The 282,226-nt window shown below is 38.6% G+C and overlaps 14 protein-coding genes across 25 annotated transcripts; 8 read left to right on the top strand and 6 right to left on the bottom strand.

The window, feature by feature from the left end:
- Positions 1-4,968: 4,968 nt before the first annotated feature.
- Positions 4,969-14,269, bottom strand: LOC108136239. 4 transcript variants are annotated; one of them, XM_017257269.2, is made up of 12 exons: positions 14,179-14,269; positions 12,354-12,910; positions 11,689-12,288; positions 11,512-11,622; positions 10,427-11,452; positions 9,592-9,907; positions 8,787-8,926; positions 8,620-8,625; positions 8,146-8,511; positions 7,284-7,760; positions 6,742-6,882; positions 4,969-6,686 (listed from the first exon to the last, which is right to left on the bottom strand). In XM_017257269.2, exons 2-12 carry the CDS (start codon positions 12,750-12,752, stop codon positions 6,615-6,617), a joined length of 3,654 nt encoding a protein of 1,217 aa, XP_017112758.1. In that variant the 5' UTR covers positions 12,753-12,910; positions 14,179-14,269; the 3' UTR covers positions 4,969-6,614. The 4 variants fall into 4 exon arrangements, with proteins under 4 accessions (XP_017112758.1, XP_017112760.1, XP_017112759.1 ...); XM_017257271.2 differs by having other exon boundaries at positions 8,787-8,908; XM_017257270.2 differs by lacking the exon at positions 8,620-8,625.
- Positions 14,270-15,229: 960 nt separating this feature from the next.
- Positions 15,230-36,249, bottom strand: LOC108136240 (uncharacterized protein DDB_G0271670). 5 transcript variants are annotated; one of them, XM_017257274.2, is made up of 8 exons: positions 36,014-36,249; positions 32,267-32,323; positions 25,907-25,997; positions 18,419-18,513; positions 17,429-17,945; positions 16,350-16,926; positions 15,983-16,156; positions 15,230-15,920 (listed from the first exon to the last, which is right to left on the bottom strand). In XM_017257274.2, the coding sequence occupies exons 4-8, from the start codon at positions 18,468-18,470 to the stop codon at positions 15,789-15,791; spliced, it is 1,452 nt and encodes a 483-aa protein (XP_017112763.1). In that variant the 5' UTR covers positions 18,471-18,513; positions 25,907-25,997; positions 32,267-32,323; positions 36,014-36,249; the 3' UTR covers positions 15,230-15,788. The 5 variants fall into 5 exon arrangements, with proteins under 5 accessions (XP_017112763.1, XP_017112765.1, XP_017112762.1 ...); XM_017257276.2 differs by lacking the exon at positions 32,267-32,323 and having other exon boundaries at positions 15,230-15,899; positions 15,977-16,156; XM_017257273.2 differs by lacking the exon at positions 32,267-32,323.
- On the bottom strand, positions 23,145-25,034 carry LOC121467442 (ataxin-2 homolog). The gene is made up of 3 exons (XM_041708876.1): positions 24,822-25,034; positions 23,841-24,725; positions 23,145-23,195 (listed from the first exon to the last, which is right to left on the bottom strand). Exons 1-3 carry the CDS (start codon positions 25,032-25,034, stop codon positions 23,145-23,147), a joined length of 1,149 nt encoding a protein of 382 aa, XP_041564810.1.
- Positions 36,250-37,158: 909 nt separating the features above from the next.
- Positions 37,159-45,540, top strand: LOC108136312 (ankyrin repeat and LEM domain-containing protein 2 homolog). 2 transcript variants are annotated; one of them, XM_017257410.2, is made up of 10 exons: positions 37,159-37,269; positions 37,633-37,759; positions 40,803-40,982; positions 41,063-41,727; positions 41,796-41,948; positions 42,485-43,384; positions 43,468-43,995; positions 44,052-44,170; positions 44,238-44,369; positions 45,052-45,540. In XM_017257410.2, exons 2-10 carry the CDS (start codon positions 37,648-37,650, stop codon positions 45,416-45,418), a joined length of 3,156 nt encoding a protein of 1,051 aa, XP_017112899.1. In that variant the 5' UTR covers positions 37,159-37,269; positions 37,633-37,647; the 3' UTR covers positions 45,419-45,540. The 2 variants fall into 2 exon arrangements, with proteins under 2 accessions (XP_017112899.1, XP_017112897.1); XM_017257408.2 differs by having other exon boundaries at positions 40,800-40,982.
- Positions 45,541-49,445: 3,905 nt separating this feature from the next.
- On the top strand, positions 49,446-53,057 carry LOC108136185 (sodium channel protein Nach). The gene is made up of 8 exons (XM_017257183.2): positions 49,446-50,036; positions 50,479-50,778; positions 50,846-50,927; positions 51,177-51,459; positions 51,634-51,772; positions 51,833-52,043; positions 52,108-52,284; positions 52,346-53,057. Exons 1-8 carry the CDS (start codon positions 49,639-49,641, stop codon positions 52,463-52,465), a joined length of 1,710 nt encoding a protein of 569 aa, XP_017112672.1. The 5' UTR covers positions 49,446-49,638; the 3' UTR covers positions 52,466-53,057.
- Positions 53,058-67,120: 14,063 nt separating this feature from the next.
- LOC108136225 lies at positions 67,121-173,370 on the top strand. 2 transcript variants are annotated; one of them, XM_041707136.1, is made up of 8 exons: positions 67,121-67,679; positions 88,913-89,489; positions 91,077-92,291; positions 164,830-165,938; positions 166,025-166,252; positions 168,587-169,448; positions 169,655-170,388; positions 171,084-173,370. In XM_041707136.1, exons 2-8 carry the CDS (start codon positions 88,949-88,951, stop codon positions 173,364-173,366), a joined length of 6,972 nt encoding a protein of 2,323 aa, XP_041563070.1. In that variant the 5' UTR covers positions 67,121-67,679; positions 88,913-88,948; the 3' UTR covers positions 173,367-173,370. The 2 variants fall into 2 exon arrangements, with proteins under 2 accessions (XP_041563070.1, XP_017112735.1); XM_017257246.2 differs by lacking the exons at positions 67,121-67,679; positions 88,913-89,489; positions 91,077-92,291 and adding an exon at positions 93,498-93,842.
- On the bottom strand, positions 166,283-168,326 carry LOC108136226. Its single transcript, XM_017257247.2, has one exon. It carries the CDS (start codon positions 167,488-167,490, stop codon positions 166,558-166,560), a length of 933 nt encoding a protein of 310 aa, XP_017112736.1. The 5' UTR covers positions 167,491-168,326; the 3' UTR covers positions 166,283-166,557.
- Positions 173,371-180,241: 6,871 nt separating the features above from the next.
- On the top strand, positions 180,242-184,420 carry LOC108136170 (myb-like protein X). Its single transcript, XM_017257168.2, has 2 exons — positions 180,242-180,764; positions 182,131-184,420. Exons 1-2 carry the CDS (start codon positions 180,479-180,481, stop codon positions 184,119-184,121), a joined length of 2,277 nt encoding a protein of 758 aa, XP_017112657.1. The 5' UTR covers positions 180,242-180,478; the 3' UTR covers positions 184,122-184,420.
- A 412-nt stretch (positions 184,421-184,832) lies between these two features.
- Positions 184,833-188,128, top strand: LOC108136186. The gene is made up of 5 exons (XM_017257184.2): positions 184,833-185,505; positions 186,039-186,431; positions 186,861-187,342; positions 187,476-187,621; positions 187,684-188,128. The coding sequence occupies exons 1-5, from the start codon at positions 184,930-184,932 to the stop codon at positions 187,992-187,994; spliced, it is 1,908 nt and encodes a 635-aa protein (XP_017112673.1). The 5' UTR covers positions 184,833-184,929; the 3' UTR covers positions 187,995-188,128.
- A 3,131-nt stretch (positions 188,129-191,259) lies between these two features.
- LOC108136335 lies at positions 191,260-216,825 on the top strand. Its single transcript, XM_017257439.2, has 3 exons — positions 191,260-191,419; positions 216,127-216,400; positions 216,677-216,825. Exons 2-3 carry the CDS (start codon positions 216,346-216,348, stop codon positions 216,823-216,825), a joined length of 204 nt encoding a protein of 67 aa, XP_017112928.1. The 5' UTR covers positions 191,260-191,419; positions 216,127-216,345.
- On the bottom strand, positions 208,964-215,736 carry LOC108136334 (cytosolic endo-beta-N-acetylglucosaminidase). The gene is made up of 4 exons (XM_017257438.2): positions 215,346-215,736; positions 211,882-212,119; positions 211,025-211,342; positions 208,964-210,273 (listed from the first exon to the last, which is right to left on the bottom strand). The coding sequence occupies exons 1-4, from the start codon at positions 215,620-215,622 to the stop codon at positions 209,094-209,096; spliced, it is 2,013 nt and encodes a 670-aa protein (XP_017112927.1). The 5' UTR covers positions 215,623-215,736; the 3' UTR covers positions 208,964-209,093.
- Positions 216,826-216,891: 66 nt separating the features above from the next.
- On the top strand, positions 216,892-217,325 carry LOC121467973. Its single transcript, XM_041710804.1, has one exon. The coding sequence runs from the start codon at positions 216,892-216,894 to the stop codon at positions 217,096-217,098; it is 207 nt and encodes a 68-aa protein (XP_041566738.1). The 3' UTR covers positions 217,099-217,325.
- Positions 217,326-217,822: 497 nt separating this feature from the next.
- Positions 217,823-227,178, top strand: LOC108136327 (probable ATP-dependent RNA helicase CG8611). Of its 2 annotated transcripts, XM_017257429.2 has the most exons (5): positions 217,823-217,955; positions 218,019-219,955; positions 220,016-220,443; positions 225,649-225,838; positions 226,312-227,178. In XM_017257429.2, exons 1-5 carry the CDS (start codon positions 217,896-217,898, stop codon positions 226,592-226,594), a joined length of 2,898 nt encoding a protein of 965 aa, XP_017112918.1. In that variant the 5' UTR covers positions 217,823-217,895; the 3' UTR covers positions 226,595-227,178. The 2 variants fall into 2 exon arrangements, with proteins under 2 accessions (XP_017112918.1, XP_041566710.1); XM_041710776.1 differs by having other exon boundaries at positions 217,823-219,955.
- Positions 227,179-239,409: 12,231 nt separating this feature from the next.
- Positions 239,410-245,882, bottom strand: LOC108136358 (homeobox protein B-H1). Of its 2 annotated transcripts, XM_017257466.2 has the most exons (3): positions 244,794-245,882; positions 241,309-241,537; positions 239,410-240,883 (listed from the first exon to the last, which is right to left on the bottom strand). In XM_017257466.2, exons 1-3 carry the CDS (start codon positions 245,692-245,694, stop codon positions 240,298-240,300), a joined length of 1,716 nt encoding a protein of 571 aa, XP_017112955.1. In that variant the 5' UTR covers positions 245,695-245,882; the 3' UTR covers positions 239,410-240,297. The 2 variants fall into 2 exon arrangements, with proteins under 2 accessions (XP_017112955.1, XP_017112956.1); XM_017257467.1 differs by lacking the exon at positions 239,410-240,883 and having other exon boundaries at positions 241,369-241,537; positions 244,789-245,882.
- Between the last annotated feature and the right edge of the window lie 36,344 nt (positions 245,883-282,226).

The following is a 282,226-nucleotide window of genomic DNA, read 5'->3' as shown; positions in this document are numbered from 1 at the left end:
GTGTTGGGTAGTCACGGGTTCACGTTCTTAAAAGGTTGAATGACATGGTGTTTTAAAAAAAAAAGAAAATAATAACACAACGGAAAATGTGAAGCAAACCAAACAAGACGCGAGGTAAACTTAATTAAATTGGCTTCCCTCGGAAAATGCAAAACCATGAAATTCAATTTAGCACAGAGTTCCTAGATGACGAGCTCCACTCACGGCCATCCTAAATTAGATTTATCGGCTTTATAAATTTATAAACAAAAATATTTAATACTAAAATCATTAAGCTATAAGTTATAAATTATTTAAATATATAATGTAACATTTTTGTCGGAGTATACTTTTTAGCAACAACAATTTTGCATGGAGTTGCACCCAAGGACTTGCAGCTGATGTCCTTCACTCAGAAACATTGTTCATATCCTTGACGATTTAATAGACAAAAAAAAGTGCCGGATTTTACAACCCTTGCAAAGGGTTTTAGTAATGGCATGTCATAATGCAGGACAGTGTTTAATGTACAACGCAGAAAGGGAGGAGTATGCATCGTTTGGATCCAGAGCAGCTTGCCCTTAAGTTTCCCTACTCTATTCCTTTTTTACAAACTTTTTAATGTTAAAAGCATTGAATGATTTTTGTTCTTAACATAATAATTGGCATAATTTTCATAGTAAAAACTTACTTTGAAACTTTGTTTTCTAACAATAAAATGCACCAATTTCGGTGCTAGTTTCGGATCACTCTCAATCTTTATTGCAAATCTGAATCTGAATTTTAGCGAGTCCTTTGTCTAACTCACGAACTGCAACCGCTTGTATATATGGGCATCTTGGGGCCACAGCTCGTATATCATCAAAATATGCGCATATTACTATGTTGTTATGTTCAACCGCCGGCTGTGAACTTATACATTTTAGACAACATCATAAACTTAAGTTCGAGGTTTAGGAAAAATGCGAAATGCGAGAATAGAAAGCTTCGAAAGTGCACACAAAAATCTCCATCGTCGGGTAATCACAAACGGAAACGGAAATGGAAACGACTTGACCACAAACGTTTGCCCAAAAATCTGGGTTTTCAATTGCTTGTGTGTGCAGCTACAGTAAGAATTATAAATTTATACAATTAAAAAAATAAAATAATACTGCAAAGTCCTACATGTAAACATGTTTATTAATTAAATCCACCATTTTAAGATGCAATGTATTTAATATAAAGATTTTAAATATAGCTTAAATAAAAATAATAACATTTTGGATTCAATAGTCAGATGTTTATTTATAGGAAGAGGATTTTAGTTTAAAATTGTATAAGAAATTAAATATTGAAGAACAACATGAAAAGAAAACAAAATTTAAAAAAACAATAAACAAAATACCAATAATATGTACTTTTTCTTAACTGAAGGAAGAACAATTCACAATGTCAACATGTTTCACTGTTCTTGCCGAAACAGTGTGCGTGTTTGCAACTCACGGGCGTTAGTAAAAATCATATTTTTTTCGCCATCATTGTGGGCAATAAAAAAGGGACACGCAAAAGGCTATTTGGCTGTTTCTTGCGAAAGGACTGGAAAGTGTGATTGCTCGTAAACCAAAAGCGAAAACATTTTTCCGACAGCGAAAGAAACATTTTGATTTCAGTTCTAGGCCAAAATAAAATTACCCAAAACAAGCGAAAATAAAAACGGAGAGAGAGCAGCAAATTCATTTGGCTGTTGATTAAGCCGGGCTAATTGAGGACTTAGCGTGGAAACGGAAACACGATGCAGCTGCCTCGAATGTATGCAAATGAGGCACGAAAACCCAGTTGCATTAATTGTTGTGTGCTGTTTTGTTTGGTTTCTGTTTTGTTGTGCTGCGTTTTGAGTGGCAAAAACCTCCATCAACCTTGGTGGGGCCAAGCAACGCAAGGTCATGCTAAAATCCTCCCTTAAACACCCACCCACCCAAGAACAAACACGGACAGGCGGAGCGACAACGACTGCGACTCAGTTGGGAAATATGAAGTATACGCCACGTGCGACACGGCGCAAAAGACAACTTATTTAACACATTATATGCAAGTTCAGATATTCAACTTTAACTCAGGTTAACCCCTCGCAACCATCACCCCCCTCCAGCCCCCGAACATGTGCGAAGAACTTTTCCCTTTCTGCCAAACAAAAACAAAGTTGAGGAGCAGAACTTGCAAGGTTCCATGAAGGAGGAACTCCTTTGGCAAATTTATAAAATTATTCATAGTTTCTTTATGGCACAGGGAAATACAAAATTACTGTGTGAGTTTCTTTGTCTAAGTATTATGCTAAGAACTTGATTTTTTAAGGCCAGATTTAAGTTGTTAGTTTCATTCAATTGCTTGTGTAACTAATTTAAAATCAAAACTTGATTTAATTTTGTTTATTATTAAAAATTGTAAAATGAGATGGCGCATCAGTGTGAAAATAAACGCCCCACTGACCACATCGCTATAAGAAGAAATTTGCAGTAGCTCTGTGCCGCCAATAAGGGCGGTTCGCAAAAGGGGGCGTGACAGATGTAAAATCTGTGAAAAGCGCATATTAAATTCCACTTTAGTGGCAGATGAATGGCAAAGCGAAGAACACATAACGCATGAAGGGGTCGACAGTAGACACTGGTTTCTAATGGAACAAAGAAAAAGTTTAAGCTGTTGAAAAACAATTAAATCTCAATCCATTTATATACATTACAAATAAATATTAGACTTTTAAGCCAAATACAATGAACATATTAAAAACAAGCAAAATCCTGGGTTCCAGCACAGAAATTAAAACAGTTTCGGCTAGAAGTATTTAAAGCTTTAAAAAAAAATCATAAATAAAATTATTACTTTAAAACTTTTTAATATAAATAACATTTGAGCCAGTTAATGTAGGAACACAATGTAATTGATAAATACATGTAATGTAATGTAAAGTAATAGAAGCCTAAGACTTGTAATGTAGAATGTAAGTTTAAATATATTCTTTTTACAACATTTTAGCTAAATGAATAACTGAATTTCTTTTTAAATGAAAGTTAATTAAATTTAAAAACTTTAATAATAGGTAACAAAATCAATAAAACCTATGGCGGAATATATAGCCAGTGCCCACTGTACACTCTGTGTTTGCTCAGCAAGCAAGAAAAGGGCGACTGAACTCCGCTCCTCTTGTCACTTAATTTCCAGCGAAAATCATGCCAACAATGGCAATAAAGTGCCGAAAGGCAAACCACACAAAGAGCCACCTTCGACCGCAAATTGGATGCGAAATGGAAGGACACGGCAGTTGGAGTTCGAGTCCTCGCTGGCCAAAGGATCTGATATGGTGCAGCATGATATACGACAGCTGCATTGGCCATTCGAATGCATTTTTTGCGGAAAAACTGTAGAGACAAGCCGAGAATGTTCCCTCCTCTCTGCTAAATGGATATGTGTTTTTGGTGCAGCTTAGTGCAACAGGTAAAAAAAACAGGTTCAGAAAAAAATGTTAGCAACATAGAAAAATAGTATACAATATTTTGAAATTCTTAAATTATATTATAAATATATTTATTTAATGGGTGTACTCAAAAGCATGTTAAATTATTAATTTTTTAAATAAATTAACATTTAAGGGTTTCGCATGGTCGAAATATTCCCTAGAGTTTTTGTTCTTACATTTCTCCTGCTCTCGATGAACTCTTATATAAATGGCTTGTTTCTTTTTTGATGGCTTCAATTAACAAATATTTACATGCAATTTCACTGCGAAAATGGCAAAAGATGAAAATACCTCCATTTTACAACCGCAACCCCAATGACGTTTTTAATTCGATTTTAAACATGCATATAAACATGGATGTTTACATGCATCATACATAAATAATTTCTTTTACTTCTGCTTCCCCAGGGGCCAAAAATTACAATCCCTTCTTCGCAAAGAAGTTGTAAAAATATTTTTAAATTGAACGCTTTTCTGGGCCACGTTTGAAGTTAAAGGATGCCTGTGCACGTAAAGAAAAATATCTGCTGAACTTATATCTAAAAGAAAGCTGGATTTTTTTAGACACAGACTTTAATCTGTTTTAATAAATTTAAACGCGTTTTTAGGTAAATTTATAATTTATATTGCATTTTAGGTAAAAATAAATAAAAATGGAAGAAATCTTTTAGGTGCAAAAATTTCGGCTTAACAAAAAACTAAAACCAAACAATTGAATTATTTATTTGAAGCCATTATAGTAGTTTGTTCTATTTAAAATTCAATGTTATTTAAGGGTGTAAATTGACTTATTCGGTGTGTAAATAAATTTCCAAAAAATTGTAGTGATTGATGTTTTCTGTGTGCCATTGCAGCCAGTGCAATTTCTGCGTAATTGGAGCAACAATTTTTTGTGCCCCAAGCCGGAAACAGAACCCAACAAATTGAGTTTTGTTTTCCCATGAAATTGTGAAAGCTCCGCCGTAAATCAAAAGTTGCTAGCAGCAAAATGGGGCGGTTTTTTTTTTACACTCCACATGGGCCGCGCATATAAATAAAACTCGTTTTGGCTGCAACTGCGTCCACAAAAACAACAACAGTTGAGAGAACTGAGACCCTTGACCCCACTACCCTTTGCAATTAATTAAAGTTTTATGTGTGGACTTAATCGAAAAGAACGCAACAAAAACAGCCAGATCGAAAACAAGCGATAGCTATTTAAAAAAATTTCAGTTTCAATGAAAATCAATTTGGAGTTTAATAACAAGCTGAACGAGCTATTAAATGATAACATTGGACTAGTATTTTTATTGTTATGGCGAAAATTCATACGAGTAAAAAACTGATCTTTTGTATGCGAAAAACAGGGTTTTTTTGTTAAAAATTTAGAACCAGAATTTTTTGTTGCATCTTGGGTAAAGTTCTTAATTATGGGAAATAAATATAAATATACTTACTTCACAACTTTTTCCATAACAAATAATCCCAACCATAATCGGAGAAAACTCCAACTCTGATTTTGTGTATAAATGTAGTTTATTTTTGTTTCTCGCTGCTGTTTGTATTCGGTCACGTGGTAAGTATTAATAAATAAATTGCATTAGTTAGTATACGATTAGTGTTTGGTTTTAGAAGTTAGTTAGAGGCGCAGTAGCAGAGAGTTCGTTAGTGGGTTCCTTAGTGTTGTTGCCGTGTCCCGAGTAGCTTAGAAATGTATTAATTAATTGTTGTGGCTTTGTGTTTCTGTGTTTTGCAAAAATATTGCACCTGCGCTTCCGATTGGCGATCAGAAGTATTACATATATATATGTATATATATATATATATATTTATATAATTATTATTAACTTGCGTCTTTTGTTGTTACCTGCACTTGAAATATTTAAAATATTTTTTTTAGTTTAGTCGTTTCCATTTAGATTAATAACATATGTATACATATTGGTTTTAATTATTAGCTTTTTGTGGTTTATTTGCCCTTTTGTTTGTCGCTTTTTTAAGTATGCAAAAATAAGCTCTCTCCTTCTATCTCTCCCTCTCTTTCGCTTCATGTGGCGCCGTCTCTGTCTTTTATGTGGCTCCGTCTCTTTCTTATACATTTATGCCCTCGCTTAACAGAAACTAGACAATGCTGAAATTATTGTTCTTCGTATTACTTTTGCTGTTTTGCTTATTGTTTTTGCTTTAGATTTATCATATTTATCGTATGAGTATATATCGTTATGTATATGGCAATAATCGATCGAGAAATGTGCAGATTTCTTGTACAGACATACGTATACAATTAGAATCAATATGCGCTTTGTTTGTTTTTTTTTTTTGTTGTTGTTCTGACGCGTTTTAAATGCATTTATTTTGTTTGTTGTTTTGTTGTATTGCAGGCATGGCTTCGTTTTTCTAAGGCTATTTTGTAATTATAAATATCGGTAATGGTCTTGCAATAATCATACGCAATGGCTCTATACAATAATAAGTATAACGAAATCTAACTCTTTTTTGGCATAAGGTGTGTTGCTTTTTGTTTCTTTTTATCGAAAATTATAAATGTAGTTAAAGAACTAAAGTACGGTAAATTTACATGACAAATAATGGATTAGATCATATCATAAATAATTGCTTGCAAGTAAATTCAATCGAATGCTTAGGCTAGTGGATGCGAGGGAATAGGGGGATGGTTGGGTATTTGTTTTGGGACATTGGGTTTACAATTTCTTGGTTACTTTACAATGACTGCTCACATACACTCGCACTGGCTTTAAATTCAGTCTTTTTCATATACAAAAATGGGAGAAATGACCAAAAAGTAATATCTGCTGGAATAGTAACCATAATCTCCATTGCACATAGTATATCGATTGTGGGCAGTTGAACGATTTATCGACGAACAATTAATCTCATTAAAGGCTTGATCGATTTACAAATTGTAAAATTTTCAACCAAATAAATCATTTAAATAGGCTTAAAACTTATCATTCAAAATTATAAAAACTGATACAAATTCACATACATTTCTCATTAACATAAAAGCTTATAATTGGTCTATTTCTGAATCAATTCCCAGTCGATTCAATTTCAGTTGATGAAACTTAAAGCTGATCGAGTTTCAGATGACGAATTTATAGTTTCTCGATTCCAGCGCAGGCGTGTGAGCAGTTGCATATATTTATATATAGATAGGCGTCTCCTGGCCGGTGAGCAAACGAAACATGGACGTGGGCATCGTCTTCATTAGGATCTGTTAGGAAAATAGTTATGAATCCATATGAAATGCTTTCAAAGGAACTTAATACCTCGCCCACTGAGGATGACAGCAGCTTGACAATCGTATCGTGTGGAACAGCCACGACGCTCTGGTTGTTAATCTCAATGATGCGGTGACCAACGCGTACTCCACCCCGCTCAGCGATTCCTCCACGCAAAAGGCTGCAGATCTGCAATCAAATGGGAAACTATTGATTACAATTTGTTTCGGGACAAACACCTTAAGCTTTTATAAGCAAACAAATGTTTGACTTTTAATAAATTTGTCAAACACGCATATTTGTTTCAAATCCTTTGATTCGATGGTTTAATTGTTGTTTTTAGTGAAATTTAACTAATTCTATTGACAACATTTTTTTTATTCAAAAATTTCCAGACTGTAAAAAAATAGGGACACATATTGAGGTCATGAAAAAAAATGTGAAACGTTTCAGAAATAATCTATATGGTTGATAGATAATTTGTGGATCGTTTTTTTTTTTTTGCTTTGCAACTGGATAACCCCTAAGAGTAAGGAATTTACAAATAATCAATTAAGGGCTATACAATGGCCTTGCCATGGCCGACTCACCACGCCATTTTGAACACTAAAACCCAACTGGAACAGCGCCTTGGGTCGCAGGATCTTGACCTCGACGACGGGCGGACAGGGCACAACGGTGAACTTGACGGCAGTTTGGTTCTTGGCATTGCGAATGTAACTCTGGCAGGTGGACAGCGGCAGTCCCACCAGGCTCATGCCGTTGATGGCGATCAGCTGGTCGCCGATGTTCAGCTGACCGCAGCGGGCGGCTGCGCCGGAACTCATCAGGTTGGCGATCACCACGGTGGGCAGCATGGAGCCCCAGCCGCTCTCGACGATCACCACGCCCAGGATCTCGCCCTTGGCCTTCGGCACCACCACCTCCTTCTGCAGCTCCTTCTTGGCGAAGATCTCCAGCTCGTCGCCGAAGATCTCCTGGCTGTTGAGCACCTCCTGGTAGTCCATCTCCTTGGCCAGGCTCTCGTTCTCGATGCCGTTCGCCTTCAAGAACTCCATGTAGGCCACCTGGTTGACAAAGAACATCATCATTATGGTTGCATGATAACAATTTACTTTAAATGATGATTTGGGTTTCAATTTAATATATTATATATTTAATACATTAATACATTTTTTACATGTCCAGCATTTAATTTAAAGTTTTCAATTTAGTTTTGTTTTACTATTATTTTGTTTACTTATATAAGACGAAAATATAAAATTTTTAATTTCTTACAACAATTTTATTCAAATGGTATTATTTAGTAAAGATTATATTGGTATTATTTAGTAGAGATAATTTAATGCATTTTAACATAATATCATGTTGTTTAAGTAATTGTATAAGCTCTCATTAACGTAATAACTTGTAAGGTTTAGTATGACTATATTTGATAATAGAATAGATTACCTGAAAGGCCTGTCCAATGGACTGGGCTATGAACTGCGCCTCGTCGCTCTCGAACACGTGGCAGATCATCTTGGGCGTGCGGTTGTGCTTGCTGAGTGACTCCTTGGGCGGCGACTCCTCCTCGCTAATGCCCGGACTGGGCACATCGCCCAATGGACTGGCCGTGGCCGGATCCACCACACTGTTGGGCACGAACCGGCGACGGGCCATCAGCACAACCAGGTCACCGATGTCCGCGATGTAGGATATAGTGCGCAGCGCATGGTCCATCATGATCTCCTTGAGATCGGTGTTCAGCACCATTATCTTCTCGGTTGATATGAAGAGGTCCACTTCAGTGCTCGGCTGGCTTTCGCCCTCGGGAGCCTGGTAAGAACAACATAAATATAAATCAATGTCTTAAATCGAGTATTAACTATGAGGGGGGAGTCCATGTTTGTCAACTATTTTATTTAGGTGCCAACGATCGCTTACCAAAGCCTATCGAGAGGAATGCGCAGCAGGGAACGAGAAAAGCGAACGAGAAAGTTTTAGACACACACACGCACACACACATTGAGCGAGCATAGAGCATAGCCTAGCGGGGTTTTCTTGGATGGAGGTTGCTGTACGCTTCCCTCAAGAGGGTTCACTGTACCTACCTTGATCCTGGACACCGCCTCCTCGGCCTGCATCATCCTGGTCGACTTGGTCGGCTGGCCCTCGCAGACGAGTTGGGTGGATCCGAGGTATCTGGCCCGGAATAGCACGCCCTCAATGAGAACTTTGGGTTCCAGGAGACCTAAAGCGTTACGCTTTCTTATTAATATCGAGGAAATGGTTTAATTGTTTATGTGTTTTAAATAAAACTAAACCAGAAAGGAAGAAAACTTCGAAAGATAAACATTATGTACCCTTGTAGCTATTGCAAGAATTAAATATTCTTAAAAAAAAAACTACTTCTAACTACTACTAATAATAAACCATTTCTATATGTTGTAGTTTATTGAAATAAACTGAAAAACAGAGAAGTTCTAGTTCAATTATTCATATGGAAGCTATATGATATAGTCGTCTGATATTAATACAATTAAAACCAGTACTATATACCGAAAAATATTTAAAACAAATTGATAAACAGTGCATTTTTTTCTACTTTATTTTTATTTTTTCATTTGCTTCAATGGGAGCTTTATGATAGAGTCCTTTGGTTTTAATAACATTAAACGATTAAAAAAAATAGAGAAGTTTTAATTTCAGTTCGAATGAGAAATTTACAAACAAACCAAAAATATAGCTAAATCTTCGCCTGAAAATAGAGACTTACATAATGTCACAGAAATATCACATAAAATACAGATTGCAGCGTGAAATGTGGAGTTTGGTTCGAGTTATCAGTAAACGACAAAACGGGGGGCGTTGCCCAGTATATATATGCATATATATGAAGAGTTTTAGTTTGCTTACCCTCCTTGTTGCGCGACTTGGCCTTCTTGTCCGAGTTGGCCGAGTCCTTCAGCGACTTGATGGAGCCCGTGGGACTCTTGCTGAACTGCAGCTTCTCCGGCGAACTGATCGAGATGTCGGCCGTGCCCACGATTTGGCAGATGTCCGGCGAGTTGGGCGTCAGCGAGGTGCCGATGCCCTGCCGAATGGTGGCCGTCGAGTAGGTCTGCGGCTTGGCATTGGTCATCGGATTCGGGTTGTTGTTGTCCGCCGCGCCATTCAGATGCCCATTGCTGGCGATTTCCGTGCCCTCGTTGGCATTGCTGTCCGAAAGGGGCTTTAAAACATAAAGTGTTATTAACAAACTATAATAGTCGTTTTTAAGCTTATGTAAATAGCTATAAAACTAGATAAAAGGCTACTTTTTAACATTGATTTTTTTCCGTAGAGCTAATTTTGTATACTAAATGGGGCACATATAAAAATCCACATTAATAAAAGTAATAATATTAAAAAAAAATTTTAAAAATATAAAAAATTAAATTAATTTTTTTTTCTTAAAGCTTATACTATAAACCAATTGGGGCATATATACAAATTCACATTTATCATAGTTATAATATTTAAAATACTGAATATATATAAAAAAAAAATTAAATTGATAAAAAAAATGTTTTTAAATTATATAATATAAAAATTATATAGAAAAACATTTTAACATTTAATTAACAGTTTTATTTATCATTGACAAACTAAAAAAATGAGCCCAATTTAAAAAAAAAAAAAAAAAGTTGTCCTAAGCCTTAAAAACATAACATAACTACCAGTTATCCGACCGCAGTTGTATTTTCCTTACCTGATCGGCGAAAAAATCCTGCTCGTCGTGCCGCTGCTGACCCAGCAAGCGATCCGTTTCCAGATCGGTGTCCGGTTCCTCCTCCGCCGCCGCAGCAGCCTGGGCCGCCGAAACCGTCGTCGTTTTGCGCGGCACCCAGACCGGGGAATCCGGATCAGTGGTGAGCACCTCGTCGCAGAACTTCAGCTTTTCCGGCTGCGTTTTGGCCCGCTGCAAGGCGGAACGTATCTCTTTCATGGCCTCCTGGATCTCCGAGGCGGCATGCGATGGCAGCGATCCTCCGGCGGTCACTGTAGTGGCCGACACTGCCAGTCCCGATCCGCCAGACTTTTCGGCCAGTGAACCTCCCAAGGCTGCCGCATAAACGGCACCGTAGTGACTGTCCAATGGATTGTCAGCATCTGCTGCGGCGGCCATGGCCATCGACTCACTGGCATCGGCTATCTCGATTTGGGGCGGCGAGGCTGGCGGCGCAGCCGGCGGCATGGGCATGGGCAGCGAGGCAAAGTCGCTTATCAGCGCCGATTGCGAGGCATCTGTGGTCAATGTGGCCATGCTGGCACTCATCACATTGTAGTCGTTCTCCAGCCGCTCGCCATTTCCATTACCATTGCCATTAGCATTACCATTGCCATTAGCATTCCCATTGTGCTCGCTGTGGACGATGGGTTGCGTGGATTGCGATTGCGAGGACTGCTGCTGCTTGTCACAGATCACGGACACATTGTTCTCCGTGTCGGAGGCGTGGCCACTGCTCAGGCCGTCCTCCAAGACGGGCATGCTCGTGTACAGCTTGCCATAGTCCGTGGGGCAGTTGATGTCGTTGGACAGACTGTCCAGGTCGCCGCAATTCGAATCGTAGTCCGTGGTCTCCGGCGAGAGGGTGAAGTTCCGCGAGTGCCGCCGCAGATTGGCCTCCAGTTCCGTGTCCGCCAGATCGCCGCTGCTGCGGCTATTCGAATCGATATACAGCTCGATGTCATTGTGCTCCTGGTGGTAGGCAGTCGCAGGCATCTGTTCACTTTGCTGCAAATGAGTGTTATGTTAGACCTGCTCTTAACGACACTGATTTCCAGATGACTCACTGGCTTTTTAATGGGCGAGCGGTGCACCATGTAAAGCTCATCTTTGGGTATTCTCGCCAGTCGCTGGCCAATGTATGCCTGCTCCAAGGGCGTGGCCGGGTACTCCTGTTGCTGTTAGCCAGAGAAAAAGGATTAATTCCTATTCGTATGCCAACAGTTACTAAACATCTCACTTACAGAACTGGCCACATCGTCGCCACTTTCCGTGGTGTATCCGTCCGTGTAGCGCTTCTCATCCTCCGGATTCGCCTTGAAGAACTCCTCGAGCACCTTGCGCGTCTCCGAGAATTCGTACAGGTAATCGAAAGTGGGGGTCGTCTTCTCGCGCAGCGCACCCGAACGCTCCTCCTCGTGATCGATCAGATCGATGAGGTTGCCCACGGAAGCCTTGGCCGATGCATTTGCATTTGCATTTGCATTTGCATTAGCAGTTGGATTAGCAGTTGCATTTGCATTCGCATTCGCCGCACTGGTTGTGGGCGAAACTCTTTGCGGAAATCCCGGCGGTCGTTTCCGTGGGCCACTCAAGGTGGTCTGTGTGTTTGTGCCCGGCTGACTGCCAAATCGACGCGGCGATCCCTCGTACTCGGCAATGGGCAGCTGGCCAATCATCTTGGTCACCTTGAGCACATCCTCGTTGCTGCCCTTCCGCTGGCCACTCGACGCCTTGTTCATCCAGTTGGTGTCGATGTCGTCGAACACCACGATCTCGCCGTCGCGCAGGCACTGCCCGTCCGCTTTGCCCACATCCGTTGGCGAGCCGGGACTGGCCAAGCCCTGTGAAGAAATCAAGAAGTATGGTTATAACGGGCTAATTGGTGGTCTCTAAGATTCACTCTCACCTGCGGCAGGACATCCCGCGTCTCGAACTGGCTGCCTGGACTTCGGCCCAGCCGGATCTGATGCAAGTGCGGTCGCTGGTAGTAATAGCCGCCAGCGTCTCGGGCCGCATTCAGGCCATGACCGCCTGCGCCGGACGGCGAGAGGCCCTGCAGCGGAACGTAGGACAGCTCGGCATTGAGATCCGGCGAATTGAGCACCGTGCTGGCTGGCGTCACATTCGGACTACGGGTGCGCATCTCCCACACATATCGCTCCTGCTGCTGATGCTGCTGCTGTTGTCCTTGGAGCTGCTGCGATTGCTGATGCTGCTGATGCGTCTGCTGGCCAAAGGTCATCTGAGTGTGCGACGGATTGACCATGGACTCGTTGCTGCTGTCGCTGCAGGAATTGGAGTTCATGGCTGGACTGCAACTGGGACAATCTCCGGGACAGAGGGATGTGGGTGTGGATGTGGATGTTCCTTCGGTAGCTACTACTGTTCTAGTGCTGCTGCTGCTGCTGCATCCGCTGCTGCTGCTTCTGCTGCTGCGATTGCTGCCTCACTGTGGGTCACTGCCTGGAGGAGAATGGGTGATTAGTCGATGAGCTAAGGCGGCTGTGAATCACTGCACTGCACTGCAGCACAGCCCAGCAGAAAAAAAGTCAGGGACAGGTGACGTATTGCCTTCCACACCCTATCATGGGGAACAATAGTTTTATGGAAAATAAACAAATATCAAATTAAAATCTCTAGCTCTATTTCGCTATTAATCCTTTGATTTAAAATATATATCGCGGCTTACTTATAAATTCCTTAAAAAGGGATTTTAAAACTGAGATTTTTTTTAGAGATATGCGCCTTTTTTAATTATTTATTTATAATTACGGCTCATTTCTGTATTAGATCTTTAGGCTATCGTAATCGCATGAGTTCTGCTGGGTTATTTAAAGATTTCTCCCTTCTTGTCTAGTCACTGTAAGCTATCCAAATCAATTTATGAGATTTCTGTTATACGTTTGCATTTTATAGGTATTTTGAGATTTCTTATTATAAGTTTGGATATATACATATAGATATTCCTTATTGTTTTGCATACACACACACTAAGTATGTGAGTTTCGGGGTGGTGTTGCATGAATCTTAATGTTGCTGCTGGTGTGGTGACCTCTGGCTTAATGGTGACCCTTGTTGGCCAGCGAAATCAATGCGGGTTAATTAACATTAACCCACTACTGGCCTCTGCCTACATGTCTACATGTGTCCCCTTTTCCGGGGTCCCGTGTCCATGGTTTGGAATTGCGCACACGTAAACTTGGCCTCCAAAAGTCCTCGCGCAGGCAAAACAAACGCAGGAAAGACAGGAAAGGAAGCTGCTGCTGCTGCTGCTGCTGCTGCAGCCAGACACAACAACACGGGGTGGTGGGTGGTGCAAGTGGGTGGGTTGGTGGTTGTGTGGTGCCCTCAGGGGGAGTGGCACTGGCGGTGGCGGTGCCCCTTTGTTGTCGCCGATTGTTGCAATCACTAAACCGCCGAGGAGGCGTGGGAAAAAAACAAACTCCCCCTTTCCCGTTATGTGTGTCTATACATGTGCGTATTGTTAAAAATCAATAGATTTGCCGTGTTTTTTTTCGCAGCTCCTTTTTTTTTTGTTGGTGGAGGAACCGCACAACACACACACAAACAAACACACACCCGTCGCACAACAACAAACACACACTCGCGACACTCGAGCAGTGGCAACAGCAACAACAACTGCAACGTTTGCAGCAGCGGCGGCAGCAACAACAAAAGCAATGCAAGCGAAACAACTCCGAAAACAACACCTGTCGCGATTTTATATTTACCATTTAATTCATATTTATTGCACTCCTTCAGCAAACTCGATTGGCGCAGAACGATTGGCAGCCATTTAGATAGATTCCGAGCTATCGATGCCCGAGAGCGCATATCGATAACACCCGCGCACAGTGTTGAGCAATGTTGAAGAGTACCTAGTCGGGAAAGTGGTACGTAGGCAGGTGCAATTTAAAATTATTTTGACCTCACCTAGATCCTAAATTTAAACAAAAAATTCAAAGGTAACGTCTATTAAATTTGATGTAAAATCGATTTTATTCCAGTAAATGTAGCTTAACATTTGTAATAAAAATGTTCTGCATATCTGAGAATACTTTTCACTTGTTTTAAGGGACCTTAACCGATTTGGATTTTTAAATATTGTTAAAGTGTTAGTCTCCTAATTTGAGTAAATTTGTTTGAGGTCCAAAGTATATATCCTTTTCTACTCAATTAAAACCTTTTAGAAAATGAATCTCTTACCCGTACCCAAGTACTAATTAACTTTAACCTTACCATTTACCAAGGTACATTTTAGCTTTGTGCCAAAAGCATTTCCAACACTGTTGGTGGGTAGGGTTTCCCAACGATATGGCCACGCCAATGAATAACAGTTTTTCGAATATTTTCAGTTTAGCATTTAATGATTTATGTACCATCTGGGTTTTGTTTAGTGTTTAATATTTGCAACGTGTTCGAACGGATAATACAATTACAAGTTGTGTATAAAAGTTCGATGAGCAAAATTGACAAGGATTGTGTGGCAGTAAACAGTTTTTCTTGTTCTTCATTAGCTTACACTTCTTTGATATATGTATGTATATATATTGAAACAATTGTATGCGGTGTTGCTTGAACTTCAGTGAGAATAAGTGCTTTTGGCGAGAAAATTTCAAATACTGTTGCTCAGAAATTGTTTGTTTTCATCATTTTGATTTCCCAGTTCTTTTTTTCCTTTTAAACTTTTAAAATTAACATACTTTCAATAAGAGTTTATTTAACATTTTGCGCCAGGAACAGATTATTTTTGCTAAAATTCCAGCAACACCGATGTGTATGTGTGATGTTTTCTTTTAATTGTTGTTTGCTTGCTTTGCTTTTAATACAGTAATTACAGTGTAAAGTTGCTCTATAGGCTAAACTGGAAGGAATGATTGCGTTTAATTGTTGGACACAAAGTTGGAAACTTAATAAATAGGTGTGATTAAAATTAGGCTTAGGGGGCGGGGAGGTCGATAAAATAGTTAACAATATAAATAAGGTTTAATAATTAACTAACAGATACGAGTACGAATGGGTTTTATTAAAAGAGAGAAGTGGTTAAGGAGGCTTGAGTTAACAGCCAAGACCAACAAAAACATTGCGCACTTAGGATCTACACGTACACTAAACATAATTTTGGTAGTTTGGGCTTAAACTAGTTGCTCGTTTTGGTTGCCTAACATTAGTAAATACATACACACGCTTAAACGCTACGCTACTTAATGATTATGATGTCTGGTTTTAAATCAGGAATTCCACAGAAGAACGAATCCAAATTCGGAATAGAAATTGAAATTCAAATGAAACTACAAACGAATGAAAATGAGTTGAGAACTGGGGGACTTCCAACCGGAAATTAAAGCTTTGTATGTTTGACCGTATCCGTCCAATAGTTTTGTATTGTCATCGCCTCCAGCGAATTGAGAAACGAGTCGTTATCCAGGCTGTACATCTCATCCGAGTTGTCCTGCAAAATCAAGCGAGAAAACTACTGAGTGCATAGGAATTTCTAGAGCTGCAGGCAATTGGTCAACGAATCCTTACACTCACCCGCATGGTGCTGTCATCGATGTAGACACTCGAGTCTGGTTCACTGAGAGCCTGCGGCTTGTTCAGATACCGTCGACGGTACAGGACGATGCCGATGGTGCCCACTGTGCAGCAGACGCCGAAGACAGTGAAGCAAATCGCCGAAATGGCACCCGCATCTAGGAAATACGTTCGCTGAAAAATACAACAAAATTTCAAATCGTTAAAATTTTGTTTTTATTTGTTAAGCCATTGAATTAAAATTATTTTACCTAAAATTAAGGAATTTTGTTTTCTGTTTTGTGTTGCTTAAGAATTAAAAAAAAAATTCGATTTGTTTGATAAATGGTGTAACTCCTTTATTTAGTTAATTATAGGTTTCACCCACCTGAATGGCCAGGGCCTCTGATGAGATGTTGCCCTCGTCGCCAACGGCTCCGTCATAGAACCCTGATCCGGATGCGGCCCCGCCCCCCGACACGCTGGGCGCCGCGGAGGCGGACCTGGTCAGCAGACTCTTGGTGTCGCTGGAGAAGTTGATGTAGCGATTGATGTGCTTGTATTCCGCGGACAGGACCTTGGACTTGCGGGATCTATGCTCGCTTTCGGCCCGCCTAAGTTCGTCCTCCTTGTTGGCATTTTCCAGGGTGAACGGTGCCTTTTCGCCCTCGCCCTCGCCATTCCCATTACCATTGCCCGTGACCCCTGACCCCGCACCAGCATGCGGCAGGAGCTCATCGGACAACCACTCAGTGTTGATCTTGGGCGTCGATGGAGTAGCCGCCGAACCCGATGGCATGGACGTCGATGTGGATGCACTGGCTCTGGGCCCTGGTGGTTTCGCAGTGGTCGGCGTTGAGGCCACCGCTCTGGTGGTGGTGGACGTTGTTCTTGTGGCCGGACTACTGCTGCTGATTGCAACGGGTTTTGTGGTAGTGCTACTGCTGTTGCTGCTGCCATTTGTACTGATCAAAATACAAAAGGGAAACAGTTTAATAATTTAAAGACCATATTTTTATATTAAAACAATTTACTATTTATATAAAAACAATTTACATGATCACAATAAATAAAAGCTATCAAATAGCTTTAAATATAAACTGATAAAAAAGGGGGAACAAATTAAATAGTAAATGTAAATATATTGTAATTAAATCCCACACTTTATATTTCTCTTTTATATTAAAGTTTATATAAAGTAAAACCAGAGTATTAATATTTAAACATATGAATTCATGTGTAAAATATAAGAGTTAAAATGGATGCTATTTTTTTAAAGTGCAGTTTTAGGCCCAGTTTTAGGTTTAATTTACATTTTCAAATGTTCATATTTATTAAACAAAATATTTAAAATAACTAAAAAAAACAAAGGATGAAAATCAAAGCGAACAATATTTTAGTTGAGTATGAAATACTTTGATTTACTACGCTTTTTTTATAATATCAATATTTTATTGGTGAACATACCTAGTGCTACTGCTGAAATTCGTAAAGTTGTTGAGCTGCTCGGAGGTGAAGTCCGCCGATCGCTTGAACTCGAACTGAGCCAGCTCCTCGTTAGCCGCAGTTTCCTCGGTATCCGCATCCGCATCCGCATCTGCATCTGCATCTGCATCTAGATCTGGATCTGCATCATCTTGATCCTGTTCCTGATCCGGATTCTCTTCCTGCTCTTGACCGCGATCGTTGAGCGGCAGCTCATCTTGCTCCTCCTGCGGCTCCACCGCCTGGTCGACATCATCATCATGGACATCCAGCTCTTTCAGTTCGGGGTCACCATAACTTGGGGTCACCACCGGACGGCTGGTGGTGGGTCGGTGGGTCAGGTCCATGATGTTGCTTTGGGTGGCGGGGCCACCCCACGTCTGGGTCACCGTCGTCTGGTAGAGCTTGGTGGTGCGAACGGGCTGCGGATGCGGACTGGAAGCCACCGATTCCGCCTCCTGGCTGGGATATGTGTGGACATGGCTGGACAGCAAGTTAACTGCGGAAAATTCAATAGAATTTAATGAAATACACAAAAGTCTACACAAATTGGTAGATTAGTCAATAAAAACATTTGGTTGATTGAATACCTATGCTACATTTGATATATACATTTGCTAAAAGTATTAAAATCAACAATGTTCAATTAAAAGAATAAAAAAAAACAATGTTAATTTAAAAAAATATGAAACTACTTAAAATTTGTTCAAAATTCTTTAAACTATTTTTTAGTTTATTTACGATAATTCAAAATGTCAATAGTCGTTAAATTTCCACTCTTAAAATAAATAACTTTACAAATTTATAGAACTTTGAGAAAATTTCCATAAAATTTCGTTAATAATATGTTAATAATATGTTAAAGTCGCTTTTAAAATACTTATTTTTCCCTAGCCTTGGTCTTTAAAAAAGTTCAAAAAGGGATTTTATTTTCGCCGCAGCTCAACACATTATTACTATTTAGGGACTTACCACTCAGGATCAGGGTTATCCAGAACCAGTGTGACCACCAGTAGAAAGTCATGATGTGTCCCGTTCTGTGATCTTGTGACGACTGCTCCCAAACGCTGGAAGAGATGGGGAGAAAGAGTGGGTGAGGATGAGTCAGTGGTTGGGGGAAACAATTGGCATTAAGTGTGCGGAGCTCACTCTCGATGAAGTCATCGAAATCGCGTTTTTGAAATACGCTTAACATTCTGAGAAACGAGTTTAGTCGCCTGTCCCCGGAGGAGTTGCCATTTTGGGGCATTTCTGGGTGCCCCACTCTCATCCCGCCTACACAGAAAAAACACTAAATCCCTTGAGACTGTTTAAATAATTATGGTTTTTGATATTGTTCATGCGTACTTGAGACTTTATATGAATATAAAATGTTGAACATTATATTACATTAACCATTTTTTTTCAATATGGATTTTTATATTTTTTATTGATAAAATCGGTTTTTTTTTCTCTGTAGCCACCCACCGAAGGTCGACGACTTGTGTCATATACAAATGCCTTCTTCAGTCGCATCTTCGAATGAGTATTTTCAGCCGGCCCATCCCTTTTTTTGTTAATACCATTTCGAGTTTTCTGCCCACGCGAAAAACAAAAAGATGTAACTGTCTTAAATGGCTGTGACTGTATGGGCCACCACTTCGGCCCTCTTGTGCTTGCTCTTAATTGTTTTGCCGCTTTGTTCTGGCCAACTGGCAATACAAATAAAGCCAACAAGCAGCCGTTTAATGGGGTAGACGCTGCGATACTCAGCCAGTACATAAATAACAGCAGAAATTGAAAGAAATCAATTGTTTTTGCTTCTTTAAGATGTTTAGTTGGCTTCAATTTGTCAGCTTAAGAAATATAGAATTGGATGTTGTGCATGTTAACACATTTGTATATACATTACATTCAAACCTAAACTTACTTGTAACATTTTTAAACATTCCATACATTTTATTTTATAAAAATAATAAATGTAAATGCTTTGCATCATTTCTTTGTTGTCGAACATTCCCTATAACTACCAGGTACTTGACAAAGAATAAAATTAGCATTCCAATTTTGGGCGGCTGTGAAAATACAAATTTAGTGGTAGCTAGCTGGGTTTCTTGTTTTTGTTTTTGTTTCTTCGTATACACAAACTTTTGGCAATTCCCAGAGCCGAAAACCACAATTTGAAGCCCGGCCTAATTCGCATTTGTGCGACGCGCACATTTGCTTGTGCTAAAAACGAGCCGAGAATTTTGTTTAACGTATTTTACCCATTTATTTGGGTTAATTGTCTTGTTTGAAGTTGTTTTCTCCGGCCGATAAGATAGACGTAGGAAATACATATCTATAGATGTGCCGACTGATGAAAAGTGCACCTCGAACATTACGCATACGCCACTTGGTCCACAATACCATTGACATGACGGCAACAGGCGTTAAAGGTCGCCAGTGCCATTTGGCCGCCTGCTTTATGTTTTGATGCTCCATGGTAATTTGAGGGCCCATAAAACAAAAACAGCAATTGTTTAAAACCCGCGGGCTTTATTGTTAACAAAGCCAGGCGGCAAATAGCGAAGTTCTGCGAACCATAACGATTGACATCCATACGAGACTGGGCTTCATGTTCAAGCCTCGAGCGAAATGGTATGCTAATCTCATCAGCAACGTTAAACAATTTGCCCACCAGCCGGAGGAAAACACAAATACACCTCGTCTACAGATCTGCATATAAAAACAATAGTTTCAAACAAGCAAAAAAAAACTACTTTCATTAACTTATGTTTACTTATCTACTGATTATAGAAATTCATAAAATGCTAAATATTCTGATTTAATTTTAGTTCGATTTTTTGACCTTCCTAACTTTTAGTTATTATTCTTATATTATTTGAATTTAAAAATAATCAAAATTAAATTAAATTTAGCCAACAATTAAAAAAAGTTGTTAAGCATTCGAAAAGAATAATTACAAGTTAGTAATAAAGACCTTTAAATGATTAAATTCTTAACTGCAATGCCATTTAATGCCATATTATTTTGAATAGTGCTTTATAGTCGTATATCTGCCATCTGTGAGCCGCATTTTCGAATTGGACTAAAGGCTCGGGGCCCTGAGCCCTATATGCAGACCATTTCATAATACCACAGAGGCAAAAGCCAGCAAAGAAAACGGAGGAGAAAAAACCAAATGCACTTTCATATGCCCGCAAAACTGGAGCAAGTGCCTCCACATTGCAATTAAACCCTGGCACAAAGAAAACACCCAAGGAAACACATAGATGTTTGGTCGAGCCACCAGATACTCTTTTTTTTCACAGGTAAAATATTGTTTGAATTTACTCACACATTTATTTTTTTCGATTTGTTATCAAGATCTAACGAGAGCCATTATTTAACAACTTTTTATGTTCTCATATTTAATACGGATTAACTGGCTTGACTAGCGCCCTGAATAGTCGTGATTAATAACAACCGGATCGCAAAGCTATAAACCAGTACGATATTATTTGCATGACAATTAAAATTATAATCGTTTTAAATATGATGGAGTGGGGCAATACACTGTTATTTAAGAAATTAAAGCAAGTGGTTTCATTTTAATATGACAAAAAATAAGTTGTATCAAATATTTATATAAAAAAAAGTACTCATAATAAAATAAACAAGTTTAGAAACTTATTTAAATGGGTCCATTAAATGAAGCTGAAATTATGAATGATTAATACAGATTAAAATACGAAGCAAACATTATTTTGTGTTTTTATTATTATATATTGAATTTTGACAAATCGCACAACAAAACGCTTATACCCAGTTGGAAAAACAACCACCTTAAAGAGGGAGAACACAACGAAAATTAAAGAAAATAAAAACAAGGCAACCTTCAAGTGCAGGCGACAACGGCGAAATTGAAAAGGCAAAGTGCAATAATTATATTCAAAGGGGCGGTGGGCGGCACTGGAAAAGTGGGTGGGAAAGTTGACGCTCACTTTCTATTCACGGCACGCAAGTGCTGGAGCTGGAATCCCCCTTCAACGATTATTACTTCAGAGCTCAGAGATCAACAATTTAACATCTAAGTTTCAATTGATAACAACCAAAGAAAAAGCTCTAGCCAAAAAAAAAACAAAAATAAAAAAATAGTTTATATTTATATACAGGCATGCGAATTAAGACTGGTAAATTTAAATTTTGTTAAAATGGATTTCGTGGGACGTAAATTGCGTTTAATTTGAGAACTAGACTTTATAATTTTCTAGTTAATTGCGGAAAGCCCTTATAAAAATGCAAATATTAAAAAAAAAAAAAAAGGTTTGAGAAAAATAAGTATGCATATAATTGGTATCCGAATGAATAGAAGAGACCCCAGGTGATCTCATCAATATTTGTTTGAGTGCCTTTCATTGCGTAAAAATAAATACATTTATTGAATTTAGCAAAGTCCCGCCACAACGGCAAGTAATTGTTACTTTTGGCACAGTCGAAACCCATTTTGCTGGTTGTCCCTGCCATTTTCTCGCATTTCACTTATTTTCACCGAGTGTAAGGTCTCTCATTGTCTCAGTCTACCCACTTATCTAACAAATAAGTTCATTTTCGGTATGCAAATCGAAAGTGAAGGCTCCCTCACTTTGCAGAACAAAGTGAAATTTCATTTCCATGCTCTCAGCATACGACACACAAAAATGCCTCTAGATCGGGGTCACCACCAAGTAACGTGCGTGTCACAACTGCAAAACAATTGCTACCGTGGGCATCAATTAATATTAAGAGCAAATGGTTATGCTAAAACTCAGATGCTTTAAATACATTATAAAAGCATATTTGTAAATTTATATAATGCAAATGCAGGTATACTATATTAGTATTTAAAATTGATCACAAATATAATATTTACTAAGTCGTACTAAAAACGAGGTATTAATCAGAAAATCAATCAATTATCTTAGTCAGTAATTCATAATCATAAGACATTCGATATATGTTCATTACAGTATTACACTTAATTAAATAATTTGATGACAGGCTCGAATTACTTACATAAATGTTTGCGTTCAGTGACCAGCTAGCTTTCTTTAATAATTCCAATGATTCCAATCGGTAATGCACTAAATTCCATTAATCATGCGATAGCTTTGGTGGTTTTTTGATTTAATATAACCATTTTCACAGGCGTTATCGAATATTGTTGATTAGATAAGCCCAGCTGATGTGATGACTAAATCTAAATTATATTTTAACATCCCAATGATTTACACCAACTAGTAAATTATTGGAATGTCAAAACATAATTTTATGCTTGACAAAACTTTATTTTGCACTTTAGGGCAACTCATCTAATTTGATTTCCGCTCAGAGACTTGGTGGCAAAAAAAAAACCCTTTTGTTGGCATTGGTTTGGTAATATTAGAAAACGAAACTGTCTGCCAAACAATTGACGCTGACAAGTTGATTTTTTCCTTCATTCCGTTTGTGGGTAAGCTGCTCATTTTTTCCTTCTTTTTTTCGCACATTTTTCACTTTCTTCTGCTCTTTGAGTTCGGATTAAAAGTGAAATTTTATGGCTTTTCTATATATTATTAAGACAACATTTTTTATTTTAATTCTAGCTGAGAGCTTTGACTAGTTCAAGTTTGTTTACTACTTAGAATTGATATTCTAGACATAACTATTTTAAAATATTTTTGCTTTATAATTTTACTTATATAACTAGGGCAATAAATCACTGATCACTGATCAATGTATAGGCTATGCTGCTAAACGAATTCCTAAGCTATAGTAAGGCGAATAACATTAAAATCGTTATTAATCAATTAAACGAATAAGGCCCTTCAGCGAGGTAAAAAAAATATTGACGATCGACCCTTCGACATAACATTTCTGATATGATGTTTGTAGTCTAGTAGAATATCATAATTTTGTTCGCCTTTTCACATTCTTCCGCTAAGCATCGTCACTACGAGTTTAGGTATTAAAAAAAAAGACTTATTTAACATAATGATACATTTACTTAAACATTCGTAAAAAGATAGAGATACATTTCAGTAACCTTTTTTTTTATTTGTTACATCATCAAACTTCTCAAAATGGGACTAAAAATGAATTTTCGTTTCCTTTTGTTTCGTGATGTGGACGGGTAATAAAATATAAATGATTTGCGTATGCAACACAGCACTCCCGATACTCCGTCCGGTTTTCACTGCATGCTACCGTGGTTCGAACGACTGGATTAACTGCAGTCTGGCATACGGTACGGAATGTAGTCCGGCCAATATTGGGGGTACGACTGCTGTGGCAGCTGTTGCTGCTGCTGATACTGCTGCTGCTGTTGCTGCTGATACTGCTGCTGCTGCGGCTGCTGCTGCATCATTATTGGATAGCCCGACAGCGGAGTACTGAAATCCGTTGGAATGCCCACCACCTGCATCATCGGTTGTGGTTGAGGCTGCACTTGGGCATAGGCTTGTGGATAGGCTTGTGGATAGGTTTGTGGATGGGTTTGTGGATAGACTTGGGGATAGGCTTGAGCATAGGGATAGAGATTGAGGTTGGGATCATAGCCGGGTGCTGGCTGCGTTGTGTAGCCATTGAAGTGCTGGCTGGGCACAGAATAGGCGGCTGCGGCCGGCTGATAGACCGGCGGGGGATTGGCCATGGTCGCCACCGGTGGATTCCAGAGCTCCCTGCGCAAGTCCTGGGCAATGGCCATCAAAGCAGTCTCCAGCGGAACGTCCTGCCGCGAGATGGCCGCCTGGAGGCTCTGCTGCTGCTCCGGAGTCAACATGAGGGTGGGCGACTCAGTGGCGCCGTATTGAGGGGCCCCACCATCGAGCGGCTCCTGCATCGAGTAGCTCGTGAAGGTCATGCTCTGGAAGTTCATGTTCAGGGTGGCGGGGTCCAAAGGCGGCACTTCGTAGCTGCCCAGTGGCACCACCTCCATGGTGGTCGGTATTTCTGGCCCATTGGTGCCCATGGTCGGCGGTGTTATGGTCTCCGTGGTCGATGGATCAAAATAGTCATTATTATCTGGCTGCTGCTGATCCTGCTGCTGCTGCGGCTGCTGCGGCTGCTGCGGCTGCTGAGGATAATGATCTGGCTCATCGGAACTGAAGTCGGTGTCGTCCTCAAGTCGCCAGTCCTGGTCCACTGGAAGTTGGTCAGATGCATCCTGGCTGGTTGCTGGATCAGCATAGGGTGGATCTTGCTGCTGCTCCGGGTAATATTCGACTGGACCTGGAGCCAGCTGATGCTCCTGCTGAAGCGGCTGCTCAGTGAAGACCTCCTGCTGCTGCTCCTCTGCCTTCTGCACAGGCAACTCTAGGCTGTTCTGCTGCTCCTGCTGCTCCTGCTGCACCTGCTGCTCCTGCTGCACCTGCTGCACCTGCTGCTCCTGCTGCACCTGCTGCTCCTGCTGCTCCTGATGTCCAGTTGTTTTAGGAATCGAAGGAGGAGGGGGACTCACAGTTGGGGACTGCTTCTTGGGCGTCGAAACTTTATTCTCCTTCCTCGGCGGCACTATCTGCACTATCCTCGGCGGCTGTAGTATTGCCATCGGCATTTCCAATTTCTGATTCTGCGATTTAATCAGGAGCTTGAGCTGCGCCTGCGACATTCTGGGGAATTTTCGATTTGGCATCTTGGTTGGAATTTACTTTTTGTAACGTTATTATGTGTGTGTGATCCTGATCAGACGGTTTGCCAAAATGAATTAACGAAAAAAAGGAAACCTAATGACAGTTGACATTTTGAAAAATTTTACTGCCTACTAGGTTGAAAAATATGAGGCAATACTTTTGTCAACACTGCTACATATTCCAAATCCACCATTTTCTATTGCAGAATATTTTTCTTTATACTTAAATTTATATAAAAAATATTAAAATGTCATTAATTGATTTCACTGGCTTAACGAAATTTTTTTTATTTACGCATAACTAATTGACAACACTTAATTTATAACGATATATAACACTAAAGTTAATGGTTCAATTATTTTAATAATTAAAAGATTCTATATAATTTTGACAACATTATTCCAAATTCTTAATTTCAGTACAAAAAACCATTAAAAAAAAGATAACCGAAACATTTTTTGATCACTTTGATTTCCCCATCATCAGCCAACCGATCTAATCGACTTGATCTGCTGTGAATATATCATCGTTTACGCAATTTCCCCTAAGATATTATCCACCCGCACCAAAAAAAAAAAAAAAACAATATATACCCATAGCAACAATGGCGAATGCCAAGATGCGATTTCCATGAGCCCTAAAAGACCAAGTTGCGTTTTCAGTTCGCTCCGCTTTTCGTCTTTCGGTTTGATTTTCCTATTGTTATGATGGAAGCTGCAATTGCAACTGCCGACTGGCAACCGGATATGGTCACAAAAATCTGAAATCTCATTCCCATTCCCATTCCCATCTGTGACTCTCTGCATATGATTTTCAGATTGTTTGTTTTCATTTCCCCCTCGGAACTTACAGTTGTGGTCGGTTCCTACTTTGATTTCCTCACTGCGGCTTCAATTTTCCTCAGTTTCCTTCCCTCGTCAATATTCTTGTTTCAGGTGCAACTGCAAGGTAAATAAATTAAATTATAAATAATGATATATTAAGTTGTGGGTAAACAATATTTAGTAATCGTAAAGAAATCTTGAAAAAAAAAACCGGAAATAACTCTATAGACGAGTGTCCGGTCTATTAGAAAATTGGTATTAACTTTTTTTAAACAAATTGGAATATACATATATGTATATTCCTCCAGCAGATGCATGGCAAAGTATATAGTCAAAAGAGTTATCTGTTGTGCAAAACATAAATGACTGTTTGCAGTAACGTCACTGATTATGTTTGACTTCAAGTCAATACATATTAATTAGAACATAAATATATATGTATAAATACCCAATTAAAATATATATTTAATTTTATAACGATTTTCTATAATACTTAGACGTCTTTAGAAAATTGCTAAAACTCTGTTAAAATCTAGTTCCACAATGTTGACCTCAAGGACAACATCAAGATTCTGGCCAAGTGTTCCTCGGATCTCGGAGATCTTTGGTCTGATTTGGATGCCCCGCTGACTTGGACACACTCAGTTGCGCTCCACTGCGGATCCGGCTGGCTGGTCCCACCGATCTCCGCCAGATATCGCCACTATAGCTGTAATGCGACTCTGTTTCAGCCTCTGACTGCCTTTTTTGGCTAATCAAAGCAAAGAGACTTGCCTTGGCTTTAGCTAATTACAATTATAACCCAGTGGGCTGACTCAGAGATTATGTTTTGCTATTATTTTAAGATTTTACGATGCTTATGCAATGCGAGGCGATTAATTGCGATAAGAACGTGCTCGACTGTAACGTAAACTGCTACTTGGGTTGGGTTCACGTTCGAGTTCGGGTTCAGAACACCGCCAAATGACGTGTTTGGAAACAGTTGGGGGAACAATATTATTAGTAGATTTTTTAAACAATATATTTCATTTCATTTTGTTTTGACAGATCTCAAAATAATTTATTAATTGCCGCAGTGGAAATACTAGATCCATCTTTAATTATTTTAAGCTTAAGTATTATTTAGTTTATTTTCTTGAGTTCACAACTTAACATGCATAACTGTTTTTGTTTGTGAATTCATTAAAACTTTTACAATACTTTTAAAAGTGTTGTAGGCTACTAAGCTATTATCTTGCCCCAAACTGTGTGCTTTTTTCTGAAGGGCGCACCCATATGACGCGTTCGTATTTCTTTGGCTCTGACTGAGAAAGTGACAAACCAATTCCGTTGACCATGTTTGGACTGGCGCTTCTTTTTCTGTTTTGGTTTCGACTTCTAGGTTTGTTTGCTGTCTGTATTTCTGTTTCTGTTTCTGTTTGGGTCTCTGATTCTGATTCTGTTTTCGTTTCGTTTTCCATTTCGAAGAGACGTGGTCGGCATGGCCAAGTGGTTTTTGGTCGGGTGGTGCTATTCTATTGGGGTCAGCGGTTGGTTGTGGGTGCGATTAGCTGACACCGATTCCCGGTGGTTGATAAGGTGGCCAAAGAGACTGGGCCAAGTCAAATTCAATCGAATTGATTGAGCTTAACTACGTACCCAACTATTTCTATTGACCTCAAAAGGAAAAACCAACAGGAATTAGCCCGATTTCATAGCTATCTTTGTCTTTAATAATTCATTCACTGAACTGGGTTGATAAACGCTAATTGTACCCCCAACTGAATAAACAATAACTGACCTTATTCACTGACCGATATGATTTCATTCATGCCAACTTATCATAGTTCTTTCATGTGTGGGTAATTTTATTTATTTATTTAGTGTTGGGAAATATTTACGAGTTCTTTAGCTATTTACTTACAAGTTCCGAAAGGGGTTAGTAGTTTTATTTGATTGTATACAGTTGGGAAATGTTTACGGAATTTTTTTAAGCTCATTCAATCATTCATTTTTTTGTGATTAACAGTTTTAGACCGCCCCATCGCTGATTTGCAAAATATATTTGCAAAATCCGACAAATGAAGACATTTAAAGAGCTCTTCATCTTTTACATTTGTGTAGCCAAGTCTCTGCCCTCACTCCTTTGAGTTTTTGTTGCACTTTTCCTATTTTTCAGTTTGTCATCTTGCGAATGATGATGGTCAAAACATCGCTGCCAGCGTTCGTTCAACTCGTTTTGGATTTGCAAATCTGGCTAAGCTGGCACGCCACATCCGAGCCACCGCATAGATATGTATATACACATGTGTATATGTATTTATATATATTTTGTTAACCATAATGATATGCCAATTCCGATGTTTCACATGCGTCTGGCCCAAGCTAACTATGTGCAAATGATCGGGCGCGCAAAAGCGAAGAAACTATTTGCCAAATTTATAATAACCATAATTAAGTGCTTAGAGCCAGGCAGGAAATTGCATAATTGTGGTTTGGCCACCACCACCATCACTCCCCCTTCTTCCCCAGCAAATCTTCCTCATTATGCAAATGCCTGTGTCTCGCCGCGTTCTATTCGCGTATAAATCACGTATACTATATATCACGTAAAAAGTGGCAACAAAAGACTTTGACTTTGACGTCAGCAGACCCAGCCCCCAAAACACCTCGCCCTTCTCTTCTCCACAAAACACACCATCTCTTACTGTGTTCTACGTTGAACCCTTTTCGGACGTGTTCTGATATCAAGAATATCGCTTAAATCTAGAAAAAATCACGTAACCCAACTTAAATACTGAAAATTTCATGCTTATATATTTTTCTTTAATTGTAAAAAGCACCATAATTAAACTGCATAAAACACAAGCAGATATGGTTGCAAAATATTTAATTTTATTTATTAAAGACAAAAGAATATCGCTTAAATCTATAAAAAACACGTAACTGAGCTACAATATTGTTTATATAGCTAAACTATATTAAATACATAAACAGAAGTGTTCTCTGTTACAAAATTGTTAAATCGTTTAAGTCAAAACAAATAAAATATATTCTCGAAATAATTATCATTTCACATTTTTCTAACACAACCCCGAACCGAAATTCATTCCCATTCTAGGCTTAAATATATTTTGCAGTGTAAAGTTCTCAAGGTGACTATTTGTGCGTTGGGAAAACTTTCATTTTGACTAATGTTAATGACTTTCGGGGGGCTGCAAGAGGTCTTGGCATTGAAATCTGGTTATTGATGATTGCACGCGAGCCTCACATGTGGAAAGATATATCCATCTACATATATGTATGTATATTAATAACGAAACCGAACCAAAGCGATCCGAAAACATTGCATCTCCATTTACCATTCAAATGGGCTTGGGGAAAACCTTTCCACTCGCTACTGTTTCAGACAATAGGTATATACATATATATACCCGATTCCCCGCGGTGAAGCCCACTTTTACTTTCGGCTAATTGCACTACTTGGCCAGCAGGCGGCGCCACTTTCCCAAAACGGCAGCAAAAAAAAAATAAAAACCGAACAACAATATAATATGGATCTTTTATAAAGCCATTTCCTTTTGTGTGAAAAATGTAACCAAGTTAAGGGCGAAAGAAAGGTTAACAAAAAGACTTTGGCAAATTGATTGGACGAGGTGACATAATGGCGATGGCTCGATGGCTCCTTGTAATTAATTACAATTAATTGTGCTTAATCAATTTGCCATCTCATGTCTATCATGAAGTCATAATGCGTTACATGATTTTAAATAAAGATAATTGGAGGAAGAGGAGAGACGATACAACATAGAGTCCGCTCATTAGAGGAAAGATACCTCAGTTCCTGTTTTTTCTACGTCTTTTACTCTCATAAACAGCCCCAGGTGTTTCCGATGCGGATATGAAGTGGGGAATGACTGCTACTAAAGGGTACAGGAAATATAATATAACTCGTTAGTATCTGCAGAAAATTGTATTAGTTTCCCATTAAAAATTAATCGACCTATTCTATATATTTAACACAAATTTTTACAAAAGGTTTGCGGCTTTACAACACAAACGATTTTGTTTGATCTATATACTTATGATTTTGTTATGGCATTTAATACAAAAAAACAAAACAAAAATTCCAATACATAGGTATACTCGATGTAAAGAAATTGCTAAGCAAATTTAATTAAATTTGATCAATATAGCAGTCAGCCCGAAGATGACACATTTTCAAGTATTTCCGTTTTTAAAGAACTTACGTATAAGCTTGTTTTGTATTCCAAGTCGTTTCAATAGTGACTCACTAAATAAATAAACAAAAACAAAAACCTTTTAAAAAGTAAGCAATAAAAAGGACAGTTGAAGGTGAAAATAATTCTGCAATCCACTTGTATTAAAATTACATCAGCAAGGCGACAAAGAAAACGACTTTTTTAATTATTCCTTAACAACAGGGTATCACACACACGCCTTTGTGACTTGCCATATTTCTCAAGGATTTAATTCTGTCTCTAAATAGAAGACACAAATCTACGAAGAGAAAATGAGAAATCCAGAGACATTTAGCAAAGAAAAATCGCTGGAGCAACAATTTATTTGTTCCGCTACATTTTAATAGGAGAAAATCTTGAGGTGTTGGATGACTCGAAACACTTTGCATAACATAAACCTAAAAGTAAACAAATTTAATTTCCCATATTGATTACATATATTTTTAATGCAATGCAAGTAAAATGTATATTTTCATTGGTAGTTAAGCTCTGCAATATTTTCTAAATTAAATATACATTTTACCAGATTGATTACGGACAACACACGTGCTACACATTTTTTCGAATTTTCTTTCATTTTTTTTTTTTTTGCTGAGCTTCAGGCCTTTTTGAGGGAAAATTTATGGCACAACATCAAAGAGATGCAAGAAAAACGAAATTAAAACTTCCCAGTGGGGTCTTAACGACTTGATTAAAGTCGGTGAAAATCCGAAATTGAAAATCTCTTATGCAACATTCATCGAAGGCAAAAGTTAAGGCTTCGACGAGACCTTTTCCGCATTTACTTGCAGAGCGGAAAAATCGCCTTTGTTGGACTAGAAATTAGTGGGAGGGTGAAATTGTCATAGAAATGCTAAATAAAAAGAGAGGGGACCTCTCGCTGCGCTAAACATCCGCTGCACAACGGGTCGTATGAGTAACGTCAATTGAATTGACAGTTTAACAACAAATTACACAACATCCAAGGGGGCTTTCCGGGGGCTATGGAATGTACGGGGGACAGACAATAGCTTAGAGGCCTCATTAAATGCTTAGAGTGGAAAACGTATGTGAGCTAATTATTTCTTGCTACACAGAGACACAAAATTTGTTTTTTGAATAACTAATAGTATTTGTATGGGTTTTTTAAAGCAGTCACACTCTTTAGATTTTTTTTTATTTTTATTTACTTTTTACCAAATGGAAATTAAATTTGAATTTCAATCATTGAGTTGAACTCTAAAATAATATAAGCTAAGATGAAAGAATTTTTCAACACCAATATATAAGTGTAGGATTCGTAAAACGGTTTTAAAATTTCATTTAATTATTGAATTGAACCCTATTTCGTACTGTGTACTATTTCTCCCACTTTTATTGTTGCATTTTTGCATGCGAACGGTACATTCGATTAGGTTTTGTAACCCAAAACGGTGCTTCACTGTACCGCCCCGGATTGCAAGGGTGGTGACATCACAGTTGAATAGTATGCACCATATACATAGTATAGGTATTATACCCACCCACTTGTTTCGCACTTAAATTGCCATCATCGACGGCTCGCGACTGTTTAATAAATTAAAGCGCGATTTGCATAAATTTGTAATCGAATCGAGGTGACAAAGCGTGTAATTTATGCAGCACAATCGATAACAGAAGACCGCTGGTGAAGACACCAAATCCCATTGTTGTCTCCGGCCACAAAAGGCAGGGAAAAAAAATAATAATAATAAAGCCCAATAAAAAAATGCAAAATATATGAATATAGCAACGACAATGAAATTGTTTAACTGCAACTGCAACGGCATTTGCATTTGCATTTGCATCTGCATCTGCATCTCAAGGCACTCGCGTTCCCATAATGATGTTTATAATTTTTTTGGCATCCGAAAGACAAGTCATCTGCGATCGCCATCGTCATCGTTGCACGAAAGCCAGACAAAAAATCGTCATTGACATTGTCTTCCCACAAAAAGGGTCGAAAGCAAATTGGTCAAAAGAGACAGGCCTTCCAAATATTCTATATATATATATGATATTCGCTATATTGCAACTGTTATTTTAACGTTCTGGTAATTAGTAAAAAAAAGATTCTTCGGATGATCTTTGTATCTATTCATGGGCTCATAAAGGTGCTGCCCTTTAATAATTATTAAATTAACTTACCACTCAGTTAATTAGTCATAATCAACCATTACACACAGAACAATTCAATTGTTGAAGCTACAAAAAAGAAAATTTGTTTGCCACGATATTAGTTGTATAGTACTTTTAATTGGGTCAAAAAAAATTGAAAAATAAAATCACAATTTAACATATATTTTTCTCTGTGCGTAAAATAACTAATTCTGTGAATTTAGTAAATAATTCTAAAACTTTAGGTAAAAGTATATTACTTTAACTATAATTTAAAAAATAAGTTCAACGCAATAGTTATGGATATCGCACATTTTTCTCATTGGTAAAAAAAATATCTTGTCAGTCAAAAAAAAAAATATTTTTACTTACTATACTTATTATCCACACCTATAAACCATACAAAAATAAGTAATCGAAATTTGCAGAAAGGCAGATTACAAAATGTTCAATACTATTTTAATTGTCTTAAAGATTTTAAAATGCCAAAATCCGATAATGGGAATTTATACAAATTGATTTTGGGCCATTTGGCACGTGCATTAGTATGCTGTTATTGCTGACACAATTTTCGAATTGGCTAAACATTTTCTCATGCTCCATCTCTATTCAGCCTATTGTGCGTTCAATAAACTAAACTATTGCTATTGTGTGGCTGCATTTGCAATCCGTTGAATATATAATACAAATAAGTTGTTTATATTATCACTCTTTTTTTGAGGCGAGATTGGTTTCGTTGCGTGGCAGTCATCCATTATGCGGTGGCATTTGGGTCAACGGGTGAACAGGCAACCTTGAATCGATCCTAGAGAACCGGGAAGGTCAAAAGGCCCACGATCTTCAAGAAGATGCCAAGTTCAAAGTCGATCCAACAAGGAAGTGTGAAGTAAACCGTACAAATATACCACTAAACAAACAGTATACAAACAAAAAAAACTCAAACTCAAACTCCAAGAGAGGTAAATATCGGGCGCAGCTGTTGATGTCTTGAAATTCGAAACTCAAAGTGAAGCTTCCATTCTCGCCGCCGGCAAAAATCACTTGCCTCATTGATCACTCAATGTTCAATCATCTTTCTGATCATTGTTTCTGGCCATTAATTTCAGTTAGCCCTCGTTCCCCCTCGTCTGGCATTGGCCTAAATTTAAATACGATTTTGGTGTTTAACTATCAAGTTACAAATCACCTTTGTGAGGGCCTAGAATCAAGGGGTGACACATCTGGTTAAAATGGGAAAACCCAAGTCAGATTCGATGATTTCCATTGCAGAAACTGAGACGGGACAATGTATTACACTGTCCGGGCTTGAATATTAAATTTATAATAGTTTATAAAAACCGATTACGGGCGCCGCTCATTAAACGCACATATGAGGAAGTTGCAGCCACTGGCACGCTTCCACCAACCATATAAGTGAATGGGGATTATTCCCCCCCATTATCCCCCTCCCATTTCTTTCACCCCTTTCTCTTCCGCTTTTCTCAAGCCCCCACAGTTACAAAGAAAACACTATTAAGAACGCTTTGTTTAAGCTTTTCAGCTAAGAGATACCCCCTAGTTTTAAATAAATTATGGCTTTATTACTTTTAAGCAGTAAAATTGCTTTCTTTACGGGAATCTGGAAATGATGGACTATGCCAACAAATTAAATTATTTTTTAAAACTTTGTGTTTACAGTAACTTCCATCCCAAATTTGATGTCGTTAACTGGAACAGATCCTGAGATCTAGGGGCTTGAACTCTTCGTCTAGTGGTCGTATAGTGTTCTCTGCTGGCCAACACACCTCTGCTCTCGCTGTTTACAGGTCATCAACACAGCCACAGTAGATGTGGCCGTAAGATCCGCAGCTGATTCAGAGTCTGTTGATTCTACTTACTTAACGTATGGCCTCTATGCCCGGCCAGTCATAAACTGGTTTAACGACTTAAAGTTCTACACACAAGCGGGGTGAAAGAGAGGTAGAGGGGGTGCGAGCGGTGGGGAAAGAGAGGGGCTTAGATATAGTCAGGTAGGCACTATAAAGTCCAGCGAAACAACAAAAATGTTAATCAGCCAATTGAGGCTGCACTTGGACTTGACAGGCCAACTGCACTTGATACCTAATAAATATGGCAACAATATTGTATGGAAGTTGGTTGACTCATTCAACTACGCGAATCTTCGCACCCTCTTCCGATAAGATAAAGCCACAACTGATAAAAAAAAATATATATATAAACACATAAATATATATAGACAAATAGAAAGAGGTAAACAAAAGACAAAGATGGGAGAAATGGGAGGGGGGTAGAGTGGCAGTATCAGAATCAGTGCATGGCAGCTGGCAAAGTGTAAATGATTTAATATACAGCCAGCAATTGCAATCCAGTTAAGAAAGGCATTAAAAAAACAGTAAGCTGCTCGCTAACTGTAAAGAAAATAAAAACAAAACGCCGAGCGAAGAGATAAAATCGCCATTACTATTTATATGGGGTCTTGCGATTATTGTTTCGAGACTTTTTCAATGGGGCTAACTCATTTTATTATAGACAACTTAACACCAAATGGGTAGCCGTAAATAGATAGCACGATTACAGGGTATATTAAATTGTCAATTAAATAAGAAATAATAAGGTAAACGTCTTATCACTTAACAATTTAACTTTAGTAACATTTACTTATGTTTTACACTTGGTTTTGAACCATTTCAGTACTACAGTACTAGCAATCAAAAAATGTCGCTATTACTCATACTGGGAATTTCATTAGAAGGGAAAAAAAACATTGAGATAATTTGGGCGATGAATGAACAACATTTGGAGATGTCTTCTGGATTTCCTCCATAATTTGTTATCAACATATTTAAGATAAAAAATTTGATCAATGATTGAAATACATACTTTAATATTAATAACTTCCGAAAATATAAGAACTACAATTAATGAAAAATGCTGAAATGGCAAAGAACGAATTTATTCAAAGACAGACTTACAAAAATTAAGCTTCTTATTACAAACGATTTGAAATGTAAAGGTATTTTATAAGTCCTTATAAGTATTTATTTAAAAACATCAATTAAAATAAACAAATTAATAAATAAGTAAATATAGAACTAGTTTAGCTTGGTTTATTTGAATTGAGAAATTTGTGTAAGTCAAATGGCTAAACTGTTAAAAAAAAACTAATAAAAACAAATAAGTTTAAGACTCGAAAATGAAAAAAAAAAAACCAAAATCAATTAGGTACTTATATTTAAAAACGCCAATTAACTTGGCCATTTGAAACGGTAAATGATTGTAAAGCGAATGGTGAATGCAGGTGCAATTTACAGAGGGGGTAATCGACTTATTATCGCTAGCCGTGCTTCACTGTATTTTTCGTTTGTTTTGGGCTTCTAATTGGCAATTGGCAACTCGGGCTTTTTGGCCATGCTCGACTAACTAAGTGAGCCTCGTTTAACGGTCTTTTATTTATTTATTGCAGCTGCTCACTGAGAGAAACAAACAATTGCAAAAGTGCGCACATACACACACACACACAGACACACACACATACATACACTTGCATGGATAGACAAGGAGCTGCACATTTTGTTGTTTTGACTTTTGTTTTGTTCTATTGATTTTTAGCCAAGAAAAAGGGACAGGTTCAAAGCACACACACACACCCACACGCAGGAAAACACACCCTTGCTGTGCATGTGTATCCCTTAACTACCAACAAAAAAAAACCAAAATAACTCTTGCAAAACATCAGCTAATTAATTAAACAAGTTATTATTTTTGTATCCAACTCACTTCTGGGATTAGATTAGTATTCTTTTTTTTTTTTTTTTTGTTAACTTAAGCGCGCGCGCCGCACGTTGTTACCAACAATAACAACAACAACACTGGAACAACAACAACAAAGTTAGCCGCACGCCAAACACACACAACAAATACACGCAAAAAAAAAGAAGATCGCGCGTGAAAAGAAATCCGCTTTTCTGCTTGAAATCTTAAAATTGACGAACGTTATGTTTGCAACCGTCGGCGGGCCGTTCAAGTGTGACCAAAAAATGCCACAGCAATTTGGACGACTTTTAAATATACCAAAAAACTACCATACAGAAAATCCAGAAGAAAAGCTTGCAGACCAGAGTTGCCAGGTGTTGAGTTTTCGCATGAAAAATTAGTTCTGACATTAAAACTCTACCTAATTCATAGAATGCTGTTCGTCGTGCTTAGGTGTAACGAATTTCAGATTTTGGATTTAAAGTTTTTTTTAGCCACACATCGCGGCATTTTTTCTTATACACCTTCGGCATTTTGGAAAAAGCTGAAAAAACCCGCAATCTACACATTTTTTCCTGCAGCTAACCGTAAAAAAACGGATTTCACCCAAAAAAGCGGAATCAATTATCAATTATTGTATTTTTCGACTTCGAACTCAACAGTGTTTTAATTTTAATTTTAATTGCACCGAGCAATTGACCGTTTTTTATCATCGCCCGTAATAATTTATTTAAATGCATTTTATTATTATTTTCTTTTTATTTATTAGTATTACTAGTCTTTAAAATGAATAATATTCAATTCCATTCTAAGAATTTAAAAACTATTTTTACTTTTACAGATCTTGCAGATGTTAAGAATTTTAACAGAGGGAGTGCAAGAAATGGAGTAAGAAGTTAACAGTGGCAAGAAAATATCGTTAGAGACGTTTGAAAACATCGATGAAGTCGATGTTGGCATCAATGTTTCTCACCGCAAGCGGTGAATTGCGTGCTTGTGGAGGGTTTGTGTTGTGCAGTAAAATGTTAACAGCACGTTGAACTAACAGCGAAATGTTAGCGAAATGTCGAACTAACAGAAAGAGAGAGAGAGAGAGTTGAACGGATAAACATCGATAATCCATGTTAAACATCGATAAGACCAATATTTTGAAAACATCGATAACGTCGATGTTGCCATCAGTGTTTCTCCCCCTCTACTCCTCCCGCACTTAAGAACTATATTTGACACAGACACATTATTTTACATTCCGTTGCGATTTTTCTTAAGAATAAAGTAAGGTAAGCCGAAAAAACAATGTTCCTGCGCCGAATCGTGAAGTAAGGCGTCGCAAATTAAAGCCTCTTTTGTTGATGTGCGTGGTTTTTTTTGCGTCTCTATGTTTGCGTGTGGAGTGCAGCATTTTCCTTGAAAACCGTAAATAATAATAACGGAGACCAGCTGCCATTTATGTATTTCTTAGTCTCCTTCGTCAATTGCTATGGTATTTAAGAAAACAGTAATTTCAAGAAAAAGCCGCCATGTCTGCAATTATGTACTTCGTGAGTCTCCACCCGCACGCAAACATAGGGACGCGGCATATACATATGTAGACTCCAATACGGAGTTTCTATAACTGTTATTAACCCTTATAAACATTTCAGGCGCCAGTTGCAACGATGTTTTTCGGCGTTTATATCCCAAACTTGAAGGAGGGAACCGGAACGCAATTCCCCGGCTCCGTAGCGACAGAGCGCCCAAAGGCTCCAAATGGAGAGGATCATCACAGACGTAAGTTAAAGCGAGAGGGAGCGACGCGAGATTGTGTAGCGTTCCAGTTATTTGCCGCTTGTTGCTTTTGTGCTACTCTGGAATCGAAGGGCATGTGCGGTTCGTAGCTCGGTTCGTAGCGAGGGTATAAAGTGTACAAGTAACTCTCCAGTCTGTAGGATAGGAAGTTAGAAATGTTTTCTAAATAAAAATAAACTTTTTTCGATAATTTTCCAATGATTATAGCTTGAAATATTTTAAGATCTTTTATGGAAATACCATTTTTAAAATTGTATTTTTGCGTGCCCACAGGAGTTCTTATAAGGGCAATGGTTTCTTCGTAGGGGTTGAATTTTCGCAACCCTAGCAGCAAGCGTATTCATGATTTGAATGGTTTGTTACAATGAGGTCTGTTTCTTTATATTTAACAAGAATAAGAATTGTTTCAACGGTCCGAATAAATTAATATTTTCTCCATTTTTTATTAAAACACTAGATATGCAATAAATTTTAAATTGTTCTTTAGGGTATTCACAAAATTTGTCGTTTGTTTTCTATGCCATGACTAACTGACCATGAAGAAGTTTCCCTGTGTGTTCTGAGAATTACAAAAATAATAAAAAAGAGGCTTGCGCATTTGTCCCGCTCGCACAGTCGATTTCCTTGTCTGGGAGCGGTCTTTCGATTTAATTATAAACAACTGGTGAACAATTGCCATTACCTGCTTAATTAGATGCAACTTTCCGCTCTCGCTCGCTCACTGTCATCTCATTCCTTTCTCTCTTTAATCCAATTAAATGCGATTCGAAAACAATAACCGATTGGGGCGAGTTCATTCCACTTCCACATCCAAAACGAGACCATATCCACTTCAGGCAATCGCCAAAATGAGTGCATTACTAGGACCTTGACCTGTCAGCACTTTCCGTCTTACTTGCTCCCCTCTCCATCTTTCCTCCAGCGATCACGTCACTTAGCTGGGTTCATAGAAAATTTTCAATTTGTATCAAAATATCGCTATTGAAAGAACTTTAAATATTCAATCAGTTCATAAAACACATTTACAGTTAAAGGTTTTAAAATCAATTAATATATTTTAGAAATCTGAAATTGTTTGGTTTGATTTTTTTAAATCTGTATAAAAACATAACTTTTAATAAGTTACATATTTTGTATCTTTAAGTTTGACAATTATGGTTTCCAAATTAAAAACAAGTTTATTTTTAAAATATATAAAATTAAGTTATTAAAGCACTCTAAATATTTCAAATAAATAATAATTTCTTTTTAAATTATCATTGGAATTTTTAAATTTTATTTATAAGGCCGAAAGCATGTATTTTTAAACTGTTATTGCGGTTGCGATTGTTTATCAGTCAGTATTCCCCAATTTTTTGTAATTTTTTTAAAGTGTTATTTATACTACGAGCTGCAGAGCAAGTACCCCAAAAATTGTGTGTGCGTGTGCTTTTAGTGTCCTCAGATTCAAAATGTATGTATATACCCCAGACCCCCAGCTTTGCCGGCTTGTGTTATTGTGGGATGTGCCTGTCCCTGTTTTTTGTCCCAGTCCCTTTTACCTTTCCCCTGTCCCCGTCACTTGGCTGAAGTCAACAGTCGTTGCCCAGAAAAAGAAAAAAAGAAAAATCAAGTCGACTCATAGAATACCTTAAAATTAGAATATAGAACAAATTTTTAAAGTAATTGATAAATTAAAAATTGTCTTTGAATAATGGTTTGGGATAATTTAGAACTCGTAAATTATATAAATATTTATTTTATAGGTAGGTTACAAGTATGGAACTTCAGGTTGTACCTAATTAATTTAAAATGTACTTTACATTAAAGTAACAAAGAGTACACAGAAGAACGCGTTTAACTGTGGGAGTACCTCATTAAATTACCTCATAAATATAGGAAGGCTAAACATCACTAATTGGTGTCAAATTAATCTATTCGAAAATGTTTTATGCCTTTCCATTTGAACTTTCATACAAACAATCTTTCGCCCCCCCACACTTATAGAAAAGTTCTACATGCTAAATGTTTTTCACTTTTATCAGATCTTTGATTAGAACTATAGCCCCAAGGCTGCGGTGTTCCTCACTCCAGTTTTATGTCTGATTTTGTTTAGCTCACACATTGCGAATAGTTAGTTGAAAGTAAATTAAATTATGGCATACCCGCTTGTTTCAAAAGGTAATGGGAAAGAGAGTTGGAAGTTGGAAAAAATAAATGAAATGTTTGTATATTTGTTGTTCATACACTCCACTAGTGAACTTTAAACGGGTTATTAAGCTGCAAGTGGTCAGAGGTTTCAAGAGAGTGTATATCCAAAAATTCGATTTAAAAAGCTATAGTGAATACAAAAAATGTAAAAAATATGAATAAATAATTAAAAGAACTAAAATTTTAAAATAAAAAGCTCTCTCTAAGATCAAAAACAATTTCCTTCAACAGAAATCAATCAGATCTCTCAGAAGAAAAGCGTTTCACAAACATTTTGTATGAAATTTCACTGCAAAGTGTACTTCAAATTATTTTGACCATTGTATGTATATAAAAAAATTATTTTTTTTATGTTTAGGAGCTGTGCGACAAACTATTATTGCAAGTTAAAGAGTTTTTTAAGAAGTATACGTTTTTTAAAGGAAGTTTCCATTCGTTGCCAAAAGTCGTATGTAAGTAGTAGTAGCAAATAAATGTAAATATTTGAAATCTGTGACAATCTGAGACCAAATCTGATGATACTCCCCCGATAAGGGAGGGCCTCGGAAAATTTTGGCGGCGTTGTGCCAACAGCTGCGTCACACGCATGTTCGCCACCCAACGCCCCCTCGTATTTGTTTTGGTTTTGTTTTGCTCAACACAATTCTCGACTCGTGCTGCTTTCGCCACTCGTTCGCTATTCGCCAGGCCGATGGCGTGACCAAAAAACCAACCAGCCAGCACCTTATTTATTAATGGTTTGTCTTCCTCTCGTTGTCCACACATCAACAACATCAACAACATCAACATTGACAACATCAACAACATCAACATTGACAACATCAACGCGAAGCAGCGGACTCGCCGTTGTGGCTGATATTCACAGAAAAAACCAAGGCGCTGGACGTCCTGAAACACTACAAGGAGGCGCGCTTCCGCGAGTTCCCCACATTGGAGCAGGCGGAGAGCTACGTCCAGTTTGGGTTCGAGAGCATCGAGGCGCTCAACAGATTCGGCAAGGCCAAAACAGAAAGCAGTACGTATAATATAAACTATTATAATAATTAACTAACTATTGTATATATTTATATATAAATATATGTGTTAATTTTTCAGAGCCCATTCCGATAGGCGGTGGTGGTTACAAGAGCTCATCGGGCTCCACGGACAGTTTGTACTCCTCCTCGCCGACGGGCAGTGGGGGTTTAATGCTAGGCAGCTCACCCACTTCATCGCCTACCAGCAGTATCAGCAGCAGCATTATCATTGCCAATGGACGCCAGCAGCAGCAGCAGCAGCAGCAGCAGGACTTGTCCGGAGAACGTCCACCATTCCGGGCGCCCACCAAACAGGAACTGCAGGAGTTCCGCAAACAGATCGAAGGTGGACACATCGAACGCGTCAAGCGGATTGTGTGGGAAAACCCACGATTTTTGATCAGCAGCGGTGATACGCCGACCAGTTTGAAGGAGGGCTGTCGCTACAACGCCATGCACATCTGCGCCCAGGTGAACAAGCCCAGGATCGCTCAGCTGCTGCTGAAGACCATTACGGATCCGGAGTTCGCGCAGCTGTATGCTGGCAAGAAGGGCAGCCGCCACATGTGCGCCGCCCTCAACCGGAGTCTGTTGGACTATTATCTAAATATGCCGGACAAGGCGCGTGGCGAGACGCCGCTCCACTTTGCCGCAAAGAACGGTCATGCGGACATGGTCGAGGTGCTCATTTCCTATCCGGAGTGCAAGTCGCTCCCGAACTTGGAGGGCAAGGAGCCCAAGGAGGTGAGTAACAAGGAAATGGCGAAATGCCTCCAAATAACCAAATGGCTTTGGATTATCTTCCCCTTCAGATTATCTGTCTGCGTAATGCGCAGGCCACCAATGGGTGCATCCTAAAGATAACCATGCTCCTGGACGATCCGTACTTTGTGCCTGTGTTGAGATGCATGTCCAATACAATTCCGCCGCAAGTGGGTAAACCATTCTCGCCCAGCGATCCCCCGGTGAGTGTCCATTTTAAATATTTCCGCCGCATATTTTTGGCACATTTTGGCTAATTTAATTTAAAAATAATAGTTTCACGATGAATGTTTTGGGATATCTTCAATAGTATGAGCTTCATTTCAGTGGGACGCATACAATGAAACACACATTTAAATACTTTGCCTATTTTTTCTATCGATTAAGATACCAATTACCATTGTCAAGTCAAAATTTGTAATTTATAAACTATTTTTTTTAAACTTCTAAAATTAACGGGTTGTAAGCTTCTCAAATATTTGTCATAAACTGTCACAATTATATAAAATTTGAGTTTATATTGAAAACCAGTAGGCCAGTGGTTTAGTGGCAAATACTCCTAAATAAACTCTTCTATACTAAGTTCCTATATAAGTATTATACGACTGGGTTTTTTCTTTCAAAGTCTACAGCTTAGAATCCACTGGAGTTTCTTAGGGTAACTTAGTTATTTATTGGTTGTCTTTAAAGGTGGTAGAGATGATAACAACGATCTAATGTTCGCCTCCGAATTTTCCAGAACCTGCAGTCCAAGACAAGTCAAGGCGTGGGCCTCAGCGAGGAACTGACAATCAGCGCACTGGCTGGACCCATGCCCCGCGAAAGTGCCAACAACTTCCATCGGCGCTGGAAGACACCGCCGCGAGTCAGCAGCAGCAGCAGCAGCGGCTGCTCGCCCTTCAGCACACCAAATAAGATTAATCCCAACCTTAACCACAGCACTGAGCACGGACGCAAGCTGATGTTTAGCCCGCTGGCGGCGGCCACAAGCTCGCCGTGTGAGAAAAACAACAACAACAACAACACTGTCAAACCGCCGGCGAATTTCTTCGAACTGCCGGCCACACCCATACGGAATTCGAAAGGGGATGTGTTTACGGCATATCGCGACCCCATCAACGGCCACGACTCGTCAATGGCCGATATCTCCGGCCTCCTGGACACGAGTTTCGGATTGGGTAGCGTAAACTTGAATGACAGCTTCCGGGAGCGGAGCATTAAGAACTCGGATATCGAGAAGGGATTGGAAATGGTGGGCCGTGAGCTGGCGCGTAAGGAGCGTTGGGAGTGGCGGGAGTACTGGGACTTCCTGGACACGTTCGTAGACCTAAGCTCCTCCGATGGCCTGGCCCGCCTGGACGCCTATCTGCGAGACAGGGCCGAACGGCAGGCGGAAACAGCATGCAGCTCTGCTGCCACGTTTGATTTTGACTTGCTGGCGATTGACGACCAGCAGCAGCCGCTGCTACGCAAGGAACGGGACGAGGCCCCATTCATGACGCCATACACCTGCGTTGAGAAGTCTCTGCAGGTGTTTGCCAAACGCATCGCCAAGGTCCTGATCAATAAAATCGGCGACACAAAAGAAACTCTACTTGGCGAGCTGAAACGTCTCAAATCTCTAATCGCCAGCTTCAAGGTGGGTACTCAAATATATACATATACCTTGTTTTATTTTTGGAAAAAGACATGTCATAATATATATTTTTAAAATGCCTGCAGGCTGATGCCCGCTTCCTTAGCGTGGATTTTAGCAAGGTGCATTCACGCATCGCCAACCTGGTGGCCCTGAACGTGGTGAACGTGGCCATGAAGCTGCAGATCCTCCAGATGCTCCGCACCATGCGCGAACTGCTGGCCAATGAGCGCGGCAGGGAGCTGCATTTGGGCTGCTTGTGCGGCAGCCTACTGCAAAGTTTGGAGCAGGCCACGCCCACTGCAGCACCTCCGCCGGACTCACTGAAAACGGAGGAGCTATGCTCGGCCGCCTGGCAGACGGAGCAGTGCTGCCACTGCCTCTGGGACGCAAGTCTCAGCCGCCAGACGAGCCGACGCAAGCGCACCAAGTCGCTGCGGTCAGTGCCGTCGCAGCCTCAGTTGTCGGTATCATCATCATCGTCCACGTCCACGTCCACGGGAGGCGGATCAACCGGCGCAATGCACGTCTCGCTGAGCCTTGGTGCGCCGAGGGGCTGGCGCCGGCAGCAGAGCGACGACGAGGACAACGACAGCGACGATGACGGTTGCTTCGTGAGTTGTTTTCATGCACCGTACATAGTGTGCAATTACATTGTTTTCGTTTCTAGTTTGAGTGCAATGCACAAACGCCGCCACCGTTTGATAGCAGCGAGGACGAGAATTTCTATACGCCGCCGGGAAGCGTGTGCTCGGATCTGGAGCCGCGCTACAAGCTCTACATATTTGGGTGCGATTGTGCAATGATTCTCCCCCGATCGATACATCTATTTAACACATTGTTTATATCTATTTAGCGACGAGCCCACTAAGAGGGACCTCAATGTCCTGAATGCCATAGGCAGCGTGGACGTCGACAAGGAGACGTATCCGTTTGTCCATGCCTGGAAATCAGCCATGGAAAGCTTCTCCACCTTTGAAATGAATCTGTGAGTATTCATGTAAAGCAGTAGCACAAGCACAAATAATGTGACTTAAGTGCGCTGCTGACTATGTTTACATTTGCAAATTTTTTTAATTTTATTAATGCGGTTGGTTAAGTGCTTTTCTTTTACTTTCGTTATTTTTCTTCTGGCACCTTTGAAAAGAAAACTATCTAATAATGAGTCCTTAATTGAATTTTGATCCGAAAAAAATTGATATGAACCGAAGATACAAGCACTGCAAAACTTACTTAAAACTTTAAACTTTATATAATTTAAAAACTGCTAAGATGATATTTCTAAAATTTGGCAGATTTATTCTATATCTTAAAATGTTGTCATAAATAATTTTTTTTTTTTGTATGATTAAAAATAACTTTTTATTTTAAGTGAAAAATTGAAACACAAATTTTATTTTGCCACTTTATCAAAAATGCATGTTTTTCGAATTCCTTTGATTTATTTACTGATCAGAAATTACAATATTATAATTAATAAGTAAACTTTTAGATATTTTTAGTAATTTTTGTTCAACTTGAACTGGGTGGGGTAACCCCTTAAAGAGAATATATAGAAAGGGTCCATGTTACAAATGCTATGTCGTCTGTTGCTCCAAATTTGACTTAGTGTTAATTACTTGGAATCAATACAGTAAGGCTAATATGTTTTCGCCCCATTTCGTTGACAGCTTCCCATCGCCGAAGATGGGGCACAACTTGGAGACTTCGTTGAACAGTAGCGGGCAGCCATGCCTATTTTCCAAGAAGCTCATTGCCACGCCCAAGCTGAGTGCCGTGTGCGCCGTTGAAAGACGCAGCTCCGGGCCATCGACGTCGCCACTGGCGCCGCGCCTGCCGCGCACTCCGAGTGCCGCCCCTACGACTTCGTCACCGCTTTTGGCGTTTGCGGCAATGGCGGCGATGCCGTTCAAAACGCCGCGGAACAAGGTGCGCGGATTGTTTAGCCAATATCGCGAAAGCCGTTGCTACAACGAACTTGACTCGCCGATCGGCAACGGAAACGGTAGCGGCCCCGAATTCGAAAACAGCCAGTGAAAAGGGGGGGCCACTAGTATGGAGTACTTACTCATACTACTTACCTTACATTATGTTAACATTTTTTTTTATACAATGGAATGGAGTCGGAATGAAAACATGAAATAAAGCACAGAAGATTATTACAAGTTTTTTTTGTTGCTACACAAAAATAATAATAATTTAACAAATCACTAAACCAGATGCAAGCATTTAAAATTGATATAGAAAACAATAAAAAGCAACGATATTTCAATTAAATATTAATATTTATAATATATACGGGCTGTGTAGGACTTTAGTTTTTTTTTTTTTTTTTTTTTTTGCTATTTAAGAAATGTAAAATGCCTTTCACAATTCACAATGATATGAAAAACTAAAGTTTAATCTGCGAATTTGGATTTAATACTGGGATGTTTTTTCAACCATTTCAAGGTTGACGCTACTATTTGGCTATTAAGCTCTTTAAGAACTATAAAATAATTTGTTTTGCTGCTTTTATTACTTGATAAATCTTAAGTGCATATAGATATTTTCAGATGACTTTTATTTTATATTACCAATGTGAACTCTTGTCTTCAATAAGTCTTAAATAAGTTGCTCCGCAGCAAATCGAATCAAGTGCTTTTCCGAATAATTTCCGAATTTTTTTGTGAAGGGGCTGCTATCTGTAACTGCTGCGACTGCGACTAAAAGGGAAATAAGCGCAACAAATTGTGGCCGACCAGGATCGTAGAAAGCCATAAAGACAATTACCATTAATCACACAAAAGGACGGACAGTGGAGTGCCAGTCGAGACCCGGACGCGGGGTAAGATCGAGGCTGAAAGGAACATTCTTTGCCACCGATCGATCTTGGTGATGCTGTCTGCTGCCTGCTGGCTGCTCTGCTCTGCTCTGCTCTGCTCTGCGCGATCTGCTCCGATGCAATGCAAAACGAGAAACTGAAACCGCTCGGCACAAAAAGCAACAAAATCAAGTAAAAGAAGGGAAAGCAAAAAAATGTTTATCGAGTGCAGTATACCCATAGATTGTGCCCTTGCTCAGGGGATCCCCATTCCCATCCCCATCCCCTCGACGATACCGACCAGGTCTCGTTTACTCTCAATTTCTTATTTATGAGAGTGCTCCCGACGATGGCAGCGCGGATTCTTGTCGTCCAAAGATCTTGGATTACAATGGGTATTCTTGGGGAGCGGTGGCAGCAGGTGCAAGATGGTTGTCCTCTATAAGCACTTAGGACTGACCATTTTATCCCCTTTAAATATTTATGTACACAACAATGAAATCAAATTAAGTTTTTTTTTTAACATGTATCCGGTTTCCTCATTCAGTTACTCTTATTATGTAATTGTCTTTCACTTGAAAAGCCCTTTGGTATTTTATTTGTCAATTAAAATTGAAATGTTAATGCTCTGCCAAAACTATTTACTTAATAAATTATGTATTATCTTTTAATAAAATGTAAGACAAACGTTTACTAATGTTACAATAAAAACAAAATATATTTATGAAATAAGTTCGGATACACAAATCACGAACGAAGCATTCATTTCATTTTAGGTCCCTAAATAAGAAAAGTAAAAAGTGGTATCATGTCAAAGATAAAGTATTAATCTACTAAAAAAAATTATGCAGTGGCTTAAGATATGAACTAACATTTTGAAACATGTATTCTAAGTAATTTAAAATCACTGCGAATTAAATACTTTTTAATTAAGTTAAATATGTATATAGGTTTCTAAAACTGTTGAGAGGAAATGAGTACTGAAAATAATTAATAAGAAAGCAACAACAGAAAAATAAAAGTAAAAATGAGTACTGTAAACCATTAATAAGTAAATAATAAAAATCTAATCTAATGAAAAAAATAAAATTTTCTACAGAACTCGCCAACTAGGGATTTATTTATTTTACCTTTTTTTAACGAGTAAAATTTTTTTTTTAATCAACTATAATTGTAACAGGGTACCTTTGGGTCGCATCTCTCCGTCGAAGTTTTACTTCTTTGGTGTCTTTTACTTTCTGCTCCTCTTCTTTTGTCAACTGGAGCAGAAGGAGGGGAGGCAGAGGGGAGGGGTGGGTGCCGGGGGTCCGCAGGAGTAGCGAACAAATTTGTTGCAATTGCCGTTTCGCTCAGTGGTCGGGCCACTTTTCAATGGCAGCGCTTTGACAAATGATCACTGATAAGAAACCGCACCGGGGAAGAATATAAAAAGCGAAACAAATTGAGAGGCTACACAAAGAAAAAAACATATGTTAAATCAGCCACTTAATTGCTTAAATTGTCCCTGCCTATATAAAATTGGTTATTGTCATGAAAATTGTAGGTCACCAAAGTAATTAAAAAAAATTGTTCTTTAACTATTTCAATTGCGAATTTTTGTTTTGCACAATTGATCTTTTTTATTTGTTTATTTTTTTCTTTATTATTTTTTTCGTAAATTATTTATATTACATTGTTACATTTTGTAATTAGTTTCACTTACTTACATTAAATAATTAAAAAAACAAAATAAAGAAACAGACAGAAACAGAAAGTAACAAAATACATGATTTTTCAACGGACCAAAAAAAATAAAAGAAAAGAAAAAAATAGTGCTTCTAATATTTGAATTGTTGTTATATATTTCAATAGCCCAAAAAAAAAAAAAATACATTACATATTCGAAAATAGCTGAATTACAATTTTTCTTTATTGATGTGATTTGTTTTTTCTATGTGTAAGGGGGCTATGGATTTGGCAGAGCGGGATTTACGGGAAATTTAAAGGGGGGATTTGGCCCATAAGTGGGTCGCGATGTCAGCCTATTATCCTATAGATATCTCCCCCTTTCGCATTTTATTATTCCCAATGCAGGTGCAGCCAGCGATCCTTGGGGCTTATATAATTTATGCTAGGATCCGTTAGGATTTCCTTTAGCCCAAGATGACATGAATTTTTAAGTGGCTTGGTATATATATGTAGATATTAAAAGCAACAGCTTTTATTGTATAAATATAAATTATAATAAAAAATAATCTAAAACAAAATAAATATAAACAAAAAAACATTAAATTAATGTATGCAAATATAGCAATAAGGTGAAGGAAAAGGCGGGTAGAGGAGACTTCATTCGACTGGCGCCAGTGGACCCGATTATCTGACCACCGTCATCAGGGTCAACTCATTCCAGCAGTTCTTTTGTTCGCCCCAGCCACAAAAAAAACGCAAAGTCCCGAAAACCAAAAACCAAAAACTGAAAACTGAAAGCCCAAAAAAAAACCGAAAAATCCCATTTGTGGACTCTTTTTGTGAAACTTGAGAACACTTAGCGATAAAGGGCAAAGAGAGGGCAAAAGAGCCAACAAAGAGAGTCTGGGTCGTGTCAGAAGTTCACACAAAACTTGTGAAGTTCCTCCGATCCTTGAGTGGAGTGGCTATCCCTATATGGGGATATGCGATTTTTGTAGGAATGCAAGGCGGCGCCGGAAGCTGTTCAGACAGCCTCGACCAATTAACCAGCCATTTATCCAGCCAACCAGCCAGCCAGCCAGTCATCAATCCCACAATCCGTCCAAGGCAGCTGCATTCGGTAGCTGGACTAGCCCACAAATGCGCAGGACTTTTTCCCATAGAACCCATACCCCCAATCTAGTCGTTGGCATTTCGTAAAGTTGGAAATTTAATTTTATATGCCAATAACATTCACATTTAAGGGATATCTATGAAATATAAAATGTAAGGTAATTAAATTGTTTATTTGTATACATATACATGAGATTTTGTGCTTAAACTAAACTGATAAAGTTTTAAAATCACTTTAAAAAGTGTCTAAAAGTATGCAACACATAAGAAATGTTAAATTTTGTAATAAGTGTAAATCTAAAGTCAAATATATTGTTGCATAGTTTTAGGCATAATTTTACGTGGTTTGAAAACACTATTCGTTTCTTAGGCTAGCTAAATTCCAATAACCTAGGGTATAAAGATCTAGATAGGCCACGTTCACGCTAACTGCCCCAATTCTAGGCACAATCAGAGTCATGCAAACGGCATTATATAAACAATGAAAGGCTTTTAGGCCACGCACGCAGTCACTAATGACCCACGCATCGATTTGCATATGGACTATTCATACATGGTATATGGCACGATTGACCAAATTTCAGTCTAAATATTGGCTTCGAATCGGATGCTAACGTTCTGATTGGAAATAATACTCCGAGCCGTGGCGGCAAGCGATGTTCCTGAAACGGAAATGCCGCAATCGAAACGCCATCCGGAGACGAGGAGGCAGATGCAGTGGCAGAGCCAGAGGCAGCGTGGCCTCCAGACCCTGGTCATCTTCCGGCGCAGCCTCATCTACCAGACGAAGGAGTTCTTCCAGAACTCGACGCTCCACGGAGTGCGCTATATCGCGGAAACGGGCCGTCCCATCGGCGAGAAGTTCATGTGGTTCTGTTTCACATCGATCGGAGCGGTCACTGCGCTGGTCATCATCATGAGCCTCTGGGAGAAGTTCCAGACCAATCCGACCATCACGGGCCTGGACACGGACTTTCACAACCAGAACGTGGTCTTCCCCACCACCGTCGTCTGTCCGGAGGAGGCCTTCGACGACGACAAGTCCTATCAGGCGGTTCTCAAGACACTGGCGTGAGTACTCCAAACATTTTTAATTTTTCACAAAACTAAAGAAAAATTTATAGAAAAAAGTTTGGTCATTAAAATAGACTAAAAAGTACAGTTGTGCGAAAAGTACTTGCATATTTTTTAGTTCAGTAAGTACCAACCAAGCTCTAATTACAAGTATGGTCTGTAGGATTTTTATTCAGTTCTTTTGTCTAAAAATAATATTACCCAAAACTATAATTATTTAATTAATTTTTTATCAAGTCAAGCGGCCATCGATTGTTTTGGGTATCAGCTCCACAGAAAAAGTAATGACTAAGACAATGCATTTGCATTGCAATATAGAAATAAATAACTCATTAAAGCTAGTAAAATTTATGATAAACAAGAATACATTACATAAGATCCAGCCCATTAAATCTTTTTATATCTTTAACATATCAATTAATATATTTAAACCGATTAGCAACTACGACGAGGCGCAGGCTCAAATGTACAGTCCGTTCCTGCGGCTGCTGACCTCCTTGAACTTCGAGAACATCCGCGACGCCAAGGTCCTGTCGCAGTCGATTCCGCCGAACCTGCTGGAGGCGAACACCATCCGGCAGTGGGCCTTCGAGGGTCCCATCAGCTGCGAGAGCACCTTCGTGTCCTGCAAGTATCGCGACGAGGAGATACCCTGCTGCGACCACTTCGAGCCCATCTACACGGAGCACGGATTCTGCTATGCCTTCAACAGCCGGTTCAAGTCCACGCCCACCGAAGAGTGAGTTTCCCCATACGGAATTTATATAGCCTGGTTTTTATTTGTTATTATTGACATATTTGTACAGCGTCAAGACCGGAGCACCTCATGATCTGTACGAAACCGACAAGAAGTGGGCGCTTTTCTTTGTCCCTAACAGCACTTCGAGGGTATGTCTATTATAATTATTATTACATTATTAATTGGTTTAATAATTTTTGGTTTAATTTATACTTTCGGTTAAGTGGGGGATATCATTAAGCCCCGAATCGAAACGAAATGTTCTTAGAAAGTCGACATTGATTTATACGTTAACGCGAATTCTTAAGCTATTCGTTGAGCAGTAGCATTACAATGTTCTGGCATTAAATTGAACCAGTTTTTAAAGCTTAATAAATTAAAAGTGCACTTTATGACAGATCTTCATCTTCTCCAACGAGGAATACTTTGGATCGGACTTCAATGCGCAGATCGATTGGTCGGAGACTCAGCTGGTGGAGGTGAGAATCTCCAAAAAGAATACCTACACTACGGACGATGCCCGCCAGCTATCGATTGGCCAGAGAAAGTGCATCTTTAGCGACGAGGTGAAGCTCAAATATTTTCCCGATGCGTACACTTTCTCGTCCTGCATGAAGCAGTGCCGCATGAACAAGGCCATCAAGCTCTGCAAATGTAATCCGCCCTTTTACAAGCCCATAGGTGCGGTTCCATCAAGTGGAAATCATTAAAAGTGTTTACAAGTATGCAGGGAAAACCAGTTCGAAATGATTGTAATGGACTTTCGAAATTAAAATATTCTGTTGCATACTTTTAAACGCCTTTGAAAGAGATTTCCAAAACTTATGTGAAAGTTAAATACTCTAATCTTTGCAGCTAATGTGCCCATGTGCATGGTCAAGGATTTCGATTGCTTAGATGAGTTCAAGGCGAATATCACCAACATCAAGGACTGTCTGCAGTGCGAGCTGAGCTGCTCGAAGACTGTCTTCAACATTGACAAACTCATTAAAATGTTTGTTACTTTTTGATATAATTCATCTAAAAAGTATTTGATTTCCTACCCATTTTTCAGAGTGGACCGACCAGAGAGCACAGGTGTGCTGGTGGAGTTTCTCACCTGGCCGATCATCCGCTACAAACGTGAGGTCCTTTTCGGCTGGGTGGATCTGCTGGTGTCGTTCGGCGGAATTGCCAGTCTTTTTCTCGGATTTTCACTGCTGTCAGGGGTGGAGATAATATACTATTTCACCCTGAGAGCCTGCTGCATGGTCTATAAAAATCGGGTGAGTTATCAACAGCTATATATGAATGGAGTCGTATGCTATATACCACATTTCAACATCACAGCAAGAGCTGTACGAGATCGAGGAGCGAATCCGTCAGGAGCCACCACCCTTAATAGATTTGGGATTGAGTTTGAAATCCCACTCGAGGCCATGTGTTGGGGATGCTCCTACTTCGGCGGTGCTGAAGGTCAGACCAGCGGTGGAAACTGCAACGAATCATCAGAGAAAAAACGAAAAGGTTGGTCCATCAGAATTCTTTGTTTTAAGTGCTTGGGGTATTTTAAAAACAAATTTTCCAGGACTATTCGATCAACACAAAAAACTATTATAATACACCTAAAGTTTGGCCCGACCATGGGTATGCAAGTAATACAAAAAATCCCTGGACAACGTACGACCATTCGCAATATATGCCCTAAATCGAAATCATCGGATCAATAAACTAAAATTTTTATAAATACAAATAATAAATTGCGGCTAACGCTGAAAATGTGTAGATGCCATAAAACAAATTATTCAAATTAAAATGAAAAACTTAAACAAAAGAAAATTAAATATATAGAATAAATAAAAGTGGAGAGGAGGCTTCTCTTCGATAATGCAAACGATATATTTTATATCCAAAAACATTTGAAAAAATATTTTAAACCTATGTATAGTTGGGCTTAAAATAATGTTGTTGTAAAAAAATTAATTCTTGCTAATGAAAATAGTACCGTATAAATTTCATAACATTTACTATAACATCCCTAACCTTTGGATTTAATTCATTCCTGAAAATGTCTCATAACTTCATGAGTAAACAAAAAAAATAAATGAGTTTTTGGAATTATAGTGTTAATTTAAGCCCAGCTGTACTGAAAGTAAATAACAAATAAACATTTAACCGTCGAAGAATATATTTAGCTTCCCATGCACCAGCCGCTGCGGAAAGTGAATACTCGTATCTTGTAGTTTATTTATATATTTTTTTCAATTTATTAAAAACAATGTATTACACACATATGTATATGTGCACCAGCAATAAATAAAATCCGTTAGTGAAATACTTTCGTCTGCCGCGGGAATGTTTCGATGAATTTCGCTCCCAATTAAACTTCAACTCTGTGCTGCATACTTAGCGGCGGGTTCACTGCACCATGGTGGTGGCGATGGCGATGGCGATGGCGATGATGGATGTGGGGTTTGAGCAACTAACCGCCGACCCACCCGCAAAACTCCCATCTTCAGTTCCAACTGCATCTGTGGCTCCCATTCCGAAAACCCTAACCCAAACCCAAACCCACTGCCAAACCCCGGCATTCAGCCACAGCTCAGCAAAGGCGAAAAGCATTTTTCAGTTAACATCGTTGCTGGCTCATTGTTAATTCCTTGTAGTGCTGCCCACTATTTACGAACGAAAATGGTAGGAGGAAGCCCCTAAAATGGCCAAAAGCCTATTCTAATTGCTTACGTGCATAATGAAGCAATGGCCAGCGCTTAACTTTAAATTAACCGACTATAAAGGTTGGGTTACTCTTGATAGGTTTAAATAAATGTGTTTTAAGCTTATAGTTGGCTAGCCCCTTAATGAAATGATTTTAATTTTTTGGGCATTGTTCTGTAAAGTTTTTCAAATTTAAACTATGTATAATTGCTACTCAAGCAAATTGAAGTCGAGCTATTGAGCATAAAGGTTGGCTGGCACTGTAATATATTGTATTAATTATGAAAAAAACATGCCTTAAAGTATTAAGTAGCTAACATTGCAGCACTGATGGGACGTAGAAAGAGAGAGAGCGAGTGAGTGCGGAAGGGAGAAAGCGCGTTAGACTCCGAATACGGCCAACAGGTGGAGCGTGGGTGGTGGTCGCAGTTGTAATTGCAGTTGTAAGCCGCGTAGTACGCAGTGATGTCTGCTTTTCCGCTTTTGCAGGGGTTGGGTGTGCCGGGTGTGTGTTTTCCCGGCAGCGCATTCAATTTGCCCGATTTCCCCCCACCATTTGCATATTTCTGTGAATGAAACCGCCGCATAGTTTGTATTTTTTTTCCTCACTGGCGAAAAAAGAGGCGGTTCCATGGCTAGGATTAAGATGCAACGATCGCTTTATGACCCCCGCCGTCAAGGATTAAAAAACTGTGCGGAATTTAAAGGAAAAAATAAACTAAAACAATAAACAATAAAAAGTAAATAAAAAGAAGTCAGCGCAAGTAAGCCAAAGAAAATAAAAAACAATTAGTGCCTGTTAACTGTTAACGGGCTTGTTGACAATGCACACACGCCCACAAATAAATAAGAGCACATTCATTCATGGATTCACGGAAAAAAATAAAGTCAAGTCGAATTCTATTTGTTAAGACTGAAGACAATATATATGTATAAAAAAAAAATCATTTTAATTCTGTTTCTATAGAGCTTTACTAAACTAAATCTTAACATAAGCCAAATATAGTATAACATGGTCTAAAATTATTACAACAAATAAACACAATAAGTATTATTTTTCAGTTTTTTAAGAACATTTAATAGAATTTAAGAATTTATGTTTCTTGGTATTTACGTCAGTGTAATCGCATGCATAAATAAATTTAGCAAAGTTAATTGAAATAAGCGAGCTGAGAGCTATGTTTGCGTGCTTAAAAAAAGGAAAACAAATTTTCAAATCTTTTACCCTTCTCCTTTCTCCCCTCTTTCTGAAAATTGCGCAAAAGGGGAAAGAACAAACAACCAAGCAAACAAAAACACAAACACACACAGGCTCTCTCTTTCGAATTCCGTTTGAGAGCTCTTGTGTGCTTGATTTTCGATTTGCATTTCTAAAATGGCCCATAAAAGTGCTAAAACTAATGAAATCGCTTTGATTCAGTTGATGGCCATTGCCAAGTTGTTAAAAAACTAATTAAACAATTAAGAAGTGGCTGAGAGAAAGGTGTGGGCAGTTTTATTTTCAGCCTTTTTTTGAAATTCAACGGTGATTGGCTTCAGGTTTTCTTCCAAACAAGTTTTTAAGTTGAATCAGACTTTAAAATTATCTCATTTTTTGTATTTAATAACAATATTTGCAAATTGTTAAAAATTTAAGTCCATCAATAATACATAATACGCTTAGTCTAAATTCAAGTTTATTGTTCGTTTTGTTTATATTTCAACAAAAATGTTGACCAACGTGCTTAAAAAAGAGCTGCGCTTAATGGTAGCATAAGTGCTTACTAATGACGTATACGTAATATTTATTTATTAAAAATGGGAAATAGTTCACTAAAAAAAAAACTGTCTTTTAAAATAACGTTTTTATTAAACCACAAAGGAAAAAATAAAATTGTTTAAATTTTTTAGGAATACTAAAAAATAATTCTTGTAATTTAATTACGTATACGTAATGTATTTTTTCATTACAATTTTATAAAGTGGCTCGAACAAATTTTTATTGCACTTTGTACTGTGTGTGCCTAAGTGATAAAAACTAAGTTGAAAAAACAGGCGGTGTAAAATAAATCTAAATAAATTTAGCCAGGACAATGGCAATTGCTGAAATGTGGCTTGCGGATACGCAATGTGCCAGAGGCACCGGAACCGGAAGTTCTGTGCAGTGTGTACTAGCTTTAACAGAAAATTGCAAACACCCCACGAAACATGGCGGCAAACAAATGAGCAGACGGCGGTGGGCGTGGCGCCTTCTGACAGGCAGCTTAATTAAGATTGCGAGGATAATGCAGAAATTAAGACACAAAATGCCACGAAAAGAACGGGCGAAGTTTTGCAAACGCCAAAGTTTTCGCCAGCCAGACGCAGGACGAAATACATATATTGCCATGATTTTTACGAGTAACTTCGATTTGGAAATGCCAGCAACAAGCTAAAGACCACAAAGCATTCTATAAATTTATTGAACTAAATCCTTCGAACGCAGTGCACACAAATGTCACTAATAAAGTTTATGGTTTCCAGGAAGAAGAGTCAAAAATATTTTATTAGAAGCAAGAAAATAGGGAACATCTAAAAAGTGCTTCTGAAATTTATACCTACTACAATTATTTTTTTTTTAGTTCTCTTAAAAAACTATATCAACAAAGCATTTTATTTCTGCATTGAAGTCTCTTAATTGTTTTAAATTCGTATTACTTTAAACCACTTTTGCATCACTGGTGACGATGAAAGCCTGGCAAGTGCTTCTGTTTCCGCTGGGACTTTGATTGCATTCGACTTTTGGCTGCAGTTCAGCCCCATTTTCACACCACATTCCACCCCCTTTCCACCCACTCGACAACAACAATATTGTCTTTTTGGCTGAAGCCAAAAAGCTGGAAAGTTTTAGCCCGACAACGTAAACATAAAGTAAATGCAGTGCCAAAAACAAAAGTCAAGTCCACTCGAGTGTCCAACTGTTTTTCCTGTGTGAGTGAGTATCTGTGTGTCTCGAAAAGTATCTGTGCGTCCAGAGTGTCTGTGTGTGTGTGTGTGTGTGTGTGTTGTTAGGACCATTTTTGTGTGTATGTGTTGGCTTGTTGATGCGTGTGCATGTGATCTGCTGGCTGCGATTAGAAAATGATTTACACCTCTGGCTCTGAAAAAAAAGTTGGGGGAAAAAGGATGGGGCTTACGACGTCTGCAAAACTGGTTACAGGAAGAAGAAGAAGCGAGATATTCTTCTTCCTCTTCTCCATCAGCGCTAGCTCTTCTTCTTCCTTGTATGCAATTACACATTTTATTATTATTAACGTTAATGTCGCCCCTGGGACGGCACTAACGCCCGGCTCCACATAAAAGGCGCTTATTAATATGAAATTGCAATAAACTACAAGACACAGCACACACTGCAATCCGTTGTTGCACTTAAAGAATTTTCAATACCAATTAATGGGCTTTATTTAGTTACACTAAGTTACAAGAAATTGTTTAGCTTGAAGTGGCCAAGTGGACTACAAACTCAATATTACAAAAATGGAAATCTACATATTTATAATTCGAGCTAAAAACTATATTTTGTATCAATGAGGAACAACTATAAGAAGCTCTTAAGCCTAGTTCGTGTGTAAAACTATAGTCCATAAATTCTAATGGCATATTATACAAAATTATAATTCAAAATGTTATTTAATTATATTTTTGCAAGGAAGTGTGCCTTAAAATTGATTTCCTAAGCTTACAACATTTTAAGAATGCAAAGTAATAACCTATTTTTCGTTGTTGCTAAAGATGTTTTCTCTAAGAAGGGTTTTATTGTAGTTGCTTTGGTCCTGAAATTATTTTTTAGTGTATTTGGCCAAGCTAGAGCTTAAAGGAGCAACAGCTGGTGCGAGGGTAAGAGAGCATATGGTCGAAAGGGGACAAAGAAAGAGAAGGATCCCAGCCGGCGAATGTGCGGCTAAAAGCTAAGGGAGAAGCTCTGCGAAACAGCTGGCGAAGAAAGTTGTTCTCTTTCGCCCCCCTTAACCATGTTCCCCCACTCTCCTCTTTAATTCCTCTCTTGCCTAAGAAGAGGGTATCCTTTTCGAGAGTAAATCAAGCGGGCTACTTCGCCGCGCCACATATTTTATTAAGTTGGAAACCAGTAATAAAGTAGGAAGCTCTCTGCCAGCTGCAGCACACGCACACCCACACACACGTACACACCGATGCACTCTCCTCTCTCCTGCGGCGATGGGGTTGCTGTTGTTGCAGTGGCTACTGCACGCGCGAAAATGCCAAAAAACCAGGAGCGGATTCAGCGGATTGGAAAAACATGTTAGAAACACAAACAAAAATAAGAGGTTTATATAAAAATTATAACTAGAAACTATCAAGATTTGCTTTTAAAATTTTGTTTGTAAATGATAAAAAAGAGGAAGAAAACATTTAATAAAAATATATAAAAAATTATCATTGCATCAATAAAAATATATTGTCTACTTAGTTGGGTTTTAAGCTAAAGTAGGTACTTTTTAGAAAAAAAAAATAAGAAAATATTTTTTGAATGGCTTTATTTATTTGACATTCATAATGATTTGCTTTGAATGTCCTTTCAATATCTTTTGAATAATTTTTTATACAAGAATTCAGAAAACAATTAGGCAATGCACCGTTGTTAGGCTGATCCCCACCTGTTCCAATGCCGTTCTGTACTCTTCTCCCCTCTCCCTTCCTTCCCATCTCTTTAGAGGCCCAAAATGTGCGCCTAACAAAATGCCGGTTTAAGTTTTAAGTTGTTTGGCGTATACGTAAACCGAAGGAAAAGAGAAAAAAAGAGAGAGAACTGGAGAGCGAAAAAGAGCGCGCGCGTCGCTAGTTGCTTTTCGTCTGATTGGAACTCCAAACTCCAATTCAAGCTCCATCTCCTACTACAACTAAAACTCCACTGCATGAGCTTGTTGTTGTTGCCGCTGCCTTTGCTGCTATTTGTTTCTGTTTCAGCTGCCAGTTCTTGTTCCTTTCCTTATGCACTCCATTCGCACAGCAGCGGTTAAAACAACATTACTGTTTTCTTACTATATTATTATTAAAACTACTATTTGCTTTAAATGTAGTGCTTTTAATGCAAAATTAATATTTTGTAACTTGCCATACACATCACACTAAATTGTATAACATATAATAATACAAAAGGCAATATTAGGGTTAGCACAAAATGGACTAAAAGTTTATTTTTTGTAAAATATAAACACATTAAATTCACTTTAAAATACATTTTAAATCAGTTTTTAATGATGAACTTAATATATTATAAAGTTAATTTAAAAGTAAGGCCTTCTAAGAAATTACCCGTTTTTAAGCTAGAGACCACGGGTACTATAATTTTGGTCGGGCCTGTGGCAAGTGAACTGCATTTGCGGCGCTGCCGGCGTGGATTCGTGGATTCGGTCGCAGTTGGATTTTGGTGCTGCTCGCGCGAGGACGTCTCCTCTCCTTATCCATATCCTGATGCTCTCGCGCGCTCTTTGTAAAGAGCATCGATTTGTGCCGCGATCAGAAACAACAACAACAAGACGGCTACCAATTCTTACCAGTTTTGAAGGAGCCACCAAACAAAATTATAAAGTGAAATATAATATTTTAATTTTGTGTATGCAAGTGTACGGTAATCCTTAAATTTCGTCATTTTTTTACGATTTTTGTTCATGTGCCAAACTAGTTTCAAGTTAATTGAATTTACTTTGCCGTTGTCAACCGATCGTCGCTGAAAACGTAAGTGCTTGTTATTAAATTATAAAGGATAGATATGCCGCAGGACATTTGTGGTCACGTGGCAGCTGCAGCCTGAAAAACCGCAAACGAAAAAACCGCCAAAAAATTGGCACCATCCTAAACATTTCGAAAAAAATGAAAACAGGGGGATATACGACTGTGATCAAAATATTTTCATTTATCACAAAAAACGTACTTTAATTGCGTCTAATAAAATAGCACAAGCACCAACAAATAAAAACGTTTATAATAGCAATCAACAACATATACTCTCAAAAAGAAAATTATTTTCATGACAATAAAGAAATTTTAAAATAAAATATAACTTATACTTCATGGTATGAAAAACATTGTTAATAGTAGTAGTAGTTTGAAATGTTATGTTATGCTAAAAATAAGCCTCTAAACATTTCTGTTTATTTATTTGATACAAACGTTCAAGTTATTAGTGCCTATAATAGAGAATCAACCTCGATGGGATTGAAAATATTGTAAAATTGATATAAGGCTACAAGGCTTAAATTTTAATTTAAAAAAGAACAATTGGTGCTGCTCGTTTTATCTTATTCTACTCTTTTTTCTCCTCTTTAAAGATACTTTTATTAAATATAAATAAATGTCAGAGTTATGAATGTTTGAGTGCGAGTTTCTTGTTCGAGGATTCATCCTTCTCACTGTTTTTTGCGCACTCACTATTTTTATATTAACAACAATAACTTGACTCTTTTGTCTCCAAAGCAATTGGCTTGAAATGTTGTCGCGTCGCCGTCAGCTAAATCCTTTGTTTAATCCTTGGTCATTGGGATCTCTTTTAATTAAGATGGAGAGCTAACAGTTTTTGTTCGCCGTCGCCATTTAGTAGTTGTTTAGTAAAGGTTTAGTAAAGATCTTTGAAAATCTAAAAGAATATTTTTTGGCTTAGAAATTAAATATGTTTAGTTAATTTTTTTCTTTTTTCATATGTTTTTACGTAAAGAAAAGAAAAAATGTTTTGTATTTGTGTCTGTTGTTTTTGGTGTTTTCAAAATATTCTTGTCAATTATTTTGTAACTAAAAAACTTTCGATATGTTCAGGAATTTGTTGCTTCTTATATTTATGTTGAGTAACTAAGATCTTTGGAAACCTTATATAATATTTTTTTCCTTAAAACAGATTAAATGTTTTACATTTGTGTCTGTTGCTTTTAATGTTTTTAAAATATTCTTTTTAAATATTTTGTTACTAAAAAATGTTCGATATATTCCGGAATTTATTGCTATTTTTTGGTTCTTCATTTATGTTGAATAATTAGTGCCTAAAAATGTGTTGCCTGAAAATTTTCTTCTCAAGTTGTCAAGTTTTTCCTGAAATTTGCCACAACTTAAAACTTGCTTACTGACAGCAGTTCAAGCGCACTCCTCACCTTTCAATGAGCTAGAAATTCTCAAGGAATCTAATTAGTTGGGCAACGGGGTGGCAGGTCAGAAGTGATGGTTTCCTGGCATCCTGATTGCTTCTAACAACCTATCGATCATCAAAGGACACGACCGGCACGCACAAAGGCTGCAAAAGTAAACAAACGGAAAAATCAGGCGAAAAAAATTGTGAATGCTAAGTTGTTGAAATTTTTTGGCAGCTGCAGCAGGGGGTAGTGATTTTGTTGGGGGTCCTAAGACCTCAGAAGTTTGTGTACAAAATGAAATCAGCGGCAAAAATTCAAACGGAAAAAGAAAGAATCCTGTTGAGTTAACACTTCTTTTTTGTTATCAATAAAACAATTTATAAACCGGAAAAATATGTTTTCTTTATCTTATTTATTGAAATTATTTTATTAATTATTATTGTATTAATTATTATTTTATTATAATTATTGAATCAAATGTATACATCTTAATACCATATTATAACCGGGCACATTTTACTTCGAATCTTTATTTTTCTTATTTTTTAAAGAGGTTTGTACCTCTTTAAAGCCACCGAAATATGCAAGCAATTTGAGAAACCCTCCGCTGATTTCGCTTATTAACTAAAATAAATCCGTCCAACGGAAAGGTGCAGAAGGACAGGGCCGTTGGCCAAGTGCTACTGGCCAACTAGCTGACAATTTCCCTGTTTTGCCTTTTTTTTTGCTCTGCTGCTGCTGCTTTATGTTTGCCTTTTATTTTGGCCACAAGTTCTAGTTAGTACGAGGCGGACGAAGGCGAGTTCATAGAGCCAAAAGAACCGGTCTTGGAAAGTCGTCTAAATGTTTCTCTTGGCTTTTGGGCACTGCGAAAAAGCTAATGCAAAAAAATGAGAGAAATAATGTTGATATTGAATATAGTATTTACCTTCATATTATATATGCAAGGTTTTTATTTAAACAAACAATTCTTTAAAATAATATAACATTTTTAAATATTTTTTGATAAAATAGATTTAAATGTGTTGTATAACGTGATAGAAGTTAATGTCTTTGGAATATATAAAATGCATTAATTTAAATGTAATTGGTTTTTTTTTTTTTCAAAATAAATTTCATTTGAATTATAATAAATTAACTTTGTTATGGATATAACCAGTAAATACTTATTTTATAGTAAAATTCCAATCTTTTTTTCACTTTTGTTTTCCAAAGTAAATACTACATAGGTTATAATAAATTAACTTTTTTACGGTGCACCTTTTTATCCGCGTCCAAGTCGAAGTCCGAGACTTTTCGATGTCGATGCTGAAGGCCCACTAAAATGTCTGGCTGTGTGTGCGCTAGTGGCTTCTTCCAGAGTATTCATTCCCAGAGGAATGTGTTAAAGTGTCTAAAGCTGTCCCCCCAAAATCCCCCTCCATCCAAATCGCCAAATAGAAAATTTCTGAGCTCGAGGAGCAGCATAAAATACGAAGGCGAACGCATCAGAATGGCAACGGCGATTTATAAGATAGTCCACAAGGCAGAGGAAAAATAATATCAAATATCAGTTTAATGTTTGCAGGCTTAATTGAATTTTTCTAGCATTTATTTACTCTTAATTATGGCTTTAAATTAATGTTTTAGGATATATATATGCATACCCTAAATGTTTATTTTTGAAACCTCTTGCAACTTTTTAACTTTTAAATATGTGCAGTCTTAAGCAGTTTTAAGAATCAAGTTAACGAACTCTTACTTGGAAATTTGAACTAAGATTCCCTTATTAAAAAATTAAACAATTATACTTTGTTAAGTATTTAAAATATATCTTATAATTATAACTTATGCATTTAATATGAAATCACAATAGTGATCATAAATTAAAGTTTAAAACGGTCTAAAAATATTGTACTTTAAATGCAAAATTCAACTATTTACTAAATTTCGCTAGTTTCTCTGTTCGAGACGAAAATTAATTTCAGCTAAGCGAAAAAAGTGCTAAAGCAGAAAATCTTTATTGCCAAAATTCAAGTAAATTGAGTTTGGAGCTGCTTGCTTTCCCAGTCGGTTCTCTTCGTTCTTGGCTTGTTTGATGATGACATAGTATTTGCCCAAGTTAATGGGAAAATGGGAAATGAGTATGCTATATGAAAGACAGTGAGTGGCAAAAATATAATATCGTTTAGGGAAACTTACAAAATAAATTAAAGGCAGTATTATATAATTTACAATTAATTTGTTAATTGGTAAAAACCTAAGTCGAACATAAGAACGGTTTTAAGTTTTTTTAAAAATAGCAGAAAAACCAAACAAAAAGCAATTGGAAATACCTGTCAAACTTGTGAGACATAACATTTATGGCTGGCACCTTGCAGGCTGTAACCCTAAGCCCTAACCCCCCAACGCCCCCTTCGGAAATTGAACGTGTTCTAATGGAGTTTTTAAATAAGTAATCACTTGCTGCGTTGTTGGCAGGCAAGAAGTTTCGTCAAAGGCAAAAGACGACTGGTTAACGGTTAAAGGCGAATGCAAACACAAGCCCAGACGTTGCCACGCCTCCTCCCCTTTGACCGCCCCTTAACCCTTTGACTCCCCAGCTCCACGCAAGTTTACTGGTTAACATGGGAACAAAAAAGCACAGGGAACTCGTACCCTAATTGATTGTTAACTCGTGTGTGGTTCGTAATTTTTGTAGTTTGTTTTTGTTTTTTTTCTTTTTTCGATATTTTAACTGGCAAATTGAGTTGCAGGAAATGCGGGGGAGTCCCGCAACTACGCGCAACTACGCCCCCCCAACCCCCGCAATTATGGCTTAAAAAGTGTGGCTGGCATTTCGGGTCCAACAACTGCAACTGCAAAAAATAAAGGCCATAAGTAAACCAATTAGTCGCCCGGCAGTAGTAAGCTCGGTCTGCAGTGCAACTGTCGCCATCGCTGTCACTGCCAGGCGTTCTCTAACCCCCGTGACCCCTCTCCAGCTCCCAAACAAACCAGTCTCCCCCTCCCCCCACACCATGGTGGCCAAACAGAGATGGCCAGTTAGATGGTTTTAAAGGGGAATATATTTTTAAATGTCAACAAAAGAGGAGCAGTTCCCATTTGCTAACAAACAAATTTTTTTTATTTTATAAATCACAGTTTTCTAAATCTAAAACATATATGATTTATTTATTATTAAATGCAAGATTTTAAAGAACTTCATAAAAAACTTTCGTTGATCTTATATATTTGTTTAAATTGGTTAGGAGATATAAAAACATTAGACTCTTATATTTTTTCGGATATTTTTCCAATTTTTAACCAAAAATAATAACCCTATTATTATTATAAGTGCAAAATTTCTGAAGTCATTTTTATAAACTTGCCAACACTTAAAAAAAGATTTTACTATTTAATGTACTTTACTTTTCATGAAATCATAATGAAATTCATTTGAATAGGTTGATTTTTAAGGTTGTATAGGTAAATCAATATTGAAATCTATAACTTAGTTAACTCACAAATTTAACCAATTTTTTCATTTTGTTTCTATTCTTTGTTGAAAATATATTTTATTAATGTACATTATAAAACTCAATATTAAACTAACCAAATACATAAGTTAGTTATAATTTAAAAAAAAAATGTATTGAGCTAGCTTACTTTGCAAATCGATGGTCGGCAGCACTGAAACTCGATTTCGAACTCAAACTGCGGCTTTCGTATTGTGTAGTGTTATAAGCGCATTTGACTTTTTGCACAACGCAAAGTTGGTTGACAACTAGTGGTAAAGGGGTTTAGTGTGCCCCCTTAAAGGGGGGGACGGGGAAGGCAGTGGTTGCCTCATTGTTAGACTGTAGAGCATCTTGACAAATGCATACTTTTTAATGATAAAGGAAAATTATAATATTTTTCCTAAATTCGTTAAATTACTTTTTCGGTGTTTTTATCAATTAAATAAGACTTATAATAGACGAAAACAAGTATTAAAAGGTAGAATTGAATTCGTCGTAAATTTTTCAACCTATTGGCATTTTCAGCTATTTAATTTTTAATTTTCGTAAAAAATCATGATGTAATCATATAAAAAATGCCAAATTTGGTCAGAAAATGTTTTTTTCCAAATCATCCGACTTAAAGATTAGGTTATTAGCTTTATAAAACAGTCAGTTTGTTGTCTATGAGTATTTTTTTTACCATTGAACATCTAAAACGCAATCAAATTAAAATTTGTAGTGGCTGTCCTTAAACTTGCTGCCTAAAAAACTACAATATAAAAGTATATTTTTAAAATTTTGCTTACTATTAAATTTCTACTTACCTTAGTTTAAATATTGAGTAAATAAGTAGGCAATATATTATCTTAATTTCTTTAAACTCTAAGTAAGTTTGAGCACTGTTGCATATGGCTGGAGGTTTTTCTTTCAAAGACACATTGCCTGTCGGCATTTAGTTGCAAGAATTGCCTATTACAACTGCAATGGCACCACCCACTCCACCCCCATTTCGCACCCTCTTCCGCCCCCTTTCCGCCCACTTTTCCTCCCACGCTTTTCCAGAGCGCTCAATGAAGCTTGAAACGCGCTTCTAAGTAATGGCAATCCGCTTTGGCTTTCAATTTGCTCTTCTCCACGCTCTCTCCCTCTCCTTCCCTCTTTCTCCGACCCCTCCACCCATTCGCCATCTCCCTTTCTCCTATTTTGCATATCTTGTACATATGCCCTTTGGCTTTTTTCATACCAACAGCCAGATAAAGCAGAAGAACTAGCTGCAGCAGGCGGGAGAATGGGGATTGCTTAGAGATGGGCGATTGGTAAAACATATTTTAAGCCATGTATCCTGCACTCATTAAAATTTGTGAGTTTTTCGCACACAATATTTGTTTTTTGATTTAATTTAAAAATATATTCAATTATATTTATACAAACTATAATTTAAGTCGGCGCAATGATAGATATTTTTGATAAATATATTAATTATAAATCCTTAAATCGTTCTTTTAATCAACAGAATAATATAAATTATTGATAGATATTAGTTATAAATTCTAAACTCAAATATTCAAATTCATATTTATACAAAATATTGGTTTCATTAACGATATTTAGTTTCACATCACGCGACCATTTCTAGTTTGAAATTTTAAGTTTGAGGTGGAGGCGCAACAAAAGCCTGTAAACGTTACTAATGTTGCACTGATGGGGGAGTGGAGTGGGAATGGCAAGAAGATGCACGCAAAAAAAAAAAACTAGTACCCCAAATACCCCAAATTAACATGAAGAAAAATGTTGTTGCTAATCATATCGATACCCAAAACAAGTTTTCAAAATAACAACAAACAGTTATTAAAAAAACAAAACAATGTTGAACTTAATTATGTTTATAATAAACTAAATTTAAAAAGCCATTCGGAATTTTAAAATTAGTAACTCAGTTTTTTAATAGATATGTACGATTTAATAATACATTTTTTTTTGGTATTTCAATAAATCAATTTATTTGATTATACTAAAGAAGTGAGATTGCAATTAAATAAAAATCGGTTGTCAAATTCAATGTTGTTAGAACCTATCATACAATTAATTGTTACCAAACATTAAATAAAAAAAATTAAAATTTGAAACATTGAACAACTGTAAACTATCAAACTATTTTTCTCGTGTTTGCAGTAGATTAAAGGTGGGGAAGTTGTACATATTATTGCATTTTGTTAGTAAAGTGATTTCAACATCGTTATTTTCTGCCGCTTTTTATTTCATCCTAAGCTGCCCTTCTTTCTCTTGGCCCGTTTGAAAAACTTTGCTTTCTGGTTTTTTGTGTTTTATGTCCTTGTTCCTTTGGCAACTAAAATTTCGACCTAGAACTTTTCCAACACGCGGTATATGGTCGTCTGGGGGGACGGCAAAAGAATTGCCATGTTGATAAGTTAAGAGCAAAAGGTAATGGAGATGGTTGGAAGTGGCGCGGGAGGGTTCGGGGGGCTATGGCTTAAGTGGCCTTTAAGTGTTTCGCGGTCCACTCTAATGGTCCCTCCGAGTTGAGTTGATCGACGTTATGGGGCAAAGGATAAGTGGTGGATGGCGACAAGAAGAAACTTACAAATGGCTCTCAATAATCAATTTTTCTGTTCTTTTTTTTAGGTTTCTGCAACAACAAATATCACAGTTAAAAGCTGTACAAATTAAATTAAATATTGACATTTTAAGATAAAATGTATAAAAAATGGAAAGCTGTGGTGATAACTTAAAATGACAGCAATATATCCAAAATTAAAGCAATTGGGAAGTGTAAATCAATAAACAACCAAAATGTTTTGAAAATTTAATTAAGTCTACAATAATATAGCTTCAATAATTAATATTGAAATTAATTTTTAACAGTAAATACATTCGAGTTTGTGATGATAGCCCCAAAATGTAAAAAAAATAATCGAAATAAACTCAAGTTCAAAACAATTTAAGAACAAAATCAAAAATGAATAAATAAAACTGTTTTTTCAAGCAATAACAAAATTACTTAGAATACTTGCACATACATAAATTAATCAAAAAACAAGTGTAGATATTAAAATTCCACAACAAAATTAAACAAACAACTAAAAAAACCCAAATGCCACATGTGTACAACAAAAGCCACAATTAAATAGTAAAAAGCTGTACAACCGGAGTGCCGCAAAAATTAAAGTGCCACAGAAAAATGTCTCTAACCATTTTAATGTAATCCCAATTAAGCCAAATCCGTATTTAAGGCTCATTTAAAAAGCTGCAAAAATTCTGTGCAAACAAAAATTATAAAAATGCAAAGAAACCTAAAGAAACCGAGAGACACCAGTGGGTATTCAATGAGATCGACAGCAACATGAGTAAAACGACATCAAAACTGCCAACTGTCAGAAAACTGGTAGCCTGCAAATGCACCCGCAGCGAAGACAAAAAATAAATAAATAAATATATAGATAAAAAGTTAAAAAGAAAACAAAAACAACAGCACTCCCTAGAGTTTAGTTTGCAGTTCGATTTGCAGTCGGAGCCGGCGGCTTAATTACGCAATTAAATTATATATTTGGAGTGCCATTTGGAGTTGGAAAGTTCAAAGACCCCATAGGAATCTAAAGCACAGCCCCGGGAGACAACTTAATAAATTCTGGTGAGTTTTTAATCGGGTTCATAGACCTTCGGGTGTGTAGACCTTCATTGCGAAATTTATCTATCAAATTAATAATTTGTATTTGAATTTAATTTAGAAGTTAAAATATCATAGGCTAGGCGAGAAATTTAATCGGCTTTCTGTAGGTAAGAAACTAAAGGGATTTTAAGACCCTTAAAATGTTTTTTCAAAGGATACTAAATACGTAGGAAAATAAATACAAAGGTTATGTATTTCAGGCAAAAATATTATTTAAATGGAAGTTTTCTAAACAATTTAATTTTTGTTACTCCTTTAAAGTTATTTTATTTGCTTTCTTTTTAAAGATATTTTTAGTATTTTGTCTTGGTAGATAAAAGCCAATTGCTAAGAGTCATTTATTTCAATTCCTCTTTAGTATTTTATATCCCTTACAGCTTCCTGAATACCCATTTTCCGGTCCTTTTTTAAATTCCAATCAATGGGGACCCTCGGAAAATGGGGGGAAATAAGCTTAGTGGTTATGTAGGCCACTTCTCATGGGTTAATTGCAAAAAGTTCAGAGTTGACATTCCAGGAAAAGGGTGGATTCGAAATTCCAAAAGCGAAGGAGTAAGTGTGATTCACTGAGCCATTTTTTTTGTATATTTTTTCTTTACGCAACTTTTCCTGAAACAAAAGTCGTTTGTTGCACTTCTTTTGTGGCGCCTCCAGCCCAGGGTTAGCTAACCGCCCCATAATCCTGCTGCTAAGTGGGGTATGCGTGGGGCATGTTGGTAATAAAAGTTTCATTGACTTTTGCACTAGAGTTGACTTCAATGGCTTTTTATTGCCGCTCTCTTTTGAGGGGACTTTACCGGCAACCAGTCCTTTTCTAAGCAACTTTGCCTCCATTCCCTCCGCCATTTACAGTGGAGACTCTGCAACGTAATATAAATATAAATTAAAAGTGTTACGGGATCTACAATTTATATTTATGAGGTCTAGCACACTATATGAGTGTTATGATCTTATGGTGCTGAGTTAAATATCATTTTAAATCTTCAAAGATTTCTTAAAATTTACCGCAAAACAATAATTTTTTATTATGACAGATGGTGTTTTTATTTTCTTAGGCCATACGACCAATATCCAAAATTTAGAAGCTTTTGTCATTATCTCATTTTTATGACGTTCTTGGCAATAAATAACATTACTGTTAAGCACATGACAACATTGTAAGCGTTTTAACGATCCACACATCTAATTCTCATTTTCCCCTCTCCAGTTGGAAACAAAAAATTAATCAACAATTTCCGCCATTAAAATGCATCGACAAATTAGCCGGGGTTTTTCATTTCCACTACATCAGCAATAAATGAGAGAATCAAGTGCGTGCGTCTGTGCCGCATTTTTATTGGCGTTGAGGAATTGAGCGATTGCGGATTTAATGAAATTATCAGCATTATGTAATGAGTGTCGGAGGACTTCTCGTTGTAATGACTTCATTTCGAATGCAAAGTGCGGACGATAATGACGATAATAATGCCCGATGACAGAAAGTGGCTGTGTGTTAATTAAATGCAATTTGCCAGTCCAACTGACTCAATGTTGGCCATAGAATTTAAACTAGAAGGATTTAACCTTGGGATACCAGTTTAATGTTAATAAATTATTTACGTTTTTTTTTTTTAAATTTTAATTTGTTAAGCAAAAAATATATTTTAAGGGATGGTTTCTTATGTCGTTTTATAAACACCGAAAAAGAAAACGAGTTTTTAAATCTAACTAGCTTAAATATCTGTAGGGCATCTTAAAAAAAACAGTCCCTTGAGAACCCTTGCAGGCGAGAAACCAAAGAAAAAACGACAACTTTCAACTAACGGACAGAGAAAATTAAACTTTGTAATGATGTCGACTGGTATAAATTTCCATTAAGCCACTCCCCAATACCAAATACCCAATATATTCAATATCCAGGCGAAGGTGCGATTTCCTGCACCACTCTCCCGGCGACCTGGCAACCCTAATGCAATGAAAATAAACAGCAGAGTTGCCTCATCAGCCCGTTACGGGCATGAACGAATCGCCACGAATCATGAATTTCTAATTGAAGCAGCGAAAAAAAAACGGAGACAACGGAAAGAAAAATGCGAAACGCCTAACGCATGAGGATATGCACACTGTGAGAATTTTTTAAAAATCGCGAATAGATTATAGCCCATTTACATTTATGACCCAATAAAATATTTTTGGAAGTCATTTATCTATTTAAATGCCAAGAATCGTGCAAGTCTTAACAGTTATACCATCTCCATTCATTTATTATATTTATTTCTTAACCAAAAACTATATTTTTTAAAATGGTAGTAGATTTAATTTTTTTTTTTGGTCCCGTAACCATTTGAACAGCATATAAAAAATTTCTTAACACTTTTAAAATTTTATTTGAAAGCTGTGCAAATTAAAAAAAAAAAAAGACACAAGAACATTGAACTGAATAATTTTGTTGAGTGCAAGGACTTGAATGAGGAGGATGAGGTTGGGTGCAGGAATGCGTGCAACGGGCGCAACGAATGACATTTTGTTGCCGGGGCAACATCGAAAACGAGACGTCACTTCGGCTCACGGGCCAAAGTCTCAGACACGGATGCGACTTTGGACAGGAACAGAGACAAGGACAGGGACAGGAACAAAGACAGCGAAAGAGATGGGGATACGCGGCAGAAAGAGATGCAATCATGTCGGTCGAGAGAGACAGAAACGCTTGGCACTTGACGTATGCCAAAAGCATTTAAGCTCCACGCATGCGCAGCCTTCGAAGGCATTTTTTTTTCCGTTACTCTTCGCAGGCCTTGATTTTTTAGGGTATTTTTTTAGATGTACCGTTTAGCTTAAGCCCCCGGTATACCCTGCCTAAAAGGTATTACTACACAATCAAGGGTTTTCTTCGTTAAAAACATTAAAAATGCTTGAGGTGTTTTTGGAGATACCAATGAAAAATAAAATAATTTATATTAAATATTTTCTTAATTTGAATATTTTAAAATTTTTTGGTTTTTATATATACATTTAATCTCAAGGAAAAAAGTTTAAGCCCACTAAAAATGTTTAAGTTTTGGTTTCATGTTTCTTAATTACCTCACAACCGTAGAGCATTTAGGATTCCAAGTAAATTTTCGTTGTGTTTCATTTTATTCCGGCTCTTCTTGTGGGCTACCAACCGTTTTATTTATGCGCATTTTATACACATCATTTTGTGCGAATGAAGAACGAGCTTAAAAAAAAGGAGAAGGAGTTTGAAAAGAAGTTTGCTGTTGCAGTTGTTGCTGTAAATGGCATTGCAATTTGGCCCACGTACAAACAAACAATTACATAACATACATATGTACAATTGAACAGTGGTTGCCCAAAACTAAACTGTTCCAATAACTTTAAATAATCTGGTGATTATGTACATACATATGTCATTAATTTTAAGTAGCATTTCGAAAGAATTGATAAAAAATCATTAAAATTATTTGAATAATATAACATAACGATTGCTTTAGTTAAAGATTTTATAACTTAGAAAATTAAAGAAATTTAATAAATATTGGATAGTAAGATTACATGTCGAATGCTTTTAAAAACCATTTATATATATCTAAAATTAAAAAAAAAAAATCCTTACTGTTTTGTGAGGCCCCACTGTACTTTAATCTGGAAATGCAACCCCATCGTGCCCCGCTGGACATTCGGACTGTCTAAGTCGCGTCTGCATTTGAACTTGTGAACTTCTCTGTCTGTCATTCACAGTGTTTTATTGTTGCCGAGATGGGAGGGAACAAGGGGATTCACTGGGTGCAGAGGGGGATGGGGGTCTAGGCCTAGTATTGTCTGGCAGCAGAATCAGTCAACAGGGATTCTCCATCCTGGCTTGAATGACTGGCTGAAAGTCGGTGCAAGCTTACACTTTGCGAAAAAGTAACAGAAAGGAAAATATGTTTAAAGCTCCTATCACAATATGCATTTATATAATTTTTAGCAAGTATTTATTTATTTTGCATATATATATATATTATTTTTGTTGTGTTCTTTGTATTCTTTTGGTTTTTAAGTTTGTGTTTGCGTTTGCGATTTATCTAAGTGTTTTCTTCATAAACCGTCAAAGCGTTGTTTAAATTAGATTTTTCTCTCTGAAATGCATTCTAATGCTAAAATAGGAAGTAGTTTAATGATATTTATTTTATGCGAGTACTTATTAAATACTTATTAAATTTTTTAGAGTTTTAAGAAATTGTAATATAAATATATGAGAATGGCAGGTTTATCCCAGCCCTTCCTTTTTTTTTTTTTTTTGTAAGATGCCTTGTTTGTATTCAGCTTAATTGTAAAGAGTTGAGACGCTACTCCTTTTTTGCATACGTTCCATTTCGTCTCGATTCGTTGGGTCCTCGTCAACTGACATCTGGCATATGCAACGTGAACGTCGTTTCGGCCCCCATCTATATATAGCTCCAGCTCCATCGCCATTTCCATTTCCAACTCCAGTCCTGTCCTGTCCTGTCCTGTTTGGACTGTCCTGCATCCTCGATGCCCAGTCCTTTTATGTCTATCTGGCCGCCTTCTGTTTGCTTGTTTGTGGCTGCTGTTTGCATGACTTCCATTTGGCAAACATTTTAATTTTAATGAATTTATGTAATCGCTTCGTTTTGCTCTTGTTTTTGTTTCTTTGCTCTCTTCTCCATTCATTTGTTAAAATTTTTTTTTTGCCTGCCAGCCGCTCTTTTGTTTGTTTGGCATCAAACACCCCTTTCCCACACTCCCACTCACACTCACATCGGCGTGTTTGTCAACACTTTTCATACACTCTGGCAATTTGGTTTGTTGACTTTGCTGGTGGCGCTCGGAAATGAGAGTTGAAAAACTGCCAGACAGGAGCTTTGGCTGTCATCGTTTGTCCATTGTAGTGTTGGTCAAAAAAGTGAAACAAATGTCCTTAAATGTTGTGTTGTAGTTTAAAATGTAAACGAAAATCACTGTATATTATGTTCTTTGTATATAACAACGACTGTAGAATTTTTGTAAGTTAGAGCCATAATACAAAGCTTTCATAAACCAAGTAATTAAATTCATTTATAACATAATTAATATTTAAACACTTTGACGTTTGGTAAATGTAATTTGTTTATGTATTAATTAAGGCGAAGTTTACAGAATTTAATCATTAAGTATATTCTTTATTATGGGGTGCTATCAAAGCTGTTTAAAAAAATTAAAGTATATTGCCAAAAAAAAATTAATATATTGGTGCAATAGTATAATTTCATACCTCGTTGAACTCGTACAAATAATTTGACACGTGTGTCCAATTGCGATAAGTTATAACAAAGGTAAAGTCCGTCAATAATATATTTTCCTTTAAGTTCCCCAATTCATTAAACAACCGTAATAATTTCTGTAGCTTACTTACGGAAAATACATACCTTTTAAGGGTGTTCCTTATTCGTGCTATCATATGCTTGCTAAAAATTCACTTAAATATAATTTTCGCACTCATGGAGGCAGCGACTCCCGCGGCACTTGCATCCTTTGACAGCGCTGCCGAGATGAGGAACTTTTATGAAAATTGCTTTTCCCGCCGGCCGGAGAATAAGAACAGAGAATCTGCTGAATGGCGACTTCCAGCTTCCAGCTGCCTGCTGCTGGTCCCATCAGACGAAATTGATTTCAATTTGTTGCCGGTACATAATTGTATTAATTACGGGCCCAAAACTAACCGCACAATCAAATGAGATGGGGGTAGCCAAGGTATTGGGCTTGCGTTTGGCTTTGGGTTTGGGTTTGGGTTTCGGTTTGGGAATGGGAATGGGAATGGGAACGGGTACGGGTATGGGTCAGGTGCCTGGCGCTTGCTGGGGATCCACTTAAACCGCAAATTGAAATGAATTCTGCGGTTATACACAGTCAAAGGGAAAATAATACGGAAGGGGGAGACAAAAAAACGAAGAGAACTAAGAGAAAGATGGCAGGGCAAACAATGCCCTATAAATCAATTAATTATGCGCAATTAAACAAATATTAAAACGAAAAATCGAGTTAAAACGGCAGCTGCAACCAAACAAACAAACATGAAAAGTTGGGCTCTAATGAAGCACTTTTACTGCCAACAAATAACGCCCAATCCAAAAACCACAATCTATTGCACCCACTAAAGCTATGCCGGGATTTATTTGAATACTGGGTACAAGTGCACTGGAAAATACATTTCATTTCGAAAGCATGAGCTACTTATAACCAAAATTTGATCTGCAATATTTGACCATAATATATTCAATTGCCAATTTTAGCATATGCCAAGGAAAGTAAAAAATTCTTTGTGTTTTTTTTTTGTAATTTATTTTTAACATAATCCATTTTGTTGTATTTCATTTAATTTAATTTGGATAAAATATATATATTTTTTTTATTTGCCAGAAAGCATTTTCCTTTTAAATTGCATTTTTATTTGGACAACAATTTGTATAAATGGCATTGCAAGCAATTTTTTTTCAGTGCCTTTGTGCTTGTTTACTTCTGCTGGTCAACTCTCAATGGACCAATGTGTCTAGACGTCGATCGAGTGCAAAACTATAGTTGGTCAAAGTTAAACTTTAGTTTTTTAACTGCGAAGGGGCTTTCGAGGACTGATCACGCTCCGGTTGAAAGGGCTTTCGACCCAATTGTCTGGGTGTTTCTACAAGTCTAGGAAACTATTTGTATATTATTATTATTCAAAGTAAAATCGATTTTTTTTCTTTCCATCTCTTCGCTGTGATTCCACTGTAAAACCCCTGAGTGGCCACCAGCAATCGGCATTTAAATTTACTGTGGATCCATTGCGAGATGTGTCTGCTACATGCAGATGAGCCACGCCCCCTGTTGCAGTGCAGGCAATGGCAACAAAGTGCCTACAAAAAGGCTTCTCCCACTTTGCAAAGCGAACCTCGCTGTTGGGTGGTCGTAAATTATTATGATTATTGGCAGAGGAGTTAATGTGCAAGAACAACGGTGGCAGGGGGTTAAGGGCGGGTTAAGAGGGGGTTAAGAGCGGGAGCAGGCCAATCGGCAACTTGTTAGGCTAGCAGGAGTTCAGGTAATTGCACAGAAAAAAAAATTAAATATATAAGTTTCACAACGGGGGATTTTTCATTAAGATAACTAATTTTTTATAAGCACATCAAATAGAATACATAACAATTTTCCCTCGACTGTGCACCAAACACAAAGACAAAAACTACTAAGGATTTAAAATTAGTTCAAGATAATATCGGCATTTGCATGGTGTTAAGATAATAAAAATAAACAATTTTAATAAATCTACAGTCTATAAAGTTAGTTAGTTAATTTTGTTTTTTAGCCTTAATTTTATTAGGTAATTAAAAAAAGCGAAAATAAATGCAAGCAAACAAAATGTATTAAAGGTATTTCTTTTTATATCTAAACACAAAATTTGCCATCACTATTTTGCATTAGAGCCAAGGGCTTTACCTTTAAGACCATCGCATTATTCTGTTGTCAAGTTAAATTTCAAATTTTGTGGCAACATTTTTTTTGCTGACCCATTTCCCAAATCTCTCATTGCGCGATCATATTTTCTTTCAGTGTGGATCTGCACTCGCGGTGTATCCGTAAATAAGCCACAAAACGTGCAGCACGATCGTGAACTTGCAACAGTCAGAGTTGTGGACTTCGGGGGGGATCGGGATCGGGATCCCAAAAGGGGAGAATATCTCTGGCAATTCGCGTAAAATTATAAATGAGCCTCTGGGTAGGCGTTTCCCGATATCGGGAAATGAAGCGGCAGCCGCAACAGGCGTTGGAGGAGCATTCATTAGACGTCTGCCACTTCGGGGAAAAGGGGGAGAGTCCCCCTTCTCCTTCCAGCAACCATAGGTGTAGGCACCAAGGGAATGGCAAATATTAATTCGTGACGAGAAACGTTCTTTTATTTTTTACGATTTAAATTGCCAGCCGCCCGAGTTCATTAGCGCCTGCAAGAAACAAAAAGAAAAAAAAAAGCAATGAAAAAATTAAAAAAAAAAAAGCGAAAAAGAAAACATTCTTAACACCTCAACATAAAGCTCTGGACGTGATGGGGCTATTGGATTACACCAAAAAATGGCTTAAGAAGGGGGAAAAACGGGATGCGGATTCGGTCGGTTCACTGATAATGATCATCAATGCCATATTTAACGCCATTTAGGCAACAGGATGGGGATGCCCCCGAGGCTCGAAGGGGGGTTTCGACCAAAAAAAATATGGCAGGGGGTTACAGACTTTCTGGTCGATTTTGCTCGCGGCCCGCTGGCAGCTGTTGGCTGAACAATGAAATGTAATGGCAATACGTGCATTTATTTATAACGGTGTTGCGGGAGAAAAGCGAGGTTAAAAAGATAGCTACACAAAAAACAAATCAATTCCCTTAATTCTGGTAATTTCAAAAACATTTGAGTGCAGTTTTGCAATTGATTTTATTACTTTTAAATATTTATTCAATGCTTGGTTTTAATTAAACTTTAAAGGACATATTTTGTAAGTAATACAATTTTTTGTGATGATTATGGTGAATTGTGAAGGAACATTTTCTAGTTATTAAGAGACTTTTTTTAACGATTTTGAAAATAAATCCGTGTAACATGGAAAATGTTATTTTTTAAGTATTTTTAGATGGTACATAAATATTTTTTTAAGTGCAAAGGAAGCTGAAGTTTTCAAGCGTGAATCCAGAAGATTTGCTGCATCTTCCTCGCTCTGTCTCTTGCTCCCCCTCTTTCTCTCTCGCACTTGCCATCTCGCTCACTTGTTAGCATTTGTGGGCGTCTCAGCTTGCAGTCTTCCCCCGCCCCTTTTTACCACCACCCCCTTGGAGATTCTTCCTAAAGAGGACGAAACTCTTTCCTTAAATTTATTTCGTACTAAACGGAAAAAAAGGAAAACGGCAAAGAGGAAACGTGATGAACGCATTTTGTGTGGAGGCATCTTTTTTCTTTAGCTTTTTTGTTCAGTAACTTTTCCTATCCCTCGGCCAAAGAGGAAATACTTTATGGGCATTGATAATTTGAGCCATAATGTGCAGCGAAATTGACTCTCTTTAGTGCCGGCTAATTTATGTGTCCCACAGGCAAACAAAAAAAAGGGACCGCGCAGGGGCGTTCGTTACTAGGCAAATAAATGGGGATTTTGTGTAAATTGTAATGTCGGAAAATTTAGTTGCTGCGCTCAGCGGAACTGAGTTTGTAGGCCAAAATTGATTTTCTTGAGTGTCTTCGCTCCGCAAATTATAGTTATCATATCTAGTTTTTAAACTTTCTGGAAGTAAAATGTTTGTAAATTTTTAAATAACGTAGTTACCTAAATTTGAGGAGTAATAGAATATGTGTAACCACATAACTTTTAAGGATTATTATAATTAATCAAATCTATTAGGCTTCCAAAATTTGTATTCTTATCTATCACAGAATTTAATTTATATTCAGTATCTTTTGGGCAACTCAAGAATCACCAGCAGTGTTGGCCAAGAAGGGCTCCTCCTCGCTCGGGTGTCATTTTGTCATATGCCAAACAATTTGCCATTGTCATGCTCATCTAACGCGGCGTATGCGCAATTACTATAATTTACCCGCCGCCTTAAACGTTTTTAATGAACGTCTTGCAGAAGGAGGATTAATGCACTGTAAAAAATCATCTAAAATATTTATTTTATTAAGAACTAGAAGCTCTCACATAATTTTATTTACGACTTAATTACTTAAAAAAATGAAAGTAATGTTTTTATTGGAGAAGGTAAATATATAATATATTGTCTTTAAATTATTTAGGCATACATTATTTCAAGTAAATGTTATTGCTAATTTGCCATTCTATTTGTTTTTTTTTTGTGTGGTGAGTTGGTCGAGAGCTGTCCGAGATTGAAGTGCAGCGGAGTGAAGCCAAGTGGAGCAGCAGTAGCTGTGGCACATTAATTGTTAATGCCGCTGCGATGACTTCAGCTGCAACTGCGACTTGCACTGCGATTTACCACAACTTCTAACGGCAGCCACAGCCAGCGCAAATGGCTGCAAATTCAAACGATGACGCGGCGCGAATTGAATGTCCAATGTTGACTGTGGTAATTGTCGAGTCACTGCCTGATCTTCTGGTTTTTTCCTTCAAATTCCCTCACCAGGGATTCGTCTGTACTCCTTTTTCTTTTCCTCTGTTCCCCGCTAAATAAAATCATTACATTAATGACCGAAATACTTCAATATTTGAGCAGCCAGATGGTTTAGAGATAATAAAATAATTTGCTGTATTTATTAAGGACATAAAATTACTTTAGATTTAGATTTTCTGCTTCAAAATTTGAGCAGCCAGCTAGTTATTAGATAATAAAATAATATACAGTATTTTATTAAGGGTGGTACAGAAAATCCCTTTATTATTGTTAGTTTGATAAATAAATAAATCAAAAAGTGGGAATATAGAGGGTAGTCATTGATTGAGGGCTAAAATAATTAGGTCAACAGAAATTGAAGTATGGAAATTTTACCAAAAATTATGACAAAATTATTTAGTGGTAGAAAACCCATTTTTATTGCATTATAGCTAAAACTTGAGGCACACACGCAACGGGAATTCCAAAAATTTCGACACCCCATCAACTAGCCATCCACACACTTAAGTGTATCACTTTCACCACAGCAGCAGGTCCAGATCCGGATTCAGATAAATATATATATATATATTTATATATAAACATTCACATCGCGGTGTTGGGCCTGAAAACAATGGCTGCTCCGCGAATATTTGCTGTTTGGCCATAAACACTTCATCGACACTTCGCCCAGCGTCCACATCCACATCCATTCTCATCCATATCCATATCCTTGGCTTGGGTTCTCCATCCTCATCCTCATCGTCATCGTCATCCAATTCCACGTCCAAGTGTGTGATACATCAAACATGAGTTGCACACAGAGCTCATTGTTGCTGCTTTGAGTTGCCACTGGCAAGCCAGTAGTACACTTAAAAAATCACTAGATAGTCAGACAAACTAAGGGAAACATACCTATATCACTGACTTAAAAAAAAATTACAATATTAGCTAAGCAACGAGTTAAGATTATTTGTTAAAAAAGTGGTTATTTTTCCTGATATTCAAATTTAAGTGATACAAACAATGTTGTATTTAACAATATTAAACCTTTAAGCAAATGCAAAAGTGATATAAAGGATTACAAAAAGCTTATGCCAGCATTGGTTACCTAATTTTTTCGCTCAGTGCATCGATTTCAACTGAAGTCATCCCGGCTGCTACACTTTCCTTTCGGCCAAGTCGCCAAGTTGCGGAAGCGAACATTTAATTGACTTGGCGTGTTAAGCGCTGCATACCAGCACATAACAGCAATCAACCGACAAACAACTGGTGGGACACCACTTGGCCACTTAGCGAGGGATTCCGGCCGCCCGTTCCGCCCGGTCCGCTCCAGGTCCACCCCCCGACCGCCCCCCGACTGCTCCTGGACCGCCAAACTGCCGTTGCGGCATTCGAACAATGCCAAGTAGCCGCAAAGTTTATTGGGCGCATCTGATTGAGCGCATCATCTACGGTCTCATCAAGCTCTAGGATGCGGCAGATGGACCACGGCGAGCCCACACTGAAAGAAAAGACTTGAAATTATAAAATTTCGTAGGTTCTTATGAAAACTGTATTTTACAAACATTAAAATTTCAATAAATGGATAGATAGATTTGAAGATACAAAAATACTTTATATATTTTCATTTCAATTGAAGATAAGCTTTTCTGAGTTTTACTAATTGATTATCTCGATATAATAAAACGAATTTATATTTGAAATTATTATACATACATAATGAACTTTATTTTAAAGAATTGTTTGTTTTATTAAAGAGAAAGTTTACTCTTTAATGTCGTAATGTCGTAATAATAATAGACTGATTTAAGGAATAAGCCTCTGCTGTTTTCCCCAGTGTATTTTGCTGAGATGGATCCAAACTGTAGGACAGCCTTTGCTGCCCATTAGCGCTGTCACTTTTGCACGCATATCATTTACAAAAAAAAAATATATAAAAAATAAACAGCCGGGGAAAAACAAAACTAAAAGTTCAGCTGAAAAAGGGGAAACTCTGGGCGGAGAAACCACAATAACCAGGCGGTCATAAGCCGATTACCATCAACTGTGCATTGGACATGGGACAGTGGGTACTGGACACTGGACAGTGGACACTGGACGATGGACACTCGAGGTCAGCCGCATCACATCGCATCCAGTCGACTGCGTTGGATGCGGTTTCGGTTGCATTTCAGCGGGAAATTTACGCGTTGTAAACTTAAGCGGCAAAATCAATTAGCGGACAATGTCCGAGATGAGTTTTGGGCTGGATCGTGTGCGATCCGATACTGGGCTGTATGTACAATACGAAGTCTGGATTGTCCCTGGGGCAGGACATCATTTAGGAGGTGTCAAGTGAGCCAATTCCTTGTTGGCATGCCTGCCACGAAACTATACCTAATTATGGGGTAGAGTGATGAAACGCGTAATTTGCTGGTATATTCACCTTCTTTAAAATTCCCTGGACTTCAAGAAGACACCAGGAGTTTTTTCCTACTTATTTTATTGATTCATTTTTAAGATAAATATAAAGAAGAATTTTTGTTTGTATTTTCTTGGTTATGTATTTATCTACAAACCATTTTTGTCAGATGTCAGCCTAGCATAAATAAACCTCTAAAAGTTTCCCAACTTATTAGGAATATTTCGAGAGACTGTGAAACTCCCAAGCGATGCCTGATTATCTTGGAACTCTAAAAGTCTTTTTAATGACACTTCCCTCGATCGCATGTTAGATTGACAATCAATTGACAGGTGCTAGATAAACCCATCTAACCCTGCAATCCAACTCTACAGCCAACAATTAGCTGACAAGTCTTTGGGATCTCAAGTAAAGAGAAGAAAGAAAGTCCGAAGATTGTGTGGGATTCGCTTCACACTTGAACAAGTGTAAGAAAAATCGAAAAAGTTCCAACCATTTTTAAGGAGGAAGGCCTCTTTAACTTAGACTTTGAAACCTATGTATGATGGGCCATGAATAGCTAATATAAAATTGAGTTGAAAGTAAACCAACGTTATTTTAATGTAGATATTCATAGAATAAAGTCACAATAATTTAGAGAAATAAATTATAAATTAGAAAATAGATATAAAAAAATTTAATACTTTATACTTTAAAGTCGGTGAGGGTTGTTTCGTTAACTCAGCCAAAGGTATAATACAAATGCCAGTTAGAAACTATTTTTAAGACTTTAGTTGACTTGTGAACATGGTAGTTTGATGTTGGGAGTTGGAAGTTCTGTAGTTCTATAAAAGGTGTTTGCTGCAATTAGAGAATGCCGGATCCGAGTGGTGCATATCAATTGGCGAGGTGTCAAGTGCTTTTAGCTTTCCCTCGACCACCATTCCTCATTCCTCGGGTCTGGAAAAGTGCGTGTTGTGTCGGCTGTTAATTAAATTTTAACGCAACGCACTCGCATTCGCACTCGCCGGGTTGGTTCACCCCCGGGCAAAAAAAGAGCCGATCCCCAGGACAGCCCAACCCGGACAACAGTCATTGACTTTTGTCGTGTGAGCCTTGTCAGCGCCACTAACTTTTCGAGTGTTACCATGGATTCGGAAAGGGAGCTGCTACCCAGCACTTGGCATCAAAGTATCTCAGCCAGCGAGTCGCGACCTGCCGCGGGCTTGAAAAAAAAAAAAAACAAAAAACAAGAAATACATGGAGAAAAAGGCACAGGGACAGGCAGCCAAGGATTTAGTTGCTCCTGGTTGGCGAAGAAATGAAAACTTCGATGCTTGAAGGTTTAACGAACTCGCGGGGCATCTCCCCTGTCATTCGGATGCGAGGACCACAAACGTCAACGTTTCTCTCTTTGACGTTTTGTGTTAAAAAAAAGAAATTATAAAAAAAAATCCCAACGAACGAAAAAAAATGGGGGGATCCAACCCGCTGCAAGTGTAATTTTACTTTCACCCCAGCGCTGTTGGCTTTTCCGCAAAAGGGTTTTGGTTCGGAGTTTGGAGTCCCGTGTGAGCCCCGGTTCGTATAGCACTTGTCCTTATCAAGGGGAATGGAAGTGGGATACTGACGATGAAGATGACGAGGATGATGACATTCATTCATGCCCAAGAGCTACTCTTAATGGAGCACACAAACACGAGTGTTAGGAAATATATATAGAGATGGATGAGCATAATAAGACCAGAACGCCACTGGAACGATGGAAGTGGAACATTTGAGTTGGATGTAAAGATAATATGTTTTAATCGAAATTCATTTATGATGCACTTTTCTTGGAAAGAAAATATGACTTCATTGGAAAATTTTAACAAAACAAATGGAAAGAAAACAATAGTTAACAAAATAAAATATAATTGAGAATTGTATACTAATACAGGAGAACACTAAATTATTATGAATGGTTAAAAATTTCATACAAAAATACTATGCTGTTGAATATATTCAATTGTTTCACAATGGAGTAAAGCAACCAATTAATTAAATAAAAATCAATATATAAATAGGCAGAGACTTAAGCCACATGTTTTTTCCGTGTATTGCCAAGTTTAATTACTTCTTGAAGAAGCTCCCCAAAGGCGAAGAAAGTTTATCCAGGAAAGGGTTATGCATAATTCACATCCGTTGACCAGCGGCAAATGCCAAGATCTAATGCCGAGAAATCTTGGGCCAATGACCTTCGCCAGCCTCTCGAAAACCTGCGCCACCCACGACCACCCACATGGGCTCAAGTAATTATGCTCAAAGTAAAAGGCGCTTGAGTGCACAAAATAAAGAAGACGAAGTTGTAGATGCAAACTCGGATTCGTATTCGTATTCGGATTCAGTTTCATATTCGTATTCACATTCACATGGTGATGATGAGAAGCGAAGGTGACCCATGCCCAATGCGTGGCATGCGGCATTGTTTCGTGGTGGAAACAATGGACGAATACCCCATCTGAAACTCCAGTCCCACAATCCCACAATCCCCCAATCCCCCAATCCCCAGCATCCCATGTAATTATGTGGAGCATGTTTAGTTTGCTTTTTACAAAATTACGAAACATGGCGCAAAATCCTGAGGGCAACTCCTATTTTGCATAATTTGCTGTCAAGTGTAAAAAAGATTTGAGAACCAAGGGGAAAGCCAGATCTTTGACCCTGAATCCCTAAAGAATGGGTAACAATAAAGTAAGTGTTAGAGTTAATTTCAAAATCTTAGACCTGTTCTTAAATCATTCCAAATGATATTTATAGTGCAATTTCTTTTTAAATTGTCCATGAAAAATATTTACTTATTTAAAAAAAAAATCAAATTAACACTCTAACACTCTTTTAAATAAATTGAAAACAAAAGTGCAACTCTAAGCAAGCTCCAAACTCTCCACAAAATCGAAGTCAACTTCAATGGAAAAAGTGAGGCCTGGGGCTTGTGGGCAAAAGTGAAAGCGAAGCAATTGACAAAATGTTCAAATGAAAACGACACTTTAGCATGCCCAGAATCCACAAAAAAAATCCGATGCTGGGGGCCTAAGCAGGCTAATGCCACAGATAAAGCCAAAAGCCAAACCAGGCCTAAAAAGAGAGAAAAAAATGCAAAAACAAAATCCAGAGTCAAAGGAGGAGCAGAAAAAGTTGCACATGCAGCTAATGTAGCTTATCGGCCAATGAGGAATGAATGAAGTGGAGACATCCAAAGGGGGATTCACATTCACAGGGCCGCAGAAGGGGGCTGGAGTTGGTGACTATGAGATAGCGCACATCGGGGCGGCCATTATCTATTCCTATCCTCACAACATCTATGCGAGGACATGTCAGTGATGGACCAAAAACATCAAAAGGAAAAATGTGTAAAAATAAAAGAAATAAAAAGGTATATAGGATAAACAGGCTAATCAAAAATATGGAACGTGGAGATCTGGAAATATATAAACAAATAAAGGTTTAAGGAAGCTAATGGTTATATATTCATAAACACCCTGCTGTCTAAAATAAAAGTGATGCTATTGAATCTTCAGATTGAGTTTAAAATATTTTATATATTTTCTTAAATAGTTATATATTCATATCTAATTTGTTGTCGTTTATAAAAAATTATGGAATGGTGAGATCTGGAAATATATATGCAAATAAAGACATTAGAAAGTTCATAGTTTTATATTCATAAACAATTTGCTGTTTCAGATTGAGCTTAAAATGATTTCTATACTAAATTATTTTTTAGTAATTTCCTTGAGGACATCTAATACCGGTACCTTGTGCATTCATAAATATACCTAGACATTGAGCAGTTTAAGAAACATTAAACCTTAAAGATTAAAGTTACATTCAGTTATCTCAGTTAGAATCAGCGGAATAAGTACATAGTTAGACTCACATCACTAATCATCATCATTACCATTAATTTAACTTAACTCCCTTCGGACGCTTTCATTTTACTTTCTTGCACATACGGTGAAAAATGCGGAAAATGGAGGGAAATCATGTTGAAGGATGTAAAGATGCAACTTAGGGGAAACTAGCTCTCCCCCCATTTTCCTTTTCCGCTAAAAAAAAAAACAAAATCTCCCGTATTTTCTGAGAACACAGAACTCCCGTTAACAATTTTTCTCCTTTCACTTTGCCTGTCCGCCTTTTTTGTCCCCGGTTTTTATTTCACTCGCACTTGTTGACAATGCAGCACGCAATGCGGGGAAAAAGTTGGTGCTCAGGGGTGGGGATATTTAGGGGGGAGGGGGGCCATTGTACTGTTGTACTGTCAAAAAGAGGGGCTGCCTGGCAAGTCAATGCACCCAGTCAAACAATCAACGAAAGCGAGTGACAACAGTGCAGGAAAACCACCCAAAGCCAGCTTTTTGATGCCTGGCAACGCAGCATATGACAAAAAAGGGGTGTTGGTGCGCCCCTTTCGGATGGGGGGGGGGCGTTTATCCCCCTTAATTGGTCAACTTAAAAGCGGTATATCAATTTAATATCGGGACATCGTTCGAATGGAACGTTCAGTTTCAAACGAAAAAATTCCAAAAGGATTTAAAAGGGTTAGTTATTATGAAAGGAAATGCGGAACCCCGATAACTGAAATAAAACTCTTGAAATGGTACACTTACAATCAGAATAATATATAACAGACCATATCAGTAAAATTATTTAGTCATGGTTAATATTTACATTGTGTTAATTAATTAACAGTCACATTTTGTGAACACTAAAACTTAGAAAAGGCATATATATTTATGTTTTTTATTTTGATTAATTTTTTTCTTTGCTTCTGATGAGTGTATGACTCTTAAATTTTGCTAAATGTTTTTGGTAAACATAATTGAAACCTTTACTGCCGAATAAAATTACAAATTCCCAGCGGCTAGAGATAAATTGAATTTCAGAGACTTAAATGCAAAGCTCTATGAGTAATCCCAGGGATCTTTAAGACGACAAGTCTGTGGCATCTCTTTTTCCCCATGAGTTCTGCACAGCTGCAAGCCACTGAGTTGCACAAACGGATGGCGAAACAATTTCGAAATATGTTTTCTAATTACTTGTTCGCACTCGGGCATCAACATGCCTTAAATGGAAAGAGGAATGGGAATCGGAATGGGATGGAATGGGAATCCGCTGGCAAGAGGACTCTGGGGGCAGCAGGAGCAGCAGGAGGAGTCTGAGTGAATTGGCGACACATAAATTGCAAATATGATAGAAGAACATGCAACACTTTTTGCAGGGGCCAGTCTGCTGGGGTTGATGTTGCAGTTGTTGCTGCTGTTGCTGTTGCTGCTGCTGCTGCCTCAGCATATAATTATTGCAATGCGTTTCTGTTCGGTTCTGTTTGCTGTTGCTGTTGCTGCCCGGCCCCTTTTTGCAGTAAACACGAGCCACGCAGCCACTCGAAGGTCGGCAAAAGGGGAGGTGTACACTGCCAGATAAATAGCAAAAAAAGTTTTCAGCAATTTAAAAAAAAATATTTTTCTACAAGTTTTCCCATTCATTTTTTTTTTAAAACAAGCTAATTAATGTTTATGTGCTAGAATGTAAATGTGTTGAGTGTTTTAGTTATTACAAAGACTTATTGTACGTACACTTACAATTTTTTTACAGCTAATTTGGAACGTTTGTTTATTTCAAAATAAATAATCCTTAGTTGTAATAAATATTTAATAAATTAGTAACTTTAAATAACAAAAACCAAGGGAAAAGAACGAATTTTTTCTCAGTGCTGCTGGCTGGAGCTGTTCGCTGGCCTTCGTTTCCCCCATTAAAGTGCTGCTGCAGCTGCAGCAACTCCTTTTTTTTCGGTTAACGCGTATGCGTGTGCTTCTAATTAAGTGCTCCATCGGGGTCACCACCCAATCAATCAGCGAAAGTCACTTGAGCAGCGGCAATATTGGCAAAGAGGAAGTCGAGACTTCCTTACCGCATCTGCGGAAGATGGATCTTGATGGCTTTTGTTCGCTTTTCCTTGCTCGCATCACTGGCACTCGCTTCACTTTCCTCGGGAAAGCGTGGAAAATGTGCTCGAGGGTCGAAGAAAAATTACGAAAAAACAAGGCTAAAATAAACAGGGGAAGCCAAGCCGAAATCAAGACATAAAGATACCCCTTTCCTTTAAGAAAATCAAAGCTTTGGAATTAACCAAGCAAAACATTAAGAAAAAATTACAAGCCAAACTCTTCTTACTTTTAAATAAATGTATTTTGTAAGAATTATATGACTTTCAAATAGGTAAAAGTTAAAAATGTTAGGTATATGCTTTTAGAGACTTTTGTTAATTTTTTTTGTTTGAAAGTACCAATGTTATTTACCAGCTAAATTGTATCAAGCTATTTGCATAGATTTTCGACTTGTTCTCGTATACCCGTGCAACCGCCAGTTAATGGGTGCATGTTAAAATTGTGAAACAGTTGAGAAAACAGGAGGAGACAAAACAAAAGCAAGCAAACTAACGAGAGAGCATACAGCGTATAAAAAAATAACAGCCACGCATATATGAATCCTTGTAAGTGGGTTGAAGCGTTGGCAAACATAAAAAGTTTACCCTGGTAGCCAGAAGCTTTAAGGTTCCCTTGAAGAATATATACATATATGCTGGCACGTAGGAGAATCTCAGGAGGGGCGGCGGGGGGGTATGGTTTTCAGTGGGGGGTGAGAGATTTGAGGGGAGCTCAAGAGGTTCCAGGGGAATCCTGGCCCTGCGTTTCGAGTGGTTTACTCCCTGACAAACTCCCACTTCTATACTTTCTACCCTGCTTACTACCTTCTTTGCCCCTTCTTTGCCCCTTCCCTACCGCCTTCTACCCCCTTCCCAACCCCCTTCTGAACCCCCTTCTTAACCCCCTATTGTTGTTGTATCTGACTGTTGACAATGGCATGCGTTAGGGTTTTTTGATGTTTTCCCCCGTGAAGTTGGAAGCCCTTAATCCCCCTAATACCCCGCCCTACCCTTGCGAGACTTCAAGTGCACGCAGAGCTTTAAAACTCAAGAAACCGCTCGGAACATAAAAAATATGCAAGGAAAGAGAGAGGGATATGCGATAAGAAAGAGATCGCATCAGTGTGCCCCTCGCTGGGCTCAATTCAATTTGTTGAGTAGCTAAATTTAGACGCTAATTTGGGGACCTGCTGTGCCAACGAGATCGTGTCCAGTTCTCAGACTTGTCTCAGGTTACAGAGAAAAAAGAGAGAGAGAGAGAGGGAGAGGGAGAGAGAGAGGGAAGATAAACAAGAACTAAAACCGGGATGGACCTCTACTCAAATTACCAATTGAATTTCTGTCTGCTACCACGAAGAATCCTTGGCTTGGAATATGTCCACTTATAACTTGGTGGCATTATCATCCCCAACTTTATTATGTTACCTTGAACATTATCGGACCGTCTTCTCCTTGGCTTTAATTCCCTCGAGTTCTGTCCTTTATCTTGATCATATAATCTTGCAGAACAACTGACATTATCATTTGATTGTCCCATAGTAAAATAGCTGAAATTATTGCCAATGCCAGTTTGAACATTCCTTAAACTTAATACCTCAAAAAAGAAGAAAGTTCTCAATACCCACTAAATTATAGTTTCAACTTAAAATACCTTTTATACAATTTTATTTACTTTGGTTTTCTAAATCTTCTCTCCTTTGATTGATTTGATTTCATAAGCAAAGTCCCCCTCAACTTTGGCTTTGGTTTACCCTCCGCATTGGGGTCTTTTAGCCCATTTATTTGCGGCATACTCACCTGTGACAGCTGCGGATCCATCATCGAGGTCTCGACTCCACCTGACTCCCCGGTTGAACTCATTGGTGGCCAGGCTCATTTCTCGTTTAGCCTGGTTTTTCAATTACCACGCTCGGCCGGGCCTTTGAAGCGAGGCCACAAAAAAAGAGTCTGAAACCCTTTGGCCATCAAAAGCAAAAGGCTTTGCTGAATTAGCGGCAATTAATCACTGCGACATGTGGATTGTTGCATGGAATCTTGAAGCGCGAATGCCAAATAGCACATTTACTGCGGTCAAAGTTCCAGGAACTAATAACCGCCAGGGACATCTGCTGCAACTTGTATATATACTTAACTGCATTTTATGCTCATTAATTTCTCACCTCTTGTATTAAAATAGTTTTTAAATTAGTCTTCTTATTTCTAAAGGTAAGCAAACACTTGTAGAAAACAAATTTGTTTAAGTGAGGCTCAAGAATTCGCGATTTAATTGAATATCATAAACAGAAAAAGTTAATTTTAAGTAATGGCATTTCTTGTTATCTTGTTTTTAAAATATCATGCGAACTGGAAATACTGTTAGAAAATATATATATATGTAAAATTTTGACTATGTAAAACTAAACTTAACATTTTTTAAAATATTTAACAAATAATTTCAAACGACATTTGCTTGTTTTGTTTTGTACAATTATTCCGTTAAAGCTTTTTGAAAGATCAGATGAACAAAAAGCTGAAATGGAAAAATGCAACAAAACATAACTATGCAATTTAAAATGGCCTAAAATGGAATGTCATACCTCTGTGAACTCGTTATAACATTTGCAATCAACTGTCATTCAAACCTAAACAGTTTTATTGTTTTCCCATTTCGCCCATTTTGGGAAAATGCGATAATTGGATTATACCCATGGACCTTTCTTATTTTCCCCATTTGTTGCTTTATTCATTGTCCTAATGGCTTTCCCGCTTGTACTTTCTATTGTTTTTGGCAGATCGAAGCTTTTGGGGCAGCAGCCACACCATGTGCCATGGAGAGCCTGGGCCTGGGCAGCAGACGCAACAACGGCGGCAACTCGACGGCCGCCCCCACGACGGGCCAGGGGGGCGTGGTCGGGGGCGGGGGCGTGGCCGGCAAGGTTTTGGTCCACACAAAGTTAAAGCAACAGCAGCAGCAGGTGCAGCAGCACCACTCGAATCAGAATTACTATACGCAACAGCAGACGCAATTGCAGCGACTCAAGCAGCAGCAACAGAAGTTGCAGCAGCAGCAGCAACAGCAACAGCAGCAGCAGCAGATGGAGGCGGTGCATGGGGGCGTGGCTAAGCACTGTCTGCAGTTTCCACCACCGCCAGACTATCCACCACCCAGCGGCCAATCTCCGAGCCAAACGCCCGCCAGGCGCCAACAATTGCCCCGGTATCCCGACCCAGATCCGGATGCCATAGAGATCTGCAATGAGGTGGCAACTCTGGAGACATCACCACATCATCTCAAGCAGCTGGCGGCGCGGCAGAGCAAAACGCTGGGCCGAAACCTAGGTGGCCACCACCAGCAGCAACAACACACTGGTAAACAAACTTTGAAAATCAAAATATATCTTATTGAGAAATGTTTGACGGTTTAATCTTTGAGTCTGTCATATACATAGTTATTCGTCAAGATTTTTGTTTGAATTTGAACAAAACAAATACATTGCATGATTCTAAGACTTAAATCTCATTATCTGCTTGACAAATGAAGAAGCTTTTGTCGTCACAGTCCCAATCTATCATATCAGCGAAACCCAGCAAAACACAGGGATTACCATCTTTGGGATAGCCTTTCCTCCATTTGAAAACTGTGGTCGGTTTCCCGGAGGCCTCAGATACGAACGTTCCATTGGTTTCCCTATCGTTGATGCCCAGCCAGAACCACTGCCTGTTCAGTTTCGCTTGGAGGGCTTCTAGTTCCTTTTGGGACTTGATGGACGCCAAATACCCGCCCATTTGACGACACTTAGCTGCCGCAGCGGTCCAACTTAGCTCATTTTCTTTTTCTATATAGAAGAACCTGGTGCCAATTCTCTCGAACAACGGAGAGACACATTTTGAGCTAGTTTTAGAAAGGGTTTCCAGGAGGGTTGCCTGAAAGGCCGCCATTTTCGTCTCAAGCGTCTTTAGAAGCGCCTCTATACTGGTCTGATCCTGCAGCTTTTTCTGTACCTCCCCAATTTTACTATCCATCTTGGTGTCCATGAACTGCATTATCGTCTTCATTTCGGATTTTGCCTCCATAATATGTCGTTCTGTTTGCTTCAGTCGCGCCTCCAACTCTTCTTTTGTAATGGTATTCTTCAGGGCTTCCAGTTCAGCCTGCATCTTGCTATTGTGATCATAGACTGGATGCAGTGCGGCCAGACAGAAGGCGCCACACTGATTTGGAGCATCGTGAAGCAGACACACCTGATCACCTTGGGAATGCGCCAAGGATTCAAGCAAATCCAGGACAATGAAGAAGCAAATAATGTGGGAAGTCAGCTTAAGCATTGCGTTTATAGACAGCCACTCTGAGTTAACTTTTAAAATGTACTAAATACAATCTGTCCGTTTAAGAACAACGAAGCTGATAAGGGCTATACAAAATGTATATATATATTTATGATTATATTAGAGATTAGAGCTATAGCATTTCAACGAGATTGTCAAACATAATACAAAACAATTAAACTAATTTAATTTAAAAACATTAAAGGTAAAATTTTTACAATTTTTATTTTCCAATTGTTCCTATGGAAGCTTTCACTCACATTTTTAAGAGAGTAAAAGAGAGCGGAAGAAAAACAAAGATCGCTCGCTCTTAGCTTGTAGTAGTGACTCTGGAGTTTGGCAGATGGCGCCACATAAAACCAGATTGTTGGGGACATGTATAGTAATATAATTATAATACGATGAAACAAAATTTGACCCAATCTCAAATACATCGATTTTAATATTAGGATGTTAATGTATTTATTATTCTGTAGTTATATTTTCAATCAATCCACATTAATTTAAATATTTTTATATTAAATCATGCAATGTAATATGCACTGTATTTAATATTCTGTAGTTATATTTAATTTAAATAGGAAATATACAAGTTTTTTCTTTAATTTTACTATTCCCTTTTTTTATCAGTGCACCATCTGCATCATGACTACTCGTATGCCTACTACGAACCCGGTGCCGCCATGAGGCACTCCAATGTGCCGGGTTCTGCCAGCGCGGGGGGAGGAGTGGGAGGCGTTTCATCGGTGGTGGGCAGTTCGAACACCACCAGCTCCTCATCCACATCCCCCTGCTCCGTGGAGCCACCACCCAACTCGATCCGAGCGCTGCTCTCCAAGGGCAAGAAGAACAAGCAACTGGTGAGTCCGGCCACCTTGCAATCCTACCAGACGCGCTACCACAAACTGACCACCAAAGTGGGTCCCGGCCAGAGCGAGAATTTCTACGAGGAGATCAACGCGGCTGCCCTGCAGACGAGCAGTAGTAGCCACAGTGGCGGTCATCATCTGCGCAGTACAGTGGGCTCCCATTCGGCGGGCTCGCTGAATCAAACGCTGGTGGAGGAGGAGCTGCGTCGAGTGCAGAGCCGGCATCACAAGATACTGGGCGAGCTGAATCTGAGTGTGGAGGCCATGCTGATGCCGGAAAGTCCGCCCAAGTCCATGGAGCAGCCACAGGGAGCATCCGGCTCTGGGGGAGTTGAGCCACCGCAGCCGAGTGTGAGTGTGACGGCGGCCAGTGGACAGCCGCCCACGATTCTGACCCGACTGACATCCGCTTCGGCGGACAACATCTGTGATAGCGGAGAGGGGGGAAAGAGGGCCAAAGGGAGTGCTGCCGGCGTGGAGCAGCTGATGGCCACCACCACGTGCGGCGACCTGGACAGCGGCTTCAGCGGCAGCAGTGGGGCCAGCTACATTGGCAGCCTGCGTCTTAGCAAAACGCAGCACATCAAGTGCGCCCGCCAAACGCCCACGGTGGGCACCACCCAGAGCTGTCGTTCGTTCCAGCGGGCGGCCACTGTATACGATGAGGCGGGCATGGCAGCTGCTGGTCAGAGTGCCAGTTCCAGTGGCAGTGGCAGTGGCAACGGCAGCAGCTTTTTCACGCGAGCCTCCTGCGGCCGCAGGATACTCAGCTGCGCCAGGATACGGGCTGCCGAGGACCCGGGACCCAATCACCGGAATGGCCATCCAGCCACTCAGGCTCAGGTTCAGGTTCAGGTTCAAGTTCAAAGCACGGCCACGGAATCGAAGGCCAGGAGCTTTTGGAGCCGCAAGGGATGGCGCAAACTGCCCGGCTTCTCCACCTCAACGTCCAGCATCAATGACACGGGGTTAACAGGTGAGTCTCAGCACATTTCACAAACCAAAACAAAAAACTTACGTTTCCCCTATTGTAACAAGCAAATCATTACGATTTAAATGCTGTCGTCAAATGAGCGCACCTAATGGAAATTCCCTGTACTATTGACGTGTACTAGGTGTCTCAATTTCGCCAGAAAGTCTATAGGTGGCTGGGTTTTTACTCAAACGCGCGCTCCCAGTGGAATGCGATTGTACTATTGATGCTAGTTGTTTCACTTTGTCAAAAACTCTATAGCTGGCGCTGCTGTTACTCAATTTAGGGCACTGATAGGTACAGCTTGCGCTAACGGCCCACAGATGGAGCCAGACATTTATCCATTTTACTACTCGTTGTTTTTCCCTAATAGAGGGCGCTATTTAAGCGGACAGGTAAAGCTTGCGCTAACGGCCCACAGATGGAACCAGCCATTTATCCATTTCACCACTTGTTGTTCTTACCCCAATAGAGCGCGTTGCTTAAGCTGATATGTACAGCTTGCGCAGACGGCCCACAGATGGAGCCAGCCATTTATCTATTTCACCACTTGTTGTTTTTACCCCAATAGAGCGCGCTGCTTAAGCTTATATGTACAGCTTGCGCAGACGGCCCACAGATGGAGCCAGCCGTTTATCCATTTCACCACTTGCTGTTTTTACGCCAATAGAGCGCGTTGCTTAAGCTGATATGTACAGCTTGAGCAGACGGCCCGCAGATGGAGCCAGATATTTTTCCATTTTACCATTTGTTTGTTATTTCCTTTTTTTCCCCCATTTAGCTTATCGCTCCCCTGGACTGCAAGCAACGCCCCCCTTTTTCTATAGTTTTCTATACATTTTTATCAGCGGCTTTGCATGCAGAGGGAACATCATCTGTTCATCGAGCGGCGAGCATCGCATCGAATCGAGCGAGCCCCATTCAATTCGGCCCCAAACGATACGATCCATGAGTCCGCTTTTGCGGTGCGGCACATGCTCCGCTGGCTTCACTCCAGCACATACAGTATACAAAGTCTACAGTCTACAGTTTACAGTCTCGTTTTGTTTGATTTCGATTTTATTTTTTTGTTTCGCCTTTTTTTCCACCGCTTTTTTCGGCTTTTTGCCCACTTCGGTTGCGCTGCGCTTCGGGCTCCACGTTCCACTCACGTTCAGTTTGCCATGGCGATGGATTCATGGATGCGGTTTCAGTAGAATCGATCTTGTCGTGGATGCCGCATGCCTTTTTTTTCGTGTGTGCCAAAAACGCGGGCTTTGTGCTCTCTTTCGCCTGCAAATACTATAGATTCTCCTCTTTTTGGGGCGGAATGTTTTCTAGAAACAAAAAAGAGAGTTAGATTTAAAATAATCGAGCTGTTTTTACATATCGACGAGTAAAAAGTGATGTTATTGTGAAATAGGCCAGCAATTAAGTGCAACTTTATTATAATGGCCTTTCAACTGATTAAATCCGCTTTGGATAACCCGCCGCAGCAGCAGCAACATTTGCTGAGACGCCACAGTAATTTGGGTTTACCCCATCAACATGCCGCTGGAGTTGTTCTCCTGAAATGTGGGTAAACACTGATTAATTTTAAACAAATAAACATAATAATTGAAATGGGTGTGCAATAGTGGCAATCGAAAAAAAATGAATTCCTGAACAAAGCTTTCGGGGTTAGTTTTTCCTTTTAAAGCATTATATTTAAGCTAATATTTTAGAAAAAAGTTGTCTAGGTTGTATTTTTTTCATCCATTAACTTTTTAAGCCAAACTTAAAAGTGACAAATGTGTTTAAACCATTTTATTTGATTTGTAATTCACTAAGAATTAAGCAATTTTACTTAGTAATTAAATTATAAATCGGTGAAAAATTGACAGATCAATTTAAAAGATTTAAGGTGTAGAATCACGTATTAAATATTAAAAACTTAATTTGTGACAGGTGCTATAGAGGTAAGAAATGAATTTCCCCCGTAGAATCTCGTACCCGAAACATTTTTACAATTTAATACCAGCTGTCGGCCAGATGAATCATGTGTACCCCCTATATTCCTCCAAATGTTTCAGCTATTTCTGTGCGTAATTTTTTGTTGGGCAGAGTGAATCACTAATAGTCTGATTTGTAGTTGTTCTTGACAAGAACAAAACAAAAAAGCGACTGCCAAAAATAAACGCATAAAGATCTATTTATATGCGATTAAAATGAAGTGAAAAAGGGCAAAGCTGATAGAACAATCGGACCCCAAAATAAATAACCGATTCATTTGATTTAATTAAATAATGTGACAAGAACAAAGTTCAAAAGAACTTGTTTTAGAATGTAAATAAATAGATTAACCGCTAAAGAAAAGATGTCATTGCTCAATAATAGAAAATGTTATTAAGAGTTTATTAAAGAGAATACTTTTTGTGAAATTATTTTACAGCATAATTACACTGGTAAAAAGCCCTAATACTTTGTACTTAATTTTATTTCTTATTTTAAATATGAAAATAGTAAAATGTATAATTTGAGTCGACTTAAATATCTTAAAATTTAATTTAAATTTAAGCCATATTTAACTAAAATTAATTTTAATAAAATCAAATAGAAACTATATTAAATTTAATATTTTCAGTGTAAGTAATTAGCTAATAAACAATTGTCGGCCTTAATATTTTGTACCTTTTAAGTATTTCGGAAGTGAAGAGCACTTCAAACAATTCACCGCTTAATTAATTTCCAAAAAAAACTATCAACAGATTCTGGCAAAAATAACAAAATAGAAGCACCATGTGCAGCAGCCCTAAAATAAGCAATAATATTTTAAGGCAATTTCAGCAGAAGCTCAAAAACAATTTCAGCGAAGTTAAATTTGATGGCCACAAATGCAACCAGCTATAAGTGGTAGAATCAAGTATACATTAAAAAAATATTATATTAATAAACGTTAAGATTTAACTTGAAAGTTGTTAGTTATTTTGATAAATACATTTACTAAGAATTAACTTGATCTACTTGACTATATAGCTATATACAATAATTAAAAAAATAGGCTGAAAACTGTGAGGGACCACAATATTTCTTACACTTTACATTTTAAGTTTTACATTAAAAGCATTTACAATTATTTTTTTTTAGGTCCCTATCATTATTTTGAACACAGCTGTTTATTTACACATTGGGGCAGTGCAGGTCAATGCCCAGTCGCATATACCCCTCAAATATATGTAAACACGAGTGGTATACGTATATACGTACCACCAGAGCAACAGACTAACTTGAAATTAACGGCGGGTTGAAGGGTGTTCACTTGGCAATTAATAAACATATTTCAAAGTATTTGCACAGATGCATGGCTAAGGCAATAAATAGTGCTCCCTCCTTCAAACTTATTCCTAGATTCCATTCAATTATTCATCATAAAAATATGAAGACGAATAAAACCGGAGAGAATTATTATTGCACTTTTGTTGTCGCTTATTTCCCCGTTATTGTCCGCGATTGCTGTTGACTTTTGTTTGCTTTTTGTTTGTTGATGTTGCTGCTGCTGCTGTTGCTGTGATGGTGTTGCTGCTGCCGTGCTGATGTTGCTGGTGTATTTGCAACTATTATTGCTGGCATCTGCGGCATTAGCAGCGCGTGTTTGAGTGCCGCTTTAACTAAGCACTCGTTAATCAATGTCTCCAATGCCAGAGTCTCTTTTCTTCCACAGCCATTTCTTCGGTTATTGTTGCCGATATTTTACAGTGGATATCGCTGGTGCGCGGCGGAATTATGTGGTATTGTGGGTGTCAAGTTTGCCGTCATTTTGTGGGGTTAAGTACTTGAGGCGGAAGATATTGGGCAATAAGTGATATATGTCAACGGGGATTACTTCTTATCACATGGCTCAATAGACCATTCATTAAAGCAGATGATCATAATGTTTTTGTTAATTTATGGGTTTTTATTTCTGTAATTTAAAAATAAACTAATTTTATTTATACAGCTTATTACCATTAAGTAAAATTCATGTTTAGATCATAAACAAAAATGATTATTTTGATTTTTTCGCTTGTTTTGATATCCAAAGTATAAAAATATTTTCAACATTTGTGTACAAATTTTAGACTGAAACAATTTAAATGCACATTATGTATAACTTTCTTTAAATAAGCACATTTCCTAAAGTTATCCTATTATATATACACATATACACACCAACTGAATCAGCCAAACTTGTCGCAATCTTCACTGTACTTATTCCAAAACTGGAGGATGTGCCATTGGCCGTTTGAGCCACTTAGTTGTCCTCCCACCACCCACTCCACCTCTCCCTCCGCCCCCTGTGCACCCCCACCAAATCGAGTTGAGAGTTTGTCATGTACGACACGAAATTCGTGTAGCCTTTGGTGGATTTTTAGTGAAAGTGTTTAGACTTTACCTGCATCTAAGCACACAAAAAAGGCAGCACCAAAAAAAAAGACCAAGTAAAAAACAGAAATACCCCAAAAAAAGTGTGCTCATTATTTCATTTCGAAAACAGTATTTACTTGGCATACTTTTTGCCCAACGGCATCGAACACACCTCGGATGGCAGTTGCAGGGTGTACCACACGGCGTATGCGCAACGTTAATTAAAATTCAAACCCCCCCAAACTACGGTCGCCTTTATTTTTTATTTTTTGTTTGTTTTTTGTAAGCGGTTGTTAGCCAAAATTTGCATAATAACAACCGCAACAAGAAAACAATGTAACCGACAATCGGCAATCTCAACTTATCTGAAATTATAACAAACAACGCAGACAATGCTCATACGTACTGTTGTACTTACTGGGAGGCAAAAAAAAAGCCATCGAAAACGAAAAACAAACTACAAAAAATGGCAGGAAAAAAAGAGCCGAAAAAGTGCCATCGGTTAATTTACATGATGAGATATGAAAAGGTGATTGAAAATACACTTAAGATTGATTGCATATTTCGCGGGTTACGTGCTAGGTTTTCAAACAGCTTTTAAATAAGATATTGAATTCGTTTTTTTCATTTTTTTCCAAGTGCACTTAAAACTTTGCCTCTATTTGTGGGTTCTGCTTGAAAAATTTTTTTTTTGTGCGGTTTCTGTGAATATTTGGCTAAATTTTGAAAATCTGTGGGCGAAAAGCGATGTGTAATTACTTGATCTAGCAAGCTAACTTTTAATTAAACATATTTCAAAGAAAGATTTTATGTTAACTTGCTTTTTTAAATCCACATTGTTATTAAAGAGCTTACACCCTATTTCTACCAAATTCCAAGCTTATAAATTCTATAAATCAATTTAATAAAAAAACTTTTATTGCTTTGTTGTGTTAAAACACATTAAGTTCATGTGTAAATTTGTTTTTTTTCTTTCATTTGTTTTACAATTCTGTGATTATAATTTTCTTAGCCATTTCCATTTAGATTAAAAATCCAGATTTAATTATCTGCAGCCATAAATTTCGCCAGTGATTCTTTGGCGCTGCAAGGAAAGTGGCCGGCGCTTTTTGTGGCTGTTTTAAATACATTACTTTTGTAGGCCATGGCCAAGATGATTAATGGCCGAATATATATTGGACATTATTTAGCTGCCGCTGTTGCTTCTGCCCGCGTGCTGTCAATATGTCGGCACTCTGGACCCCGTTTTCGTATTTTTTTTTCTTATTTATTTTTGCATCTGCTAACCCTCTTTTCTGGCTCCGTGTTGACTTGGCTTAGTTCGGCACACGCGGCCAATTATCGCTGTCAATGCCAATTGAAAGCCATAAATTTTTAGCCGGGCTCTTGGCTCTTGGCTCTTTATTTTTTCCACTCTTCTTGGACAATTGTCGCTGGGGCGAGGGGCGGATGGCCGCCAAGGGGGGCGTGGCTGGGCGCCACGAGATCTACATTTGCCAATTGGTTTTCGGTGTTGACACCATTAAGCCAGGCGCAACTTGTGGCTGCCACAAGATTTACGAATGTTTGTTCAACACAGTGAAGCCTTGCAAGGGTGTCTTATTTTAAGTGTTGATTAACCGTTATTTAAATTAAGTTTATTTAAAATAATAATAATAATGATAAATAAAATATTTATATTCTGTTAAGCATATTTACAATTTGGTATGTCCTTCCTTGTTAAATTTGTTATATAATTTCCAATCGATTGGCCTTCACAGCTGAGCATTTTATTTTAGAGCTAATTTTGAGAACAAAGTATAAAGCAACAACTTAAAATAAATGAATTTTGTTTAGACGGATGACAAGGCCAAAGCGTTAGAATTTTTACTGAGCGTCGAGTTTATGCCAAGTTACAACGAAAAAACCCTTAAGTCTGACAGATTCAAAAACTAGTTTATGTAACAATTTGAAGTTATTTTGTATTTTTCAGTTTCTTATTACAATCTACATTTTGAAGCATCATTTTTGGTGTCATGTGAGTTTTTCAGTGCCATTGTGCAAGCCAATTAAAGCCGCCAAATAGTTGGCCAATTGTCTTGGCCCCTTCTCCCTTCCGTCACCTCATTTAGTTGTTCCACTTTACGTGATGCGAAACCAACAAAAAAAAAGGAGAAGAAAAATAGCTGAAAAGCCGAAAAAATTAAATTAAGTTGAGGCATACAAAGTCTTCTGTCGTCGCCGGTTGCATGCCGCTCGCTGATCACTTGCCTGAGATTAATGCGGCAAGTATGCGTCAGCTACTCCCTCCAAGTACTCCTCCCCACCCCCTCCCCTTAACCTCCTAAAGCAACACAAGTAGCCCACTTAACCCCCCAGCGGCGGTAGCGGCAGCAGCTCCACCGCCACCACCAATTGGCTGACGGCCAGTCAGTTTAGCCGCATTGCGCATACGCACCGTTGACCCAGCCGCATTACTTTCGCCTCAGAATCGAAATTGGAATTAGAATCCGAGTGGCAAACTGGGCCAAGCAAGTGCAGATCTCAGATCCCCGCTCCTCCTCCTCTGTGTTCTGTTCCTCTTATGTTTTTTATTTTATAATTTTTTTTTTTTTCGAATTTTGTGTTTATTTTTTGTGTGCCCCACTCTCTGGCGCTTAATTAAGTTTTTGTGTTCGACTGTCAGCAACTGGATTGACTTGAAATAGTTGAAAATAAACTAGCAAGCAAACGAACAAAAAAAAATGCACAAAAAATAATGTGGCCAGTGCGCGACGAGTGTGTGTCTAACCAAAAAGCGTATGGCCAGCATTTTGTGGCACAAAACGTTTTTAGCACGCATCTGTTGTTGTTGTTGTTATTGTTGTTTTTTCTCTCGCTTTTCTTAACGTGGCCAAAATGCTGAATGCTGAATGCTGATGACAGTGGGCCGCGGCTGCCGTTGCCGTTGGTCAACAACATGATTTATGTCCAAACCGTGAGCCTGGGCGTGGCCTAAAGCATACAGCATACTCCAGTGTGGAGTATGGAGCATGGACCATTTGAGCCGGAAGCAGACGAGCGCCGGACAGTTGGACAGATGGACAAATGGACAAATGGACGAATGAATAAACGGACAGAAGCGGCCAACGATGACAGACATGCTCCAGACAAGATCCCGCAGCAAGATCACACAGCCACAAAATTATAATCAATAATTTTATATCGAACTCTCTTCAATTTGGTAATCCAAAACAAACTAAAAAATATGAATATATATAGAGAAGAAGGTAACAAAAATGTGGTACATTAAAAAAAGCCAATCAGAAATATTGCATTTCAAATCAATTGTTTTAAATTGAGTATCAAAACAATGATTTATTCCAAAAACGACGTTCTTTTCAAAACCATAAATACTTCTTTGGCACTTCCCAAAATATTATATTTTATCGCAAAGTAAAATTTTTTCCATTAAATATAAATATAAATATAAATAGTGAAGAAGGTTACAAAAATATTGTGCATAAAAAAACCATTCAGAAATAATACAAACCAAATAAATGGTTTTAAATTGAAATAATGATTTATTTCTAGAACGACGTTCTCTTTGGTTGATTTTAAATCCATAGTTATTTCTTTATAACTATAGAAACAAAAATATTTCCCATTAAATATTTAATCTAAAGTATTTTAAGCAAAGATTACATGTCCCATGGGTAAGCAATCTAATAATCGATGGTATGTTATTAAGCAATATCAAAAAGGTAATACAAAAAGAAATTCCAAGAACATTTTAAATCAAACTTATACAAAGTTCTTGATAAATTTTGCAAGTGCATTTAAATCATCAACAGATGTAGGAAAATAAGAAGAAGACCGCAGACAGCCGACTATTTCCTGCTTATTAGAACTGAGTTGCTAAGTTCAGGTTCTTACTGTGGCTGTGGCTTACTTTGTTGCAGCACAGCGAACGCAGTCCCTCAACAGCTGAAGGTAAAGATAATAACTTTAGTCAGGGGCTCATGATGGATTACGGGCAGAAAGAAAGAAAAATTTAAGCAGAACAAAACAGCTTAGCCAAGATCATTTATTGTTTTGTTAAATAAACCCCAATTGCCAAATTTTACCAGCAAGCTAAAGAAACATACATAACTTACACCTGTGGAGCCAAGGTAATTACAAAAAAAATTGACTTAACTGGGAAAATGTTTAATATTTTACGAGATCAAAATCTAGCCAAGCAATTATAATAAATACATCCAGGCTGATTAATCGATAAACGCCCCGACCTAATCTCGACTCCACTTTGCTCTCCTTGTCGAGAACATTTTCCAGTGGCTCTGGTGAATTTTCAACCGGATGGAAACGGCCCACAAATATATGGGGGAAACCACAAACAGTCCATATATAGTACATATATATTGCATAATTGATTGCGGCTCGTTGTGGGGGGACGAGAATGGAATGTCCATGTAATTGCACGCCAGGTGTCATAAAGCTCTTTGCAATTTGTGCTGCTGGCCCGCCCAGGCCACAATACTAAGCCCAAAGACTACATACAGTGGGTCATCCATAAATCGAACAAAACTGTCCCATAACAAATTCGATTTATGAGTATTTTGTTTGGCTTTCCATTTTACTTGCAATTGTCTTGGAATTTTCAAAGGCCATTTATTTGAAGTTTTTTTGTTTTTGCTTTAAATATGTACTTATAAAAGTTAATTTACTTACCGAAATATTTGCAAGGAAACTAGTTGTTGCTTAAACATTTTTGAAAATTGTTGCTTTTATTATTTAGATTATAAGCAGCCTGTATTTAGATTTATTACAAATCATTTTTGAAGCCAAAAAAAAGGGTTTGAACATTTATATAGAAATTAATTAAATATTTACTTTAAATATTTTATATCAAAAGTTCTAAAAATGTAGCATCTTTAGCAAAATATGTTAAAATAATATTGCTATATCAAAAAATTACTAAGCTGGCCCAAAATTTTGAGATTTTGCGTTATAGAAACAATTTTAATTACTTCATTATGCATAGTTTTGTATTTTCAATGTTGTTTTGGAAAATGCGTTTTATTGAAGTTTGGCTGTACTCGAGTAGCAATATGTATCCAGATACAATTTTTTTGTGGTGGCAAGTTGCAAGTTGCACTTTCGGTTTCGTTTTCGTTTTCGGTGTCGGTGTCGCTGCCCACGCACTACCTCCTCACTTCCACTAGACCCTCACTCTTCCGCCCGCATTCTCAGACGACAACGAGCGAGTCGAACAACTTAAAAAGCAGCCACAAGGCACACCATGCAACCTGGGTGCTTATTTAACACAGTTTAGTTGTTCAGTTGGTCAGTGCGACATTGTTGTAGCTATTATTGTCGCCCAGGCAAATTCGCTTTTAATGAGAAACCAAAAAGCGCAGCCGCCGCGGTTGCAGTTCGCTTGTGGTTGTTGTTTTTGCCATTAAAACATAAATTTCCATGAATTAACAACAGAAACAGCAGTAGCAGCAGCAGCAGCAGCAGCAACAGCAGCTCCCTCCCAACAGCAATTTGCAGTCGTTTCCACTTTGGTTCCTTTATTTAAACCAAACGCATACTCTTCAAAGAGTTGAGCGCCATTTTTGGGCAGCAGGAAGTAAAATGGTACTTAAAGCTACATTGTACATCTTCACAGTTAAGTTGGCAGGTAGTTTATTTACCTCGCTGCCAAATAAAGATGTTTTAGTCATAAATTATGTTTAGCTAATTGCATAATTACCTTAAAGAGTTATTACCCTCAGTTGTGAACCAAAATCAGTTGACTTTTAAAATTGTAAAATATTAATGACAGACGAAATTTAAACCATTTTAGAATAGTTGTTATATATTAATAGGAATTAAAGGGTGCTTAATGCATCGTTCGGTTACGTCTCTAACTTTTCTTGCTCATTTTTCTTATTTGTTTTGTCTGTGCGTCATGGCGAAACAAACGAACAGAAGGCATGGCCAAGCTAAATGCAGAAAGGTTAAACAACAAAGGAGTACAAGCAAACAAACGAACAAACCTAAAGTGGAAAGGATCAGCCAAAAACCCAATATATGAATAAAAAACAATTTGAAGTATAGCTGAAGTACAATGGAACTGGCAATTTTTAGGAGCAGGAAAATATCAGTAAAGTCAGAATGAGAAAAATATACCGAAAATATAGAAAACCAATTGAACTTACAATTTAAAAGTAATTAAATATGTTTAAAGATCAAATTTCATGCTTATGTAAGAGTTTATTAGATTATAATGGTAAAAACAAAATGTTGAGAATTTATTTTTAAGTTTATGTTTCTGTTAGTTTCTGGTAGTTCCGTGTTTCTCTTCAGTATATCAGTGTTTTTTCCTAAAAACACGTGTCTTGCACTTTGTGTTCTATCACTTATTTGTCTATTCACTCGGGAAATCTTAATGCCAAAAAGACGCATGGATTCCACAAGTTTGATATCCATTGAACTGAACAATTAATGAAGCGTTTACCTTGCAGTTATTGTTTACACGATATGGCACTGGCACTCAAAACTCATACATTTTATTTTGTTTAATTCGGTTGGCTGTATTTGTTTTTCATTGCTCCGCTTAATCGATATTCAAGCCAATTGATGATGGATTTTTCAGCTGGCCGAGAAGTATTTGGAGACTTATGCCGTTGAACTTGAATGTGGCTGTGGCTGCCAATCCGAACCCCTTTTAATCACTCAAGTTTTGCTTCCCTCTTCAAATGATTTTTTTTCCTTTCATTCCTTTTTTTGAAACGCGTCAAAAGCACGCCTGTAACACGATCTTTTCTGAAATGAGAGGAGGTGGATCGGTGTCAGGGATTTCTTTTTTTTTCTGTTTATTTCATTTCTTTTCGGGACTCGCTGCTCTTGAAAGCTGTGCCCACTTGTGCCAGAGATTCAGATCCAGATCCAGATTTAAATCCAGACCCAGACAGCTGCTACTGTGCAGAATTTGTGGGATTTGAAAGAGTGGTTTTGACATGTCTGGGTAGTATTTGATTTTTAAGTTGTTTATTTAAATTGTTATTCATGGGAAATAATTTTTGTATATTTTGGTAAAGTTAAGTTCACTTTTTTATAAGCCGTTTCCTTTGTCATTTAGTATTTAGTTTGCTTTTGTTTCTGAAATTATTCATTACGTAAATATAGTTTTTGTAGTTTATAGTTTTTCCTATCATCCAAAATAACTACCAACCAGAATACGGACAGAATTCAAAATGTAACCCTGATGCCTTTTGCGCAGATGTGCCTTTCGAATTATGATTGCTTTTATCTGTCAAGTCGCTCAGAAATTTCACAGCAACAAGCGATTCCTTAGCTGATTTTCGGTCTTATTTTTAGAGCATGTTGGAGTGTCAAAAATGTTGTCAAATACTCTGGGCATACGAAATCGCGGCAAAATCAGAGAGGACCAAAACGGGAAAATTAATTTCCGGATTGCGACTTAAAATCCACATCTCACATATTGGGAAGGCTTAAAAGCCAAGCTGGCCACAGAATTCCAAGAAATTTGTATGTACATATATGTATAAATGTGAATATATGAATCGAAAGGCGTAATCAGATGGCATGAAATCCGATTTGCAAAAGGAGAATTTCGCCTTTGTCCTGGCTGAATTGTTTTGTTTGCTCCGCTCGTTTCGGTGTCCAGAAATAGAACGTAATTAAGAGCAGGAAATTTCACTTTTGCGTTTCCATTGAAAGTGTTCATAGAATTTTTCCGACTGCTCAAGCCGCTCAAAGTGCAAGGAAAACACGAACGATATATGCACCAGCTCACATATATGCGCAAATATGCATTTTCCAGTGCTCGTCGTTACGTGTATGGCAGTGTGGAAATATGTGTCTGAGTGGCAGAGGGGAAAACAATAAACCAAGCACTAAGTTCAAGGGATTTGGGCGTCGAAAACTGAATTCTCTGCCTGAATGCTTGGCCAAAATATAAGCCACAATATTCTGGATGATTTCTACTTTTATTGTTATGCTTAAAAATCAGATGTTTATTTTTCGAAAATTTAAACTATAGGTGGAAAATCTGGATCAGAATTTATTAAGTTTAATAAATATATAACAAGTTTTGGTGGTTTTAATATATTACAAAAAATTTCAATTACAATAAACTAAAAAAACATTTCTGTGAAATGTTTGTATTTGTAAAAAGGGACGTATTTAAGATTAAGTGCTTAATGACACCTTATGCTTTTCGGTCTGTGTCTATAATTGTTTTGTTTCTATATTTAAAAATATGGCACATTGCGAGCTGCTCTATTGTCTTTAAAGTTTAATAAACTTTAGCTATCGATAACTTTTGCAAGCTCTCTGCATAAGAACCAAGAGAACTTTGAGATAGAGAAGTGTATGCAACTGAAACCTTTGAGCCTTTTCGTTATGAGAATGCACGCGCTCTCAGGACAAGATGGACCTTCACCACCCCCTTACTCCCCCCGCCCATGACTCTATTTTGGAAAACCCCTTACCCCGGGGAACTAGACCCTCCGCACTCACAAAATCGCTTCAAAATAATTGAGAGCACGCGCACCGGATTACACGAAACTATTTTATTGCAGGACCCGCACGAGGGTTGCATTTGCATCGGGTATTTGCAAGGGGAAAATCAGGGAGCGAGGGGTTGGAAAAGTCAAAAAGGGTAAATCTGTACAAACGATATATACATATATCTAGCGGTTTGCCTTTCCAAAATTTTCCAACTGAACAGATTTCCGCACAACACAACCCCCGAAATTTATTTCTTTTGCCAAATATTGATATCACTTCGGTAAACATCGATATACCACCGATGGCCCATAAATAATAATTCATTTAGCAATGTCGGAACCGGGACTTGTGTTTACCAGGAAATTGTTATTGTTATTGCCTGGGAACCCATAAAGTGGGAATCCGCAAAAATCCAGCAGATACTGGGGCTTTCATTAGGTAGGCATAAGCTTCTCGATTTTTAAGCATCATGAATCACCATCTGTGGTTATAGGAACTCTTGTTGGAAAAATATTCAAGCATATGTCTACAGCTATTCAAAATATTTCAAATTTTTTGCTATCAAAAAATATTATATATTATTGGAAAGATATTCAAACATATGTCCCCAGTTATTTCAAATATTTTAAATTTTTAGATGTCAAAAAATATTATATATATCTTATCTACCTTACAAAGTTTTCTATTTGAATAAATGTATGCTTAAATTGAAAACACATCGAAATAAAAGAGCCAAAAGTTATTTATTATTGTGGCCTTTAAAATTTGTATGCAGTTATTTTCATATTTTATGAATCCACACTATCTAAAGCTCGTCTTAATTTTCTCACAGTATTTTCCAGGCACTATTGGAACCCAATGAGCTGATCACACTCAAGTTTCAAGCGTTTTCCTGCTTAAGGTTTTTTTTATTGATGCTGGGAGTTGATTTTCAATCGAAAGATGAAATTAATTGTCTCCTTTTACCTGTGTGTGTGTGTGGCAGCCACACACGTTGATTTCATGTTGGCCACCCAGGTGTTAAGCCCCCGCCCCTCTGTCACTTTTATCACCCGCACCTTAGCACTTGATGGTATGGGATGGGTGTAACCTTAGCCAAGGAAACAATCGTAACCTAGGCCAAGTTTCGTTAAAACAACAACGGACGCTCAAAATAAATAATGGACATGGAAAAACCGAAACAGAGTTGTCATTGTCGAATGTGAAACAGATTTTCCAAATCGTTGAATGTATTACCGAGCAGCTGTCAACATTTCATCCATCCATTTATAAAAATCGGCTTACTTTGGCGAAAATAGTAAACTATATCTGGCATATGAGTAAATATCTGAGATTAAGTCGAAACTCCCCCCTGGATAATTTTTCTAGCTTGTCTCAAATTTATAAACAACAGTGTTGAAATTTATTTTTAAGAAATGTAGGGTAAACAGGTCTTAAATATTACATTAAGTAAATTAACATTACATTGTATTTGAAATTTATCCTCGTTTTAATCTTACTAGTTAAATTTTTTCATAGCTTAAATTTCCTAAAATTTCGAATGAAAAACTGTATGCAAATTCCTCGAATGGCCCGCATACTTTCTGTGATCACTGTGACCGATCAATGGTCTTCACACTGTCCGTTGACCGTCAGGACCAATTAGTTAACATGAACAATTTCACGCCTCGTTAGGAGATGATAAAAACCGAGATGGGGAGGGGAAAATATTGAAGAAAATATCAGGGAAAGAGGCATGACGAGGGTGCGGAGGGATCTGGAGAGACGGGTCTAAGTTGGTCAATGGATCGGTCGATGAGCTCGGCTTGCGTGCTTTAAAGACATTTCAAATTCGGTTTGGCCCCCTCGCTTTGATCTCCAATTAATCGAACATTTTTAGCGAAACTTTTCACCATTAGAATACTTTGTTTATCGATACGAAATAGACTTTCAAGATTTTCCAGACCCCAGGAATTTGTTTGGATTATAATGAGTACCTACATCTACTATATATATTGTATTTTTTTTTTTGTGTTCACATGATCTGCTCGCATCTCTGTCTGGCTTTATAAATTTTGTGCATTGCTGTTTTTGGATTTTCCTCGACCTTCTCTTTTACCTTTTATTTTTGCCTTGGGCAAAGAAAATGTTTTTGTTTTGGCCAGTACTTTTTGTTAATGTTGTTGTTGTTGTTTCTGTGTTGCCAATTTGGCGATTTGAATGCCAGATACTCTCGGACATGAACGATGCATACTCATAATTTTTTGTTGTTTTTGTTTTTACTAGTTTTTCCCATTTAGCCGAGAGTGAGATTTATCTATGTTTTCGATACCGCGGGCAATGAAATGCAACCCGAAGTCGGCTTGATAAGTTGTCGTCGCTGTGGCAATTGGCTTTGTTGCTGTTGTTTGGCTTGTTGATAGGTAATTTACATAATTACCGCAAGGCGTGTCGGCCGACAATTGTATGTGGCACCTACCGCCCCGTTTGCCACCGCCTTCCGGAGAACAAAAATCAGAAATCATCCAGACCGCAGCCACATCGGCGAGCTGATAAGCCGGAGCCACCAGCCAACCTGCTGTGACACCGCCGCACAAACAAAGCGGGAAAAAGGGGTCGGAAAAGTGGACCGGCTTTCCTGACACCCTATAAAAATTTCCAAAAAATTGTATTTTACTTTGCTTATGTAATTCAAGTCAATATTATTTCCCAAAAAATTAACTTGAATTTTATCAACTTGTTTTGAATCATAAGGAAACTGCTTTGTTTTATCAGCTAGTCACACTTTGATCATGTTTCGTGAGAGTGTGACCTTGCAGCGTGCATAACTGTATTATACATTGGTATGTTTATAATTTATGTTAATGTTCTTCAGGAACCTCTTTCATTCCTTGACCTGCTAAAAGCTCAAAAATTCAAATTACAAATAATATATATTCATGATAATACATAATCATACAAATTGGATGACCCTTAAGGTCCCCCAGCTGGTTTAAGCCGTAACTGATATACCCCAATCCCAATCCACACAATGGGCACCCGACCGAGGCCGAGGCATAACTATGCGGAACCGAACAGGCATCGCAAAAGGGCGCGCAGGGGCCTGTCAGGGGGCGCATTGAACTTTAGCTGAAAACGAGCAGCAGCAGGCAAAATCAAAGCGCGCCAAAGACGAGAAAAGAAGAAATCTGCGGACCGTCTGCGGGTCGGTCACTGCCATCCCCATATACACCAGCAACCTCCATCCTCAGATCGGCAATGGCAACCTCCATCCACCGTCTTCACTGCCAAATGCCAAATGCTGTTTCCAACTCGGTCCCACTTGGTGCGTGCATTATGCATGTGGATATATATATAGAGGCATTCATACACGCAGAGAAGAGTGGATGTCAATTTCAGTTCGCTATTATGAGTCTGTATATATCTTTGCCAGTTGCATTGTTTGATGAGCTGGTCACATTTTATATAATACGCGCAGTGTGACCTTGCAATCTACAGAAATTAGATTGTTTTTATAATAACTAATTCGGTATGGGGGAAAAGTCCCTCTAAAACACTACTTTAAATTTAATTAATTCCTAATATTTTCTCTCGGTATGAGAAAATATGTGTAGAAAAGTGTATGGGAACGAGCTGTTGCTTATGTCGCCTGTTTTGCCATAATTATTATTTTTATTCTCGATGTGACTTTGGATTGTTAATCCCTGGCCCAGGAGCTGTCAACACTTTTGAATATGCTGCATTTTTGTGCTCCCCTTATATTTTCTTGGTATGTACATTAAATTCGCTAGCTTAGTGTTTTGATTTATGGAAATAAATCATTAATGCATATTTTAGAGCTTATGAAAGTGTAAAATTTTAAAATTTGATGACAATTTAATGATTAAAGAATGCTATAAATTTTGTTTGAAATTTGTATCTTGTCGCCATAAAGTAATTTATAGTCCCACGTAATATAAAATTCGTTAAACAATATGCTGATTATGTTCTTATTGTTCGGTAGTATTAATTCAAATAATTAAACCCATTCAAACCGGGGATAACTAACTTAAGTGCACCATAATATTTCCCATTACATCCCATGTGTCATCCTACGATATACCCTATCAATCCCGTGATTCATCCTACGCTTGCAGCGAGCATGCGTCCCAATTGGCATGAATTGAATGCTGTTATCAGTGCCAGGAACTGAATCCTGCGTCATTTGCCCGATTTTCGTTTCCCATAGCAGGGGAAAAACGAATGAAATCAGCATGAAACGTGTCCCGACAACGTGTGTGTGCTCTCCGTGTTCATGTGGCTCAGCTAAGGCAATGCACTCAGAAAAATATTCGAGTATATATTTTTTGTATAAGAAAAAAAATGCAATATGATGAATATTATACAATTAAATTCAATTTATACCAATTCATTCAATTCATTCAATTACAAAAATAATAATATATAATAAACTTTTTACTAGATAAAATTGTTTTTTAAGCTTAAGTAATAAAAAATACATTTTAAAATTAATTTACAGCGAAAATAAATTAGAAAATGTTGTAGAAGTTTTTTTTACCCAATTAGTTTCCAATTAATTGAACTTCAGTAGTCTAGTCCTAACTTTTTCTTACCGTGCAATGCTGTTGTTCATTTATTGCGTAAAAGAGCAATTTGTCGTTGTTTATTCTACGCTTATTATTCCATTGACATTGCCACAGCACCCACAATATTTGTTTGGATTTTTGCATTGTCCCGGACGGACTGACCCACCCCCTCACCGCCCACCGCCCACTGACCCGCCCACTTTGTGAGCTACCGCCCGCTGGGAGCGTGCTCGAAATGAAACACGAGCTTTTAATTGAATTGACTTCTTGTTGTCCAGCGCGAGGTTCAAGTTCAGATTCGTTTTGGAAAATGATGAGTAGATACATGGGTTCATGGGTTTTTCCTTCAGGAAACTCTATGCTGACATTCAGAGATTTTCCGGTTCAGCAGAAGACTTACACGTGAATGCCGAGTCCGACTGTCTTGTCTTCGACTCACCAGCTTCTATTTTTTTGTACGTCGTCCACGTGCCTAGAAAATTTTCCATTTCCCCCTGGCTTTTCCACCGCTCGTTAGTCTAAGCCACTTGCCATTTAAATTGTCAGGCCTCAACAGGTTATCACAGACAGGAAAAAAGCGTTTTCAAAGTCCAAGTCGCTTGCATAAGGCAGCTTAAGCTCCGAAGTTGGAAAATGGGGGCACACTATTCTATGGAAAAATATGCTTTGTTCCATTTTAAGTACATAAAAAGCTATGGCCTTCATCCTTTTCCGCAATTGTGTATCTTATGTAGTTACATCGGTTTTTCTAAGAATGCATAACGGATATAAAGATGATTGTGACATTGTTTCAGTTTTTGAAGAACTCATAAATGTAATTACATTTTGCATAAATAACGGAGAAAATCTGCAAATTACTCATTTAAAATTCATGGTTTGAATTCACTTAAATAGTCAATTTTATAAATGTTTTCAGAGAAATACATTTTGTAATTATTTTATTTTTAATGGTTCTGATGCAAAACTTTTTACTTGACAATATTTATAGTTAAGAAATGAGTTTTAAAATTAATTCCTTGCCCATTGGAAATCTTTTTGGAATCATTGCCAGTTTTTACTTTATTTCCACTTACCCATCCATTTGGTATTTCATGTGCCAGTAATTACCAAAAATATTGCAACATTTTCCAGCGGCCAGACGGCGCCTGTTTTTTCAGATCGCCTATCCCCATGCCCTATATCTATAACTTATACCTACTCCAAAAAACTCCACTTCATTCCCGATATTTTCTGGAGCTAAATGATGATTTCGCAAGCACTTTTAATGGGATTTTTGATATTGATCAGATGCTCTGTGGCAGAGATCTTCTGGCAGGCTGACCCATTTCAAAATTGGAGCACTCGCACACCTTGCCCGCTGGAATCGGGAAATAGGGAAATCGGGAATGGGGAATGGGGATTCCCCGGCCAGACATTACATAATCCAGGGAGTAGCAATTAAACGCAAATACTTATCCCTCCCTTCGATTTCTGTGTTATCTTAATGAGCAAAGCTACTTAAGCTTAATGTAGAAAATATTTGGGTTACTCCATCTCCATCTCCATTGTCTGGATAGGTTTTCATTGGGGGCCCATATATATGTACATATATATAAATTTATTTATTTTTTTCGCTTGTGCATCTTAAGTGGCCCATTAGAATATGAATGGAAAAGTTGGGGGTGAGAGTGGAACTTCTGGCCGCATTGTGCTCATTATTATGTATTCTGTATTATGATTATGTATGGATTTCATTTGTTGTCATTGTCTGCTCTAGTCTCTAGTCTCTGGGTTCTCCGATTCTCCAATTCTCCGATTCTGTGATTCTGTGATGTGGCTTACCGGTAAAGGTGTGAAAAAAGATTCGTGCTGAGGACAATGCCGCCAAATCGAGTATCAAGAGGAGGATGAGGAGTAGATGTGGGACTGGGAGTGGGAGGTCTGGTCGCTAATGAAGGTACTGTGTGCCCTCGTCAGGGATCTCGGGGGAATTAACACCTACAACCAACAAGTTGGGGGGAAAGAGCCAGGCAAGCCGGGAATCAAGCAGCGAGATGAATGGCTTCTGCCAGAGGTTGTGGAGCATCTAATAAATTGCCATTGATGCAGGTGGGAGCCACTAGATTACCATTTTTTTTTCAACCAACTCGCATTTCTAGATAGTTATAGTTATGGTAGTATTTATTATTCTCAAAGGCATTTATTATAAAGCTGTTCGACATTCTCTTTTGATATATTCATTTTCTCCTTAAGCAAATATTAAAAATCTTTTTAAAAACTCAACAAGTATTTCATATCATAGGTGTTTAAAAAAAAATGTAAGCCTAAATAAATATATTATTTACAATTACTCTTTCGATAAAATTGATGGGCAACATTTATGTCAATAATGTCTTAACATTAACTTCCTTAAGGAACACACTACAAATATTTTTGACCCTGACTTCCAACAAACAGTAAAGTAAAGATACTTAAACTTGCAGCAATCTTTTAGGCCAAATCATATCTGATCTGGCCCATAACCACAAGGCAAGGCAGCTCCAATTCTGCGCTTCAGACTTTCATCAACGCTTTATTAACGATAATTAAACGAAATTAAAATGCGGCCACATTTGAAGTCCGGAAAGGGAAAAGGAATGGACCACAGCCACCCCATCGAGGGCGCCAGTTAACGGTGGGAATTGTCTATGGATCTTAATTGAATTAGATCTAGATCCATCGCTGCATCTCCATGTCCAATGGAATTCGAATTGCATTTTCCCCAACGCTCAGTGGCCGGTCTCTGTAATATTTTCATTTTCATTTTCCTTTTTTATTTTGCCTTTCGGTTCCGTTTTGATCTTCGCGCTTCTGGCAATTTGTGGTGTGTATTTGTGTGCGGGGAAAACAAACAATTCCGCCCCAAAAACAAATTTTCATTAAGCGAAGGCAAAGCAAGAAAAGCAATTCCGTTTTTAAAAACTTATCAATGGGTAACGCGTTCCATTCCGCATCGTTCCCAAACATTTTACAGTAAAAGAAATTTCCTTTCATTTCTGGACAATATATTTGTTAGTGACCCCTAATATATATCCTTAATACATTTATATCGACGAGGGGAAAATGTATTAAATATTTAAACATATTTAAAAACTTTAAAATCAAAGAAATAACCAACTTATTTTCTCACTGTGCACCGATTTCAGCTCGTGCAATGCGAACTCATTTTGGTCGAGTGGATGCGAGACTTTTCCATCGATTCATATTTAATTGCATTCGATTTCCTGTTGATGCGATCAGCAGCAGATCATCTTTATTCTCAATCGATCAAGCTGAGAACAGTGGGCTTCGGAAGAATAAAGCCTTGAAATTATCTGGAAAATTACAAAACAGTGACTAAGAATTTAATTCATCCTAAATGAACTTAAAATCTTATTTTAAAACTTTTCCATATTGAAACCAAGGTTTTTTTAATACAAAAGACCAGATCTCAGCGCCATTATCAATTAACCAATATTTTCACTTTCGGTCACGACTTGGAAAGCTTTAGCCAATCGAGCGGCCCCTTCCACTTTTCCAATATCCATACATATTTATAACACTTTCATTGGGGCTGCATATGGATTGTAAAAACAGAGACGATTTCTTGGAAAACCCCGTTAAAAATGCATAAAACCAAATCAAACATTCTGGGACAACTTAGCATTCGAAGAGTAATAGTAATAACAATGATCGTAATAAGGCCAGATCTTTGAGTTTTTTTTTTGGGGTTTGGGCGAAGAAGAACAAACTGTTGTGGATAAGAACATCGCTTTGTGTGGCGTCGTGAAGTGACCCAAAGTGATCCAAAGTGATTTGAAGTGGAGTGGTGACCCCAACGAGTTCATTATGCAAATGCAGGCCCGGCACTTCAATCATATCATTCGGCCAAAGTGGTGGCCATAATTATGACAGGGCGCCTCCCGTTCTCTTCTGCTCTAACAGAAATCAAATGGGAACAAGAAAATAGATTGAGTATATAGACTTTGAGGTACCTCGTAAGGGTTTTTATAAAGAGAATCGCGGTACTTAAAATGACCATATTAATAACAATATGGTATAAATCCATTATTATTGTTTTATATTATGTAAGAGAGTAGACAATGAAATGAAACTTCAAAGCTCTTTAAAGAAAAATAAATATTCAAGCCTCCAAGGCAAACATTACAGTTTTGTTAGCTTGAATACTTCCCATTAATAATATTTACATTTAAAATAGGTTCTAGATAATATAACGTAATATAACATGGAAGTAATGTTAAGTGTGGTAATCCAACTTACTCAAAAATTACCCTGTTTTAAATGAGGGAAAAGCTGACCGCGTTAATAAGCAGCCAGCTTGATCCCCACCCCACCATCTTAGATCGGAGTTTTCATGGGTTTTTAATTAGCGTTCGATTCGAAAAGTAAGGTGACATCTCGGCTGGCTCTGCTCCCCAGCTTTCCCAATTAATTGAACATTTTATGGGCGAGTCTGGAAGCATTTTTTATGGCCAACTTGATGACCGTGTTGAAAGTTGAGGGGCGAGGTCTGGGTCTCCCAGAGAATGGATCACTCCGATTACGAGCCCGCATAAACCTTTGACCGAGGGCGAAAAGTACCGCTTACAGAGCCTTACCATGTCCAGCCCGAGTGTGTGTGGTCAATTCCTGAAATGTCTCAGGGATCCTCGTCCGTCTCTGGACCGTTGTCAAGTTTTAAGGCGGAAAAAATGGAAAATAAAATAAACGATAGAGTGAGGGAATATTGCATTAATGCAGACCTCGGGCTAACAGAACAGCAGAACATTTCTTGGCATATTATTTTCTCTCTCCCTTTTTCTCTTTCTGTTTTTTTGCAAAGATTTTAATGCATATTTATGTTGGATGCATCAGCGGGCTTTAGAGGGAATCTCTGAAATGGGTTGACAAGGGGGCCGTCTTTTTTTTCTGGCTCTCGGTGGGCCATTTGATGGCCAATTGACAGCTGATGCGGTGCGGATCATTAATCACAACCGAAAGGAATCCGCTTTGATGTTGCTCGTTTTTCGTCGGCGCTCGAGACTAAATTATAGGAAATAAATAAAAGGGTCAGAGGAAAGGACTGATGGAAATAGGGACACAAATCGAAGTTGTGAGTCCAGAAAATCAATAAAACTAAATAAATACGTGATTGGAAATGATAAGTGTTTAGTACAAAAGTATATACGATGCCCAAAAAAATAAAAAAATATATATGTATAAAATAAAAGAGTTTAAATACTAAATATTATTATCCTTGAAAAACTTTATTGAATATTATACTTTACAGCCTTAAAACTAATAATTCCAGTTTAAATTAATGCTTTTAAATGTCAGCTGGGGGTAAACAAGTTAATCTCTCATCTGTTTGCGTATGAAAAGCTGTTTGTCTCAGATTAGTAATTATTTTCCCGAAGACGTCAGCTTTTCAGTGTCAAGAACCCTTAGGTCCGATGACATCTACATTTCCTTTCAGCTCTATATTCAGTGCAATTTCCATTGAAATTTTCCTTTTCCGCGTCTCTTTTATTTTTGCTTGTGTTGTTTCTAGTTGAGCTGCTGATAGTTTTATTTTGCCCCACCTGTTTTTTCGCCCAGCAGTTGTTTTGCTGTTTACCCTGTCGATTTTAATCGTAGTAAATCAGGAGGACCTAACACGTGCTGTTCCCCTTCGTTCGCACCAACTAAAAGTCCTCGTTTTCTGGGACTGAATGCAGTATTATGACGCATTTCGAGTGGAGTTTTATCTACGGGTTCGGCGTCCTGTCACCGAACCTTTGTTTTCCCTTGATTTATCTGCGGTTAGCCAGAAAAAGGGGCTTAACCCGCTCTAAAATAACAGACCATCCAATCCGAAGTCCTGTCGCCAGGGGTCGTTTTCCTTTACGCGCATTTTCACACGGGTTTTTTCCGCCCCTTCGCAATTGAGAAATGACTTGTTAATTTTCTAATTACGAAATCATTTTCCTTCGCTGTCGTTGGTAAGGTAACATCGTCTCCTACCTGGTATATACTGCCTTCAACCTTTTGGCGGTGCGCGTTTGAAGAGCCGGATCGGAAAGGAAGGGGCAGGGTTATAGGGGAAACAGGACCGGCGAGAAACCTGTTTGATTTGTCTTAATTTCTTCCACCAGCCGAAAATTTCATTGCGCCTGTGGCGTTACCGTATATGTATTTGACTACACTGCGGTACATATTTAAAATTGTATTAAATGTTTTTCAAAATATTCAATATTTTAAGCATTTAAAAAACGACTGAGTACCTAAATATTTTATCACATTTAAAACTTAAAATGTAATCTAAACTAAAAGAAATGTTTTACAACGTCTTACAAACATATATTAACTAAACAAGTGCTAGAGATATTGTTGAAGTTGCTTAATATATCATATGAAACATTGGATACAATTTTTAATAATAATATTACAGAACTACGGTCTATGTTATTTAAGTTGGACAAATATTTGTTGTACTTTTTGATTTTGAGAGTATTATTAAGTAACGTTTGCATGTATATGCAAATTTAACATGTGTATTATTTCTAAATTATCACATTTTTTCTGTGTATATTTTTGTGAGAGCGTCTCTCCAGAGCCACGCCCCTTTTTCGCCGGGGGTTCGCTATCAGCGCCGGTTCATCAGCATGTGAGCCTGTCTAAGCCTCTTTACCCTCGATACCCTTCATTCTGCCCCTCCTCCGCCTTCCCTTTCATCTGTCTGCTACCCTGCAAAAGGAATAGGTAGGGCATTATATATTTTAAGTTGTTCTATATTTAAATTGTTTTAAATAAAATATTTTAATAACTTAAAACCTATACAGTTTGAACTGTGCATCTTTCGTACTTAAAACCTTATAGTATATATTATACTTTCCAGGGTATATCATTGCCCTCATCTATATATTTCATTTTGTTCTCAATTTATTTATATGCGTATAGGAAAACCACGCAACAACAAAGGGCACAACAAAACATATAAAACACAACGATGGATGTTCTTTACCTGTTTCAAAGTTGTCGCTCTTGTGGCTGTGTTTTTTATCATAATCATTTGTGAACTGAAGCTGTCTCTCAGTCGTTCGTTTATTTTGTGCCTAGTAATTGTATAATGTGTGTGTGTACCTAGTAATTGTATTACATAAAAAAAATAAAAAAAAAAAAAACATTTAACTCTTAAAATTCATATGCCATGTTCCTTAGATGTATGACAACCTTCAAAACTGAAAAACGATTTTATACTAATTAAATCAACCAATATATCTCACATATCTTCTGTAGTCTTAAATATTTCTTGAATATCCTAAGGGAATAAACAACATTATAATGATTTGAATGAACAAAACCGCCTTTAAAACCGAACATTAAAGTAGTATTTATCAGCGGGTATCTCTTAGTCGAAAATACTAGCCTAAGAACCCTCACTACGTTTTGATTCTTTTTTCTTTTATTTTGGCCCTCTGCTGTCCGATGCGTATCTGTATCTCAAAGATACTCGCACTCGCACAGGCACACCACAATTCGTATCTGTGTGGCGCTGCTGCCTGCATGAATGATTTCTGCTTGGCAACTTCAAGTGCGACTGCTGCTGCTGCTGCTGCTGCTTCTGTCTGTTGGTAATCATAATTATCTTTAATTTTTAACAGCCAACGGAGGAGGGGTGTGTTGACGGTGTGGAGATCAAACTGTAGGAAAAGGAATGAAAAACTAAAAGCGAAATTACATGAATGAACGAACGAGGCAGAAATGTGTTGTGTGTGCGAGTTATCTCTATGATTTCTGTCTCTGGCCGTCAGGTGAATCCGGAGGAGCAGCAGCACTTGCTAAATACATATTTACCTGGATATCTCCGGGGCCCCGACAATGCAGGTGCATTCATTGCAGGGCTGAAAGCTCTAATCATGTTATCACTGTGCACACAACAAGCATACGCCCCGTGGTGCCAACTGTTTGCTCTCGAAGACAAAGAACTCGATGCCCAGTTTAAGGGGAATAGTTGTACGAACTAAATAATTACTAAACTAGCAATCACATGGGCTAATAAAGAGGATACTGTTGGTTAACTGTTTAATAAAAATCTGTAATACAGATGCTTGATTATGATATCAGACAACAGAGTATAATCTTTTTAATTGAAAATTATGTAATTGTGTAATTTGTAAGTATTTAGTGTTTAGTATGGTCAACCATTATGATTCCCATAAAATGTTAAATAAATCTTTTACCTAAACAGTGAGTTTGAGTTCTTAATAAATCTTACAGTTCAAAGAAAGCAACTTTACCCAATAAATTAAAACAATAATTTGATGGAAAATGCTAAATTTCACTACAAGGATATCGAGTGCCATAAAACCAACACATCAAAGGGAACATATTCTAAGATTTAAATAACGGGCGCTCAGCATCTGCAAACAGCAACCTCAAAATAAAGGTTTCCAATATATTTGGCAAACATGCGCAGAGCATTAACGGAAGTCGAAATGAGGGCCTTTCTCATTTGAGTGCACCACAAAAAATAATTGTAGACAAATTAAGTCAACATGGGATGACATTGATACTAAATACATTTAATTAAACACACTTTGTATTATGACGATTTATATGTACATTAACTGTGGATATGTTTGTATACGTATTAAATGTCATTTATGTACATACATATATGCAAAAATATACTGATAGATGTTCGATTGAAATTTTTTTTTACATGTGGGTGCGTGGGTGGCTAAAACTGAAGAGTGTGAGGCAATAATTCGCGACGCGACTGTACGCAACTGTTGCACTTTGCACTTGATTTTCCATTTGCCACGTCTGTCAACGCCTTTTTGCTAATATTTTTTTTTGTTCCTACTCCTTATATACATTTTATTTGTAGTTGCTTTGTTTGTTTATTTTTTATTTTTAACTGGCCGCAATTGAGAATTTCTGTGGAAAATAAGAATAGGAACAATGGGCCAGAAAGGGATGGCGCGAACTTCAAGTGCAGCGACAGTTTAGCAAAGAAAACAGAGCCAAAAATAAAAAAGGCGGGGGGTGTGGCAAACCAAAGAAGAGGAAGAGCAAAACGAGTAGTAGTAGAAAAAGAAGAAGAGCGTCGGCGACAAAACAACAACAGATGCAGCAATTTCCGGTGCTATTGTTCTCAATCGGCTAACGCCATCTCCCCTCCCGCTTCCTCTACCGCACTTCCCGCCTCTATCCATCCCCCTCGATGGTTCTCTACTATCTCTGTCTCTGTCTGTTGGTGGAGTTTTTTTTGCGCAGACGCGACTGTTTTGTAGGTTCTTCTTCTTCCACATGCGGGTGCGTCATGCAAAATAGCGGTGGTGAAAAAGAAAGGGAAGTAGTGTGCATCGCTCATCTTTCCTCTCTCTTTCCCTTACACAAGGTGCAGCAGTTGAGTCTGCGCTGTTAAAATAAAATAATAAAATACAAGGGGATTTTGGCAGATCCCCTAGTAGATATTTTCTTGAGCAAATCAGGACATTAATTTTATATTTACAGGATGTAACACCACTCGATTTAAACGAGGTATGAAAATTCATGTTTTGAGCCTTCCAGGATTTTCATGCAAAATTTTTTTTTTGTTATCATAGATTTAAAAATCAAAATATGATAAGAGCTTTTTCCTTGTAACGTGGCCAAAGTTAAAAGTAGTGCAAGAATTATACTTTTATTGAAATTTTATGTTTTCATGATTTTAAGATAAATAAATATTTGGCGTAAAACACAAAAGGTTTGTAAATTCTTAAATGTATATGTAATTAGTAATAGTTAGTTAATAACATGGTCAATACCATCGCTATTAATGAGTTGTTTGTACCGAGGAAAATAAACTAATAATAAACTAGTTTGTTAATAAAAAGTCTGTGAAACCTATAAGAAATGAGCAAAATTCGATTGAAAATACTGAAAATGGATATAAAAGTCAATGACAAAAGACAATGCGAATTAAATTAGTGGTTTTCTGGCCATTCCCCGAAACTTACCATTATGTTATTACCACCCACCCCTTTATCACCATCAACAATAGCAATTTCATTCATAAAATCCAACATCTACAGTGGTGGTAAGTCGAGCGGAACCGGGTAAGAAAAAATTCAGTGAAAATAGGAAAACTATTATGTCCATCAATAAATCTCTTTTTTTGTTTAACCAAATGCAGCCGTTGTAAATGACGTATCAGTTTTAAATGCGCAAAATATTCTATAGCTCAATATTTGTGCCTATTGCAGGCACTACCAATTTACTGGCGTGTACTGTTTGCGGCGAGCGCGAGAGCAATTCAACAGTACTGTTGACTTAGCTACTTTATAGCCAGATATGAATCTGCGGGCCTGTGACAATAATTATAGTTGCCAATAAAATAAAAATTCATGGAATATCAAAAAATAGTGTCATGGTAAGCTTAAATTATGTTTTAAACTGCAATATTGTATAGTGTTTCCCCGAAGAAAATTTAATGGGCCATAACCAGATAAACTTGGCAGTTAGCTTAGCCTCAGTATATAAAATTGACTTTATAAAATTTTAAAATTTACCTTTTTGTCAGTTGTATATAATGTTTATTAAGTACAGACAACTACATAACGTAATAACAGACAATGTAGCTTTTGTGGAAATTTAAAAGTCTAAATGTTTTTTAGCATAAACTTTAATGTCTGAGAAAACATAAACAAAATTATTTAATTAATTAAAAGTATTGTTGGACTTGGAAAAATAAATAGCAAGTGCGAACAAAATGAGATACTATTATTAGAGAGATAGATTTATAAATCTTATAGAAATGTGTGAAAAGATGGAAATCGAGATATTTTTATAGAAGCCATTTTACATCTATTCCAGTAGAATACTGGTATTCAATGAAAGTTTTTTGTTAAATGTTTTACCACCACCCTTAGACTAGCTCTTTTCTAGCTGTTTTCAAACTTGTTGCCGCTGCGAGCGGGCAACACTGGCGCGAGAGAGCTCTCTCTCTATCTCTCCGGTGTGCGGCGTGAGACCGTTGGTTGCTGATTTGCGTTTTCTGTTGCTTTCGAACTTTCGTCGTGAGCGGTTCGTTCGCTGTTTCGCGCGCACCTGGCGTTTGAATTGAATACTTTTGAAAAACGGTTGCAATAAAATGCAGCTGCGCTCGTGTTAAATCTTTGAGAAACTACTTGATTCGAATTCAAAAATCTGCTGATTCAAATCACAGAATCGAAACCCTCTTTTTGTTTTGCGTAGTCGTGAGTGCTCAAGAATTCATATTATTTTTTGTGGCAAGCAACAAGTGCGAACCGAAGAAACAGCCCGAAACGTGCTGCAAATTATTATTGTTTTTATGCGGTTTTTTTGTCGCAACAACACAGCTGTCAAAGAATATAAAACAGCAGCAAAACAAAAGTGCAGTGACTTGAAGAAAAGAAGCGATCGCCTCTAGAATAGAAAAGAGGAGAGAATAAAACTACAATAAAGAAAGGAGCATAAAGAAAAAGAGAATAGAACAGAACAGATACAGAAACAAGAACAACTCCAACTCATCATCGTCGGCTCAAAAAAGGTAAAAACAAAAGTGCATGAGAAGATTACAACTACGATAACGATCTGAGATTAAAAAATCGAACTGTGACTAATTTGTGTGTAAGCCAGTGTTACACTCGTTGTGTTTGTGTGTGTGTTTTGTGTGCAATTAAACTTGGTTTATTTCATTGCTTTGCTTCTTCTTTTCTTATTGATAATTGCTCTCCAGTCCTTTTGGTCCCCTTCTCCTCCCTCCGTTCCCGTAATTTACGATCCGACGATCGAAAGAGAGGCTTCCTGCACTTAACCCTTTTTGCCCCATCTTCCTCCTCTTTTCTCAAGACCCTTATTTATTGTTGTAATTTTTCTTGGCCTCGAAAAAAACGCCCGAAATCCAAGTTGCATATTTAAAAATTCAACACGCAGTTGAATTTTAATTTTTTCCTGGAACTATTCTTGCCAGAAAGAAAAGAACGTAAAGAAAAGGTAGAAACAATACAAAAAATAACCAACGAAAGCGATAAAGAAATCAAAATCATTGTGTGTGTGGGGATGCAATTGCCCCCCATCGAAAAAGAAACCCCTTTTCCCATTAAAAGGGCAAGCAAAAAATCAGTTAGCCCCAAGGCTAAACCCAAAAAAGAGGCAGTAAAGTAAGGCTTGGTAATCGGAAATCGAATTATTAAATACCCTATTAGCTTATAAGATCTAATAATCATTTATTGTACCAAGTTTTTTTTTTTATCTCTATCTCTTGAAATAAGAAGTTTAAGATATGATACCATATAAATACGATATGGTAGTTAACAAAAATCGTATTTGTATTTATATCTAATGATGTTTTAGTGACACAAGTTTTATTTTCTTTTACGATTTCGATTACGATTATGCTGTAGAATATCTGGCTTACATAATTATCAAAACCTTTTATTCTACACAAATCAAAAGAGTTTTTATCATTATCTTCAAGAACAACCAAATCGTGATCGGCTGTGATGACCATATTTAAACTGCGCTTCTACCCACTTCAAGGGTATATTAAATATGCAGCAAAAACTAACCAAATAAAAGCAATGGGCAGAAAGTTCAGCCGTAATTCGATGACCATAACGTATCAAGTGCACTTCGTGCCGCTTTCAATTTTGGCCTCCGGCTATTACAACAATACTGTATGCAACACATCCAAAAAACTGCAATTGAACCGGACACCCCCCGATATTCCCCATATAGTTAGGAGTACAGTGGTTCCATTTGCTCAAATATAAATATCATAAACCTTTTATTCCTTTGAGAAGTAGAACTAGGAATTTAGATTATAATGCAATGAACCAGATATCATGGGAAATGATTTAATATACTGTAGTGAGTACCAGTTAAACATTCATTTTCAATAAAATGGGTTGAAAATATTTTGCTACTCACTGTACTATATAGAGCTACCTTTCGTCTCGGCCTTTTTGACTTGAGGCTACAAAAAGAAACCCGAGCCCAAATCAGAGTCTAAGAATTGCAATTGGATTCGTTTGTTGTCGCGCGTCTTTGAAGGTTAAGGTTTTGCAATTTTTTCGCAAGTCAAAGAGCTCTCAAGATTGAGGCCTTCGATCGGAGGTTTTCTTTCTACCCTCCGCGAATTCTTGGACGTCATATTTTTCATTTGCCTCGTGGCTGAATTTTGTTCGCCAGGCTTTAATCAAATTAAATGGCAGGAAACGTGCAGTTAAACGCCCGCTGTTTTGGCGATTCCTTAACCCACTGAGTGCGCCCCCATCCTCTGATTTTGTTGTTGTTATTCTGTTGTTTTTTTACCGCCCATCTATTCATCCCCGCGCAGCGGGGAAACCGATTTGGATTCCGATTCAGATTCAGATTCAGCTACAGATTCAGATTTCGGGGAATGCTCAATATGTCGCACGTTTGCCACACATGTTTGGCATTTGTTGCCGAACCGAATGCGCAGCTACAAACATACGTAAACAGGAAGAAATCGGGGAGTGTGTATATATCTTGTGTGTTTACGTAGCGCAGTGAGGTAAAAGGAACTCAAAGAGTAGAGGAAAAGACGTCGCTGACGTTTGACAGGGCCCGGCAACAAATTGAGTTATTTAAAAAAAGATACAGACACCTAGAACGACTTGAAGATACTCAGTGCTCAAATGGAATATTGAAAAATTGTATTTTTGAAAATAGCTCTTAGGGATTCACCATAACGATGCTGAAGATAATGCATTGGCCACTTTTGAAAGATTGATAGATTAAAATCTAGTTAGAAATATTAGACAGTTAGGAATATAAAAAATTGAAGCTTTCATAATAATTATTTGAATAAGATATTTAAATAAATTATAATAAAATAAATTAAAAAACAACATTATGTAATTTGCGCACCCGGAAGTTAGCTAAATAAGTATGAGATCTACCACTGCAAACTCCATATACCCAATTGGTTCCACGAATACCAGGTATTGAAATCACAAAAAAGCGAATCATCTCGGCACCTGAAAAATAGGAAATTGAGCGACAAACAGAAATAGAAAACCGAAACCAAAACCAAAACAAAACAAAGTCGTGCTATGCGGTGCACTGAGCGAAAAGCTGAGAGAATCGGGGTAGATAGGGCGATAGAAAGTTGCGTCATCTTGTGTGTCACCGGAATCTTAGAAGTAATTGAAGCCCAGGTAAAAAAAAAAACATGGGGACAATCCAAACCCAATGATCTACAACCGAGAAACCGGAGAAAGTGATTTGGCTTTCTAGCACGAACCGAAACTTGGTCACAGTGGGCTGGAAAAGTCAGTGCACAAGTGTGTGGAAAACGCAGAAAATACATTAAACGAAAACCCAGCAGAAAGATGATTATTTTTTAATGATTTCAACTAAGCGCAGGAAAACGAAAGTTGTTTTTATTTTTGTTGTTGTTTTCGTTCGTGTTTTCTTTTTTCGTTTTTGAAATTGAAGCGCAACAAAATGGAATTGAAACGCATACCCATTCCCAGTTTCATCCTTCACCCCGCCCACTTTTCCGCCCCCGCTCCCCAATTTGGATCCCTTTAACATTGATTAATTTGTTGTTCACGCCGTCGAGTCGTCTTTCTTTTCTTTTTGTCGCCGTTGCTGCTGCTGCATCTATTTTTTGTTGTCTTCGCATTTTGACAATTTTCAATTTTCCCCGGCATTCGACAGAATGTGGAAACATGTGTAGGGTCGCGTCCCCCCAGATTGCATCTTTTTTTTCGTTTTTCGGTTTTTTGGTTTGGTTTGTTTGCTTTAACCCGATTTTTAGGTTTCGATTTCATTTGCGTGTGGAAATGCATTAACAACCAACAAAAAAAGAAAACAAAACTGGAATAAAATTAAAGTTGTCGTTGTTGTTTTTGGAAATTTCTTTGACTTAATTTCTGTGGGGCATTAAGTTAATTGAAATCTACATTTCCACCGAAAGTTTAAGCTTTGGCCATGTCGAATTTCGTATAATCTATTTAAGAAAAGGTGAGTAATAATTACTTAATCAAGTTTTGTATTTAAACTTCAGTGGGCCTTTCTTAACTTAGTACCATAAATTATGAAAATATTTAAAAACGAATTCGCCAACAACATGCATCACAAACAAACTGAATTTAATTCAATAGTCAATCTTTCCCAAATTCTTTGGGGAAATACGCCATTAGATAAAGTTCCTAAACTCGAGTTGCGATTTTATCCTAAAATTATGCTTCCATTTCCACTCCTTTCCGGTTTCTTGTTTTTCATTGTCCCAACCGCTGGCAAACTTTTCTTTTAGCGTTATTAATCCGCTTTGGGAACTTTGTACTATGACACAAAGACACTCACACATTCCCACTCAAGTCTACACAAAAATGGGATGATAAAGGGGGTTTAGTTTCTGTAGGCTTATCTGGCACGCGCGACTGCCCCAACAAGTGCAGTTCAAGTGGCAAAACGGTCAAAGTTTTCGTTTTCAGATTCGTTTTTTCAATTGCAACTTGCCGGGGAAAAAATGGCAAAAACGCCTGCCAATCATCATTTCAGAATTTGATTATTTTCAATTAAGTGAATGCTGTTAAGTTTAAGGGCAAAAAAGGCATCTAAGAGGTGGAAATGGGGAAACGAAGATTAATTAGTGAGATTGCTCTTGAGTTATTTGTAATTAACATTGAAATATAAAGGGGTGTCATGCAATGCAAGTTATATAAAACGTCAAGAATTTGTTGATCAAATTCTAATTTCTTAAAGTATTTAATTAAAATAGTGAAAAGAAACTAAGGTGGCACTAACTATTCAAGGAAGCCTGTGTCACTGTCTTTATAAAATGTGTGATTTTATTTTATGTGTATTTTCGCTCAGTAATTAACATTTTATCCTTTTCTGACATACAAATCAAGTTCACTTTTCTTAGCTTTATTCCTCTTTTGGTTAATTATTTAAGCGCTTTACTTTTATTTTGCTGTCCGATGTGAACTTGTTCATTTAATTTTGAGTGCGTGCAGCTGGACATCGGCGTGTTTGCTTAGCTGAAAGGTCAACGCTGCTTAACTTGCAGTGGAAAATGCAATTCCCCGAGCCACCCCCTGCCCACTTTTCCAACACTACCACCCCCAGCCCTACCACACCACACCACCCCCAACCATTCAGAAAGTGTGTGTGTGTGTGTGTGTGTGTGTGTGTTAAGTGTTTTGATGAGCGTGTAATGGCCTCATGCTGCTGTCAGTTTAATTGATGGCAAATGCTACCAGGTCTAGGTCTATGGACTCCTCTTTTGCTCTACACAGAAATAAATCAAAGGAAACACTACATATTCTATCAGTTTATTTTGAAAAAAAATTATTCGAGGCTATGGCATCGAATATGACCTTAAAAACATGAAACTAAAATTGTATTTGCTTTAAAGCTCCTTGCTATAAAAAAATTAAAAATTTATTTTATGTCTTTCATTTAACATAAACAACTGTCTACAAATTTGTTTGTGTGTATGTCCAGTTAAATTTTATATATATATTTTTTTTTTTTTTTGTATGCGGGCGGACAAAAGAGGAGGATGGTAAGGAGATGGAAAGATCAACGGAGTCGCCCTCAATATTATTTTCACAACTAATTTAGTTTCATTTGATTTTATTATTGTCTTTGCTCCCTTCGCTTTGTTTTCCCCCTGCCACGCCCACATTTTCACCACTTGAGCTCATTAACTTGCCATTTATATATATCCATAACATAAAACACACCCCCGAAAGATTAACAAAAGCTGCGGGTCTTAAGTAAATAAACTGAGCATCCAAAAAAAAAAAAACATTATCTAAGATTTCTTTGGTACATTCTTTCATTGCTTCTGATCGATATTTAATGTTGTAAAATTGCTCGACAATTATTTTACTGTGTTTATTGAAAGCTTACAAAAATAAATAATTAAACCCAAGATAAACGATTAAAACCCATATTAAATCCAAGACGGCAGGCAAACTGAAAGAGAATAAAAAAAAGTTCTCAGGAAAACTTGAATTTAATGTCATTTGTCCGATAAATCTTCGGCTCAGATCGACAAAAATTGGCCAACAAATTGTAATTTACGATGGAAGAAGTGCCGCACAAAAAAAGATGACGCTGATGATGATGGAGATGGAAGATGTGGGGAAGCTCAATATTCCCACGTTCAATTGTTCAATTGTGGGGGGTCGCAGGGGCCAGGGGTCAGGATTGTGTTTGTATTTAAGCCGAGGCTGCATTAGAATCCAGCTTATATATATGTATACGTACACATAATGTATGTGTGGCGCCGAAGGAAGCCTGTTGAGTCAGTGGGTCCAGATCGTAAATCAACCCAACACATGGGTGTATTTTTTTCCGAAAGGGGGAGGACAATGGTGACAAAGCCTATTCTCTAACTACAGTGTGTGTTCATAGTTATGGGACCGTTGCCGAAAAATTCCCATGTGGACAGTCCACAGAATTTTCGAAGCCAGGCTGCAGTATAAGCCTCAATAAATATGGCATAATTTTATTTAGTACTCAATGCAATTTCAATTATAATTTCATTTAATGAACTTTACTTTTCCAAGAAAAAACTACTGCCGATTTCATGCTTGTTTAGCTGCAACAAATTGCATAATTTATTGACTGATTTAATATTTGATCGATTCAAGCTAAGCGCTAATTTAATCATAATACTTTGTCGTTATACCGAATGGATTTTCCACATTATTTGCATTATGTGAGGCGAAAACAGCAGTAATAATTCAAGCGCAATTTTCGCCCACATTTGATTATACAGATACGCGAAAAGTTGGGGTAGTGGTTTAGTATATTAAATAGACAGGCGGGAGGGTGCTTGAACTGTTGACCAGCTGTTGCTGCCTCTAATGTAAATACACTGAATTTTTACCCAACCATACCGCTGAATTTTTGCATGTTTTGCGCATAAAAAATTTAAGGAAAATCGTAAAAAATTAAGAGTACGGTCGTTGGCGGCACTTTTTGTGGCTGCTGTTTATAAATTGTTTTCAACTATTTTTTATTGCCTGGCCCCAAAGACACACACAGACGTAAATCTTCTTAACCGCCACTGTCAGCGGTGATGCGTGCACTGGAAAAAATTATTACAAAAAAAATTATAGTTGACAGGTCAAAGGGAGAATATAAAAATATTTTCAGTGTTTATGGTCGAATTAATTAGTTTTTTGAAAGAGATTCCGGAAGAAAAAAGCTTTAGTGTGCAGAGATAGCAGTGTGACCATGCAGGGAATAGGTTTTCAGTAATAGATATTTTTTTTTAATATATTTCTCAGCTTTTCCCTGCTCCTTTTCTCGGCTCAATCTCAATCTCTGTCTCAGGCTCCAACTCTCAGATCAGCTCAAGTCACTGTCGCATTTCCATGAGATTTTAATCTCATTTTTATGACAGTTTCTTTCGCACACACTCACACTCACTACGTGATTTTGGATTTCGTGAGGCGAAAAAAGGGGGAGTTGGGATGGAAGGGCGGTTTTAGGGGGCGGAGAGCCACCAACTGGGCAACCACGTACGACAATTTTGAGCTGTGTGCTTTGCTTGTTTCTATACACTATATACGTATGAAGGTTTTTTTTCGGCTAAAAGTCAGTTGGTCGATGGGTTAATGGTGACCAGCAATAAAAACAATACAAAAATATCTGTCAACAAAGAGTTAAGTGCATTACAAGCCAAGACATACTTTTGGGAAACAGCTGCGGTGGCAATAATAGTGTTGAAAAATTGTTGATTCATAAAATTCTTTAGTCTTGTTTGTTAACAGGAAACAAATTTGCAAAACATAAGTTTAAGGTGTCAGAAAATCTATACAAAAACAAAGTACTTATAGAGCTAAGTGCAGAAAATATTAAACAAATACATTTTGAGGAGATTGAGTTAAAAACAAAACACAACAAAAAGTATTTTTCAATAAAGATTTTCGTACACAAAACAGTTTGTATGCCAAATACATATGTTACTATCTGTGTACCATAAATCTTTCCAATTAAAAATCTGTTGACAGAGTTACTAATTTTCCAACCTTAGCTGTTTATGTATTATTTTTTCGTCATTGACTCTTTGCTACAGTTCACACACTCAGGCACACACACTCCCCCTCCCGCTCCTTTGTCACCATAAGTCGTTTTTCATTTAATTTTGTGTTTATTTTTTTTTTTTTGCTTGGGGCATTTTCCTCATCAGCTGGGGGGCCTGTGAACTTTTGTTTTTCAACGGTTATTTTGTTTTTGTCGCCGGGGCTTGCTCCTTATGGCATCATCAATCATGCGATAGCGCAGGCGCAAATGCCAAACGAAAACCTGGCTCAAAAGTGGGGGAATAAAGCCCGAAAAATAATGTTTGACAAATGCCCGATGGAAAAGGGGCTGCGAAATGTTAAACAAATGTTAACATTAACCTTTTCCATCGGTCGCACGTAATTAACAGCCTCATCGACTGTTTTTTGACAGTCATTCACCCACAAGCTAAGTCCACGATTTGCATCGCCAATTAATCAGCTGTCGTTAGCCTGGAGATGGGAAATATTCATATTTTGAATGCCAATTTGCAGTAAAGTAATAAGAAAAACAATTAAATAAAGGCGGATTTAATTTAGATTTTCCACTCTTTAATAAGGTATCATAATATTGATTTTTTCTAACCATGAATTTGTATGTTTATATATATATTAATATTCTATATTATTTAAAAGCATACATGCAACAATGTACATAAATGCCAACTTTTTCAAATTTGCATAAAGCTTACGAACTTACTCCAAACCAAATGATGCCTGCTGTATGCCATGCGGGAAAAATATTTGAGCGTATTTCCGCTGTTCGCTTGTAAAATATTTGCAAAAACTTTGCATTTTTTCGTTGTCTTTGCAAGGCTTTCATTTATATTTTTGCCATAATTCAATTATCGTCAGAGGCCAGAAAAATAATTGTAATTTGGGTCAGGGCAATCGATTGACGGTTGATCTAAATGTATCGGGGAAATTCGACTATATAATATATATAAAATATATATGGATATGTACATGTGATATCGACTGCTTCATGATTTCATTTGAGCCGTGATGAATGCAATTTTTCCCATGTAACCAATTAGCCGCCAGTGTGTGTGTGCACTACCGTAACTCTGTTCTGGAAACCTGTTCCCACCTGAGCAGTGGGTGGATGGGTGGGTGGGTGGATGTGTGGATGGGTGGATGGGTGCGTGTGTTGGGTGGCAAAGCCATTAATTACGCCACACAACAACAGGCAGCTCCCCCAATGCTAATGACGACCGATTTTGATGAGCCTGATGGAGTGGGCTAATAGGTTGGCTTGCCAACGCCCGAAACCCCACTCCGTTTTGTATCGGGCTTCTGGGAAATGTGTGTCAAAGCGGGAATTTTCCCGAGAAGGATGGCTGGATGGTTGGTTGTGTAGCTGGATGGCCAACAAGTGCTGAGTACGTCTTTTGTGACATGGAACCGGCATTCCTGTCATTCTGAGGCTCAAATTGTGGCCAGTCAATCGAAAACGGAAGCCTAGCTATTCTCTTCAAAATATTTCATAATTTCGAATGTGTAATTGAAAATGCCAGAGGTAATTTGCTGCATACTTGAAACTCATTTCGGTTTTCAAATCATGTTTAATTACTAGATTTTAAAATTTTCAAGCGGATGGTAATTAAATATGTTTCGAAGGCTTTAAAATTTTTGTGTAAGTGTCATAATATTTGAGACCTTAAATTGTAATATTTTTCTTAGAGGGTTATATAATAATATCTAATAATTTGTTCCTAAAACTTGCTATGAAGACTTTATCTGACAATGACTGTAATCAGCGTCTTATAATCGAGGACTTATTTACCTCCATTCGAGGGCATCCGTTCATTAATCTTCCCGTTCTCACACATCTTATTCTTCTTCATTGCCCTTGCTTTTCAGGGGAGATGTGTAGTGAGCTGGTGGCTTAAGAGTTGGAAGCTTAGATTTACTCTTAATTGGCTGCCAAATGAGCTGGACAGTAATCGACTCAAGTGCCAGGCCTACTTGTTTCCCCGCCAATTTCCCAGGCAATTCCCTTCGATTTCCTCTTGATTTTTTTCCTGACTAGTTGAAAAAAGAAAAAAGTTTGGATGGTACGGCTGGGGTATGGGGGTTGGGGAAATTTCTTGTAAATCAATTTACGTTGCTCCATTTACCCCATCGGAATCCACGTTGCTGTTGCTGCCCATATTTTCCCATGTGAGCCCATGTCACTCTGGTGCGATTTCTGAAAGCAAACTTTTCAATCAATATTTAATACCAAATCCCTTTATTTTTATTGATTTATATGATTTTCGGTGGCCTTGCAGATAATAACAAGCGCCAACAAATTGTTTCCTATCGTTTCTTAGCTGTAAATGCCCTTGAACTTTGTTTCGGTGTTGTTCCTTTGTTGATTGAATTGAATTGAATTCGTTTGGTTTTTATTTTTTTTTATATTGTTGGTTGATTTTCTTTTTTTACTGGCTTTGAGTGCTTCTGGACTTTGGAGATTTGTTTGACGACCTTTGGCCGCGCCCCTCCCATCTGCATAAATCTTCGTTGTAATAGGAAAATAATTAAGTCCGCTAATTGAAATTTTTGAATCGTTCATCAAACACAAAAACGGTTAGTTGTTTATTTTTCGGGGCGTTGTTCGAAAGAGATTTGCATAATGTTTTCGGTTTTGTTGGCTAAACATAAAACGTTTGCCTAATGCGACCTTCTTAAATACCTTTTAATCGGTGGCCTTTGAACTAAACCCTCAAACTAAGCGAACCCAAACTCACACCTATATCATAACCCCATAGCCTTAACCCTTCTTTGCATTTTTTTTATGTTTAAGAATTATTAATTTTGTGTATTTGTCGAATTTATTATCAAAAGTCTGCTTTTCAAAAATGCGGAAATATGAAAATTGCCTGCCGGGAATCGAAATTTATTATTATTTCAATAGCAAAGAGCGTGTAAGAAGCTATAAAGATATGCTATGTAGATAGTTTCATGGATCATAAAGTTGGAATATCAAGTTACCCCTTTTGAACACTGGGAGAAATATAGAAGTCATTTGGTGAAAGATTTTGTTTAATTACTCTATTAGGCCAAAATTAATACTTGGAATTTTTATTAATTTTATTTAATGTAATTAGTTGTGATTATTATAAACTTCTAACTTAGTACAAAGTATAATATTTTCCAGTGTTATTTCCGAAATAATATAGATGCCACCCCCGATTTTGGCTATCAGCAGAAAAAGAGGGGATAGCTAAAGTGATAAAGTGGAAACATGGAAGGGGAGTAGTACACAATAGGCCCGAAAAGAGAAAAACAGAGAACCCAGAGGGAGAATTGTAGAGAATTGCGGAGAACCTCCTACCGATATCCCTCCGATATCATTTATCATACTAATGCCTGGAAATTGAAGCGAGTTGAGAAGTGGAACGGAGATAGGGATATGTACATATATGAATGTACACACATATGAAGAGGGTGGATGGTGGGTAGGGGGATCATCTGGGGGGAGGGGCAGATACAGAGCCAACTGCTTGACACGCATCAACAGCAATAAAACCAACAATGAGAACAATTCTAATGCGAATGTGAATGCCAACGGGGTGTGCGAAGAGGGTAAGTGGTCACACATACACGTACACCTAAGGGAAAAATAATAGTGGTTGGAAATTGGGAAAACAAAATATTAAAACCAATTATTTGACGTTTTCCGAATACTGCACTTCTGTTTTTCATAAAAGTCATAATAATCTTTTAAAACATACCAAAAAGTATACAAAAATATGTAAAACTGTTCATTGTAATATGTTTTTTATATATAAGATAATTAGTTATATTTTTCTAAAGCCGATTTAAATATTATTTTATATTATTACTTCGCATGAAAATATATATCTGATCTTAGATAAATGTTGTTCATCGCCTATTCATATCACTTTGAGCTTATCGTTATAGGTTTACTTATATGATAGCAAACAAAACCTGTCAAACGGTTTGCTGATACTTAATCTAAATCTATAAGGACAATATTATTTTCGCTGGCTGGACAAAAGCAGTGTGGTGGTGCTTGCAGCTGAGAATGAAATGCAGCTGCAGATGGTTTATAGATACCCCACCACCCGATTCTAATTGGAACTAGTTGCGCAGAGTTTCAGCTTAAGCCGCAAAACCAAAGAACCTTTTCAGTGCGAAAAACCCACAATTTGCACCCTGCTTTTTTTCCACTTTGTGCTTGACTTTGTAAGTCGTCTTGTAATGATGGGCGATAAGAGGCAATACTTGTAAATACAAAGACAGCCACAGTTGTTCATTATCAATGCCAGCGACAACATATATAAACAACTCAGGAAAATACGAGATGGAAGGCAAAGAAATGGGGAAGAAAGTGCAGCGGAGAAAGCAATTGAAAAGTCACGGACAAAGTGTTAACTTCCCTTCAGCGTCTGCCTTCTTGCATTGAATCCGATGTTCAATTTATTATTTATTCCACGGGACTGTGTACAGCTGTCACAGCTGTTGATTGGGAATTATTCTAAAAATATCGTTAACCTTTGATTATATAAGTTTGTCTCTCGGATAAATTTCCCCATGTTGAATCTTAAAATTAGAAAACTGAAATGTAATTTTAAGGACCACTAAAGCACTGATATTAAAAGTGGTCTGATGTATATAAATACTTGATATCAAGTACATTATATTTTTTAATGCCAGTACTGGGGTTATATAAGCAAAACTTATCAACCAAGCTGTTAATAATTACTTGTGTCATGTACTTGAGAGCATTTGATAAGTGTAATCGCTGAAACATGAGCAATTTTCTTCGATACAAAATAATTAAGAAGTACCGTTTATTTTTGAAAATTCTTATAAAACTTGAGCAACAATAATATAATATTTAATGGTAGAAATACAGTATATACCAACAAAATATATATGTACCAAATTGCTTAATTTAATAATGTTTTAAAAGCGAAAATCATTTCTTAAAAGAGTTTGATTTAAACATATTTATTAAGATGTGGGTGTTACTTTTTTTCGGTGTATTTTTCAAGTTCCCAGAGTATGTATGAAATTGCTTAGTTCGATAGTGTGGCGCTGTTTGGACTCTGTTCGCTTGCCATTAATTACTTGCAGCTCGCACTTTAATTGACAATTGCACGCGCTGATAGAATTGCCGCTCTCTATCATTTTAACGATGAGGCCAATTGACGCACTCGTTCGCAGTCATTGAGTCAGTCAATCCGATAGTCAGTTCGTCACTTCATCAGTCAGTCAGTCAGTCAGTCAATCAGTCGGTCGGTTGGTCGGTTTGTCAATAACTGATTCCGGCAGTCGGTTATTGAGGCGGTCCCATTAATTGGCTCTCAACGCCTTTGTGCTGCTCGTCTTTTGTTTCCCACTTGGGTGGCATTTTTTTTTCATTTACAGCCATTGTAATGAAAACAAAAACAAGACTTTTTGCCTGCTAAACAAAAAAAAAAAGAAAAAAGGAAGACTGTAAAATGCAAAGCGACAATTAAGTGATTTTTTTGCACTTGACAACCAATTCAGACTGCTCCTTTTTTGTTGTTTCGTTGTTCTTAGCCGGGAATTAATTAACAAATTGATAAGTTATTCACTCGACTGCATCCATCGCCTCAAGTTAAAACCCAAAGATCTGAGAGTACTTCTGCAGCTCATCTGTTATTAAGTTTCCCTGGCGTAAATACCCAAGGAATTGACTTTCAAGTTGAACTTCTGCCGGATTAATTAACCCAAAGTATTAATATGAATGGTGATAAGTAAGTAAAGTAAAATGAACCAGTTGAAAAGGGCCAATCTGTGAAAATGAAAACCGGATAGGAATTAGTATATATATATATATATTAATGGAGCCCTTTAAGGCCAATTATAAAGGAGAAAAGAGTTTTAAAGTACCTGCAAATCATGAGTATTGCCATGACAATAATAAACATTTCTAAATGTCTAACATTTAAAATATAGTAGATGTTTTTGAGTTTAAGCGATTTCTTTAAACTCTGGTCTGTTGACTTCTGCCAGTTAATTCTTCTCCCCTTTGGTGAAAACTGGTTCCTGCGATGCCATTTTGGTTGCATCATCTCAATGGATGATGACAAATTCTATTCACGTATTCCGCACATCCATTTTCCCACCGATTCTCCCCCATCTATCCATCCATCCATCTTTTCATCTGTATCTGCACTGTGGCTTTTTTTCTGTATCTCTGTATCTTTGTTTCTTTTGGCGGGGACAACCTTTTGGTGTTTGCATTATGATTATTTTTATCATGCGCGCATTGTCGGCGTCAAAACTCTTTGGATTTGCCATTTTGTCTCGACTTTTTCCGCTCATCGTTTCTGGGCTTGTCATCTTAATCATTGGCCCTGGGAAGTTTGGTAGTTGACACTTGGCTGTTGGAAAAATGCCAGTGCAACATTATTTTCCTTGGTCCATCTTCTGGTTTCTTTGATGACAGATTTTCCTTTCTAGGCTTGCATTCCAATGCTATCATCGCTGTGGCCCTTAACTTCAGAGGAGTCCATCAAAAGTGGGCGAGAAGTTGACAACTATTTTTACTATTTGTCTGCGTCACATAAACTAAAATCGAAGCCGCAATGTCGGGGGAGGTATGTAAGTTTACGGCTCGTAAAGGTCGTATTTACACTGTGCCACAAAACCATAAGAGGAGTGGGTGTCGATAGGTTAAGACCGTTTGGCTGACAAGGCATTAAATTCACATCTTTTCCGGCTTTCACATGGATTTTATGTGAGTTTTACTTGAAGCTAAGCTTGTGTCCTTGACTACATTGTACGTTTACGATACAATTGATTCTATTAAACACATGCAATTTGCTATTTTTTCCTATAATAAAACTTTGATTAAATTTTTAATTAAATATTCAAATTATCAAATAAAAGTCAACGTTATCGATTTAAATTTTTATTGCTTATAACTCATCGGAATGATCGATTGGTGGCTGTTTATTTTATTATATCATTAAAAATTGTCCCATTTAAATTAAACCAATTTATCAAAATTATAGTATAAGTTAGACGTATCGAATTTTATTGTTTTGTGAAATGATCGAACTTTACGACTGCGCTGTTTGCGTGCCGTACCTTATGACAGTGAAACGCACTGTCTGACCGTGCATATTGTATTTACTTATTGATTTGTAATTTAGTCAGTCGGCCCCATTTCGATGCGTATTTTCCCATTTCGGCGCTTTTTCCATTTAACCACTCGCCTAGCTTTACTATTTTACCCATTTGCATTTCTATTTTTACTTTTATTTGCCCTTTTCACTTTCATTTGGGTCTAAGTTATTAACTTTTGGTTCCACCTAAGTGTGCCCCGTCTCTTTCGTTGGCTTGAAGTAGCTTTTCACTTTTTATTTTTGTTTTTCCTTAGCTTAGCTTGGTTTTGTTTGTTTCATTCACTTTATTTTCCCCTTCTTGCCACGCCCACACGCAACTTGTTGCGCTTTTACTTTTACCAGATAAACTCTATTTGTTTCATTTGTCTTGCGAATATTTTGTGCTAATTACCGTCTTCTCTTTCTTTTCAGGTGAGTAATTCCATCATTTCGCTAATCTTGATTCCCCGATCTTTTGGTAAGTGGGCTAACGGTTTTCAAGGGAAAGAAACCCATACATTAATCTCGACAAAAGTTCCTTCATATGATTCCCCAAAAAGTGACTCATGGTAGAACATTCAATTCGATTCTCCATCTCGTTTCCACAGTTCCTTTCATCTTTGTCTAACTGCAGTCCCTGCATGAGTCACACACACATTTATAAGTGCATACAGCTGGAGGGGAAAAAAATAGGACCGCGAAAAAAAGTATTACCAAAGAAATATGGCATGTTAGTTTTTGGACAGATAATTCTTACCAAAAATATACCCAATATAAAAATGTTTATTTTATTTTTTTAATAGGATAATAATTAATTAGCTTAAATGGAAAGTAACTTTTATTCCTCTCTAAAAAAAAAATGGTTTGGTTTGGCTATAGTTTATGTGATTATTTCAATCTCAGTAAATATAAACAGTCTCAGAATATTTATCCAAAAATAATTTCCAATTGCTGATATAATACTTGTATTCGATGTACCAACTATTTATTTACCCTCAACTGTACTCTGCGATTCTCGGTTTGCTGGCTTTCTGCTGCTTTTGGCCATTTATTGCCGGTCTGAAAAGAACTTGGCAAAGACCAAAACAAATTTATATCTCTCGGATACAGATACACTGGCCAACTGACTCATCCGCTAGAGATGGGGAAATGCAGCTGACATCAGCGGTGCGATGCGATGAGTGTTCAGACTGATAGACCGACCAGCAGACCTCAACTCACCTCTTCTTTTCTGCATTTTTTAATTAAAAACCATTTTCGGTTTTTTAAGGGTAACCTTGCGACCCAGCCCTCGGCGCCGCCAGGTCACCCACAACAAAATATATCAGCTACAAAAATCGGAGGTACCACATAAAATATACAAAAGCATTGAAAAGTTCACAAATTGCCTTTCACTTTTATCAGTCATGGCTACAATTGGAGGAAATGCAGATACAGATTGGTCGGTTGGTTCGTTCGTTTGCACTAATGGTTATAGCCAGTCGATCCGCTTGCGTTTCGTAATCCCGGCCCGTCCGTCCAGTTCACTCACCTTTGACCATCCGCAGCAATTTGTATTGAAGGTCTCCCTAATAACGCTATCTACTACTGCCCTCCCACTCTGTCGTCTCTCGCCTTGCCCATCGATCTTATCAACTTGACCAATGGTTCGATGCCCCACAATCCGAAATCTGAAATGCCAAATCTACCATCCCCACTGTCCGCACAAGAAACACACACGAAACGTGTTCATAATTTGTCAAAAGCACAGAAATAAAAACAATGCGAAGATGCCTATGACATGACACAAAGCTACAGTGGAAGAAAGTTTAATTATTAGGATGAGCAATAAAGTTAAGTTTACAAAGTAATAGAACTAAGAATATTAAATGTTTTTTCTCACAGTTTACATAATAATTTTTGCCTTCATAAATTGTTTCTTTCTTCAATGTGGTATATTATTGTTTCCATTACATTTTTAAATGCTAGTATAATGGTTTATTTATGTTTGTGGCGGTGACGAAAGAGATGTTTATATGGGAATATTTTAAAATTTCTTTTGAAATTCTGCGATGGGCACACTGGGACAAAGATAATTATGAAGTCTAACAGTACATTGTATTTTAATTAAAAATTAAATAATATTAATTGGAAACTAAAAAACTTCAACTCTTTTTTGGGAAACCATAAACTTATTTAACGAAGTAAGGAAAATATAATTTTTTTTTATTAAACTGCCCTAATATTTGGAACCACTGTGGTGCGATGGTGCGTCAGTGGGGTTTTCGTTGCCGTCAGCTGTCTACGGTTTTTTGAACTCGGGAGGATGTCATCTTGCGCCTCATTCTCTGCCCGTCAAACTTAATTGGGCATTCGGCAGCCACCGCACCACCCATTCAGTCATCCACCCACTCACCCACCTTCGCTGACGCCTTGCACACCCCCTCCTCCATCCGCTCGAGATTTCCCGCGGTAAATGCAAATTAAATATCATTTAATGCCAAAACGAAGAAAAATGTACAAGAAACGTACGAAAAAGGTTGCCTTGAACCTTCAAAACGTTTGTTTGGCAGCTATTGCCGTATTTGCCATCTCTTTCGGATCCGGAAGTTTAGCCAAATGTTTTTGTTGTGCCGGTTATTTCATTGCTTTTTAAATGGTGCAGAAATTGTGATGATTATACAAATATATGCAAACGAATCTATAAGTGTTATTGTTTTTTTTCGCATTGTTTATGATTTTTCTTTCGAAATAAAAACGGAATGTTTTTGTAATTAATTGGCGCTGGCGCTTTTCATTTCGCTGTAATCGACATGTGACTCGTATTGGTTTAATTTATAAATGTTTTGTATGTAGATTTAGCAGAAGAGACAGTGCGTTTCGGGAATGTTAATCCAAATTAGGGCAGACTTAAATAATAATTCATTATAAAATGAATAGGTAATGTATTTCGCATAACTTTTATGGGGTTTTTCACCAAAAAGCTTTATAATGTTCATATTATTTGCATTGATCGAATTTATATGGATGTATATTAAATTAAGCAAATCAAATATGTTTATTATATACAAGTGATTCAGTTAAACACCAAATTTGATATTAAATATCAAATGTTACGCGCTGTTCTCATTATAATATCTCACCCTATTTAATAGTGATACGTGCTGTTCTGGGTGTTTAAAATAAATGTTCGTAGTGGCGATAATTGTTGTTAAATGCTTGCCATGCTAAACAATGAAGCAATCTAAAGAAATATTATTTTGCCTTTTGCATCTATGATTTAAGTGTTTGTATCTGGACTTTTGTGGCTGTATCTGTATCTGTATCTGTATCGCGACCCTATATGGCCAAGCAGCCAGCTGTATGTTAATTTGTTTGCTTTGTTTTGTCGCATTTGCCATTTCATAAAGTTTCATAAATTATTGCACAATTAACCTTGAACGTTGGAGCGTTTTTAGCATCAAGGGGGGGATATACGATGTGCTTCCCTTCTTAAGTTTTCCTCTGCCGATCCGCGATCTTGAGAACTCTGCGTTGGCCGTCGGTTCTTTATGCCCCAAGACATCGGCAGATAACCCATTTGACACTCGACTTTATGACAGTTTGCGACTCATTTAAAGCGTATTAAGTTCTTGCTTTTTTCGCTTTTGCTTTTGCTTTTCTCGGTTCTCTGTTCTCTGTATTTTTTGTAGTCCGCGTTTTTTTTTTGTGCCCCACACTCATTATTATTATTTGTGTTTTTTTCTTGGGAACTTAGCGAAGGACTAATGTCGATTTACCCAGCTTCCTCACATCATCTAATGGGTGCACTCGCGACCCCCACTAATTTGAACTAAAGGTTCTTTACATTTTACCAATGTAGTTAGCTTTATTTAAGTAGACAGAGTTGGCTACGCGGAAGTTTCAGCAGATGAGATGATTCTTCATCGAGAATGTTCTTATCAGCTCATTGTGCTGGAACAGTATATGTACATATGTATAATACATATAGTATGCCAATCTGATGGGAAATTTTGAAATGGCCCAGCAACCAAGCTTAATCATCGATTTATGAAGTAATTCAGTTTAAAACCTCTTCTTATTATTCAAGAAACATTAGGTAAGAGTTTTAATATTTCTATATTAATTAGCAAATAATGATTTTTAATAAATTATTAGAAATTTTTTAGAAATTGTTTCATATATGACCAATTTTTGCAAAAATGTATGATGTAACTCCCTTAATTTCTTTTAACCAACAGGATTATATGTTTCGTTCATTAGCTGCGCAAAATATACAGTATTTTTATTGTTTGGCCTATTTTTATCAAGTTTTCAATAAAAAGAAGTCCCAGAAAACTTTTTATTGTAAGAACATTAAAAAATACATTACTATTCCGTTTTCTTGACACCTTATGACCTCGGCGCGGAATACGCTTATACGCATTCTGCTTACGTATCCCAATTATTATTTTCGATTTTATATGGGTAGCCAATTACTGCATTTTCGATATATTTTCCTGCTTTGGCATTTGTCGCTTTTTATTTTATCTCATATATTATATTTCATGCCTGATCTTAATTAGACCCACTAACTTATTGCTCTCTACGCATTGGGAAACATTTCTGCTTTCACGAGCTTTGTTTTATTTTTCGTTTCCCACTTTGTGATGATTGATCGACTTTCTTGGGCTGACCTGAAAACGAAAAGTTTCAAAAAATTTCGAATTTGCAATAGTCATCTAATTAGATGTAGTAAAAATAAGCAAAAGGTGTTTAGCCAAATTGTTATGAAAATTGCAAAAGTTTTTCTTCGAAACCGCGGAAAAGTTCGTCTGAAATCCAAACAAATTTCCCTTTCCCTTTTCATTAGAATTTATTTTTTTGTATACTAAATATGCTGCTTTGGCTTGCTTTTGACTTGGATTATATGTGTAATGGAGAATGTTTTACCCCGAAGCGAACAAATCTGCATATAATTGGTCTTTAAAGTTGAAAAGAGAGGTCCGTTCCATGAGTGAAAGAGACTGGCATTCTGTGTGTGAAAGAGACGGGCTAATGTGGTGACCACGCATGGTTAGTTTTTCATTTCAGAACATCCTTTGAAGCGGAGTTCCGCTATTGATGATGATGGATGTGGAAAGTGGAAAAGCCGAGCGAAAGAGAGGCAAATAATGGCGAAAAAGAGAGGGCAGAGCCTAACCTCCGCACCCTTTCTAAAACACTCCCTTTCCATAACAAAAAAACGCTGCACCCATCACTTGAACCTGCTCCAGAAAACCAGGTGAATGAAGTGGTGCATACAAAAGTAATACAATGCAAAATAGTAGAAATACAGAAAAATATATACCACTAAGCTTGAAATGCTGCAAAATATTAGGCAAGGCTATGTGATACAGAAAACATTATCGAAAAATGTAGGGCAGAAATATTCAGAAAACTAAGATAAAATGTAGGACAAAGGAACACCAAGTAAATAATTATATTGTACACAAAAAACAGGTCTTCAAAAGAAAAATGTAATACGAATGAAATAAAAAGCCCAGCAATTTAACACAATGTATACACGTATTACCAAAAAAAAACAGCAGTTAAAGACCAAACCCCCTGAAATGAAATTTGAATATTTTGATATACAATATTCGCAATCAACTTCAATGGGGAGTCACTCCAGCAGGTGCAAAAAAAATTTTAAATTGTGACTGGTTTCAATTTCGACTTGAACTTGAATGGATGGCTGGAGACCCCCCTTCAATTATCGGTGTATAAACAAACCTCAACTGTTAACCCATTGAGTAGGTGGACGAAGAAGAAGAAGAAGCAGGAGAAGCTGGAAAAGTAGCTACATCATCATCATAATAATCACAAGTTGAACTGAACTGCCGAAGGGCAAACTTGCTATAAAAGTCACGTCCTTGACTCAAATCTGTTCGCAGCTCTTTCGCAGCAGAAAGAAATATGAAAAAATACGAAAAATATACTATATAAAAGTTAAACAACGGCAAATAATGTGCAAAAAATTAACATTTAGGCAAAGTTCAAGTGGCAGTAAGCCTCTTTACATACAAAATTCTTGAAAGCTAAGTGCATTCTGGGGTTAACTGAAAGGTCTAAAAGGTAAAAATTGGCTATATTTTCGTCACACCCTTTTTCAATGTATATTCTGGCATTATACATATGTGCAATCAAGAAATCAACACTAATTTTTTTAAGGGGTTAATAAAAAGTTAGTTTTTGTCTTAATTTTTTTAGTAAATATGTTAAATATATTAATATTAACGTGCCCATATTAAATTATTCTTCCAAATTTTTTGAAAAATAAATGTATGTTTTATTTTGATAACTTGTCCATAATCATTTTGTTGAATGTAACAACATTAATAAATTTGTAAAATATTGCAACTGTACAACTTTGTCATACCTTGGAAAAGGGCTTACAGAAATGTAAGCCGAAAACACTTTTATAACGAAAACATCAAAGGGCATGAGAATACAAATTTGAAAGTGCTCGAAGGGGGGATTTGCCTTTCTCCCGCTCTCCATTTCTTTCCCCATCTTCCCTTATCTTTTTTGCCATTCAATTCTCTTATCATCTCCATCAGCTGGCTTGTCACCACTTTTTGTCACTCATTTGTCTCTTTTTTCGGTGGGTTTATATTCTGTATTTTCGGATCTTTTTCGCCTGCCTTTGCGATTTTACATATTTCATTTTTCCTTTCTCACACTTTCCTTTTGTTTCGCCTGTCCTCTTTACAGTTAGCCCAAGGGGTACTGACCATATGACTCACTATATGTATATATACATATGTTCATTGACGAAATCGCAAAATCCGCCGATTCGCGCGCCATCCGATTGAGCGACGGATTTCTGAAGAATCCGAATGAGTTCCCTCGAATTTTTTTTTCAGAAGACTATCTACAACTCCCCCTTTTTCTGGGGCCCTCTTCAATGCTCCCCCTTCCCCTTCCCATCGCCCTCGCCCACCATTTCCCCCCACTATTTTCGCAGAATTTTGTTTTTATTTATTTAGCTGAATCAGATAATTGTGGAAAGGGGTTAAAAGAGTGGCGGGGGTCAGCCATTGACCCTTGGCTTTAGGTATTTTGATACTGATATTGATATCTTTACACAAATCTGCCAATAACTCAGCTTAAAGCAAACAACATTAAAAACACGGTCATATTTAAGCTGGAGTAAATAAATAACATATTTAAGGCAATAGCGGATTTTGAACCAGATTATAATCTGTGTTTTACAGCATTTCATTTATATGTACATATATAATATTAAACAAAATTTAAAAGCAGTAGCTTGATAGTTCTTTTTTTTCTATGGCTACATTTTATTTATGCACATCAGGCGCCTACCGTTTTTAATGAAAACTTGTTTCCAACTAAACCCGGCTGTTTTTTTCTCACTTTCTTTGAGTTTTTCCCCTTTTTATTCCTGGCCATTGGATTTGAGTGATTGACAAACTGTCTTCAATCCGCTTGACTCGCTTTGACTTCCACCGCCTCCTTAGACTTGAGCTTGGCCTAATCAAATTGCTTTTGACGCGGCCACGCCCCTAATGGCCGCCCCCCGCCCTTTTTTTGGTCGGCCGCGAGTGTAACATCAACTAAATTAATGTAAATTGAATGACACGCAACGGGACCGCAAAAGCACTTGAGAGAAAGAGAAAGACCACCCTCTTCCTTTCCCTTTCATCCTGCAGAAAAAAATATATATGCCATATGGTAAGGAGATATATATATTTATAAATATATATATCCCTAGAGGTAAGCGGTTGAAGCAAATTAATTTATTTTACCGCCTAGGATCGCTCGCCCCGTCCCGCTCTTTTACTTGTTGTTGTCAACGGCCCTCCTTTTTCCTCCCTAAGGCGTAAGCCACTTCCTGTGACAGCTATCTATCTCTTTCTGCATTTTTCAAAAGCGTGCGTCTTCATCTTCTCCGCACTGAAAAAATATTTTTTACTTATTAATATAATTATCAAAAGTTAATAATGATATGCACTTATGCACTGATATGCATTTTTTAATAATTTCTATTACCCTGTGTTTTGAAATGTTGTTGATAAGTAATTAAAACCAGGTAAAAATTATATTAAATATAAAACAACTTTCAGACTTTCTGCTCTTTACAAAGTTTTTTAAATTTTGGTAGAGGATGCATCAGCCTCGAATTGTGGACATTCAGCCTATTCACCGTTTACAACCAGCTGTACATACCAATATTAAATACATGTTATTGATAATAATGATTTGTTGGTGGGGCTTTGGAGGTTCACTGCAGGGAGTGTTTCCTGTATTTGCCTTTAAGAGGCAATTTCGTGCGTGCTTGCATGCTTGGGCTCCCTTTGGATCCCGTTCCCGTTTCCATACCCATTCCCGCCCCAGTTTCTGCCGCCCATCGCGTTCTGACTTTGGAATATGCTAATGAGCGTTTAATTTGCTGCCGCTGCCGGCATCGCTGGCGGCGTCGACGTCTGGGCGAAATAAACCGAAAACGCTTAAAATTCACTTTCAACTTGAGGCGTCCTCTGGCGCTGCCTGCGACCTTTAGTAGCTACTAAATTAGAATTTAATTTGAATATTGTCTTTGGCTTCGTTAAGTCCGTCCGCGCCAATGAAATTGCCGCATAATTGTTATTAATGGTGTATCCCAAGAATCTATTCGTAAATGTAGCTGCAGCTGGAGATGCGTACTTTAGTGATACAAAGCTTTACATATAACAAATACAAATTTTACTGTTTAAATTTACGGCTTATAAACGTTTTTTGAATTTCCCAATAATTCATTTTAAGCTTTGAATGTTTAATTAACATTCAATAATTTTCTTTTATTTTATACAAATGTTTATTAAATCAAATATCGAAAAAAACACGTGACCATTTTTGCCAGTCGTTACTCAGTTCCGCTGAAACTATAAAACATTTCCTGTAACGTTTTTCCACAATTAAGCCGAGATCAATCAACATCAAATGCTGAATTCAATTGCAACTCGTTTATTGTTTTTATTTGTCTCTCTTTCTGCCCATACAAAGTCAAGTAAGTTGCGCTTTTTATGTTTTTTGCAATTTGTTTTATGTGCCGTGCTTATGACAAACTTCCAATGTCAATGTCGGGGGCGTCATATTAAATACTACATATTTGCGTTCTTGAGCCGCGGTTTTTGACGCGTGGGAGTCGACTTTGCATTTTTATTTCTACAGCTTTTTTATCCGTTTCAATTTTATGACTTGTTTTTTAATTAATTCCTTAAAATGTTGGAGTTGTTGAGAAAAAAATGTAAGCCGAAAATATACTGACAAAACGCACGAAAATCCCAAACGAAATGTAATTTGTCAACGCTGCATAGTTAAATAATAAAAAAGACTGAAGAGCGACCGCGGCAAAGCCATTAATTTTTTGGTTAGTGGTTTTTAAATTTATTTATGTGAAGCTGGTGGCGGTGCACGAACAGTGCCTGTCGAAAGTACAAGACCGTTAGGATTTCGATTTTGAGAAATATCGTTTTAGGAAAGGTTTTCATTAAAACTCATTACCATTGCCACTTTTTAAACGCAAAATCTGGTGACTTTCACTGGAAAGATATTTGAATGCCAGGAATTTCACATATTACCAATCGTTCTTCAAACAGCCTTTGATTATTGGTTGTCTGTAACATACCTTTTACAAATATTTGCTTATTTTTGGGGACAACTGAAACTGGAAATGCAGTTGCGAAACGCACTGTGTATGCAAAGTATCTACCAAATTGTTTAAACATCTGGACATGACATATGTTGCGCCTTACAACAATACCATTCAATTCAATTTGCATGTCACCCACGTTTTTCTTCTTTTTTTTTAAATTTTTTGTGGGGTTTGAGATGTGGGAAAAGCGAAGATATTTTTGTAAGCGCCTTAGGCAAACTGACATCGATGACGACTGCAAATTAATCTTATTAACCGAAAAAAGCGAATCGCCCGAACAAAAGAAGAAAAATTTCGCTTTCGTTCGGTGAGTTTTTATTTTATTTATATTTTTAATGTGACTTCGTATGCGCGTTTTTCCCCATTGATTTTTACGCATCTTCCGTGGGCGTTGAGTAAAAATTGAAGTGGAAAATGCGGGGGCGGAATGACCATAATTGGCAGGTTGTCGGGGGAAGGATAATTGAGTTTCTCACCTTTGACTAGACCTTGTATTTTAAATACCAATTTATCTGTTTTGCGAGAAACTAATTAAAAATTTGTCTTCTGTTTGTTTGTTTGTTTCATTGCAGGTGAGTCAAGGCTATAATGGGAAAACACTTCTAACTACAAAAAAGGCTATTAAAGGGAAAGAGCCGGTAAACATAAATAGTGTTTGGAAAGTGTGATTGTAAAAATTTAACCTGTCCTTTCAAAACATAATATCAGTCAAATCAAAAAATATAATTTGGTAGCATTCTCTTATTTCACTGCAAATTTAAAAAAAAGTAATTTTTTTAAAAGTTAATTAAACCGTAAGGGAATTAAGATTTGGGAAATTAGAAATAGTCTTTTGAAATTTCTGTAAGTCAATATTCCTAATTTAATGGTAGCTTGAAAAATATTAACATTAACATTAACCCCAAGTTGTCAAATTGTTAAGCAAGTCATTTATTTTATTGTTCAACTTTAGCATTTTTCGACTTTCCCTTGTCGTTAAGCGACGCCGCCAGATGGCGCCACACAGCTAATCCGACCGAGTTGAGTAAACACCGGGTTATCTTAATTAAGCCGAACTGCAACCAACGTGTGTCAACAGTTGTCTCTAGCCTCTTATTCCCATCTCTACCGCTCCCTTTTCCCTTTCTCTTTCTCTTTCTCCCACTATCCACTTGTTGCAGTTAAGCATATGAAAAGTGGGCAAATACAGTAAAACCTGACTTACAGAAACGCCTTTAGGAAAAGCTATATTTCAATAATTTTTATTTATTGCTTACAATAAATATTTTATATGATTGATATATTTAACTTAAATATATTTATAAATATAGTTATATATATATATGTATTTATATATAACACCTTAAAATTTCTTTAAGATACAATATTTTATTGATTATAATTTAAAGCTTAGCGGTGCTAGGTCTTGGAAATTTTCTTTGGTTTAAAAAATGCTTGTTTAGACTTAGTGTAGTGGACCTGTAGCTTTGGGTATTACAGCGACCGCATTACGCACCTGCGTCAAATTCCCCTCTTCCGTTATTTAACCTATTCCCCGTAACTCAGCGCATTTTTGACCCAACGCATTGGCCACGTTTCGTTGTCGTTTGGCACGTTTTAAATGTTTGCGCATTTGAAAACTGATATTTCCCCCAAAACTTTTCTGCCCTTCCACTTCGTAACCCCCCTTTGTAACCCCCGTTGTAGTTCCCCATCTATGATACATATTAAAGACCTTCTTCTTCTTTGTACGCATTTGCATGGACTTGGATAAGTTTTAGTTAACTACCCAAAGTCATGTGTGTTGGATTTCGAGGGGGAAAGGGGTTTCGGGTTCGGTTTTGTAGAATAGAACACACCCAAAAAAAAAAAACGAACAACATACGCGTTTTTTTTCGTTTTTCCTTTACAACATTGAGACAACATTGTCATGGTCTATTTGGCTTTTGGCTTTTGGCTTTTGGGTTTTGTTTTTCTTTTTTTTCATCCAAGCTGGTATTCAGAAACACTGAAATTAAAATATATTATTCAGGAAATGCAATTATTAAAATAAAGCCAACGAAAATAATAAAATTAAAATGATAAAATGGAGCCTTTTTAGATTTTGAATTTATTAGCCTTCTGCAATAGCTTTCAATGTCCTTTTGAAATTATTTTACATTTAAATCACTTAGTGGTGTATTTAATAGTATTTTGTATAAATTGCCAAATTTTTTGTCAGTATTTAATTGAGCTCGTGACCTAAGTTTCAACTTGCCTCTTGGTCGCCATAGAATCTGCTCACCTTCCTCCAAAAAACTTTGGGTATTTCTCCGACTCCAAGCTTACATTGTTCCATGTGTGCCATTCTCATTAATTTCAGATGTTTCATTCGCTTAACGTTTGTCATTTCGTTTGTGTTCCAAGAACATTCCTCCCCGCATTTTTTTCTGTTCTTTCGCTTTTGTGGGTGCGTTTGGCGCAATGTTTTAATTGTTTGTCGCGAGCCACGCACTCGGGAAAACCGAAGGGACTGAAGGGAAATTCAATTACGAGACACGCCTGAAAAGCGGGGTAAAAGGCGAAAGAGGAGGCGACCCAACAACTAAGCCGGGTCTTACGGGTTCCCCAGAAAACCAGGCTCGACTTTCCTTGCCTAATTTGCAGAACACAATAGGCAGAGAGGGACAGCCAGTTGCCAGAGCAGTAATTTTGCAGGCTAAATTTACCTTTTTACCACCAACCCCCTGCGAAGAGCTTAAAGGATTTCCATTCTTTTTCCCCAGACTTTTTCTCTGTTTGTAATAATTTTGTGTTATTTAATGACGGGTTAGGAAGAGAGAGAGATGCTGTAACAATTTTCTAAAATTACAAGCCCAGTTCTGCGCGGAGCCCAGGCTGGCAACACACACAATTCTATATAAGGCATAATTTAAAATTATTTTACATTTTACAGCCGCAGGGAAACTCGGTTGGCCGCCTTTTACCTTAACCCAGTGTTTGCTGTTCGGTTGCCGCTACTCTGAGGTCTCGTAAGAGTCAGCCCAGTGGAAATTAGTTTGAGTTAAATCGCTGAGAAATTGACTTATAATGAGACTAATTAGCCCAAAGGGTTCTCCACTCGGAATCGCTGGCGATGGCAGATGATTAAGGTGGCTTCACATGGAGATAATGGTTCTCGGACGTGAATATCGGATGGGAAATGTGTGGTTCGGAACTATTTATTGAAAGTTTTTTAAGTGCTAGTCTAAAGGGAAATGAAATAAGCTTTCAACTTTGTAAAAGCAGATTTATTTATTTATAATTTATATAAAAAAATGTCTGTGAAAAAGCGGAATTAACACAATTTATAGCCGAACAGTCTGTATATATTTATGTTCAAATATTTTTATGGCGCATCAATATGGAAAAGTATCTTTCATTATGGCTAACAAATTTAAAACACAAAGAATGTTTTTTGATTGTTTTCAATTTTCTAAAGATTTTTTTAAGCCCCTTTAAATCTTTGTACTTCTTGGAAGGACATGGCAACTTTTCAATAGCTCAAGACTGGCTTATCCTGTCGCAATTTCTCACAATGAGTGACCCCATTGTACTTTTAACCCTAAGCCGTGACCTTGGCCCTTCGTCTGTCCGTCGGTCCATTCGTCCTATTTGTCGGGTCCTGATCCCAAACTCAAACAGTTATCCCATTTACATGCCTAAGCAGTTGGGCCAAGGCACCTCAAACCTCTGGCTTCTGACACTGACAGACACTGACTATATCGTCCTCATCCTTATCCTCATCGTCGACTTGGCCAGAAAACCCGGAAACCCCAAACCAAAGTGCTGAGGCGGCTCAATCTAATTAGTTGTTTTTCCGTTGCTATTTTTGGACCACACAAATTAAGTTTGCTTTGTCTTAAAGCAGTTGGTAGTTTACCAAGTGTAGTAAGGCTCAGTTGAGCAGAGGAAATTTAAATCTTCATTTTGGTTTTGACTTCATTTTTATGAAATTAAATTCTAAGAAAGAATATTGTATTTCAATACTGGAAGGTTAAGGAAAATTCATGGAAACTATTGTACTGCAAGATACGATTATTTTGAGCTTAATTAAAGCGAAATGAACTTTAGATTCTTGATTTTAGTTTTTTAATACAAACCCTCAATTTTCAATGAAGCCATAAATTTGTTTTTCTATTTATTATGCCTAACGCTACAGTTACACTAACTGCCCTTGTTAATGGAAATGAGTTCACCTTTTTCCCCCGTGTAAATATTATGGTTATTTGCATATTATTATTATTTCTTTGCCTCCTGGAGTGAAATAGTTTTTGTGCGGACCTAGAAATTGACATGATTTCTCGGCTCACACACCTATTTTCCGAGCCTACGCGCTCATTAATTGGAAATTATGTCATGATCTTGCCGAGTTTTTGGGCCGTAGCTTTGACTTAGGCTTTTGCTTTAGCTCTAGCTTTATGTAAGCGAATCCCGAGAAGGTGGAGGAGCAGTTAGTTGTCGGATCATCTGATGTGGAAAATGTCGCATTTGCATATTTCATGATGCCGGCTAATGAAGCCATTCCCCCACCATTGCCAATGACCTGGCCTAAAGTCAGGCAGGCAGGCCAAAAGCCAAGTTAATACAGTTTGTCTGCTCATTTAGCGCATCGATTCAACAAGTTTGGCTGCAAGAAGTTGGAAAATTATGCTAATTATCTAGGGGCTGTGTTAAGCCCGTTGGAGTTGTGAACTATGCGGTAAAACGTTTACCAATTCAATTAGCCCCACTGATTGTGGAGAATGTGGCCTACACTGAGAGAAAATATTGGTGGCAAGATATAAGTTATAAACTGCTTATTAAGAAATCAATCAAATTTAAATTCAAATAAGTATGAAATTAACTAAATTCTTACAAATGATTATGGCCATAAAATAACTTTTTTAATAAAGTTTCAACTGTTTAACATGGATGCATTAAAAAAATCTCAGTGCTTTTTCACACATCCTCTTTTTTGAACAAAATCGTGCAGTCGAATTTGCTATTTATTTGCTATTCCCCATTTGTTTATTTATGTTGAACGGCGACTCTCCCAATCGATTTGCGATCAATGCCAATTGCATTTTTATTGTTCAATCTGCTCACGCACCTGCAGCATCGATGATTGTTAATCGATGAACGATTTGTTGCATTGTTGACACGACATGTTTTGGTGAAATGGCCAGGTAAAATCAGGTAGTAGTCATCCCCGTCCCTCCTCCCCCCAAAAAAAAGCGTCTCCCAAGTGGCGGCAACTTTCAAAGTCAACAACCAGATTGAAATGAGAAAAGTAAACGGTTGCTGCAACTTGTTGTCGAGTCTGCTGACGAATGTTAAGTAATTGCATTGAATTGTTGAATTTCTGAATGGTTTGTTTGCTCAGCCAGCGCCAGATAATCGTCCGACTTCAGCCAGAAACATCTGCTCCGATCGGGGCTATAAATTTATATATATGTGTGTACGGTGCGTGACAACTGCATAATGGGATTGTCAAAAATAGTAAAAGAAAACTTTAAATGGCATACAAAATGCGATATTATGCATTAAGAATACTTTTAACAATTAATGTTTTTCTGCTAAAACAAACAGACTTAAAAGCTGAACATGTTTTTTATTGTGTTGCATTAATTAACAAGTTTGATTTGCAAGCAAAAATGAGTTAATTAAAAGTGTTGATTTATGGATTAACTAACTCAGCCATTGGTTTGCACTCATTTATTTTTTATTAAAGATTAAATCAACGGTTTCCTTCACTATTATATTTAATTTTCTTGGCACCTCGTCTTATTTATGCCCTCATAATGCACCGTATCTCTAAGATACTTAGATACTGACATTTTGAATTATCACTTTTGTTTTAGCTCTTCTTCTATTAGTTTTATTTGGGTTCGCTTCGTTTTATTTTTGTTTATTAGTGGCGCCACTCGGGTATTTGTTTATGTTTTTATCGCCAAACGAAATTCTTTTTACAAAATCGGCCACCACCCACTGTTACATTTTCCTCGCCTTTTTTTTTTCTTTGGGGGATTGCACAACATAGTATCTTTTTTTCGTTCAAGGTTGTGTGTTACAATTTTCATTTGTTTACATAGCTTTCTGGGCTTCAACATATACACACATACATGCTATATATAATGTATATTTCTTTTATTGCATTTGACCACATGCTGGTAGCTGAACTGCCTGAATTTTCCTCTTAAAATCTCTCAAGAGACTTTGACGTTGACAGGAGTTGCAGATGGAGGTGGTTTTGAGGTGGTTTTCAGGTGGTTTCAGGTGGTTTTTAGGTACTTCGGGGTGGCTCACAGGTGTCTTCTGCACGAGCCGTAAAGGTTAAGTGGCCTACTAATGTGGCAATTTCTTCATTGTTGCCTCTATTTTCCTCGCTTATTATTTTATTTTTTTTTGTTGTCAGCCCCCACACGCAGTATTATTATTATTTGTTTAGTGTTTGTCGAGTCGATAGGCAAGCGATAGGCAGCGAATTAAGGTCAAGTTTGTCGCCTGTGCGTGCCATCATCATCATCATCATCATCATCATCATCATCATCATCATCGTCATCTTCGCCGTAATCGTAATCGTCATCGGCGGTGCGTGTTGCAATCTTTTGATTGCCACCGCCACATGTCGCCAGACAGTGCGAGCGAGAGGGTCCCAGAGGCGCGGCAAAAGAGACGGAGAATAAATCATAAAATTTCTGGTTTATTGTTGCCGTTCTTACCGTCAGCAGCTTCCACGCAAAGTCATCAAACTGTAAGATAGGATTAGCAGGAGGCAATAAATGTACAGAAACGACCAGTAAAATACCTTCTTAAATTGGTTTAGAACTAAATTATATATTTAGGTGTTTAAATATATAAAAATACTTGTATATAGAAACGTATTTTTTTGTAAAGAATTTTTGAAGTTATATTGAGTGTACAACGGAAATTTTGAAACATTATACTATAATATGTAATATATTTATCTCTCAGACATAAGACATTTTATAAAAAACTTTAAAAATTATTGAATATTACTTTACGTAATATGTTTTTACATTGGAAACCTTAAATAAAAGTGTAAAAATGTTTAAGGTTTTTAGGTTTGTTTTAGTCTTTTAAAGAAAATTCTTAAAAAACTTAGTTGGCTTACAAAAATCCCAACATACCCTGCTCAGTACTAGAATCCAATCACTGGGTATCATCTGTGGACATTAACGACAAAAGTTCGGCAAATGTGTCGCAGTCGCTCAAAAGCCATTAATGAATATTAGCAATACTTTGTATTCGATTACTTTTTTTTCACTCAATTTTTGTTGGTCTTACTCGGCATCTTTTAATAGATCTCAAACAAGTTTGCTCCATTCGCCGCCGCTCGCTTAACCTGTTGCTAAAATGGAAAAATAAATAATAAACAAATGGTACGAAATGAAACAATATTTATGGCATTAGTTCTTACCGAGTCTTTGGCCCCCTTTAAACGCTTTAAGCGATTTCAAATTGGGGATTGTCATTCAGTCTCCCCTCCCCCCGAAAACCCGCATTCTTCCGGAAATGTGAGAACGATTTAGCTAATTAAGAGAAACGGGGTAGCCCCGAGCTATTTAGTAGAGGCTGATCACATCGATCGATCGGGCGGTGATCGAAATGAAATTAAAGGAAGTTGCCAGAGAGGATTATGATTTATATTTATTTACATTAAAAGTTATATCATATACAAAAGCAAGGTTTTTGCAAAGTAGCCTAGAAATATTGTTGTATCTAAAGTTTTTATTTTTAGATAAATACAATATGTAATTTCTTGCCACCGTATTTCATAGATACTAAATTCTCTATTATAATTCACTGTAAATCATCTTCAAGTGCTTTTGAGTTTGACATTTATATGGACTTTAAATTCAGCGGGAAACTTGTTAAGCTCAATAAACTAGTATTGTAAATATGCATAAAATACAGCAACATTTTTAATACTCAACTTTTGATTTATCATTTCTAAAAGGCTAACGCACTTAAATCAAGGAAACTGAAATTGAAATCAAAATCAAAACAGCGAAACAGATATGGAAATGAATCGAGCTAAAGCAGTTGTTAAACTTAAACTTGGAGATGCAAAACGTGAAACCCAATACGATGTTGTGTTGTGGGTGCCACTTTCCAACGATGGAATTATGCACAACTGTGTGTGATGTGAAGGAAACCGGCGAGTAAGCAAATCAAATAGCAAATAGTGTAAACAAAGAGGAGTAAAGGGCATTGGCTGGCTAAGTTAAAAAGTACAGACAAAAATTCAAAGAAATTAGATGGCTTGCAAGACGACAGCAGACTGCGTGTCTCAAATCGGATTGGATCGGATCGGATGGGATTGGATCGTTTGAGATTGGTTCGGAACCACCCAAGTAACCACCGCATTGGAAAAGCACTGAAAAGCGAAGAAAAGCGGGGGAAAATGCTGGGAATGGAAATGCATTTCGATGATGCCTTTTACGATCCGTTTGTTGTCTGCGCCTCTGCTCACCGCTCTCTGTCATTGTTATATAATAACAGGGAAGTCACCGCCGCCCTCACGCACTGCAAAAATACAGAAAAATATAGATAAATATGGGGAAAAGGAAAACCAAACCAAAGCAGATCAAAGACCATACTTCCGATGGGTTTCGATTTACACACATGGAAGTTCAAGTTGTAAATAAAGCATATGGACGTTATCTGGGCGATTTAATGTACTTAAAAAGTCTAACAAAGCACATTAAAGTAAGATTCAGCAAAGATTTATAAGAGTACCAAAACAAGTCAAAGAAACTAACATAATTTTTTATTTATTTGTAAAGATTTTCCATTAGTTTTCATATTTTTCGTAGGGAATAACCTTCTTTGTTTTCAAAATAAATGCATACAAAGTATGTAGATAATTGAGAATAATAGTTTGCCATAAGTCAACCGTTAAGTTAAGTTATCTTTTAAGTGGAAAGCCTGTCCAACTTGTTTGATGTTTACTGTAAAGGGAAATACACTTTTACCTTTTATGCATTCATTTTTTTCGATGAATTTCCAAAGAATTTACTGTTCTGTTTTTGGCTTTTGGCTGTGAAAGTGTGCCTTAGAAATGACTCAAAGATTTGGCTGCATTTTGGCCGCCCTTTTTTGTTTGGCCTTTAACAGGTGGCCTAGAGGTGGAGGGGTAAAGTGGTAAGAGGGGGGCAGACACCTGTGAGATACGATGACTTTCACTTTGAACTGCGGCGCATTCTTGGCCACTGGCCATCCGCAAATTGACAACAACCACTGCCAATAAAGCACTCGACTTTCAGCTGCCACTGCTTCTGCACTAAAAGAAAATACAGAGATATTTTTTTTCAAGATCATCAACATGCAGTTGGAAACAACTGTTTAAGGGGAATTTCTTTAAGTTCTAAGATCATTGTAAATAAATTATTGATTTATTTTAATTTTGATTAAACAAAATGAGAGCTATATCCCAATTATTTTCTTGCCATTTTCTTGCAGTGCAATGCATTCCTTGCAACGTTTATGATCAGTTATTACTGTGTCTTATTATTTTATTAAAGCCATATTGGCTTTTGTAGTTTTTCTCCTTGGCTCATCATCTCTCAGCTGCCACATAAATTATGTTGTTGACCATAATTATAGCGCTACAAAAAATCAGTTGTTTTTTTCGAGTTTTCCTTGCCGGCATATTTTTTGTTGTTTAAATAAAAATGTGCAGAAATTGCAGTGACGACAGCTGACAACGAACGGACAATTTATGCAAATTGCAATTGCCAATTTGGAACGACACCAAAAGCTCAAAAACTCATCTGCCACTGCATTTACGCTACTTTGTCGGTAAAAAAAAACAAAATATGTATGAAAAACCAAAAAAAAAAAAAACAAAGACTGCCGCCAACAATAACCAGAAAGGAAAACTCGTTCAGCTGATAAGAGAGCTAATGAAAGTGAAACCATGTCACAGATTGAACAGTTGTTGTGGCGTTGCTGTTTGCTGTTTGTAAATATCATAAATAAACAAACTAAAAAAAAAACAAAAAAAAAACAAAAACCCACAAAGAGACCAAATGCAGCTACGATAAAACGAAAAGAAACCAACAGAAATAACAGCAATAAAAGCCATAAAAACAACACCCAGTGGAATGGAAATGAAAATGGAAATTGAAACGCTGGAAACCGATGAAAACTCGCATTTCGCAATTGTTGCACTTCCTCCTCCCGCAAATTAAACAAAACGATTGTGTTGCTCTTTATCTACTTCTACTCGCTTTTGAATGCAAACAGTTTACAAAACGTTTTGCCGATAAAACATCTAAGAAATCTCCACCCGCGGCGAAGAGTTGACGGAAATATCATCGCGATAAGGGCGTTATAAAAAGTGCAGCGACGAGTTGGTCGTTATTTATGGCTTTTCAGATTAAATTTATCTTCAACAGCTATTATGTTTGAACTAAATATTTGTTTAAACAGATATTTAATTTAAAGGGAAAAATTAAATCTTCAACATAAAGTATCCATGTTGCATTTCTTGTTTAAAATTCATTAAAAAACATAATTTAAAATGTATTTCATTCTGTACTTTAAAATTAAGTTTGCCTAATGGAATATTATATTCACTTTGGATAATTTTACTTAAATTCTTCACATTTTCTAAAGTCCTAGAAAGGTTTAAAAATTAAATAATACAAAATTGAATGAGGTCACCACCGTTTAGCTTTAAAAATTCTAGAAACGTAAAATCCCCAAGTCATCCCATCAAAAACGCAAATCTGCACGACTGTCATAGAAAATTATAGCGAAACAAGTCGAAAAGTGCCAAATCAATGGAAGTGTCAACAACTATTGTTAATTGAATTATTCAATGAATAAAGCTTGTCGGCAGAGGGCGCTATTGTGCGCGCGAGGTCACCATTTTTGACAGCCATTGTCGAACTGAATAACTAAGTGAGACAATTTATATTAATGCCTCCTGATGAAGCCTGTTTGCAGTTTGCTAAAATTTTCCATTTTTTGGCATTTCGACGCATCTGCTGTGCATCCCATTTTTGTTTGTTTAAATTTTTTGGGCTGCCTGCACTCAGCTGTTAATTCAATGGAACAGCCATCCTGGTCTGGAAATTTAATTTCCGAGCGAAAAAGCCTTTCACATTTCCTCCCTGCAAATCCAAAGTTTTATCCCCCGTTTGAGTAACCCCCACTGACATTGGCCAATGTAATTAAGTCGAAGCTCTAAGGGCAATCGCTTGGTGCTGGTGCTCCACTAGCTCCTGTTTTTCTTTTTTTTGTATTCATTTTTGTTATACTCTTTTTTTTTTTATTTTTTTGCGTCTGTGGTGTGGGCCACTTGAAGTCGCCAGCATTGTTTTCAGCTCAGCGCCCGCTAAAAATAGTCAAAGGCATGTGCCCTCCATCTGCATCTGCATTTGCGGCTGCATCGACAAAAGACCATCGGCTCTGCCACAGGCAAAGGCAAATGCAAAGGCATCTCCTCTCCGGCAGCGACAAAAAAAATCCACACGGTGAAAATTGTCAACATGAAGGAAGCACTTATTAGATACCCAGCAGTCCAAAAGGGATATTTCTGATTATTAAATTACAACACACTCGATATATTGTGTTTTTTAACCAATGCAAAGGATACGCTAGATGTTTTAAATTCAAATGTACATTACATAAACAGATTCAATAAAACAATTTATCAACTTTGATATAAACATTTCATGAATAAACAGATAGAAAGTGACATTTTAATGTTTATTAATGAATATTTTGTTGCCCAATATACCTATACATTTCTTAGTAAATTTAATGAGTATGCGAAAAAATAAAAAGAACATCGCACAATGACGCGACGAGTTTCCTTTTTCAAAGCGGCCTGCAAGGAAATGCCTTAAAATAGGCAACAAAAGGTGGTGCGACAGGGACGGGACGACCGTGTTTGAAAGATATAGAGATATAGAAAGAGAGAGGGAGAGGGAGAGGCAGGCAGAGTTTTCTTCTGGTTTTTCCGTATGTTTTTTCCCCCTCGTTTTGGACATTGGTAGGCATCCCAGGGCGTCATCGTCAAGTGCACGGCCCTGCGTCAAGTTGCCAAAGCAATTGAGTTGAGTTGACTCGAGTTGACTTCGCCCAAAGGAGGAGGGAAAAATGGCGAGGGACAAGGGCGAGGTAACCTACTTGAACGGACTCAGACTTCTGCAGACCCTCACCCAGTCCCTAGTCCCTAGTCCATAGCCTGACCTAAACCGAGACCTCCAAGCAGAGCTACATTTATAAAAAAATTGGAATGGAATTTCTGCTTAAATAATAATTTCACAATAGGGGAGAATAATAGATGTATGGGTATTTTTGTACAACCGAAATTAAAGTGATAACTGAAGTGATTCAAATTAGAATATATTTGATTAAAGGATTTATTTATAATATCTAAAATTTCTTTAAAGAAAAAAACAAATTTAAGTTAGAAAACTATTGATTTAAGTTTGTTTCCAATCGGGACTACTTAAGCCATTTTTAAATCCACATTGCATGATTTATGACCGCTTAGTAAATGGCTAAATATGAATATTTTTAAAACTACAAGATCCCACATAGGCAAAAAACATTTTTTAAGAACCAACTTCACCTTCTTAGGTTAAGTTCTCCTTTCCAAGTGTACTTCGATGCAGTCGCAAAAAAGGCCATGGAATGGCAACAAAATTACATGCCACGCGTTGTGTTTAATTTAGATCTGGCGTCTTTCGCTGGGCCACCACCGGTAAACTTTGTATACTCGTATATCCAATCAGAGCAGCAACTAAATAATTCATGTGGGACAATGAGTATCTGTACCGCCGACTGACTGACTGACTAACTGAATGACTGACTAACTGAATGACTGACTAACTGAGTGACTGACTGCCATTTCCACCTGTCTGACGACAAACTTCTAACGGTGCATACCATATACCTACTTGTATGCGGACAACTGGGAAACTAGTTCGCAACTTGGTGGCCCATTGTTAATCACAAAGCACTGCACTGGAGAAAGATGCAGGAAGGGTCGGGGTTTGGGGAGAATGGGGAAAAACGGAAAACTTTTGACTGACAAGGTCATCGAAAGAGGGCAATTTGCAAACGAATTTCAATAACCAAACTGTAGTTAATATTAATGAAGATGAGGTCAAGTCATTAACGATTGGATCCGGCGTACTTTGTCCAAATGTCATGGCATTCCGTTTTGTATTTTTAAGCGGTGCGGAAATGCAGAAACAACCAGGTGCGCTTTTAAACATTGTTTCTCTTAAAATATGTGTTTAAAAAAATAACGTACCTGTTATTACTGCAAATCAAATTATTTTTGAAATTAAAAGAGCAGTGAAACAAATATTTTTTGATGTTGAAATTTAAAGAAATTTATTAAAACAAGTGAAATGTACATAAATTTAAAAACCCTTGAAATTGAAGTGCAATACAAAGAAAAAGTAATGTATTGTTCTTTAACATAAATCTCCTTTGCAGAAGGTGAAATATAATTCTCAAGTTTTCCAAACCGAAGAGTTTTTCTTTTGCCTCACCTGGTCATCAGCTCACCTTTTGCAGCATTTCATCAGCTTTGCACAGAAAGTATTGCCCAAACTCACACCACCCACCACCCACCGCCTGTTTGCCCCCTTTTCTTTATTTTTTCCCAACTTCGCACATTAACACCTTTTCGAAAATCTCTGGCAAAGTTTTCAGCTTTGTTTCGTATTTTTATTGGTGAGAACTTAAAAAACACTTTGGCGGAACTTAAATTTTCACACCGAATCACCAAAAAGAATTCGATTGCGATTGAACAACTGAGTGCGCGATGTGAGTTGGATTTACTTGAGTGAGAGGAAATCTTTTGGCCAACAATTTTCCAGTGCTCGCCGGCGATTGAGTCAACAACATTTATACATTTGGCCAAAATTGCCCCGACTACTTGGCATTTTAACCCAATTTTCGAGCAATTTTAATTGCCAACGTACAGACAGTTGCCCAGTTAACAGTTTTCAATTTTATTAATGAAGTCGTAAAGTTGCCAAAGTTTATCACTCGGCTGCGATTTTGTGCAGCTGTTGGCCAGGTTGGCCAGGTTCGCCAGATAAAGCTATTGGCTCCCCCTCCTTTTTGCCCAGGTTTCTTATTCCGATCAGTTGTCTGCCTGCCTAATTTTGATGTCATTAATTTTGACCATCTCCACTTGCATTCCATTCCGCGTTTGCAGTTTCTTTTGGCCCGGTTTTTTTTTTTTTGGTTGGCTCAAACACGCAATCTTTCGACTAACGCGGAAAAGGGGGGAAGAAAGTGAGGGGATAGTAGTAGTTAGATAGATAGATCGATCGGGTTGGGTTTCTCCTCATCAGCATGGTTTTGGCCAAGAATCGAGCGTGATTAAACCAGGCAAAGATCTTTAATTCGTCCCCAAAAGTAAAACATGAAAAATGATTTTATAGATCTCAGAAAAAGTTAATAACTTCATTTGGGGTTTGCGAAATGTATGTTTTGATTGGTATTTAAATCGAAAAATAAGTAAAACAGGAAAAATGAATATCTTAATTTGGCGTCTTGAAATTGATTGTTTGGTTAGTATTTAAATGAAAAAAAAATACATATACTATAATTATTTTAAAAATTTTAATTTTAACAAGCATTAAATGAGCTTACCAAAATTGCAAGTGTAATAAAAAAAATGAAAATGAAAATAGTTAATAATGATAACGCATTTTTTTGTGTTATCGTTGACCCACTTTGGTAATAGTTTCGCACAGTGCACCTGAAGAATTTCCCGGCTTAATCCACTACTTCTTTAGCACTTCCGCCTGTCCCGCCCCCTTATTATCACCTGCTTCCGCTCATGAATATGCAGGATTAGCTCATTATCATCCGTCCAATGTTTGGATTGGAGGCTGGTTGCCGTCAGAAGTGGGCTCTGCTCTGCTCAGCTCAGCACTGCGTGTGTGATTTACATTATAATAATTAGTTTATGACAAAGGCACGCGCTACTTTGACTTTCCCTTCCGTATTTTTCGCTGCCTTACTTTTCACTCAGCTCGTTCTCGTTTCTCGTCTTGGTCCTGGGCATCAAAATTGCAAATAGAAAGCAATTTTCACATTTATTATGGCCTCGTGTGATGTAAAAGTGGGGAAGGAGCGGTGAAAGGAAAGGGGTTTTTGCGATATATCCATATGTGAGATTCCCTTGCCTTGTCTCCTGCGATTTTTGTTTTTTTCTTTTGGCACTGTGCGTAATAAGCTTCCGCCAGCTTCCACTTCTACTTTTACACAGAGAAAAGGATTATATGTTTTAGAAAATAATGGTTTATTGCAAGGTTAACTTAAATTCATGGAAATTTGCTTCTTGTTATCAACTGGTCAGACTTTTTTGTTCTTATATGCGTAGTGTTGCAAGGTGACACTACTGCAGAAAGGGACGAATGCTATGGGAGTCAAATTAATAAAACCAACCTTTGTTGATTGTAAAAATGCTTTTAATTATACTATATATTTAACAGTGGTAGTGCCCAGCTATTTTAGATAGATTTTGTTGTGAGTCCCGCTCCTCTGTTTAAACTCTTTAGCTGCCAGCTTTTCGCTGCAGCTGGCTTAGAAAACTTGCCAACTTTGCTGAATTTTTGCCTCTCAGCCATACTTTTGCGCCGGGTGCAAAGCAAAAAGAGAAGAAATGGGCAGGGCTGAGCAGTGTGGGAGGAAATTGGAGGGAGAAAAGGGGGACTGCCCGCTGCTCAATTTCAGACACACACGAAATTACTTTGCAACTCGTGGCAGAGAGTCGCAAGAAGCCTTGTGGCCTCATTAGAACCCCTCTGGAGAAATGGAGAATCTGAGAATTGGAGGAGAAACAAGAAGAAGAAGAAGAAGAAGAGGCGGGAGAAAGGGTGTAACAGCAGGTGACTAGTTTCCAGCTACTTAACCATTCTGGCCTGCATTCTGCGCTGGACTGAAATATTTATGAACCATCTCGGGGCAGAAGGGCACATCAAATGCAGCGCAGAGTGAGACTCGAGTTTTTACTTGCAGCCATAATACCCTTCACTTGAGGGCTTTCCATTTTGGCCAGAAAACTGCCTCGGCCCCAGCAATTAAATCACCATATATATTCGACTAGATCTCGATTTATTTATGAGCAAGATACGAATATGTATTGGCTTTTATTTTCAATTAAAAATTAAAAGATTGACCTCATATTTGTTTTCTTGTTTCCGGCTTAAGTAATAATTAAATAATCCTTGCTTAATTAACAAGCCCTAAAAGAGGCAAAGTGCATTCCCTAAAAGTTTAAAATAATTTAATTAAAATGTATAAACTTTGCCCTGCATTGAGAGAATGGTTTTCAGGTCGAAACAAACTTTTTAAAGTTCCCCTGACTGACATTGAAATAGTTGAGTGGATAAACCGATACGGCAAGCGCAGCTGGCTTATTTGTTTTAAACAAAGTTTGACATGCTAAATATAGGGTAAAAGATTAAACTTTTTAAATCTCGATGCGGTGAGGCTTAGCCTACATTATTATAAATTTATATTACATAATGGAGGCTAATCTGGTATATGGGTTTCAATACAATATTGTTTTATTTCTTGTTTATATTTTAGCCAGGGTATTCCGAGTCTTTGACCCATGGAGGCTGTGTGTGGCCACACAGTCTTTGTGGTTTGTCATTTCAATTAGCAATGGACTCGGGGAACGCCTGACTTTGTTTCTATGACTGTTTGAGGTCTGTTTCTGTGGGCGGGAAATGAGTTGGCAAAACAATAAAGAACAAACAGATATGGCAACGTGTGGATGTTTGTAATTTGTATAATTTAAGTGAGCATTAGCATTTGCAGAGATTTCTTTGTTGCCAGCATTCTGCAATGGCATTAATGAGTGGCTCATTAATCACTCGCGGCAATTGGTACCAAATGGAATGAATAAGTGAGCGAATGAATAACTCGGTGACTGGTTGACTGACTGACTGATGGACCGAAGGCAATAGTTGTGCCAAAACTAACGTAAACAAAACGAAACACGCCGAAAATATTGCATGGGAGAATCGCGATTTTTTCGGGAGACTCCCCCGCGGGCTCACATGGCGTATGATTAATTTTTCACAATCATTTCCCATTATGCAAAAAGTCGCGGAGGTGGCTTAGATGCACCCAAAGGGGTTTCTATTTTTTCATTTGCGTGCCATGGCAGGAGTTTGTCTTTCGGTTTCCGTTAACTGTTGCACATTGCCGTGATGATAATTAATGAGCCAGCGGTGCGTATACGTGATGTCGTAACAGGCCAAACAAAATCGAAATCCGAAAAGCAAGTAAATAAATTACATAAACGGCAACTATGTAGATTTCGAAGCGTGTGCGTGGGGGATGTCAAATATAAGGATGAGAAAATTGTAAGAATGTGGGGAAATGTGTGCCAGTGTCCCAAATACATTTTCCGTTTTTTCCGTAATATCAATTGATTTATTTACATAGTTTATTGGTATTCAAATGCGCAGAGAGAACAAAAATGCTTAATATCTAACTTAAGAAGGATTTTTTTTATTATAAATATTCACTAAATTATATTGTTTTTACCTGTTGTTTTTATCTTATTTGGATACTTTAAAGTATTATTCATTTAAAAAAGGTTTTGATAAGTTTTATTTTCCTTTACATTTTTGTATAAGAGTATTTTTATTGCAGTGCATAAATATATTCATATTTCCCAATTTTGCCCATCATCTGCTTCCCTCTTTCAAAGTTATTTAAGATTAATTAATAAACTCTCCCTCGGTCGCATTTGCGTGCTTACAGATTATGTTAAACCAAGTATACGCCAAAAAAAAGAAGGAAAATATGTTTGCCAACAATCAACTTAAACGGTGCCGTGCCACGACCCCCCCCGCCGCGTCCTTTTTCCACTGCTCTTTTCAATATGTGAAAAGCGAATTTCCGCCCCGCCTCTTCAAAAGTTACACAAACTCAATTTTGTAAAAGTGAAATTTGTCTCCTTTTTTTGGGCCGTATATATAATGTAATTTTGAAGATGTTTTCACATTTTGCGCAAAATATTTACGCATTTTTCCCTTTCCTTCCCTTTCCATTCTTTCGATTTCTTTTATTTTTATTTTGGTTTTTCCTTTTTCACACATTTGAAAGGGGATTAAAAAGGGGGCGGGAAGTGGGGTGAGTTGTGGGCGGCGAAGCGATGGACTGAGCTGAATTTGCAATTATCACAGCTAACTGAACCCGACTTTTCACCACATCCCCATTCCTCGTCCGCCGTCCACTGGATGATTAATGGTCTTGAACATGACATCGAGTTTGTCTCGAATCTGTTTTGTTTCTGCGGCCATTGCTGAGTTTTTCCATCTGAATCTCAATCGGAATCGAAATCGCCATCCTAATGTTTGCTTAGAGCTTGGCTTCTAGGTGCACTGCAAGAAATGCTATGATTAGAACATTTATTATTAATACATATTTGCTTAGTTTGATCAATTGGTCACATTGTTTCCATAAAACATTAAGTGTGACCATGCATTATGCAATTGTGGGAATGTAAAAGCTGTTTCAATTGACAAATGTAAGCGAGAATTTGATTATACCGAAATGTACAGTTTCTCGCAGTGCATTCTTTGGGCCTGACAGTTGTCTCTCTAATGCCGTTCTGCTGGCTCTGATGGTTCTGGCGGAGTGGTGGTGGTGTGGAGTGGTGTGGGTCGGTAGAGTCTGTTTAGTCTGAGTGGCTGAGTGCCGGAGTACGTGGCGCAGTGTGGGAGTTGCTGCTGGCTTTCTGGCCATGGCCACTTGGCAAGTAACCCACACGATGCCAGAATGAGTCTTGGCCAGAATTGGCGGCTTTCTGGCTTTGATGCCTACTTCCATCCCTCCAACCCTCCCCTTTCCTCTGTTTTTTTCAGTCCCCGATTTCCAGTCCACAATCCCAGTCCCACGCCGCAAAAATTGGCGGTAATCGCAAAACGGAGACATGACGGCCATGGCCAAATCCTGTTTGTGCTGCTGTTTGTGCTGTTCAGCGACTTCATCTGCATATGGCCCACAATTGCTGGCAATTAACTCACTTGGCCAACGCCACATAATTGGTAATGCTTTTGAAGCTATTACGTCATCCAGATAATGTCCAACTATTGAATATCATCTATTTTTAGGGGTGCTCTTAACTTAAAAAAAAAACTGGGCTTCCATTGGCGACTCAAATAATGAGTAAAGAAATAAGATTAAAACAAAAGGCTAAAGATATAAATTGGTACATTGATAGTTTCATAAGTGCAGATGTTTGTAAGCCATTTAAGTTACTGATAACCCTAAGCCAATTTACTATTTAATACTAATTCTGTTTTAATTTTTCTATCCCTCCAGATGAACATAAACTGAACTCCGGCTCATGGGAGGACACCTTGGACGAGCCGCATCACCACCACGCACACCACTCGCACCACCACCACCTCAGTCATCCACATCATCGCCAACAACAGCATCAGCATCAGCAGAGCTCCTTCATTGGATCGCCGCCGTCCAGTGCCAGCATCACCACCGCCCAGCTGCATAGTGCGTTTAGCCGGCGGATTGCCGAGCAGCGGGAGCGGGATCAACGGGATCAGCGGGATCAGAGGGATCAGCGAGAAGCAGCGGGCTGCACCGCAGCCACAATTGCCGGCGGAAGCTTCAGCGCCAACGGTGGCCAGGCTGCCGTTGGTGTTGGCGTTGGCAGCAGCAGTAGCTGCGGTAGCAGCAGTGACCAGGACACCAAATCCCCTTGCCGTGAACGGGATAGGAATCTCGAGCGGGAAAGGGATCAGGAGCGGGAGCGGGACAAGGAGAAGCAAGAGGAGAAGGGGGAGCGGGAGCGGGAGGAGGAGGCAGAAGCGGTTCTCACCGAGGAGGAGCAGACCAGCAGCAGCGTGAGTTCGCTAAGTGCCGGCAATCAACGCAATTCGCAATTGCGTTCCACCTTCAACAAGGCCAAGCAGCATTTGTCGTTTGACAAATGGCGCACGGCCGCCACCGGAAACGCAACAGGTTCCGTATTGGCAACTGCATCCGCATCCGCATCCGCATCCGGTCCAGGATCATCATCCACTGAGAACAATAACGCCAACATGATTATGCGCAGGGCCAGTGCCTGCACAATGCCATCGAGTGGCGGTGGCGGAGGAGCAGGTGGCTCCCAGAGGGAGGAGGCCACCACGCCGGGTGAATCGCCCGGCGGTCGTCTCTCCCGCTGGTTCTCCATCAGGCGCGGCTCCTCGCATCAGTACGATGTGGGAGGGCGCGATGGACGCCACTCCACAGCCTCCAGCTTCGATACGCCCGATTCGGGCTCGCCAAATGCCACGGGAAAAGGTAACTCCGGCCTGGGCTCAGCCGGATCATCCGGCGGATCGAGCCAAGGAGCAGCGCTGGACGCCGCCTCGCCGCAAAAGCTGGCCAATTTGGGGGCCAGCAAAATGATGCCCGGTGTGCCAGAGGTGAGTCATTTGTTGTGCTTAATAAAAACTTGGAGAATTTTAAAGCAAAATAATTTAACTCTTATATTTAAACCACCTCCTTGCAGTCGGAGGATGATGAGGCCACCGCCAATCGCTTCGACATGGACCTGATGATGGCGCCGGGCAGTCGGGCCAACGGTACCGCTCGTACAGCCCACAACCGGCTGATTGTGCCCATGTTGCCACCCGCGCCCGCCGGATTGTCCCAGCAGCAGCTGAAGAGGCGCCACATCGTGGCGGCCATCGTCCACAGTGAGAACTCGTATGTGGCCACCCTGCAGCGACTAGTCAATGTGAGTATGCCTCAAATAATGCCCCCTCAAACGGTTACAAAATCGGAAATTATATATATTTATAGTTATTCTAAGAGTCTTCCAGTAGTACCCAACTAGATCTTTTTTAATATTACGCAATCGATTCAAAATCAGCATGTATATTTTTTTTTAATTTATATATTTTCACTGCATGCTTTGAGTATAGCTTATAAAATTTAGTTGTTCCTTCCCTAATAACCAACTAGATACGAGATACGGTTGAAATAATCTAGGCTTGATAGAATTTTGTTTGTAATAATATTTTTGGAGATACAGTTTGCCTTTTAGACCTCCATATCCTCAATAAGCTCTTCGAGGTAGTTGAGCTCTTCCAGATTTGGATTTTCCGATTCATCTTCCTCCGTTGAGACTACCGAATCCGTTGGTAATTCTCCCGAATCCGTTGGCATTTCTTCGGAATCCAAGGGGATTTCTTTGGTTTCAGTTTGGTTTTCCGTTCGGCCACCCAACAAGCGGACCAACTCTGGGTTCAGGGAGAGTTCAAAGGGAAAGCTGAGCTTGGGCACCTCAAATTCGTGCAAGTGGTAGTTCCAGTTTGCTTTATATGCCGGCTGTTGCTCCTCTTTGTCCTGGCTAACCTTGATATCCGGACTGTTCTGGCCATCCTGACTGTCCACTTGGTTTTGCTGATCCAACGCTGTTTTCGGCAGCTGCCCAGGATGCTCATCGAGGTCGTGGTACAAATAGAAGGTGTGTCCCGGTCCCGTCTCCTCCTTGTAGGCATCCTCTTCGGTGATGCTTTTCGTGGCCAAATCGGGCGTCATTTTGGATTGGTCTACGAGTATGTTTATATCGATGGGCACTATCATGTACACTTCGCCAGTGACTTCGTCGGTTTGAAGTTTGCCAATCTGCTCGGCCCACTGGCTTGAAATCAAATCCAACTTGAGCTCCCGTTTCAAGTCCCAACGAGCAATGTCCGTAGGATCGGCTCGGTCGAACTTGTTCGATTCCGATGATCCCGAATCCACTCCATTCGGAGTCACCCTAAACTTGTGCAACTGTGGCGGCTTCATTTGCACAAAGGCCTCCTCCTCGCCAAGTTCCACATAGATTTGCACATCGCCCAACGCCTTGGCTATGGCCTCACCCCTCATCGCTTCCTTGCAACGTAGATGGTCATCTTCTTGCTTGTCCTCATCCTTCAGTAGCTCCTGCTGCGCTGGGATCTGCTCGTTCATCGGGTTGAGATCCATTAGGCTAATCTTGTACAAAAAATATCTGATATTTTGGTACTCAAAAATATATATGTTATAGGTTTGTTTAGTTCTAGTTGTGGATGATCTGGGGTAACGTTGTGATATGAGGTGAACGAAATTCAGAGTGAGAGTAACTAGATGTAAACTAAAATTGGATAGCACACTTTGTCAGTATCAGATGCATTTAAAATATAAGATATTTAAGATTAAGGACTACTTTCATGTACACCATTAAATTAAATCATTTCGTTTTTCAAACTGCAAACCTACTAAATCTCTAGTAGATTACGTAAATGCCACTGCATGCCTTAGTAGCTAGACAACCTTAGTTACCCCATTTAACCACCTAACTAATGTTAATCTCATGTCCAATCATTTGATCTCTTTACATGCCATCCTCTTCCCAAAATGCCATAACTGCCGATTTCACCGTCATAAAACCAACCAACCAACCAACCAACCAACTAACTAACTAATCACACTCACTTACACACACCCAAATTTGAACCCGAAATCATCATTTCACCCACAAGTAGTTACAAAATTAGAAAAGAAACCAAGACAAGTAATCACTCGTTAAACAAAAAAAACCAGATTAAAATCTAAGCCAAAAAACTGTGAGAAACCGATACAAAAATCCAGCGCCAAAAGATTGGTAAACCAATAAATAAAAGGTGTTGCACCAATGCTGATATAAAAAAAAAATAAATTAAAAAACGATGAGAAAGTCATATATGTTAATTAAGAATGAACAAAATTGCTTACTTTTAGTAAATGCAGTTTTTAATTTAAATTTCACATTATAAATATCTAAACAATATATAAGAAAAAATCCTAAAGAAAGTTAACATCCTAAGGAAACATACATTTTGGAAAAAATTTAGTTTAAATCAATTTTAATTTCAAATTTAAATTTCAATTATAAAATTAAATTAATATCAAATGAATAAATGGTTTTCTCTAGGAGATGCAGTCTTTTAACAATCTGATAATGATTTTGGGGACTTTAAGAATCTGCAGGCTGGTGTAACACCTTAAGAAAGTGCATTTCCTCAACGAAACTAACCACCATTGTGCTGTTCTCAATCCGCAGGATTACAAGAAACCGCTGGAGGAGTGCAGTCCGCCGGTGCTGAATCCGGTGAAGATAGCCACCCTGTTCCATTGCCTGCCGGACATCCTGCACTCGCACAAGCTGTTCCGCATCTCGTTGGCCGAGTGTGTGCGGAACTGGGATCGGGACGAGAAGATTGGCGACTGCTTTGTGAGCGCCTTCGGGAAGCCACAGCTGCTGGAGATCTACTCGGGCTTCATCAACAACTTCTCGGCGGCCATGGAGCTGGCCAAGATGGAGGAGAAGCGCAAGTCGGCGCTGGCCGACTTCTTCAAGGTCAAGCAGATCAGTGCCCACGATCGGCTGTCGTTTTTCGGGCTGATGGTGAAGCCCGTCCAGCGTTTCCCCCAGTTCATCCTCTTCCTGCAGGATCTGCTCAAGTACACGCCGCAGGGTCACCACGATCGCATGTCCCTGCAGTTGGCCCTGTCGCAGCTGGAGCTCCTGGCCGAGCTCCTGAACGAGAGCAAACGGGAGGCGGAGCAGTACCAGGCCTTCAAGGAGATGCTCGGCCACATCTCGGGCACCTTCAATGCCCGATCATTGAGCCTGAGCAGCATGAGCGTCAGCGATTCCGCCGGCGGGCATCGCCCGCGGTACCTGCTCCGCGAGGACAACGTCACCCACATGGAGTTCAACCAGGCCGGCTTCATTGTCAAGTGCAAGCAGCGCCGCCTGCTGCTCCTCAACGACAAGGTCATCTGCGTTTCGGTGGCGCCCAAGCAGTCGCACGACTTCGGGGCCACCGAGAAGCTCACCTTCAAGTGGATGTTCCCGGTGAACGACGTCGATATCGTCGACAACAGCACATCGGCCACGCTCTCCAGGATTCTCACAGCGGGTAAGGATCGGGAATTAGATGAATGGGCCGCTATGCCTATTGGTAATATTATTTTTTTCAAAAATAGTTTAAAAGCAACTTTTGAACATTTTTTTTATTTTTCTTGTGAAGCTTTTACAATTAACTAAATGGGGTGCCTTGCCTTACTATTGTTAAGCTTACTTGTGTGCACAATGTGATCATAATGTGATTTATTTGGATTGCAGGTCTCAATCGCGGCGGCAGCTTAAAGTCGAATGGCAGCAGTGGCGCCAACGGCAGTCCCTATGCCAACAGTACGCTGCCGGGATACGGGGGAGGAGGAGGAGGAGGAGGAGGTGGCTCCGTTGGCTTCTCCGGATTCGGGGACCCGCACAGCTCGCCGGCTGCCCAACTGACCAACGGGGCCGACAACCTGTGCAGCGAGATGAGCACGCTGATGTACGACTACGAGGTGATCTCCCGCATCCAGGACCTGGTGTGCAGCCTGAAGGGCAGCTACAAGGAGCTGAACGCCAACACGACGCGCAACGTGCTCAACCTCATCCAGGGCTCCATCCAGCGCAAGGACGAGGAGATGGCCTGGGTGGACTCCTGCTGCCTGCAGCTCACCGGGCGCCACAAGTCCGGCAAGGAGGAGACCTTCACATTCCAGACGCAGACGCCGGCGGTGAAGAAGGAGTGGATCACGGAGCTGCGCCTGGCCCAGCTGGCCCTTGATCCCAACAACTCGCCGGCCTGGGAGCGCGGTGGATCGCATCCGCAGTCCGCCCACCACCACCACCATCCCCATCATCCGCACCACCACCATCCGCAGCAGCATGCGCACGCGACCGCGGGCGATCCACGCCAGACGCTGGAGCAGCTGCAGCTGCAGGAGGCCGTCCAGCAGAAGCAGTCCCGCAAAATGCCGCTCTTTGTCAAGGCGATGCCTGTCTACAAGTCACAGCATCAAACCGAGGTGTGTAGCGATATTTAGGACAAAACTACCTTAGAAAAATCAACTTTAAGCATTATTTAAGATACTTCTTTCCTAAATGTTTACGGTGGGCTCATAATCTAGGCAATGTTTAGATCTTTTATAATGTACAACATTTTAGGAATAGTTCCTAAATTTATATTAAATTTGTTTAAATTTTTTAAGATATAGCAAACACACCTTTTTACAACAGCTTTTTTAATTCCATTTTAAAATCCATTTATAAATTATAAATGTTATAATGTTTGGTAAAAATACCATAGTTTTGGGTGCTAGTAGACACGATATAAAAATGCAACTGATTTTTATAAATAAAATATCATATTGGCATAGTAGCTTTATGAGCAACAAAAAGGGGTTTTAAATTTTTCAACAAATCCTTGTATATGGTATTTTTCAAACGATTTTTGAGGCTTAAGGCCATTAGTTTATTTGCCACTTAGGCTTTGAGCACCGATAATAAAATAAATATTAAATATTCTATACTAAAATAAATTCCAGAAGTAGTCACTTTCATATTAAAAATAACTAAAAACCTCAATGGATGCAAATCAAAGTAAGAAATACTTAAATTAAAAAGTGAGGTTCTAAAGATTGTGTTATTATTTCCGGATCTACTAAAATTGACCCACCCAAATATGGATATGCATAATAATGTGTTCCCCTTAAATTTACAGGTGCGCTGTGGATGTTACTACAGCATCGCCAATGACACCAAGCAGAGCGGCAACGCGCGCCGGCGGCACAAGCAGCTGAACTACCTGTGGATGTGCAGCAGCGACGGGACCTCGTCGCACATCACCGTGCTGGCCCAGCATCCGCAGCAGGCGGGCAACCTGCGCGAGGCGGGTGCCTTCGATCTCTTCGAGACGCAGATCTCGGCGCTGGAGTTCGTCAAGGGATTGGATCAGCTGAGGACGCGCGACGAGCCGGCCAGTCTGCTGGGCGACTTGGTCTGGCTGGGCACGGACAGCCGCAAGATACTGGTGTACTCAGCGAGAAATCCGGAGCAGGAGGAGCAGCTGGGCAGTTATGCGGTGGCGGGGGCAGTGCAGCGCATCCTCTACCACTTCGATGCCGTCTACGTGGCCCTGTCGGGGGCCACGGTGCTGATCTTCCGCCGCGGCAACGACGGCGTCTGGCAGATGCGCGATCCGCAGACCATCAGGCTGGGCGACTCCGACCTGGCCGTGCCCAGTCTGCTGCCCATCAACATGTGCATCTACGCCTCGTGCGGCAACCGGGTGTACGTGCTGAATGCCCTCAATGGAGAGATCCAGCGGAGCTTCGAGGTGCAGCACGGGGCCAGCCAGCAGGTGAACCTGATGGCCCACTCGGGCATTGGGCTCTGGATCTCGCTGAAGAACTCCACGATGCTGTGCCTCTACCACACGGAGACGTTCAAGCACCTGCAGGACATCAACATCGCCTCCAGTGTGCTGCGGCACGACGGCAAGAAGGAGCAGCCGCTGAACAACAGCTCGGTGTATGTGACCGCCCTGATGGCCTGCAAGGGCCTGCTCTGGGTGGGCACCAATGTGGGCATTGCGGTGACCATTCCGCTGCCCCGCCTCGAGGGCGTGCCCATCATCAGCGGCGGCATCAACATGTCCTGCCATGCGCACTTCGGTCCGATTACCTTCCTGCTGCCGCTCATCCCCAAGGTCTATCCCGCCTACAAGCCACCGCCAGTGGGTGGTGCAGCTGCTCCATTGGTGCCCAGCATGGGCGACGACCTCCAGTTGCCGGCCATCGATGCGGATCCCAAGATCCAGGAGCTGGACGACGGTGCCGTCGTGCTGCGCCGCGATCTGGCCAAGGAGGATGCAGCAGCAGCAGCGGCGGCGGCGGCGGTGGTGGCCAGTCCGGGTGCCGATTCAACGGCCTCGTCGCCGCGCAGCTCCAAGCTGGACAAGCAGAACTCGCTGGACCAGAGCTTCACGGCCAAGATACGCGCCTCGCTGGCCAATTCGCCGGCCTTTCACCGCAAGCGCTTCCGCGACGATCCGAACCGGATGTCCAAGACCCTGCCACGCGGCCTGGGAGCCACTGCAGCAGTGGGAGTGGGAATGGGAGTGGGAGCAGGAGCGGGCGTAGTGCCTGGCACCCCGGGCTCGGCCAATTCGACAGGGAACACCGAGCACGGCATCTGCGATGTCTACGGCCTGTATGGCAAGCTGATATTCGTGAAGGAGGACTACGATGCGGAGGAGGGCAACCAGGGCAACCTGATGGACATGATGTACGAGGGCATGAGGCGCTCCGATCCCGAGCTGGCCGCCATACCCGGCAAGGTGTGCACCCTGGACAGGCGCTTGCGGATGAAGGCCTCGCGGCCGAGGTCGTTGGACCTGTCCAACTGGTCCGTGGACTCCAAGTCCTCCAGCCTGTACACGTCGTCGGGCAGCGAGGAGAGCATGGGCATACGGCACTTTGGCGGGAGATCCGTCTCGAGAAACAGCAGCAGTGCCAGCCACAAGACCTCCGGCACGGGCAGCGATCTGGGCAATATATCCGAGAACGGGCTGATGACCACGGCGGACATACACCACCACCAGCAACAGCAGCAGCAGCAGCAGCAGCAGTTGCTAATTAGCTCCTCCTCAGGCAAAACAGAGGAGACAGGCGGCAGACTGGGGGGCACAGTGAGTGCTGCTGGCCTGGACAAACCAGCCGCCGCTGCGGTGGCCACGCTGAAGCGCAAGCAGAAGCAGAACTCCAAGCAGCAGCAGCAGCAGAGCGCCGACGGACCGCGGACAGTGATCACGCTGATGGGCGGACGGGGCTACTGGCGCCAGATGTGGTACAATGGCGGGGCGGGCGGTTCGCCCAGCCACAAGAACAGCTCCTCCGGCGGAGGCAGTGCATCCGGCTCGGGCGGACAGGATAATCCCAGCTGCTCGCCACTGACGGCCAACTCCAATGACGCCCACATTGTGGTGTGGGAGAAGAAGTTATAATCGCAGGAGCTGGTGTGCTGCTGCACCCTTCAGCAGCATCCCCACCAGCACCATCCGCCGCTCACCGAGCTGTGGCGCCGCGTGGGCGAGCAGCAGCAGCAGCTCCAGCAGCTCCAACAGATGCAGATGCAGCGCCGTGGACGCGGACGCGTTCGCTTCCGGGGTTCCTTCATCCAGCGCGATCGCAGTGCCGGCAACGATGGTGGAGCGGGAGGAGCGGGAGCTGGAAACAAATTGGGTGCCAGTCTGAAGCGACTGACCAAGCTGAAGCGCGGCGGCAGCCTCAAGGAGTTCTAGATGCGCGTGTACATTGTTTTCGAAATTTAGTTTGTAGCTCTTAGGCTTACGTTTTAGGCACAAAATCACTTGATTTGCTTTCTCTTTTTTTTTTTCTTTCTGCGTTTGCTGTAAGCGGGAATATCGGGAATATCGAATATATATTATATTTATAAGCGACCCTGTGTACGTTTCCAATTCAAATCAGAAAACAAATCTTTGAAAATCAGTTTAACAATTTCCTAAATCAAAACACTCTATATCACAAAGGTTATTCTTAACCAGACTTGAGGTTTTGTTTAAAAAGGTTGCATTACATAATTCAAAATCACTTAAGGGCAATGTAAAATCCCAACTTCCATTATCAAAAAGCAAAATTTGCTAAAACTTCTCTTGTACGAAAATCAGTAAACACTAATGTGAAGTCCAATTATTTACAATAATATCACTTTTCGCTAAAATTATCTACCAAAGCTTAATTTTTCACCACAACAATTAAAATTCATTTATTGCACTAATTAAATTCGTTATATAGTGTAAGACTCATATTTAAAGTCAAACTTTTTCATATCCTTGTTGAAAAAGGCAAGTTTTTTTTTTTATAATTTCCAAAACTTTGGAAATATAAGATAAATTAAGTAAATTTCGTTTTTAACCAGTTTGGAACTTCACCTTTTCGGTGGGTTTTTCAACGAGCTGTTAGGATAAACTTAGTTTGAATCAGATTTGGAAACGGAAGCGGCTACAGGGGTGTATATATAGCGAATGTTTCCGGAGAAATCTAGTGCTTAGTCAACTTTTTCTCAAACTTGAACAGCCAACTATCTCTTTTCGTTCTCGATTCTCGCGTAAGTGAAAGTGAAACTTAGCCCTAGGGAAATGTTTTTTTTTTTTCGTATGTAGTTCATAACTGAATATCCAAATATACAAGTGTTTTTTTTTTCGATAGTTCTGTAAGCATAATATGTTACATAGGATATAAGTAGTTCGATAAGCGGTTAAGCACACACACACACACACACTCACACACACAAGCGAGCGGCCAAGCCCACAAGCTAAGGGAAAATGATGTTGTCTGTAAAATAAGAGATAAAACGATAAAACGAAAAAGCATTGTTAAAAAAACAGGATGCGTTTTTTAGATGGCTATTTAAACCCATTCATTAACCATGCTTTTTTGTTGTTAACATTTTCGAAGTCGAAACTCTAATGCAGCTGGCAGCACTTCCCTTTATGTATGTATTATAACGAAATTAGAATTAAACGTACTCCCCGTTTATGGATAAACCCAATTTGTAGTACTCTAAAGCCTGTATTTGTGAAAATTTACAACAAACAAACAAGATACAAGAACAAATTTTTTTGTTGTTGTTTGTCAAGTAAATATATATATATATACAAAAGAAATGAAGCGAACAAGGAATATCTTATATATACACAAAAACATACTTATATACGATTTACATCTTTAAAAATATACATGTGCGTGTGTACGAGAATATTTAGCTAAAAATAATAAATAAAGAAACAAAATGTTTTATCGAAGATATTTTTTGTGAGCGATATCTTTTGGATACACATATAGAAGTCAGGCATAATGCAATTATGTAACTTTTTATATCATTGTGCATATTTACACACTCACACACACACACTCGAATACAGACACACACACACACAAATACGCGTTAACGCACTCATCTACATATATGAAAATAATATATTTACTTATATATCTACACATATTTACGGGTTCCCCGGGGAGCCCAAATGTACATGTACTTGGATGGCATATTATTCGGCCTCGTTTGTGAACTATCTACCCACAGCGAAACCAGTTGCTTTGTCGGTGTTATACAACAAAAGAAACAAAAAAAAAAACATTGTATGTATTCAAGAACAAAGAAAATGTATTAAAATATTACAAAAAAAAATATACCACATGTGTTCTTTTATTTGATCCTGTTATTATAGTGGGTTATTTGGATTTTCGTAGTTCTTTTTTTTAAGATGCTTTTTGTCAATATCTATAAACGACTTTTAACATATGGAATAATTTTAAAATGGGGCTTAGATTTGAGTTATTTGGAATTTGTAGTGTTTTTTTTTATTGAGGTTTGGGGTTTTTAGTGTTTGGATTGCATACTTTTATGCTGCTTAAGTAAATTTTTTTTAGTTTCAGAGCCACTGTTCAAAGATAAGTTATTTTTACAGTTTTACATTTACTTCTTTTCTGTAACTTTGCCAAAATAAGACCCAAAGTCAAAAGAGTTGCTATTTTGAACAGCTGGCAACCCATACCATCCGTCCCTGATCGATTTAAAACAATTTATTTTGTTTTGACACAAAAACAGAATTTAGAAAAACGTTTTTTGAAAATTTTATTTTTGTCCAAATTTCTGACTTTTTTGTAAGGGGGGTACATCATCATTTTTTGCAGAAATTTGAAAATCTGAAAAAATTTTATCTGTGAATGCCATTCGATTGGAAATTTTATTACGAATTCGACGGTGTATGACATTTTACATTTTGACCATTATTTCCCAGAGTTTTGACACAAAAACCAAGTTTTTAATGTATTTTTTGGGATTTTTGGCGATTTTTCAAACAAAATTATTTTTGAAGAGCCTTTTTGTTGTAACTTTGCCAAAATAAGACCCAAAGTCAAAAGAGTTGCTATTTTGAACAGCTGGCAACCTATACCATCCGTCCCTGATCGATTTAAAACAATTTATTTTGTTTTGACACAAAAACAGAATTTAGAAAAACGTTTTTTGAAAATTTTATTTTTGCCCAAATTTCTGACTTTTTTGTAAGGGGGTACATCATCATTTTTTGCAGAAATTTGAAAATCTGAAAAAATTTTATCTGTGAATGCCATTCGATTGGAAATTTTATTACGAATTCGACGGTGTATGACATTTTACATTTTGACCATTATTTCCCAGAGTTTTGACACAAAAACCAAGTTTTTAATGTATTTTTTGGGATTTTTGGCGATTTTTCAAACAAAATTATTTTTGAAGAGCCTTTTTGTTGTAACTTTGCCAAAATAAGACCCAAAGTCAAAAGAGTTGCTATTTTGAACAGCTGGCAACCTATACCATCCGTCCCTGATCGATTTAAAACAATTTATTTTGTTTTGACACAAAAACAGAATTTAGAAAAACGTTTTTTGAAAATTTTATTTTTGTCCAAATTTCTGACTTTTTTGTAAGGGGGTACATCATCATTTTTTGCAGAAATTTGAAAATCTGAAAAAATTTTATCTGCGAATGCCATTCGATTGGAAATTTTATTACGAATTCGACGGTGTATGACATTTTACATTTTGACCATTATTTCCCAGAGTTTTGACACAAAAACCAAGTTTTTAATGTGTTTTTTGGGATTTTTGGCGATTTTTCAAACAAAATTATTTTTGATGAGTCTTTTTGTTGTAACTTTGCCAAAATAAGACCCAAAGTCAAAAGAGTTGCTATTTTGAACAGCTGGTAACCCATACCATCCGTCCCTGATCGATTTAAAACAATTTATTTTGTTTTGACACAAAAACAGAATTTAGAAAAACGTTTTTTGAAAATTTTATTTTTGTCCAAATTTTATTTTTTCATTTTTTGCAGAAATTTGAAAATCTAAAAAAATTTAAACTGTGTATGCCATTCGATTGGAAATTTTATTACGAAGTCAACAGTGTATGACATTTTATGATTTGACCATTATTTCCCTGGCTTTTGATACATCGACTGATTTTTTACGGTCTTTTTGGGTTACATTATGATTAAATGTTTAACTTTGAATTTATGGTATGATGTTTTGGCAAAAACGTTTTAAATATTGATCCGGAAGTTTAGCTTTCCCTTTGCTTATCATTTTATGCACAGCAAAACCTTTAGTTGCATTTGTGCATTTTACATAACCCGACATGAGACTGCACATAGCAGGGCAAAAAAGCGAAAGTTGTTAATGCATTTATAATATTGTAACTTTACTTCCCTTCCATAGCATCTGATACATTTGGAATCAAAAACCTGGATTCTCTGGGGATACTACAAGTTTTAATATATTCTGTTGAACTTTGAAATTGTAGTTGTTATTTACATTAACATTAATGTGTTCCAAATGATTTTCAAATAGTAAGAGTTTATAGTAAAGCTCTAGACTAATTTTAGCTAGAAGTCCTACCTTATTTCCTTCCTGAGCTTAAAGCTCTGAGATATCTAGGAAAGTCCTGTTTTTATAAAAAGCTCTCGACTTGTTTTAAACCAGAAATAGCGATGGTCAAAAACCGTTGCTAGCTCCACTTTGAATAGTGACCCACTTATTTGAGCTGGGGCATTAGTTTTGCGTAAGGGCCAGAAAGTCACAGAGAAAGACTCGCGGGCGTGCCAAATTGATATTATCAGTAATGAATAATAATGCCCAATAAGCGAGTCAGCTGATAATGACGATGTCGGCGGATGCGACGGCCCATTACATAAACGAAAGCACATTGCACCGCAGCGCCAGCTCCAGCTCGAGCTTATTAGTGTTAATTGTTGGCGACGACACTTTTATTTCCAATTCCATTTCCATTTTGCTTTATTTTCACCGCTTGAAAAACGAGCTGAATCGTCGATGTCGAACTTGGCAAGTGTCTGGTCTGTCCCCCTTAACGCTTAACGAGATTGCAGTCTCTGAGTCTGGGCCAGACATTATGCAATATTAGGGCCCGAAGGCGATTGGGACCGGTACCCAAAATAGCCACCGAAATACGCCGCGATCCAAATGATATGATGCTCAAAGGGTCCGAAAATATATTATATTACTGCTGACATAGAGCCAAACAAATCGTTCAACAAACAAAACTATTAAATATAAATTAAGTCACAAGAGGTGAAAGCGTAAATCTAGATGTGCGGGTCCTCCGAACTTAACCATTGGTTAGATGCAGCTTTTAGCCAAAGGTACATTACACACGGATATATTACATTTATTAAAAAATATAATCATTTCCCTGAAGTATTTTCAAAGCCATAACCAATTTCTTTTAAATTACAGATTGACATGCTAGCAATTCCTTTAGGATTATTGTTTTATATTGAACACTTATTAACATAATAATACCTAAAGTCTTAAGTTCATTTTTACTTAGCTATAAAAAAAAGTGTTATTTGATACTTTTAAATAAAAATCGTTTCCTGGGCAAAGTATCGTTAATTAAAAACACATATTGGTAGAAAGGTGATAGATGGAAGAAATTTTTTTTTTATAGTCTTTTAATTGTGTTTAGTCAATGGGTGTGGGTGCCCACAGTATTGATTCATAAACTTATATATGCCTATGAGAAGGACAAATTGGCGAAAGGATGAGGTGAAGCAGGGAATAAACGGGTGACAAGTCCCTAACTGGCAGTCGCAGATGCGACAATTGGATCGATAAATCAGCCTTGTTTATGGCAAACAGCAACGGCCATAACCGTAACTCCCGACGGTGGTAAATGGTTCCCAGTTCGAAAATCGCTGAGAGTTTGTCCATGAGGCCATGACCTGCCCCAAGTGCTTTGCGTAACAACAACAACAACGAATGCGGTAGGGAGTGGAGATTTGTTGTTTTTGGCTTTCCCAGCCAGTCACGATCGTCGCAATTTTCTTGTCACTGTCACCCGAAAAAAAAAACGTTCGGCACACGCAACAAAGCAAAGCGGCAGCAGGAGCAACAGCAATAGCAACAGCAACTGCTGCAGACACAGCAGCAACATCGACGTAAAAGACAAATAAACAAAGCAGCGGCTACAGTGAAAACTCCAACAACACGAACAGCAGCACTAACAGTAACAGAAACAGTAACAACAATGGCAAAAACAATGTTGCAGCAGCACCAACAACAGCAATTGACGATTTGCCGCTGCTGATAAGAAATAAATTGTTTACAAGTTTAAGGGGAATATCGAATACTCTTAATCGGATTTTTTGTTTTTATAGTTTGTATATCTCAGGCAGAAAGCACAATTAAGTCAAAAACAATAAGTACGATAAATAAATCTCGCTTTACCATTTTAGAGCTTTAAAAGATGTACTTTAATTTGCACTATCAGTATCAAATAAATGATATTGAATTAAAATACCATTTATTTATGTTTTGAATGGCAGCCACGCTATTATTAAAAATCGAAAAATGTATATATAATGTATATATATTAAGATAAACTACCAAATTTTTCTTTTCTTTTAATTGAAAGAGTTGTTTTCACAGTTAAGAATTCTATAAGACATTGGCTGGTTATCTCAGAACGTCTAAAAATAAATAAAAAACAATATCTTTAATCGAACTGCCAAGCCTACTTTATTATTTCTGGTACCCTATTTTGAGGGAAGTGTACAAATGGTTTACTCGCAAAAACAGCAAACAGCCGCAACGAGCGACAATTTAACGAGGTTGCTGCTGCCGTTGGATGTTGCTGTTGTTGCTGTTTAATGTTGCTGTTGCTGCCGTGGCTCCCAGCAGCAACATTTTGGCCTCAACCGCATTCGCAGTCGCCGTCGCTGCCGCTGCCAACTTCTTCGGTCGGCGGTTTCCATTTCATTTTTAAGCTAACGCTCGTCGCGTTCAGCGTTTTAATATTTAATTGTCGTCGATCGCGAGCGGTTGTCATTGCTCCAGAGCCACTGAATAAGTGGTATTGCCATTCGAATTGCCACGGCTATACCGTTACCGTCTATCGTTTAAGAAGAAGTGATCCGGATTTTTCTCAAGATAATCACAAAATACTTGAGTCGCGAGCCGCACATTTTTTGTTCAGTGGTCTTCTGCAGTTTTTGTTCTGTGTGTTTTGTGGAAACTATCCATCTGTGGAAATGATTCCCTGGATCGGTTTGAGCTTAGCCCTCGTGCTGATCGTCTGCCCCGCGGATATATCCTCGCGCAGCTACAGCAACGGCCTGATCTTCTACGAACTGAAGTCGCACCAGCCGTATTTACCACCCACGGTCAGTGTGTCCCGGGGTCGCAATTTGGCCAGTGTCAAGTACTCGGAGAAGGGCTCCATCTGGTCCACCTTTGGCCAGCCCTGCGAGTGCAGCGGACCGACCTGCGGATGCTGCGCCGGACTCAAGGTCGATCAGTACCGATTCGACCAGAAAGGTGAGCAAAATATATATTCTTTTCGCAATATATTGCAAGATTGCAAGCAATTCACGAAACTTTGGGAAAGTTTAGGGCATATTTATGCCTTTTTAGCAATTTAAAGTTTTCTTTTTAAATAGCAAAAGGAATGAAGGGATCATTACTTTTAAGACAGTTTTCTAAAATTAGTAAGCCAAATGCATCTGCGTAAAATAAAATTTGGGATAATTATGTTCATTATTTTAATTTAATTTATACTTTTAAATTATTTATTACGAGAGAACTGCAATTTTAAAACATGTTTGGCATATCCATATATATTTTTTTGGACTTAAAAATAATATTTAAAATGATTTAAATTAGCAATAAATTTAATTTATTCTTCGAATAAATATTGATAATAAAATAAATAAATAAATGTTAAAACACTCTATGAATCTGTGGACTTATATTTATATTTAGTTGCCAAATCGATTTAAGGGACTATTAGCAAAATTTATTTAAAATATTATTTCTAATTTTATGGGTTCTTAAATTTAAGTAATAGATATATTAATAATTAGGAATATAGCCTTTGTAGATTTTAAAGATTTACCGAGACTCAAATTAAATACAACGATATCTTATGCAATTTGCATTATAAATATATAAAATAATTATAATAACTAAAAGGTATAAATAAATAAGATATTGCTATATTTATTTTATATCTTGGTTAATCTTTAAAGTAGAGCAAAGTGCGCCTAGTTTGGTTTTAGATTACATTTTATTAATGTTTGTTAGTTATTTCGAGCAGATAGGATGTTTGAAAATGTTTTGAAGGTTTTATTTTCAGTATGCTGTTTAGCCTTAATATCTTAATATCCAGTAATAAGCAGTGGCTTAGTAGACCCCTGGGGAATCGCCCACTAGCCATATGGTTATGCAGTGATTAGGATCGCAGCGATCACTTAGTCCGGTCCAAATCGTGGCTCCTGGCCTGCGGGTGGTGGCAATGGCTCTCAGTTTGGATTCAGTTTGGATTCCAGGCCGATTTCCTTGGCCAAGAAACCGAAATCTTGGCGGTGAGTTGGCGGCGCATGCCGGAGACTACAATGCGATCGGTGGTTTCCATTTCCATTACCATTTCGCTCCGCTTCGCTTCGTGACATGCCAGCATTCGCCAATCAAAATGCCACAAATTGTTGGCGCTTGCAGCGGTGGTGGTGGTGATGGTGATGGTGGTGGTGGTTACCCCCTCATCCGCCTGGGATCCGTAGACAGTTTGCCACCCGCCACTTTCATTCATTGAACGAAACGATTCCATTCCATTTCATTGTTGTACGTACGTCTGTCTGCAGCTTTTGACTCAGCGTTTTCTTTCCATTTTGCCTCTTTATTGCAGTGTGCGCCAACGTGAGCTTTGTGCCGCAGCTGGAGGAGGCCCAACTGGAGGTCTATCTGAACGGCCGACCCTCCTCGAAGTACGGGCTCTCGGTGCGCAATCCGGCGCCCTTCTGCATTCCCGTCATGATGGGTGTGCCAATGGCCATGTGCGTCCAGATGACCGATGTCACCCTGGCGGGGAACAATCTGAACATGTGCATGGACTTTGTGGTGCGACTGGCCACCACGGATCTCTTCGAGATGCACTTCCAGTGCATGAAGATGGGCCTGGATGGGCTGCAGTATGTGGACAAGAACGGGCAGCCCGTGCTGCCGGCTGGCCAAAGTGACGATCTGGAGGAGTACGCGGAGTATGCCGAGCTGGAGGATCAGCCGGAGGAGTATGCCTCGCAGGAGGAAGTCAAGGGGGAGGACTACCAGCCAGAGAAGATTGGATCTTCAACTAGCGAGCAAGACAAAGAGGAGGAGAATCAACCCTTGGGCTATCCACCTCTAAGTCAACCGTTGGAGAATCAAGCACAGGAGACACAGCCTCAGAAGAATCAGCCACTGATCGATCAACAGAAAGAGGATCAATCAATGCTGGAAGATCAAGTAAATGAAGACAAGAGCCAGGAGTATCAACCACTGGGCTACCACCATCAGAAGAATCAAACCCTAAGCAAGCCACTTAAACATGATCAATTGGAAGAGCAGGAGGATCAACAGGGCTATCAACCACTAGGTCTGGTGGATCATTTAGACGAAGATCAGAAACAACCCCATGAGAATCCACCTCCTGCAGATGCACTTAACGAGGATCTTTTGGAAGATGAGCAACCAACGGGCTATCAACCCCCGACTCAGCCAGATGATCAACTTTTGGAGAATCAAGAGAAAGATGAGAGTAAAGATCATCAAGAGGACGAAGAAACCGGAGAGGTGGAACCCCTGCCAATCGAAAGTGAAATGCTAATGGCCAGCGATCAGGCAGATGAAACACCGCTCGAGGAAGAGGCTGAAGATGTGCCAGCAGAAGACGCGAAAGAGACGGCAATAGGGGCGGAGAAAGAGAAAGACTCTGTGCAAAAGCAAGAGCAAGAGACACCTGACAATGACAATGGTTATGGCTATGGCGAGAGTGGCCCGAGGCCAAGTCAGGTAATTGAAACAATTACCAATTCAATAAAAGCCACTGAGGCGCCCACAACAACAACTACAACAACTACAACGAAAATACCGACAAAAACTAAAATACCAACAACAACAACAACATCAACAGCCGCGACATTTAACAAGCCAAACATTGTTGTTATTGATGACACAAACAATGGGGAGAAGACAGTAGAAGAAGGGTACGAGAAGACAGTCGAAGAAGCGGAGAAAGAGGAGGAGACAGACGAGGAAGAGGAGGCAGAAGACGAGGAAGGAGAAACGGAAGAAGAGGCGACAACATTGGCTGTTGAAATCGAAAACGATAGCGATAATGAGATAAACGTGGACGATGATGATGATGATGAGGTGGAGAAAAAAAACCAGGTGAAGGAACCCCCGAAGAAAAAGGAAGAGCAGGCAAATGAGGGGATGAAAGAGGGAGAAAAAAAAGAGGAGAAAGAGGTGAAGAAAGGTCATAAAGAAAAGGTCAAGCCAGAGTCCATCGATGACACTGCAGCTGAAGGTGAGGAAGGGGAAGAGGCAGCAGAAGATGATAATGAAGAAGGCGATGGAGACGAAGAGGCGGAGGAGGATGAAGATGAGGAGGAGGAGGACGATGCCGACGAGGAAGACGAAGACGAAGAAGAGGCTGCAGAAGAATCCGCAGTAGCAGCAAAACCCGAAGAAAGCGCTGTGAAAATCGAAGAAAATGGATATGGTATTGCAAATGCATATGCAAATGTAAATGAAAATGAAAAGGCGACGCCGGCAGCGAAGTCGTTGTCCCGACGTCGACGTCTGCGCTCGCGCCGCCTGACCCGCCCCCTGACACGCCCATTGAGGAAAATCCATTAACCCCCCTCAACTTAATTAAATGTAATTCGTAATTGTTAATGAATTGTTAATGATGAACGTTGAAGCCTGTTAATTAATACGTATTTATTGTATTTATTGAAACCAACTCAAAGCCAAACTCAAGCGAAATAAATAATAATTGTAATTTAACTACTGCAAATTTCAAGTTAATATCAGGGGTTTGGAGAAGAGCAATGGAAAAATCAACTTCAAAATTTAACCATAGGTTGGTCAACATCAAAAGGCTGATTTCAGTTATTTTAAACTGAGCATTTTCTATTTGAAATACCCTGAAGCAAAATGTTTTGTTGAAAGCTTTCGAAAATAATTTATGTAGTTAATTTATGTTTTATAAGCAACAATTTTGTTGCAGCCAGTTATCAACGTCATCTAAAAATATTAGAAAATGGCTTAAATATATTAATGTTAAATGAAAATATGCACTTTAAGTTGTTTGTAGCCATCTTAAAATATAAGAAATGGCCTTAAGCAAAAAAAACCGGGTTAGTAAACATTTTGATTAAAAATATGCACCTAATAACAATTTTATAAACTTTAACCATCTTGAAAACAAAAGAAAAGCTCATCAAGGCAATTTAGTAAAAGAGGTGAATATGCATTTCAAATAAAATAATTTAGATTAAATAATATTAAGTTGTACTGAAAGACAATATTATTTCCCATCATTTTGGCTTTGCTTCATTTGTTAAAGTTCCCGTTGGGTGAATGATTTTGGTTAGTTTCTTGCCAAATTTCGGGTTGGCCCAAATTAGCGAGTACTTCGAAATTAGCCGTAGGAGAGCAGTGAATGTCCTGGACGAGTGGGCTGGCCAATGGGGGCGTGCTGGCCCCCCTGCTGCCGCAGCTCCGCCCCTGGCAGCGGGTCGATTGGCGCTCCTGCATGCAGTCGCAGATCTACGGAGATTGGGGCATCTTCTACAACCGCCGCCAGCTGAAACGCTCGGCGCTGGACAGTTTCGGGCGGGCGATGACCGTCTGCAAGGAGGCGGCGCCGCCCCCCGCTCCGCCCAGCTGCCCAATGGCCCGCAACACCGGCCCCGCCCACCTTCGCAGCTGTTTCGATGCGGAGGCGGGCGTGTGCCGCGGGGACTACAAGTCCCTGTTTCAGCGGAGTCGCTGCCAGCGGTCGATGGCCCGTCCGGAGCTGGCCCTCCTCGATGTCCGGCGAGCTCAGCGCGCCCTGGAGCTGTTCCGCCGCCCCAATGAGGCCTGCGCCCTGGTCACCACCGGGATCATTGCCGAGAAGTGCGACGCCCTGGTCGATGCCAACGAATTCGAAAGCGGCCTCACCACTCTGCACCTGGAAGGGCGTCTCTTCGGCGGACAGTTCGCCGACAGCCGCTTTCGCCAGATCAAACAGAAGGTGAGTGCCCACTCATCCCTCTAATCAAATGATTATATCCCAAATTGCTTGCACTCTTTTAAATTACAACTACCACTCTTACGAACTATAGAAATCTAGAAAAGTAATTTACAAAAAGGTTGAGAATATTTGGGAGACCTATCCATCTAAACATATTCTTAGCAAATTTTCAGTATAATCTTATAGTCAAAAAGATTTTATTTTCTGATACTCAATTATATTTTGGTTAAAAGCTAAAAAAAAAAAACAAAATAACTTTAATGCCAATAATGATACATGGGAATATTGATTTTGGCAAATTTGTATTTTCCATGAAGCTTTTACAACTTTAAAATATTTTTATTTTTGTGTTGAGCGCATTTTACGGCCTTGAGCCAATTAAATACCCCTAAAACTAAAAGTTTTAACAGATTTAAAAGTCTTTTGTTTTCGTGTGCCTTAATTACCTAGTTATTAATAATAATCAGGTCTTATTTGCCATCAGAAAAAGGTAGAGTAATGTAATATATTTTTATTCCCTACACTGACTGTAGATCCTTGGCGTTTTCGATGACACCTTGGGCGAATCGCTGCGGCCTTTTATGCAGCAGCACTGCGACGTCCTTGGGGAGGTCGCCCGCCGGCGGAAGGAGCTGGCCGCTCAGGTGCCACGCCCCCTCTGGAAGGAGATGCGCGAACGGGGGCAGTGCGACGTTCAGAGCGTCCTCGTCAAGGCGCCGGAACAGTTAACCCCATTGGAAAAAGCCCGTCGGCGGCTGAGCGAACGCCTGTACAACTACAACTACATGGGCCGCAGCGCCGATGACGTTGCGCTATTACGTCATCTGCGCAGCGACCGCAACTTTCTCGATCCGCTGAGGCTGATGACCACGCCCCCCCTGCGCCAACTGAGCGAGGAGCAGTACACAATTGTCCGTCGGTTTATGGTAAGTCTTACTAGAAGGTAAGTTTTACTATTCAATCATTTTATTGCTGATTTTTCAAAATTCGTATTAGAGACAGTATCCTAAAAAAAATATTTAGAATTTGTAAATAGTTTTGTAAAAAAAAACATTTTAGTAAACCTCAAGTTTACTTCAAAAACTATCTTTCTCAAGTTTAAGAATATATAACAAAGACCATTTAACATTAAAATACAATTTGAAATTAAAATAAATACTTTCTTTATTTATTAGAAATATAAATAAAAAAAGTAACATGTTGAAATCAAATGATTATTTCAATCATTAGAAATAATAACAATGAAATTCTTTGAATTAATTTGATGTTTTCAACAATGAGAAATTAAATTATCATTTGGGATTAATATCATTCCCAAGAAATAACCTTTTTCCCAATTTTCGAAAACCAATTAGAAAATGATGCATGCCCGGAATCCGCTGTACAACCGGTTGTACACGATGCAGCGGCACGGCCGGATCGGGGAGCAGGAGCGGCGGCAGCGGTTGCGGGAGATGCACCTGTTCCACGTCCAATACCGGACGCGTCGCGACTGCCTGAGGATGCTGCACGAGTTGCACAGGCGCCGCAGGGAGGGCCTCGATCCGGAGGGGCTGTCCGACTACGTGGAGCGGACAATGTCCGTACATTTCGAGCTGAAGACGCAGCGAACGCTGCCCTGGAAGTGGGAGTTCCTCAACGATGTCTACAATACGCTGGCACTGGCCTACTGCGACCGCTGCACCGTGCCCGACAATGTGGACTTCCTGGAAGCCCAGAATCGACACATATTATATCAATTTCGATCGGAGGAGGTGCGCGACATGACCGTCAGCGTGGGGGGCTCCAATATCTACCTGGAGATCGATCGGGAGAAGGAACGGCACAGCCGCATCAAGTGAGTAAGCTAATTCCACTCAATACATGGGAACTTCAATATATCAATCCAAAAGCAAAATTTGTGGCAAAAGAAAAAACAATTTATTTACTATTTAAGTTTAATCGGTCTTATTTTTTTTTTTTTTTTGCAGCCAGAAGCTGGAGCATCTGGGGAATCGACTGCGCCATTCCCGCTATCCGATCGAGCGATCCTATTTGTTATTCGAGATTGCGCGCTGCCACTTTAAGGGTTCGCGCTTCGACAAGTGCTTGATGGTGGTTCAAAAGGCCTTCAACGGTGGGTTAAGCTTAACCCATTGACACAGTTCTCCAGACCCGTTAACCTGTTTAAACACCCAGAGGCGCGCAGATGCAATAGTTTGATCTGGCGGTTCAACTGCGTGTTCCTCGGATGCCAAGTACATGCCGTACTGAATCGATTTGAGAAGCTAAAGGAATCCCTGGCCAAGGCCAGGCAATTGGCCAGCGATCTGAAGTCCCCGAAACTGGTGGCCTTTATTGCCATCTGCATTAACGTTAACAACTACGAATTGCAAATACGGCGATTGCGGCAGTCGGATATGTCGGTGCGGAAATCGCGCAAACGCAGTCCCATTAGCACAGCAACTCCAATGAGCTCTCAGGCATCCAGTAGTAGTGTGTTGTTATAGAGAAAATGTAACCAGAAAAACCTATTCCAGTTTTGCAATGGAATATTAAGTTGACAGCTGTTGGCTCAGTTGTATGTAACTAGCAAACTATTAAAATGTAATAGGTTTTTACTATAGGATTTAAATTTTGACTTGTTAATATACAAATATATCTAACACGTTATTTAAATTTCATTTCTGATTTTACCTTTGGAAATCTATACACCTTTTTTATAAAATTTGTTGGCTTTTGAGATCTCACTTAAATGCAAATAATGCACAAAGCTAAAATTTGAAATTTGTGGTCCGAACTAAATATGGGTTAAATGCGAATTCTCCCACGCTGGCACTTCGACACAAAAGTGTTGAATTTTCACAGCATTTAGCGTTGGCCCAAAATGTTGCAATAGCTAAATTAGTAAGCAAAGCGCGGGAAAAATGTTAACAACAAATGCCCCCAAAGAAAGAAATACAAAGAAATGGTGGGCCATTAGGGCCGTGAAAAACAATAACCCCCATAATCGGGGCGATATTATATAACACTAAATGCCAAGAGCCACCGGAATTATTTAATTATGCTTTTTTGTCTACCCTTTACGGCGCCGATTATACGACAATTATTGCAATATTTTTTTATGATTTTTAATTGCTTTTATTTTTCACATCAGTCGCAAATGTCTTTTGTTGTTGGTATGCTCTCCGTTGTTTTTGTTTTTTATTCGGCTAAAACTTTGCATAAGCCGCGCAGCAGGGGCGAGGTTTTTCGAGGGGGCTTCGACTATTACTCTTCATTTGTATGCCAGCGGGAGTGTGGGTGTCCGCTTTTTATTTCGCTTTTTTTTGCGGAAAGAAAGTTACCCGACAAAAAAAGTGAGATGGACAGGGGGCAGCCGCCAATTAAATGTTTTGCTTTTGCCGCTTTATCGTTTTTGGCAATAGCGCAACAAGCCATGCCATGCGGAGTGTCGCCGAAATGCGACCGAAAACAATAAATAAATACAAAACAAGCAAAGTCGAGCAAAAAGCAAGCTACCAGCTGCATTTCAATTGAACTGTCAGCCAGCGCCTACAAAACTTTGGGGGCGATGGGAGAAATTGCAACCGATTGGGGTAAGCTTAAACTATTTAATAGTCCGAAGGCCATAGGAAAATATATGGAACCAATTTTAAATTCTATACAACAGCATTGAAATACAGGCCTGAAAATAGATTATCAAATTACCAACAATAAATTCGTTAAATCAAAATTTTAAGTTAACTACAAAAACATAATGCTAATAATGATACTTTTTGACGACAACAGTTTAATCGGCAATTTAAAATTTCTGCAAAAATTAAGTCTTAAATAATAAACAAACACAATAAATAAAAATTTACTAAATATAATTAAGTACACATTTTATAATGTATTTAATACAACTCTTTATGAATATTATGCCAATAAAATTAAAGATACGCTGACCTACTTTTACGAAAGTTTAAACAGAACTCGACCTAGTCATCAAGACCCAGTGAATGTCAAGCTGTTTGTAATGCAAAAGTAAAAAAAAATTATTTAATTCATATTAAGTCAATTTCAACAAATGCATGTGCTTAAGCAATTGTTTTTTGTGTACAAACGCAATTGTGTCGAACTTATTTGTGTGAGTATGGGAATAATTATGTTCTAAAAAATAAAAAAGCATTCTGTAAAATCAGTTTGTTCAATAAGCTCAAAATTTATAATTTATCTGACAAGATTTGTACAGTGTAATAAAAAGTGATATTCAATATATATATATATAGTTATTATTAAAGCTCACAGTGTTATATATACAATTAAAATGTTTTTTTTTGGTAGCTACCAGTGAACCAGTGCTGCTTAAACCAATGTGCACTCATCAATTTGAGCCGCACTTGTTGCTGTGTAACCTGTGACCTGCGCTGCCACCTCGAACCAATTAGCCAGCACTCATACGCCCTGTTGCATGCATAAACAGCACTCCAAATCAACGCCGAGGGGCAAAGAAGGAGCAAATGGACGGAAAAAGAGCAACTGAAATAGCAACTTTCTGCCGCTTAAGCTCACACGTTTACAAAGAAGTCTAAGCTGACTGCAACTTAATATTTAAATATAAATATAGGTATCGTATTTAATTGCTGTTTATAGGTAGAATCTTAATAAATAAAATGGTAAGCTTCGAACAATTTGTATTTTTTAAGCATGGCAATTTGTGTATTAAAAAACGGATTTTTAATTTAAATCGGCTTAAAAAACATGATCTTGTTCATGCTTAATTTGTATACCTTTATTTTTATAAGTTTATAATAGGTATCATAGTATTTTAAATTGATTTCTCATTTTAAGTTCTTTTCTCAGTGCATGAACATGAAAAAATTATATGCACAGGTGTGGCTGGCTTGTTCAGGTGCAAATTGAGTTCACCTGGCGCTGAACGTTGACTTTGTGTCCACTGATAACGAACGCTGGGAAAAGTGTCCAAGTGGGGGGCTCTTTAGAGGGACAAAGGACAAGGACGGACCACAAGGACACGGCCAACGTGCCGCCAAGTGTCACCGAATACGGACGGACACTAGGGTAATTAGCCGGACTTTGCGTGGACAGAGTTCAAGTGTCAATGTGGCCCAGAGGCAGGCCTCAAGTTTACGCCTAATAACAGAGGTGCTCGGAAAAGTTGTACAAATTCCACGGCAAATTGACTTTGTCGGAAGGTGAAAAAATGCATTATACCTGTCAGTTTTTAATTTGATCTAAAATATATATTGTAGTTTCATTTTCTTGAGAAAATATCTGTAAAAAAAACGGTGTTGATCTGAAATATACTATCTGATGTATTATATAAACTTTTTTTAATTTTCCGTTATAAACGTTAAAAAGTCTAAAACTTGTTAAGTAAATTTTGTATATGTAAATAATTTATTTTATAAATATTTCTAAGTAAATAGTTTACTTAGTAAATTGTATAAATAAATAGTTTATTAAGTTAAGGTCTGTAAGTTTTAAATTCTAACCGAAATACAAGGTTTTCCAGCTGTATTTTGAAAGTGCTCATTTGGACCTGCTCGAATATTCCGCCATCGAATGTGTGCCCAAGCCGGGAAATATCCTTCCGCGACTGAGAAATCCTTGCCCCCTCCCCCTGTTTTGATGGGAACTCGGAAAGCCGAGCGTTCGGAGCCGAAGTTTATGGCTTCGTGCAAGGCAGCATCATTGCCATGTGGCTGTGGCGGCCACCAGTCGCCGGATGGGGAGCCTCAGTTCGCTTTTGTGTCGCCTTGTGGCAGGTCGCCTTCGCTGTCGGCTACTTGATATCTGATTCCGGATTTCTGATATTCTCGCCTCGCCGTGTCGCACATACGCCCCGTTGGCCCGGTACGGAAAGTGCGCCAACTTTCGGCTGAACATTTGAAAAGGATAAGGCGTTGTCTGGCCCTTTTTTTTGGAGGTGAGCGATTGTCATACGCCCTTCCTGGCGATCCCTGGCCGATTTATTATTTATTCGGCATTGTGTGCCTCGCTTTTGCGGTGCAAAACACTTTGCATAGTTAGTTAGATAGATGGACCTATGGAATAGCCGAAAGCCATTAACATGAATCTTTCATTTCATTACACTCGTATTTGTCCCGGTCCAGTACGTACGTATTATTGCAACAAAGATTTCCACTCCGCACATGGCGTTTTTATGAGGCCCCCGAGTGTCTTTGCCCCATTTCATCTTAGTTTTGTGGACTTTTGTCATCACGCGTGGGTTAATCGTGCCAATGCCTTCGGCTTATGCCAACACACGCTTGGCATAGTCATTACTTCGACATTTGATGGGGATTTGGGGGCCTAGTTGTTGTGACCACAAATCAAAAATAGGATTTATCAACCGCATATAAAAGTTGCAATAACAAGGGATGTATTTCGTAGCTAAATAAAAAGCTATAAAACCCAATTGAGTAAGAATACTTAAACATTTTAAGCTATTATTAACAACAATAGTTTATCAGCAACTTAGAAAGAGCAATTCATACTTTTGAAAAAAAGTATTTATTAATTATTTAAAATACAATCATATACAAATAATTTAATAATACTGGCCATTAACGAAAGTTACACATAATTTCGATCAGTTTTTATACCCTTGCAGAGGGTATTATAATTTCAGTCAGAAGTTTGCAACGCAGTGAAGGAGACGTTTCCGACCCTATAAAGTATATATATTCTTGATCAGCATCACTAGTAGAGTCGATCTAGCCATGTCCGTCTGTCCGTCCGTCTGTCCGTCTGTCCGTCCGTCTGTCCGTCCGTTTATATGCAAACTAGTCTCTCAGTTTTAAAGCTATCTGCATGAAACTTTCCCAAAAGTTGTCTTTCTATTGCAGGTAGTATATAAGTCGGAACGAGCCGGATCGGACGATTATATCATATAGCTCCCATAGGAACAATCGGAAAAATAAATGAAAAAAAATTATAACTTTGCTGTTTTTTAATTTTTTGTTTAGTTCTTCGACATATAGTAATGGTTAAATATTTCAGAATTATGGTTTAAATTTCATCAAAATCGGTCGACTATAGCATATAGCTCCCATAGGAACAATCGGAAAAATAAATAAAAAAAAAATTATAACTTTGCTGTTTTTTAATTTTTTGTTTAGTTCTTCGAGATATAGTAATGGTTAAATATTTCAGAATTAAGTTTTAAATTTCATCAAAATCGGACGACTATAGCATATAGCCCCCATAGGAACAATCGGAAAAATAAATGAAAAAAAATTATATCTTTTCTGTTTTTTAATTTTTTGTTTAGTTCTTCGACAATAGCAATGTTTAATTATTTCAGAATTATGGTTTAAATTTTATCAAAATCGGACGTCTATAGCATATAGCTCCCATAGAAATATTAAAAAAATATAAAATAACTATCTAATAATTGAGCTGCAAATCATCATAGTTTCAATGTTTTTCAGCATATACTCAAGTAAATCATAATTTAAATGTTTTCAAAAGAATTTAATTCATGCAATAGCTGCAAGGGTATATGAACTTCGGCTTGCCGAAGTTTGCTTTCTTTCTTGTTAAAAGTCAATTAAATTTCATAATATTTTATTTTTAACTAAAACTTATTAGCATGACAGCAAACAATCTAAATTGACAGTCTCATCAAAAGTGTATATATATATATCTCTTTAAAAATTAAATACATAAACAATTAATTTACATTTAAATATTTTTGTTCATAGAAATACATTACCTAAGCAGATTAAAAAATAAAAACAAATAATGAAATATTTGTCTTAAGTAATATATGGAAACGCACGACACTCATATATATAAATTTATTTTGTAATTTCAAACAAACAAATATAATTGGTATAAGCAGCTTTAGGTTCTTTATAAAGGATTAAATGTAAAGCTGATGGAAAATTCTTGAAATCCTAGAGGAGTAAGACAAACTGCCAATTAGTTTGGTGCTTTACTATCTGCTTATTGCAGCTATACCATTTCCATTGTCACTTCCTGTATTTGGAGAAGACAATGACAGACGGCCCATACGTCGTATACTTAATATTTGAGCCACATCGCTGCATTTTCTCATATTTCCTCTATCAATTGTCAGGGCTTCGTCAGCGTTTTGGTAATCAGCCAAGTGAAGTGCAATGCATCTGACAATGCACCTGCCACGCCCCCTTTCCACCCTGCCATCACGCCCATCGCCTCCTGACTGATTGGCTTCAATGCTGGATAAAAGAGCTGCATAATGCCGCTCCAATCATCCGCACTAGCCAGCTAAACGTGTGTGTGCCAGTCGGAAAACGTAATGGAAATGGGAATGGGGGCTTGGGCTTGGGTTTGGAAAATGCAGGGCGGTGTTTGGGAAATTCAGAAAAAGGCAGCAGGAGGCGTTGCATAGATCATGAAAAATTCATGACGCTTGCCGAGTGATTCAGGGCACCACCTGTCGCAACGCATGCATAATTGAAAGCTGCATTGGCATCAACTGCAAATGGCCAATAGCCGATGGAATCTTGGCAAGTACCACACATATCACTGGCGAAGAGCCTCAACTAAAATCAATTATTGCTGCTATTTAAGAGCTAAAATAAAAACAAACTGAAAATTGTAGTTTATCCTTTTCTGTCAACTCTACAAACATCCTTCTTAGAAAAATATTCTTAAGGCCTAGTCATGTTAATATTCCACTACAGGAATTAAATGGCCAGCAGAAACATTTTGCATTTTGACAATATATTTTGTGGCATAAGAAAAATATTTACCATTTAAATATTTACAATTTATACGGAATAAATTATATGTATTACATATGCTCTCTTTTTGTTTAGACTTTAAAAATATGTTTTTGTTTTATCAGGTGTATGTTTTTACATATTCATATATCAAAAGAACGCATAAATCGAGAGCCATGCAGTCCAACTGTCATTCGGACACTCCTCCCATAACTTTTTGTTAACAACTTTCTCTGCTGTTTGGTTGCTGCCATAAAAAAATGTAGAATAGGAGCAACTGCCTCGCTGGCGGGCAATAAATCTAACGATAATTTGATACGCAGCGTTTTACGATGCTTTCGGCGTCCCGGTCGTATGGTAACCCCCTCGGCCATCAGGAGGTTAATGCCCCAAGTCGGCTGTCGACTGTCGACTCTCGACTGTCAGCGCTGTAAAGTGGAGGATCCCTAAGCCGAAAGCCCGGAGCTCAGGCTAAGCCAATTAAATTAGACTTCGGACTGTTAACTGTTGCATATCTTTGTGGGCTTCTCTGGGGAATCATGGGTTAAGCGGGGGTGCAGTCACAGCCAATTGTTTGGCGTAATTCCTCGACAGCGCGGATTAAAAGATACAATTCATTTTTAATTTCTGACGGTAGATGGAAAGGGGTCATTATTTTAAAAATGATTACATTTTGTTTGTCTATACAAACATTACTGAGAAAAATATTGCAAACATCTATTAATTGTTTTGACACAGGGTGAGTGTAACACTTAGTGTTCTTTATCGTTACATTCAAAATAAATATTAAATATTTTGTCTCCATGGAAATCACTCAAATCTTAAGGGAATTATTTTGTTAGCAATTTATCGTTATTGCTTGTTTTTGGAATACTTTCTATGTATATTTATATCCGATGATTGATTTGGTTGTAGTCGTAGTGAAAAATGCTTCTCCCAATGGTGGCAAATGTTAGTCATTTGCAAGTTTCAGGCGGAAATCTCCAGTTGATTGAAGTTTCCGAGGGGCAAGTCATCTTGCCTCTACCTTTCCTTAGACCCCCTCAGTTTTCATTCCTCTATGATGGGATTTTCTCAAAGGGCGACTTCGTATCTTTCTTTGTGGGCTTTTCCCCGGCCAAAGAATTTCCACCGCTTTCTCTTGACTCTCTTCACGGTTATATGTCGCATGCTTCCCATTCCTTGACGGATTTTCCTAGACGTCTATTGTTCGTTTCTATCTAGCTTTAAAGTGTTTTCGCACTGCACACAAGAGACTTTTCCTTAATGTTGCATATAATTTATTATTTATAGGTTTAGTGAAACTAACAAATTTTGGTATTTAAAATCAAGTAAACAAAATATGGTAAGGACCATTTAGTTTGTAAATTAAATGGCGGTGCAAATGGTTTTTTTTGTGCAAGTCCAAACTCACATAAATGTGCCACTTTTCTAATTTTCAATGCAATAAATTCTGCCATTCAAGCTAATTTATCTATACCATGCAAGTGCATTTAAGAAAAAGGTTTTCTTTAATTCATAACAAACACTGATCACGTTTTTCGGTTTAAAGTAGTTTGCACCTTTGCCCCGCCTTAATTGCGAGTCAGTCGTGGAAAATCAGCGGGCAATCCTTACTACAGAGATTGCTTTTCCCCGGCAGAGCTCCACAAAATTAGACAACATTTTCCCGAGTTTAATTGTGTACCATTCGTAGATTGTTTCCAAAAATCAGCCAAGGATGTAGGGAGATAGTTGGCCAAATTGTTCAACACCCCAGCACCAGACCAAACTATTTTCCAATTTGCCCCCTTCATTTGTATAACTTTCACCACCAGAGACTCCCCAAAGTGGAGTACATGCTTCCTCAATTATGCCATCGCCACCGCCATTGCCACAGCAACAGGCACGGTGTGTGTCCTTGCCCCGCCCCCTTTTTGACGCTTTTTCCCACGCCCCTTAGAACGTTCCGTGTAGCTCGTCAAACTCGAACAGACAACGTCGAGTTTCATAAAATTCATTAGGTATTTTAAATATGCACGAACATAATTCGGTTCAGCAAACTGCTGTCTTGCTAACTGAAAGATAACTTCACACAGAGATTAAACTGAATGAAACTATGTACATATTCAAGTATTCAAATGTGATTTGGTTTAAACTAGATTTTATTTAAATTAATTTCAACAAACATCACTTAATTGAATCTCATCTTGGCAGTTGTTTGAAATGCTAAACATGAGCCCTGAGCCCAAGTAAAGACAGTAAAAAGTGTAGTTTAAAAATGCTATTAAAAAATAATAAATTCCACACTTATAATATAAACTTTATAATTTGAATTTGATATGTTTCAATAATTTGTTTTAATCAATTTAAGAACAATTTTTCTCAGTGTTTTGCCACGGACCATTGTAAATTCAGGCCAACCTAATCCATAATTGGTCAATCAAAATTTCGAAAAGTGGGCACTCGTGAGGATCAGGTTTATATATTTGAAAAGAATTTATAAGGAGCAGCAAATTTGGAGGAGCAAACGTAGGTAAAGGATTATGAACTGAAAACCAACCAGGCGAGATTTTCTCGCTTTTCCAACCGCCCTGCTCTCGGAAAAGTTTCACCTTCTCAGTTTTCTTTTCCACACTTTCTCGGTTTTTCCACATTTTCCACAATTGCTGTTGCCACTTGTTGAAAGTCATTAATTTATGATGATTGCGTAAAGAAAACTTTGGACCGGCATGGCGAACTTTACATCGTTTTCCTCCTTTTTATTTTTTTATCTAGGCCCCTGTTTCGGGTTGTCAAGGATTTCTGGGCGGGCGAATTTTCACAGTTTGCAATTTTGCGAATCGACACGTGTAGGGTTTTCCCATTTTCTCAATTTTTCAGCTTCTATTATCGAGCCACAATTTATTTCGCCCGCAACTTTTTTGCTTTGTAAACAGTTGCAACAATAATAGGATCCCGTGTAGAACATCAAAAGGGGGTTTCAAATCAGGGATTGGTTTTAAGGGGACTTTAAGCTTTTTTCAATATATGTTAGGTGTATTTATATAAATTTAAAAAATAGGTATTATAAGAAATGCTCTTTAATTTAAGCGTTTCTTTTGATATATGTTAAATATATTTTGATAATACATACATATAACAGATAAGTTTATTTAAAATGTTGTTTCTTTACTTCACGAATTCTTTAAAAATTGTGTAATATTTTTATAAAAATTATGTTTTGTTGTAAAGCAAGTAATCTTAAAATATGTTTGGACTTATCCCCGAAAATTGGCCTTTTAAACGCCACTGAATACAGCGCATTAAAAGTGGGATAATGTCGTTTGAGTCGTTCATTCGGAGGCATCTGTGCAGAAACCTGCAGATAATGCAAAACAGAACAATATAAACAGGGGTGGCCTTAAAAAGGGTGGTGGCCCTGTGGTCGGGAAATGGAAAATGGAAAAGTGCTGCCGGAGGTTCAGCCACAATAGAGGGGAGGTGCAGGGAGCGACGGGTCCTGTCTCTGGGATTCTAGACAGCTTTGTAAGCACTTGAGACGTCGTTAGACAGCGACCAAAACTACAATAAAAATAACAGTTAAGTCGGAAAGGCGGCGGAAGACATCTCTCAATTCCTGGCCATAAGAAAAATATATACAAAACAAAATAAAATGATGAAAGCCAGGGAAATCTGCTAAGATGGCATATTATAGTGAACATCACATATATATTTAGTCATAAAAATGGTCAAGAATAAATGTAAATTGGTGTGGGCTATAAGTTTTTTTATTGCAGATTTGAGTATGCTAATCTTGGACATAAGGAAAACTTTTTGCCATAAGAAAATAACTTTAGCTTTAAACTTAATTTATTCACGAGTAGAATTCACTCAAAAAAACTTTCACAGTAATAGTATTTAAACAACATAAGAATAAAATATTCAAAATATTGTACTTATAAAATCATTTAAGGTTAAATATATGGTGAAAGTATAATTTAAATAAATATTAATTGGAACTTTTTAAATTATAAAGTACTTTTCCAAAGATTGACCTTCTTTTTGTTAGCTTAAAGTTGTATATTATTTTAAGTTTGCAAACAAGTACTTGGAAAGTATCCAAAAGAAACTGAAACTCAGCCAAAGAAGGTAAATATGGCCCATGATTTCATTTAAGAACTTCCCTATAAAGTATTCACGACAAGTGAGAAGCGGGGAAAAATAAAACCGAATCGTTTGCAGAAAGTGGGCCAAAAAGTTTTGAAGGAGTCGGCAAACGGTATGAATCTCAAAGCAAACAGTATCCTTCGAGTCAGGAGATAAAGACGCAGATTACGGACACACACGAGTGTGTGTTTGAGCCAACGACATTTTGACCCAATTGCCGAGCAGTTAAGACCCCGTGCAGACAAAGAAATCGCAGGATGAATGGGAGATAGAGACGCACTCACTTTGAAGCCCAAGCAAAGCCAAGTGGGACAAAGTGAAAACCACTTGAGACGCCTTACTGCCACCTTTGACCCTGGCCTACGCTCTTCTTACATATATATATACCACTTGTTCATGGTGTATATTCCCAGGTTTTCCCAAACACAATCATATGCTTTCAGTAGCTAATTACCGCATATATCAGGCAGACAAAAACTTTAATTGACAATAATATTTATTCATTATGACAACTGTCGAGCCACGCCCTTCGTTTTATCGGGCGAAATATCCCAAATATGTCCTGGCCAAACAAGGACATACATTTTTCGTGGTGGCCAGGAAAATAAGTGAAATTTTTATTTGGTCTGTGAAGAGGCTCAAAAATTGTTCAGCATTTACAATTAAATTTTGTTCAGTCAGCCAAAAAGCTTGATGATAAATGTACGTTCAATTATTTATTCCGATTTAATTCAGTAATTGGTACATAATTTATGCAGTAACTATGGTGTTTTTAAAGTAACAAAGTTTGCAGTCCATTCATACATAACACAAAGGCTTAAAAGTTTCTAGGATAATTCCAATTTAGCATTCATAGGCTTATCCAGATACGAAAGGTCAAAATCAAGTTTCTTGCGGAGAAAACACCACAAATGCCTGTTGACACTCGTGTAGAACTTGGCAATTTGTATACTGCTGGCCGTGTCACCTGCTTACATGCATAAAATGTGGCAGGTACTTGGTGTTGACGTCAGCACGGCTTACTCACTTACCCACTTACTTACTTCACAAATCCCGTCCAAAGTGTCGAGAAAAGCAGAGAATTCCGTAAAAGTCCCCCCAACCTACGGAAACTTGTTCCCTGTCATCCCAATCTTACAATTCATTTGGCTGCTAATTGTTTGTCGAGCAGTTCTTTTGGCAGTGCTTTGGCTGGATTCTCGAGCGGAGTTCATTACTCAAGTTCCCCTGAAGTCAAGGGCATTAATTTAAGGGGTCCCAGTCGCTTCGCTTTGCAGTGACCCCAACAAATGACAGTCCTTAAAACAAGCATTTGCTTTCTAAGATTCTTAATTTGTTAGCTTATTGTTGACAAAATATATGATTTGTCAACTGTCGTATTGTGCGCCATTAAAAAAATCTATTTCATTTAAAAGTTTGTATTTGTGAAGATTCTTGTTAAGAAAATAAATGAAATCGTTTTAATTGCCAGTCAAGAAAACTAGTTTCTATTTCTTATTTGTAATCATATAAAACGCCAGTCAAGTAAAATAAAACCACTTTTGTTAGTATCTCTTAATTGTATAAATTTCATAACTGTTTTTAAACGTCTCCGGAAGTTGTAGTCGTCTTGTAAGCTATCCCCGAATTTAGTTAAGCTACTGCAGAAGTTTTGCATTCAGAATGCATAATTCTCCTGCATTATTCATTGGAATTGATGCTGTGACATTTGCAACTTTCCCTGGTCATTAGTTTGTTGGTGCTGCTGCTGGAGCTCATCCGTTGGTTTTGCGAATTGCTTTTGGCCCAAAGTTCGCAATGCAGCTGCCACATTTGTTGCAGAATCTGTCTAATTAATTTTGGGCTCCTCTTGAACCCCCATCCGCCGGCCATTATTATCCTGTCCCGCTGGGAATTCTCTGGTCAGTTATTATAAGCTGACATGGTCGGTGTTCATACATGGGGCAAACTATATATGTTATTGCAGATTTAAGCACACAACCCGTGGCCCCACTCTATCCTATCATTTATTAAATTCTCAAACTTCCACCTTAGTTTTAATTTGTCTTATATATATTCAAAATTTATTTTAGTGCTTACTACATATATATATATAATTTTAATAATACATTTTATACTGTAAAGGGTTTACATTATTGAAAACCTTTAAAAATTGTGAAAATCAAATGTGCATTTTAAATTAAATTTTCAAATTTCTTGTTTTCTTTTCACTGTTCACTGTGAAAATGGAAAATGGAGTTGGAAAGTTAATTAAAACACAATGAGACCTTCTCAAAATCAGAAAAAGGAAACGGATATAAGAATTTTTAAGGAGAGCGTGCCATTTGCTTAGAAGAAAGTGCGGAAAATGCGCGTTCTATTCCTGGAAATTCTCATTCGCATTTTGCGAGCTCTAAGGCGAGGGTGAAAGTTTTGCCAAAAGTAGCAAATAATTTAAGAGAGAAGGAGAAAAGCGCCGCGTTGAGCTGGCAAATGTCACTTAAAAAGTTTTGTTTCATTTTTGGCTGGCGACAAAAATTTATTTTTTGTACGTCACTGCCTACTTTTCAGGGTTGTTGAGAAAATTTTTAATTGAAACAGACAGCGATGGAAAAGTAAGGAAAAACTGCATTGTCGACATTGAAATGTGGGCGTTGGCCAAATATATTTTATTCAACGCACATAGCCGCAAAATGTCACTCGGGATGACACATTGAGCAGGTGATTGGCAGTTGGAAAAGTCCTTCGATCGGGAACACACACCTCAGCACACACACACACACACACACACACACACACACACACATGATTTAATTGCGTTAAGCGATTACCGTCAAGATAAGTTGGCCAACACAAACAGTTGGGCAATAGCATCAATCACAATAAATTTGGCTTAACTTTTTTGCCTTCAGGTGAGATAATATTTGGGGGGAAAAGGTACAGAGAAAAACAAATTTCAGCAGAAAATAGATAATACAAAAAGATTTTCATAGTTTATCTTGTACAGTTCCTGTGAAACACACTTACAAACATCAAACAACATTTAGTTTTCGCTTAAAGCAACAAATGTTATTTGCTGAACCAAACTTTTAAAGACTGAAGTTCTTATTAAAAAAATAACACAAAAATAATGATGAAACTGATGTTATAAAAGCATACAACCTCTCTTAAAATATTTAATATTTGTTTATGTATTTAACATAAAAATGCAACGTTTTCCTTATCAAACATAAAGTCAATGTTTTCATCCAGATAGCATAATATTTTAAAAATTTTGTATATATTTTGTTAAACTTAAAATAAAGTTTAATAAAGTTAGCTTTTTAATATTTGAAAAACACAAAATAGAGAGATTATTGTATTAAACACAACTTAAGAGTCCTTCAACAAGTCCCAGCGGCCTTGGTGCAAATGCAGGATTATCCTTTTGGGGCTGGGCCACCTGCTGCGCCCACTTCCGGTTGCACATGCATCCTTGATGACCTTCAACTTTACCGTTTGACTTCCGGCTGGTTCACCCACCATTTGCCCTGTTTTCTGGAGAACCGGAGCCTGCTTTGACCTTTTTTTTGGGACAGGCAGTTGGCAAGTGGTATATATCTGGGTAACTGGTGTCCTGATGTCCTGGTGTCCTGGCGTCCTGGCAACAATGTCCTGGCAACAATGTCCTGGCATCCTGGTCCCTGACAGTTAGTCAGTGTCAGCGCATGATAGCACCACTCCTGCCCTTTCGGGCCCGAAGATCCTTTGATTTATGCCGGCCTTTTGCATATGTCGCTGCCACATGGAAGGACTCGACTCGGTCACGTCGGAACCGCTGCCAGGACATCCTCGTACACTCGGGCACACATGTACGGGCGAAGGACGAGAAAGGAGACGCAGATAGGCCAGTCGACCAGACGACCAGACAGCTGGCTGCTTTGAGCCCTTATTTATGGCAACGTTTCGGTTACAGTTTCAGACCTCGCCCCAAAAAAAACGTCAGCCAACTTTAGTTTTCTATTATGAAAGAGTGCGTGTCTCGTAAACAACAAACCCATTATAATAAACAAACTCCACACGCTGTTCCACAAAGTACACCGAAATCATAGAAATGTAAAAAAAAAGTAGTTTAAATCAAAAAATATTATAAGAGAAATCCAATTAGAATTTTTTTTACAACTCCATTTAAAAATAATTTACGTAACTAATTTCCAAGAGATTACAATAGTTAAGAAATCAACTTTTTTGAAGTTTGTTTTAAAATTTGTACTATTTTTTCATATGAAAAATAATGCTTTTTCGAATCAAGATTTAAATATTTAATATTACTTTTAAAGTGTTATAGAAATTCTAAACGCCTGATTTGCAATCTATTTAAATTTAAAAATTAATGTTTAAAGTGTAGATTTAAAATCAAATTTAGCAGGCGACGAAGTATTTTCTAGGTGGTAAATTGCTGAGATGCGTGAATTAAATTTATAGCACTAAGACGTACTATGCAGTAAAATCTCGGGACATAAAGCCCTATTTTTATCCCTGTGTATATGTGTGTTTTCCTTGCCTTTCCTCATCAACACAAAGTTGGGAAAAGCGGAAAAGCGAGTGGTCTGAGAGTGGAGGAAACTTCACATCATTTTCGCACTGGCAAAACTTGCCCTGATGATGTTTTCTTTTTATAGCCAAACAACAAGGACAGCGACTGACGTCAAAGTGCTGCTCAAACTGTGCGACAGCAAAAGCGACATCCTTTTGACTGCAAATCACTTGGCCAACAAGCCAAGTTTGTACCCAGTTGAGATGGTTCAATTAATTGATGAGGCCATTAAAAATTAAGAAAGGGTTGACATAACAAGCAAAAAAAACATAAGATAAATTGCCAAAGTCGAGTATTTTATTGCCCTGTTATAAAAAAGGCAACTCGAATGTAGATACTTTTGAAGAACATATAAACTTTGTACGGTTTATGGGGGGTAGAAAACGTTTTTTTCTTTAAGCCAATATATTATTTTATAATAATTGCACTCTAAAATTGAATGGTCAAAGTATTAATAAGTAAGGGTATTTGGTAACCAAGTCAAGGTTATTTCTGAAAACAGGAACAACAATGAAAGACGCGGAAAGAGGGAGAGGAAAATCTTTTCGGAAAAGTCGTTGAAAAAGGGGTTGCAGTTAAGACTCTTTGTCAGCCTGATAAATGACATGTTATTGAGTGACGTTGAGCTGTTTGCAATCAGTTTAAGTTGAACTGGCAAAGCAAATGCACTGTCCAGATTTTGGAAGGAACTGAATCGAAAAAAGAAGAGATATATTATCTACACAAATTCCTTTGAAATTCCGAACAAGTAAATCCTTACTCAACAATAAAATGCAGAAGAATTTCAAGAGTTCTACAATGTTTTTACATTTTTATATGTACTATAAAGACATTTGGACTTATCCAAATACAATTTTGTATCTAGCAACATAGAGAACTTGCATTGCCTTTCAGCAAACACAATCACAATGTCTTCTAAATCCAAGGTGCTGCTGTGCCTGTTGCATTTTCCATCTGTTTGCTCAGCCATAATAAACCCTTGATCCTTCGTCCTTCGGTGGCTGCTGTTTGCCCAACTGATTGCCGAGTGGAATGCGAAAACGCAAACAATTGCTCAGCGTCAGTAAAATATATTGCTCAATAGTCGAGATATAGTCGGCAGATCCGGAGGATACGGTTATGGAAGGATATGGCGGATGGATGCGAGACAGATGGTCGTCACACCCAAGGCGAAATAATGAATGTTTAGCCAATGCGGCGACGACAAACAAGAGAAATGAGTTTTTCTGTATGAGCAAATGCTTCAGAAAACCTTCTCCATATCCTGTTTTTATTGGTTTAAGGGTTTTTTGGTTTTCAAAGCGATTTAAAAGCTTATTACTTTTGTTTAACTCTTAAACACTTTTATTTTTTCAGTATACTTTCTCTTAAAGAGTTTTAAAATATGCTTATCGCGTTATTTAATTTTATCGCTCTCCTTGAATTTATTTTAGAAAACTTAACTTACTTTTCCAAAGCTTAATTTTCATTAGAGAGTATGTCAAGATCTAAGCCAGCCGCAAATGCATTTTTACACATTTTTTTGGTTTTTTTCTGGCTGTAGCAATGGGGAAAAACGAGAAGGGAAAACCAAATACAGGGCCGAAATATTTTTTGCTTTCGTGCTGTTTTTTTTGTTTTTTATTTGGTTTTTTTTGTTCTGACCATGTGGAAAAGTTATGAGGCGCCGCGAGAGTCAAACACACACACACATATCTTGAGGAAAAAAGGAGTTCAGGCCTCAAGGATTTGACGCTCTGCTGCCTGCGAAAAAGGAGAAAAATGTTTGGGGGAAATGAACAGAAAGACGGCCTTGCATTAAATCGCATTTTCACTTTCACCCAATTTCCCAATAAATTCGCCAGTGGACTTGTGGTGTGGCCACAGCGGAAATCTATGACTCGCTCTGCCATCATCGATTGAAATGGAGCTGAGGACTTTAATCACGGAAGCCTAATGAAAATTGAAGACCATGTTAGCAAGCAAGGCAACATATATTCATGTTATGTCCTGTCCGACACTTGATGCATGGTTTCAGGAGTCAGAATTCAGGAGGCAGAAGCCAAAACGCAAAGGCCATTTTGACCCAAATTATGTTGAGCCTACTGACGTTGGGTTTGGGCCAAATTGAATGCCATTAAGCGAAGCCAAGAGCAAGTTTAGCAGCGATTGTTTACATTAATGGGTTTTCAGCCAGAAGGGTTAGGCCCAGCATCCTGAAAACAAACATCTAGCATACAAGAGCTCAAGTTGACAATGTTTATGCGAAATTGCATTGTTTTAAATTTTGTTGCAAGTTGATTTAAGTCTTGGAAAAAAGTCTGCTAAAAAATGAATTCTTACGTTTTTTGTTAAGTCAAATATTCTTTTTTTTTTAATTATATCTTAGAAATTTATGAAATTTTTGCCCATGAGAAGTGAAACAATTAGTGTTATTATAACATCAAATTGTTAAATATTAAAGTGTTAATTATAAAAAAAACTTACATTAATGAATTATTTTTTCTATTTTTTAATTATAGTATGTCTTAGAACTTGATTCATTTTTTGGCCAAGAGAAGTGAATTATGATAAATCAATGTTTACAAAAACGCTTGAGAACTCATTAAGTAGAAAACTCTTGTTGTAAAAAATTTGTTATTATAAATATACAAACTTTGATTTCACACTCATTTATTTTCCATTACGTCTCGCTAAAGGGCTGTTTAAAGGGTATTTTGACCCTTTGATTTTGGCCAGCAAAATTCCGATTTCTATTATTATTGGAATTTGATGAGTTTCAAGGCTGAAAGGACAGGGTTTTGTGGGCTTTTGTCCGTGGTTTCGATCACTTTGCCACCGGGCGGTGGGAGTAATTAAAGCCACGCCCGAATGGTAGGCTTTAATTTATGCTGATGCGGCAGCCGAGACAATCAGAGAACTCATTAGTGTGTGTGCGTGTTGGCCACATTAATGAAGGCCTTTACGCCCACACACGCAAAACGGAGAAGAAGGCGTGGCAGCTGCTGTGCGTGAACGTAATTTAAAATTGCATATCGCCACACACTTGATTTTAATTCGATTTCGCCCCGGCGACAATTCTCTTCCATCTCCGGCAATCTGCAACCGGATACGGCAATTAGGGTGAAAAGCTCCACCGGGAAATATGGCTTTGATGGCTGCCCAAATGGAGGGGAAAATGACTGAGACTGAGACTAAAACGACTGTACCATTTTCCTACTCACACTTCCCGCAGGCGAAAAAGGAACTCAATTGGCAATAAAAGATATTTTATTATTGCATGGCCAGCTAAGTGCTTGCTCTTGTCTTGCCCCTTTTTTTGTTCGATTTTATACCTATTGAAATCTGAGATATATGGAAGGGCAAGAGGTTTAAATAAATATTTTAAAGATTTCAATTACTTATATATTAAGAACTAGAGCATACTTTGCATGAAACTAATTAAAAATTTTGAAATTAAATTGGGCTTAATCAATTTACACAAATATTTGTAAAAATGAAACATTTGTAAGAAATATTTTTTTAAATATTTTGAGACTGCATATATTAGCACTAACGCTGATCGGTTGTTCCGCCTCATTTGCAATTCAGGTTAAATCAGAGAGCAAAAAGCCGGAGACCTCGGACCAACCGTAAATTGGATTTTCTAGATACAATGGACAGCCGACAGATACATTCACATCTCGACCTGCTGGCATATTCAATTTCAATTTCCATTTGCATTTACAATTCCATTTAAATGCATAAAATCCCAGCCCAAAAATCCACATTAAAGGGCAGCTGTGTTTGTGTGCCACCTGTCCTGGAATCCTCTGACCAAAAATTCGTATCTAGGTCAGGCCCCCAAGCTTGTTTGGGCTTTGCCCCATTTTTTCTGGTTTTGTGTAGCAATAAATTGCTTAAATATGAGATCCCGACCACTGGGAGAATTTAAAGAGTTGCGCGTTTATGAGGGTCCATGAGTGATTAAACTAGCTCTGCAATTGAAAAGGATTTGGAAATGCACAAGAAAGAAAGTTCATCAATACCCAATGTTTAATTTTGTAAAAGTTACAAAATAATTTTAACACTCACTACTTAAATATGAAGGTTCTTTAAAAGCCAATACTTAAATAATTGATATTAAAAATAATGTTATAATAATTTCAAAATTAAATGGATGACTCTGTTATTTTTTAGACAGAATTTGTTCATATTATTCTGGGTGCGAGTATACAATTAAGTTACTCATTTATTTTTAAATTTTTAAAAATTATAAGTAAGTTGGTTGAGTCAAATTTCAGAGTTATATTAGTTGTCACTTCAAATAAAGATTTCAGTTTTGATATTTCTAAGTGCACCTTCTTTAATTGCCCGATTTGATGGATTTTATCTTTCTAATTTCGCATCATATTTCCATCAGCAACATTCGCAGCCAAATCAATGCATTCCGGCTGATGACGTTAATCACTTTGAAATGCGGTCAGTGGCAGGATGATTTCGTCCCGCTAAAATGGGCGCTGGCCAGAAGGGGCGGGGTGAGTGTGCGTTGGGCGTGGCTAATTGCGGCAGTCGAACATAAATTTCGCAAAGAGCTGACAGACCGAGCCAGCAAGAGGGATAATATTCACAATGAAAGGCAGCAAAGGCAGAAGCAAAATGACTTAGCACCCCGCTCGACCGGAAATGCCCCCCATTTTTTCAACTTCCGCTTCGGCGCCCCCAAAAAGGCGCGGAAATTCAAAGCAGCCCCGCTGAAGAGGAAGGCCAAAGCCAAAGCCAAAGTCAAACAGAAAGCGGAGAACTAAACAAATAAAACGGCATAAAACTGGGGGAAAAGACCCGGGAATGGCAGATGCTGTCATGCACACAGAAATGATGTCAACAGCGTGTGCTGTCTGAAAATCTGCATTAAAAATGTCAAAAAATTACCCAACCAAGGTTAGGTGGATGGTCCTAAAGGTGTTGGAGCTCAAATTGCAGCAAATTTAAATGCAAATTTTGCGGTCAGTTGGTCACGAACCGTTCCAAAATAAATACACCCATTTTAAATTAAGCACAGTTTAATACTTTGTTTTCTGGCTCATTTAATCTGGATTTCAAGCAATGATTAGGTCATTTTATATGCATTAACATGTAGCAGAAAACAAACGCTAATTGCTATCCTACCAAAATAATGACAAACATTAAGCATAAAGGATACAAATTAGTCATCATTAGTTTATTAGATAAATAACACCATTTTCAAGTGTTTAATTTAGGCATATTAAACGGTTTAGCCATAGAAAATTGTAAATCGATAAAGTATGCAATTAAAATAACACAAGCTGAGTAACCTGCAACTGAATTGTTGTTAACTTCCTTAAAGTATGTTAAAAATTCCTTTAAATGTCGAACCATTCAAAAAAAGCATAACTTGTCCAAAATCACAGTTTCAAAGTCACTTTTTAAGGCCAGCCAACTTGGCAGCCTGCCAAGTGCGGTTTGAGGGACACTGGTGCGGAGCCAAGTGAAGTGAAGCGTAGTTGAATGGTGTGGCCAAGTGCCAGGAGCGGTGACTAAACGATTGAAGTCAATTTCTGGCAGAACGGAGGGCCAAAGGAGGCCCAGGATGCGTGAGTCACCCGCCAAAACTCGTCACAAGTGAAAGACTGCCAATGGCAAAGGCCACAGAAAGTGGAATGAGCCGAACGGAATGAGAAAAGATGATTTACGTACTCTAGTTTGGATGAAAAACAATTTTGAAAGCAAGACCCTTTTCCTAAATATATTAACAATTGAATCTTGTTAATAATGCCATTAGCCCATTTTTATTTGAAAAATCTCAACAAAAATGCAAGTTTTGCATTTTTTTCTGAACCCTCCTAATTGTGGACCTTTGCCAAATTTTAACAATAAAGATGTGGACTTTGTTTCTAATTTCTTTATATTTTTAGTGGAAAAGCCATTTTTATAAATTTTTAAAAACAAATATTTTGATAGTTTCTGAACGTAAATAGCCAAGGTTTGTTTGCCAAGAATTAAAAAAAAAAAAATTTAAAGCCAGCAACCAATTTATCTCCCAGTGGTAAAAACTTCTTTATAAACTTTTAGCAGAGAAATATAGGTATTTCACAACTTTTTGTTTTCTCGTTGTTTTACTTTATTTTGAACACAGATACATATTAAGAAATTAATTTTTAATGCAGTTAATGCATTTCTTAGAAGTAGTAAAAAAAATTGATATTTTTTTCTAACCAACTGTGTGTTTAAACCGGCTGCTCACTCCACAAGCTCCGGCCATAGACTGGAATGTCCGTGCGCGAGTCCGTCAAATCCTCCAGAGCCAGGGCCTCCACGTAAACGGCGCCCAACTGGGCCTCCGCCGTCGATTGCGCCGATCGCTGGCACTTCACCCCCACATCCTGGACTCTGACAGGGCCATCGAACCTGGCCAGGTAGTAGCGCACCTGCCAGCCCGGGCCCAGCGATCTGGAGTCCTGCGGCAGCTTGGCATGGGCGCGGGGCAGGACATCGTCCAAGGGCGAGAGATAGCAGCGCTGTGGCGTCACAATGGCGCCACGATAGTCCCCGCAGAAGAGGTACAGATCCGCATCATTCCGATGCAGCGGAGTGACTCGCAGAAGCAAATCAAAGTCGATGGCCGCGGCATTTCCATTGATTTTATAGGCATAGCCCAGGAGCAAAACGCCGCGGGTCAGCAGGAAGTCGGTGACGAAGAGCCGGAAGGCGCGGTCGTAGTTCGTGATCAGAAGGGAGCAGCCGCCGGCGAAGGCCTCTTCGAAATGATGGACTGCATTCCTGTCCAGCGGCACCGAGGGCTGCAGTGATTGACGCGACAGATTGAAGAAGGGTCGATCCTCGCCAGGCGACCGCAATCCCCGCTCGTAGCTCGCTCGCCCGGAGCCAACGCAAAAGTCCGTGAAGAAGGGCAGCGAACTGTAGGGATGGGTGGCCAAAGTGGGCCAAATGCGAGCCCACCACGCCTCGTTTCTGGCCAAGAAGGCCGAGTTCACCTGCTCCTCGCCGCTGGGATTTCTTATGTTGTAGCCAAAGCGATTGAGGGTCTCGAAGGACCAGCCAGGTGCGAATATTCCCGCGGAGAAGCCCTTCTCCGCAATGCTCTCCATGCTCTGCCGACTCTGGAATCCGCCCTTGCAGTTCCTTCCGAACACATCCAATCCGATGAAGACGCGGTGCCGCGGCGACTGCTCCTTCTCCGCCTGCTGGACACTCCGCTCCAAGTGGTCCTCGGTCCAGGTGTAGTTGATCAGGGTCCCATGGCTGCGCCGGAAGAACTCCACGTTACGCTGGTTCAGCTCGTTCTGCCACAACAGATGGCCGTCCTCCGTGACGCTGTCGTACCAAAAGACACGTCCGTGGGGCACACGAGACTCCGTGGCGGTGGTCAGTTCACGGACAAATCGGCTAGGGATAGTGGGATAACAGGATAATGGGATCAGTAGAAAGGGGTCAAAGGGTAACTACATATCATGCTTTTAAAACTATTTGCAGTTGCATCAGATATTTACATTTTTAAAATTTCTTTAGAATTTAACAACATAAAAACACTGATGAAACACACACATATAAACACCAAATTTGGTTTACAAGGAACAGTTTTTGAACAAAGTACACAGAAAAAAAAATATAAGAAATGATACCAGTTTTAATGCAATTTCGTATCTATTTGGTCTTGATACTTGGACATGTTCGAATATGACCTCGAAAAACATCCAAGAACCAAAATAACCTAAAAAGTATTCAAATGACTAAAACAATGGGAAAAAAACCTTTTTTCCTTAATTTTAAGACATTTTGGTTAATTTTGGCACTAATATAATTTCATAATGGTGTTTGGGTGTTTTTTCAGGTTACTTTTTTATATTATTCAGTGATAAAAATGTTACGTGTTTGACCTATGAATGGTAAATTTAAACTAATATATTGTTTAGCTATTTGTTGTTCATGCATAACATGCATAAAACTAGTATAACTTTGCGACAGCTCATGATGGATTGAATTGGAAAAGCCATTGATAAATTGGACAGCCGATATGTGACTTTTGTGCTTTTTCGAAAAGTTGTCCAAAGTAAAGTAATATGATTATTACCTATCAATTCAAAGGACTATGAACTATGAAAACCCATTCGGAATGAATTGTTGACAGAGTACTCACTATAGATTGGGCATATTGCGCGGGGCAACGGCCACCTCCACGTTGACCAGCCATCCCTCGAAGCCGAAGTGCTGGCACAGGCGGGTCAGGGCCCCCACTGTCCGCTCCACACTCTCCTTGCTGGCCAGGACTTCCTCCAGGCGTCCTGGCTGCTCCACGATGAACGTGCCCACCACCGGCACTCCGTGGCGGTGCGCGGCATTCAGCCAGCCACTGGGCGGAATGGTCACGTACTCGTGACTGAAGTAGCAAAAGTAATCCACGGCTGACCAGTGCACGAATCGATAGTCGTCGTACTTCTCCGAGCTGTGAAAGTGCCTGCAAGGAATGAGAAAAACAATTAAAAACTGAATTATCAAAAGTTTGGCCCTTGCTAATGCTCATAAGTTAAATTTAAATTTGGTTAAAGCCTTCTTAGAAGTTTTCGCTTTGTCGATTTAATAGTAATGTTCCAAAACGAATCAAATGGTTTCAAATCAGTTAGAAATCACTTACGAATGTTTATTTATTAAAAAAGGCTAACTACAGTGCAATGTGTTTTCTAAAAGATTATACAGATTATTATAAAGTATATATATATTTAACAATTATCTTTATCTTTATTATAGTACAATAACTTATGTTTGTATAAGTATTTTATGTTTAAAACAAACAAAAATAATTGTGATATATACATATTATATACTTAAGTTTCCACGTCATACCAATTCCACAAAGCTCCCGATTGCTTGACATCAGTTGTAAGTAACGCTGATTGCCTTGTAAAATACCCTTTTTAAGAGGAGTTTTACCTTTTTTTTTACTTATAAGTATTATAGTGTAGTATGCTTATAGAACTTTTCCGTATGAAAACTCACCGATCCTCCAAATAGTTGCCCATCATGTCGTGGCAGACGAGCAGCTCTCTGCGATTGGCCTCGGTCACAGGTTGCCGGTGGCTGCCCACGAAGTCCGCCTGCCGCTCCAAGTAGACCGCTCCCGATCGGACTGCGGTGTCCAGCGGCTGGACATACTGGCGCCAGTCGATGTCCCTGCTCCGAACCCGGAACTCCAGCAGCTGGCGGTTGTCCTTGATGGCCTCCGCCTCCAGTTGAGCTGCCAGGGAGGAGGAAATATAAGTCCGACGCCGTTCAGACATTGTTTTTTATGATCTTTCCGCGGATGCGAACCGCTCGGGGAATTAGTGGACAATGAGGAATAAAAATGCGGCACCCACAGCTTTTTTCACTGCGTTTTTATCTCGATAATTTGCGCAGCGACCGCAATCAAATGGCAATGGGTGGATGTGGGTGGTTTTAAGGCTGAGTCGCACGGTCAAGCTCTCGAGCTGAACATTATTTCCGCCTGATAAATTCAATAGCGATTACATGCATTTATTATGCAAATTCCTGAACTTATTAAATAATAAAATTCTAAAAAGTATTAATAGCCTAATATGTACCCAATTAAAATTAAACAGTATGTTTCCGATATAAGATACTATTAGTATTTATAAGCATAGAAAATATTTATGTTGTTTCGAGAGACCTTTAAACATCTGTTTTAAAGCTTTTAAGCCATGATAAAGTGTTTAAATACTTGATAACATCTTACTTTAGCAAATCATTATAAATACAAATAGCAGACTCAGCCAAATTCCCAATTTCCCAATATGTTCTTAATCATAAGAATATTAAATCGCAGTGGTCTGCAGTAATATCTCAAGTTTTGCGATTTTCTGAACGCCACAAGACAAAGGGGGAAATTAGCAATCTTAATGAGCTTGTGCAGCAGCTAACCAGAAAGAAAGGCGGTCCGTAAATACCCGTGAGCTGCCAGTTAATCATAGTAAACGTGTTCGCATCGGGGGTTAAGTTAACCCTCGTTTGCTGCAGTTGGCGCTTTTCAATTAGCCAGTGCCGCCGGCACCGTCAACTGCACTAAATGCGCGGTTAAATAATGGCCAAACGCTTTATATTTATTACCACGCAGGGAGTTTTCCTTTAAAGTTTTCCCCCGGGAAAGCGAAAACAAATGATTCCGTAATCGTCCATATCGCTGGGGTCCCAAACTGCCAGGTTTTTCCCCAATTTGAGTACGTGAGCCCCGAAAATTCAAACTCATTTCTAGTTTGCCATTTTTTGGCCTGAATTATTCAAGACGAAAACCGAGTTAAAACCACTTCACTAACGGGTTTTGGGCTTTGGGTCTGGTCAAAAGCGACCTTCGCACTCATTTCGATTGCAGTTGCAGCAGTGAATGTGCAGCAGCAATGGAAACGGAAGGACGCTCCGTTTCCAGTTGTGTTCGCTGCTGCACTGCGAGAAAAAAAGAAAACAAATCTGTTTGAAGTCCCTTAAAATTTGTACCACAAACAGACTTAATGGCTGCCCTTTTTTGAGACATTGATTTAAATTAATTTATTGGATCGAGTGATGTATTCTCATTGGCATACATAACGTATGAGTAATTTTGATGTAAGCTTTTAATTTGCATTGAAATTACTCATACGACACGTAAGCCAGTAAGAATTCATTATTCAAAGAAACTTTTATAAGCACCTTGATAAAGGACCTTAAAATGTTGATACGAACATCTTATGTATTGGTAGAGATTTCTATAAAACCCTTGAAAAATGTCTACCGAACATTATTTTTTCTCCCTGTGTTTTGTGAAAAACTTTTTGCAACTGATGCATAGATGGTAGAGGGAAAGGACGAGGGGCGTTGCAATTTCATGCAATTTTTGCCTGGGCGTAACTTTAATCTATCACGGATGCCAGGATATGGATTCTGGCCAGGAACAAGCGGTGCATGCGAATGAGCCGCATGTCTGGACATTATCGTTCGGTCTGATATTGCAAAAGGGAAAAAATGACAGCTGGTGTCCTTAAACGGCTCTTGATTGGCAATAAGGTGTTACGGGTTACTCAAATTATCATTGTAATATGAATATATTACAAGTTTTAATCTGAATAAAATTGCACATGGTTTGGGATTCAAAATATGTACAAACAAGAAAGAAAGCAAACTTCGGCAAGCCGAAGTTCATATACCCTTGCAGCTATCGCAAGAATTAAATATTTTTGAAAACATTAAAATTATGATTTACTTGCGTATATGTTTAAAAACATTGAAGCTATGACGATTTGCAGCTTAATTATTTGATTGTTCTTTTATATATTTTTAATATTTGTATGGGAGCTATATGATATAGTCGTCCGATTTTGATGAAATTTAAACCATAATTCTGAAATATTTAACCATTGCTATATGTCGAAGAACTAAACAAAAAATTAAAAAACAGCAAAGTTATAATTTTTTTTTAATTATTTTTCTGATTGTTCCTATGGGAGCTATATGCTATAGTCGTCCGATTTTGATGAAATTTTAACCATAATTCTGAAATATTTAACCATTGCTTTATGTCGAAGAACAAAACAAAAAATTAAAAAACAGCAAAGTTATAATTTTTTTTCAATTATTTTTCCGATTGTTCCTATGGGAGCTATATGCTATAGTCGTCCGATTTTGATGAAATTTAAACCATAATTCTGAAATATTTAACCATTGCTATATGTCGAAGAACTAAACAAAAAATTAAAAAACAGCAAAGTTATAATTTTTTTCAATTATTTTTCCGATTGTTCCTATGGGAGCTATATGCTATAGTCGTCCGATCCGGCTCGTTCCGACTTATATACTACCTGCAATAGAAAGACAACTTTTGGGAAAGTTTCATGTAGATAGCTTTAAAACTGAGAGACTAGTTTGCATATAAACGGACGGACAGACGGACAGACGGACGGACAGACGGACGGACAGACGGACATGGCTAGATCGACTCTACTAGTGATGCTGATCAAGAATATATATACTTTATAGGGTCGGAAACGTCTCCTTCACTGCGTTGCAAACTTCTGACTGAAATTATAATACCCTCTGCAAGGGTATAAAAATAAGAAATATGTATCAATTAATGGATTTAGACTATCTCAATTTATTATCATTTATATTATCATAACACATCCTAAAATATTTAGCATAATTATTTAACAATAAATTTATTTAGACAGTTTATCTTTTAATTTTTCCCATTAAACTTTGCTATTTAGGAAAAAGTAAAATCATGCAATGCCACTTTTAAAATATATTTTCAGATATGTATAATTAACATACAGAATATATTCAAAATCTTTTCTATGTGAAATGGAAACCATTAGTTAATTTGTATGATGAGTAATGAACAAGTTTTAGAGATAAGAGCTAGGAAATTTTTCACCGTTATCTCTCATTGAAAGAGAGGTAATGAAAAAGTTTCGGTGTGACAGAGAAGGACTTACGGCATCTACAGGTGCTTGCATCCAGGCACTTTTGTTGTTGCATTTCGGCCGCAGCTGTCTCTTTCTTGCCCGCGCAATTTACCGCTTCCTTCTCTTCGTCTCTCAGATCTTCTTCTTCTTCTTTCTCTTTCAACTGCTTCTTCTCATTGGGAACAACTTCTTCTTCTTCTTCGTTGGGGACCAAAACGCCGGCGTTTTTTGCGATTTCACTTTGTATTTTTTTGTTTCCGATTACTTTGTTGGTGTTTTTCACCTTGTCATGGTCTGAATTTTCCATTTCGCACTTTTAGACCGTATGTTTTTATGTTAAATACATCGAATTCAGTTAAAGTGTCACTATTTATTTGCATTTATTATTATTTTCTTAAGCAGCTGATGCTAGAGGTGGCGAAACATCGATGCCAACATCGATGTTTTCAAAATATCGGTCTCATCGATGTTTGGCAGGAATCATCGATGTCTATCCATCTCTAATGAAAGCAATATAGATTTTAATTTTAAAAAGAAATTATATTAAAAGGAAATCTTAATTTTAGGTCAAGAAATTTATTTACGTGAAGCTAAGCTCGGCCTTTTTAGTTTTATTTCAAACTTCAATGAAACATTAATATATTCCGCCAAAAAAAAAACATTGATGCCCGCAAAGAAATGGAAGTGCTGCAAAACGCTTGGTTTTGACCCGCGCAAATTTGAATTCATAATATTTTTTTTTCACCTCATTTTCTTGTCACTTCATTTGTTTTAGCGTAAAATTAATGTTTTTATTTTTCTTTCTTTTTAGCCTAAACTGGCGCCACCCAAGGACCTGCACGAATGCGATATGCAAGCAAAACACATAAATTGTAATTAAAAAAAGACACGGAGAAAACAACCGGAAATATCCGATAAAGCTGCAAAAGCAACAAATATCTCGTACATATATCCAGGCCAACGAGCCAAATAGGAAAAAAGGAAAAGCAACGCACATTTTAATTTATTAGTTGGCTGAACTTTTCGCAAAATGCCAGCGGGTCGCGTGGCTGGCAAAGCCGGCTACTCCAATCACTACTACAATGGTGAGTTATTGTGGACTTTAATGGCTGCCAGCCCTTTTTGATCACCCACTTTAAAACTTGAGAAGATTTTTATAATATATAATAATTTATATTATTTCGTAATCTGGTTAAGTCATCTGTGCAAAAATTGTTAACAACATTTTGTATTTAATTTAAATTTTATTTGTATAATATTTTATTGCAACCAAATGTTGTTTTTATGTTCCTTACTTTTAATTTTATTTCTGGCACCGTTTTAGAAATTTAAATCCTAAGCTAATTGGTGTGCTTTTGCAGGTCGCTCGTACGTGGGCATCAACGAGGAGATCATGTGGGTGAGCATTGGCATGGGCGTGACCATAGTGCTGCTGATCACGATCGCCCTGTGCTATATTGCGCGCGAGAAGTGCCAGAAGCGGCAGAGGGAGTACTACGTGACCGCATAGTTGTTGTACGCGGCCTGCCAATCGACGGAGGAGCACGGGCGTCCCCAGGACCAGGCCAGTATCCCCATGCCCATGCCCATGACCACCCCCATCCCCGTTCCCATTCCCATTCCCATGGCAATGGAAGTGGAAGTGGAGGAGGGTGCTGGGAAGGCGGGAGATGGCAGTCCCAGAGGAGCTGAGGAAGGACATCCGCGACCAGGATCTCAAGCCGCCGTCACCGTCATTCATTGGACTGTGGTTGACATCTGTGGCGCCCGCAGCTGGGGCTGACGCAGCTAAACAAAGGGAGATACAAACCACCAAGGCCACCCACCCACAGAAGCACCCCCATTCCACCCAACCACCCAACCACCCACCACAAGCACTATTACTATGGAAACCACTTCGCAGCCCAAGGCAGTTGAATGCGTTGAATTTTTTTTGTGTCGCCTATGGAAATTGTTGTAAGCATATTATATTTAGAGAGAGTTACTTTAAAAAACCAACCATGTTACTGAATTTGCCAAAATATAAAATATATTAATATACAATATTAAATGGAATGTGAAAGTTATTTATGAGCGGATGTTTGTAATTTTAACAGTTTTTTCATTAGTTGGTTTAACTAAATTCAATTATTATAATATATTAAAAAGGGGCGCAACAAAAATAAACTTTGAACTAAGAAATCAGTTAAAAAAGTAGTCACCATTGCTGCATTTAATATTATTATTATTATTTATTATTATTATTTACATTTTTATTCCAATAACAACAAAACAAAATCTGATTGTAAAACAAGGGGCATTTAAAAAGGGTTAATATACAAAAAGATGTTTATTATTATATCATCATTATCATTATATTATATTAATGAATAAATTAATGCACTCAACCAAATAAATTCAAATTCTGGCGCCTGCGTGTTCCTTGTGCAACTTCTATGGGCAGCACTGGCCAGCGCACAGCTGTTTATGTGAGCGCTTCGCGGTGAATGTGCAAAATAATAAGAAGAGACGCGCACGTTTTATTTTATTTACAAAAAATTCCTTTCATTTCCCTTGATCCAGTACCACAAATGCCCAAAAATGGTGGATAATATAACGCTGAATGTGAATTCCAGACCTGCGGCCCAGAAAAAACAACAAGTAAGTGACTTTCGCTGGTTTAAGTATGTAATTTCATATTGTTCGTTGCATTTTCATCAAAAGCCCGTGCAATCGGTTAAAAAACGTGTACAAAAATCTCAGGATTTTGACTTTCAATTCGATGTGGAGAAGCCCAAAGTCAAGGCGATTGTGGTGCGCAGAAGGGCGGCCACCACGAAAGTGGCACCTACAAATGCAGGTCCCTTAAATGCCACAAATTCCACTGCATCTTCAAGTTCTACAGGCAAAGTGCCTTCCAGTCCTTCAGTTGCCGCCCCTAAATCTACTATATCCTCCGGAGATCTTATGTTCAATGCTAGCCCCTCGAAAGCACCTGCTAAAAGCAGCATTTTGGGCGATGATTTCATGCTGAATGTGACCACAAAACCCGTGGTCACCACTCAAAAAGCCAAGCCAAAAATCACCAGAGCCGAGAGATTGGGCAAAAAGCAGAGGCAGGGAAAACCTGTGCTAAAACTCAGCGATGAGCAGCTCACGCGTGCCCTGAAAAACCACCGAAAACCCAAGAACCCCAATCAAATGCCCAGGGCAGGCGACATTTTCCGGGCTCAAATGGACGAGGAGCGGAGAAACAAGCGGCGGCAGGAGGCTGGCGAGGATCAGGAAGCCAGCGAGAAAGAGGAGAATGCCAAGGACAGGTCAACAGAAGGGCCCACAAAAGATTTAGCTAAGGAATCGGCTGAATCCGGTGAAGAGGCAGCTAAGGAAGCCTCCGAAAAACCCCAACCCACAAAAGAGGACACCAAAAAGACCCTGCAAACTCCATCAAAAGCTGGGGAAACCGCAACCCAAAACCGTTTTCGCACCAAGAAGATAGGCCTCTTCGACCAAAGCGATGTGGAGGCCCTCAAGCAACTGGGCCAGCGTGCAGTGAAGCCCGTCAAGGAGACCATCTTCACGGGCTCGAAGATATCCACTTTGGGACTGCATCCACATGCGGTGAAGAACCTGGAGGATCTGCTCGGCATACGCGAGCTGACCAGTGTGCAGCAGAAGACGATACCCGAGGTGCTGCTGGGCAAGGATGTGCTGGTGCGCTCGCAGACGGGCTCGGGCAAGACGCTGGCCTACGCCCTGCCCTTGGTGGAACTGCTGCAGAAGCAGCAGCCCCGAGTGCAGCGCAAGGACGGCGTGCTGGCCCTGGTGATAGTGCCCACCCGGGAGCTGGTCATCCAGACGTACGAGCTGGTCCAGAAGCTGGTCAAGCCCTACACCTGGATCGTGCCCGGCTCCCTGCTGGGCGGCGAGAGCCGCAAGAGCGAGAAGGCCAGGCTGAGGAAGGGCATCAATGTGCTGGTGGGCACGCCGGGTCGCCTGGTGGACCACCTGCTGCACACGGCCAACTTCAAGCTGACGAAGCTGCAGTTCCTCATCCTGGACGAGGCGGATCGCCTGCTGGAGCTGGGCTACGAGCGCGATGTGAAGCAGTTGGTGGAGGCCATCGACAAGCAGCGGGCGGAGTGCGAGGACAAGGAGCACCTGGCCCAGCTGCAGCGCATGCTGCTGAGTGCCACGCTGACCTCGCAGGTCCAGCAGCTGGCCGGTCTGACCCTGCGCAACCCCCTGTACATCGACAACAGCGACGAGGCGGCCAGTGCGGCGCTCAAGTCGAAGGATGGCTACCAGAAGGAGACCATCGAGGCCCTGCTGGCGGTGGAGGACGATGGCCTGGGGGAGTACCAGGAGGACGTGACCGGGGTGCTGAGTATTCCCGACAACCTGCAGCTCAGCTATGTGGTGGTGCCGCCCAAGCTCCGCCTGGTGGCCCTCTCCGCGCTGCTGGCCAAGGAGGTGGACGCCAGCCCCAAGGAGTTCAAGGCCATTGTGTTCATGAGCACCACGGAGATGGTGAACTTCCACCACGACATGTTGAACGAGGCGCTGACCAGGCGCGTTCTGGACGAGGAAGACGACCAGGAGGCGGAGGACTCGGACGGGGATGCCGATACCCCGCTGCTGCAGGGTCTGCGCTTCTTCAAGTGAGTTGTTTGTGTGCCTGCAATGTCTTAGTTTGTGTAACCCTCTATTTTCTCCACAAGACTGCATGGCTCCATGACGCAGACGGAGCGACAGGGCGTCTTCCGTGGCTTCCGCGAGTGCCCCAGCTGCGTCCTACTGGCCACCGATGTGGTGGGCCGCGGCATCGATGTGCCCGACATCAAGCTGGTGGTGCAGTACACGCCGCCGCAAACCACCGCCGATTTCGTCCACCGCGTGGGTCGCACGGCGCGAGCGGGCCGCAGGGGACGGGCCGTGCTCTTTCTGGCACCCAGCGAGGCGCAGTTCGTGCGGCACCTGGAGAAGAAGCGCATTCGCATCCAGCAGGGCGACATGTACGCCTATCTGCAGACCCTGCTGCCCAAGGACGACGAGGCCAGGACGGTGCAGGAGGCGGCCTCCAACCTGCAGCACAAGTTCCAGACGCTGCTCGAGGACGATCGCGAGTTGCACGACAAGTCCTGCAAAGGTAGGTGTTATTTGAGGTCTATGTCATCCTGAAATCGTCCACAACAAGTACATAAATATTCCTCTTTATTTATTCATCCATAAATATTTCTATGTAGGGAACATATATCAATCAATATCAATATTTGTGTTCAGCACAAAGTTTGACCTTTTAAACTAAATTGTTTTTAAGGATGGCTCAACCATAAGCTTTAAGAAATTGTCAAAAACTTGGAAATATGGTTATGATTTGTAGAAGTGTCGTTTTGGTTCACCATTTAGAAATATCAAACATTAAAATGGGGCCGAAAATTGACCTTCAGTAAAGTTATTTATTTGAATGTAGATAATTTGGGAATGAATCCACAATCTTTATAAGTAACATTGAAATCGATGGCCAATTAGTCAAAATATGGGCTATAAAAGATTTAGATAACCTTTCAGCAAACCAATTAAAATTTTAAAAAACTGAACATGAAAAAGGGCCATAAAATTTACTATCAGTAAATTTATAAATTTGAATGCAGATTTTCAGAGAATGAATTCACAATCTTTGAAATTAAAGTCTGATAAGTGAAGTTATGGTCTCCAGATTCTGCCAGCTTTCAAAATCTTAGAAAATTCGGCAAAAGAAATTTGTTTTTCTTTTTAACACGGTCCCAATTTATTTCCACTTCAAGAATATCAACTTCAATCAATAGCATTTAATCGTTCGATTACCACAGGCAGCCCGTTTCATTTTTTCATATTTAAAACATATACAGAGACCCAATTTGGACCCTTATTTATCCCGATCCCGAGCCATTTGATGAGTTCCCATGGTACTTACTTTTCCAATTGCCCCAACTCCGATCCCAGGACAAACTAGCAATTTAATCCTTTCACCAAAGAACATTAACTTTGTAATTACGATTTTTTACAACACTCCGGTGGGTGAAAAAAAGAGAAATACAAAAATACAAAAACACAAAAACCCACAAACGCTCGGCTATTTTTCCAATTATAAGTTGGTAGCACGAGCCACGCCCCCGCTCTTTTGACCGCCCCCCAAACCCCTCACCCCACACCCCAGTTATCATCCACGGGGCAGCGCGCGTTAAAAACACAAAAATTATTTCATATTTGAAGTTAATTTCGATTGCGTGTCAAATGAATCCCCCTTTCCATCCGCCTCTTTCGGCGACCTCCAACCACCCACCGCAAAGCACCACCCACCATCCAGCACCCACTACCACCCACATCCGTCATCGCGGCAAGTGACCACCAGCGACTTCTTTCATCGCCTGATCCTTTTTTCTGCCTTCATTTATTTCCACATTTTATTTTATTTGCCTTTCAAAACGGGGGTGGGAGTGGCTACCCCTTAGAAAAATAACAAAAAGGGTATATAACTTTTAATAAAAGTTTTAAAAATAATAATTTTCCCAAAAAGAAAACCTTTGATCCTTGGTAATTTGTTGTTCCGAAATTGTTGCTTGAATTTTTATAATCGTTTTTAGCATTACAAAGCCTTGTTTCATTAAAAACAGTGTAGGTGTTTATAAAAATAAATTCATAAAAAAATATACCTTGTTACCAATACCTCTACTGATTCAATAATAATTGCCAATAAAGCTTTTTTTTCTATAGAGAAAATCAAAAGGGTAATTAAATGTGTTTTTCGTTGGCTTGTTTTAATAATTATCCTCTCGAAACTGAAGATATTATTTATAAATCATCATATTTATAGATCATTTTACTGAGTTAGAAAAAGTAATTGTACTCTTTTCTCAAAATAATCATTTTACAAGGTATCTCCCTGTCTGATATTCATTTCATTAGTATCCTGCTGAAAGTGTAATTGCAGCGTTGGAAAGGCTAGAAAAAAAGTTAATTAGATGTTACCAAGGCGCTTTTGAAGGGTTGAGAAAATCCAGACGATGTTTTTCCCCATTTTCCTGCGATTGAAACATAAAGGACATAAAGGAGTGGCAGGCAAGTGGAAGCGATTCTAATCGAAAAGAGGCACCCAAAATGAATCATAAATGGGGGAAAAGGCACCCAAAAAGCGGGCCATATAATAAAAGTCTGGGAATGGGGGAACGAACTCCTTTGATGGCTGATGGCGACTCGAAACAGGAAACGGAAACTGAGCGAAATATCGCAAAACAATGGCAAAACAGCAAGATAAATAAAGGATAAAGGATGTATAAAAGCGGGCAGAGTCGAGAGTCGAGAGTTGAGAGTCGGTCAAAATGGCAACGCAAATTGCACTTAAGCGCCGAGTCAAGCGTCAAGACAGGAAGCCACTTGGCAAAACTTAAGAGCAGAGCAACCAAAATGCCAAAATGCCCGAAAGAGATGGCAATAGCCGGGGCCGAAAGAGACGGGGAATGGGATAAAGTATCCAGGAGGATGCAGTTTTCTACTGCTACTGCTACTGCTACAGCTACTGCTTCTGTTGCTGCTGCTCTGCTGCGTCCAATCAAAAAGCCATTAAAAAGTATTACGCTTGAACAAAACTGTACAAAGCAGCAGATAAAAGGCAGCCAGAAAGGGACAGCAAGCCGGGCGGGCGAAAGAGACGGGTAGTGCGGAGACATACAGGCCGGGAAAGAGAGGGAAGAACATCTGCGACTTGCATTGCATCGGTAATTGAAACAATTTTCAACTCGGAATTCACTTTTTGTCTTCAGAGGCGGCTTTTTAAACTTTCAGTAGTTTGTGCTACAGTGCGTTGCAAAGCTGTAAGACAAAAGGTACGGGTACGGGCGGTGGAAAAGCAGCATATTACAAATAATTATTTGATTTTGATTTTAAAATCGAATTGTTTTTTTACAAAGTATGATCTTGAGACATCTACTATAAAGTATATTCATACCATTTAAATAGTCCTTAACACTCTTATAGTTTTTTTTCGAATTACTTGATTCAAATATATGTATTTCTCAATTTATATATCTCTCTCCAAAAGCATCTGTTTTTCAAAATTATGATACTCATACTTACCATTTAATTGAGAATAGCTTATAATTTTCTATTTAGGTCCCATTCAATTCAAATAGTCTTTAACAATATGAATACATAATTAAATAACAAGTACTATAATAATTATTTTCAAATAACTAAATACGCATAGAGTTTCTCTCCAAAAACATCTGTTTTTAAGAGCAGGATAATCCGCTGACAACCTCTCTGATCCTCATAGTTCCCTTTTGACTTACAATCATTTTTGGCGTATTTAATGGTATATTCCAGCCATTGTTTCGCATATTATGCCGCTGAAAAGAGTTCTGCTAATGCCTTTCACAACAACTAAGCCCCTGATGGCGACACCCCCGATTAGCTCTGCGTCGGGTATCAAGTGAAAGGAAAGCCCTTCGTTTGGGGAGGTTGTGGAAATGGAAACGGCAATGGTAAGGGAAATGGCAATGGCAATGGCAATGGCAATGGGTGGACTGAAAAACAATCACAACAATTTGCCACGCCTACACAAACCGCATGGACACGCGCGCTGAAGAAGAAACCACCCGGAGTGGCAGCCCTTGCTCCTGAAAAGCCAGCAAATCCAGAGAAAACCACCGAGACAATGGCATAAAAAGCCATTTTGTGCGGCTTCTGCGGTGGATTCCGTATTCCGCATGCCGCACGCCGCAAGCCGCAGTCTCCCCTTCGAATGACATTTATTTTATTCGCCACTTCCGGCTGGCAGACGTCTCTAAACATCCGCTGCCGTCATACTTTTTGTTTGCCTAATGTCTGCCACTTGGCCGTAATCGCATTTGCGGCAATTAAGCCAGAATCCCGAGTCCAGAGCCCAGAATCCAGAACCAGAAAGCCCAGGGCTTGACTTCGAGACTTTGGTCCCATCCCCCCCCTTTGCGCCCCCCCAAAAAAAAAAGGACATGCGGGTGCAGAAGAAGGACGACTGCGAGTTAATTGCCGGGGCAGGAACGTCTTTGCATCCATCTCTGGCCTTCTGACTCTCTAGTGGGCCTGCCCATCCCTCCCAGCTTCCTGTTTTTGCCCGCCAGGATTCACGAGTTCATTTGGGAGTTGTCCTCAGCTGAAGGTTATCCTGGAGCTGGGGGTTTCGGTGTGTGTGGCCGGGATCTGCGGTTCCTTGGCAGTCAATTACGAGGGCCTGGGAACGGAAGGGCCACTAGTTTATTAAAGCTAATTTAGCGTCTTGCTATGTGATGAGTAACACATTCTTGGCTAGTTGGAGAAACATATCCCCTTCATTTCTCTAACATCCAAAATAATAGTTGCCTTTTTAAGGGGGTACAATTTTTAGTGTTTATTTATTTTTCTATTTTAATTAATTTATGCAAATAACAAAGTAAAGTACACCAAAAAAAATTGCCATAGAAACTAAACTATTGTTTAAACTATTGTGTAATAAGATGAGTATTAAATAAACACCACGAAAGTATCAAAATAAAACTTATGTCGATTAAAAAAAAGCCTTTAAACTACAGTTTTAGACTCTTCGTTATAGAAATAAAACTAAAAAATTCAGAGGTTGTTATTTAGTATTGAATAAATAATAATATACTTTGTAGTTTATTTCGAAGAAGCAGTTCTCCATCATTCGTCTATCATTTTAAATAATAAGTTTGGTTTAATTCAAAAAGTAACCTCCTTGAGTGTTTATTTTATATGCAACTTGTATCGCTCTCTGTTGATACTCATTATCCTATTTAATGTTGTAGCCAAATTCTTTGGCATATCCCTGGAAAGGGATAGCCTTGGAAAGGATACAACTCACTCGCATCTGTCTCGTTTCGTTTGGAAAGTGTCGTTGCTTGAGCATTTGCATTGCACTTTTCATTCCACATCACATTTACATATCCCACTCCGCCGGCGAGAGATGCTTATCGGGGTAACAATTGCGGTCCTGAGTGGCTCTGCTCTGTTGGTAATTTGATATCATTGTTGTATAATTTGGAATTGCCTGGCATAAGTGCTGCGTAATTAGCAAGGACATGCTCACACAACAGCGAACCACAAGCGTGTACACAATGTGTGTACGTACATACATGTATCCCTTCGCACACAATACCCGTGTCTATTGTGGATGTGAAATCCTTTGCTGACACTGCTCATTTGTCATTTTAACAAATTTATTTTGTAATGAATGCGGCTCGCACACACTCGACATACACACACATGCGCCAGCACTTAAGCCAAGACATCAATTAATTCTAAAGGCATTAACATCTCCGCTTTTCCCATCTCGCCGCAGCTTTTGTGTCCTGGATGAAGTTCTACTCGACGTTTCCCAAGGAGCTGAAGCCCATCTTCAACGTGCGCATCGCCCACATGGGCCACTTCGCCAAGAGCTTCGCCCTCAAGGAGGCCCCCTCCAAGTTCGCCGCCCAGCACGCCGCCCCCAAGGCGGCCCCGCCCACCAATCGACTGACCTACACGGAAAGGTAAGCCAGAGGGTTCAACCCATCATATAACATATATGGGTTCTGTTGATAGAATGTATATATTGTAGATGTAATGATTACAGTTAGTCTAGAAAACATTAATCTTTAAATTAATTTAATTTTATGTAATACATAAATTTCTAAATAAAATATAAATATATATTGATACAAATTATTTGATATAACCAACATTTAAGCCCAATATAAATAGAGAAGACTTACAAGTTGATAGGGCAAACGATCGCGATCTGATTATAAGTGAGATCTATTAATAAATAAAATATATATACTTTTAGACCCAACTTATTTAAAATCTAGTACACATATATACTCCCCTTCCAATTTTATTAGCAAATAATTTTAGCTATAGTTTTCTATAGCTAATTAATTCTGAGTTAAGTATGCAGTTAAGGGGACGGCAGAATCCTGAATAAATCACACAATCTGATGCTCATCCCCTTGTTTTCTTGCAGAGATCCCGAGAAGATTCAAGCCCAGAAGCGGGCCAAGCGGCGGTTCACGACGACCGTGAGCGGAGAGGTGCGTCAGCTGCAGCAGCGGGATGGAGGAGCAGGAGCGCCAGAGGTCGACCGGCGGAAGCCAGGACCCCAGGGATCCAGGGGAGGCTTCGTGGGCGGCGGAGTGGGACGCAGCAGCTTCATGAAGAGCCTGAGCAAATCGAGGACCCTGAACATATCCGAGTTCGACAGCGGACTGCCGGCAGTGGGCCCCGCCAAGCGACTCAAGCAGGCGTAGGAGGCGGAGGATTTTAAGTGCAGGACGAGGAGGTCTTGGAGGAGAAAGTGGACCAGGAGGAGGAAGTGCGGTCCTCATGGAGTTCGGAGCACTTTGCGGCACTTTATGCGCGCCATTTTGCCTGTCCGCTGTGCCTGCTCAACCATTTAATCGAAAAGAAAATTGCCCTATATATATTACATATATATATATATATAACTAAGTAAAAATCTAAGAAAACCCAAGGAGATGCGCTCATAAAAGTTTCATTTTTCTCAACTTTTAAGCCCGGACGTCCTGCGGGAAAAGTTGTGGCCGCCTGCCAGCATATTTTAAGCTTCCTTTCATTTCTTCCCCACTGTTTTTCCTAACCATTTTTGTTTTTTTTTTCATTTTTTTTTCTTTTTGATTACGCGCCGTAATATGTCCGTTTTTGTGTGGAAAATATTAGAAATCCATTTTCCGCTCACTGCAGATTCATTCAGTTTTGAAAATGTCACCAGCGACGGCGGCGGGGGTCAAAGGTTGGCACGTGTTGGCTTTTTATGCAACTGAAGCGCATAATTTGTTGGACAAGGCATAAATAAATATGGGATACATATAAACGCTGTACAAACGATTGTCGTGTTTATTTATTTATTTTTTTCCTCGCCAGGACACGTGGCTGAAAACGCAGTTGCTGCGTAGGCGTAGGGTATTATGGCCTTTAATTGCGTCCTCTCGACGGGATTGGGACTGGGATCGAATGGCCCCTAATTAGACGCTCAGCGATTGATTTTTAATTAGGCCACTGGCCCACGCCCACGTCCATGTGTCACTCAAAGTCAAAGTCAAAGTCAATCAAGCGTGAACCATCGAGCCGCAGTCGATTCCTAATTACGTGCGAGTGTCAACATGTGAAATAATATTTTGGTATAAATGCGTCCATTAAAAGGAAACCCCCCAACTTCTGGGGTTTCTTATATCAGGAGAAATGGGGGGATTTCGGGGCTGGCTGGAAAATATGCCTTTGAGAAACTCGGAAACTCTAGTAAATACATTTGTAGTTCAAAACTTTATACCATTTGTTTATATTCTTATAAATTTATTATGCGATTCTGGTGTTTTTTTTTTTAAATATAAAAAATATAATAAAAAAAATATTTTTGAGCTGCAGAATTTTGATGAGAAAATCTGAACATAAAAAATATATATTTTATAAAAATCCACATTCTTGTAAAGAGTTATCTTCTTTAGTTATTTGGAATTTTATGCATATAGTTTTTCAGTAGTAAATTTTATAGATTTAAAACCCAAATATTTTTTTGCTAACACATTTTATCACGAAGTTTTATTGACTTACAGAAATTCTTTTGTTTAATTGGCATTTGTTATCCAATTTTGTACATAAGTATAAAAGCTAGTTGCGAATACATATTTATATTTTAACATATTATTTTCTCAGAAATAATTATAGGTAGTTATTTGATATACAATTTTGTTCATATCTATAAAAATATCTATAAAGTTAGTTCGTTATGATTTACTAAGTACAAAAGAGTTGAGTTTTAAATTTGAGTGTTAAAAATAGTATAAGTGAGTAGATTTCTAATCAGACTTAAGTATAAGCCAGGATATTCTTTACTCCACTTAACGCTAACCAATCGCGTAACGTAACCAATACTTTGGGCAACCAAACCAACAACTAGCACGAATAATTGTCACTTAGCAGGGGGCAATCCAATCCCCCAACCCATGGACAACCCCACCTATTTTTGGCTCCACCCAGTTGTCAACGCCGTGGGCCACATTAGAGTTTTCCTTTTTCCAGACAGGACAAAAATGCTGACAGCTGTTTTGGGTCGTTCTCGCTGTCGGAAAATCCCCCTATCCCCTCTTCATACTTCAATAAAAAAGGAGCTGGAAAAATAGGAAAAAATGGGGGAGGTCCAACAAAAACATGCAACATTTGCACCTGACCAACCAACGAACTCACAAAAGGCATTGTTGTTAGTGCGCCACTACAACTTTATTATTATTACCACCCCCTGGACACAGTACACGGCAATAACTCCTCCAATAGAGTGGAGGATTTTAATTTACCCTAATGCGTCTATAATTCGAGCCATTAGTGCAATCACATTAGTAATTTTCCACGGCCAACCCTTTGCCGCAAGCGAGGGTGGTGAAAAGCCACTTTTCCCGAGATCCCAACAGCAGCAGGAGTTGATCCAATTAGATCGGTCCTAATCACACATGCGAACACTGGGCTTGAATCAATCGAAAGTCTGGCGGGGATTAACAACAGATGTTGGCTGTTAGCCGATTTTGGGTGTTACATGGTGGACAGTCTTACACTTATTTCTTTTTGATTCTACGTATCATAAATTATTTATCTTATAAATTAAATATTTATTTAATGCATCTGCGCTTACTTTAGTAAGAGTATAAAAATGATTAATCCATTTTAAATATCTTAGACAAAAAAAAAATATATATTTTGAGCACATTATACTAAAGATCTTGTCTTTAAAATAAATGTATTTTTATTGTCATATAAAGAATTTAATTTATTTTACAAACACTGAATATATTTTTCTTTAATATTTTAGAGTGTATCTCCTCTGTTGGTTTGATATTTGTTGTAATGTTTTTAACACATTTATTGCATTTGCATGTTGTATTAAATATAATACACCCTTAATTTCCGTCTGCTTAACCATATAATTATATATTAAATGCACTTCTGTTTAAGTTTATATACGAGGTTATAAAATAGGCCTAGCTCCGTGGGCATATCCTTAAGAAGCTATTGTAATTAAAATCCATTTCTGCTTCTGTTCTACGCATCCGCAGCATCCAACGAGTAAGCCAAACCAGCACATTCCCATTTTTATCCATCGTCGCCTCGCGCTAAAAACCAATTAATTTCGACGCTCAACTGGGGCGGTATTTCGTGGGTACTGAAAGATCATCCGTCATCTCCCTGGGATCTCCGATCTCGGATCTCGAATCTGGAACCTCGGATGACCTTCCAGTGGGGCGGCTGCAACCGCTGCAACTGCACTGCTGCTGCTGCTGCTGCAAAAAGTCCCTAATTGTTTGCATTTGTGTTGCAATTTAGCCGAAATCGCGCCTCTTGGCCAAATTGTCTTTAAATTGGCAGTTGGCGCTGTGCGCCATAAATCCAAGCAGCACCAGCTCTCATCTTTTGCTGGCTTTTTAGCTCCTACTCGTTCTGATCGGAGAAGTATTGTTACCCTGGAAAAATGTATGTTCGGGTTATATTTGATACTCGTTTTTATTTGCCAAATTAGGGGGCTTTTGTTATAATTATTATAATATTATTGTTGCTTAATCTTTTATTATTGCTCATAAATTATTTATTCAACAGATAGGTCTTGAAATATAAAATATAATAACAAGTTACAAACAATCTGTTTTGTTCCCCTAATGATCGGTTTTTTGAAAACCTAAATACACATATTTAGATATTTTAAATTATTTGTAGAGACTATGAAAAAATTTTGGAAGTATTATTTAAGAAATCCTATTTTAGATGTAAGTTTATTTATATATACAGTACAATTTATATACAATTTAATAGCATCTTTTCCTTTTATTTCTGTGCCTAAAAAAGGTGTTTTAAAATTTTAGATAGTTAAGATATTAAAAATTTTAATATATCAGAAATATTCTAATCATCACAACAACCTCACAGAAAAAAAAAATTTGGCTAGTAATATATTTGTTTTAAGCCCAGTTAGGGTATATTAGCTGTCTGTATTTTCCCGTTCAGCGGGTTTCCTTTTCATTTTAGCCAAGCAGCGGAAGTACCGCTTGGTGAGTTTGCCCAGCCGCCGGCCGATCCGTACTATATAGCATGAAGCATATAGCATACTGCCAGCCAGATCCCGAGAGTCACCCGTGGGGCATCGTTGGCGGTCAGCGGGCCTCTGATATATGTACCCATGACCACAGTATCCAGCATTCGGACTCAGCTGCGGTCGCAAATTATCAACAAATTAGAGTTTTCGTCGAAGGAGCCGGACTCGCGGGTTCCGAGTCATTTGGTTTGATTTGATTTCATTTGCTCGCATGTCTCGTTGTCATTTCGACTGGATTGGGATTGGGAATGGGATTGTGGACTGGGGATTGCGAATTGCGGATTGGGGATCTGCTGGGAGATCGTTTAGATCTTTTGGAGCCTTCGAAGCCTTTTCGGTGCCCATTTCTCAGAGCGCACGGCTGCGTTTTATGGGACGCCGCTGGTAAAGTGATTTCTTCAACGCTTTGTTAGCGCAGCGGATTGATGCGGCTGTCATTAGCCGATTTCGCTTCGTTTTCGGCCTAAACGGGTCCCAAGTTATAGCCACCCCGGCATGCTTGCTAAATGCGTTTTTAACGTGCTTTTAATTGCCAGCACCCCCTCGCCCTCTTCGCCCCGCTCTCTGTTCACTTCGCCGGGCAAATTAAATCAAATTGAAACTAATTAACATAAATAAATTTACACAAATCCAATCACAATATGCCTCGTTACAGGCCTTCACACTTTACGCTTCACTGACGGAGAGGAGGTTTGGAATTGGCAATGGGAATGGGAAAGGGAATGGGATTGGGATTGGGATTCGGATTTACTGGGTGACATTCGCAAGCGACAACTGTCAAATTGGACAAGTTGCATTTGCAAATAAATAGACGGGCACTCGTTCAAACGGAAACGGAAGCTGACGACCCACGAATCCCGGCATTTTCCATGGGGGTGGGCATTGGCCCTGGGGGTGGTGTGGGGTTAAGGGTGGAGGGGGGTTTTAGAGGAGGCCAGATGGAGGCTGTGTTAGCTGTGCTTCGACGCTTGCGCTTAAAGTTTTTAGGCGCTATGAAATTAATTGGATTTGCCTGTGGCGAGGCCAACCGTGCACAGTGGGCCAAAATCAATCAGAAAATGTGCCAATAACAAACTGAAGTACTAACGAATTTTTTTTAATATTTACTTAAGGATATTTAATATATTGCGTCATGATTTAAATTATTTGATTACTTTAATATGTTAACTATGTTATTAAAATTGTATTAGTCAGATTTATTATTTTGGTATCTAAGCTCATTGGAATTATACTTAAGATTATTTTTAAATTTTTAAAAATTAATGCAAAATCTATCAGTAAATAATTATAATTATCAGACAAAAATGTATATTATCCGAAGTATTTTACATAATATTTTTTGTCATTGATTAAATAAATTCCAGTTAAACTTTGTTTAACAGACTAAAATCATTTGGCAAAAAAATATGGCAAATAAAGAAGTATTATCAGTATTAGATATGATGTATTTAGTTTATTAATAAATAAACTACAATTTAACTTTGTATACTCCTATACATTTTCCGAACTTTTTTAATCTCTTCACACAGGAGAAACCCCACTGAAAACCAAAAAGTGTTTTCTTTTTTTTTACTTATTATTGTTATAAAAGGAGTTGCTTTTTGTGCACTTTTGAAGATTCCCCCTAAATCTGCGAGTGGATCCACTGCTCCTGCTGGCCACGCGGCGTATGCGCAATGTAACCCGGGTCCGATGTCACCCGAAATCCACCCAATCCAACCGATCCACCCATCCACCCACTTGCCAGCTCAGTTATTTACTGCTTTATTTGCGGTCTTGTCAAAGCAATCAACACAGTCAGAGCGTGTCCTTTTTCCTGTGGTCCTGCGGCCCAAAAGGTGGTGGCTTTTATTTACTTGTCTGTTGAGTCCTTGTTGGCTCCGCTGGGTTTATTTGTAGAATGATTTTTCAATAATTTATGTATGACGATGGGTGGTTGGGCGGTTGGGTGGTTGGGGGGGGGGTGGCACTTGATTTAATGTGCGGGGTGTTACTTTCAACACCCTCCAATCACAATAATAACAGCAGCGCAGAGCACTATTGACTGGCGCTGTGACAATGCAATTATAAATGGTGACAAAATAATTTCCGCTGCGTGATTTTTATGACAGTTGTTCACCGTACGGGTGGCATTGGCATTCTGCTCCGCTGGCCGTCAACCGCCATCGCCATCGCCATCGCCAACGTCAGAGAATTAAATCAGAATTAAATAGTTTCGGTTATTCCTTGGCTTGGCATTTCAGTGCTTCAGCATTTCAGCATTTCAAATGCCAATTTAATGACCATAATTGGTTAGGATGCGGTCGATGGGCATAATTCGAGCTCATCCTTTTGCCAGTTTCCTGTCCAGTGTGGGTGCTCTTACCTCTCGGCACAGGCAGCGATCCTTTCAAGGGCTTCCCACAGTCAAGGCTGTGGCACATGAAATCATAATTCCAGGGCAACGTCTCGCGAATTCATAAGAGCTTGTCATTTATGGCACGCAATCGCGTTGCGTTATAATTGGGAATTGGAAATTGCCATAAAATGGCAAAAACCCAGAAAACGAAATAAAATATTAAAGCCAGAAGCATTGACTTTGGCTTTTCTGTTTGTCCGGCCTTGTGATCTCTATTAAATCAAACTGCCATTGTAATCAGGTGAAAAACAAAGTTGCAGGATATAAAAAATCAAATTATCTTAGGGGCATACCCTTTTGTTTCTCTTCTACAACAATGTTGCGTTATTGAATATATTTTTGAATAAAATGTTATTTAATTACACAAATTGGAATTTAAACTTTAATATATATTATTTTATAAGAAAACATAGCCTTAAAACTACGATTTTTACAAATAAGGTACGAAATTTTATACTCTGGCTACTACAAATAAATAAAATAAAAGTTTATTTAAAATAAATTCAAACCTTACATTTTATAACTTGTAAATACTATATTATATTAATACCATCAGTAAATTGAAAGCTTTTCATTGCTTTTTAACCTAATAAACATAAAGACATAAAGTTCAATGGCATTAAAAATATTAGATTAGTGTGTTTAATAATTTACAAATTTATTTAGCGCTATGATCATTAAAAACGGAATACATTATGGGTGTTAAAACGAAAACCCCTACCAATCTTAATAATTTCTCTTTAGAACCTTTAGCAAAGTGATTGTTATCGTGTAATATTCAAAGTTTTGGCTCAAATTTAACCGATCAGATCGGCGGGCAAACGCTTTTCACAGCTGAACAATTGCCCGTGTCCTTTTTCTGCCGCTCCCGGCCTAATCCTGCGACGAGGAATTCCAAATTCCAAATTCCAACTCCCAATTCTAAATTAAAACATTTGTTGCCATTTTCTATCGGCGGCCAGCCATCTCAATTTGTCAATGGTTCGAAGGATTAAAATGCGGCAAGAGATTTGGCGCTTATCAGCGATGCTGGAAAAGGACATCGAGGATGGTAGGATGGCAAGGACTCGATGAATTTGTCACATTAGGCCGGGCATATGTGAAAGCCGGAGCCCGGATGATAAGATCCAACCCATCTGATCCTCACTCTGTTTTTCGTGAAATCTGTAAAAACTCCGCTGCCACTGTTGTTCCCATTATTGGGGTGACTCTGCTTTTCCGGTGGTGGAAAGTGGCAGGGAAAATATTGTTGTTGCCGGCGTAATTGGCAGGATATTAGCTGGATGGCAGGGGTTGTCCTGCGGCCCAGTCAAGGGATTACGTCGGGCATTATGAGCAAATTAAGTGTGAAGTGGCATTTGCGATTTCGGATTTATCCCGGGCACTAAGCGCTTTAAAATCGGAAAACGAAAAACTAACAGAGCACGGGTCGCTCAAAAGGTGTCACATGTCAAGCACTCCGAGTCACTCGGAACCGGACTCGGCACAAAAACAAACTAACACTTAACCCCAAGAAGGGACCTCCTCCATCTCCATTTCCACATGTAAGTAGTACACCCACTCAAGGACGAGCTTATCATTTACACTTAACGCTCGACATTTCGGCACGTGCCGCTGCATTATTAACCGCAAAATGCTCATAAAGGATCAATTTGTGCGCACACGTGTCCAGGATAATGCACATAAATCAAAGCAACGGCTGCCAAATGGACAAAGAAGCTGACAGTCCGCGGATTCGGGATTCGGAATACGGTACTCGGGATTCAAAAGTCCACCCACTGCACTTCGGCCCAAGGATATGCAGTTTAGAGCGGCCCAAGGAAGCCATAAGAAATGCAAAGGACTGCCGGGCACGGGTGTGTGAAGCAGCGGAAGTAACCGAGATTTATGGCCTCAGAAGGGGACAGACAGCGGAGGTTACACCTCTCGGAAACCCATTCAATTTGCAGCCGAAAAGATAAATGGCCAAGATTTGTCACAGATTTGGTTAATTTTAATTTTGCTAATTTTATACCAAGCTAAAGCCCATTTAATTTATAAACGAAAAGATTAATTGCTTGTATTTGTCAAAGTTTTTTAAATCACTCTTGAACAATAAAAATGGTCAAATATATGATGGTATTTTTGGCCTAAACATTGAAAATTGGAATATTGAAATATTAGGATTACAATTTTTTGGACCATTTTTTTGTAACTTCGCCAAAATAATGGCCCAAATACTGATATTTTTTTATTGGAAAGTCAGGAAATATGGACTGTTTCAATAAAAGGTTTTTAAGCGTGTTTTAGTTGTGACTTTTACAAGTAAAACAAATTAAAAAACTTTATATTGCCATTAGTTTTATTTTCTTTATAAAATATTTGAAATGTATAAAGCATAGAGCTTACACCAATATTAAGCAAGAAATATAAGCATTTGCAGGGCCCTCGCCAAATAATTTGCATAACTACAGCCGGCGAAGGCATATAAATCTGCTATATGCTTTCTATTTAACTTTTACTAAAGACTTCCGACACATTTCTGCGCCGGCCAATTTGCCAGGCGATTCCCCGGATAGCCTGCCCTCCCCTCACTCCCCGGATCGCCAGTTCTGGCCGGATTCCCTGGCCTGCAGCCGCTTTCAACACCTACACACCAGTGGCTCCCAGGCCCAGTTGCATTTCGATGGCGTGACTGGCCCCCATTTGGGCCAAAAGCCCGGGAAAGTGGCCCAGAGTGGACGGCCCGATTGTCTGAGGCCCTCGGGGCTTGTAACTTATCTAAATGCACACAATTATTGAATATAATCGCCGACAGAAGAGGCGAACGCCAAGGGAGCGAAAACAAACACGTGAAATTTTTACAAGCCGCCTTTTAGGCGTTTCTGCGCTTCACAAAATGGGATACAACTACAAATAGACGATGGCAGAATGCCCTGATCTAGAAAAATTAGTCAAGACTTGTAAAAGACATGATCAGAAAATCTAGATGACAATAAGTATTTTTTAAAATTGTGTTAAACATTATATATAAAATAACTTATAACTTATAAAACTAACAAATAATATATATAAGAATGTAAAATAAATTAGTAGAGCTTCACCATGGCTAAGGAAATGCAAATTATTTGAAATATTATAAAAGTAAATCTACTTTTTCAGAAAACGACAGGCAAATTTGTTTTACTAAGACACGATGACAGGCCGATTTAAATGGCAAAAAAAAACGGAATTAAAATTCTCGCTTTACAGAATTATGCCAACAAAGCGATTGGAGCAGCGCAGAGAATAACAAACATTTTGCAATTATCGGGCAAATATTTATTTAAGCGCAATTATCTGAACACGAGTTGAAAAAAAAATAACGACAGATAAAACAGGGTAAAAATCAAATGAAAAACCCAACTTGCTGGCAATTAAGCGCAATTTCCGTTCCCTGTCAAATGATTATTTAAAATGCAATCTATATATATGAATCGGGTGGGCGAGGGTAAATAGTTAATGCAGCGATGGCAAAATGTGACAAATTATACAGAACGGAGATTAACCCCCCGAACCATTTGTTACAAGAATCGGGATCGGAAAAAATCAGAATTAAATTAAATAGGCAGCAAAAAACAAGCCACTTGTTAATGGCATATGTCCAGAGTCACTCGCACAGAAATCAACAAAAAGCGTAATACAAACGAGAATGAAAATACAAATAAAAATAAAAAATAAGAGAAACGAAAGGTAAAAAAGCGGAGTGCAAATTAAATGCAAACAAAGTTGATTTCCCATTCCTGCGAGCATAAACTTTTAATTTCGTTTTCCCTTTTATTTGTAAATTACACATTTCGCTGAACGAAAATTGCAGGTTAAAAGTGCAGGTGAGTGGGTGGTGAGTGGGCGGTGAGTGGGTGGTGAATTGGGGAAAATCCGCGAATCGTGGGCGTTCTTCCGGTCCGCTCGTCCAGCCCCCGCTTTCTGCCTTGTGTTTATCCTGCGAATTTCGAGTTTTCAAGGGAAATAAGGTTGAGTGGAGCGAGGTATGTGTGGCTAAATAGTTATTAAAAAAATCAATATAACAATCGGGTGAAATGTAATGCCTTTTTTTGGAAATTTAAGAAAAATATTTACCTTACTTTTGGTTTTATTAACCAAACAGTTTAATATAAAGTTATCAAGATGTTAAAACTTAACTTTTGTTTATAGATTAGTTATAGCATAAACTAGTTCAACAACATACAATTTTACTATTAATAATAACAGTTTATAAATATTGTGTATTTATGATTTTTAATGTATTTATTATTCTGATTGACTTGCCTGGTGAAGTTTGGAAAACAAAATCCAATTGAAATATATTTCTGAAGAACCAAGCTATTAAATAAAAATAATAAACATTTTATGACTTTTATTGTTCCATATCGAGTATCCGTGATATCTCCGTCTTTTTGATTTATCCACCCTGATCTGCTGATTGGTTGCTTAAGCGAATTGTGGTGGCTGCAGATGTGCAGAGAATGTTGATGTGGATATGGATGATGCTGGTCCACCCACAAAAATGTGCGGCTAATTGGATGTCTATATGCGAGGATGGCGGCCATGTGTGGCAGGTACTTTGACAGTCGGCGCCTGATTTCCATGCAAATTGGTTACAGCACAGTAAGCAGGCAATATTTCTGCTTCATTTCATAAATGCGTCCGGGGTCGACTGCTCCGGTCCTCCAGTCTTCCAGTACTCAATTCCCCAATGGCTGCCTCTTTCCAGCTCTTTGGATTCGATGAGTTTGCATATCAAACGCCTGATGATGTGTCTTTAATTTATACATGAATCCGCAGCCAATTTCGTGTTTTCTTACCAAGTTTATAAACGGGTAGCTGGCGAACTAAAAAGATGGGGAAGCCATATATATTTAGGAAATTACATCCTGGCAGTCGCTCTTTAGTACAAAACAATTAAATCATTATTTTTGGCTTACAATTAATTAGCACTTTCTGATAAACATAATACAAATAAAAACATTATATATTACTGAACATAATATAGTAAAAATCAAATCAAAATTCAAAATTTATATTACAATTTTTATACAAACTTGAATTTGTACTTTGATAAACGGGGAGCTTAGCATATTTAACCTCTCTTATTTTTATACAAATTAATGTTTTTTATAAAAACTAGAGAGTTTTCCAAGACTTTCTCTAGCCACTTTTCTAGTACCTCTGCAAAATAAATGGTATGTGTATTTATATTGCTGGCCATAATTAGCACACATCTGAATAAACTGAAACTGAAACAGCGGTCGTGTTTAATTGAGTGGGACGGCGATAGCGGAGTGAAAGAGATACAACGAGCGGTACGTGCAGTTTCTGTTCTCTGTTTTGTGTAATTTGTCTTTAATGAACGGTTGCCCGCTGGCCAGCGCCGTGTTGTTGTCATTTCATTGTCCTACCAAGCGTCGCTTTTGTTTAAGGCCAACAGCAATTTGAACATTGCGGCCAATTTGTCGATGAATGCGCAAAAACACAAGAAACTCGAGACTTCGGGCCGAAAACTCAGAACACGCGTGCTGCCAACAAAAAGTGCAGCGCGGGAGAGTTCTGAACTGGGGTAGGAATATTGTGTACACTGTGATATTAAAAACAACACGTTAAAAATTAAAAAGAAACATCGACAGCTTAACCTTTTTGTAAATAAATTAATTTAAAAACTGCCATTTAAATATATATGTAGGTACATTTTTAATGCTGATCTAAAAACATGAATCAAACCCTTTTATTATTTGATATAAAATTCATAATTCTTCTCATTTAGCTAACAAATGTTTTTTTAAACTTTTCTAAAACTGTTAAAAAGTGTTAATTACAATTAATTCAGGAATTATTTCAGCTTAATTATAATTTTGTATATGTGTAAAATAAGGGAATTTTTCTACCTTAAAATACTTGAAATCTTTGTATTTCTCAAACATTGTACTTGTTCTGTTTAGAATACAACAATTTGTAAACTTCGTACATGTTTTCAGATAATGCAATACGTATAAAATTGCCTGACGCTTAGACTCCCTCGAAGGGCCATCTAGAATTTTTGCACCTCGAAGTACCCCTAATCCTTGGGTTCCGATTCCGATTGCGATTGCCCTTCTGCTTTCCCCGATCTGTTTGGTCAGCTGGCCGGGTACTTATGTTTTGGTCCTTCGACGGTCTTCAAGGATCGTTTGCTGGACTTTCGCCTGCAGCGCCGCTTGCATGCGAGCACGCAATGCCGAACATGGCCTAAGCCCAAACCCCCCTTGGAAACGGCGCCCCTGCTTTCGGCCAACTGGTGGCCAACGGTGGCAGTTATTCAATATATCAACTTTTGGCCTAATAAATGCACTAATTGCGGTTAAATGCATTTTGCATGCAATTATTATCATTAGGGGTTGGCTCGCACGTCGTCGTATATGCCACACACCCCTCCCCTGCCACCACTCACATCGTTTGTAAATTGTTTCTGTTGGTCATTATTTTAATTGCCCTGGGACACCCGCCCGTGGAAGCCAATATAACGATTGCTCTATTTTCGTAGTATTATTTTTATTTAGACAAAAAAATATGCGGTTAAATATACTTTACATTTTACAGTTACAACGTTTATAGATCTAGGCTAAAAAAAAAAATCCCTTTTATTCGATAATACATTTCGTGGTTAGGCTTAACTATACAAAATTCTTTTGCTTTTTTGGCTGCTAGTTTTTACAACATTTAAATAAATATATGTTTAATTATATTCCATTATCATCGTATATTAAAAAAAAAAGACTTGTAAAAACATTTTGAATAAGTTACTAAAGCAAATCAAATAAATTAAGCAAGCACACGCACACACCGAGATACACAGAGATATGATTATATACACACGCAGGCACACATAGACAAGCGGGGCTTATGCGCAAGCTCAAAAACGCGAATTCTTGGGAATTCTATTACTGTTTTCATTGACTTTTTAAGGGTTTCGTTTTAAATACTGAACATTTTTGTGCTACTTTTTATGACCTAACATATTACAACTGTTACAAGTTTTGTGTTGCTTTTAGGTCTAAAGTTCCTTTATGTTTCGAAATATATTTAAATTTAATTTAAATAAAATATTTTTTGTACTTAAGTTTGAACCATAATAAGGATGATGATATGATTTTTAATAAATGCAAATTGCGATCAATTTAATTTTACTTAAATGCAGGTTAAAATAAAAAATCATTTAATCCCTGTTATTTTGTTGTAGTAACGTAATTACTATTTTAAAATAATTAAAAACACTTGATCGTACAAAATATGATATGTGGATGAATGTTTAAAATCAAAATCATCTGACTATTTTTTTTGAAAAAAGTTACAAAAAAAAAAAAAATATAATATAATATCCCTTTGAAAATCACGCTTTTGAGACCGCATAAGCCCAATGATAGACACACGTACACCCCCTCCTTCGCACCGCTCCACCGCTCTATCGCTCACACCTGTATCTGGTCCTCGTCGTCCGACTGCGAACAGCTGTCGACGGACCGCCCGGGCGGACTGCCCGGATTGAGCGTCGGACTGGGCGTCGACGGCGGCCTTGGTGGTGGCGAGGCGGAGGCGGGGGCGGAGTGGGGCTTGGCCAGACCGCTCGGTGGCGATCCTCCGCCCGCTGAAGTCGGCGCTGGCGGCACTGGATTTGCTGCGGCGGCGGCGGCAGCGGCACTCTGATAGTAACTGCTCAGCGAGGACAGCGAACTAGAGGCGGACAGATGGGAGAAGGGCGCCGGACCCACGCCTACTCCAACGCCCACGCCCACGGACGGTACACCGGCGTAGAGATTGTAGGGCAACGGCTTCTGCATGGCGGCGGCGGCGGCCGCTTGGCGGTAATAGATGTCGATGCTCGTGTGGGGCGTGGCCCCGTGGGCGGCGGCGGCAGCGGCGCCCGCTCCAGCGGCGGCCGCATACGGCCAGGCGCCCAAGTACGGCGATCCGCCGTAGAGCCGCTGGAAGGCCGCAAAGTTGCCGGCCTCCGCCAGAAGTTCCAGACCGACGGCCGTTTGGCGCTTCCATTTGGTTCTGCAAAGGCGCACCAAAATAAGTAAGTTTTAAGGTGATGCTTTAAATAATATTCATTTATATTTAAGGAATCTGACTATTAAAGTTTCAACAAACATTCGTAGAATTTTGTCAATTGTTTTAAAGTCTTATGAATTAATGTTCTTAAAAATGTACTAATTCGTGAAATATTGTAAATAGCTAGTTTATTTATGAGCTGCAGAATTATCTCTGCATCTATAAAACATTTAACAACACTTCCATATATGTACAGTTTAACCTGGAGTTTAATTTAATCCTTAATTTGCAAAGAATGAGTCCCATAATATAAGAATATAAATATAAGTAATCCAATAAATCTTTGAATTTGTTAAATTGCCTTTGCAAACTGTATAACTAATTGACTTATATGTTGCTTTATAGTGCTACAATTTCTTGACACCCACCTGCGGTTTTGGTACCAAGTTTTCACCTGGCAGTCGCTCAAGTCCAGCTTGTGGGCCAGCTCCTGTCGCTCCTGGACGCTGAGGTACTTCTGCCGCTCGAAGGACTTCTCCAAGGTCTGCAGCTGGTGGTCCGTGAAAGCGGTACGCGCCTTCCGCTGCTTCTTGCTCAGGCCGCTTATGTCGCTGGTAGAACCGCTCTTGACACTATTCCCATCGTCGTCCTTGCCGCCTAAAATAAAAGAGATGGGGATTGGTCTTTAGAAAAGTTCCATATAATTTTTAATTCTTCAAAATCTATAAACTCTAGAAAATTATAGTTCTACTTAAATTTGACTTTGACTCCCAAGGACTAAGTTCAACTAAGTATATCGAAATTTTATTCACTAGGAAAATAAATACTTTATTCCTTAGAAATAAGACAATATTATATTTTTTTCTCAGTGATAATGTTTAATAAGCTTATAAATTGTTAGCAGTTTTCACGGCAATGTGATTTTACATTCTTAAAAAGTTATTTATCATTTAACTGTTTTTAAAAGTAACTTATTTTTGCTCAACCTTTAATGGTGATTTGGCATAGACCAACGACTTAAGTTCGGGTTATTCGATTCAGATCTCTGGGCGATCTATTAAAACAGTTGCAGCTACAGTTAGAGGCTCGTTTATGGCCACGCAATTGCCGCTTCCGCTCACAAAGCGGTTCGTGTGTGTAAGTGTAATAAAAACGTGTAGCAAAATGTCTAAACTTGCCTCAAAAAGGCGCAAGAGAGATAGCTGGGCCAAGCCAAGTTCACCCCTTTTTGCGAGAAGTGTTCTTAACCGCCGCTTTTCCACCTTTTCTGGCCAGCCATTTAGTACATAAAATTTATGTAAATTCAACCGATTGTGGTTACCCGATAAGCGAGAGCGAGTTTTTGGGCCACGGTCAAAACAGGGGGTTACCAAGGGGGTTAGGTAAACTCTCAAGCGTTAAATTATTTAAAGCGAAAATTTGCCAAGTGCCGCATTTAAATTTGGTCAGCAGAGTGGAGGTGAATGGGCTTAGGAAAAAAAGGGGAAACAGCGAATTATTTACTTGTGTAAATACAATTCAAAAGCATTTAAGTATTTAAAAACACACACACATATTTAAAATAATTTTAAATAGATCAGTTTACTGATAGAATATTATTAATATCTTGTTTTCTGTTTATCCCCCCCAACAAATTAAACGTCTTTGTAGAATTTGGTAATAAATTTGTTTAGTATTGTACTTTGAGATATGAACTACATAAAATAATACAATGTTAATTATTTCAATTAATCATCGCTAATCAAGAGTTTATAACGCCGCCAAGGCGAAAGTTGTTTACCATATACAACGAAAACGATAAATGATTAATGGCAGCGATAAATGAGCGATAATGCCGCAATTGAATAAAATTAATTTTCAATTAAAGGAAATTACTCACGAATGTTGGCGCCGACTTTGTGAATTATCGATTTGTGGAACAATTTTCAAAAGGGCAATGCCAAAAATTTATAAATTTTTGAAAAAATGTTCATTCAAAATTTGACAAGTAAAAGTTTAAAAATAACATAGAATGTTTTCAAATTGATATATAAATATATATACAAATCGATTTATTTATGCAACTTTAGTTGAAGTTCATTTGTAGGTTCTTAAATAAACTACTATTGATCGATAATCGTTTTCTGTTTCTGTTTTTGATTTTGTTTTTGTAATCGAAGTTCATGGCAATTGCGAAATTCCGATGAACTGACGGATTGCCGCCTTCCCTGCCCGCTGGTCAATCGGCAGCCCACTTTGCTGGCTGTCATCCCAAAGGAGCAGGCCGACGCGACTACCGTTTATAAAATTGCAATTGGCAACAGGAAATTGCCGCAATAAATGGCACAAAACAGGGGGCCGCTGCGATGGAGAGCAGCAAAAACCTGGCCAAAAGCGGAGATGTATAAGCGAACCGAGTGGCGATGAGATGGGATGAGCAAACAGACTGCAACATTTAGCTTTTGTTTTTGTGTTGCTGTGCTGTGCTGCTGCCATTGCCATGGGGCGTCTATTAAAGGGGGTTAAATGCATTTTTATAACAATTTCCACAATTAAATGATTGCTGTGGGGCGGCGGTGGGGGGCAGGTGCGTGAGATAACTGGAGGGAAAGAGAGGCAAGGAGTGGCAGAGGGGGAGGGGAAAAGAGTGAGATGTGTGTAATTATTTGAGATTTTTTGCTGCGACTGTGGCGGTTTTTAAACTGCATTTTGTTGCTGTTTGCTGCAGTTCAGGCTGCTCTTCCTCTGCCCGCCCCTCCCGGCAGGCCACGCCCCCCCATTTCTGCCATAATAACTCGCAGATCCGCAGGTGCATGCCCCCAAGTTGTGGGAGGGGCAAGGGCGGGGGAAGGGGGGCAGCTTTAGAAGCTTCGCAATGACGCAAACAAAGCGTGAAAATGCAATTTTTTACAACTAAAACCACAACAAATAGAAGCAACAAGAACGAGAATGTAAAATGGTCATGCAATAATTTTTACAGTTTGTTTTGCAAAGCGACATCGACGAGGGCCGCTCCTCCTGCCTCCCCCGCCCTTTTTTCCCCACTTTCAGGCGCACGCTCCAAAAACAAAAGACTTAGGCAACGAACTTGACTGCAGCACAACGGACTTACTTCATTTTTGACTTAATTGAATTAGATTTTTAATTGGCTATGGAGAAATGTATTTAGCAACATAAATATAAATTTAATACGAATTTAGATGGAATTGCATTACTAACTGAATCTTTAAAAATAATTTTGAGCCTTCGTTTGATGATCAAAGTACTTACAAATATTTTAAAATGAAAAAATATTTGAGAAAGTTTCAAAAATATAAGTTGAGTTAAGTTGAATTAAGTTTCTCAATTAAAAAAAATAAAGCAGACTTTTTTGATGACCGTTCTTAATTTTATGATCATAAGTTAAAGTTGTTTTATTTTTAGAGTCCATTTTGTAACTGTTATTTGTATTTATTTTAAGTTTTCAAGAAGAACCCTCACACACTTTCTGCAAGTATATAATTTCAATACCTTTGATTAGGTGAACCCTTTGCCAAATGTTTTTGATATTTCTTATTTCATAATTAGTCTTGAAACTTAAGCTTGACAACTCTGCTTTGGTTGTTTGATGGGGAACTCAGCACTAACTATAAATAAGAGCATAATAACTAGGAAAAAATAATGTCTTATAAATTTTATACAAAAATTGTGGTTATCATGGAACAGAAGTTGACTGGTTAAAGTTTTTTTATATAATTTGATCAATTTTCCCTTTTTCCTATTTCTGATAATAAGTTCCAAATTGGGAAATATGCAGAAGTGTACTGTAGTACTTTAATATGAAAAATTCCTTGATTGCTTGGATTTTTGTTTTTGAAATGATTGAGAGGGGTACCCTGACCGCCTGACCCCTACTTCCCCCGCCCCGCCCTCATAGTACAGAGGCTCACCTCACCATTGCTACAAACGCTGTGATCGTCCATGTGGCCGCTGCCTCCCCCGCCGCCTCCCGCGCTGCCCGCCTCGTCGCTGTCGCAGTCCTCGTTCTCCTCGTGGTAGTCGCTGCTGTCGTCCAAATCCTGTCCCAGTCCGCCCGCCGGTGGCGCCACTGCCACACCACCACCGGCACCCACGCCGGGCAGCGGTGCCACTGCAGCAGCGGCCGCGGCAGCAGCAGCTGCAGCGGCGGCTGCTGCATTATTTCGCGCTGCAGCGGCGGCCGCAGCAGCCGCATAGTGTTGCTGCATGGCCGCCGCATATTGGGCCACGTTTAACCCATTGCCGCCAGCGGTGGGCGGAAAATGGCCCAGCTTGCCATGCGGATGCATCAGCGGATGCGAATGCGGATGCGGATGTGGGTGGGGATGGGGATGGCCTTGCGGATGCGCATGCGGATGCGGCTGTGGGTGGTGTAGGTGGGCAGGTGGCAGAGCAGTCGTTGGTGGCTCAAAGTTTTCGCCATTATTGATGTTATTATTGTTGTTGCTGTGAGCGGGACTGCTGCCACCACTGGATCCCGAATTGTTGTTATTGTTGCTGTGGTGGTGCAGTTGCTGCTGCTGGTGGTGCTGCTGTTGCTGCTGCTTGTAGAAAGCGGCCGCTGCACTGCCCGCCAGAATGTCGTTGATCATGAAGCGGGATCGATTGGGCTTCAGGCCCGATGCCGTGGTGGTGCTGCCGCCGGAGGACATGTTGGCTGTTATACCACTAATGCTGACCACCGCCGGTGGCTGCAGGCCGTAATGTTGCGGCAGCGTGTGTGAGTGGTGGTGGTGGTGGTGGTGGTGCAGCTGCGGATGATGCACTGCGTTCGGCTCGCTGGGCGTTTGGGTGAGTATGCTCATCGAGTCTTTCATAGCCAGCCCAAAGAGGCGTTTTGTTGGATTTTTCTTTCTTTTTCGTGGATTTCTCTTGTGTTTTTCTTTTTTTAATTCTATTTAACACTTCACTAAAAAAATTCACGTTCACTGGAGTTTCATATTTTGGCAATTTTGAAGTTCTCAAGTTTTCTGCTCAATTTTCACCCAGCGACGTCGTGAGCGGCTTGGCTGCCAAAACGAGACTGAGCGTTTATGAAACGCACCTGCCCGACCCGCCGCTGCCTCTGCCAACGTCGACTGCGGCAGCGGCAGAGGCGGCATCAGTGGTGGTGGCAACAATTTTGCCACTTTGTCATAGGCTTTGGTATGGCCCCCTTCACTTCAGTGGGCCAGAAAGGGATGGTCGGATGCGCCCATTCGCCGCCTCTCGCTCTCCCCTGTTGCCATCTCATCGGGCCTCTCGCTTCGACACAGCGCCATGTTGCCGACGGTGTGGTGAATCCACCACGATGTGTGGTGGAAAACCGTCTCTGCGCGGTTTTTATAGCAACACCAAATGTCGGTCAAATGGCTATGGGTGTATGCTCTTTGGCCCTTCGCTTCGGGTTCTTTGGGTTCTGTGGAGCCTTAAGTGTGGTCCAAAATGGCGCTATTGAGAAATTGATGGATCTGTAGGGTGGAGGTGGGGTTTCGTAATATAAAAAAATTACAAATAATAAACTGTTTGGTAAAAATATAGGGCCGCCCAAAACAGCTAAGTCCTTAAAATGTATCAGCAATTAATAACATAGTTTGTATAAATAGTAAAAAATGAAATAAAAAACCATTGAACTGCATTAAAATTAAATAACCGTTTAAATGAAATTGTTATTTATAATTTAATTACTATAAAAGCAACAATTTATTTTAATTTTTGTCTCAACATATGGAATTTAATTTTTGCCTACCACATATCAGTTCTTATAATTTAAGTACTTTTATTTCTCGTGATACTTATTTCTAATTTTGAATTATTTTTCAAAATAATTTTGCTGGCTCGTCTAACAACAAAATTTAATACAAAATTTATTTAACACCATGCCTTAAAGTCATTTAATCATTTTTTTATTTTATCTAAAATAAAATAAAACATTTACCATGTCTAAAGGCTTTTTAATCATTTTCCTAAATTATGTGCTATATATATTGTTACTTCAGCGAACAAGTGTGGGATTTCTCTTTGAAAGAAAAAGAAAGAATAGTTGAACACCCCGACAAATGACCATCCCCTTTCTTCGATTCCACGCTCCCAGACAACAAGATGGCAATTAAAATTTCACGCCAATAGCCCGTCTTTTGGTCTTCGTTGGCCACATGTTAACCAAGGACTAATTGCAGGAAGAGAAGCGGAGCGGAGTGGAGTGGGATGAACAAATGCAATTTGTCGAGAGCGGCGGTTTCCGTTTGATTGATATTGATTCCGGTCGGAGAACACGGAGAACAGGGAGAACACGGGGAAAAGGTCAGGTGACCTGCGAAGGTCATTAGTGTCGGGAAAAGGGGAAATTAGGGCGATGGAAGCGCGCGCTTCAATTGCGGAGCGCATTAAAATAATTAGCGTCTGCTGGAGCATCAAATGCGAGGAAAAGTCATCCGAGTCCTTCGTCCTGATGACGGTTATTGCACTTAAATGCATATAATTGCCAGCCCAGTCGCATATCCTGCGGTCTGCGGTCGATTCGAGTTCGAACTGCCAATGCCAATTGAATGCTTAAAATAATTGCACTCCAGCAGCAATGTCAGCACTGTGAAAAAAATATATAACTAAGAAATTGAAATTATGTTTGTATGTAAAAAGAGTTTACTTGATATTTAAGAAATCAAAAATTTAAATTTTTTTAAATAAGTTTTTAATATATTCATTAAAAATATCTTGAGGAAACAAATTAATTGATAAAGATAAATTAATATGAATGAAAATATGAGAGAAAATATTCTAGATACATTTATAAAGAAACTTTAAATGTATATGAAGGGAAATATGCTAGACAACAATAGTAGCAGAAACTTACTATTTTAAATCAGAAGAAAAATTAATTTGTATTTTATTGTTGTGTAAATTAATTTTACAAATATATTAACTGTAGTTCTATATGTGAAAAATTCCAAATATTTTAAAAACAATATCAGAAGAAAAAATAATATTTTTTAAAATTTCCCTTTTTTTTCCAGTAGAGCTGCTAGAAATTATGAAAAAGAAATGTACGAATGCAGAAACCGCAATGCGCAGTTGTCCCAATGCCACACCCCCTTTTCCCCTCGATTACTGGACAGTTGCCAGCGAACTTGGACAGTTGGCAGCGTTTTTCCGGTCTCTTCTACGAACTGCTTAACAGTTGTCCATGTGCAACCTTCTATTTCTCGAATATCTATCTATCTATCTATCTGCGTATCTCTCCATCTGACGATCGCTTTAATTGGCCTAATGTCCACTCACTGAGTACCTCTGTTTGCACTGCAAACATCCGCAGGGGGTTTCTCCATCTTAGAGATTAAATACAAGTATATTTACTTCCACATACCGAAGGTTGAAAGAGAGAGGCGTCTCAAAAATTATGATTAGAGCTTAAAAATGCCTATGCTATCGATGGTCAATGACAGGTTTGGATACTTTATTTAAATTTAGTAGTAAGAACTCTATGTTTTGTTAACAAAACTCTTTAAGATTATTTTAGGCCAGCTCTAATTTGGATTTAAAATTTCAAAAATGGCTATCAGACAAATTATAAGATTCCTAACCATTAAAGGAATATTAACTTTGGCAATTATATAAAAGAATTCATTTTTTAACTTGTCAAATAAATATGTAAAATCAAAGGGGTCATTTTCCGGTTGTAATATATGCTTCCCCCATCTGTCAAACGCAAAAAAAAAAAAAAAACAGCAACCCACATGCACTGGGGCTCAACTCCTGTCCAAGCTGATCCCAGAGTCCGTCCATTTCCATTTCCATTTGTGATCTGTTTCCGTGGACCAACAGCCAACAGCCAACGAGCAACATTGCGGGGCCTGTGGAATCTTAATCGGCATCTTTGATATTATAATGTTCGTGTTACTGCGTGGACAAACGTAATAAAATAACTGATCGTTGTCGCTGATAAGTTAATTTACTTTTAATGTGCTGCCCTCGCCGAACCCTCGAGATCCAGCCACAGCCTGCAACGTGGGGGTAAATGGGTCCGGAGGTGACAAAGGTTCTCGCTGGACCGGGCCTCGAGTATCGAGATATAGCCCCGAAACAAGGCCTCGGCACCAAGATCGCGGCTCTGACTTGCCCGGTTTATTTCTTTTTATTCCCCGATACCCTTTGCACAAGGGGTCATTTAAATTGGAGCAGAAGATTTCGAATGTTCCTTCAACTTTTTATACACAACTTAAAAACACTACCTATTTTAGAATATATATATATTTAAATGGCTGACAACAACCTTACCACATTTCTTATTTTAATATTTAATTATTAGCTTGTAGTTTTAATATTAATATTTTATTTCACACTTTTATTTTCATTACAGTTGTGTTCTATATAAATATCTATATAAATATATATAAATGCTAGGAAACTTTAATAAATAATATTTTTCCAATATATATAAGGTCCTTCTTCCATTTAATATTTTGAACCATACCAAAAAAAGGGTATTTAAATCGTGGTTTTGCTACATTTCCACTTCTTTTTAGTTTGTTTACCTTGTTTTATTTGGTTCTTGTTTTTGTTGGTCGCGTGTGCCGTCGATGGCCAACGTTGTTGCCAACTGATTTGTCAACAACGTGGCCAACAAAGGTGTTCTCCTGCCCCCTTAACCCTTTAACCGCCTGCCGCCCGGCGATTTATCGCTGCTCCAGATCAGTCAGCATGCCAGCTACAATAGCAACAACTGCAGGATAAACATAAGCCCTGATTCCAATTTCGTTGCTCCCACCCCCCTCTCAATTTTTCGAGGCGGCGCTCGTTTTAAAAAATTGATGTCGCCTGGGTCCCCCACTAAATGGATGCTATTTAAATTTTTACTGCCTGCGGGCACCTATAAATCCATTGGAGGTTTTCGTTGTGGATCCTTTGATTCGCTGGAGGAGTGGGCTCCCATTCCGAATCCGAATCCGACTTCGATCGGTCCTCCCCCTTTTGGCACCTGCCCGGACTCGGGGCTTATTCACTTTTTATGGCTCAGCTTAGTCCGGTCGACTAATCAACACCTCGCTGAGATTTTGCTTTGATTTTATTTGATATCTTAATGTGGACGAAAAAGGTAATCCTTCTTAAGGAAGATGACTTTAAAAAAAATTCCTCATAGAATCTGTGAGTTTCTGAAGACATTTCTAAGTAAAAAAAAATTGCCTAAACAAATTTAAATTTCATATTAATACAAAAATTATTACTTGGTTCTAATATTAAATTTTAAGCCAAATATCAATTCGAAGCTAAAAGTCCTGTAATTTATAACTTGATATCTATATTTATAAATTCATAATTTAGTTTCCAATACCTTAAATTTTTTGAATGTAATTTAATTAAAGCAAATATTTCTTAATATATGTATAATTGATTTTCATCAGTAATATTTATAATTACAATAATCATATTATCATTATTGTACTGCGCTCGTGCCAAAACAGAAATGCCCCAGCTTCACACTCCTGTGTATCTTTGATATTTTGTGTGTCCAATTTGTAGATAAACTAATGGTCCTCTCGCATATTTCCCTTATCTGCGGATGGGCCTCTTAATTAGGAGAGCAAGTTGGCTAAACGACGGACCGGGCGACATTTGCCACATTTGCATTGGCCATAAAAATATGCTTAAAGCATTTCCAAATGCAACCACTTAAATGTCTGATGGCTCTAAGCTGGCGACGAAGTGAAAATGTATTTTATGACTCAATTTGGTGCACATAAAACGAACCACGGAAAAAAAACGAAGAAAGAAGGGGGATTTTTTTGTGGCCCAAGCCATACAAAGTGCAACATTGTCTGGGGGGAACGATAACGTTATTACGATCTTGAAGGTGTGATCAGTAGCGATGTGCTCGTGATCAGAAAGTGTTGCTATCCGGAACGATTTTCAATAAAAAAAAAATAAGAAAAATGTCTTCAAAATATTTTTGCCTTAACATTCATACACATATACAAATATTTTAAAATTACTTAAAAATAAAAAGGATACGAATATGAATATCTTAAAATATCTCAAATGCAATATATATGCAATATATGTATTTGTTATATATCGATAATTACTTAAATTTGTCTTAATCCAAAATTATAACACGTGCCTAAACAATATCGATTTAATATATATTTCAAGGACATATTTTATACGTCTTGAAATGTCACTCACGTTACCACCTCTAGATCCCATATATTTTCAGGTGGTTGGGGCCACTGCAGTTCGATAGTTATTGTTGCCGCTGGGCTGATTGTTGTTAATTTTTATGTGCAATTAATCGGCCACGCCATTGAGCATTTATAAGCATTTCTCGCACCAAGACGAGGCTGGCATCGAAGAACCTCTTTGGGTTCCCACTCGCCGGGTCGAAGAAGAAATTAAGTCGTTTTGAATTAAAGTGAAATGCAAAATGCATCTTTGCCGGCAGGCCATAAAAAAAACGGCAGCTCGAAGGCAACATTGTGGGGAAAATGCTGTGGAGAATACGGAAAGAGTGCCCCGATGATGGGCCATAAAAGTGGGCAAGGTGTTGATGTCGGGGCCATCTGCTGATCGCCCATTGTCGGCGATCCGAAGGGTTAACCTCGAGCCCAGAGACCGAAACTCAACCTGACCGAGTTCTCCCCAGATGCATCGGACATCCCGCTGCTTAGCCGCTTTGGACGATAAACTGGCGAAAGCGGAAAATATTGGCTTATACATATATGGGACAGCTGTGGACGGATGGATCAATTTGGTCATACATAAATGTTAAAAATTAGAGCAGGGGCTCGAAAAAAACCCTAAGCCAAATGTCGTTTTTAAATTGAAATGTATATAATTTTGTATAGATTTTTTCGTTTTATTATTTATTTAAATTTATTAAAATTGAGCGTTTTAAATATTATTCAAAGAATATTTATTATATTATTATTTTATTTAATTTCTTTATTTTTTTTCTTATTATACTTTTGTTTTTTTTTATTGTTGTTGGATTTGACTTTGTTTTTTAAGGTTCTCCCTTAAATAGAAAATATATATAATTATGTATTTAAAAAGGCCGCACGGAAAGCGTTCTTAGAACCTGTACTAGGTCTTAAGACCCTAACGAGAGCATTTGAAATATTTTGACAGCTTTTTACAGCCTGGAGCCTATAAAAATTGCTAACGCCCATTTGTCCTTGGCCTGGGTGGGAAATTTCCTCCCCAGCCCACTGAACTCGCAGCTTAATTGCATAATTTCATATTCGGTTTCTTCGGTTTTCCTTCCATTTTTTTCCTTTGCCTTTGTTCATTTGGCGGAGAACTGAACACTGAACACCGAACACCTTAACCCCCCAAAGCCCCCGTCGTTGTGGCTTAATTGCCATGGCCGAAAGTGGCAAAGAAATGCAGTGCGCTAATTACAACAACCACAACCAGCAGGGGAATTAGTGGCAGTCAGGCATGTCCTTGCTCGCCTCCTTTTCTTCGAGTGTACGATGGTGAAGGAGGAATGGAGGAACGGAGGAACGGAGGAACAGGGGGAAACTGTGTCCTTCGAAAAGGCCAATTGAAGTGCGGCAACGTGGCATGTGAAATATATGTAGAATTTTAAAAGTCATAAAATTGCGGAATGTCGCCAATTAAAATTGTTGCACACACACACACTCGGGGTGTGCATGGGTATGGGTGTTCGTGTTGCACATGTGACGTGACATAAATGCATGTCATGTTCGTTGCCTGTTTTCTGTTTCGTGCGTTCACCAGGATTTTCCCAAGGAAAATGGTATGGGGACAAGTTCGCGCGCCAAAAACTATGCAACACAATGCGCGCAAATTGCGCAATCAAATTACCAGGCACCCTCGGCAGTCAAATCCCCTCGAAATCCCCATCCGCCCCTTTAAGCTTAGGCAATCAATTATAATGTTAGCATGCAAGCTTCATAATTGCTCAAAGGGGTCTGCAGCAAAAACATGCAGGGGCACTGGTTTTAAGGACTGCAACGTAGAAAAGTAAAAAAAACCCAACTCAATGACAAAAAATTGAATGTTTTCCATTATTGATTTACTTTGATAGCTAACATGTATTTAATTTAATTTAATTAACTTTTTTTTAATGCATTGAAACCATAGTGAGACAGCCATTTGATGTTCTTATACTGTTAATTAATTACTTTATAATTAAAGGTATGAAAGTAAAAAATAATGTTTTTAAATTAAACATAATGAAATTGAACTTTTGTTCATTACTGCATAATTTGAAAGAATATTTTAAGCCAAGCCTTTTTTTATTTATAAATCTTTTTGAGCTAAAAAGTAAAACTTTAAAATTAACAACGAAATAATAGTAAAATTAAATATTGCTTAGAATTGTAACGTTTAACATTTAAATCTGTTTTTTTATTTTTAATTAAGGTCTTCAAGGACATTTGCCTTTTTTTGTCGCAGTGCTCGCACGTACCCTTTTCTCGCTGTTGTTGCACTACAAAATAGGCATTTTAGGGCCGAGTCGTGCAGTTGGCTCCGCTGATTGCCGCTGCGTTGTTAGCCTAAGTACGGTTCGGCCTTTTGGTGTCACGTCAGTGGATTGTTACGGCCACAAGGTGGTTGAGATGGGGTGGCGAGAGGTGGGTGGGGGTTCTTTGGGGGGTGGGAGGTCATTTAAGCTACGCTTTGGGGTTTTTTTTCCCTTTTAATTTCGAGCGTTTAACGTGACCGCGTGCAAATTTCCACACACAAACACACACACGCTCGCAGGCACTCAACTTTGTACTCTTTAGCGCTGTTTAGTTGCGCTTTGCATTCGCCGTGGGTTAAGGGGGTGGTGGTGGGTTAAGGGCGGATTGCACCCGATAGGAATCCCCGTATTGGATGCCGGTGATTAATGACGGAATCGCATTAGGCGACCCGCGGCCAAGTGCAATGAGTCAATCAATCAGCGCGAAGGTGGCCAATGGAATTTCCATCTCCGTTTCCCTTTTGGTGACCTCTTGACCTCTGGGGCGGCATGATTAATGGAGGGTTAAGTGGCAGACTCCTGGGGAAAAATATAGAGCAGCTAAAAGCAATAGTATTTATTATTCATCTGATTTTAGTTTACTAGGGCCTGTTTTCTTCTCATATTAATAAACTAAAATAAGCTTTAAAGTCTACTTTTAGTTAGTTGTCTTAGCCTAAGTTGAAACAACCCAAATAATAAACATAAAGAAAATTAAATTACCGCCTTTTGACTTAAATAAACTGAATAACTTAATATAATAAATTAAATAATTAATATTCATAAATAAGCGAATCATACAAAATGTTTTAATTACATAAACTTATATAGTTGATAAAATTAAAAATATTTGAAAATTTATCAATTAAATTTAAAGTAATGTTAATGTAAAGTCAATAACACTTTTATGCAGAATAAACAAAGATTAAATTATATAAAATTAAGGTGAGCTTCAGGGGAAATCAGCTAAATTAACTTTCATAAATTTAGTTTATGTCTGAGCAAATGAGACGGATATAGGGGAAAATTTAACTGAGTTCATCGTGTTCGCATTGCAAATTGTGTGAAAATCACTGCGGTTTTTCACAGCCGAATGTTTTTCCCTCCTAAAATTTTGCCACACATTGTTTGCCCGTTGCGGGAAAAGCTCAGTCCATAATTTGCCATTACTGCCGCCCACTTCCTCGCCTTTCCTCTCTTCTCGTTTTTAATTAGTTAATTATTATTTGCGATTATTGCCTGGGTTATTTTTCGAGCGCTAACTAAGGCAATTTGAAGCAGTTTTGGCGGGGGGCAGGGCTGCAGAAAGCGGAAAATTCAGGGAAAACAATACAAACATTTTTGTGTGGAATCAGGAAGAGCATGTTTGTACGCTATTTATAGGAAATCAAGACAATATAATCAGATAACATGTAAATGTTTTCAAATAGTTTGTACTTTGTTGGCAAATTGCAGAAACTATTCTAATCTATTTATAAAAAAAAGTTAAAAGTGTTTTTATTTTAACTTTTATGGTTTAAAATAATTGTATATTAAAAGATCAAGCAAATGATATTTTTTGGTCTTGCGTTCATAAAAATTATTTTGGCGTTATTTTTTAAATTTTGATTTCGTAAGTGGCTTACATGTTTATTACTTTTAGTTAAATGTACGTTTTTGTATATCCTTTTTTTTTCCTCTTAACTTATTTGGTTTCCTACTTACCTAATAAACTTGTTGAAAGTGGTTCGCGTGCCTGTCCAATAGCTGTTTAAGTACTGACATATGTCTACATATAAAGCCACACCATTTCGGAATGCAGCTCAGATATTTTGTCTTTCATTGCCGGGAAAAACCCACTTTACCTCTTTTTCCAAACGCATTTCACGCACTTTTGAATTTTCCCTCGGCTGCCCTGATTTTTCTTCGACTGCCAAAGCAATTAAGCCAACAAATATCGTAGACGACGCTAATCGCAACTTGAATAAATTGCATAAAAACGTTTTCCAAACGTTGGCGGGAATTGGGGATTGGGGAATGGGGAAATTCTTTGCAGAAAAGGCAAGAAAACTGCAAAAGCAGCAAAAGGAAAATGAAAACGAGCACGAAAATTAACTGTACTATAAAAGGTGGAAAATTGTGCAAACAAACCAACGGCCAGCCCGCCTAGCCGCGAATTTGCATAATTATGATTAATACAGACAGGGGAAAAAGCTGAAGAAAACAAAAAAAAAAAAAAAAAAAAAAAACAACACGGAATATAGGGGACTGCATTCGGAAGCAAAAAGTTCGTGTTACTGGCTGCCAAAAAAATACAAAAAATATAAAAACCAAATAAATGAGGAAAGGAAAGAAATGTTTCTACTGGCTTTATTTTTATTTCGGTTTTAGTTTGTTTTGCGGTTCTCTGGCGTTTTCCGCCATAAACGCTCGCAATCAAATGTACATAAAATAATTCACACACCAAGGCAGCAACAGCAGCAGAAAAACAAACGGTTTGCTGGTCATGCAAAAGCCAATCTTAACCCCTCACCTTTGCACTGAAAAAAATAAGGAGGTGTTTAGATTATATTTTTAAATAAAATATCTTTAAGCTAGTTTATAAATACATACCCGAATTAATGGTCTTATAGATTCATTTAAAGTTTGAATTTATTTTATGGCTATAAAATCTATTGTGAAAAAAAGACAAACAACTTAAAGATTGGTTGTAAGGTTCACTTAATATGGTAAACTTTTAATCTTCAAAGATTTGCGCATTTTTCATAAGGGGTTACATCATGATTTATGCGAAAATTTACCAAAAAAATATTATTTTGGCTGAGAATACCAATCAATTGGAAATTTTATGACGATAAATGTGAAATTTGTGATCCTTGCGTTTCTGCTTACCATTTTCGCTCAGCGTAATCCAAATCGTAGTTTGCACTACGTTGCCTTGTAAGCCAGAAAGAGACGGATGGGGGGGAGAGAGCGGGATGGGGCGAGTGCGAGGTGCACAACAACAAACCGGCGTTTAGTGGACCCTGAAGAAGGGAGTCGCGTCTGCGTGGCATTTAATTTGTCTGATTAGCATTTTCAGCGGCACGCATAAAACGCATTAAATTCGTTTCATTGTGAGCTCGCCGTTTCCCAGTTTCCCAGTTTTCCGCCCATCCACTTTTCCACTGAAAATGCAGCCGGAAAAGCACAGACGGATGGATATCAATAGAACGAAACACGAACCGTGGCGATAAGAACGAATCCGAATCCGAATCCGAATCTAAAGAGTGTAACTCGAGGGTAGCGAAAAGTGGCACCTGTTATCTGGAGGAACGTGTAAACTGCATATATTATAATAATATTTATATGAAATTCTAAGCAGAAAAAGTTATATTTTATTGCTACCTGCTGGCGAAACATGTATTAATGGCATTTAATTAATTAAATTGTATCTATTTGTTTATATGAGCCAATTTCTTCCAATTTATTTAAGATAAATCAAACGACACCATCCTTTATATTGCAATCTGTATTAACTCTTTATTAAAACCATTAAAAAATACCTTTAAAATAGCTTTCACTTATTGAGCCGATGAACAATCTATGCCTATTAAATAAAGGTTCATAATATTCAGTGTAGATAACCCCACAATTATTACAGTATTTAAAGGGGGTAATAATAATTAAATGATTTTACTGAGCGCAACATTTGTGCCCCGAAATTGTGACAAATCATCGCCGGATCATCAGTCAAAAGTTTGCGGCTCTGGCGGAGGTCCTGGACGCGATGTCCTGTGACAGCTAACGAAGCTGTGGTCCAGGCTCTAAGTTCTGGGGTTTCGAGTCCCGGTTTTTGTTCCTCATTTTTTTTTTTTTTGGCCCCGAGTGAGTTGTGGCCATGGCTGTTGTTTGACGTTTGTTGACACATCTCGCTGTCATGATTGACGATGTCGCCTCGCTCTTTGACGAGCACGCGAGGCTGTTGATTTATTTATGCCCTTCCACAAAACGAAGCACAATAAAAAAACTGGCGTTTCTGAAAATATAGAAACCATACCGAAAAAAAGGAAGCAATTCAAGGGCCACGTCTCACGCCCTTCCCATCGGCCATCTAATGAATTTCAAATGATGTGGCAATTTTTTCTCCTCTTTTCATTTTTGCCATGACCATTAGGGCCTCTCATCTTCCTGCTTGTTCGCCGGCGGCTTTTTAATTGCCCCTCTCTTTCACTTTTTGTCTGCCCATCTCTTTCCCCGCTTTTTAAACTCCGTGTGTGGTTTTCCCGTCTATCTGTATCTTTGCATCTCTTGGATCGCCGTGGGTGCCATTGTCTTTGGGCGCGGAAATGCGCTGCCATCTTTGGGATAAAAAGATACGAGTACTTATGCAGATATCTGGCTATAGGTTTTATGTTGATTGGTGGGCGTGGCCGGTCGTGTGGGAAGCCTTTCCCAACAAGCACGCAATGTCGGGCCGAACAAAAGACCCGAAAAGTCGGGGAAAAGGCAAATAGAAATGGTTTAAGTCATTGATTGAATATTTTACTCTTAATGAGACAAACAAAAAAGTTAATAAGAGAGATTGACACAATTTATAAAAACACCTTATTCTAGCCAACTTGATTCTTTTTACTATTTTTTTTTAAGTAACTTGGACAAATCAATCAGTCCCAGGTGGATTTGAAAAACTGTGTTTTCTTTTGCATTTTTTCATAAGGGGTCACATTTATGGATTAATTGGCCAAAAATGTTCTTTATGAATGCCAATCAAATTATTTATATTTTTTATAAGAACCATGAAAACTATTAGGGTGTTAAAGAAAATAAATCCTCTGCAGTTTTTAAACTGTTTGAGATTCTTTCTTAGTATGTCATTATATACCTCCCAAGACATATCCTAAACAAAGCCAACTGACATCGATCAGCCCACACTTTATGTATCGGTAATCATATAGCAAGGCACAGAAACTTTGCCCGAAGTTGTTACAAATCTTTCGCTTAAGTACTTCATAAATATCTTAAATGAGTTTCCTTTTGTTCCAGTTTTTATAGGCTGACCCCCGACCCCAACCAGCCATAGTTATGATTATTGTTTTTCCTTTTTTTTTTTCGGTGGTCGTCGCCGTCCTGCGACGTTGTTGTGTGGCCGTGTTGAAGGCATTCGCCTAAATCATTCCGTGGCACTATCGGCACAAAAATCAAATGCCTTCGTTTAAACGAGCGATAAGGCAAATGCCTTCGAAAAGGACCTGCGGTCCCGGGAAAATTCACGCAATTAGTTTGTTATTGTTCTGGACGTCGAAAAGGCGTCCGAAGTCAACTCCAGTCCAGTCGCGACTTCACCTCATTAACAATAATTTCGCTTTAATAAATAACGCTAAAACATGCGCTAAATAACATTTTTAGGCTGGTCCCAAACAGGAAACTGCGGGGGTGTACATGTGCACTGCCAGAAATTTGTAGTCTCCTAAGCTAGGGCTTCTTACATATTATTGATTATATCTAAAAATTAACTAATAATTCATAATCACATTCAAAAATAGGTCGTTAATATATAAAACTAAATAATTTGATTTTATTTCTTTTTAATTAAATACCATTATTAGGTTTTCAATAATGGCTTAATATAAAATGTATTAAATAGATGAGCAAAATAGTTAAGAGAAGAATCTTATACATTTATTTAGCTGTGAATAAAATTAAAAATTCTTTAAGAAATTTTGGTGAATTTCTCACAGTGTATGCCTTGCTGGGCGTTGAAATTAATGTGCCGCCAGCCAGGGCGACACTAATTTGCCTGTGAACATGTCAAATCAGCCTCAAAGTAAATTTTACGCCAGCGCTCGCCGTTCATGTCCGAAGTTTCCCAAGTTTTCCCGCTATCCCCCGTCCCGCTCGCACGGCGGGCACTTAATGAAAAGGTCCTTAAGTGCTTTCCAACGGTATTTTGTTTCCGTTTGTACTTTTTCTCTGACGTCGCCGTCGCTTGTCGTTGATTTGTTATTGTTGCCACAGTCGAGCATAAATCATCCGGCGAGCAGTGTAGCAATATACAATATAGTAGTACATATAGTAAAGGACCACTTGACTTCGTGGTGGTGGTTCTGGCTGTGGCTTCGGTGGATTTCGGCGGCTCAAGTGGCTCGTGTGGTGCAAATCGGGGTGCCAGTGCCAGTGGCAGTGCCATGGGAAGTGATTAAAGTCATTTAACCCACTCTACGCGCACGAGGCGGGCTGAAATTAATTTCTAATTGCGCACAAATGTAGGCAATGTGAGTCATATCTTGTGGGCGCCGAGGGGTTAAGGGTAGACAATTCCCACAATCCGAATTTAACTTTCTTATGACTTTGAGAATGGTCTATACTGATCGATTTTTACAATGTTTATATATTAATAATTTTAAAATATATTAATAATAAAGATAACTTCAAAATATAGTCACAAATTTATACTTACTCGGGGTTTAAAATTGTTTCAAAGTGCAAAAACCATTTAAAAATGTACAAGAAACTCTTTATTGACTAAATCAATGATAAATAAATAAATAAATTTAAAATAAATAAATAAATTTATGGACGCCATTGCGATTCGTAAATTTTTGAAAGTTTGCAATTTATTCCTATTGTTTCTTATAAAAAAAACTTGACCTTAAATATGTTACCATATAATAAAATAAAATAAAATAATATATTAATTAAATCCAATTATTAACATTTTTTGAAAATGCTGCACTAAAAATATAACATAGTAATAAAAGAAGCACTAACCAGGCCTAAAATCTCAAATCACCGTAACTAAATTCAGACGTCGAAGTGCAAAGCGAAATATTTCTTTGATTAATTGACCGCCCGAATTTTTGTGCGTAGCTCTTGCGAAAGGGTTAAGGGTATGGGCTTGTGGTAAAAGCCAAAAAACAGCCCCTTTAACCCCCAACCGCCCTTGCATATGCTAATTGAGCTATAAAAATACTTTGTGCCCGAGGAGGGCAGAAAAAAATAAGCAAATAACACACAAACATGGTCATAAATTGTGGGCGGGCTGCCACTCCCTTTTGGCCCCCTTAACCCATCAAAATTCCAAGCCACCCAACCCACAAAAGAAAAATCCCGACGCTCTTTCGCAGATTTTCTTGGCCCCAAACAAAGGGCAACTAAGTCTGATAAAGCTGGAGGTCTGAGGTTGCAGGACCCATGCGTGATGCTTTCACATAAAAATTATGGCATTCAAGGCAAATGGAGCTTAGGAGGAAGAAGAAGACCCGACCCCCCTGGATCCCCACCGGCCCACATGGGTTAAGGCGTCCTGGAGCCTGGCGTTAGAAACATGATTTTTATTTTACGCAACTTAAGTGCGAACAATAAAAACGATTTGAGGCAGATTATGTGCTGCCTCTCATAATGCAAATTAGTCATGGCCAACGCATATGCAAACGCACCCCCTCTTAACCCCCCCGTGGGCCATCTTAACCCCCCCGTGCCGGTGCTTTATTTGCCCTGGCATTTGTTTAGATTTATGAGTGTCAGCCGCATTATGACCAACCACTTGACTTCCTGCCACGTGTGTGTGGGTGTGTGTGCGAGATTTTATGCCCCGCACGTTCTCGACCCACCCACACCCACACCCTTAACCCCTCAACCCTTAACCCCCTGCAGCCCCCCGAACTCGTGTGTCTTCAGCACCAAAGTCTCGTCATCAGTATTTATAGTTCCATATTTGAGTAGTTACTTACTGGTACCACACGGCGCATACGCAACTTCCTGACATATTTTCCCTACTATTTATTTAATACTTTCGTTTGTTTAGTATGCAATTAGCTGGGCTTTATGATATTTAGCTGGTGGGTGCAAGAAATATAGACTAATTTGTTGGCTAAATCGATTCGAGTAGGGTATGGTCACCAAGAAATGCCTATCAAGAAAAAATTGTTTTACTATTGTAAATGATATAATGGTGGATACAAAATATTACAAGCATTAATATAAATATATACCTAAATTATTAATGTGCACCTTATATATACATTAACCCATTAAAAAAAGTAAATCCACAAGAGAGTATTACAAATAAACTTTAACAGATTTGTAGATTTCAAATTGGCTTTAAAATTCGATGTCTTTATTATTTCAATGATTTTCTAGAACGTATTATAATATAATCTTGTTTGTACAGACATTATTTCTGCACACTTCAATAAATGCTGATTATCAGCAGTTTATTTGAGCTCATACAATAAACATAAGGCCGTTTTATGTCTGCGTACTCATACTTACATATGACATCCTTGTTCCTTAGATGTTTTGCCTGGGCTTGGATGCTTTTTAATTGAATTTAGCAGCTAACTGAATTTTCGGTGCCGCAACTTTGTCGCATCGAATTCTTCTAGCTCATCAACTTTGCCAGCCATATCCTTGGCATATAAATGTACATGTATGAGTATAAGCATATATCCTGCCAATTAAGGGCGAAAATTCGACAACAAAGCCAAATGGTATTAACATATAAATTGCACAAAGTGCCGCTGATTTAGTTTTGTTCAAGGGGGTGAAAGAGAGAGAGAGAGAGAGAGAGAGAGAGGGGGAGACTGCGCAAAGAAAGAGACGGGTAGAGACAGACTTTGCCAGTTTGTTTTTACGTCTTTGTCGTCATTTACGTTTATTATTCCGATTTTCTAGCGCAGAAAAATAACACTTATGTGCCAGAAATATGTAAATGCGTTGGCTGGGAAAAGTTTATCGTGGATTTGCGGCGTTTCAGGCACGCAGCAACCACCCACAAAAAAGACCAGAAACCACCCACCCTGAAGGACACCCAAACACCCCCACCCCCTCCCCCAAGCTCCCTTTCGCCACCGTCAACAATGAGAGCGCCATCTCGCTTTAGCACACATTTCCGGCATTTGGCCAAAGTCGGCTTTTCTTGGCCGCCTCTTTCCCCCTCCTTCTTGCCACCCATCTAATGCCTGAGCCCGTCTCTTTTCCGCCCACTCTACCCCTCTACCCCTCTCTATCTGAGGGCTTTTAGCCTCCTTTCACATACAATTTACTGCCATTTCAAAGCTAAGCATTTACGCTCTCTTTTTCGCCCTTTTCCGTCTCTACCTCTTTTTATGGGGCACAAAATGTCGTCGACGGGAAATTGATATTTTTTGGCGTTTTTTGGCACACATAATCCAGGCATATAAAATCGAAAGAATTTTACAGTGAGGACTCCTTGTACATCTTTGGCAATTTTGGAAATTATTCTTTAAAAAAAATATCTATAAAATATTTTCTTTTTGAATAAGAAGAATCCGAATAAATAACACATTTTTGAATAGTTTTTGGGATTTTAAAAGTACAATTTTCAAGCAAAGTTTTTTTTTATAAAAAATGTATTTTGAATATTTTACCAAAGCATCCAATCTTGACTGTCTGCCAGCATGCACATAAAATTTGGTTTAAAAACGAATTGAGTTGCCTTCCCTTTTCATGTTTTGTGTGAAAGGGTTATGCTGTCCCCCCAGAGCGGTTCTTTGTATTATTATTTCTCGTTTTTTTTTGTAAATGCGCGGAAATTGTTAATTTTATGGCCAGCCATATCCGCAGCTTCCCCGCATCCTGGAGCTCCGTTTCCATGGCCATTTCCACTTCCATTTCCACTTCCATCGCCATCGCCATCTCCATCTCCTTTTCCAGCTGCTGTGCCCGCTGGCATTTCCAAAATGGCCGCCTCGCGGACAAAAGCGTGACCTGATGATGGGAGTTGGATCTTTTGGGGGAAAAGCGGTCTTGAAAAGAGCAGGGGGGGAGGTGGGGGCTGACCCCACCAAGTGGGGCAAGAAGTAAATGCACCAATCGCATTATGGTCCGCCAACGTTTTGGCCTCAAATTGCCAATTGGCAATTGCAGTTGGCCCGCAGTACATACTATACATCCCTCCTTTCAACAACTGAGATCGGATAATGGTCGATCGATCGACGGATTCGATGGCCCCGTCTTCAAAGTTTTCGACCCCGGGCAGTTTGGCCCACGTTTTGCAGACATTTTCCTTTTGGCCCGTCTATAATTTTCAGCCAGCGACGGACGGGCCAATTGTTTTTCGAGGAGTTGGCCAAATAAAATGCATTTCTGCTGCACGTCCCAATACCCCAATACCCCTCTGCCATTTCTCCCCCTCGGTTTGGGCAGCATTTGTGGCCTTTTGTCTGCCATATAATTTGCACAAATTGCAATTTAGAGAAATAAAGGGAATCGCAAAACAAAATAACTACATGAAAACAAAAATCAAAGAATATACGAAGCAGTTTTGTTGGCGGTTCTCAATTTATTTTTGGCACTTTTGAAATTTGTCCGGCCACAGATGCTTTAATTTCTTATTTCCATTGTTCTGCATTATAAATTCTAATGAATAAAAATAAAAATTATTAATAAAATGACTCATACTAGATTCCAATCAAATTATATTTGCTGTATTGAAATGTATAAAATCACATGTGTAATCAAAGCATATAGGGTTGAAAATGCAATATTAAAAACCGAAAAATATAAAAGAAATAAACTAGGCCTGAAATTATTTCTACTGTATTATAACTTATCAGGTCCTTTGATTTATTTTATTTGTGTTTCTGTTTTGGTAGCTCATTTTCAGTTCGTTGTGGATCGATCTCGAAGCTGGCAACCCCTATATAAAAAGCTAAACCTGCTATAAGCCAGATCGTTGGGTCTGGAACGCGATGTGGACGTGGATGGTGGATGTCGATGGCACTGCTAACCGCTCGTCAGCGAGTGGGAAACATAGAAATCACGTTTCGGCCATCAACGCTGCAAATGCAACAATTTTGAAATGCTGCCAACGGAGGATGGAGTTTGGAGTTCGTAGTTTGTTGTTTGGAGGATGGAGCATGGGGACCCGCTGCAATATTTCTTCATTGTATTGATTATCGGTTGTAATGCTGCAAATTAAATGCCTTCGCCATCAATCAGACAATCAAGGCATAGCCACAGCCATCGTTCCCCAACTCGAATTGAATTGAATCGAATGAAATGAAATGAAATAAAAGGCCAGACGGAGACCATAGTTTGGCGTTAGCAGCCCTGTAATTTCCAATGTTTTTCGAGCATTTTTATATGAGAAAACTTAGCAAAAATATAAATTGGCCGGACATGTTTCGGGGCTCTGGGCAGCGATTACCCGACTACGATAAGGAATTTATGCGAAAATTAAATGGCTCAAATTGCTGGGGGGAATCGCCAATTGCCAATTGGCAATCGGGCATTATTATGCCCCCTTTTTCTTATATAGTTTTCATTCTTTTTTTTTCATCCATCCATTTTTTCATCTGCCATCTGACATCGTTTCCCATTGCCATGGAGTCTAGGTCTAATCGCGGCCAGATCTGCGCCCGATAAAAATTAATTATGAATGGGAGATCTGCACGCGGAGGTTGCTGCGATGGATGCTCGCCACTCTAATTGAAAATGCAAACAGCCAAAACAACAATTATGGGAGTTAAGCCAAGGTTCCGGGCTAGAAGATACCTATTTTTAAAATTTTTAGGGAATAAACCTAAGGTTTTCAAGAAAAATAGCCGTATTTTTAGGATCCTTTTTCTGCCTTATCAATTGGCATAAAAAAAAACTTATTAAGGACTGAAATTGTTATATTCTATATCTTGTTCATTTTTTTTGTTGAGATCCTAAAGCATATTGTACTCGAAAATTTATCAACGGGTATTGAAGATTCATTTTTAATTTGATTATTGTATGTTATATGTATTAAATATCTAAGGCAAACATAACATTAATATAGCTTTATAAAGAAATTTATAATTAAAGATTATAAATTTTAATTATATTAAAGACTTCCTCGGATAAAATATACCCATCAACGAGAACTGCGGGGTATCAAAAACCGCAAAGACTGGAATATCGGCCAAGATGATGACGCTGGAGCAGATGAGACTCAGCCGTGGATTGTTTGGTGAAACTTTGTGCAACAATTAGTGGCAGCCCGCGTTGCAAGTTGCAGGTTGCAGGTTGCTGGTTGACGTTGCTAGTTGCCAGTTGCACGCTGCTAGTTGCTGGTTGCAAACGAGATTTACTTAGTGGAGCAGCAGGTAGAGATGATCGTAATGAAGCACTTAAATGAATTTAATTGTGTGAAAACTTCTTAGACAATATGAAAAAGTGAGCGAATGAATGAATGCCAGCGCAATCATTCACTTATTCGCACAAGTTTGCTCATTCGAAAATGCTTCTAAAGTTTTGACTTTTTTATACGGAAATAAGGCTGTATTATTAATAGTAAAGTTGTTCAATTTTTTCATTATAATGAGCCCTTCAATACATTTCAAAAACCAACCAATTATTGTGTCAATCGGTAACTCACTTGCTGCCTATAACCTTTTTGCCCACTTCAAACTCCCACCGCTTGCCACTTGAATAATCACTCATTTATTTAACCATTCAAGTACTCACTCACTCACTCACTCGTTTGCTGCCTCAATCACTCACTCATTCACCCTTTCAATCACCCAAATAACCCGCTCTCAAGCGACGAACCGTTAAAGAAGCGCCGCAACAAATCCGCCAAACTTCAATCGAACAAATCGGGGTGGCTAAATACACTGGCAAAAATTGGCCCAAGTAATGGGCAATTACTATATGGCTTTTTAAGAAAAGAAAACTTTATTTTTAACGTTATAGTTCAACAACAAAGATTTATTAAAAATATGTTTTTATTTTATATAAGCAACTAAGCCATAAATCCGATTAATAAAATCTTTTATATATCATAATTTAGTTTTAAAATTAACGGTCAAAACTAGAAAAACTCTATTTAAGATGGTGTTATTACTGCAAAACCTTGATTGTAAATATTTGTAGAATTTTTGTAAGCAATTCCAGCCTTTAATTTGATCAGTTAATATGTTATTTTATCAATTTATTCTTTTAATGGTAGTATTTCTGTTTATCGTATTCTAGTCATAAATGATTTTCTATTTTAACAATTTTTTTAAGAAGAATATATTTTTAAAATTGTTAAAAATTAGAAATATTTTTGTTGTGTACTCAAACTGGCGACAACCCGTTGCAATTACCACCCCAGCGACCCTGACCCGAATGTTTTTTCTCCGTTAGTTTTTTGAGATACAATCGCGGCGATAAGATCGCCCGGCGAAATGTAAATTACCACAAAAAGTGCAATTGCAGACAGGGGATTGCGATTTGGATTTGGGCTTGGATTTGGAAGGGGTGAGGGACAGGACACCAGATACCACACACTGTTGTCCGTATATGAATATAGCAGACCAGATGCCAGATGTCTATCAGGCGGCGGATTTGTTCTAGCAGCCGCTCAAACCTGGAGAATTGGAGAACTCGGGGGAACTTGTGATCCCGGAGCTCAGCTGGTGGCCCAAAAGGTGTGATCTCGCCCAGCGGGCGATCCTCGGACCTCCGAGCAGAACGCGTGCCCCGCCTGATTAGCGCAAAATGTTAATTTCACACTCTGATCGCATTTCCACGACTGCGCCCAAGATGCGTTAATTTAATTTCGATTTAATTTGCGCTTCCATTTCATTCCGCTCCTCAGTTGCCACAATTGCCACAGTTGCCAGTCCAAGTCTCCGTCCAAGTCCAGTCCATCAATCATTTAGCCCCATCTCCACCTCCATCTCCATCTCCATCTCCTTCTCCATCTCCAGCTTCGAATCCATATCCAAGAAGCGGTTTCATTAACAGCCGCTCGTCAAGTGCTTTTTCGGGCTCATTGTTGCATTTTGTCCTACGATCGCCGACGGCGCAGCCTTCAAAGGCATTCCAAAAGGCATACTGACCAGTCGCTTTATCTGCATTCATCAGTCGCCAAACAAAACAAGTCAACTGGCTTCATTTGTAATGGATCTTCTCCATCGGAAGGAGCTGAAGTTGGAGTTGGAGCAGATGGATCTGCTGTATTCGCGGATGGAGCTGGCCAAGTTGGAGGCGGCTGCGCAGTAGTCAGGGCTCTGATTGCCTGGCATTAATCATCCAGGGTCGGCGAATGGAGCCAACGGGTGTGGATCACTAAAAAAATACACTTTAAAAATAATACACAGATGTATTGTTAAAATTCTACAACTTCTCTGATTTTTGTCAGGACTTTTTGGTGGATAAAACTTGGACTTTTGGCCAAAAGAAAACTAATTTATTAATTTACGCGCATAACAGTAAGTGATTTGGCCAAGCTGTGATGTGGCGTAGTTATATCTAAATTTCAGATTTCTTGACTCATTTTAAACAGCTAATGTTATTGTTTATAATTTTATATGTTTGTAAAATGTAAAAAAAGGATTTAATTTTTTTTTTTTTTCAGCGTAGCCTTAACAGTTTAGGCCGCAAAAGTGTTTCCAGCTACTTACAACACGAACAAATCTCATTGTTGTAATTGTTGTTGCGGCTTCCAGCAGATCGCTTGGGTTATCGGCGGTTCGGTTCGGTTCGGTTTTCATAATGATCTCGCGCTCCCCGTGTAAATCGATCGCAGCTCATTAGACACTTGGCAATCGAAAGGCCCTGCGGTCTCGCGGTCTGCCGGGAATTGCGAATTTGTATGTAATCAAGCGCTTAAACATTTACTATTAACAAATTTACAATTATTTATGACATTTTGCGGCCGCCAATGAGGGAAATCGGAGAGCGTTAGGATCGATGATCTATAGTAGTGATGAGGGCGGCTTGATTTGGCTTTGGTTCGAGAACTGCGGCTAGACAAATGAGCTTAAATGGCTTGGTTGGGCAAGTTATATGAATATCTGTGTATCGATTGCAGTTGGCCCTAGTCGTTTTGCGCGCAACTGTACTTGTTTTGGCTTAATAATGACATGTAATGTTATGAGAAGGTATTTTTTGTTGTCATACGGGAGACAAGCTTTTTATCAGCAGGAAAAAATATTTTATATAATTTAAATTGAAATCACTTTACATTACATTTCTTTTAGGTTAGTTAAATAAGTTTTGTAGTGATTATCCTACAATAATTTCAAATGTTATTATTAACTATTAATTTATTCTAGTTTAAGTTAGTTGAGTAAGTTATGTAGTGACTACCCTAAGGTTTTTTTAATGTTTCTTAATATAACTTCATTGAAATTTTTCCATTTATGTATAAGATTTAAGCTTCAAAACCTCAAGTTCCAAAATATTATAGGTATGCAGGGAAAGATCCAAGCTATGAATGAAATCCATTTGCCCGCTATATTAATTGTCTTGGACCTCTGGCATTTACCTCACACTTTGCGGCTGTTTCCTTTGACTTTGGCCGACCGCCATGCCACCCAACGCCCAACTAATTGCAATTTGATTCGGATTGATCATAGATCTGTGGCAGCTTCAGGGTGGCTGTGGCCGACAATAAGTGGCCCAAATGCATATATGCCAACATTATTCATGGCTGGGCTGCGTTGGCGGCCGGGCCCAGTATGAGATGCTATCTCGGGAGTCGCAGAAGAACTCCAAGAACTTCGAGAGCTCCAAGAAGTCCGGCCAACACAAAGGCCAACGGATGCACAGTAGCCACATTCGGCTAAAAGATTCCGATAAAAAACAAACGCAAGCCGGCAGCTGCCGAAGTCGAAGTCCAAGTCGAAGTTCCAGATGCCCGTCCAAAAAGAGATTGCCCTCTTCATTAATAACTCTTGCATTGATCATTAATTTCCCCACGTTTCATTAATCGTCGCCCGGCACACGGAGCACTATGTTCTTGGCCTTGTGTGTTGGCCGCCGTTGTTCCGCCGAAGTTGGGGGTTAAGAGAGTCGAGAGTGTTAAGGCCAGTAGCCGTCGATGGTACAAAATGTGTGCAATTGCATTTGGGCGGAGGGCACGAGCTGATCGCGCGGATCGATTGCTCTCAATTAGTGGCGGGAAAATTGTGTGCAGCGGCTAAGGGGGACTTCTTGAAGCTGCTATACAACTTGTTATACTGTTATACTAATGTACGTACTGTTATACATGCGCGAAAACTATAAATTTAAAGACATTTATTGGCTTTTCCCTGAAAAATAACTAGTAATAGGTTTCTAAAAATATTTTAAAATATTAATCTATATTGTTAACTGTTTATATAAATTATTAAGTTATTATAATGAGAATCAAAAATAAAAGTTCCACTGGTTTTTAAAGCAGCAATTAAAAATAGTTGCTCTTAATATTTATAGCAATAGAAATACAAATGTTTTTTTAAAGTTTTTCTCACTTGTATGTAAGAAAACTAACTAAATATTAATGAGAAAACTGAAAAATATTGTTGTAGCCAAGACCATAACTTGCTAAAATTGTATCCATAACAGCAGCTTAAAATTCATAACAGTCCTGGATTTGCATTCGCAACCTTTCGAAACCCAATTAGCGGTCGACATTGCCAATTCTGATTGTATTTTGCAGCCGCATAATTGCATGAGCCCCGCTCAAAGGTGAAATGGGATTGGTTTGGATTGGATCCACATCCACATCCACATCCACCCGAAAACCAGAGGAGGCTCCGCATATTCCGTAGATATTCCTTTATGCAAATGCCCATTGCCATCGTCATCGCCATCGCCATCGTCGCCGGTGCCGACAGTAACGGTGCTGAACATGCAAACTACCAGCCGTGAAAAATCTCGTTTTCAAATATTTTACAGCATTTTTTGTGCCTGCCTAAACATGGAGAAGACCTTCTCGTCCTGCCGCCCATTGCCCATTGGAAAATAGGGCCAATATCAGGCAGTGCCAGCAGCACGTGTGTGTTTTTCAGGGGGCAGGAGTAGCGATAGAAAAATCCCCCCCTCTAGACGGTCACAAGCCACTAAACAGCGCCCATCCAATGCCAATTCCCCATGGGCAAAACCATTTGAAAATTTCGTTTAGCGTCGCCAGGACAAACAAGGCAAACGCAAACGAACAAAAAAAAAAAAATAAAACGAAATCAAAGCGAAATCGAAACAGGATAAATAAATGTGCACATTTCCGCTTGGCGCGCATATCCTGTCCACGCTTCCTCGACCCATCCACTGATGCGCTATCTTTTATATATATTATTGATCTGCCGCGCATAAAAAGCCCATTTAAAAACAGCAAAAAGAGGGAAACAACTCAAAAAAAAAAACAAAAAAAAAAACATTACGGAACAGAACAGAGCCGAACAGACCACCCCCCGAAATGTCCTCGAAAAAAAAGGAGCAGGATTGTGTAGAAAAATTGTCATCGGCGAGACTTGAAATTGTAAAATTGGCCATTTTAGCTTTTCGGTTACGCTGGGCAATGGCTGATAGCTGTCGGATTTGGTGGGGTGGCGGGAATGTCCTGGCATATCCTGCCTATTGGCTAGACTATTTTCTGTGGAGCGGTATTGGGGGGCACAAGGAAGCCTGGGGATTCGGTTTCTCTGTATAACAGAATTTGGCTGCATTGAAGCAGAACGTAGCCGCTGAGCGGCTGGAAAAAATCGTTGGCAAATGAACGAGACGCTTTTTGGTGATACCCTGTAAAAATCCTTAAAAGAAGTTTGGTACAAAAAGGAAAATAAAGTAATAAAGCTTAAGGAAACGAGAAGTAAACATTTTTGCGAGATATAGGTCAGAAAACTTTAGGTATGGGTAGAAACATTTTTTAAAGTTCTTAGAGAAAAGAAAATCATATATAAAAGTAAAAAAGTAAAACAATATAAAACTTGCACAGAGATGATAATAATATAAAATTGGTACTTTAAAAATATTTTTGTTAAATGAAACAGCGCAAAGCTATTATTTTAAAGCATATTTATTAGGATAAAGTGGAGACTTTTTGTACTGCATATTAAATTAGTATTTTTCGACTATATAATATTAATTATTTTTATTTATTATTCACCTAATTTGGCGTCGCCATATTAACCCTTTGTAGGTCTTCAATTTAGACAAATTCACGAGCCGTTGCACTTTTAAAAACCGTTTGCTCATTGCCATTTTCATTTTAATTTCACGTACAATTTTCCCTTTTTTTCCAACATTTTTCCCCCTACTATTTTGGCCCAGCTTCTTTAATGTTCCTTTTTTCCATTGGATTTTCTTTTTACAGCATTTTAGTCTCTTTTATTCCTCGTCGATTTCCATTAAAATTCAATTGATGTGCCATAGATATAGGTTTTTCGGAAAAAGTCGGGGGAGGGCGAGGCGGATGTGCCCAGTCAACTATTCGTGTGTATAGCTGTGTGTTTGCATTGGCTGTGATTTATCGAACATTAGAGTAACATTCAAAATAAAATTTCTGTTTAAGTGCTTGGCAAAGCAGAGTGAGAGTTGAGCATTTTAGCAGCAATTCATGTGGGATTTTGTCCGTTACCCAAAAAGAGGGTGGTGGAAAACATGCAGAAACATTGTCACTGTCACATAAACTTACAGCTAAAGAAATTGGCAGTATTAAATGTGCAACCATTAAAGCCGATTGTAATAATTTAGTATCAATATTTAAATTATATTGAAGTTAATGGTTTTTAAGATTACAAAAAATAGTTGATCAAAATATATATATATCTAATAAATAACATAGATTAAATAGTATGAATAAATAAATAAATAAATTATGTAATGAAAAATATTTTTAAGCGAACTTTTAAAAATGATTTCGTAAATTCTTGAAACGTAATTGTAACTATATGCTTTACGACTTGATTTTTAGTTTGTTGCCCATTTTTTTGCCCTGTGCACACATTAGGCCCAAAAACGGAACTGAAGTTGAGCGCGACTTTATAAAGCCATCAAAAAGCGATTAACCCTTGCTCCGATACCCTTTCTTAGTCTGTGATATTTCCGATCCGCGGGTGATTACAAGATTTCCGCCCAGCGTTGCCCAAATTAAAACAAAAGTCAAACCTAAACGGAAGTCATTTTCGGGCCGTGTATAATGAAATCATCTTTCCCGTAAGTAGTGTAACACGATAATTTCCAAACTAATTTGCTTTCGAAACAAAAATGATGAGATGAATCGGGAAGGGGAAGCGTTTGCGTTTCAGCTTGCGTCTGCAGCATCTGCATCACAATGGGAATTAAGGTAGCGCAAAACTAATTAAAGCAGATAAAGAGTCGCATTAAAACAATAGATAAAATGAGACTAGGGGGTGCATGCATAATTGAGTCTGGGTTTTTAGTTTGAGTCTCGGTTTGGAATCGGCCAACTCAATTAGATTCATGCACCACCCCCAGCCGCCAACCCCTTTTTTATTTTTCATTTTTTTTTTATTTTTATTTGTGCGCCTTTGTCTTCTCGCCCGACGCTTTTCACAAATTAATTGGCAAACTCTACAGATACTTTTGTATCTGTATCTGCCGCTTATAATTACAGCTCGCACAGCAACAACAACTACAATGGGCATTTGTGAAATTGTCACTGTTTAGCATATTCGGTCACGAAACGCTTTGGCTTTTGGCTCCGGTTTTTGTATTCTTTATGAGGCATAACAATTTATGCGTTGGACCGATTTTCAGTTGCCACTTTTTGGGGTTGGACTGGTCTGATCTGCAAATGCCACACTCGCGTATTCCACTCGTGGTCCTGACATTAAAGTCGCCAATCTTTTGTGCGTGTTCAGTCTCATGGGCCAATTTTAGAAATAACAAAATAACAACCGTCCAAAAGCGACATAATAACTTTGGGCGTAATTTTGCGCGGCTCACATGCCGTATGCGTATTAATTTATGGTCGGCCCAATGGCCGAAAAGTGGCATTATTATTGAGTTTCCAGTTACCTGCAATTTTCTAAAAAATAAAAAAAAAATCGGACTAGCAAAATTTTAAAAATTAATATTTTTTTCCGGCGTGTTTTTAGCTAAAAAAATTATAAGTTGTGTAACAAGTTTGTTATTTTTATACTCAGTTAAAAATACAATTTTTATGCTATAAATACATTTTAAATTATAATCCAAATATTTATTCAATTATTCTTTGTAATATTTCTTTTAGACAATAAGGATAATGGAACAAAGTGCTGGAATTTTGCTTAATAACTTTATAATTATTTTTCAGTCCAACTAAATTCGCTAATAATATTGTTAAATGAGAATTTAGAGTACTTCGAAAACAGGAAGATCAAGTAATATTTGAAATATTTCTACAATAACTTTCTACAAAACCCTTCGTGTGGAAGTGAAAAAACCAAGAGTTCCCCACACTTGGCATCTCCCACAAGTACTGACCTAATGAATGCCTACCATTATTTATTTGGGAAGACCCACTCACTTGCCTATTGGCATAGGAATTTACTATCTACTCGTTGCTTCTGTTTACTGCTGGCAGTAATTAAACAAGGAAATTTGCGCTGAGATTTGTGCCAGTTTCTGACCCTAATCTTGGCTTGCAAACTGGATGGGTGCATTTTTCATTTTTCCATTTTTATATTTTTTTGTTTTTGCATTTTTCTATTTTTTTTCTATTTTTCCCATTTTCCATTGCAATTAAGTGTCGCATGCGAGGTGCGGAGGCGTTGGCATCGTGGCCATAACTATGCACATAATAACCCAATTTGGTGGGGCCCCTTCGGCCCCTGACTTTCGCCTGGGATCGTTCGGTTGTTGGTTGTTGGTTGGGATTCCATGGGAAAATCTGTTGCAATTAGCTGCTCGCTTTACAAACAAGAAGTCTCTTGGCTGCAAAACACGCAGCGAAAACAATTTCTAAACGCGCTCAAAACGACTTAATTATGAGTGAGAAATATGCGCGGCGAGCAACTGTATCTTATGGATACAGTACGTGTATCTCTGTATCTGTATCGGTATCTGTATCTGTCGTAGCAACTGTGGGCTAATGCATCCACATCCACATCTACATGCACATCCACATGCACATTCACATCCCCCAGCCAAGTCTTAATTGCTCCCACTCAATCAAAGCGGGCCAACTTCATTAGACATTTGCGGTAAAAAGCTTCGGAAAAAATGGAAAAATACATTATAAAAACGAACAACTTATAACAAAAACCTACAAACCGAGTTCACACGATGTGATGAACCCGATGAATAATTAGCAGAGCCCAGTAGATGTATATACGCTGATATCGGGGCATAGTTATAGTGCCACCAGTGACTCGCCATTAATCACAGCGATCACGGGAGCTGGCTATGAAAACTGTGACTGAGAGAGTTCTTAAATTGCCACCGTCGACTTTTCTTTTTTTTAGGATTAATAAATATTTTTTAGACCGCGAATTCCAAAGCTTCATGTGGCTGAGTATGGGCCTCATTTATGCATACAAAAAATAATCAGAAAATTTTTTTCTCTAAATTTATAATCTTATTTTGGTATTGACTGTGAATTTTTGTTATCCACACACTCGTCTGTTATTTCACACCCCTCTCACGCTGGAATTTGTGCATTTTTCACGCTGCCCTGCGCTTTTTTGGCCGCCCTATTGGATTTCATATTTGGAATTTTCGTTCTCCACTTTTTTTGTGCGTTCGCGAAACCATAGAAATATGTGTATTTCGTATGGAAAATTAGTAAGCAATGTAAATAACTGTTACTTACTGATACTTAAGTGTAGTGCATCCCAACTTAACAGTTACCCATCCCCCGTAAAAAGCAGAATATGAAGTAACGATGGTCAAATGTTTTAATAAATTGTAGTGTCAAATTTTTAAAAAATATATTTTCTACTACACTTATTATGCACATTAAATAACTTGTTCATTAAAATTGTCCAGTTTCAAGATTGGTTTTGAGGTACATCACCTTTTCATTTAATTGGTTTTCGTAATACAAATATTAAATTTATTGTATTACATTTGCTTATTTGAGTGTTTAAGGCTAAGAACTTGTTAATTAAAAAGTCTATATTTTTGTAGATATATTTAAATCGTTATTTATTTCTTTAAAAACATCCCTAATACTAAAAAAGAAGTCTTGAAGTTTGACCACAGGCATGCCCCTGGTGTTGGTATTTGTAGGGCCAGCACTCACAGATACTCACGCACACTGTGACAGTTCATCGCTTGCGGTCAAACGCCCCACCTCACCCCCTCAACCACCCTTCATATACCCCATGAGACTCCCCTCATCCCCTCTTTCTTTCAGCGACAACTTCTCTTGGACTTTGTTAAATCTTAAAATTAGTTTAAGTATTTAGTTACCAATTTAGTGCGGAGCATGAGGATCAGGGTTGAATTGTGGAAAAAGGGGTGTTTACAGGGGGGAATTCAGAAATGTGCAGGGGCGTGCATCAGGGGGGCGGGGGGCTGACAACTGCCCACTGTCCAAGCGTTGATGTCGATGATGTGTGCGGTTTTTGTGGTGACGACAACACCAAGCTTTTCAATTGAGGGTTTACAGGGGAGGTTAGCTGTATGGGAGACCATTGTCGATTTGTCGACTTAAGATTGCACCAAGCAAGCTACTGAAATAAGAAATTAGTTTATATATATATATTAATAGCATCACTTTTTAGAATATACTTAATTTCTAACAAAGATTAGAACTTAAAAACAACAACATGATAATCAAACGTGTTATATAACCATAATTTAAAAGGAATGTAAGGTATAAATATTATTAAATTAATTTTTGAATTTATTTAACAAATAAAGTCTAGTTATTATATACTAGTACTTAAATAAATACATTGAAGAACAGGAGCTGGGGTCTAGTGTCCTTTGACCTGGCCCTTTGTAATTTGGTCAAGATTTTATATCTAAATGTGTGCTCTCTTGAGATCAGAAGGGAAATTAAATACAAATACTACAGTAGCTTTTAAAATAACGCAAAAATAGGAATTGATTTTTAAATATTGCCAGATAAAGATCGCCCATTTCGCATTGAATAGATTATATTGTTATGGACAACATATACCGAACATATGCCCCATTGTGAGACATTGATTGCAGCCACTTGGCAGCAATCTAGATACGTTCACCCCCGGCTGGATATTGCTCAATTGGCGCATTGATTGACGGACAATACGTCAGGGCAGCCATCGGGAGATCGGGTTTCCCAACTGCGTCCACAGCGAATCCGAATCCGAACCCGAGCCACCCTCAACCTGTTCCTCAAACCACCCGCAGGCGTGTCAGAAGATACTCATCGGGTGTCGTTCAAAATGTATCTGCCAGATACAATAACTCGCAGTTAGTTACAAATTTTCGTTTCACATTTTTTGCGCCTCAGAGGCACTGTAAAAAACAAATTGTTTTAAAAACTATCATTACCACTTTAAGTTCCTCAAAATATTTTAACATGTTATGACTTTATTTATTTGATAAATTTTCGGCCGTTATACATTATAAATTTTCTTTTATATAATGAGAAAATTTACTTTATACTTTTTAATCAAAAATCGTAAATATATATATTTATTTCAATCTTTAATAATCATAACTTTTTTCCGAGTGACCATTTTTTCTTGAGTTTTGTTAATTTCTTGTTTGGTATTAAATTGTGCGGTTTTTGTGGTGGTGCCGGACTTTAAGTACCACGCATTTCTACAACATTTTCCACTTGACAAAGCCAAAGAAGGAGAGCGAAAAGGAGCAGGCGAAGAACCTGGCCGAGATGAAGCCACAAAAGCGAAGACGCTGGGCCATAAAACGGCAACAACTTCAACTATTATGGCCAGTGGTCAAGCATTTAGACGCGGCCAAAAAGGAGACGTCGCCAGTTGAAATTTCAAACCGCTGGAGCGCGGCTAAATGTGTTGAAAGCCGAAAGCCGAGCGACTCTTTGATTGATGATTGCAGCTCAGGGATGCCAAAGAAAAAAAAAAAAATTGTGAAAAAAGAATAAAAAATCGAAAAATAAAAATACGAGAACAAACACAAATGAAATGCGGAAAAAAAAGTAAAATTGCCGGGCAGGTGAGAGATGAGCTCAGAGGATGGCCTCGTGATTAAGCGCCAAATGTATTCAAAAGATTGTAATTAAGGCCACAAAAGCTGGAGATCTGCACTGCCAGATAGCCGCTTGTTAACAATCGGGTGCTGAATCGGGCATATATAGTATGCCATGCCCCATCCATACTCGTGTATGCTATATATTCCATCTGCCGCTGACTCACGATGACGCACAATTGAATAATAACTTCTCAATGGTTTTGTCGCATGCAAAAATACGAATTAGCAACGCCATAGAAACCCAAATAAAAGCCCACCGCATCAGCATCAGCATCAGTATCTGTATCAGTTTGTATCTGTAACCGTATCTGTCTGCGTAACTTTGTATCTATATCTAATAGCTCCGCTTGGGTGGCATTCGTGGCTGGAAAGGCCGCCACCCAAAAATATATAAACTGTTTTTTACGACTCTTCCCGGCCGAAAGAGCTTAACAACTTCATCAGCCAGCACGGAGCGAATCGAACTGGATCGAATCGAATGATTTGAAGGAAAAGCGCTTGGAAGTAGAGCGTGCTTTATTAAAATTAATTTATAAAAATTCTAGAGCTAGACAATTATGAACCGCAATTTTATAGTTTGATTTTGTCATTTATATTGAATGTCAATATTGAAAATTGTGTGTTCTATCCAAAATTCCTATGATCTGCAATTTTATTTCCATCTATATTCATAAAATCAGTAATTTTAGAAATCGATTTCGTTGATTTAAAAAAATAAAGATATATCAATCTCAAAAACTTATATAATATATAATTTATATATAATTTTAACTTATATAGCATTTAAGATAAATATTTTAAGAAACTTTTCTCTGTTTAAAATTACAGAACATTGTATCCTCTGATTAAAAAGTGCATTCAAAATTCGATATAATATATATTTTTGAACCCTCTTCCATTTATTCTTTATGAATTCATATTTATTTGCTGGGGTCGGCATTTCTGTTGGCTTTTGTTGTATTCCATTGAAGTTTACGTTTTCATTTTATGCGGCCCCAGTAATTTATGCAAAATCATTGGTCGATCGATCAATAGCCGCCGCTTGCCGTGCTTGCCAAAAAAAAAAAAAAAACAAGAAAAGAAGAAAACAAGAAAAAAACAAATAAAATCGAAAAAAAAACAAAACCGAAAATCCCCAGAGAAAATTAAAAAAGCAAAGGCCGCACAGGTGCGAGCAGGAAGCGAATTTGGGAATTTTAGGGGAATCGGGGGAGTGGAACTAGTGCCGTCCATTTAATTGGATTATGAGCCAAATCCTGTCACCGTCGCAGACCACCTCCCCTCCCCCTCCCCATGAAACTAATTGCAATCGAATTAGTCAAGGAGCTCAGCAGCGACTTTTCCTCGACGTTTTTCACGTACTCGCACTCGTATTATTTTTCTTTTTGATTTTTACACATTTTCGCCCCGTCTCTTTCTCCCCTTCCACCGGCCATCTCTTTCTATTTCCGGACGGCGTCAGGGTGGCGCCTGCGCAAAGTCAGAGAGTTTGGCCTTTGAAAAAAGTGGGCGTGCCTGATGACTTAAAAGGTTTTTAAATGGGCGCCCCGGCATCGCCGGACTACTGAAAAACATAAACCTCGGACTCGTATTCGTATTCGTATTCGATTCTCCTTTTTACTTTGCCGACAGCAACGCCTTGAGCCGCTCAGGTTCATTGATCCGTTTCTCCGACTCCTTCTTCCACGCACACGACGTGTGATTGAGCATCTCTGGGATGCGGATCTTGGACGTGTTAAACGGTTGGGCGATCTGTAAGTGGAATTTGAAGGGAGTAGATCATGGCCAAAGTAACTGCCAAAATAGTTAAAAATCTCTAGCAAACATCAATACCAGTAAAGTAATAGTTCTTTGGCTGTATATGGCATTCTATTCGAACATATGCCATAAAATTTTGAGAATTTTCGGACTTTTTTTTGGGATTTTGGACCCTTTCAAAAAAAAAACTTTAAGAGTCCTTATGTTGTAACTTGGCTAATATAAGACGTATAGCCATAAGAGTCACTGCTTTGTAAAGTTGGTGACTTATACTACCGATCCACAATCGGTTTGGTAAAATAAATTTTGTTTTAATTAAAAAACCAGTTTGCGAAATTTTGGAAATCTGAAAAATTTTTAACTAAGAATGCCATTTGATTGGCAATTTAATGACGAATTCACCGATGTATGACATTCCTTCTGGTGGCTATTTTATCCCAAGGTTTTGATACAAAAACCGATAATTTAGCTGCTTTTTTTGGGTTTTTAGAGATTTGACAAATAAAATATTCCTAAAGCGTCCTTTTGTTGTAACTTGGCCAAAATTGGAGGTAGAGCCATAAGAAAGACTGTTTTGGACAGCTGGCAACCTATACTACCCATAAAAAATTGGTTCGGAGCCATTTATTTGGTTTTAATAAGAAAACCCGATTTTTCAAAATAGACTTTTGAAAAATTAACGTTATGGCCAATTTTTGCATTTTTGATAAGGGGGTACATCATCATTTTTTGCGAAATTTTGAAAATCTGAAAAAATTGTATCTGTAAATGCCATTCGATTGGAAATTTAATGACGAATTCACTGATGTATGACATTACTTTTGACCATTACTTCTCAGCGTTTTGAAAGAAAACCCGATTTTAGGTTGTTTTTTTTTTGGGTTTTTGGAGACCTGTCAAAATCCTAAAGAGTCGTGACTAAAAGACTAATACTTTGTTCTTTCAGTGTAGCTGAAGTCGATGACTTTACAAAAACAGAAAGCATTTATAAACTGATTAATTATGGAAAGAGGCTTCCTGTCTTGAGCAAAATATTTCAAAGTTTTCTATTGTCTCGTTTTCCATAAATACATATGTATATACATATAAATATATCTCCCAAATCTGCCTCAATTTCAGCCTGCTGGCGTTTTCAAAGTCAAACGTCAAGCTGCCTGAAGTCACGTCACGTTTCTCAAATATATAAATTTATACAGATGTATATATGGGAGGACAATGGAGGCCATTCGATCAGTCGATCGGCGGCTATTATAAAATCGTTAATAAACGCTTGTCAATTTCCAGTAAAGTGTACAAAAAACGTTTATAATCATTAATAATAGCAATTTCATAATTTCGTATAGAAAACCAAAGTTTCCCCGCGCGCGCGATGTCCCTCGATTTGGAAGGGCCCTTCGGGCGATGGAGTCAGATCTCGACTCATTTTGGGTCTTTTCGGTCGACTTCGGACTCGGTCTCCGGTTTCTCGGTTTCTCGAGTGCGTCAAACAGTAGCTAACCATTTTTAAAAGCTCATTTAAATATCTCTGGCGCAAAAGGCTGAAATGTGCATGAAAAGGGAAGGTATATAAATAACCAGTCGGCAGATAATCACAGACTGTCTACATAATATTTAAAGAGAAATTAACATGGGATGCTGACGGTGGGCAGTCTTTCGAGCATTTTTATGAGTTTTTGGATGTTCTTTTAAATGCGTTATGTTTTTTTTTACCGAAGATACTTTAATCCTGTGTTCTCTAGGACTAATTTCTTTTTAGGTCTTATAATGATTGTAATTATATTTATTTAATAATTGCTAAGCAAATAAATGTAGAGTGCGATGGTAGTCGATTTTTTTTTTCTATCTCGAAATAAAACTTTCCCCGCTTTATTTTCTGCATAAAAATGTATAATAAATCAGGCAAGAAGACGACACTTAAATGAGAACGCAGTGACGCATTGCGAAAACAATGCGAGGGCCTAAGCTGCTTATTTAGCAAATTGCTTGGGATTGTCTCCGTTCAAAATGTCTACATTAGGGACATTCAGCGCACAGAAAGCGGGTGAAAAAAGGGGGAAAATCGGAGACGGAGTCTAAATTGTCCAGTTTAGGCTTCAAAATTGCGCATTGCGTGCAATAAATGCCGGCAGAATGCGTGTGCGTAACTAAACGCATAATGTCAATGTACCGATTTCTACCCCTCCATTATGCACCATATCGCATCATATCATATCGCCTCCCCTCTCGGGAAATATATGGTCTCGCATTCTTTTTAGCAAATTGCCAGTTTCCGTTTCGCTTACGCAGGGTATATAGTCTATTAAAAAAGAGCAATAGATCGGGCTAAAATTCACTGGAAAAATGCCTAAACATTTTCCAAAGTGCTGCAATTTCTGGACACAGTGAAGCGTGGCGATGCACCCACCCACGGCATTGTGGTCGGTGGAACACTGTGCGTAGCAAATTATATGGTGATCGGAATGGGACAACTGACATAGTTTTCAGAGTCAAAGGCAGACAATTCTGCGGTTTTATTCTTTCTACGCAGGTGTCTATGGGAAGATACTCTTAGTTGACAAAAGAAGCTTCAGTAAATTGACTGTTGTATAAACACAATAATAGCCTTAATAAATTTTTTAGAGAATGTTTAGTACTAGTTATTTTCTGAAACACTTTCCACTATCTTTTTATTTCCGTTGTATTTATTAGACATATTCATAATATATGTTATGAATTTATGATAAATTGTTGAAAACTAATGGTGATAAATGATGAATCCTTATTATCTCCAATCTTTGTGTTCTAAAATCACCAATCATTCAACAGTCATTTGTGTAACTTCTGTTCAAGTTCCACTGGCGATCTCCGCGATCCCTAAATGATCGATTATCGCCAAACTAGATTTCACACATTCCAGCTTACCATTTAGGCTAATGAACCGTTCCGCCACCAGAATGCCCAACTCATCATCATCTGCGATCTTTCGCTGATCTCTGCCCACTTTTGGCGATTGCCAGCTAGTGTAGATATGCCCATGTCGGTTACTGTACAAACGACTGCGTCATCGTCGTCATCGTGGCCAAATACTGTGCGTCATTGTCGGTAGCAACTACTACCGATCTTGCCTCCGACTTTCAATCCCAACTCCCGACTCCCCATTTCAGATGCCCCATCCCAAGTCCCAATTCCCAATTCCCCGGTAGGCGCACAATTTTCGCGCCTGATCAAAAGACAGCCGGCAATTCTCCCAATCTCCCAACAAAAAGATCATCTATATTCGGTGGGGGCGAGGGGTCGATTATGAACAAAAATAAACAAAATCGTACGGCATAGATCAAAGTGATCTCTCCACTTTG

Source organism: Drosophila elegans, unplaced genomic scaffold (genome assembly GCF_018152505.1).
Source record: "Drosophila elegans isolate 14027-0461.03 unplaced genomic scaffold, ASM1815250v1 contig_149, whole genome shotgun sequence".
Classification (NCBI taxonomy): Eukaryota; Metazoa; Arthropoda; class Insecta; order Diptera; family Drosophilidae; genus Drosophila; species Drosophila elegans.
The sequence above is the reverse complement of the archived record's forward strand: the minus strand, read 5'-3'. Positions and strand labels throughout refer to the sequence as shown.

Coding starts and splice junctions, on each gene's coding strand:
- LOC108136358 (XM_017257466.2), bottom strand. CDS start 245,694: ATGAAAGACTCGATGAGCATACTCACCCAAACGCCCAGCGAGCCGAAC. Junction 241,538..244,793: donor TCACAGCGTTTGTAGCAATG/GTGAGGTGAGCC, acceptor CTTTTATTTTAG/GCGGCAAGGACGACGATGGG. Junction 240,884..241,308: donor ACTTGGTACCAAAACCGCAG/GTGGGTGTCAAG, acceptor GCGCCTTTGCAG/AACCAAATGGAAGCGCCAAA.
- LOC108136170 (XM_017257168.2), top strand. CDS start 180,479: ATGATTCCCTGGATCGGTTTGAGCTTAGCCCTCGTGCTGATCGTCTGC. Junction 180,765..182,130: donor GTACCGATTCGACCAGAAAG/GTGAGCAAAATA, acceptor TCTTTATTGCAG/TGTGCGCCAACGTGAGCTTT.
- LOC108136335 (XM_017257439.2), top strand. CDS start 216,346: ATGCCAGCGGGTCGCGTGGCTGGCAAAGCCGGCTACTCCAATCACTAC. Junction 216,401..216,676: donor CTCCAATCACTACTACAATG/GTGAGTTATTGT, acceptor GTGCTTTTGCAG/GTCGCTCGTACGTGGGCATC.
- LOC108136225 (XM_041707136.1), top strand. CDS start 88,949: ATGGAGAGCCTGGGCCTGGGCAGCAGACGCAACAACGGCGGCAACTCG. Junction 89,490..91,076: donor CCAGCAGCAACAACACACTG/GTAAACAAACTT, acceptor TTTTTTTATCAG/TGCACCATCTGCATCATGAC. Junction 170,389..171,083: donor AGTCACAGCATCAAACCGAG/GTGTGTAGCGAT, acceptor TTAAATTTACAG/GTGCGCTGTGGATGTTACTA.
- LOC108136239 (XM_017257269.2), bottom strand. CDS start 12,752: ATGAACTCCAATTCCTGCAGCGACAGCAGCAACGAGTCCATGGTCAAT. Junction 11,453..11,511: donor GCTCGCCCATTAAAAAGCCA/GTGAGTCATCTG, acceptor ACTCATTTGCAG/CAAAGTGAACAGATGCCTGC. Junction 6,883..7,283: donor TTAGTGTTCAAAATGGCGTG/GTGAGTCGGCCA, acceptor ATTTGATTGCAG/ATCTGCAGCCTTTTGCGTGG.
- LOC108136186 (XM_017257184.2), top strand. CDS start 184,930: ATGTCCTGGACGAGTGGGCTGGCCAATGGGGGCGTGCTGGCCCCCCTG. Junction 186,432..186,860: donor CAATTGTCCGTCGGTTTATG/GTAAGTCTTACT, acceptor AAAACCAATTAG/AAAATGATGCATGCCCGGAA. Junction 187,343..187,475: donor GAACGGCACAGCCGCATCAA/GTGAGTAAGCTA, acceptor TTTTTTTTGCAG/CCAGAAGCTGGAGCATCTGG.
- LOC108136185 (XM_017257183.2), top strand. CDS start 49,639: ATGCCGCAATCGAAACGCCATCCGGAGACGAGGAGGCAGATGCAGTGG. Junction 51,460..51,633: donor GCCCTTTTACAAGCCCATAG/GTGCGGTTCCAT, acceptor TAATCTTTGCAG/CTAATGTGCCCATGTGCATG. Junction 52,044..52,107: donor GCATGGTCTATAAAAATCGG/GTGAGTTATCAA, acceptor TCAACATCACAG/CAAGAGCTGTACGAGATCGA.
- LOC108136240 (XM_017257274.2), bottom strand. CDS start 18,470: ATGACTTTCTACTGGTGGTCACACTGGTTCTGGATAACCCTGATCCTG. Junction 16,157..16,349: donor CAGAGGCCCTGGCCATTCAG/GTGGGTGAAACC, acceptor TGTATTTTTCAG/CGAACGTATTTCCTAGATGC. Junction 15,921..15,982: donor TCGATGACAGCACCATGCGG/GTGAGTGTAAGG, acceptor TGCACTCAGTAG/TTTTCTCGCTTGATTTTGCA.
- LOC108136334 (XM_017257438.2), bottom strand. CDS start 215,622: ATGGAAAATTCAGACCATGACAAGGTGAAAAACACCAACAAAGTAATC. Junction 212,120..215,345: donor TGCAAGCACCTGTAGATGCC/GTAAGTCCTTCT, acceptor CCTCCCTGGCAG/CTCAACTGGAGGCGGAGGCC. Junction 211,343..211,881: donor GGCAACTATTTGGAGGATCG/GTGAGTTTTCAT, acceptor CATTCCTTGCAG/GCACTTTCACAGCTCGGAGA.
- LOC108136327 (XM_041710776.1), top strand. CDS start 217,896: ATGGTGGATAATATAACGCTGAATGTGAATTCCAGACCTGCGGCCCAG. Junction 219,956..220,015: donor CAGGGTCTGCGCTTCTTCAA/GTGAGTTGTTTG, acceptor TTTCTCCACAAG/ACTGCATGGCTCCATGACGC. Junction 225,839..226,311: donor CGACTGACCTACACGGAAAG/GTAAGCCAGAGG, acceptor GTTTTCTTGCAG/AGATCCCGAGAAGATTCAAG.
- LOC121467973 (XM_041710804.1), top strand. CDS start 216,892: ATGCCCATGCCCATGACCACCCCCATCCCCGTTCCCATTCCCATTCCC.
- LOC108136312 (XM_017257408.2), top strand. CDS start 37,648: ATGTTTTTCGGCGTTTATATCCCAAACTTGAAGGAGGGAACCGGAACG. Junction 37,760..40,799: donor TGGAGAGGATCATCACAGAC/GTAAGTTAAAGC, acceptor ATCAACGCGAAG/CAGCGGACTCGCCGTTGTGG. Junction 43,385..43,467: donor CTCTAATCGCCAGCTTCAAG/GTGGGTACTCAA, acceptor AAATGCCTGCAG/GCTGATGCCCGCTTCCTTAG.
- LOC108136226 (XM_017257247.2), bottom strand. CDS start 167,490: ATGGATCTCAACCCGATGAACGAGCAGATCCCAGCGCAGCAGGAGCTA.
- LOC121467442 (XM_041708876.1), bottom strand. CDS start 25,034: ATGTCGCAGGCGCAGCTCAAGCTCCTGATTAAATCGCAGAATCAGAAA. Junction 24,726..24,821: donor AGGAGCAGCAGGAGCAGCAG/GTGCAGCAGGAG, acceptor TTGCCTGTGCAG/AAGGCAGAGGAGCAGCAGCA. Junction 23,196..23,840: donor CACAACCGATGATGCAGGTG/GTGGGCATTCCA, acceptor GCCTTACTATAG/CTTAGGAATTCGTTTAGCAG.